We start from the raw sequence: 209,483 nt of genomic DNA, 5'->3' as shown, positions 1-209,483 counted from the left end.
GATCCTGTTTTCAGAGCCTGATATTAATGATTCGGGAAACTCATTAAATGTAGTTAAGCATCTGATTTGAAAATCATGAGGGGGATTTTTGGTCAGATATGCATAGGAAATCTGTCACTAGACATATGTCCCTGCCACCCATGTCACAACCTTTATGTCTACTCTTGAATTGAGGTTTTGCTACTTTTTATTTTTGAGGTTTAAGAATTATTCATTTAGGTATCTGGGTGCAGCGCACCAGCATGGCACATGTGTACATATGTAACTAATCTGCACAATGTGCACATGTACCCTAAAACTTAAAGTATAATAATAAAAATAAAATAAAATAAAATAAAAAAGAATTATTCATTTAACTGACGGAAAATTGTGTTTCTCTTGTTAGAATAGAGCCCAATTTATCTTTTCTATTTTTCATGGAGACATGAAAGGATGTGAATTTGGAATCAGAGAAACCTGAGTTCCACCATGCTTTCTTCCTCTTGCAATCCATGAAATCCACAGTGGGTTAGTGGATATTACAAAACCTCTGGTCCCACCTCATTAAGATGGAAAAAAATTATACTAATTGAAAGAATGAATGTGATAATGAGAAGAAATGGCATCAATAAAGTTTCTGGAACACAGTAAGTTCTAACAAATGCTAGTTCTTTTCTTTCATTATTCAAAATCCAAGTAGAAGCCAGTTGGTAATTCCAAGATAATAGTATGAAGACAAAAAAAAAGTTTGTTAACTAACCTTTAACCATTGAGGCCTTATCTTACAGGAAGCAAAATTAACAAATATTTTCTCCCTTCTACAAATGTACACCCTCTGAGAAAGAGAGATAGTGTTCCAATCAAGACGATGACAGTATTCTGTGCACACATAGGAAGGGAAGAAGAATAAGAGAGAACCTTTAAAAAGACAATTTTAGATAGGCATCCTATTTTTACCGGCAATAACATTTTTTAGAACTTACGGCATACAATACAGACCTTAAATGGACTCAGTGCTGAGAAATTTTTAAAAGGCTGCTTTATTTTCTTCTATGGTAAATCTAGGAACCAATAAAATAGCTTTGATAATTCACTCATTACATTCTTTCCTAACTAAACTATTTACATTATAAACTTTGTTGATATGCTGTGCTTTTGCATTAATAATTCTCATGTGTCTCGTTTGTGAATACATGAAAACTAGTTGTAAAATAAGGAAAATGTAATTTTGAAACATCTTCAAACACAGTTGCATAATTTAACAAATGTTTATAAATTTTCGTCCTTACTCTAAAACCATAGACATCCTAAAAGTGATTGAAGGTAAAATGATTTTTTAAAGAACTGGATTTCTCACCATGAGTTATTTTATCTCCATACAAACTGTGGTAGTGTTATACAATGGTTAAGAAGAAATTACTTAAAAGTGAGAATAAAGATACAGCTTATTAACACTTCGTTTTGTGGATGAGACCTGAAAAATTAAACTTTTCTTCTAGGGACAAGTTGTAGTTGTGTATATAGAGTGTGAATAGATACTGTCCATATTTTACTGTCATTATTTAAACAGAAACATGTAATTTGCACTTCAAAAACCTACTACAAATTAGCTGTGTCATTTGAAAGTGTCAAAATTATCTCTTTAATGATCAGATAGGCTTTTTGCTCATTGTAATGAGATGTTCCTATAAACCAAATTTGAAAGACAAAGACAGAGTTTGGAGTCTTTAATTCTTGGTAAAATCAGTAGCTCTATTTAGGGCTATATTTGCAAAATACTATTTCTACTCAAGCATATTTTTATTTACAAGGCACTTCACAAATGTTGACCACAAAGATGCTTCTACCTAGCAGAAATAATTATAGTTACTTATAGTTGTCTAGGAATATCTTAAACATGGGGTATTAAAATTACTTTCAAGAACAAGAAGAAATGTTATACCAGGCATTTTTGCAACTAGTGCTCTATTTCAGTGCAATATTTGTGGCAATTAAAAAACATAAGTGGCTTGTATATACAGCTAAGATATCAAAGGAAAAATATGCAAAGGCATGATTATTTTATAAATGTGCCACATATGTGACTTGAGGTACAAAACCTCTAAGTTTAAAATTGTATTTTTAAAAAAGAAATCAAAACAGACAAGTGGGCAATGAGTTATGGATACTATTATAGGGTACCCTGATAAACTAGTAAGAAGAAGACTTTTGGTACTGAAAATTCCAATTAACCACATGCCTCCATTAAGGCCATGATCACTGCCAATTTTTACTCGCAAAGGCTGGAGCTAGAGTTATGTGGAATTCCATATGTATCTAAACCATAGATTTATCAATTATCACTTAAACACAACTTGGAGGACACTATCCAGAATTTGTAGGGCTTGGCCATATTCTAGAGAAACATACACTGGAACAGGCAGTTGGATTTTAAATTCAGTCTTAAATCTCTTGAAAATAATGCATTTATTTTCTCAGAGATGAGATATTGTCTAACTCTCTTGACTTATTTTAGATTTGATATTATACAGTTCGAACACCATAGAGATTTACTAATCTAAATGAACACATACCAAATTAGTCTTTGCTCCAGTCTCAAAATCTGAGATTAATTCTGGCTGCTGAAGAAATTTTCCAGGGTTAGGAGTATGCTTCAACGCTGGTGACTGGTACTACTTTCTGGTAAACTATAGGTGACTTGTGCCCTTTCACTGCCTAAACTCACTTTGTAGAACACCATTAAATGAAAATCATCACCAGTAATTTGGGAGGCTAAGGCGGGCAGATCATTTGAGGTCAGGAGTTTGAGACCAGCCTGGCCAACATGATGAAACCCCGTCTCTACTGAAAATACAAAAATTTATCCAGGCATGACGGGGTGCACCTGGAATCCCAGCTACTTGGGAGGCTGAGGCAGGAAAATCTCCTGAACCTAGGATGTGAAGGTTGCAGTGAACAGAGATGTTGCCATTGCACTCCAGCCTGGGCAACAGAGCGAGACTTCATCTCCAAAAAAAGGAAAAAAAGAGAGAGAGAGAGAGAAAGAAAATTATCAGTGTTCAGTGACTCTTTTTTTTCATGCTGATAAACTATTACACAGAAAAAGAAATGTATCCATTATGGACAATTAAAAGGGCTATACAATCTCTCTCATTGTATGATTCTGTTTTTTCTTTTTCTTTTTTCCTTTTTTTTAAGACAGGATCTCACTCTGTCACCCAGGCTGGAATTCAGTGGCTCTATCTTGGCTCACTGCAACCTCAGCCTCCCAAGTTCAAGCTATTCTCCTGCCTTAGCCTCCTGAGTAGCTAGGACTAAAGGCATTCACCACCACGCCCAGCTAATTTGTGTATTTTTTTAATACATGTGGGGTTTTGCCATGTTGTCCAGGCTGGTCTTGAACTCCTGACCTCAAATGATCCTCCCCCCTTGGCATCCCTAAGTGTTGGCATTAGAGGCATAAGCCACCAGGCTTGGCCTGATTCTGTTTTTTAACTCAATTCCTATTACTTCTGTTTTAATTTTACAAAGCCATAGGTTTTTAATCTGGGAAACCTTTGAGAAAGCACCCAGATAAATTTATAAATAGAAAAATAAATTCAGATACATAGAATTAAGTTTATGATCTAACTAGTCGGTGGCAACTAAAAAATTTTCAAGTTCCATAAACTGAAGTGAAAGGATCACTTTCCTGAAAATATTACAAAGGCTTGATAATTACCTGGATTGTACTAAAACCTACACAATCTAGTATATTCTATAGCAGCCATTCATAAAGACAGCTTCACTTACCATGTAGAATTTATACGTACACTAAATTTAAGGAATGCGTTAGTTGGTATTGGAGTAGGATAATAACTCACAGCAGAACTGATTTGCATGAATGGCTATTAAACTATCGTCGATGTAGAAATTAAACGTTAAGCTATTCAGCCCCAGATGTGTGAGAGACAGAGAAAATCTTCAAAAGAGTTCAGCTATCAAATCCCTTCCTCAATAGCTCTTTGAGTCTCAAGACAGTTTCAACCACACACAGCCTCAGAGTCTTATGGTCCAAACAACATTTGACTGCACCTCTAAAGTAAGCAAACATTTGAAAAGAAACAATCAAAGATCTATGTCTGTAGTTATGGTCAAGGAGGTCCACCTACTGGTGGGTGAGCATGGCAAGGGTAGGGACTAAGCCAAATGATGGGTTTATCAAAACAGAAACAAGAGAAGCCAATGGAAGCAGAGTCCAGTTTATAACAGGAGCCCAGGCACTTGATGTGGGAACCCTATTTGTCTCATTTAGCAGCTAGAGTTTTAACGTCCTATGAGGCAGAGCTAATGTCCTTCATTATTATTTTTTTGGAATTGACTGCATAGTTTAGAACTATGCCTTGAATTTAATATCTATGTGTTGAATAAATGAATTAATAATGATGAAAATCTGTCCACAGGTTATATGCAGTACTGAAGAGCAACTTCAGCTATTGAGGTATCTATCAGAAGTCTTACTCTCTAAAAAGCCTCTGGTTAATTACTGATATAGGTTGCTGACAATTTCATTCTCACAATGTAGGGGAAGCAGGAATGTTATCTGGCCTCTTGGCTCCTCTTCCTTTGCCTTCCACAGATCTCTCTGCTGGTTCACAGAGGAACACTTTCGTGGCTCTCAGTTCATTTTGCAATTCTGGTAGAATTTCATTCCATCCTCAATGGTAACTAGCTTGTCCTTCACCCAACGCTTATTTATGGAGGGACAGATAGCAAGAAGAAATCGCACTCTGGATTACAAAGTGGGAAGACGCACCCCCTTGGCCAGAATGCCTGCCTCCTATGTTCATGATGGATATTTCTAATTGATCTTGGCACTCTTTTCCACTGAGCCCATGCCCCAAATTGGCCCTGAGTTAGGGAGAGGGCTCTAGAGTGGGAAAGGTGTACCCAAAACTTCCCTAATCTGACTATCAAGCCTAAAAAATTAAACTTTCAATTCAACATCCCTTGTTTCTCCAACTTGGAGTGCCTGATGGTGTGGGAAGCCCCTACTCATACAAATTCATAGTTGAAGATTGTTGGTAATTTTGCCCAACCCCTTCTTTTTTTTGTTATACTTTAAGTTCTAGGGTACATGTGCACAACGTGCAGGTTTGTTTCAGATGTATACATGTGACATGTTGGTGTGCTGCACCCATTAACTCGTCATTTACATTAGGTATATATCCTAATGCTTTCCCTCCCCTAGCCCCTCACCCCACAACAGGCCCCAGTGTGTGCTGTTCCTCTTCCTGTGTCCATGTGTTCTCATTGTTTAATTCCCACCTATGAGTGAGAACATGCGGTGTTTTTTTGTCCTTGTGATAGTTTGCTGAGAATGATGGTTTCCAGCTTCATCCATGTCCCTACAAAGGACATGAACTCATCATTTTTATGGCTGCATAGTATTCCATGGTGTTTATGTGCCACATTTTCTTAATCCAGTCTATCATTGTTGGATATTTGTGTTGGTTCCAAGTCTTTGCTATTGTCAGTAGTGCCTCAATAAACTCTTTCTTTCTTTGCCTAGTTACACCTCAATGCAACCTCCTGGCAGGCCAGCCTTAAGCCCAGCAGTCCCACCATGCATCTAAGCTGCATTCTCATCAGACCCAACTTCAATTATAAACAACTGAGATGATGCCAGAGGCCAGAATCCCTGAGAACCCAATTTGCTGTCATCACCATGGCTGAAACAAGGCGCTTGGCATCTAGAAAAGCTGATCTGTAGGAAATTTCCAATAGAGTTCAATTTTTCTAAGTTTAAAGTGTACAATATCATCAAGGTCAGACACTCGAGATAAAATTAGGCTTGCGTTTAAATATAACAAAAATATTTGAAGAATAGTAAGAGTGGTGACTACTTTTACACAGGAATGTTTTAAATAAATTGTTTTTTTCTGGTGCCTTTTAAATTTTGTGATTTGTCAATGAGATGCTGATATATTTTTAATGAAGCATGCCTTGTAAAATAATAAGTGAATGAAAAATACACAGTAATATTCACATCAACAAAGCTAGAAGAAGACTGCATGTCTCAAGAGTCTCCATCATCTACCCAGTGGCCACTTGACCAAATTAAGATCCAAATACCAAAATGAAAAGTAATTAAAATTTGTGTTGTATGCCTTATAAGACCAAACCTATAAAATGAGGGGAAACTTCACAATTACTTGTAATTTGCTGTGTGGAATTGTAACAGATGGATTATAAAGATGATTCCATGATAAACATCTAAATGTGGTTACTACCTTCTGTGCTTTCTTGGTTCATATTTTTATTATTTTTTCTTTATAAACAGATAATTCATTCTTATCTATGGTAATGCAAACTTTTCAGATGTATTGAATATGTCATAGTTTTTTTCTATTGTAGGCATCTCTAAAAAAGATATAGAAAACAAACAGAGCAAAGTCTGGTGTTGGAAAGGAGAGAGAAATAAAGCTTGTAAAGGAATGAAAATTAGAGCTTTCTGGAGATAAAAATTCTTAGAAGATACAAAAGCTAGTTACTGAATTAGATGAAGGTTCTTTTTCAGTTTTTCCCGTTGTTCACCTCTTAGAAGGCACATATTCACAACAGAAAAGAAAGAAAGGGTTAAAAAGAAAATACCTCAGTGTAGTGAGACTGTAATTTCATGAGGGCATTACTGAAGACTCACTTTTTCCAGCATCACTCAGCATGGTATTATGCATGTGTGTAATGTAAAGGAAAGTGAATACGCATTCTTGGATGTGTGATCAAATCTCAATTCCAGAATATAATCAGAAGCTGATTCATTATCCTCTTGAGATTTAACAATCTTTCCATCAGGAATTAAAATTCAGAAGAGGGTAAATGTATCTAATCTTTTGAAAGTTAAAAATTAGAGGGTGGAGCCAAGATGGCCGAATAGGAACAGCCCCAGTCTACAGCTCCCAGCGTGAGTGATGCAGAAGACGGGTGATTTCTGCATTTCCAACTGAGGTACCAGGTTCATCTCACTGGGGAGTGCTGGACAGTGGGTGCAGCGCACCATGCATGAGCCATAGCAGGGCAAGGCATCACCTCACCTGGGAAGCACAATGGGTCAGGGAATTCCCTTTCCTAGTCAAAGAAAGGGGTGACAGATGGCACCTGGAAAATCAGGTCACTCCCACCCTAATATTGCGCTTTTCCAACAGGCTTATCAAATGGCACACCAGGAGATTATATCCAGCACCTGGCTTGGAGGGTCCTACACCCCCGGAGCCTTGCTGTTTGCTAGCACAGCAGTCTGAGATCAAACTGCAAGGTAACAGTTGGGCTGGGGGAGGGGCGCCCGCCATTGCTCGGGCTTGAGTAAGTAAACAAAGCAGCCAGGAAGTTCGAACTGGGTGGAGCCCACCACAGCTCAAGGAGGACAGCCTGCCTCTGTAGGCTCCACCTCGGGGGGCAGGGCACAGACCAACAAAAGACAGCAATAACCTCTGCAGACTTAAATGTCCCTGTCTGACAGCTTTGAAGAGAATAGTGGTTCTCCCAGCACGCAGCTTGAGATCTGAGAACGGGCAGACAACCCCCACCTAGTGGGTCCCTGAACCCCGAGTAGCCTAACAGGGAGGCACCCCCCAGTAGGCACAGACTGACACCTCACATGGCCGGGTACCCCTCTGAGACAAAACCTCCAGAGGAACGATCAGGCAGCAGCATTTGCAGTTCACCAATATCCACTGTTCTGCAGCCACCACTGCTGATACCCCCCAGGCAAATAGTGTCTGGAGGAGACCTCCAGTAAACTCCAACAGACCTGCAGCTGAGGATCCTGACTGTTAGAAGGAAAACTAACAAACAGAAAGGACATCCACACCAAAACCCCATCTGTATGTCACCATCATCAAGGACCAAAGGTAGATAAAACCACAAAGATGGGGAAAAAAAGAGCAGAAAAACTGGAAACTCTAAAAATCAGAGTGCCTATCCTCCTCCAAAGGAATGCAACTCCTCATCAGCAATGGAACAAAGCTGGACGGAGAATGACTTTGACGAGTTGAGAGAGGAAGACTTCAGAAGATCAAAGTACTCCGAGCTAAAGGAGGAAGTTCGAACCAATGGCAAAGAAGTTAAAAACTTTGAAAAAAAAATTAGACGAATGGATAACTAGAATAACCAATGTGGAGAAGTCCTTAAAGGACCTGATGGAGCTGAAAACCATGGCACGAGAACTACACGACAAATGCATAAGCCTCAGTAACCGATGTGATCAACGGGAAGAAAGGGTATCAGCGATGGAAGATGAAATGAATGAAATGAAGCATGAAGAGAAGTTTAGAGAAAAAAGAATAAAAAGAAATGAACAAAGCCTCCAAGAAATATGGGACTATGTCAATAGAACAAATCTACGTCTATTTGGTTTACCTGAATGTGACGGGGAGAATGGAACCAAGTTGGAAAACACTCTGCAGGATATTATCCAGGAGAACTTCCCCAATCTAGCAAGGCAGGCCAACATTCACATTCAGGAAATACAGAGAATGCCACAAAGATACTCCTCGAGAAGAGCAATTCCAAGACACATAATTGTCAGATTCACCAAAGTTGAAATGAAAGAAAAGATTTTAAAGGCAGCCAGAGAGAAAGGTCGGGTTACCCACAAAAGGAAGCCCATCAGACTAACTGCTGATCTCTCTGCAGAAACTCTACAAGCCAGAAGAGAGTAGGGGCCAATATTCAACATTCTTAAAGGAAAGAATTTTCAACCCAGAATTTCATATCCAGCCAAACTAACCTTCATAAGTGAGGGAGAAATAATATGCTCCACAGACAAGCAAATGCTGAGAGATTTTGTCACCACCAGGCCTGCCCTAAAAGATCTCCTGAAGGAAGCACTAAACATGGAAAGGAACAACTGGTACCAGCCACTGTAAAACCATGCCAAATTGTAAAGACCATCAAGGCTAGGAAGAAACTGCATAAACTAACGAGGAAAATAACCAGCTAACGTCATAATGACAGGATCAAGTTCACACATAACAATACTAACCTTAAATGTAAATGGGTTAAATGCTCCAATTAAAAGGTGCAGACTGGCAAATTGGATAAAGAGTCAAGACCCATCAGTGTGCTGTATCCAGGAAACCCATCTCACGTGCAGAGACACACATAGGCTCAAAATAAAGGGATGGAGGAAGATCTACCAAGCAAATGGAAAACAAAAAAAGGCAGGGGTTGCAATCCTAGTCTCGGATAAAACAGACTTTAAACCAACAAAGATCAAAAGAGACAAAGAAGGCCATTACATAATGGTAAAGGGATCAATTCAACAAGAACTAACTATCCTAAATATATATGCACACAATACAGAAGCACCCAGATTCATAAAGCAAGTCCTTAGTGACCTACAAAGTGATTTAGACTCCCACACAATAATAATGGGAGACTTTAACACCCCACTGTCAACATTAGACAGATCAACGAGACAGAAAGTTAACAAGGATATACAGGAATTGAACTCAGCTCTGCACTAAGCAGACCTAATAGACATCTACAGAACTCTGTACCCCAAATCAACAGAATATGTATTCTTTTCAGCACCACACCACACCTATTCCAAAATTGAGCACATAGTTGGAAGTAAAGCACTCCTTAGCAAATGTAAAAGAACAGAAAGTATAACAAACTGTCTCTCGGAACACAGTGCAATCAAACTACAACTCAGGATTTAAAAACTCACTCAAGACCACTCAACTACATGGAAACTGAACAACCTGCTCCTGAATGACTACTGGGTACATAAGGAAATGAAGGCAGAAATAAAGATGTTATTTGAAACCAACAAGAACAAAGACACAACATACCAGTATCTCTGGGACACATTCAAAGCAGTGTGTGGAGGGAAATTTATAGCACTAAATGCCCACAAGAGAAAGCATGAAAGAACTAAAATTGACATCCTAACATCACAATTAAAAGAACTAGAGAAGCAAGAACAAACACATTCAAAAGATAACAGAAGGCAAGAAGTAACTTAGATCAGAGCAGAACTGAAGGAAATAGAGACACAAAAAACCCTTCAAAAAATCAATGAATCCAGGAGCTGGTTTTTTGAAAAGATCAACAAAATTGATAGACCACTAGCAAGACTAATAAAGAAGAAAAGAGAGAAGAATCAAATAGATGCAATAAAAATTGACAAAGGGGATATCACCACCAATCCCACAGAAATACACACTACCATCAGAGAATACTATAAACACCTCTACACAAATAAACTAGAAAATCTAGAAGAAATGGATAAATTCCTCGACACATACATCCTCCCAAGACTAAACCAGGAAGTAGAATCTCTGAATAGACCAATAACAGGCTCTGAAATTGAGGCAATAATTAATAGCTTACCAACCAAAAAAAGTCCAGGACCAGATGGATTCACAGCCAAATTCTACCAGTGGCACAAGGAGGAGCTGGTACCATTCCTTCTGAAACTTTTCCAATCAATAGAAAAAGAGGGAATCCTCCCTAACTCATTTTATGAGGCCAGTATCATCCTGATACCAAAGCCTGGCAGAGACAAAAAAAAAAAGAGAATTTTAGACCAATATCCTTGATGAACAGTGATGCAAAAATCCTCAATAAAATACTGGCAAACAGAATCCTACAACACATCAAAAAGCTTATCCACCATGATCAAGCGGGTTTCATCCCTGGGATGAAAGGCTGGTTCAACATATGAAAATCAGTAAACGTAATCCAGCATATAAACAGGACCAAAGACAAAAACCACATGATTATCTCAATAGATGCACAAAAGGCCTTTGACAAAATTCAGCAAATCTTCATGCTAAAAACTGTCAATAAATTAGGGATTGATAGGACGTATCTCAAAATAATAAGAGCTATCTATGACAAACCCACAGCCAATATCATACTGAATGGCAAAAACTGGAAGCATTCCCTTTGAAAACTGGCACAAAACAGGGATGCCCTCTCTCACCACTCCTATTCAACATAGTGTTGGAAGTTCTGGCCAGGGCAATCAGGAAGGAGAAGGAAATAAAGGGCATTCAATTAGGAAAAGAGGAAGTCAAATTGTCCCTGTTTTCAGATGACATGATTGTGAATGTGGAAAACCCCATCGTCTCAGCCCAAAATCTCGTTAAGCTGATAAGCAACTTCAGCAAAGTCTCAGGATACAAAATCAATGTGCAAAAATCACAAGCATTCTTATACCCCAATAACAGACAAACAGAGAGCCAAATCATGAGTGAACTCCCATTAACAATTGCTTCAAAGAGAATAAAATACCTAGGAATACCACTTACAAGGGATGTGAAGGACCTCTTCAAGGAGAACTGCAAATCACTGCTCAATGAAATAAAAAAGGATACAAACAAATGGAAGAACATTCCATGCTCATGGGTAGGAAGAATCAATATCGTGAAAATGGCCATACTGCCCAAGGTAATTTAAAGATTCAATGCCATCTCCATCAAACTACCAAAGACTTTCTTAACAGAATTGGAAAAAAATTACTTTAAAGTTCATATGGAACCAAAAAAGAGCCTGCATTGCCAAGTCAATCCTAAGGCAAAAGAACAAAGCTGGAGGCATCATGCTACCTGACTTCAAACTATACTACAAGGCTACAGTAACCAAAACAGCATGGTATTAGTACCAAAACAGAGATATAGACCAATGGAACAGGACAGAGCCCTCAGAAATAATGCCGCATATCTACAACTATCTGATCTTTGACAAACCTGACAAAAACAAGAAATAGGGAAAGGATTCCCTATTTAATAAATGGTACTGGGAAAACTGGCTAGCCATATGTAGAAAGTTGAAACTGGATCCCTTCCTTACACCTTATACAAAAATTAATTCAAGATGGATTAAAGACTTACATGTTAGACCTAAAACCATAAAAACCCTAGAAGAAAACCTAGGCAATACCATTCAGGACATAGGCATGGGCAAGGACTCCATGTCTAAAACACCAAAAGCAATGGCAACAAAAGACAAAATTGACAAATGGGATCTAATTAAACTAAGGAGCTTCTGCACAGCAAAAGAAACTACCATCAGAGTGAATAGACATCCTACAGTATGGGAGAAAAGTTTTGCAACCTACTCATCTGACAAATGGCTAATATCCAGAATCTACAATGAACTCAAACAAATTCACAAGAAGAAAACAAACAACCCCATCAAAATGTGGGCAAAGGAAATGAACAGACACTTCTCAAAAGAAGACATTTATGCAGCCAAAAGACACATGAAAAAATGCTCATCATCACTGGCCATCAGAGAAATGCAAATCAAAACCACAATGAGATACCATCTCACACCAGTTAGAATGGCGATCATAAAAAAGTCAGGAAACAACAGGTGCTGGAGAGGATGTGGAGAAATAGGAACATTTTATACTGTTGATGGGACTGTAAACTAGTTCAACCATTGTGGAAGTCAGTGTGGTGATTCCTCAGGGATCTAGAACTAGAAATACCATTTGACCCAGCCATCCCATTACTGGGTATATACCCAAAGGATTATAAATCATGCTGCTCTAAAGACACATGCACACGTATGTTTATTGTGGCAGTATTCACAATAGCAAAGACTTGGAACCAACCCAAATGTCCAACAATGATAGACTGGATTAAGAAAATGTGACACATATACACCATGGAATACCATGCAGCCATAAAAAATGATGAGTTCATGTCCTTTGTAGGGACATGGATGAAGCTGGAAACCATCATTCTCAGCAAACTATCACAAGGACAAAAAATCAAACACCACATGTTCTCACTCATAGGTGGGAATTGAACAATGAGGAAACATGGATACAGGAAGGGGAACATCACACACCGGGGACTGTTGTGGGGTGGGTGGAGGGGGTAGGGATAGCATTAGGAGATATACCTAATGTTAAATGAGGAGTTAATGGGTGCAGCACACCAACATGGCACATGTGTACATATGTAGCAAACCTGCACGTTGTGCACATGTACCCTAAAACTTAAAGTATAATAAAAAAAATTAACAGGAGCCTTTTATACAGATAAATTTGATTTGCATCATGATCAGCACTAAAGAGCATCACAGATTTAAACCATATTTACACAGTTAAAACAATGTAACCAAATATGCAATATATTATGTAACATTGTACAAGATGCTTTTCAAACGTGCTAACTGACCTTTAAAACAATTTTACATAAAATAATATTTTTAGTAAGAGAAAAGACAGACATGTGGTTAGGGCAAAATATTTCTGTTCAAATTACAAAATCCTGAATGACAAATCAAAGGATAGAAAAAAATTATATTGTACCTGGAATTTGAAGTCTTCAAATTTATTTAGATATATGTATCTATATGTATTAATGGAGACATATTAGTTTAGAACAGTTATATTTTGAAGATGTCATTCTTTAAAAACTTATTAATATCTACAGGATTGCTGCAGATATTTTAATTTTAAACAAATATTTTTCACTAATGTGACCAGTATTTATGTCCTATTTTATTAAACAGACATTTCAAGATTCTTTTAGAGTTAATTTTTAAAAATTAAGTATCATAAATATTTCTGAAGTACTACCTTAAAAAAAAAACCCTTTCCTGGCTTTTCATATAGTAAAACATTTTCATAATGACTAAAAATGTAAAAATAAATTAACAACCATAATCAAATTAGAATTCTACTTTTTATATCAGATGAAATACTATATAAAATGTCCAGAAAATCTAGTGTTAATGAGGCTGTGCAGCCTGGACATTTGATGTCTCCTCTGTGGGAATGTGAACTAACCCAACCATTCTGAATAATTATTGGCTCTGTGTGTTAACAGTCTAGAGTCCTGAAACAAGGATCTTAATTCTAAAATAAAATCCTATTCTAAGAATATACCAAGGGTTGATAATCAAGGAAGTTTCAAAGTTATAGAGAAGAACCTTAATCCTAGCATTATATATGTAATCACCCATATAAACCAGATAGTGTTGAATGAAACTGCAGAAAAACAAAGAGGCTACAGAATATGTTTCTCTTTGTGTACAACTGTAAATGTACATATCTATCCATGTAAAATTTTACATCTCAGGAGGATAGGTACCAACATGTTAACATGCTATATCTATAAGATAAGAAATTTTACTTCCCTACAATTTCATACACACACACACACACACACACACACACACACTCTCAAACACACATACACACACACCGAGGTTATATACACACACAAATATATATATAAACATACATGTTTATATAGGTACACACACACATACATATACACAGATGGTCAACAACTGATAATGGTTCAATTTATGATTTTTTTTACTTTATGATGAAGCAAAAGTGATAGCTTTGAATAGAATATAACCATTCTGCTTTTCACTTTCAGTACAATATTCAACAAATTACATAAAATATCCAATACTTTATTATAAAGCAGGTTTTGTATTCAACGATTTTGCCCAATTGTCAGCTGATGTAAGTGTTCTGAGCACATTAAAGGTATGCCAGGCTAAGCTGTGATATTCAGTAAGTTAGATATTAAATACATTTTTAACTTACTGTATTTTCAATTTATAATCAGCTTATCAAGACTTAACCCCATTGTACATTGAAAAGCATTTGTATTGCATTAAACATGTTATATAATATTTTTAATTGAAATTACTGGCAACTTTTGAAAAAATATAATGAAATAATGTGCTTTGCTATTGGTTAAAATGTTTTTGGGCAGGGTCAGTGGCTTACACCTGTAATCCCAGCACTTTGGTAGGCTGAGGTGGGCAGATCACTTGAGGTCAGGAGTTTGAGACCAGCCTGGCAAACAGGGTGAAACCCCATCTCTACTAAAAATACAAAAATTATCTGAGTGTGGTGGCATGTGCCTGTAATCCCAGCTACTAGGGAGGCTGAGGTGTGAGAATTGCTTGAACTAGGCAAGCAGAGGTTGCAGTGAGCCAAGATCATGCCATTGCACTCCAGCCTGGGCAACAGAGTAAGGTTCTGTCAAAAATAAAAAAGAAAGAAAGAAAAGAAAAAAATGTTTTTAGCTTCAAGTAACAGAATAGTCAACTAATTGAAGAAAAAAACAAGGAGCAACTTTGACCAAATCGCACAACAAATAGATGGTATCAATGCTTAGTTAATTCAACATGATCCACTTCTTTGTGATTATCTTATCTTTCTACCTATGTTTTCAAGATGGCTATGGCATTCCCAGCCTTACAACTTCATGTGACAAAATTCAATGGCAGGAAATAATAAGTGACGGCATTTTGGAACTTTAAGGAAAAACTTTAAGGATTGGAAAACAGGGATACCATATGTCCAGTAACATGGGATAGCCGCTCCTAATTAAGGATTGCTGTATGTCCTGAATGACTTTCTAATGTAATGAAGGTGAATAACCTGCTTTGTTTAATTATACAATCCCAAATGTAACTGCCTAAGTGCCAAGTACTTTTGCATGGTTTTAATATGCCATGAATTTTGCAAGAATGAAACTACTATGTATATGAGAAAAGATGGTAGATTTTTTCATTTAGATACTCATTTCAGAGTCTCAATAGGAAAAATAGAAAACACACCAACTAAGATAATTTAACTTGGGTTTATTTCCAAAGAGACTACTTACGAAAATGTCAGGGGAGAAGGGTGAAGGAATCACAGAAATCACACCCCACAATAACTCTGGTTTAGCAGTGGCAGGCAGAGTTCTGGGGAGTAAACTGCCCTGATCACAGAAGGAAACACTAATTTTCTTTTTTTTTTTTTTTTTTTTTTTTGAGACGGAGTCTCGTTCTGTCGCCCAGGCGGGACTGCGGACTGCAGTGGCGCAATCTCGGCTCACTGCAAGCTCCGCTTCCCGGGTTCACGCCATTCTCCTGCCTCAGCCTCCTGAGTAGCTGGGACTACAGGCGCCCGCCACCGCGCCCGGCTAATTTTTTTTGTATTTTTAGTAGAGACGGGGTTTCACCTTGTTAGCCAGGATGGTCTCGATCTCCTGACCTCATGATCCACCCGCCTCGGCCTCCCAAAGTGCTGGGATTACAGGCGTGAGCCACCGCGCCCGGCCCACTAATTTTCTTATGAAAAAGATTGGTCCAGGAGACCTAGCAGAGAGGGAGTTTAGGCAATAACCCCCAATCCCATTTCCTCCTTCCCTTTAATCTCATGAACATGCATAGAAGGCAATGAACAAGGGAACCGATGGAGATATTCAATATGGACCATTCCACTTGGACAAAAGCCAGTAAACAGGGGAGTATAACAGGGGACAAGGGCCAAACAGAAAGTATCTATTACATTTACCAATGCAGTTCAATCATGTCAACAATAGAAATGGCAGTTTTGGCATTTGGTTATTCAATGAAACTATATTTGTAACTTTTTATTTACAATGTTTCAAGGTATGGGCGAAGATATGAAAATTTCATTATGTTCTATTGTATTTGATATGTAAATGTTCTGGCACAATTATATACATTTTGGATTATATATTGACAGTAAATTATTTCTCCTTTGTTAGCTTCAGCATAACATTAATATTTTCAACAACTTGAATGCATACATTGTGTTCTCACTAATAATTTAGAATAGCGAAGGGGTCTTTGAAGAATTTCTTATGAAGTAGAGGCATTGGGTCAGACAGAGCCGAAAACTATTGGCTTAGATTAATCACTATTTATCCTAGGGCTGAAGAGGGCCAATTGAAGACACAAATGTCCAATCCCTCTATAAACTTGGAGATCTATGAACCAGAGAAATAGAGACTGGTTCTTAAGGAGGTAATAAGTGTGCCTTCTATGGTTTATAATAATATGCATTGTCTTAACAATTGAATAATTAAAAGTTAATGCCCTCATAATATGCAAAATTTTTAATAAACACATTGGTCCCTGTGTTCAAGTAGTTGGTAATCAAATTAGTGAAGTATGGTAAGTCTTTTGAAGAGCATTAAACAGCAGAAAATGTAAGAAATTTGTCTCTATAATAGTGTGGGCCTTCTGTGTTTCCTAAGGGCACATTCATATGATCTAATAACTGAGCAGAGAGAAGCCTAAAGGATATTTTATGGTTTCATTTTTTTGTTTTTGCCAATTAACATACATTTCTAGATTAAAAGTCAACTATCTTTTCCTTGGGAGTCAACTATAGGAGAAGATAGTGAAGAGGCAAGGAAAATTACAGCAGCTCAACAGCTTTACCCTGGAAATATCTGTATTGTGTACCGCTATAGCCTACCTTTATCAGTCAGATAACAATGTCAAAGAGGCAAGCTTGGCACCATTGTTCTTAGTGAATCTTTGCTGCCAGCCTCTTATCCTAAGTGCTCTCCAAAGACCCATTTAATGGACCTTTCTGAAATTGTGCTCAGGATCAATATGAGGCTCACTGATACAGCAGCTTTGGAACTCACCATTTGCTTATTTATTAAACCTGGGATATTTGCCCGACTTCTATCATCTGAAATCCTCTCCATGACTTTCAAAATTATCAACATTGGTTCCAACATCATTCCTAGAAAACATTTCAGTGGAGTATATTTATCTGACATTTGACTGTATTTATAGCAGTAAGAATATATGATGATTCCTCCTAAAATAATCCCACAATTACCCATTTTGTGTCACCTTTGAGGGTCTTATCCTTAATATCAGAGATCTGTTCTATACATTTGAGTCTTAGAAATAATTACTAGCTTCTCTCTGAATTTAACTGAAGTTCCTTACTTTTATTCAGCCTGTTACCCAAATTACATAATGTATTGAAGGCTAAAAACTGTCCAAATTTCTGATTACCTTTAGTTAAAAATGGGAATATGAGTTTTTCTTTTTCTAACTTGGCAAAGATTATGTTTTTTTCATGAAGAAATACAGACATATTTAAACACTCAGGATCTGAGAATTTGAAATACATGAAACTTAGCAGGTGGTCTTTAAGTAGTTTTCATTTCTAAATTTTAGTACATAGCATTGAATGTTACAGAAGAAAAGACAATGAGGGATTACTCATAAACATTGCCTTTATGATATCCTTCCAAATAAAACCAAGTGTCCCTGTGCTTGGACTCATAAAGCAGAAATGCTTACCTTGCTTTTATGTCACTAACAAACAATTGTGCCTAGTCATTGAATTCTAATGCATTTAAGCCATCTTGAGAGTAGAGCCCCTAGGGAAAACTACAAATGGAAAATTCATTGATTTTTGATTTTGCTTTCCTATGGATCAAATTTAATACTTTCTTGTAAATCTCTCCCTTTGCAGATCATATGTGATAAATAGTTATCCAACTTTCTAGATGTCCACCCAGAGCTGCTTCCATATGAAGAGGTGGAAACGGATTCTGTGCATGATACTGGTTAGGATTGGGAACTGTTTTTTTTAAAGGAGATTTTTAAAATTTGTTTTCCTTGTACACATAGCCATAATATTGTGTTGCTAACTGCCCTCTGGGAACAAAGTCATGTCAATCACAAATATATTGCCTAAAGTGGGAGGCTTATTACTCTGCTGTGAATTCCGTCTCCTATTATGTTTTAAAGATGCTACAAACTTGAGACATTACTATGTAGATGACATTCCCAGCAAATCCCCAAACAACACTTAATGAGATTTCAAATACCAGGATCATGCAACAGTAAAAGATATAAGGAAATAAAGAAAAGCACAGTATATTTGTAGAAGGCATTAAAACACAAATTTTATAATTATGAATGCATATAATAAGGAACAAGTTTTATTCTAAATAGTAATTAAATCAGAACTATGATATAGGGAATAAAAGTGAATATTAAACCATTGTACCGACAATAACAGAGCCCTTTTTCTGCTGTGTGATGGAATTTAGTGTTTACTAAGGAAGAAAAAAAATGCAAGATATCTTAAATTTGGTACTTTCCAACAAATTTAAGAAATGTGTACACACTTGAGGAGACTTAAGAAGTCTCTGACTAAAACACTAGAAAAGAAAAGCAGCGAAAAGCCAAATAACTATTACTCAACAATAACAACATTTGTTACTATTATATTAATATTAAACACACTATTAAACAACAACATTTCAGTTACTCACTGAGCCCAAAGTCATTTTTCATGAACCATTCACAACACTGATAACCTATTGAAAAATGATTGAAAACAAAAAAGCTTATTGCTTTCCAAGTCCTTTTAAAGCCTTCTCTTGTGTCATTTCATATAATCCTTATAACAAATCTATGGAGTATATACTGACTTTACCTCTGTACAGAAAATAAAACTGAGTCATATTCAGAATAAGTTGCAAAGTTCCCCAGATAATCAGTGTCATAGGTGAAATTTGATGTCACAGTGTACTCAAGTGTAATTTAGGGAAGCAGTACAAATGACGGTTGAAAGCACAGGTTCTGGGGTAAACAGCCTGAAGTCAAAATCTAGTTCATAGCCTCAGTGGCTGTGTGATCTTGGGAAATTTCCCTTAACTCTCTGTGTCTTGGTTTTATAGTTTCATCCATTTTTGCCTCTCATATGAGCTGGTGAGCATTACACTAGTTTATGCTTCTAGGACACTGAAAACAGTACCTGGCTCTTGATAAATATTAACAATTTTGTTTCATTTTCTTCACCTTGAGTATTTCATGGCCAGATGGAAATCAATGTCAATATGAAAAAATGTTCATAATTCAGCAGGAAGAAATACAAAACCATATAAACAACGTTGTTTTACTGGCAAGTGAATTGGGAAGCTATGTTAAATTGAGAAGGGGAAGGGAAACCCCCTAAGAGCATCGATTAATCAATGACCGAAAGCTGATGAGACTTGTCTGGAATTTTTTTTTTGGAGACTCTGATACTTAAAATTTTGACAAAATAAGGAGATGAACTGAGTAGTGTGGAACAGACATTTTGTGAAGTCAGCAGAGAAAGGAGAGACAAATATGGTAAGGGGAAAATGGTATGAAGTAATAATATCTATGAAGTGCTTTCTAAAGTATAACACATGTAAGTTGTGTTAAATGTAAACTCTCATGATTATATCATTACTGTCTGACTGATACAACTATATCCACCTCAGTTAGCCACATAAGATCAATTTTCCTATACCTTAGAGAATACCAGTAACCTCCAGTTCAGAAACAGCATAAATATCTATCCACAGCTGAGCAGACACATACAGCTAGCTACCAGATGAAATGGGCTATATCTTCAAATACTATTGTTTTCTGTTTTTTAATTGTGGCAAAACACACTCAACAATTTGCATCTTAACCACTGTTAATTATACAATTCGGTGTCATTAAATGTATTCACAATGTTGTGCAAGCATCACCACCACCCATCTCCATAATTCTTTTTGTCTTTTAAAATTGAAATCCTGTACCCATTAAAAGTGACTCCCCATTCCCCACCCCCCCAGGGCAACTACAGCTTTACTTTGTCTTGATGAATCATACAATATCAAATGTAATTTTTAAGATATTTAAAATCTTTTGTCTGGAAGCAAAGTGGAAGTTAATATCAATGGCTATGCCTTCAGTGAGTTCTCAGACCACATTACAATGTAGTTAACTATTTATCTTTTATTACATTCTAGACCTATCATTTCGTTCTGGCACAAAAATATCTTCTTTGTAGATTATGGCATTTACCTCTATCTCCACACCATTTTGGTCTCTCATCCACAGATCATCAGCCTCTTGCTTAGTCTTCCATTTAATGACAATTTCTATTTAGTATACAACAGTCCTTCCCCCTGCAATGCCATTTCTTCACTCTTTAAAGCTCTGAGTCTGGCTACTGGTCTCTGTTATGTACTCATCCCTAGAGCCAAGTCTTCAAATATTTCTCAGAACTTCTTCACATCTAAAAATCTAGGATTAATTTATTGCTCTCTGATTATATTCTTCTGGTATTTCAAGTATCGTGTATAACTTCTTCATCTGCCCTTGCTTTTCTTCTACATCAAGATGTCAAGTTCATGGACTTCCCAATTAATCATTTTAAAAATGTATTTCAAGCCTTTATGAGTCACTAAAATATACATATGTTCTCAGGAATTATGGCCCTACAATTTGTATGTGAGAATAGTTCCTGTGTCAGGCATTATGGACATAAGAGGAAATAAATTCTAGTCCCTGCCTACAAGGAGCCAATTCCCAGCCTAAGACAGATTGCAAGCCAATAATATGCAGACTTGTAATTCTAAGGAAACTGATTGGGATATACCTAATTCGAGCTGGGAATATCAGAAGAAAAACTTTTTGAAAGTCATGAGACATGAGCTGTGCCTAAAAGAGTAAAAAATAGAGAGAGAAATAAGAAGAAAAAATTAAGGAATGAGATGGGTATAATAGTAGAAAAAGGAAATCTCTTTAGATAAAACAGGGTATGAGAGTATATAGGAGGCTTATTAACTCAGTGTGGTTGGGGAAAACAGGTTCAAAGGAGAAATAGGGGAGAAAGTTACAAAGGGAATCAAACGTGTTAGTAGTTGAGGGAAAAGCAAATATTGAATACGACCCATAGATCTTGGATAACCCAGTGTTTGGTAGTAGCTTACATAAAAAGTTGTGACAAAATAACCAGAGATATGCAGAGAAAATAATAACTGAGAGTTATATTTCCTCTCAGTAGAAACCTTAAAAAAAAAATGTAATCACACACTGATCTTTTAACTGACCTCCACTTATCTGGCTGCCTGGATTGGCATACATATTCCTCTGCCTGAAAAATTGCTCAATACTTTTGAAAGGTTGTTTCTCACTGTTACACCCAGGCATTTCTGCTAACACCAGCTGAGTTGTAAGGGGCCCTCCAGGAGACCTAGGTTGTTCTCCTTATCACATACGTTATTTTCATTTATCAATTTACCCAGAACATCTAATGAAATATTATGGACACCAATAACATGAATACAAATATAGCTATAGACCCTAAAAAGTAAATTGATGTCTCTTGAAAGACTGTCATGTCTTAGATGCTAAATTTGGAGTATGTGTTTGTAATAAATAAATAGCTTGCTTTAATAATTCTGATTTATGAATGTAATATAGGAGAGCAGCTTTTATTTCGCCCTTAATCTTAAAAAACAATTAGCTGGGTGTGGTGGTGGGCACCTGTAGTCCCAGCTACTCAGGAGGCTGAAGCAGGAGGATGGTGTGCACCTGGGAGGCGGAGCTTGCAGTAAGCCAAAATTGTGCCACTGCACTCCAGCCTGAGTGACAGTGTGAGACTCTGTCTCAAAAAAAAAAAAAAAAAAAGATCATACATGGAGTAAATGATGATTTAGCATAAAACACAACTTTAGCCTAAAATACAGATCATAGGGCTCAAACTTTGTTATTTTATGGGATTATATTAATCAGTTAATATTCAAAATTTACCATTTCAAAAGAAGAAATATTGGTCAGGGAAAATTGCCATTGCTTATACAGAAGAATGGAGGCATCTTTTTGACAACAACAATTCTAGTGATCTTCCTCATCACTGGTTCCAAAACCAAGCCCATGGAAGACCTGCATAGGGATAATGTGGAGAACATGCAAGAGAAATACACATCACCAGCTCCTCAACTCAGAGCTCCAAGGGAATGGCCAAGGAAGCTGTATTGTCCAAAGAAATTTGAGACTGTTTTGACTTACAATAAATCCTGCTCAACCATGTGTATGTATACACACACACACAGCCACACACACAGACGGTGTTGTCAGTGAAGCCTCTAACAATGCATCTTGACTGGACAGATTTGACAATTAAAATGGCTGGAAGAAAATAGGCTTCATAAGTGTCACTTACTATTCACATTACACATTAAAAGGACATCTCCTAAATTAAATCTTGTCTATGATAAAAAGGCAGAAAATCATGACCCAAGGCTCATTTATAACTGCAGAAATGTTCAAGATAGACCAAGGCTTGCTATGTTTAGGAACTGACAAGTACAGGTCTTTATAATCTACAATTTTGCCTCATTTGATACCAGGTGACTTTCATAATGCAGGCAATAGAGAATTGCAAGATTTGTCAGAGATTTCAGGTCTTTGGAAAGCTATGCTCTTTCACAAGAACAGCCATGGAAACAGGAAGAAAGTCAATTCCCACTTAAGGTAATCAGAATTTACAAATATTCCTCTCTTCATTGAAATCTCAATAGGCACTTCAATATTATATTTAATTAATTCTTTTGTTACAATCATGCATCACATAACAACATTTTGGTCAAGGATAGTGCACATGTATGACAGTGGTGCAATAAAATCATAACGCTGTACTTTTACTGTACCTCTTGTATGTTTAGACATGTATAGATACACTTACTGTATAGATATAAGTAAGTATAGATATACTTAACTGTTGTGTTACAATTGCCTACAGTATTCAGTACAATAACATGCTGCACAGGTTTGTAGCCTAGGAGGAATAGGCTATACCACCTAACCTAGATATGTAATCAGCTATAGCATCTAGGTTTGTGTAAGTAAACTCTGTGATGTTCACACAATAATAATATCGTCCAGCAATGCATTTCTCAGACACACCCCTGTCATTAAGTGACACATGACTGTATTAGTTAACACTATGGGAACTTCATGGGAAATGGACACTCTAGCTCCACCATAAATAGAAACTGTTTATGTCAAAAAACACATAAAAGCATAGTTGCAAGATTACATTTCCTTCCAGATATTTCATTTAGTATCTCCACAGATCACTAACTTCCTGAATAGCATTCTTGTGTCTCCACTGCCTCACATTTGATTTCAGGTCATTCCATCAATTGTCAAAGACGCATCCAACATTAACTTCCCAACTACTGGTTTGGATTGTGTCAACATTGTCATTCTGGGCCACAACAACACAAAAGGCTAACTCAGTGAGGTAACATAGACACTGATCAGTGAGATTTTGCTGACGGGTGGTACCATTTTTTACCAAGATCAAGGGTATTCATACCTTCAGGCATCTAGATAACATTGAAAAGGGCAGGTTCATAGATAAAAAGGGAAAGAGGACGGGTTTTTGCACTATACATGAGCTAACATGTCTCCTGTTTAACCTGAGTCTGAAGAGATTCAAAGTGCAGGTGCCATGAATGCCTCTTTAATAGCTCCATGTCGATTGATTTTCTGGGCTACACTTCCCAGCATTCAAATTGCTAAATGCATATAAACTACTAGTGAATATTTATTACCTGGATTTGTGCTTTTGAGTGATCTTATCTATAGTTATGTGCTTCAGTGATCCAACTTGGGGTGCACTCCAAACTTTGATAAATTAAAGACCCTGCTTATTCCTTGAGTAATGCTACACTGACAACTGATTTAGTGAATGCCACTGTGAAAATAATAAACCTCTTGGTGAATATATTTAGACATGTCTTGGAACCTGTACACATCTTAACCAGGGATGTTACTTGGTCTTTCTATATTCAGGAGTGTGTGGAGATAGAAAATCATACAGGATTGTAATTGTTGCCTGTGAGACTAACAGAAAATTCAAGCTAGTGAAGTATGCTTATGCATGGCACACTTCTCACCAGCAATTTTAGGAAGTTCTACCCACAACCCATATGTCTTTTGATATGTGGGTTACCTTGGAGAGAGAAAAAGAAACTCTGAACACAAGCATGAAATACTTTAGAATTTTATCTAGAGTTGGACTTGTCCGAAAGCTTTTGTATAAACTTGCTTGATGAGCAACTGTTGTCCACTGGTACCTTCACTGTACAATCCACACACAACAAAACTTCACAACTGGACACCTAAATTTGCACTTTGTTTGGTAAAGTTGAATGAAAAATGTTGTCTTTTAAGCTTATGCTCTCTTATGAAAGCTGTTATTAGATTAATTTTACTCCAAGATATGCCAGTTAGGAAATAACTTCCAATTTAATTTCACCAGCTCCCTGTGGGTGGACTAATTACTCACACATCACACTTACTCTGGTGGTGAAATGCCTCAAAAGAAGGTCTCCAGAGTGTTGCTCTACCTAGAAGGACAAGAATGAAGAGACATAAAAATCATTCATTAAGAAGGAAGAAGATTTTCCTTGCCTAGATTTGCACTTGTAGGATCCAATTAATTTTATCACTTAATATTTTGTCCTGGTGGGCATTCACTTTACAAATTTGTAAGGTCAGTAGAAATGGAAACTTTTAGAAATCAAACTGTAAATGTTCTGTAGACGTTGACAGAAATAGCTATTTGGAGCTGTGCTTTTGCCAACTAGACACTCTGAGAAAATCTGTGAGAGGATATTTTCAGGAAGTCATTGAACCCCCTAAAAATCAAGTTTATTGCTTTTACCATAAATATAAATAATTTATTTATTATCAACCACTTTCAATATTCCAATAAGTAACTTTATTGTTTATTTCATTGACATGATCTACATAGACATGCAATTTATCTTCTTTTGCGATACATTCAGAAAATTTGCTGCCTGGAAAAGCCATGTTTTGAAATTACCTCCTGTTTGATGATTTTTTTTTTATACTTTAAGTTTTAGGGCACATGTGCACAACGTGCAATTTAATTACATATGTATACATGTGCCATGTTGGTGTGCTGCACCCATTAACTTATCATTTAGCATTAGGTATATCTCCTAATACTATCCCTACCCCCTCTCCCCACCCCACAACAGGCCCTGGTGTGTGATGTTCCCCTTCCTGTGTGTATGTGTTCTCATTGTTCAATTCCCACCTATGAGTGAGAACATGCAGTGTTTCATTTCCACTTAAGTATCTATCTCTATTTGTCCTTTATTTTCACTTCCATCCTAGCTCTATCCCTTGTCTCCTTCATGTGTCTCAGGATAAGTGCCCTATAACATTTTATATTTCTGGAAACCCTTCAATATAAAGTTATTACATGTAAAAATAAAAAGTCTGTTTTAGCAAACTTTTTCTTCACAAATTATCTTTTCCTAGTTCCCTATTGGACAATTTTTGTAGGCTCCATATGCTATTAATTTATATTCACTTTTAGAAGAATTTTCATCAAAAGCAAAAGTCTTATGTAAATTGTTTATATGCTATTTGTACTTCTATGTATATATACACACATAGCCACATACATATATGTAACTCCGGAGGCCTGCCTGGACTGTTAAATAACTGTATTGAACAAAAGCAAGAAAAAGCTGTTCAAATTTCAAACAACAAGTTGAACTGAAGAGCTCACATCTTTGAATGAAATAGACACTAGTAGCCTTTAAAAATTAAACATTTCTACTGTTTTAAAAATTATAGCCATCATAGTATGAGGAAAAATGTAATAATCTTTTTTAATTCTTACCGTTTTATTAACCAGAGTCCTTATGCCCTGACTTCATTGGTACCCCTTTGAGATTAAACAGAACACTTAATTTAAAATTCTGATAAATAAATTAATTACATCATTTACTTGAGGTACTCTTTCACCTTTCAAGAAATATTTTGAGAATTCATTAGCTAAACATTGCTATAATGCAGGCTAGTAATAAATGGAAATAATGATTTCATTGTAAAGTTTAAACTAATGATGGTATGATCTGGAATTTTTGTTAACCTAGAAGACATAATTAGCTCTAGAGGTGAAATGAAAGACAAAATCACTTCACATATTAGTAAAAAACAAATAATATAACTTTATAAGCTACTGCTGTTCTTTTGCTATTAAGAACCAATGACATCTGTAATTAGGGAAGATTATGGAAAGGTTAAAGGTGAGAATACATGCAGTCTGTCGACAGGAAACCTAAACAGTTTAGGTTAAGGAAAGGTCTGCGAAAGTCATATTAATTAGCAGGTTCACAGGAAACTGACATTTATTGTATAAATTCCATGGTCAAATGTATTAGGGCTCCACACACACAACTGTGCACCATCTATGTTACCACACAGTGCTTACTTCTTTCAGTCTTTATTCATTTCTCTCCTAATGGTCTGTATGGTATTATTACATAGTTCTAAAAACCTTCCATGAGGCAGAAATTTCATTTAATGATATAGCTTTGAAAATAATGAAAAACAGTAGAAACTTTCTACTTTTTTATGAAACAGAATTGTTGAATTTTCAGTTTCATTTATTTAATGTTACAAGATGACAAACAAATTTCTTTAATTCCTTCTTGTTATTTTTGTCTAACATCAACCAAAGCCATTTCTTTCATTTGAAGGTGAAAACTGCTCATCAAAATCCAGTTTAAGCTGAGAAACAAAGAACTAAATTTTGCATGAGAGATTATACACTGCATAAGTATAAAACAGGACCAGAAACAATGGTGGATTCACAATTTTTAAAAAGACAAAAGCAGGTTATCATTAAATCAATTCTTACCAACACACCAATTTCACCTCTAGGCCAGAAAATTAGCTGCTTACCCACGGGAAAACAATGATTGAAGACAAAGTTCACCAGTGAAAGTTGGTTATTTATTTTCCATCCTTACATCAACTAAAATGATATCTACAGTTCCTCTTAACACTTTTCTTACTTTCAAATATGTGGGTATGCTTCATTAGCTGAGGCCATGTTCGATATGCACATCTGGCTACAAGGGAAACTGGGAATGTGAGCCCTGATCCTAATGTTTGTAGAGTATTTAGAAATTTGAGAATTCCCTCCAAATAAAGAGTTTTTTAAAACATTGTTAGACAAAAAGTTTGAATTACAAAATGTGGTAGTAGCTCAGGTCTAACTCAAATGCAGGGAAAAAAACTATTAACTCTAAAAAAAATTAAATACACATTTGATGGTAATGAGAAACAGAAAACAGGCAGAAATAGTAGAATATTCAACCACTGATGAAGTATTTGACCATTGAATAAAGAAAATTGCAATGATTTAAATTTGCATCAATGTAACTTCACACCTGATGACACTTCCAAGTCTGTGCAAAATTAGATGTCTAAGAGTAAAGCGGTGAGTTTTACTAGCTTGAGGAATAAGAGTACAGAGTTCCAGGCTGACAGAAAAGAAGAATTGGGAAATTTGAATGACATGGGAGGAAATCTCACACAACTGAAAGTCACAGAGGAGAATGTCACAGAGTAAAAATCTAAAATCAGCACTTAAACTTCATTCAGATATATGATGGCTGCTACATTTCACATTCATAAAAAGAGACTCCATAGAATCCAGCAGAAAACAACAGCTAAATTGCTAGTACAGAGCAGAGATTTCAACCATTGCATATAGCTCAGGAGTGAAAGTTTGGTGTTTGACTACAGAAAGAAGACTAATGTTAGAAAAGAGTCACTCTTCAAAGGAAAATAAAAGAGCCTATCTCTACAAAATATCATACACATAATCTAACATATAATTTAACCTGCCTAGACATAGAACCAGGAAAATATGACACATAACAAAAAAAGTAAACAATGGATTAAGACATTGAAATGGCCCACATGCTGGAATTAGAAGATGAGAAATTTAAAATAAGCTATTATAAGCATATTCAAGGATTTAAGGAATAGATGGTCATAAGAGAGAATATATGGAGAATCTCAACAGAGAAGTAAAAATGATAAAGGGATAATAGGACAAATTTTAGAACTGAGAGACAGAATATCTTATATAAAAGTGTCATTTTATGCACATACCAGTAAATTAAAGATGGCAGAAAAAACTATCAGTGCACTTAAAAACAGATCAAGAACAATTTCCCAATACAGCTAATACAAAGGAGAAAAATAATAAAAATATGACCAGTCTAGCACTAATATAATTGGACTCCTAGAAAGAGTAGAGAAGAAAATGAGACAGAAAAAGCTATTTGAAAAAGTAAAGACCAAAAGTTTTCCTAATTGTCAGCATATATCAACTTACAGGTTTAAGAAACTCAAAGAACAGAATAAAAATATACAGAACCAAATGTAGACATACCATAGTCAAAACACTGGGCAAAAAAAGAGTAAATCTTGAAAGTAGCTAAAGGGAGGGAGAAAATAATTTACATACGTGGAAACAAATAGGTCATCTACCTGTCATCAGAAATGACACTTTAAAAAGCAATGAAACTACATCTTCAAAATAAAAAAAAAACTGTCAGCTCCAAATTCTATAACTAGAAAAAGTAATTCTTGAGAAAATAAAGATTTATTCAGATAAAAGAAAGCTTCGAACAATTGTCATTAGCAGACCTAGATACAAGAAATGCAAACGGAAATTTTTTAGACTAAAGAAAGATAACAACAGATGGAAATTCTGACCTACAGGAAGTAAGGAGAAGCTCTAGGAATGGCATGTGCATAAACAGGAAAAACTAAGGCTTTTTTCTTTTAGTTTTATAACAAACAACTGATGGTTTAAATAAAAAATTAAGAGTACTATTGATAACGTATGTAGAGTAAAATATTCTAAATTAATAGCTCTGACAGGAGACTAAACGCAACAATTTTGCCACAACTTTTCTTTATGTTCCATGAAAACGTTGACTATTAACAGTAAGTGGACTGCGATAAGCCCAGGATGTTTATTACAATCCCTAGAGAACCACCACATTATATGAAGATATTCTTCTAAAATGCCAATAAAGGAATTAAAATGGAACGCTGAATATTGTTCAGTTAATATAAAAAGGCATGAAAGAAAGAACAGAGGAGCAAAAAATGATGGAACAAATAGAAGATAAGAGCAAAATAGGCTGGGCGCGGTGGCTCAGCCTGTAATCCCAGCACTTTGGGAGGCCGAGGCGAGTGGATCACGAGGTCAGGAGATCGAGACCATCCTGGCTAACACGGTGAAACCCCATCTCTACTAAAAATGCAAAAATTAGCCGGGCATGGTGGCGGGCACTTGTAGTCCCAGCTACTCCGGATGCTGAGGCAGGAAAATGGCATGAATCCGGGAGGCAGAGCTTGCAGTGAGGCGAGATCCCGCCACTGCACTCCAGCCTGGGCGACAGGGACAGACTCCGTCTCAAAAAAAAAAAAAAAAAGCAAAAATAGTAGGCTTAACTCCAACCTTATCAATAATTATTTCAAATGTAATTTAAATACTCCAAATAAAACACAGATTGTCCAACTATATAATAAAAGTACCTATAAGAGATGCATGCCAAATATTATGGTATAGATAAGTTGAGAGTTAAATAATTTCCAAGTATACCAAGGAAACAACAAGCACAAGAAATCTTATGTGGCTATATTAATATAAGAAAAAGTAGACCTCCAAACAAGCAATATTACAACAGAAAGCTATTTCATAATGATAAAATGTCAAGTAATTATGAAGACATAATGCTGTATTGCTGATAGAATAACTAAAGAAAGTTAAGGTAAAATAATTTTGACAACACCCTGACCTAATCGATATTGACCAAGAAAATAGAATATATGTTCTATTATGCTACACATGAAACATTTATCAATAGGCTATAGACCACAAAATATCTGTCAAGAAGTTTCAAAACACTGTAATCATAGAAAGTATACTTTCTGACCATAATGAAAATGAGTTGAAATGGGTGAAAACAAGCTACCCAGGAAAGTCTACACTATTGGAAGATTTAAATACACCTTAAAATGCCCTTTAGCTCAAGGAAGAAATCATAAGAAACACCTTAAAATACATTGAACTGAATACAAATAAAAATATACTATATCAAAATATGTGGGATAAGTTAAGCAGACCCAGAGTAAATTTTTTGTATAAATGCTTATTCTAAAAAAGAGAAGTTCAAAACAAGTGCACTAATTTTCTACCTTAAAAAGAAAATCTAAAACAAGAGAACAAATTAAGTCCAAAACAAGTAGAAGAAAGAAAATAAAACAGAAATTAGAAATCAATGAGACAGAAAACAGACACAGGAGAAAATTAACATGGCCAAAAGTTAGTTCTGTGAGAAAGAAAGAAAACGCAAATTATAAATATCAGGGATTAATGAGATTGTACAGTTGTAGACACAAGAGACATTAACAAGATAATAGAATATTGTGAAACATTTTATACTAATTTTCATTACTTGGATGAAAGGGTGAATTCCTTGAAAAGAAACTTATAAAAAATTTCACAAGATTAAATGGAATATATGAAGTAATTGACATTTATTAAAGTAATTAAATTGTCAAATACCTGCACATAAAAACATAAAACTAAAGAAATAAAAAAATAAGCAAACTCCACATCCAAAGAGTTTTGCTGGTGAATTCTTTCAAACGTTTTAAAAAAATAAAATTTTTAAATTATTTCAGAAGAAGGGGGGAATTCCAAACTTGTTTTATGAGTCAGAATCCTGATAGCAAAACTACAAAACCCAGGAATGTAAAATTGATTTCAACTTAAAGGGCTATCACCATTCTAATCTGTGATTCTAATTAATTTGGCTATCTTAGATACTTTATACAAGTGGAATCATACAGTTTGTCCTTCTGTGACTGATTTACTTTACGTAGCATTAATGTCCTCTAGGTTCATCCATGTTGCATATTGCCGGATTTTCTTGTTTTAAAGCTGAATAATATTCCGTTGTATGAATATACCACATTTTCTTTATCTATTCATCTGCCAATAAACATTAACCTTATTTCCACATTTTGATTAGTGTAAATAATGCTGCAATGAGCCTGAGAATCATCCCAATCTCAATTCTTTCAGATAAATAACCTGAAGTGAGATTGCTAGATCATATGGTAGTTCTACTTTCTTAATTTTTTTGAGGAACAACTGTACTGTTTTCCATAGAGGCTGCACAGTTTTACTTTCCCAGAAACACTGTACAAGTGTTCCAATTTCTCCCCATTGTTAACACTCGTTATCTTTTTCTTTTAATCAGACCATTCTAACAGGCTTGAGGCAATATCTCTTTGTGGTTTTGATTTGCATTTCCCTGATGATTAGTGATGCTGAGCATTTTTTTCATGTACCTGTTGGTAATTTGGATATTTTCTTTGGAGAAATATCTATTGCTGATTAAAAAAAAAAACTCTCAGCAAGCTAGAAAAAGAAATTTTTTAGAAGTGGTGGAAAGCATCCACAACAAAACATATAAACAATATTATATTTAATTGTGAAAGCGTAAATGTTTAAACCACATAGATTAGGACAAGAAAAGGATGTGTGTGTTCATCACCTCTATTCAACATTTTACTGGTGATCCTAGATTGAGTATAAATATTTAGGGGATAACTATTGTCACTGAAGCCCAAATCTTGGTCATCCTCAGGGAAAAAAAAAAAAGTTGATTAGGTTGTATATAATCTAATTCTACTTGCTAATTTAATTTCTCTAAAATTACAGCTTGTATCAACTCTAGAATTTATTGGGCACCTCCTAGGACATAAACACTGGAATTTGGTGAGAGACATCAAATAGGAAAGAACCTGGCTCTGACATAAATTCAACACACGGAGGGGTACACAAGTTATGAGACTGACCTGGCCTCTTCATCTCATAAAAGGGGTTCTTGTTGCTGGTAACACAGATTAAAACTATTTCAATTATATTCAAGGTAAAAAGATTAGCAATGATATGTAAGATGAAAAAATCACCCCGCAGGAAGACAAAAGTCTCACAAAAGGATATTTAAACTAGCCAACACTTTGAAATTCAGGCAGAGATCGTGCTTTCTGGGTGAACTAAAGTAGCAAGAACAAAGTAGAGGCTCCAATTCTAGGAAAAATGGGCCCTAATAAGGTTTACAATCCAGAAACTCAAGATATCCAGACAGAAGGATGCAGTCTCCGCTTTCAAGGCAGTAGCAGTACCTGGATTACTATGCCAATCCCCAACACAATCATAAACACAAATTTGATTGAGGAAGAAGCTTGCCCACCAGAAGATTTAGGTTATTACAAGGTAGAATGTGATAGAGAAAACGAGATTGGGACTGGAAACAAGAGGAGGTAGCCCCATGATTACAACTGGAATATATCTGTCAGAGATGGTGTGGAAATAAGACTGAAGAGAGAGCTCCTTAAACCCCACGTGCCTTACATCAGGACTAATCCTGGACACAGGCTGGAAAGCATAGCCTACAGGTGGTGAGGGAGGAGGAGTGGACTCAGCTGTGAGAAGGAGAAGGAAATATGGCTGAAAACCAGATACGGGTCTTGAAGTCACACAGAGGATTTGGGCCTTTGCTGCTGTCGGCCAGCAGCTGCCAGTAGTTCTCACACTTTGGCTGGCATCAAAATCACCTGGGGCAGTGGTGGGGAAGCGGGGGGAGTGTTGTAAAACCACAAGTGACCAGGCAAAAAACACCTGTATGTTTTCCAATTCAGTAAGTACAGAAATATTAATTGGAAAAAGGTGGACGTCAGACATTGATAGTGCTGCGGACTGCTCCAGGGACGTAAGCATGATCTTTAGAGAGGTGACTCTCATCAGTTGAGGGCAACCACTGGACAGAAAGAGGTCCAGACCAACCGTAAACAGAGACATCATACAAATACACTTTAGCAACCTCTCCAAATAACATGTCTCTTAGTGAAACTTAGGAGGTTGAAAGTTAAAAACATAAAATCCCGTGGCATTTATGTATCCTAGGGACTTACATTTGTCTGATTCTTCCAACTTGCCTTTGCTTGGTTAGAGTTTTGGGTAGACAAGAGGTGAATTTACATGTGCCATTGTGAGAACTTTGATACACTCATTTAGACATTGACCTACTATCTTGATGTTTGAAAGCTAAAACCCAAAGAAATTTGTCTTTTTACATAAAACAAATTCAGCCCTTACCTTCCTTGTCGATTACATCTTCCACTAGCAGTAATAAAAAAGTAACAATATGCATAAGTCAAAGTATCTTCTTAGATCCTCTGTAGTGTTTTATTATTTTGTTGTGTTAATTAAAGTAACTGTCTCAAAATTTCAAGGAATGCCTGAGAAGCAATTCGTGTTCAAAGGCTGCCCTCTTGCGACAATGTGTTGTATGTTTTACTGTAAAAGTAATCTTATTTTACCTTATAACCTCTACAATCCAATTCATAACAACATAAAAAGGAAATAAAACCTTACATAATTTTGAATTTTAAAAAGTACCTTGTTTATATGGCTCCTTTAGCTAATGAATAGTCAATTTGGTAAATATTCCAGTGAGTTGAAGGCTTGAATCCATCTCACTTAACTAGCTTGATGGATGTATTTCTAAACCTATACAACCCACTCCTCTGCTTTTAAAAAATCAAAGTTAGCTGTAGATTGAGATGTCAGTGACACAGTTTATAGAACATAACTTAGATTGTCATCTACATTACTGTAACTACAATTACCACCCTCAGATGGAAGAATCAGTTTTATCAGTGAACATCTCTAATTGAACGATAAATGGTGTATGTCTTCTGGCTTTTACAAGCTCTTGGTCTAACACAGGGGATATATGATGTAAAACTTACAAAGCAGGGTCACTCACGGTGGCTCATGCCTGTAATCCCAGCACTTTGGGAGGCCAAGGCGGGCGGATCACAGATTCAGGAGATCGAGATCATCCTGGCTAACACGGTGAAACCCCATCTCTACTAAAAATACAAAAATTAGCTGGGTGTGGTGGCACACGCCTGTAGTCCCAGCTACTCAGTAGGCTGAGGCAGGAGAATCACTTGAACCCAGGACGCGGAGGTTGCAGTGAGCAGAGATCGCACCACTGCACTCCAGCCTGGTGGCAGAACAAGACTCCATCTCAAAAGTAAATAAATAAATAAATAAATAATAAAATAGCAGTGACTATAATGTTTTGTGATGCTAAACTTTGGGAGCTTTTTTTTTCTTTCTTTTCCCAAGTCCCTTTCCCAGTTCCAGGAGCAGAGTTATTCTAAGCTCACTGATGTAAAGGAATAGAAAGAAAAGGTTTGGTGGAAAACCTAATAACCTGCTATCTTTCTGTCTTTTGTTTTTTAAAAGCTTGAGCATTTGGGAGAATTTGGAAAGATTGTGGAGTAAGTGCAAAGAAGGAATTTGCTAAAAAAAATTATATAGGGTAAAATGAGTTTTTTCCAGGTTAGAAAATATCCACTCCCTACCCTCCTACATTCCTTTCCCATGGTTAAGAAGAGGAAAAAACAAAGGCCTCTTGGTGAGCAGTGGTGACTTAGGCAATTTCTTAGAAATATTCTAGAAGACATAGTCATCTTTAAAAAAAAAAATAGCTACAAGGATATGTCTAAGCAGAAGGGACCATGGGCCAAATTACGTGTAGATTTTTGCATTCCAAATATGGTAAAGAAGAAGCAGGAAGCTGGGGGGCCTAAACAGGCCACACAGAAATGGACAAGGAAGAGGCCAGCAGCAGCTTGTGGGGACAAGATGTCAAGCCCCAAATTTTAAACCCACCAACCATCCTCCAAAGTCTGGCTCTGTTTAACAAGGCTGTGGTCTGACACTAGATGCCGCCTCAGTGACTAAAGCATAATTTCCCGTCTCCTGGGAGTGTTGACAGCTGACTCCTGGCAACAATACTCACAGCACAGTAAAGTTCCTTCATCCAAGTTCATGTCCCTTCTCAGGGCATCCCACATCCGAGAACTGCTTGGTACAGAAATATAATGGCCTGGTTTTCTTGCTCCAATTCGAGGTCATTAGGTAAACTCACCAAGATCCCTGTAGAGTGGACTGCAGCCATGATAGTGATTGCATTCTAGCCGACTTCCTGCTCCGCCCAATCCTATTGCTTTCACTCTTCCACAGGTGTTGGGAATATCATTTCAACCTCCTTGCATGCAAATCTCCAACTCGGAGTCGGCTTCCTAGGACACCTGACTGGTGATATCTCTATCATTATCACGGTACTTAGAGAGGAGCATCTTAAAATGATTGAAGGCTAACTGCCCTAACAGCACAGGCAGATGGTGGCTTAAAATAGAATTTAAGTGGACTTAAAAAAACATGAAAGAAGTTGACATTGCACGCTCATATGAGCTTATGGATCAAACCATGTGTATGATTTCTAAGATCCCTCGTGCAGTATATATTTGCACTGTTTATAAATGACATCCCTTTGAATTGAATTCAGTGCAATTCAAAACAGTAATTTGTGGGAAAAAGTAGATATGCAGATAGCCTGGACTCTAAAGAGGCAAACATCATTTGGAAAATAATAGTGAACCGGCTGGTCTATGAGGGAAGAAAACAGAGTGAATATAGACTATTAGTGAACAAGGATATTTTCCCATGTATATTCAAATTAAGGTGAACTTCTTTAGAGAATTGTGCCTTAGAAAGAAAAAGTATTTCCCTATATTTGAGTCCTCACAAGTTTTCCTACGATGAGTGCTTTTGTGATTATTTTGAATAACAAAGTAATATTTAAAGAAACTCTCTTACCCTGAATGTACTTTACATCAATTGATGTTGCATATAGAGAGCATCAGAATCAAGCCACAAGAAAAGGAGGAACATAACTTAGCAAAGACTTAGAGGATTAGTCCTAATAGTGTGAAATCAAAAGTTCAAGTGAGGGAATAAATGCAGCTTTTAATGATTACTTAAATGAAGTTTAACTCTAGCAGGATCTACAAGAAATTGGCAACCTTTGGCTTCAGTAACAGAAACTCAGGATATATGCCCTTCAGTGCTTTTGGATTCCGCATCATATTGAGAGCGACTCCTTTAAACAAGCAATAAGAAACTTCCTGTGACAACATAATAAATTCAAAAAGTTCTGTAACTCAGACAATTTAGATAGAAGTGAGGACTTTGGCCTAGACAGCCCTGTTCACTCTAAAGATGGATTAAACAAGGAAAAAGATATTGATATCAAAAATTCAATCAGGAATTTGATTAAAGCATTTCATTAAATGTGATAATTTCTTAGTATATTATCTTACATATGCAATATTCATGTGTAACAAATTAAATACAAGTAAACATTTGAGCATATTATCTGCAGCATAATTTACATATCAATTTACATATTCAGTTTTGCTCACATGAAAACTTCGATCTTCTCAATAAGAAAATTTGTGAAATCTTTAATTCCTCATCCCCAGGAATGTAAATAAATAAATATAAATATTGTAAGTCAGTGATTTTTTCCTAGGAAGACAGTAAAATTACTTTTCACGCCTTCTCATTGTAAACCTAAATAACAAACAGAGAAAGGTTCTCTAAAGGAAAAAGACACATCTTAGGGAGGAGGGCACTGCAATGGGAATATGCATGACAAAGCAAACTGTGTAGATTCAAATGGTAAAGGAAGACAAGGTCTTTAAAAGAAAAGTGATCAACCTGGAATTATGGGGGAGTAGAAAAAAATAAATAAAGGAAAAATGAACAGGCTTATATAATTGTTTTGTTATAGTTATCTTTGACTATAAAGATCAACAACAAGGTCGATGTCAGTTGAAGTTTGAGCAGGTGGTTGCTGGATAGATGTCCTCACAGAAGTGTATTTTGTGTAAGGTTGCTATGGCCTTTGTGCAAGGTTGTGGATTTTGTGACAGTTTGTATCAGGCCTAGAAGCATGAGAACCCTCTCTTCAAGGCCTTCTCTGAATCTATTTGTCCAGGTTTTTTCTTTTCTTTTTAAAGATTACTGACAGTTTTGATTCTGATAACTTTTATATCATGATCCCTAATTTCAAAAAAAAATTAAACGTGTAACTTTTTTATGATGTATTTGATAGGCTTGGATTTATGAATCACCTCTACTATCTATAGTGGTAGATATATCTGAGCCTACTTACACAGCACTTCCATCAGATTCTCTCTTCAGTGGAATTGGAAGAGGGGGGTTTTGGAGAAGGGAATGAAGGAATTGTGCTGCATCAGAGGTCCCCACCTAACAGCACAGGGACTTTTTCTGTGCTCTTGCCAGGCCGTTGTATTAGGCTGATACAAAAGTAATTTTGGTTTTGTCATTGAAAGTAATGAGACCATCTGACTTACAATGTCTATGCCATAACCAACTCCTAATAGCGTCCTAGGACAGCTTTGCCCTGACATACACTGTCCTGGAACCACGTCTGCTTTGTAACTCCTGAGGTAGCTGCCACCATGACCAATGACTTCTCATCTTTACTCTACATGCAGGTAACAGTTATAATTATATCTCTGTGTATTCACAGAACATCTAGTACATCTGGGACTTCTACAAAATTTCCCTAGCTGATTTTGGTGTTCTAGTGTCCTGGCAGCTCTAGCCATGAAGGGATGATGCTTTATCAGCATTTCTGTTGAGGTTTTTTCCTTTTTCTCACAAACTGATTCCACTTTTCCCACATAGGTTTGACAATTCATTTGAACTCATTTATTCTAAACCCATTATTTTTTGTCTATTATTTAATAGGGTGGGGGGCGAGGGATAAAAGATAACAAATAAGGTGCAGTGTACACTGTTCGGGTGATAGGTGCACCCAAATCTCACAAATAACCAGTAAAGAAGTTATTCATGGACTCGAACCAAATACCACCGTACCCCAATAACCTATGGGAAAAAAAATAAAAAAATACAATAAAAAAGAGTCAGAAAAAAAGAAAATAATCACTGTACTTACCATGACACTTAGAAATGGTGGCTAGCATTATTTGTGTCACCTAATATTATTATTTTTTCTTTATGCTACAAACTAGCTCTGCTATTACAATCACTACTATTTGAAGTGTTACTAAATTAAATTAAATTTATTGTATCCTTCAGGACTCAGAAATGGGGGTAAATGCTAAGACAATTTCAGAATATTAACACATATTAAAAGCTTATTATATGGGGAAAATGTGATTTTAAAAAAATAGAAATTGGTAGAGAAACAGTTTTTGGGTCTCTTTGATTTCCACACATTTTGCAAGTATGGACGCTGACTTTCTTGTTCCAAATGATTGTTTTCAAGCATGTTTGTATAGAAAACAGCCTTGGAATAGAAAACCAGTACCTCCTTCTGGAACAAAGGAAAAGTTTATTTACTGTCTAGTATAATGCAGATAATTTCTCCCTCTTGGGAAGGGTACAGCCAAGTGAACTTCCCATAATACAAGTTGAGGTTTCTTGAGCTTGGGTTTTTCTTCCACAGCGTAATGTGCAGGTGCCACTTGGCTCTCTTTGTGTTACCCTGGGAAAGCTGATGGCTGTAGGTGCATGTTTATTTTCGGGTTCTCTATTCTGTTTCATTGGTCTTTGTGTCTGTTTTCATATCGCTACCATGCTATTTTGTCTATTGTGGCCTTAGGGTATAGTATGAAGTCAAGTAATGTGATGTCTCCAGCTTTGTTCTTCTTGCTTAGGTTTCCTTTGGTTGTCTGGGCTCTTTAAAAATCCATATGAAATTTAGAATATTTTTTTTCTAATTCTGTGAAAAACGACATTGGTTGTTTCATAGGAATAGTGTTGAATGTGTAGATTGCTTTTGGCAGTATAGCCATTTTAACAATATTGATCTTTCTAATCCATGAGCATGGAATAGTTTTCCATTTGCTTTGTCATCTATGATTTCTTTCTGCAGTGTTTCGTAGTTCTCCTTTTAGATATCCTTTACCTCCTTGCTTAGACATATTCTTCTTTTCTTTTATTTTATTTTGGGGGTTGCTCTTGTAAACAGGATTGCACTCTTGAGTTACCTCTCAGTTTAAACATTTTTGGTGTACAGAAATGATACTTCTTTCTATATGTTAATTTTTTTTAATCCTCAAAGTTTGCTGAAGTTTTTTTTATCAGTTCTAGGAGCCTTTTGGCACAGTCTTTAGGGATTTCTAGGTGTAGAATCATATCATCAGTGAAGAGAGATAATTTGACTTCATTTCCTATTTGGATGCCTTTTATAGCTTTCTCTTGCCTGATTGCTCTGGCTAGGACTTGTTAAACAGGAGTGGTGAGAACAGGCATCCCTATTTTATTCCTGTTCATAAGGGGAATGTGTTGGGAGAAAAGCTGAGTGTTGGAAGAGAAGCTGAGGCAGGGCCATATGTTTCTCATTCACTTGATACACCGTTTCCTTTCAACCCCTAAATCCTCTCCACCTGTTTGTTTGAGCACCAACAAATAGCGTAGGCTCCCAGAGCTTGGGGACTTTGCAGGCTCCACACTCGTGATGGTCTCCTGGTCCCACTTTCTCTCTCAAACTGTCTTTTTCTCATTCCTTTGACTCTGCCGGACTTCATCACCCCCATGACCTAGTGTTGGGTCTGATCACCCCAACATTCCTGGCGCCCAACATGGGGTGACAAAGACCCGGTGAAGGAAGGCTGGAGCATGTGAAAGCAGAGGACACAACATCAAAAGACACCCGAGGACATACAAAGATGGGGAATGAAAATTAGTACTTAGAATTTGTTATCACTCTTTAGTACAGTAAAGCAGTTTTGCCCATGGTTTCCAGAACAAAGGACTATGAAGTTGGATGAATGGGAGAGAATTGGAAGAGATTTTTTAAAAGACATATAAAGATGGAGCAGAAATTCTAGTTTCTGTATGGTCAGTGTGGGCACTAATAAAGGCAGCCCTTGAGCCATTTCAAACAGATGATGAGGCAGACTCAGATGAGGAAGAGGAGGATGAGTGTAAAAAACTAACTTCAAATTCTGAGTGTGGGGAGCAGCTACCAGACGAGATTAAAGAAAAGAAAGAAAAACTTTTAAAAGTATGTTTTACTAGCCCGTTGGCTCCACCTGCTGAATTAAGTGAATGGCCACCTCCTCTCTCTCCTCTAAATGGGTGAGAAAATAAATTAGCTGAAAAACTTACTGCTCCTGTAGTTACAACATTAAAACCTGGAGCAATTGGTGGTGGTAGACAAAATTCTATTCAAAAAGCTAAAGCCAAGGGAGACCTTGAAGCATGGCAATTTCCCGTTACTATAATCCAGCAAGTAGGACAGAATATAGCTAATTAGGCTGCTTTCTCTTTTAAGTTACTAAAGAATTTAAGCAAGCCATTAGTCAATATGGACTGAACTCTCTTTTTGTGCAAACTTTATTTAAAAATATGGCTCTTGATAATAGATTACTACCATATAATTAGGATACTTTGACAAAACCTGTTCTCACTCCATCTCAGTACTTGCAGTTTAAAACTTGGTAGGCTGATGAAGCTCAAACTCAGGCAAAAGAAAACACACAAGTGCAGCCACCTGTGCCTGTTTTCTTTGATCAGTTAATATGAGTTGGCCCTAACTGGGGTTGATTAGAGAATCAAGCACTAATGGAAGATGTTGCCATTGTTCAGCTGTGCTTCATGTGCTTACATACATAGAAAAGGATAAATGTTACCGGGGAAAAGTATCCTTATTTCAGTTCTGTCTGACAAGGACCTAAAGAACCATATATTAATTTTATTGCTCAGCTCCAAGAGGCTGTGTATAAAGCCGCAAATGATCAAAACAGCTCAGGATGTTGTAATACAGCTTCTTGCGTACAATAATGCTAATGCAGAGTGTCAAACTGCTATTAGATCCCAGACAGAGAGGGCCCATTTAACTAAATATATTAAGGCTTGCGATGGCATTGGAGATAACTTACATAAGGTTATTCTTTTAGCTCAGGCTGTGGCTAGATTAAGAGTAAGAAAAAATATGCTTCATTTCTCAGGCTCTTGACTTAATTGTGGGCAAATTGGACACAAGAAAGGAATGTAGAAAGGAATTCAAAAGACGAAAACTACTACCATCAATCAACAGAAAAGTCCCAACGTACGTCCCTGGTGTAAGAAAGGCAATCACTGGGCAAGTCCGTGTCATTCTAAATTTAGCAAAGATGGACAACCTCTTTCAGGAAATAGGAAGAGGGACCCGCCTCAAGCCCCTCAACAAACTGAGGCATACCCAGCACAGCCACTGCCCTTACATATGTACAGCAATTGTCCCCCGCCTCAGCAAGCAGTGCTGCTGTAGACCTCTACAGCACAATTCCCATCTCCTTACTTCCTGGGGAGCCACCAAAGAAGGTCCCCACAGGAGTTAGGGCACCCTTACACTGAGGAACTGTTGGGAACAAGCCTCCCCAAATCCGGCCATAAACTGGCCCCAAAACTGGCCATAAACAAAATCTCTGCAGCACTGTGACATGTTCATGATGGCCATAACACCCAGGCTGGAAGGTTGTGGGTTTACTGGAATGAGAACAAGGAATACCTGGCCCGTCCAGGGTGGAAAACCACTTAAAGGCATTCTTAAGCCACAAACGATAGCATGAGTGATCTGTGCCTTAAGAATAAGGGATACTTTAAGTTAATCTAATATCTATAGAAACAATGCTAATGACTGGCTTGCTGTTAATAAATACGTGGGTAAATCTCTGTTCAGGGCTCTGCTCTGAAGGCTGTAAGACCCGCCCCCCCCCCCCCGATTTCCCACTTCACACCTCTATATTTCTGTGTGTGTGTCTTTAATTCCTCTAGTGCTGCTGGGTTAGGGTCTCTCCAACAGACCTGGTCTCAGCAAGTGGTGCCCATTCATGGGGGCTCAAATACAGGTCAAAGGATCGCTGGAGCAACGATTGGAGAATGTGGAACTAGCTGGAGGACACCCGAGTACTCTTAAAGCAATCCCCGTGGTGAGTAAGAAGGGGAGCTCGGAAGCATCAGGGTAGCAATAGGACAAGTGTGGGCTGTGGTTCGTTCTACCTTGGAACTTTTTCACACTGATGATGAGGAGGAAGGAGAGTATAACAAAGTAACAGTAGAGGTTACAGACCAGGTTTATTTGTCACCTAAAGCTAAAGCAGAAAAGGAGGGAGAGGTTCATCCCTATCCTTCTGCACACCCTCATTACTATTTTGAAGAAAACGACCCTCCAGATCTTTCTTTTCTGGAGGACACTGGGTGAAAAGTAGTTGCCCTGGTGACTGTTCGAGCAGCGCCTTGAGCGACTGCTCTTAGTTCTATTCAGGCAGGAATACAGCAAGCTAGACAAAAGTGGGATTTAGAGGCTTGGCAGTTCCCTGTTTGAATACACCCCCCAGATCAACAGGGAAATATTATAGCTACATTTGAGCCTTTTCCTTTTAAATTACTCAAAAAAATTAAACAAGCTATAAATCAGTATGGACCAGGTTCTCCTTTTGAAATGGGACTGTTAAAGAATGTTGCTGTTTCCAGTCGGATGATTCCTACTGACTGGGACACTTTCACTCTAGCTTGTCTAACTCCTGCTCAGTTCTTACAATTTAAAACTTAGTAGGCAGATGAAGCTTCCATTCAGGCTGCTCGCAATGCCTGGGCCCAACCTCAAATTAATATAACTGCAGACCAACTTTTGGGGGTTGGTGGCTGGGCTGGTTTACATGCACAAGTGGTCATGCAGGATGATGCCATAGAACAGCTTAGAGGAGTGTGCATTAGAGCTTGGAATAAATCACTTCATGTGGAGAACAATACCCTTCCTTTAGTGCTATAAAACAGGGACCAAGAGAACCATATGTGGATTTTATAGCTTGGTTACAGGAGTCTCTTAAAAAGATGATTGCAGATTTGGCTGCTTAGGATATAGTGTTGCAGTTATTGGTTTTGACAATGCTAATCCTTATTGCCAGGCTGCTCTGCGACCTATCAGAGGGAAAGCACATTTAGTTGATTATAACAAGGCCTGTGATGATATCAGAGATAATCTACATAAAGCTACTTTGTTGGCACAGGCGATGGCAGGACTGAGAGTGGATAAACGAAATACTCTATTTCCTGGAGCTTGTTTTAACTGTGGGAAGCATGGTCATACTAAAAAGAATGTAAAAAAAAAAAATCACCTAGTCAGGCCACCAGATAGGGGAAAAAACAAAACTGCTGATCCTGAAATATGTCCAAAATGTAAAAAAGGAAAACTTTGGGCTAATCAGTGTCACTCTAAGTTTGATAAAGAAGGGAACCCGATTTTGGAAAACTCCCTGAGAGGCCCATCCCAGGCCCTGTTCTAAACCAGGGCATTTCCATCTCAGGCCATTCCCTCACCCCCATACATTATCTTTCCCCACCACAGCCCATAGTGCTGCAGTAGATCTATGCTGCACAAAAGCTGTGAGCCTTCTGCCTGGGGCACCCCCGCAAAAGGTCCCAACAGGAGTCTGTGGACCGTTGCGAGCAGGGACAATGGGATTACTTTTAGGAAGGTCTAGTTTAAGTTTAAAAGGGGTACAAATACACACTGGAGTCATTGATTCAGATTACAATGAGGAAATTCAAATTGTGATATTTAGTTCTGTTCCCTGGAAAGCACAGCCAGGAGTGCGCATAGCACAGCTCCTGAGTGTGCCGTATGTGGGAATGGGAAAAAGTGAAATTAAATGAACTGGAGGATTTGGAAGCACAAATAAAAAAGGCAAGGCAGCTTATTGGGTAAATCAAATTACTGATAAACATCCTATCTGTGAAATAACTATCCATGGAAAGAACTTTAAAGGTTTGGTAGATACTATTTTTTTTTTTTTTTGGTAGGAGTGGACATTTCAATTATTTCTCTACAGCACTGGCCATCCATGTGGCCAATTCAGCCCACTCAATTTAACACAGTGGAAACTGCTAAAGCTCCAGAAGTGTATCAGAGTAGCTATACTTTGCATTGTGAAGGGCCCAATGGACAACCTGGGACTGTTCAACCAATTGCAACTTCTGTACCTATAAATTTATGGGGGAGATATTTATTATGACAATGGGGAGCACAAGTTCTAATTCCATAACAATTATACAGCCCTCAAAGTCAACATATGATGCACAAAATGGGGCATGTCCCTGGTATAGGAGTAGAAAAAAAATTGCAAGGTTTGAAAGAACTGCTTCAAACGGAAAGACAAAGTTCCTGCCAAAGATTAGGATACCATTTTTGATGGTGGCCATAGTTAAGCCTCCAGAACCTATACCTTTAAAATGGTTAACAGATAAGCCAATTTGGATAGAATAATGGCTGCTAAGCAAAGGGAAACTGGATGCTTTAGAGAAATTAGTTACTGAACAATTAGAAAATGGGCACATAGCTCCAACATTTTCCCCTTGGAATTCTCCAGTTTTCATAATTAAGAAAAAATCAGGTAAATGGAAAATGTTAACTGACTTAAGAGCCATCAATTCAGTTATACAACCTATGGAAATATAACAGCCAGGATTCCCTTCTCTACTATAATTCCAAAAAATTGGCCTTTAATAGTCACAGATTTAAAAGACTGTTTCTTTACTACCCTTTTAGCTGAGCAAGACTGTGAACGGTTTGCATTTACAATTCCTGCAGTAAACAACCTGCAGCCTGCTAAGCGTTTTCATTGTTTCACAGATGGGTCTAGTAATGGTAAAGGTTCTTATTCTGGATCAAAAGCTAAAGTTTTCCAGACACCCTATACTTCAGCTCAAAAGGCGGAGCTTGTAGCTGTAATTGAGGTGTTGACTGCTTTTGATATGCCTGTTAATGTGATTTCTGATTCTTCATACATGGGTCATTCCACACAGTTAATTGAAAATGCTCAGTTAAGATTTCATACAGATGAACAACTGATAATAAAAACAAAAAATGGGGAGAAACAGGGATTACGGGATAGCCCATACACAATTGAATCTTGCATTATTAACTTTCAAATTTTTGAGCCTGCCCAAAGGCCAGATGTTACCAGCAGCTGAACAGCATCTACAGAAACCAGCTGCAAAGACAGAAGCAGACCAACTGGTTTGGTGGAGAGATCCAATAACAAAAAGTTGGGAAATAGGTAAAATTATAACTTGGCATAGAGGTTATGCTTGTGTTTCTCCAGGACTGAATCAACAACTGATTTAGATACCATCAAGACACCTGAAATTTTATCATGAGCCAGATGCTGAGGAAGAGAGAAAAAGCACAATCATCATTGAAATTAGAGCTTCTGGCTGGGCGCGGTGGCTCACGCCTGTAATCCCAGCACTCTGGAAGGCCGAGGTGGGCGGATCACAAGGTCAGGAGATCGAGACCATCCTGGCTAACACGGCAAAACCCCGTCTCTACTAAAAATACAAAAAATTAGCTGGGTGAGGTGGCGGGCGCCTATAGTCCCAGCTACTCAGGAGGCTGAGGCAGGAGAATGGCATGAATCCAGGAGGCAAAACTTCAGGTTTTGCCAAGAATGACACTGTAAATGTAACAAAGCTTCTGTGCTTGTTAGTGAACACCAAATCAGCTACTCTCCTGTATTCGGAGATCAGGATGAAATGAAAAGAACAAGCAGGCCGGGCACGGTGGCTCATGCCTGTAATGTCAACACTTTGGGAGGCTTAGGTGTGCGGATCACCTGAGGTTGGGAGTTCGAGACCAGCCTGACCAACATGGAGAAACCCCGTCTCTACTAAAAATGCAAAATGAGCTGGGCGTGGTGGCACAAGCCTGTAATCCCAGCTTGGGAGGCTGAGGCAGGATAAGTGCTTAAACCTGAGATGCGGAGGTTGCGGTGAGGCAATATTGCACCATTGCACTCCAGCCTGGGCAACAAGAGTGAAACTCCATCTCAAAAAAATAAAAAAAGACCCCCAACCTTGTCTAGACTGTGGGGTTTCAGTTTCACCCCAGGGGGGTCCTGGTTGGGTTAGAACCCTGAATCTGGTTTGAGTTCGTATCCTAAAGAATAAAGGGAATAAAGGCTGTAGCCACTAAGCTACTCAATCTGGTCCGGTTCTGGCTTTTGTGTGTCTGTCTGTATTTTTGGTCTAAATATTTGGCCCAACAGAGGTTAAAGGCTTTGATGTTCTCAGCAAAAGCCTTGTGAGATCTCTAGTTTATCTGTGTGCTCAACTGGAACAAAGAGTCTCCATAAACTAGAAAAACCTAAAGAAAATGGCACGCGTGAAAAAATGAGAGCCAACTCCTGTTTGTTGTTCTGTCCACCTCCCTCTCTCACTCCTCCTTCTGCCTTTGCTGTGGTCCCATGGTGTTTCTGTCTTTCTGGGGACCTGAGATTCAGTGTAGGAGTGAAGTCCATGATTTTAAAGCCTTCATGTCTCTGCTTTTTAACTCTGCCTGCTTTGCTGAGCTCTTATAATGAGAAATAAACCATTCAGAACAGAAACAACAGGGCATCAGAAAACCAACTTCAGGCAGCGCTCCGGCAAGTACCTCCCTAGAGGGGAAGGGTCTACTAAAGGAGATTTAATCTTGAAAAGGCCAAAATGAGAAGCTCTAACCTTAAGCTTGCTAGGTTTTCTGGGACTCGAGCTGGCTATATATTATGGACCATTCTAGCCACACACATACACACACACACACACACATACACACACACATTTTTTTGAGACAGAGTCTTGCTCTGTTGCCCATGCTGGAGTGCAGTGGTGTGATCTTGGCTCACTGCAACCTCCACTTCCCAGGTTCGAGCAATTCTCCTGTCTCAGCCTCCTGAGTAGCTGCGATTACAGGTGTGCGCCACCATACCCGGCTAATTTTTGTGGTTTTAGTAGAGATGAAGTTTCACCATGTTGGCCAGGCTGGTCTCAAACTCCTGATCTCAAGTGATCCACCCGTCTTGGCCTCCCAAACTGCTGGGATTACAGGCATGAGCCGCTGTGCCCAGCCTATACATATATATATACTTTTTTTTTCCTTTTTCTTTTTGACACAGAGTCTTGCTCTGTTGCCCAGGATGGAGTATGGTGGTACAATCGCGGCTCACTGCAACCTCCGCCTCCCAGGTTTGAGCAATTATCCTTCCTCAGCCTCCTGAATAGCTGGGACTACAGGTGGACACTACCACACCCAGTTAATTTTTGTATATTCAGTAGAGATGGGGTTTTGTCACATTGGCCAGGCTGGTCTCAAACTCCTGGCCTCAAGTGATCCACCTGCCTCAGCCTCCGATAGTGTTGGGATTACACTCATGAGCCACTGCACCTGACCTCTAGTGCACACTTTAAACCTGATGGCCAAATTACATGAAAGAAAATTCAGAACTCAAATAGTTACTATTTTTAAAAACCCTAAAGTGAAAAAGTCTCAGTTCTTTTGCCTATCTTTTTTTTTTCCCTGCCTACTTTGAATCTGCTGATTTGTCTACTGGTGTTGAGATAAGACTTACTGTCTGTGGTGTTACTAATTCAAGGTCACTTGGCTGAAGAAAAACAAAAGAATGAAACAATTCTTTATTTTTTTCTCTTTTTGAGACAAGGTCTCACTCTAAGGTCTCACTCTGTTCCCCAGACTGGAGTGCAGTAGTGGGATCATAGCTCACTGTTATCTCAACCTCCCAGGCTCAAGCAATCCTCCTGCCTCATCCTCTCTAGTAGCTGGGACAATAGGCACGCACCACCATGCCTGGCAATTTTTTATCTTATTCTTAGTAGAGATTGGGTCTCACTATGTTGCCCAGGCTGGTCTCAAACTCCTGAGCTCAAGTGATCCTCTTGCCTCAGCCTCTCAAAGTGCTGGGATACAGGCATGAACCACTGTGCCCAGACAAAAGAGTTCTTTTATAAATACAAATAATTTAAAAAGTATTGATAAAATAAAAATAGAAAATAGAAATCTCTTCAGACTTGTCAGCATACATTTTTGACTGTGTTTTATATTTACATTTGCTAGATATTTTAAGGTGCTAGGGTTTGGCATGAAGGTTATAAAGCTATAAACACAGGAAAAAAGAATATTTGTTTATGTGATTTTTTAAATACATAAGACCAATTTAATATGGTTTGTTGAACAAAAATAATGGAATTTTCTGAGTTATTGGTAAAATACCCATGTATTTAACTTTGAAGTCCTCACTTACGTGAACACCTGATATTCACAGGCTATAACATGGTTAACAAGAAAATAACCTAGAAATGATGACTAGCTTTGTCTAATACCTCAGTTCTCACAAATACTCTAGATAAACTGTCAAAAATAAGTAAATGTAAATGGATAAATGTCTATACAAGACATCTTAATGTATTTTTGAAATTTTTTTGAGACAGTGTCTCTGTCTGTCACCCATGCTGAAGTGCAGTGGCATGATCACAACTCACTGCAACCTTGACCTTCTGCACTCAAGGGATCCTCCCACCTCAGCCTCCCATGTAGCTGTTAATTACAGGCATACACCACCATGGTCAGCTAACTTTTATTTTTTTTGTAGAGTCAGCATCTCACTAGTTTTCTCAGGCTGGTTTCATGATACTCCTGCCTAGGCCTCCTAAAGTGTTGGGATTACAGGTGTGAGCCACCATGCCCAGCCTATTTTTGAAATTTTAGTTATGTTAAATTAAATAATAGATACTCATTAAATATCTGGGTTATTTCCAATTTAAAACTTATGTTTTAGCCCAGGCACTGTGGCTCACGTCTGTAATCCCTGCACTTTGGGAGGCCAAGGCGGGTGGCTCACCCGAGGTCAGGAGCTCAAGACCAGCCTGATCAACATGGTGAAACCTCATCTCTACTAAAAAATACAAAAAATTAGCCAGGTGTGGTGGTGGGTTCCTGTAATCCCAGCTACTCGGGAGGCTGAGGCAGGAGAATTACTTGAACCTGGGGGGCGGAGATTGCAGTGAGCTGAGATCACACCACTGCACTCCAGCCTGGGCAACAAGAGCGAAAATCCATCTTAAAAAATATGTTTTAGGAACACATAATTCTAAATTATGAAATTATTCTCATATGTAAGATACTGCTATATGACAATTCCAGATTTCTTGCTTCCTAGGTTTTTTATTAAAATAAGGGTTACTAAGTGTTAATATCTTGCTAGATATGTGTGATTAAGACTACTAGATACAAGAGAAACAATTCTGTATGCAAAATGTATACCGGTTTTTGTTTCAGAGAAAGTAAATTCACTTAGAGATTTTTAAGGATTATTTTAAATTGAAGGAATAAAAAAGATAGATAAAACTACATGTGTATAAAAAGTTGGGAAAGATGAAAAAATTATACAAGGTTATTAAAAGTTTATGTAAATCTTACATCGAGGCCAAAACTGATTGAGATCAGATAGATTGTTTATAAAGTTTATTTAAATTAGCTATAATATTAAAAACAGTGATAAAAAACTAAAAATTTGGGTTAAAACAACAAGGTTTTCTTAATGTATTTATTTGCTCATAATAAGAGGTAATAAATATTGACTTTTAATCCTGAAATCTGTTACTATAAAAACTTTTCAGATTTGTATATCAGAAGTTCAACTTTTCCTGTACTTTCATGTTACACATGACTCACAGGTCACATCACTGTCTCCTGTTCCTTCTTGAGAAGGAATAAAAGGCTTGGGTTTCCTGCTTGGCTGGGATGATAACTCCTTCAGCTTTTTCATCAGGTCTAATTTTATACTCTTGGCTTTTAAATATGTCTTAATTACTTCATGTAACCAGGAAACTTTCTTGCTATCATTGTGAGCTATGGATCCCCACTGCTCTATGCTCTGGTTTTCCTGTTGACATTCCTTTGTAATATTATGCTCACTCATGACCCTGGACACACTCTTTCTATGTCTAATTAAATTCAAGTCTCCTTGTCATCGGAATTGACTTCCAAGTGATTTAAATTAGTTTCCCGTAAGAAGACACAGTTATGCCACAGGAGTTTTACCCTTTAAATGACTGGCCTGTAATAAAGATTTTAGGTTTTATCAAGATAATCCATGTGTTGCCTTTATTTTTTTTTAATTACTTGGGAAAACTGAGGGTTTTCAGTTATCACATCCATGTAACCTTCTACGTTGCTTTTGATGTCTTTTGGTTGTCATGCTAATTAAATGAATGACTGTTATTTAAAAATGACATGTGGCTGTGTGCAGCGGCTCATGTCTGTAATTCTGGCCCTTTGGGAAGCCAAGGTGGGTGGATCACTTGAGCCCAGGAGTTCAAGTCCAGCCTGGGCAAAATGGCAAAACCGCATCTCTACTGAAAATACAAAAGCTAGCTATGTGTCGTAACAAGTGCTCATAGTCCTGGCTACTTGGGATACTAAGGTGGAGGATCACCTGAGCCTGGGAGGTTGAGGCTGCAGTGAGCCATGATTTCACCACTGCACTCCAGCCTGGGCAACAGGGTGAGACCCTGTCTCAAAAAAATAATAAAATAAAAAACAATAAACTGTCATTCTGTTTTGGTCAAATGTTTTCAATTTTTTGACATCTTTGCTAAATCTTATTTGATAACATTGTATGGGAAGCATTGCCAAAAGATAAGTAACACTAAATCTTCTTTTTTTTTTCTCTGAGACAGAATCTTGCTTTGTCACCCAGGCTGGAGTGCAGTGGCGTGATCTAGGTCCATTGCAACCTCTGCCCCAAGGTTCAAGCGATTCTCCTGCCTCAACCTCCCAAGTAGCTGAGACTACAGACACATGCCACCACGCCCGGCTAATTTTGTATTTTTAGTAGAAACAAGATTTCTCCATGTTGGCCAGGCTGGTGTCAAACTCCTGACCTCTGATGATCTGTCCAACTTGGCCTCCCAAAGTGTTGGGATTACAGACATGAGCCACTGTGCCTGGCCTAAATCTTCTTTTGGTTACATTTATAGGTACATTATTAATATAAATATTTTAAATGTTATATAAATTATAAAAATCTAATATGGTATCAGTCATAATTTTGATGATGTTAAATATTCTCTAAAGTTGTATATGTATAGATATATTATTAATATGAATATTCTAAAGATTATATAAAATTTGTGGAAGTCTGATGGATCTGATGTGTTGCCATCAGTCATGATTCTGGCTGTTATCTTAAAATGCTACATATAATAGAAATAAATAAATTTTCTCGCAGGTCGAGAACTTCCACTGGATTTTAACCAAAGGATATTCTAAGTTTTTGTCATCCACGGTGATTGTTTAAAGTTCTTCTCTAAAACCCTTTACAGGCCGGGCGTGCTGCTGGAGACTGTGCAGGGCACGGTGCTGGGCGTGGTGCAGGGCACGGTGGCTCACACGTGTAAAAATCCCAGCACTTTGCAAGGCCGAGGTGGGTGAATTGCTTGAACTCAGAAGTTTGAAAGCATCCTGGGCAACATGGTAAAACCCTGTCTCTACAAAAATACAAAAATTGGCCAGCATGATGGTGCATGCCTATGGTCCCAACTACTTCGGAGGCTGAGGTAGGAGGATGGCTTGAGTTTGGGAGGGAGAAATTGTGGTGAGCCAAGATCATGCCACTGCACTCCATCCTGAGTGATAGAACCAGACCATGTCTCAAAAAAAAAAAAGCCTTTACAATCAGCTATCATCTAAATTACTTTTAATGGAAAGGACTCTGACAAGTTCTCTTAAATATGGTTTCAGATAACTTTGGGGATCATACCATTGGACTAGGAAAATCTTCCAGGACTCTAAAAAGCTGAATGAGAATTTCCAATTGAAATCAAGCAAAACACAAAAAACTGAATGAGAATTGCTCTTTGAAATCAAGCAGAACAAGATTTAGTTACATTGGACTGAACTTATAAAAGAAGGAAAAGATTTTATTCATGGCCCTTCCATTGGAAACATTGTTGATTCTCTTTATGTTTTGTTTTCCAAAGTCAAGAATTTTTTTTCTTTTCAGCTATTTTTAACTTACCCTACGTTAGAAAAACTACATTGTGAACAAAAATTTGAGCCATTTATCTGTCTCTCTAACTGATTTCTCCAGAATTCAGAAGCCATTCGTGAGCATTCCTAAATTATGGCAATATAATTATTTGCATAATTTCAATAAGAATCTATTTTTGGTAACAGGATTCAATTGGAGACACTGTTTGTTTTATCAAGTCTTTAACTCGAACGGCAGATACAACCAGACCACTTTAAGGAATTGAGCTTGACTTTATAGCACCAATGCAAAGCCCCTTAGAATGACTGGCTTGGTGTCTTGTCTACAAGGGTCCTTTACAAAGTTGCTGTCCTTGTGGTAAGAAGTAAAGAATGTCACTTTCTGACTGGCCCAGGAACCTCAAGTTATTTGGGGACCTTGAGAAGACAGGACTACACCCATTCATAAAAGTATCACAGGAGAGCTGGCAAGATGTCTGAATAGGAACAGCTCCGGTCTGCAGCACCCAGTGGGATCAACACAGAAGGCAGGTGGTTCATGCATTTCCAACTGAGCCTCCACTGGTGATACCCAGGCAAACAGGGTCTGGAGTGGACCTCCAGCAAACTCGAGCAAACCTGCAGCAGAGGGACCTGACTGGTAGAAGGAAAACTAACAAACATAAAGGAATAGTATCAACATCACCAACATCAAAGACCAAAGGTAGATAAATCCACAAAGATGGGGAGAAACCAGTGCAAAAAGGCTGAAAACTCCAAAAGCCAGAATGCCTCTTCTCCTCCAGAAGATCACAACTCCCCACCAGCAAGGGAACAAAGCTGGACAGACAATGAGTTTGAGGGATTGACAGAAGTAGGCTTCAGAAGGCGGGTAATAACAAACTCCTCCAAGCTAAAGGAGCGTGTTCTAACCCAATGCAAGGAAGCTAAGAGCCTGAAAAAAAAAGGTAGGACGAATTGTTAACTAGAATAACCAGTTTAGAGAAGAATATAAATGAACTGATGGAGCTGAAAAACCCAGCACAAGAACTTCATGAAGCATACACAAGTATCAATAGCTGAATCAATCAAGCAGGAGAAAGAATATCAGAGATTGAAGATCAACTCAATGAAATAAAGCAAGAAGAAAAGATTCGAGAAAAAAGAGTGAAAGAAATGAACAAAGCCTCCAAGAAATAGAGGAATATGTTAAAACACTGAATCTATGTTTGATTCGTTTACCTGAAAGTGACAGAGAGAATGGAACCAAGTTGGAAAACACTCTCAAGGATATTATCCAGGAGAACTTCCCCAACCTAGCAAGACAGGCCAACATTCAAATTCAGGAAATACAGAGAACACCACTAAGATATTCCTCAAGAAGAGCAACCCCAAGACACAAAATCATCAGATTCACCAAGGTTGAAATGAAGGAAAAAATATAAAGGGCATCCAGAGAGAAAGGTTGAGTTACCCACAAAGGGAAGCCCATCAGACTAACAGTGGATCTCTTGGCAGAAAGCCTACAAGCCAGAAGAGAGTGGGGGCCAATATACAACATTCCTAAAGAAAAGAATTTTCAAGCCAGAATTTCATATCCAGGCAAACTAAGCTTCATAATTGAAGTAGAAATAAAATCCTTTACAAGCAAATGCTGAGAGATATTGTCACCACCAGGCCTGCCTTACAAGAGCTCCTGAAGGAAGCACTAAACATGGAAAGGAACAACTGGTAACAGCCACTGCAAAAACGTAACAAATTATACAGACCATTGACACTATGAAAAATCTGCATCAACTAATGAGCAAAATAACCAGCTAGTATCATAATGACAGGATCAAATTCATACATAACAATATTAACCTTAAATGTAAATGAGCTAAATGCCCCCAATTGAAAGACACAGACTGGCAAATTGGATAAAGAGTCAAGACCCATCAATGTGCTGTACTCAGGAGACCCATCTCATACACATAGGCTCAAAATAAAGGGATGGAGGAACATTTACCAAGCAAGTGGAAAGTAACAAAAGGCAGGGGTTGCAATCCTTGCAATCCTAGTTTCTGATAAAACAGATCTTAAGCCAACAGAGATCAAAAGAGACAAAGAAGGGCACTACATAATGGTAAAAGGATCAATGCAACAAGAAGAGCTAACTATCCTAGACATATATGCACCCAATACAGGAGCACTGAGATTCATAAAGCAAGTTCTTAAAGACCTACAAAGAGACTTAGACTCCCACACAATAATAGTGGGAGACTTTAACACTCCACTGTCAATATTAGATCAATGAGACAGAAAATTAACAAGAATATCCAGGACTTGAACTCAGTTCTGGACCAAGTGGACCTAAAAGATATCTACAGAACTCTCCACCCCAAATCAATAGAATATACCTTCTTCTCAGCACCACATTGCACTTATTCTAAAATTGACCACATAATTGGAAGTAAAACTCTCCTCAGGAAATGCAAAAGAATGGAAATCATAACAAACAGTCTCTCAGACCGCAATGCATTCAAATTAGTATGCAGGATTAAGAAACTCACTCAAAACCTCACAACTACATGGAAACTGTGTAACCTGATCCTGAATGACTACTGGGTAAATAAAGAATTGAAGGCAGAAATAAAAATGTTCTTCGAAACCAATGAGAACAAAGACACAACGTCCCAGAATCTCTGGGACACATTTAAAGCAGTGTGTAGAGGGAAATTTATAGCACTAAATGTCCACAAGAGAAAGCAGGAAAGATCTAAAATTGACACCTTAACATGAAAATTAAAAGAACTAGAGAAGCAAGAACAAACAAATTCAAAAGCTAGCAGAAGACAAGACACAAATAAGATCAGAGCAGAATTGAAGGAGATAGAGACACGAAAAACCCTTCAAAAAATCAATGAATCCAGGAGCTGGTTTTTTGAAAAGATCAACAAATCAGACCACTAGCCAGACTAATAAAGAAGAAAAGAGAGAAGAATCAAATAGATGCAATAAAACATGATTAAGGGGATATCACCACTGATCCCACAGAAATGCATATTCTCATCAGAGAATACTACCAAGACTAAACCAGGAAGAAGTGAAATTCCTGAATAGACCAATAACAAGTTCTGAAATTGAGGCATTAATTATAGCCTACCAACCAAAAAAATTCCAGGACCAGATGGATTCACAGCCGAATTCTACGAGAGGTACAAAGAGGAGCTCGTACCATTCCTTCTGAAACTATTCCAAACAATAGAAAAAGAGAGAATCCTCCCTAACTCATTTTATGAGGTCAGCATCACCTTGATAGCAAAACCTCGCAGGGACACAACAAAAAAAAGAAAACTTTAGACCAATATCCCTGATGAACATTGATGCAGAAATCCTGAATAAAATACTGGAAAACTGAATCCAGCAGCACATCAAAAAGCTTGTCCACCATGATCAAGTCGGCTTCACCCCTGGGATGCAAGGGTGGTTCAACATATGCAAATCAATAAATGTAATCCATCACATAAAGGGAACCAATGACAAAAACTGCATGATTATCTCAATAGATGCAGAAAGGGCCTTTGACAAAATTCAACAACCTTTCATGCTAAAAACTCTCAATAAACTGGTATTGATGGAACGTATCTCAAAATAATAAGTGCTATTTATGACAAACCCACAGCCAGTAACATACTGAATGTGCAAAAACTGGAAGCATTCCCTTTGAAAATCAGCACAAGACAAGGATACCCTCTCTCACTACTCCTATTCAACATAGTATTGGAAGTTCTGGCCAGGGCAATCAGGCAAGAGAAAGAAATAAAGGGTATTCAATTAGGAAAAGAGAAAGTCAAATGGTCTCTGTTTGCAGATGACATGATTGTATATTTAGAAAACCCCATCATCTCAGCCCAAAATCTCCTTAAGCTGATAAGCAACTTCAGCAAAGTTTCAGGATACAAAATCAATGTGCAAAAATCACAAGCATTCCTATACAGCAATAACAGACAAACAGAGAGCCAAACTGTGAGTGAACTCCCATTCACCATTGCTATAAAAAGAATGAAATACCTAGGAATACAACTTACAAGGATGTGAAGGACCTCTTCAAGGAGAACTACAAACCACTCCTCAAGGAAATGAGAGAGGACACAAACAAATGGAAAATCATTCCATGCTCATAGATAAGAAGAATCAGTATCGTGAAAGTGACCTACTGCCCAAAGTAATTTATAGATTCACTGCTATCCCCATTAAACTGCCATTGACTTTCTCCACGGAATTGGAAAAATATACTTTAAATTTCATATGGAATCAAAAAAGAGCCTGAATAGCCAAGACAATCCTAACCAAAAAGAACAAAGCTGGAAGCATCATGCCACCTGACTTCAAACTATACTACAAGCTATGGTAACCAAAACAGCATGGTACTGGTACGAAAACAGATATATAGATCAAAGGAACAGAACAGAGGCCTCAGAAATAGCACCACACATCTACAACCATCTGATCTTTGACAAACCTGAGAAAAACGAGCGCTGGGGAAAGGATTCCCTATTTAATAAATGGTGTTGGGAAAACTGGCTAGCCATAGGCAGAAAGCTGAAACTGGATCCCTTCCTTACACCTTATACAAAAATTAACTCAAGGTGGGTTAAAGACTTAAACATAAGACCTAAAGCCATAAAAACCGTAGAGGAAAACCTAGGCAATACCATTCAGGACATAGGCATGGGCAAAGACTTCATGACTAAAACACCAAAAACAAAGGCAACAAAAGCCAAAATTGACAAATGGGACCTAATTAAACTAAAGAGTTTCTGGACAGCAAAAGAAACTATCAGAGTGAACGGGCAACCTACAAAATGGGAGAAAATTTTTGCAGTCTATCCATCTGACAAAGGGCTAATATCCAGAATCTACAAAGAACTTAAACAAATTTGCAAGATAAAACAACCCCATTGAAAAGTGGGCAAAGGATGTGAACAGACACTTCTCAAAAGAGGACAATTATGCAACCAACAAACTTATAAAAAAGCTCATCATCACTAGTCATTAGAGAAATGCAAATCAAAACCACAATGAGATATCATCTCATGCCAGTTAGAATGGCGAAAATTAAAGAGTCAGGAAACAACAAATACTGGAGAGAGTGTGGAGAAATAGGAAGGCTTTTACACTGTTGGTGGGAGTGTAAATTAGTTCAACCATTGTGGAAGACAGTGTGGCTATTCCTCAAGGATCTAGAGCTAGAAATACCGTTTGGCCCAGCAATCCCATTACTGGGTATATACCCAAAGGATTATAAATCATTCTACTATAAAGACACATGCACATGTATGTTTATTGCAGGACTGTTCACAATAACAAAGACTTGGAACCAACCCAAATGCCCATCAATGATAGATTGAATAAAGAAAATGTGGCACATATACACCATGGAATACTATGCAGCCATAAAAAACGATGAGTTCATGTCCTTTGCAGGGACATGGAAGAAGCTGGAATCCATCATTCTCAGCAAACTAACACAAGAACAGAAAACCAAACACCACATGTTCTCACTCATAAGTGGGAGTTGAACAATGAGAACACATGGACACAGGGAGGGGAACATCACACACTGGGGCCTGTTGGGGGGTGGGGGCAGGGAGAGGGATAGCATTAGGAGAAATGCTTATTATAGGTGATGGGTTGATGGGTGCAGCAAACCACCGCAGAATATATATACCTATGTAACAAACCTGCACGTTCTGCACATGTACCCCAGAACTTAAAGTATAATTTAAAAAAGTAGGTTAAAAAATTATTACAGACACAGTCTGATGCAAATCTTTGACTTGACTAGCTTCAAGGCTCTTAAAAGTCTAAGATTCCTTATTAAAAATTTCCAACAAAGCCAATTTTAAGAAGCCTATATGGCCAATAAATATTCTTGCTGCCCTTTATGGAAATAATCAGGCCCGGTATGATAAGACTAAAACTTATTTTGCATACAAAATTGGTCCTACTATGATTTGTCTTTGATAAAATGATGGACTAGAGAGAAAATTTATGTTCCAAAAGAAAACTATGACATATGCTATTAGATTCCAACCCTGATCATTGTTTTAGAGTTTTTATTATTTGCCTATAATTTGGGCTGAATCCTGAATTATTTCCTGGCTCCAAGTGTTCCCTAGTGAATCTGAATATAATATATTTTTTAAAACTTGTTTTATCCTGTCAGGAATGAGATGTATTTTTGAAGGACTACTTAAACTAGCAATTACAATTCGATTATTATGATTATAGAATCTCGGGATTTCTCTTCCTTCTTGTCAAGGTCTTTACCTGATGTTTGTCTCATTAAAAAAAAAATGAGACTGATTACACTCTACTCAAGACTGAAGACATGTACTTTAACCTGTCTCTGTTACCAGTAAACCAAAGCCTTAACTTTCAGAGTCTGTCAGGGACCCTGTGTGGTCCCTGGATCAACCACCCATGGGCTTATGAATGTGTTGACCGCTGGCATATGAGAAGTAATTGTCTATTAGGTTATGTGACTCTTCCTCTTTCTATTTATAACTCCAATGTTTCTGAACACTGAAGTAGTTCATCGAAATTACTTTCCAGGATTAGACAAACCATACCTGCAAACCAAGGAGGTGAATTTTGGCCAATGTTTGGCAGAAGTCACTTGCAATGGTGGGGAGTAACCTCTCATGAACGTATAATTAGAAATCTGTCAACCACTCTAGGTAAATTAGTGAATGAACTAGCTGAAGCCATAGCTACCAAACAAAGATCTTTAGACTCTTTAGCCAGGATAGTCATGGATGACGGAATAACTTTAGGCTACATAGTGGTGAAACACGGAGAAATTCATATGGCAGCTAGCTAACATATTATGTTGTGTTTAGATCTATGCATCTTCTGAAGTTGAAACAAATGTAAAAAAATATGACAATATGAGAATTAATTATGACAAATCCTAGGGAAGAGGCTGAAAGAGCTGTAACACAAACAGGGCTGAGTCATGCCCCTTGCTTGCCACATTGTGGGCAAAGAGAAGGAAACAAGAGCTGTGACCCTTTGGGAAGCCCAGACCTGGGAGCTCCCCGAGCCAGGGCTGTGATTCCCTCTTTGGGGCCCTGTGGTTCCTGGTATCTCCAAGCTTCCGGGTGCCACTGTGTTCCCAGTGTGCCAGCTGCGGAAGCTGCTTGCGGTGCCCGTGGTCCAGCCACAGACTTGTGGAGAGCTGGCACCCATGTTGGCACCTGGAGCTACCTGCCCCACTGCAGCAGCCAGGAAGTCTGACTGCACAGTGGCCAGACCCCATGCTTGCTCACACACCCCTTGCCACTCCACGCAGTCTCCCTTGGCAAACATGGGATCCAACCTGGTAGCATGAGCTGAGCACAGCCTGCCAGGCTGAGTGGGCGGGGCCCAAGCAAAACTCAGGTAAAGGTGCCACCAGCCATAGAGGTTTCTGTCCAGAAAAGTGACACTCCAAAGATCCCATAACACCGCTACTCTTCCCAGCCTCTGGAAACTCTCAGTCTACTCTCCATCTTGATGAGTTCAATTGTTTTAATTTTTAACTCCCACAAATGTGTGAGAACATGCAAAGTCTTTCTGTGCCTGGCTCATTGTACTTAACATAATGTTCCCTAGTTCCATCCACGTTGTTGCAAGTGACACAATCTTATTGTTTTTCATGGCTGAAGAGTACTCCATTGTGTACATGTACTACATTTTCTTTATCCCTTCATCTGTTGATGCACACTTAGGTTGCTTCCAAATCTTGGCTATTATGAATAGTGCTGAAATAAATATGGGAATGCAGATATCTCTTTCATATACTAATTTTCCCTCCCTTGGGTATATACCCAGCAGTGGGATTGCTGTATCATATGATAGTTCTATTTTTAATTTTTTGAGGGACCTCCATATTGTTCTCCATAGTGAATGTACTAATTTACATTCCCACCAACAGAGTAAGAGGGTTCTCTTTTCCCTACATTCTTGCAAGCATTTGTTATTGCCTGTCTTTTGCATAAAAGCCATTTTAATGGGGGTAAGATGATATCTTATTGTAGTTTTGATTTGAATTTCTCTGATGATCGGTGATATTGAGCATCTTTTCATATACCTATTTGACATTTATATATCTTCTTTTTTGTTTTTGCTCATTTTTTGAGACAGTGTCTCACTCTGTCACCCAGGCTGGAGTGCAGTGGTATAATGATGGCTTACTGTAGTTATGACTACCAGGGTTCAAGCAATCCTCCCACCTCAGCCTCCTGAGTAGCTGGGACCACAGGCATGCATCACCATGCCCAGGTAGGTTTTAAAATTATTTGCTATGTTTTTCAGGTTGGTCTTGAACTCCTGGGCTCAAGTGGTCCAACTGTCTTGGCTCCCCAAAATGCTGGAATTACAGGTGTGAGCCACTGCGCCATACCTGCATGCCTTCTTTTGAGAAATGTCTGTTCAGATTTTTTGCCCATTTAAATAATTGGATTATTAGTTTTTTTCTTATAGAGTTGTTTGAACTCCTTATATATTCTGGTTATTAATCCCTTGTCAGATATATAGTTTGCAAATATTTTCTTCCATTCTATGGATTGTCTTTTCACTTTGTCCATTGTTTTCTTTACTATGCAGAAACTTTTGAACTTCATGTGATACCATTTGTTCATTTTTGCTTTGGTTGCCTGAGCTTTTGGAGTATTACTCAAGAAATCTGTGCCCAGACCAATTTCCTGGAGAGTTTCCCTAATGTTTTCTTTCAGTAGTTTCTTGTCCTTGATTTAAGTCTTTAACCCATTTGGATTTGATTTTTGTATATAGCACAAGAGAGGGTTCTAGTTTAATTATTCTGCCAATGACTTTGGGAGGCTGAGGTGGGCAGATCATGAGGGCAGGATATCAAGAACATCCTGGCTAACACGGTGAAACTCCGTCTCTACTAAAAATACAAAAAAAAAAATAGCTGGGCATGGTGGGGGCATTTGTACTCCCAGCTACTTGGGAGGCTGAGGAGGAGAATGGTGTGAACCCGGGAGGTGGAGCTTGCAGTGAGCCCAGATCGCGCCACTGCACTGCAGCCTGAGCAACAGAGCTAGACTCCATCTCAAAAAAAAAAAAATTCTGCCAATGAATATCTAGTTTTCCCAGCACAATTTGGTGAAGAGACTGTCCTCTCCCCCATGTATATTCTTGGCACCTTCATTGAAAATGAGTTAGTTGTAAATGTAAGGATTTATTTCTGGGTTCTCTATTCTGTTCCATTGGTCTATGTGTCTGTTTTATGCCAGTACCATGCTGTTTAGCTTACAATTGCTCTGTAGTATAATTTAACGTCAGGTGATGTGATTCTTCCAGTTTTGTTCTTTTTGCTACGGATGGCTTTGGGTATTCTGGGTCTTTTATGATTTCATATAAATTTTAGGATTTTTTTTCTGTTTCTGTGAAGAATGTTATTAGTATTTCAATAGGGATTGCATTGGGTCTGTAGATTGCTTTGTGAAGTATGTGTATTTTAACAATATTTACTCTTCCAATCAATGAACATGGACTATCTTTCCATTTTTTTTTTTGGTGTCTTCTTTAATTTTTTTGCATTGGTGTTCTATAGTTTTCATCGTAGAGATCTTTCACTTCTTTTGTTACATTTATTCCTAGATATTTTATTTTATTTGTAGCTATTGTAAATGGGATTACGTTCTTGATTTTCTTCTTTAGATTGTTCAGTTTTGGCATTTAGAAATGTTACTGATTTTTTCATTTTGATTTTGTATCGTGTGACTGAATTTGTTGATCAGTTCTGATAGTTTTTTGGTGGAGTTCTTAGGTTTTTCCAAATATAAGATCAAATCACCTGCAAACAAGAAAACAATAATAATTTTACTTCTTTCAATTTGGATGCCCTTTACTGTTTTTCAATTTTCTTGATTGCTCTAGCTAGGACTTCCAGTACTATGTTGAGTAACATTGTTGGAAGTGGACATTCTTGCCTTGTTCCAGATCTTAGAAGAAAGGCTTTCAGGTTATCTCTGTTCAGGATGATACTGGCTGAGGGTTTGTTGCATATGGTTTTTATTGTGTTGTGGTATGTTCCTTCTAAATCTAGTTTTTTTGGGGGTTTCTTTTTATCACAGGGAAGTTGGATTTTATTAAATGCTTTTCAGCATCAATTGAAATTATCATATGTTTTTTGTCCTTCATTCTGTTGATATGATGTGTCACATTGATTGATTTGCATATGTTGAACCATGTTGGCATCCTTGGGATGAATCCCACTTAGACACGATGAATGGTCTTTTACATAAAATGATTTTGGAAATATTACAGACTTCTCTGTTTTTTGGAATAGTTTGAGTAGGATTGATAGTAATTCTTCCTTCAATGTTTGGTAAAATTAATCAGTGAAGCCATTGGATCCAGGTTTTTCTTTGCTAGGAGATGTTTTATTATGGGTTCAATCTCATTTATCCAGTTCTTCTAGGTTTGTGGTTTGGTTGTGTTTTTTTTTTTTTTTTTTTGAGATGGAGTCTTGCTCTGTCACCCAGGATGGAGCTTGGTACAATCTCAGCTCACTGCAACTTCTGCCTCCCAGGTTCAAGCTATTCTCCTGCCTCAGCCTCTGGAGTAGCTGGGAGTACAGGTGCACGCCACCATGCCTGGCTAATTTTTGTATTTTTAGTAGAGATGGGGTTTCACCATGTTGGCCAGGCTGGTCTTGAACTCCTGATCTCAGGTGATCACCTGCCTTGGCTTCCCAAAGTGTTGGGATTACAGGCATGAGCCACGGGGCCTGGCCATGACTTGCAGGTTTTTCAATTTATTGGAATATAGTTGGTCATAATAGTTTCTAATGATTACTTGAATTTCTGCAGTATCAGTTGCAGTGTCTCCTTTTTAATCTCTGGTTTTATGTATTTGAGTCTTCTCTCTTTTCTCTTAGTCTGGCTAAATGTTTGTTGATTTTGTTGATCTTTTAAAAAAATATTAACTTTTCATTTCATTGATATTTTATATTTTTAAATTTCAATTTCATTTATTTCTGCTCTGATCTTTGTTATGTTTCCTTCTACTAATTTTGGTTTTGGTTTGCTCTTGCTTTTCTAACTATTTAAGATGCATTATTAGGTTGTTTATTTGAAGTTTTTCTACTTTTTTTGATGTAGGTGCTTTTTGCTATAAACTTACTCCTTAGTACTGTTTTTACTGTATCCCATAGGTTTGTTTTTTGTTTTCTTGTTTTTGTTTATTTTTGGAGACGGAGTCTCTCTCTGTTGCCCAGGCTGGAGTGCAGTGGTGCAATCTTGGCTTACTACAAGCTCTGCCTTCTGGGTTCATGCCATTCTCCTGCCTCAGCCGAGTAGCTGGGACTACAGGTGCCTGCCACCATGCCCAGCTAATTTTTGTTTTTTGTATTTTTAGTAGAGACGGGGTTTCACCGTGTTAGCCAGGATGGTCTCGATCTCCTGACCTTGTGATCCACCCAACTCGGCCTCCCAAAGTGCTGGGATTACAGGCATGAGCCACTGCGCCTGGCCTGTATCCCATAGGTTTTGGTTTAACTTTAAAGTTTTTCTCTTCTCAAAAACTCAGTGTCATGTTACTGGCTTCTAGAGCTTTGGGTAGTGAGACCCTTTTACTTGATAACAGTGGTAGCTGGGACAACTTGGCAATGTAAATAAATAAACGGCATCTAGATTGGAAAGGAAGAAGTACAGTTATCTTTATGTACAGATGACATGATCTTGCATTTAGAAAATCATAAGAAATTTACTAAAAAGTGTTAGGACTCATGAACAAATTTTGGAATGTAACACTATATAAGATTGGTATACAAAAATAACTGTATTTCTTTACCAAGAAATCAAGAATCCAAAAATGGAATTACAAAAATAAATCTTGTTACAATATAATTAAAGCTGGGGTAACTTTAACATAAGAAGCTTAAACTTGAACACTAAAAACTACAATGCATGGTTAGTGTTGGAAACACCCAGGTACCATCCCTGAGCCTTCTCTCCTTGGCTCTGAGGACTTTACCTTCACGGGGTGAGGAAAGGGTTTGCATTCTTGGCTTTTACATTATAGTAGGTGGGTTCGGGGTGAGGTATCTGCAAGTCAAATGAGTATTACAATCTCTACTTTTATGTATAGGAGACTGGGGCCCACAAAGAGAGGGAATGACAATCCATATCCTGGAAGGCAAATTGTCAGGCACTGATTTCCCCTATGTAAACCCTGCCAATCATCGTGTATTTAAAGGATCCCCGGATACCTTACCAATAGGTGTTCAAGAGAGAGGCCTGTAATCTAGGCGTCTGAGAAAGCAAGGCTAGATATTCCAATATTGGAGACAACAGGGCTCTGGGAAGATTAAGGTTGAGTTTTCTGGATCTGCAGAATAGAGTCACTGAGGAGCAATTGCAAGTTCAGAGGAGATGAAAGAACAAGTCAGGGCATGCTTAGGAAAAGAGAAAACCAGGGATAGATTTTAGGCAAGAGTCACACTGAGGAAGGGCAGGTTCTTGGCGTCGCTCAGGAAGGAATCCAAAAGCAAGCCTGTGGTGGAATAAAGCAGCTCTATGGAGGCATTGGCGGTGTTACAGCCCTGCGTCCGCTCCTGCAGGGCAGGGAGCCCTCTGTGGGTTGTGCTCCCAGAGTAGCAGCCTAGGGGTGGCTTGTAGTCATTTTTATAATTCACTTTTAATGACATGCTAATTAAGGGGCGGGTTACTCAGAAATAGCTAGAAATGGGCAGTAACTTCCAGCTGTTTCCATGGCAAGGGGTGGGGACTTCCTGTGTTGCCATGGCACTGGCAAACTGTCATGGTGCTGGTGGGAGCATCTTCTGGTGATCTGAGGCGTGAAGTGCTTTCGCTGCCTCTCCCAGTTTCCTCTGTGCCTCTTACCTGAAAGCCCTTCACACCCCCATCTACCCACCTACAAAGTTCACTGCCCTTTCACCCCACACCCGTTTCACACGCACTCCCACATCAACCCCAAGCATTCAAGCTGGGAATTTCCCTGTTAGGAACCTCGGTGGTAGCCGGAGCTCTGAAAAACCCCTAGGCAGAACTCCTTGCCTAGTTTGTGGCAGAAATCAGGGAAGGAAAGGCAAAGTTCAGGTATTTCGCACAATAAATAAATAAAGATAGGTAGATTTGATTGATGGATGGATGGATGAAACGTGGGAGTTTATGGGCAAATGTTCATCAGACACTGGAAGTGTAAGTTGTCACAAAGATTATGGAGTGCACTTGTCTTATGACCCTGTTATTTTATCCTAGTATATACACTAGAGCATTTTTTTCTAACTGTGTAAATTGAAAGCTCACAAATTAGTTTCGTGAGATAAAAGATAACAGATTGGAAGAGAATTACCATATTCATTAGTTGTGTTTTTAAAAATTTAAAGTAAAATAGAGACATGATTTTTTTCATGCTTTCGAATGCATCTATGAAAAATAGACTTGAGGGCTGGGCGCGGTGGCTCACGCCTGTAATCCCAGCACTTTGGGAGGCCTAGGAGGGCGGATCACGAGGTTAGGAGTTAGAGACCAGCCTGACCAACATGGTGAAACCCCGTTTCTACTAAAAATACAAAAATTAGGTGAGTGTGGTGGCGCCCGCCTGTGATCCCAGATACTCAGGAGGCTGAGGCAGGAGAATCTCTTGAACCTGGGAGGCAGAGTTTGCAGTGAGCGAAGGTCGCACCATTGCACTCCAGCCTGGGTGACAGAGCGAGACTCCATCTCAAAAAAAAAAAAAGTTACTCATTAACAGCATAGACCAATTGGTTTCTATTGGAATTTCTCCATTATTTTCACAATGTCCCAGGCTGTGAAACCAGGATTTAATAACGAACCAGAATGCCACATCTGTGTCACGTGGGTAGGGACCAGTCCTGATCCATTAACTCCGGGTCTCCGGGTAACTGGACTCACTGCTGGGCAAAACAGAATGTCCGGCGTGCGTTCCTAACGGGGGACCGCAGAGCCTCATAGGAAATGTAGTGTCACCTTCCAATGATGTTACCATCAAGGACCTTGGGAACCAGCTTTTCTCTCTGCGCATGCGCCGCCCCGCCCACTTCGCCATTTTCCTCCGGAAGTGCGGATCCCAGCGGCGGTCGTGTAGCTGAGCAGGCCTGGGGCTTGGTTCTATGTCCCTGTAGGTAGGTGCGAGGGCGAAGAGGAACCTGTGGGCCTCGGGGGATCCCGGGGGGCCAGACCAGTGTTCCCCATTTGTGGGGGCAGACGCGTGGGCGCATCGCGGGCAGGAGGGGCCTGACGTGCATTTGCGGGCCGTGGACCCTGGCGGGGGCTGGGAGGACAGACGTGGGGTCCCAGCAGTGAAGCGGGTTCCAGAGGCGCAGGAGTGGGTAGGCGAGGCTGGTGGCCCTGGGCCCGGAGTCTGCAGGCCGCGCTCCTGTCCTGCCACTGAGGGACCCGGTTACCAACCCTCATGTAGCTCAGTTTGCCCATCTGTCCCCGTGCTAACACACAGTTCTCGGGAGACGTTCCCCATTCCCAGAGTAGTAGTGCGAAATGCGTGTGCCTCTAGTCTCAAGCTGGGCGTTTGTATTAGTTGGGTTTCCTGGTGTCTATTTAACAAGTGAAGTTTCTGGTTCCCTCCTTCACTGTGTGACCTGCCTAGTCCTCCTGGATTGCATTTATGGAAGTTTATACGAGACCTAGTTTCCATGGAGGAACTCACTGATTCCGCGAGGGAGATGGGGTACTGGATGATGGTCTTCAGCCTTAAGGGTACTTCAGTCTTCACTGTGTGTTATAAAGTTTGAAAGGGAGGGTTCCCTATGAATAAGAAGCGCACTTGAAAGAACAGCCCTCTGGTCTAACTTCTCACTGGTGCTTCAGAGGAGGATAAAAGGTCGCAGGTGAAGATCCCAGTTTTCCTCGCTCAGGAAATATTAATTCTACTCCCTAGAATGCACAAGATTTTCAAAGACTAGGTGATAGTGGAAGGTTTGGAAGAACTTTCAGAAGGTTGAGGTGAATTCAGCTGAGAAGAACAGGCAAGGACCTAGGAAATATTCCTTATTTGAAGGGGCCTGAAAGTGTGGTCTGGGGTGCAGGAGTGACCTGTCATACTTGAAAAGATTGAAATACTCTCCAAATACAGTCCCATTCCTTCAAACTTAGCTTGTTGTTTCCAGTGTCTGAGATATATTAAACCTAGTCCATCACCAAATTTAGCATAGATTGTGAAGTTCTATTGATTGCATTTGATTTGTAATTTAAGACTTTCTCCCCCTACATAATTTCGTTAAAAACATATTGAATTCTATTCACTTAGGTGTAACAGTTAATATTTGCTGTTTAAGGAACTAATTAAACCTTACTAGCTTATAAAAAACAACCACCATTTTATTTGTTTGAAGTTCTGTGGATCTGCATTTTGGTGTGGTGGGTTCAGCTGGGTAGTTGATATATTTGTGTTGCCTGGATCACAAAACAGGCCTTAGTCACCTGGTGCCTTGACTGAGCCTGGTTGGTTTAAGATAGTTTCCTTCACAATCTGGTGGTTTGTGGTGACTCTTGGCTAGGCCCTGTGTCTCCAACAGGGTAGCTCCAGACCTCTTCACAATATGACTGTGTCCAAAAAGGCAAGAACCAATGGATATTTGCATCACATTTTCCATTGTCCATTCACTGGACAAGTCAGATGGAAAAGCCCAATTTATTGTCAGAGCATAATATGAGGGCTTGGATACAGGGAAAGGTGTTATTGGGAAACATGAGTAGAATGGTGTACTGCAGGAAATACATATTATGTACATTTTAAAAAACGTAGGCCAAAATTACTGGGTTGCAAGATGCACTTTCCATGATGTTCAGGTATAGAAAAGCAAGATGTACTGTCATGGGAATACTCATATGAAGTTATCTGTGGAATCCACATGTTAATAGGAAAATAGTTAATACAGCCCAGTATATTTCTATAACATTTATTTTAGTGAACTTATAATGTTTCTTTGTATTAAATTATTAGATTATATCTTTAGGTAATATTGTTACTAAATTAGTAGGTAATACATATTTTTATTCAAAAATAAATTGTGCATCTAATGTCTACCAATTAATGTACTTGTAGATGTATCTTATCTTAACTTGAGTCTCTGCTGCCCCTAATGAGGTGTGAAGGACTCTTCTCCCATGGGGAAGTTTTTCTTTTTCCGGAGGGAGGAGGGCTTTTCCAGGTAATGTGTCTAGAGTGTTGGGCAGAAGAATCTGGGACCACACCTCACCAGTTCTCTCCTTAATCGACGTCATTTGCCTTCTCTTCCAGCTATGTTTCCAGTGTCCTCTGGGTGTTTCCAAGAGCAACAAGAAACGAATAAATCTCTGGTGAGTTGTTTATTTGTTCTTCACTTTGTTTTACACTGTATTTTCTGAGTTTATGGGTGTCTGTGAATTAAAAAGGAAAAGTGGAAATAAGTAAAACTCAGGTTGAAGGAAATATACATAAATAAGATAAAGCTGACCTGTAGATATAGACAGGTTATAAAAGCTTAGAGTTGTCTAAGTTGAGTGCAAAGTTTCCTCTGATCTTTCTGATGCCGAAACAAAAAAGGCAGTCATGTTTCTTACGTGATTGGAATGGAACCCGAAAAGAGAGCATGCTGTGTTCTTGTGGGACAGGAAAGCTTGTGTGCACCAAGTCTTAACCACCACCTTCATTGGTGACATAGATTATGTGCTGGAACATATTTCACACCGGTCTGGCAGTAAGCACTTGTAGTGTTGTGCAGTGGAAACAGTCATCTTCCGCTAAGGCATGGCGTGTTGTGCAGTGGAAATGGTCATTTTCCGCTAAAGCATGGCGTGTTGTGCAGTGGAAATGGTCATCTGACGCTAAAGCACAGCATGTTGTACAGTGGAAATGGTCATCGTCTGCTAAAGCACGGCGTGTTGTGCAGTGGAAATGGTCATCTGCTGCTAAAGCACAGCTTCCATCATAAGGTATGCTCCTTGCTCAAAGAGTGTGGTCCCAAACAGCTTTTGGGAGGTCCTCCTTGACTCATGGATGAAACCCAGAACATCTTGAGGACTGAGTTAACCACAGGTCCTTAAATAACTCTCCACACATTTTTCTTAGTTTATCTCTACATGCAGGGTGTGCAGCAGCCTGTTCAAAGTCATATTTTCTGGGAAATATTTTCAGTGTTTATTTGCAATTTAGCCCACTCTGTGTAGTCTTAACTTATTTCTTCTAAACTCACCATTAACCTAAATAATAGTCAAATTTAGGGGGGCTGTATTTGTCTTACTCGAGTCTTCTACCATAGTTGAAACTGTTGTACCCAAACGAGTTAGAAATGCCACACTTTGAGACGAATTCAGGAGTCCTTTATTAGCTGGTGACTGAGAGATGGCTAACACAGGAAATACTCTCGGCCCTAAAGAATGGGCTAGATTTTCTTTTATACATTGGTTTAGAGAGGGGAGGGGGGATTCCAGCTGCAATAAACTTACAGAAGAAAAAACAGACAAAAAACTTAAAAAGACAGATGGTTACAGGAAAACAAACTGTTCCAGGTGCAGAGGCTTTAAATTCACCACAAAGTGATGAGTGAGGGGGCTCTGGGCATTATCTTCCAGACAAATGTGGGGGCTTTATGATATTATCTCTGAGTAATTTGCTGGGAACTGCGGACATCACTTGCCTCAGCACTTTATCAGTTAATTGCACTCTTTGATATGTTGAAAATCAGCTTGCACAAGTTAAAGTCCTTGAGGAAAGGGGGTGGGTAAGGAGCCCTTGATGTCTTGTAAATGAAGGAGCCAAATGGAGTTTGTCTGGTTTTCTCAGCTAAGGGAGAGTCTATTCATATTAAAAACAAGGTTAGCTATCTAAGGAAGAGTCTATTCATGTTAATACAACGTTGGGTATTACAAAACATCTGTTCATGATCTGGAAATTCTTCCGTGTTAGTTCTGTTAAAAGAAAAACTTTAAAGGAGTTTAATTGAGCAATAAACGATTCATGAATCGGAAAGTCCCCAGAATCACAGCAGATTCACAGAGACTCCAGCACAGTCATGTGGTGGAAGAAGATTTGTAGACAAAAGGGAAGTGGCATACCGAAATCGGAAGTGAGGTACAGAAACAACTCAGCGTTTGCCTTGTTTGAGCACAGTTTGAACATTTGGCAGTGCCTGAGTGGTTGAAGTTTGGCCATTGGGATTGGCCAAGATGTAGCTGTTGTTTGAGGTGCATACACTCAAGTTAGGTTTTCATTCTTGTTTACCTATTAAGATAGGTTGCAGGTCACCCACAAGGACTCATATATATAATTATGGAGTCCTTCTCAGGACATACTTAGTTCACTTTAACAATGCCTTCCCTTTGGTTATTTTCTCAATTTTGAGAGATTGGCCAAAACTTCAGTCACTGGTGTCACTATTACCCTTGCAAATGTACTTATTTGGTTTAGAAACCCACTGGGAAATAGAACAGTGAGATTTGAAAAGGTGGAACAAGGACTTGAGTAGAAGTTGTCTTCTTATGCTGGAACATCCTGTTTACAGGAGAAAAACAAAACCTGGTTTGTTCTAGGATTTATGTGTTTCCTTAAAGTCTTAGTTTGATTATGTTCCATTTAGCATGAGTGACTCCATTTTGGTTTGGTTTGTTCTGTTGGGACCTATTGCATGAGCTTAGTTCAAAACAATGGCCTCCCATAATTTTGCTTAAAAAATTCCTCCTTTTGGCTGGGCACGGTGGCTCATGCCTGTAATCCCAGCACTTTGGAAGGCCGAGGTGGGCAGATCACGAGATCAGGAGATTGAGACCATCCTTGCTAATACGGTGAAACCCCATCTCTACTAAATACACAAAAAAATAGCCAAGCATGCTGGCGGGTGCCTGTAGTCCCAGCTACTCAGGAGGCTGAGGCAGGAGAATGGCCTGAACCCGGGAGGCAGAGCTTGCAGTGAGCCGAGATCATGCCACTGCACTCCACTCTGGGGGACAGAGCAAGACTCTGTCTCAGAAAAAAAAAAATCCTCCTTTTCAGTCAAGTTCTCACTTAGTTGAGAGTGTGACCAAAATGTAGGGCCTTAGCCCCACTCTTAGTTACCATTGTTTTGGGTTTCCGGTTTAGCACATCACTCCCATTGTTTTGGGTAATGGTTTTAGCACGTCACTCCCATTGTTTTGGGTTCTGGTTTTAGCATGTTACTCCCATTGTTTTGGGTTTCTGGTTTAGCACGTCACTCCCATTGTTTTGGGTTCTGGTTTTAGTACATCACTCCCATTGTTTTGGGTTCCGGTTTTAGTACATCAGTCCCATTGTTTTGGGTTTCTGGTTTAGCATGTCACTCCCATTGTTTTGGGTTTCTGGTTTAGCATGTCACTCATAGGTTACGGTGTCCTTATGATTGCACATTTTTTTAATCTGTTGTCATTCCAGTTGAAGAGATACCATTTGACATTTTAGAGATGGCTGCATGCAAACTCTTAAAACATTTGAGTAAGTACAGTGCACCAGGGAGACTCTTATGACTATTGGGATAACACCAAGAATTTGGTATATGCTCCTTACTCAGGGTCCCCATAAATCAAACCACCTAAAATCAAATAGATTAAAGAATGAATTAGATAAAGAGTTTACTTGCTTAACTAAGTGGGTCTTTTTGTTAATTCCCTACAACCAAATCTTTATAATACCCGATGTTTTCTCCATATGCCATGTTAGCAGCTGCACAGATACTTAAGATAAGAGTCTCATGATAGTAGAGAAGTCTTGATCTGTGATCTTGGGAAAAGCTGTTCACATTAAGGATGCCATCTTCTTCTGGGGGGGAACTGTCCTTGTTAGCTTTACCTTAAGGGTTCCAAGGGGTGTATGGTTCCAAGTGTGGAGGGACCCTTCTGAGTTGTAAGACTATGAACCCAAAGTTTAAGGTTTTAAAGTTTTGCTGTCATGTGAATGGCAAGGGCAGTCCTCTGATGTTCTCAGAAGATCCAGTCATCAGATTCTAGATTGTGAAGGGGTTGGCTGTCCTCTGTGAACCATAAAAGGCTTTCTTTATCTGGTGAAAATACACTTCAGCATAATAATCTACTGTTTTAACATCAACCCTCTTGCATGGAAGAGCTTTTTTACAATCAGAAAACATGCACTGAAAATGACAACTGAATGAAATCCCTTTATAAAATGTTTAAATGGCCCATCAGGTAACCAAATGCACCTGAAGTTTTGATTGTTTTCCTAGGAATATAGGTTCGACATACCAAACATTGATTATAAACTATTTTAGCAATTTAGAGATCACCACAGCAATATATTTAATTTGGATCATTTTCTCTTTCCATGATGAGTTATGGAATGCAGAACTTTTAATAACAAAAGTTTTAAGGACTTAAGACGGAAAGGTGGCCATCCTGGTTATTCATAAGTCCGTGCTTAATTAACATTAGACTTACATCCTCTTGAATACCAGCTGTTTCTTCAAATTAGGTGCATGGCACTGGTAACTGATGAGTTATAGGTAATTTGGCTTAGACCATGGAGTTTATTTAAATTATATATCTAAACAATTTCAATATTGGTGATTTAGCATGCAAATCTGGAAAATATTTCCTTGATATTCAGTTTTTGTTTTACTTGGGTTAGCAGTTTTATAAACCAGTTGGTCTTCTTATTAAACTTTTGGATTTTTTTTTTTTTGAGACAGAGTCTCACTCTGTTACCTAGGTTGGAGCGCAGTGGCACAATCTTGGCTCACTGCAACCTCCGCCTCCTGGGTTCAAGTGATTCTCCTGCCTCAGCCTCCCGAGTAGCTGGGATTACAGATGCATACCACCACACCCGGCTAATTTTTGTAGTTTTAGTAGAGGTGGGGTTTCACCATTGGCCAGGCTGGTCTCAAACTCCTGACCTCAAGTGATCCACCGGCCTCAGCCTCCCAAAGTGCTGGGATTGCCAACATGAGCCACTGCACCCAGCCTAACTTTTGAGAATTCTTCACCAGTCCAATTATTGGGGGATCGGGGAACTTATGGGGAATTTTTACCCATGATATTAAAGTTATTAGAAACCTGTGTTCCCGAGTGTTTTTCATGGTCCTTTTCATTCTTTCATGAATCTTCTATTCTAGAATTTTGCATGCTTGTGAAGTTTTTAGAAACTGCATCATCATTAAGCAATTAACTGTGGAAATGACTTTAAATAGTTATAGTTAAAGACAATTGATAAGGAAATTTGGTTATTTCTGTGGTCTACAATAACTTAATAACCATAATTAGGGTGGATGTGGTGGCTCATTCCTGTAATCCCAGCTCTTTGAGAGGCCAAGTTAGGTGGATCACCTGAGGTCAGGAGTTTGAGACCAGCCTGGCCAACATGGTAAAACTCTGTCTTTACTAAAAATAAAAAAAATTAGCCGGATGTGGTGGCAGTTGTCTGTAATCCCAGCTACTTGGGAGGCTGAGGCAGGAGAAATGTTTGAACCCAGGAGGTGGAGGCTTCAGTGATCCTAGATCACACCATTGCACTCCAGCCTAGGTGACAAGAGCGAAACTCCGTCTCAAAACAAACAAAACAGGTAATTATGATAGATAGCATATAGGCATATTAGAATTTTAGAATCCTGGCCAGGTGCAGTGGCTCACGCCTGTAATCCCAGCACTTTGGGAGGCCAAGGTGGAAGGATCACGAGGTCAGGAGATGAGAACATCCTGGCTAACACGGTGAAACCCCATCTCTACTAAAAATACAAAAATTAGCTTGGCATGGTGGTGGATGCCTGTAGTCCCAGCTACTCGGGAGGCTGAAGCAGGAGAATGGCATGAACCCAGGAGGCGGAGGTTGCAGTGAGCCGAGATTGTGCCACTGTACTCCAGCCTGGGTGACAGAGCAAGACTCCGTCTCAGGGGAAAAAAAAAAAAGAATTTTAGAAATCCTATACAATTTTAGAACGGGTTGATGACATAAACTAAATATAACCTGAAAAAGGTTCAACATTATGTTTTATTTTGACAGTGCTACCCATGTGACTTAACATGTTAAATAGTCCTGTTTACCTCTCTTTTGGGTGCTTCAAGGGCCTCTGTAGTATCCCAAAGTTAGAGGTCAGAAAAGACAATTTTGAAGTTGAAATTTGATTTTGGGAAGCCTATTAAATATATTAAAAGTTTAAACACTTGATGTTATGAAATAGAATTCCAGGTCACCGTAAGTCATTCATTTACTTAAAATCATGACTTAAAAAAGTTTTAAAGGGCAAAAATCTTTACTCATTGATAGAGGGAAGACATCTTCACAAACGATCTGCCTCTTGTTTTTCCTTTTTTTTTTTTTTTGGTAGTTTATTTAAAAGGCAAACAAATTTTTCATTATTTTTTAATATTACCTGAACATCTTCTTTAAAGTGAGAAAGCCAAATGTCACCCACTTTTTCATAAAACCTCATAGACAAACCTATTATTCTTTCTTTTTTTTTTTTTTTCAGATGGATTTTCCCTCTTGTTGCCCAGGCTGGAGTGCAATGGTGTGATCTCGGTTCACTGCAACCCCCTGCCTCCCGGGTTCAAGCGATTCTCCTTCCCCAGCCTCCTGAGTAGCTGGGATTAGAGGCATGTGCCACCATGCCCAGCTAATTTTGTGTTTTTAGTAGAGATGGGGTTTTTCCTTGTTGGTCAGGCTGGCCCTGAACTCCTGACCTCAGGTGATCCACCTGCCTCAGCCTCCCCAAGTGTTGGGATTACAGGCATGAGCCACTCTACCTGGCCATTTTTTTTTTTAAAGATTGCGTCTTGCTCTGTCACCCTCCTCACCACATTATAGCTCTGGGGGCCAAGCTGCATCACAATGGAAAATCATGGAATCACAGGAAGAATCCTCTCAGCTTTGCAAGATGCTGCCCAAGGGGTTGCTTGGAGTAACCAAATTAACATTTTTCATTCTGCCCAGAGCAAAATACATGTGACAAAACATAGACACGTGCCACTTTGCTCAGCACCCAGTATCAAACTGGTAAGACTCAAACTTGCTCCCAGATGGGCGGTGCCATCTCTAAATCTTTTTAGAAGCTTCTGCATATTAATAGGCATCCCTAGATGAGACTAATTTGGGAACCCTCATTTTTAAATGCACTTCAGGGCATTATTCATTTGGAATGTTCCACTGTAAGTTATCTTAATAAGATTTTGCCATTTCTGTAAGACTTTGCTGCTTCCCAGGCCTAATGTATTAGCCAGAAGGAGCTTAGTTTTCCAGAAATTAAGGATCCTATTTTTACCTAAAATATTGGCTTTACTCCCAGGTTCCCTTCATTAACTTAGCCAATGATTTTTTTTTCCTGCCTAACCGTGCGAGAAAAATGAAACAAAGGGGTAGAACACAAAAATCCCTGTGAATTTTCAAAAGCCAAATGTTACAATCTTCCAATATTATCATTTACTACCACTTTCCTTCTGACCCAGTCAGATGTAGGAGGCCTCTAACTGGAACTGGATTCAAGCCAATTAACTACTGGATCAAATCTGATCCTGGACCCGGTCCGTTTTCTGTCATAACTTCTAAAACATCCAGCCAGTCATGGCTGGATAGCAGTTTGGAACAGAAATTTGCTCAAAGAAACTCAGAGCTCAAAACACAAATCCATGGAGCTCTGAAATCCGAGAGAAAATTTACCATGATCCCCAGCTGCTCAGAGAGATCAAAGGACACAAGTGTTACAGAATCCTGAGGTGTCACTTTTCTGCCTGAAACCTCTGGCTGGTGGCACCTTTACCTGTGTTTTGCTCGGGCCCACTGGGTTAGTTCTGTCCACTCAGCTCATGCTAGTGGTCTGGATCCCACACCTGCCAAGGGCGAGCTGGGTACAGAGCAGTGAGGGGTGTGTGAGCAAGCGAGCATGGGATCTGCCACTGCACACAGCCAAGCATGCCAGCTGCAGTGGGGTGGGCAGCTCCAGGCACAGGTGCCAGCTCCCTGTGAGGCTGCAGCTGGACCAGGCCGACTGCAAACAGCTTCCACTGTGGGTATCAGGGAATGCAGTGGCACCCAGAAGCTTGGAGATGCAGGACCTGCAGAGCCCCAAAGAAGGTGTCACAGCCCTGGTTGGAGGAGCTCCTAGGTGTGTGTTCCCTGAAGGGACACAGCTCTTCTCTCCTTCTCTCTTCTCTTCTTCTTGCCTGCAATTTGGCAAGAAAGGAGCGCGTTTCAGCCCTGTTTATGTTACACCTCTTTCAGCCCTGCTAGTTGGCAGGTCCCGAGTTCTTGTCCTGAGTCCAGGAAAAATGAGGTATGTGGACAAGTAGAAGGTGAGCAAGGTGAAGAGGTGCTTTATTGAGCCACAGTACGGCTCAGAGGAGACCTGCAGTGGGTAGCTCCTTTCTGCAGGCAGGTCATCCCAACGTCTGTTCAGCTCTCAGCAGCTGAGAGGAGACGCACGGTGGGTAGCTGTGCCCATAGTGCCCAGGCGTTCGAGCTGAGGAGGGCCTTCCGGCCACTGCTGAGCCACTCTTAGCCCCACCTCAGCCTCCCTCCTGTGCTTGCCAGTGCCCAAATTCTGGAGGGGGCCGAGGTGGCAGGGGGCTGGCATGTCAGCACTGCCCTGAGCTTGCGCAAACCAGGCCAGGTTGTGACTGTGCCCAGGTTTGGCCTCAACTTGGATCTGAATTTGGAGTGGGCTCTGGAAGCAGAGAGACGCCAGGTGGCAGGACCAGGTACAACTGAGCCTGCGGGGCAGGGGGGCTTGCTGGGCCTCTGAGAGTGCAGAGATGCCCGGGTTTGCAGTCATGGCTGGATGGCTGCAGCTGTGCCTGGGAGGGTGGGGCTCCTGCCTGATAATTTAGAAGGGGCAGGTCTCCCACCCATTCCTGGCTCCCACCAGCTTTGAGGAGTGCACAGCCCCAGCCACTCCTCCCCACTGCAGCCAGTGTCTCCATAGCAACTGCTCCACGTGGGCCACTGCTGCCATCACAAATGGGTCCTTTCAGGTTCCTTCCTTGTACCTCAGCACTCTGGGGGTCATTAGAAGTCTTAGCAACACTGCTCACCACAGTATAGCTCCAGAGGCCCTAGCAGTCCTGCTCCCACGGATCCCACTTCTGACACCATCTATTAAAAGAAAATCTTCAGCTGAATTAAATTTAAAGGAGCTTAATTGAGCAATGAATGATTCACGAATCAGGCAGCCCCCAGAATCACAGCAGATTCAGTGAGACTCCAGCACAGACACATGGTGGAAGATTTATAGACAATAAAGGGAACATGATGTACAAAAATCTGAAGTGAGGAGTGAGGTCTAGAAGCAACTGGGTCCATTACAGTTCTCAGCAGTGAGGTCCAGAAACAACTGGACTGGTTACAGTGCTCAGCATTTGCCTTATTTGAACACAGCTGAACACTCAGCAGTGTGTGAGTGGCAGAAGTTTGGCTGTTGGGATTGGCCAGGACTCAGCTACTGTTTTAGGCACATACTCCTAAGTTACGTTTTCAGTCTTTCTACCTATTAAGTTAGGTTGCAGTTTGTCCACAGGGACTCAAATCTAGAAGTACAGAGTCCTTCCCAGGCCATATTTAGTTCACTGTAACAGTTCCTATTATGACCTCACTGACAGTTCTTTTTCTCTGAATTCTCCTTTCTTCTCAACAGCTTATCCAAATGTTCCATTGGTCCCTGTTCATCTTGCCCTGCAGTTCTCCTTGACTGATTCAGCCCTTTGTGGTTTGCAGTCCTGTTTCTCTACAGCTTGGACCTCTTCAGTCTTTCCATCATAGGTTTAACTCTCTGTTGAATGCTTCTTTGTAGCTATCCAAATTTACCTTAAGCTCAAAAAATTCGAAGTGAAAGCCACATCCTCTTCTCTTCCTTATGTGTATGGCATTACTACCATGCAGCCAGTGACCCAAAATGGGATTTCTTCTGGGCTTTTCTTGCTTAGATTCAGGCTCATCTGGTGTCAAGCCTTGTTGCTTTTGTTTCCTTGTTCTTTTATTTTTATTTTTTTTTTTTTGAGACAGAGTTTCGCTCTTGTTGCCCAGGCTAGAGCGCAGTGGTGTGATCTCAGCTCACTGCACCCTCCACCTCCTGGGTTCAAGCAATTCTCCTGCCTCAGCTCCTGAGTAGCTGGTATTACAGGCATGTGCCACCACGCCCGGCTAATTTTGTATTTTTAGTAGAGATGGGGTTTCTCTGTTTTGATCAGGGTGTCTCGAACTCCCGACCTCAGGTGATCCGCCCGCCTCGGCCTCCCAAAGTGCTGGGATTACAGGCGTGAGCCACCGTGCCTGGCCTGCTTGTTTTCATCTCATCCTGATTTCCAAATACAGGAGAGAAGCTGAATTGGTGTTCACTAACAAGCACAGAAGCTTTGTCATATTTACAGTGTCATTCTTGGCAAAACCTGAAGGGTGTGTTCATGGGGTGATGAGGTTCAGTCACCTGTGATCTGTGCATCTGGCCAGCACTGTGGTGACATCCTTAGGAATCCATGGGGAGAGAGAAAGCATTCAGGACTTAGTGGGTCACGTTTGACAAGGGCCAATAAAGAAATATGCAAAGACAAAAAACAAGAAGAACATTGTCATATTTTCTACCTTTTGTTTATATAAGTTTATATCAATGATTTTAGCTTATGTTAATATGCAATGTATATAATATGCTAACATTTACAATATATGTTTATAGTTTAAACATTTCTGTCATATTTTCAGATTCTTTAAAGATTATATTACACTTCCTATTTCAGATAGCTGCTTAAAATGAGTAAGGAAAAACGGATGTGTGCATCAGTTCCAACTGTTTATGGACTAAAACTAGTTGATTTCTTGGTTAAAAACAAAAAGTGACAACCTAATTAACTGAAAATTTTAAGTGGGCAATTATAGTTTTAGCTTTCACGTAAAATATTAACTATTCTCCAATCTTGCATTTTTAACCTAATACTCAATATAAATCGCCACATGCCATGTTTCAGATCAAGGTTTTACTTGGGATCTCTCATGAGTTTTTCAAGGTTTTAATTATCTGCAATGTAACAATGTACCAGTAACCTTACTGGCTTAAACCAGGAATTTATTCTTTTCACATGTCACAATTTTCTGGGTCAAGACACTGGACAGGGCAATGTGGGTTGGCTGCTTCATGATGTCCCTGGTCTCATCTGGAAGGACTCTAGTGGCTGGGGACGTGAAGCAGACACCAGAAGGACTCTAGTGGCTGGGGACATGGAGCAGGCACCAAGCCCTCTCTTTGTGGCCAGCACGGACTTCCTCCCAGTCTGGCAGTGTCAGGTAGTCAGGTTTGTCTGGCTTCTCCCAGTGTATGTGTCCAAGAGGCCCAGGCAGAAGCTGTAAGGTCTCTCATGATCATCCCTCAGAAGTCCCAGAGCATCTCTCCTGCCACACTGTCCAGTCGTACTCATCACTGAGACCAGCCATGATTCAAGGGGGGAAGGTGATTAGATTCCACCTCTTGATGAGAAGCATAGTAGGAACCTGCAGCAGTCTTTAATAAACCACAGTTTGTCCTCTGGCCACAAACTACTAACGTTTCTCCCACATGCAAATTATGCTTTGCCCCTCTCAAGAGTCCCAGAATGGTTTTCCTTATGGCACTGGCTGGTAGCCCAACTGAATCCTGAATCAGGTTGTGGTGGCCTGTCACCTGCACCCACACACACTCAGCCGCAGTGAGTACTGAATCAAGTTGTGGTGGCCTGTCATCTGCCCCCCCACACACAGCCACAGTGAGGACTGAATCAGGTTGTGGTGGCCTGTCGTCTGCCCCTGACGCACTCAGCCACAGTGAGGACTGAATCAGGTTGTTGTGACCTATCATCTGTGCCCACACACTCAGCCGCAGTGAGGGGACTGGTGTGAAAACAGTCGGCATTTCCCTTTAGAAGCTGTTGGTGGGAGGCAGGAGGGAGGTGCTGCCCTGCAGGCCCCGTCTAACAGTTGGTCATTCCCATGGGGCGCCTGTTACAGTTCTGTGATTAGTGCCCAGTCCAGGTCCCTGAGAACGGCGCCCAGTCCTTGTCCCTGAGAACGGCGTTTGTGTCCTTTTACTCCTCCCTCTGGGCTTTTGTCATTCTCCATGTTCTTTTTCCTTCAGTGCCTGGGTTGCCGTTGACCAACTTTCTCTGCCTTTTTCTTATGGTCAATAGGGTATTCAATGGCTTCTTTATAATTTTTTTTTCTTTTCTTTTTTTTTTTCTTTGGCCTTTTGAGACAAGAAATTATTTCTTTATATTTTCTCTAAATTTTGTTGGAAAACTGAACTTCCTTCTTTAGATCATGTCCCTCTCCTGTCATGTTTATTCAGTGACAGTTAGGGGAGGCTGATAGCACTTTCCATGTTCTTCCCAGATGTCTCCTTAGGCAGATCCCTGAGATGGTGCAGTGCCCTTTCAGTTTCCATGTTGTGGCCATAGTTTTCTCACAGTCCCTCAGCACATAACTCTCAGGCCTTTTCCCCAGTTTCCAATGACATTTTCTCACCGTCTTTCAGGCCCTGACCAAGAGTCTTGATGCCCTTCCAGGTTGCATGAATGGTCTCCTTGAGGCCCAGTTACAGGTCAGCCTCACAGTCGTGGCACATATTGTAGCTTCTGATTACCACAGCGGCTCATTTCCAGCTACAATATTCTGTTCCAGTTATCTATTCTGAAGAAACCATCCCCAAAACTTGGCAGCTTAAAACAACTCATTATTACTTGTTTTTTGGCTTAGAGAGTCTTGGTGACCAGCTCATCTCACACACAGTTGCAGCCAAGCTGGATTGTGTGAAAGCACAGCGGGGTGGTGTGCAGGGTGGCTCACTAGTGGTTGGGAGTGGATGTTGCTGAAGGCTCACTAGTGGTTGGGAGTCGGTGTTGCTAGAGGGTCAATGGGGGATGTCAATGCATGTAGCTAGTCATGGACTGGCCGTGTGGTTTCCATCATGGGGTCTCAGGGGAGTGGGATTTCCTGCCTGGTGACTGGCTTTCTCCTGGATAAGTGTTCTGTTTTCTCAGCCTGGCTTCTGAAGTCCCCAAATACCACCTTTGTCACCTTCTGTTGGCCAAGCAAGTCAGTAGTCTGGGCAAGGTTTAAGGGGAATTGGTTCTCACAGAGAGAGGAGCAGGAAAGAAGTTGTCACCTTTAGTCTACCAGAAATATGATTTTTATAACAAGTTTGTTCCAAATACATTCCAGTTCCCCTTGTGAATACTTTTTTGACTTACAGGGTATTTCAAAGTTTATTACTTGGTTTTCAGACATTTGAGGCTTTTCTGGATATCAATTTGTTGTTGGTTTCTAATTTAATTTCAGGTGTTCAGACAACATACTTTGTATACTATTTCATGCTTGAACATTTTCTCAATTGATCGACAGTCTATCTTGGTACTGCCAAGTACCATTTGGGTCAGGATTTTGTCATTTAGATCCGTATTTTTCCTATATTTTTATCTGGTTGTTCCATCAGTTACTGAGAGAGCAGTATTAATTCACCAGTTATAATTTTGGATTGTCAATTTCCTGCTTTTGTTCTGTTGTTTTTGATTCACATAATTTGAGGCTCTGTGTGTGTGTGTACTTTGTTTGCACTTTGAGGCACAATTTATAATTGTAACATCATCCTCTCTGATTCTTTTATTTTTATGAAATTACCTTGTTTATTTCTGGTGATATATTTTTTTCTGGAGCCTCTTTCATCTAGTGTTAACATCTCCATTGAAGCTTTTTATGATTAGTGTCTGGATAGCATATTTTTATGATTAGTGTCTGCATAGCATATTTTTTCTCATACTTTGTGTCTTTGTATTTAAATTGTGTCTCTGTGGATGCCATATTGTTGGGTCTTGCTTTCCTCTCAGGTCTGGCAGTCTCTGTCTTAAGTAGAGTATTTGTCCAGTTACATTGTAACTAATCATTGCTAAGGTTGGATTTAGGTCTGCCATTTTTCTACTTATTTTCTATTTGTTTGTTTTTTTTTTAAGACAGGGTCTTGCTCTGTCACCCAGACTGTAGTGCAATGGTGCAATGTTGGCTTACTTCAACCTCTGCTTCCCAGGCCCAACCAATCCTCACTGGAGCCCACTGAGTAGCTGGGACTACAGGCGCATGGAAACACACCTGGCTAATTTTTATATTTTTTGTAGAGATAGGGTTTTGCCATGTTGCACAGGCTGGTCTTGAACTCCTGAGCTCAAGCAATCTACCCACCTTGGCCTCCCAAAGTGTTCGGATTACAGGCATGAGCAACCATGTCTGGCCTTCGTCTGTGTTTTGATCTTCTATATATTCTTTCCTAACTTCTTTTGGGTTAAATATTTCTAAATATTCCAGTTTGATTAATATTTTGGCTTTTTGAAATATTTTTTTATAGGCTGGGCATGGTGGCTTATGCTCATAATCTCAGCTCTGTGGGAGGCCAAGGGAGGTGGATTGCTTGAGCCCAGGAGGTTGAGACCAGCCTGGGCATCATGGCAAAACCCTCTCTACAAAAAAACCAAACCAAAATTTAGCCTGACATCTTGGTGTGCACCTGTAGTCCCAACTATTTGGGAGGCTGAGGTGGGAGTGTTGCTTGAGCCTGGGAGGTTGAGGCTGCAATGAGCTGTGATCATGCCATTGCACTCCTGCCAGGGCAACAGAGTAAGACCTTGTGTCAAAAAAGATCATTTTTTATAAATAATTTATTATTTAGAATTTTGGTAACAAACACATACCTTAAAATTTACCGTCGTAACTAGTTGTAAGTATACAGTTTTGTAGAGTTAAGAATATTTACGGTGTTGTGTAGCAGATTTCTAGATTTTTTTTTTATCTTGGAAATCTCTATACCCATTCAACAACTATTAATTTCCCCCTCCTTCCACCTCCTGGCAAGTACTATTCTACTTTGTGTTTCTAAAAATTTGGCTTATATACCTAGGGTTATATAATATTTGTTGTTTTGTAAGTAGGTTCCATGTTATGTGTCAGATGTGTCACGATTTTCTTCCTTTTTATGGCTGAATAATATTTCTTCATATATATATTATATATATATTACATATATATTATATACATACATTATATATATTATATATATTATATATTATATATATATATAATATATATCATATATATATATGCTTTTGTTTATCCACCTATTCCTGGACGGACGTTTTTGTTTCTTCCACCTTGTGGCTGTGTAATGCTGCTGTGAACTTAGGTGTGCACATATCTGTTTGAGGTCCTGCTACTAGTTATTCTGTCTCTGTAGTAGTTGGATGGCTGGATCATATGGTCATTTTATTTTATTTTTTTTTGAGGAGCCAGTTCATATTTCCACCAACAGTGTTCAAGGGTTTCAGTTTCACCTGCGCTTGTTACTTTCTATTGGGTTTGAAGTGATGTCCCATTGTGGTTTCTTTTTGCATTTCTCTAATGACTAGTGATGTTACACATCTTCTCATATATCTCATGTATCTGTTGGCTATTTGTATATCATCTTTGCATCTTTGGATAAATGTTGTTTGTCCATTTTTTAATCACTTTATTTTGTTGTTGGGTTGTAGCGGGGTTTTTTGTCATGATCATTCATTTATCTCACAGTTCATTCTCATTACTTGGGCCAGGGTCATGATCATTCATTATCTCTCAGTTCATCCTCATTACGTTGGGCAAACAGTCATGCTGCAGGGTATAGATTATGTTATTCTGTTACTTTCAGGTAGAATTGGGGTCTAGGTTCTAATTGTTTCTAAGTTTAGATTCTGAATGAGAATCAGCAGAGGTAGACTACCGCTGCTGGGGCCTGGGGATTGCTGGGAAAAAGGCAGGAAACAAATACAGACCTGACCATGGAGGGTTTGTGTTTCATGGCTCCCATCTGGGTACCCAAGGAACCTACATGTAGGTCGTGTGTGGAGAGCCTACATTGCCCACTCAAAGCAATTGAGGATGGAACAGTCTTGGGGCTGGAGCTCATTATTTGGAATGATAACCACATCTGCACAGAGAGGACCTGATAAGATGTTGTCCTTCCATGTATATCTGGGAATCCTGTGTAGGGTCTCTCTGTAAGGACAGGGGCAGTGTCGGCTCCTTGGACTCTAGTTAGCCTCACGAGTAGTCTAGTAAAGGCTTTGCCAACTTGTCACCATCTGTGGACATTCTGGCCAACTCTTGTTTTCACCCTACTGACTTCTTCAGACACTAGGCTTTTGCTTTAGACCATTCATGATTTTTCTTCCTCTTCAAATCAGTAATCAATAAATCCTCTTCAAATCAATAAATTTCCACTCCTTTAGGAAACTCTGATCTTCTGGTCATGCCAAGGTTTAATTAACTGGTTTAATTGTTTTTCTGTTTTCTTCGTTTCTTTTTCCTTCTTCCTTGGGGTTTCTAGTAATTTTAGTTTGATGTCTCACTTTCTCCATTTTTTTATTTCTTAGTTTTCTTCTGTGATTATTTTCACTGCAGCTGTAGGGCCTAATCCTGGGTTGGCAGAGAACTAGCACTTACTCTGCCCTAATTGGAATCCGGGAGAGATAGGAGGTGCCCTAGTGTGAAAATGTGTCTGCTCCTCTCTGCTTCTGGTAGTCTCTCCGTAGGAGTACTTTACGTATTCTGAATGTTCACTTCTTATGAGATACATGATGTGCAACTATAGGTTGAATGTCTCTGATCCAAACATCTGAAATCCCAAATGCTCCAAAGTCTGAAACTTTTTGAGTGCCAACATGACACTCAAAGGAAATGCTTATTGGAGCATCGCAGACTCAGGTGTTTGAATTCGAGATGCTCAACCAGTAAGAATAATGCAAATATTACAAAATCTGAAACACATCCCAAGCATTTCAAATAAGGGACACTCAACTGGTATTTTCTTTTATTCTACAGTTTGCCTTTTACCCTGTTGGTTGTGACCTTTGTGGTACAGAAGTTTTTAGGTTTGATATATTTTTGCTTTTACTGCCTGAGCTTTTAATGTCATATCCTAAAAATTATTGACAAATTCATCATCATAAAGCATTTTCCAAATTTGTTTTCCCTAGGAGTTTGATAGTTCTAGTTTTACATTTAGGTTTATAATTCACTTTGAATTAATTTTAACGTGGTGTAAGGTAAGAGTCCAACTTCATTGTTTTGCATGTAGATATACAATTTTCCCAACACCATTTGTTGAAGAAACTGTCCTTCGCCATTGAGTGGTCTTGGCATCCTTGTGGAAGATCATCAGACCATATATGCCAGGGTTGGTTTCTGAGGTCTCTGTTGTGTTGGTCCATAAGTGTGTCAAGTATGTCTTTACGCCATGACCACATTTTTTTTTGGCTTATTGCAGTTTTGTAATTGTTTTGAGACCTTTAATTTTGTTCTGCTTCAAGATTGATTTGCCTATTCATGGGCCCTGGAGATTCCATATGAATTTTAGGATAGGATTTTCTGTTTATCAAAAATGTCATTGGAATCTTTATAAGGATTGTATTGAATCTAGGTCACTTCGAGTAGTGTTGACATCATTCCAAGATGAAATCATCTAATCTGCAAACCCAGCTTTTCTTTTCATTTATTTGTGTTTAATTTCTTTCAACAGTGTTTTGTAGTTTTCTGTGTTCAAATCTTTTGCCCTTTTGGTTAAGCTTATTTTTAATTTTTATAATGCTGTTGTAAATGTAATACTTTTTTTTTTTTTTTTTGAGATGGAGTCTTGCTCTGTCTCCCAGGCTGGAGTGCAGTGGCACTATCTCAGCTCACTGCAACCGGCGCCTTCTTTATTCAAGCGATTCTCCAACCTCAGCCTCTCAAGTACCTGGGATCACAGGTGCGCGCCAGCACGCCCAGTTAATTTTTTGGTATTTTTAGTAGAGACAGGGTTTCTCCATGTTGACCAGGCAAGTCTTGAACTTGTGACCTCAGGTGATCTGCCTGCCTCGGCCTCCTAAACTGCTGGGATTGCAGGCATGAGCCACTGCACCCAGCCAAATGTCATTCTTTTTAAAAATTTCTTTTCTGTTGTTTTATCTTTCTTTTCTTTTCTTTCTCTCTCTTTCTTTCCTTTCTTTCTTTTCTTTGAGATGGCGTCTCACTCAGTTTCCTAAGCTGGAGCGCAGTGGCACAATCTCAGCTGACTGCAACTTCCACCTTCCAAGTTCAAGCAATTCTCCTGCCTCAGCCTCCCAAGTAGCTGGGACTACAGTTGTCTGCCACTACGCCCAGCGAATTTTTGTATTTTTAATAGAGACAGAGTTTTACTATTTATTTTAGAGATGGGTTTGGCCCAGCTGGTCACGAACTCCTGACCTCAGGTGGTCTACCCGCCTTGGCCTCCCAAAGTGCTGGGATTATAAGTGTGAGCCACTGCACCTGGCCTCTCTTTTTAAAATTTTATTTGCAGATTGTTCATTGTTAGTTTATGGAAATGCAACTGACTTGTGTGTGTTACTGTATCCTGAAACTTTGTTGAATTTCATTATTTTACCAGTATTTTGGGAATTTCAGGATTTTTACCCATTACATCCTGTTGTCTGTGAACAAAATTTTGTACTTTTTCCTTTCCAATTTGCATCCTTTTTATTACTTTCTCTTGACTAATTATTCTGAGTAGAAATTCCAGTACTGTGATGAATAGAAGTGGCAGGAAGAGATGTTGCTATCTTATTCCTGATCCTAGAGGAAAAGATTTTAGTCTTTCACCATTGAGTATGATGTTAGCTGTGAGCTTTTCATGTATAATCTTTATTTACCGAGGAGTTTCCATATATTACTAATTCTTTGAGTGTTTTTATTACAAAAGGTGTTCATCTGGCTCTGGAACCAGATAAACGTTGACCTGATAAATGGATTGGAATGTCCCCTTCTGGTTTTTGAACATTTTTGGAATATTTTGCAGAGGATTGGCATTAATTCTTCTTGAAATATTTGGTAAAATTTTCCAGTGAAGTTATCTGGACCTGGAATTTTCTTTTTGGTGGGGTTTTTGATTACTGGTTGAATCTTCTTACTAGTTACAGGTCTCTTTGGATTTTTTATTTCTCCATGATGCAGTATGGTGGTTTGTGTTTCTAGGAATTTATAAATTTATTCTAGGTTGCCCAGTTTTGTGGCATATGGTTGCTCACATTAGTCTCTTGTAATCTTTTTCATTTCTGTGGAATCTGTTGTACTGTCACCTCTTTTATTTATGATTTTAGTATTTGAGATTTCTCTTTTTTCTTAATATAGCTGTGAGTTTTAAAATTTTTATTGATCTTTAAAAAAACAAACTCTGTTTTTTTCCTTTTTTCTGGTCTTATTCTGCTTATCTCTGCTCTAATCTGTTATTTTCTTCCTTTTGCTTGGTTTGTCATTAGTTTTTTTTTCCCCCCTTCAGGTGTAATGTTAGGTTATTGATTTGAGATCTTTCTTCTTTTTAATTTAAGCACCTGCAGCTATAAGCTTCCCTTTAGCAAGGGTTTCAGATCTTTCTTCTTTTTAATTTAAGCATCTGCAGCTGTAAGCTTCCCTTTAGCATGGGTTTGAGATCTTTCTTCTTTTTAATTTAAGGATCTGTAGCTGTAAGCTTCCCTTTAGCATGGGTTTGAGATCTTCTTTTTAATTTAAGCATCTGGAGCTGTAAGCTTCCCTTTAGCACTGCCTTTGTTGCCTCCTCCTGAGTTTGGGTATGTCATGGTTTCGTTTTCATTTGCTTAAACATTTTTTGTCCTATTGTAATATAATTGTGTTGTTTTTAATAAAGGTAATTAATGAAACACATAATGAATTGTGCTTCTGTTTTTATAACATTTTAAGCATTCTTAACTCAGAAATGTAAATTTTAGAAAAAAATTCCAGGCCAGGCACAGTGGCTCACACCTGTAATCCCAGCACTTGAGGAGGCCGAGGCGGGAGGATCATCTGAGGTCAGGAGTTGGAGACCACCCTGGCCAACATGGTGAAACCCTGTCTTTACTAAAAATAGAAAAAATATATATATAAAAGTTAGCTGGGTGTCATGGCGGGTGCCTGTAATCCCAGCTACTCTGGAGGCTGAGGCAGGAGAATCACTTGAATCTGGGAGGCGGAGGTTGCAGTGAGCTGAGATTGCACCACTGCACTCCAGCCTGGGTGACAGAATGAGAGTCTGTCTCAAAAAAAAAGAAAAAAGTAAAAATTTCAGACATATTTATTTGTATTTCAATTTAGAAACTATGATCTCCTAAGTGTATTGACACAGCAACCTGACATAAATATAAAGAATAATAAGCATATAACAAAACGGAAACTTGCAAATACCTGTTTTTTATTAAATTTTAATTATATATATTTAAAAATTGCCAGGTGCAGTGGCTTACACCTGTAATCCCAGCACTTTGGGAGGCTGAGGTGGGCAGATCACATGAGGTCAGGAGTTTGAGACCAGCCTGGCCAACATGGTGAAACCTCATCTCTATTAAAAATCAAAAAATTAGCCAGGCGTGATAGCATGCATCTGTAGTCCCAGCTACTCGGGAGACTGAGGCAGGAGAATTGCTTGAACATAGGAGGCAGAGGTTGCAGTGAGCCAAGATAGTGCCACTGCACTTCAGCCTGGGTGACAGAGTGAGGCTCTGTCTCAAAAAAAATAAAAATTGTCTGGGCGCGGTGGCTCACACCTGTAATCGCAGCACTTTGGGAAGCTGAGGCAGGCAGATCACGTCAGGAGATCGAGACCATCCGGGCTAACACTGTGAAACGCCATCTCTACTAAAAATACAAAAAATTAGCCGGGCGTGGTGGCGGGTGCCTGTAGTTCCAGCTACTCCGGAGGTTGAGGCAGGAGAATGGTGTGAACCTGGGAGGTGGAGCTTGCAGTGAGCCAAGATTGCACCACTGGACTCCAGCCTGGGTGACAGAGTGAGACTCTGTCCCAAAAAAATAAAACAAAATAAAACTAAGGTGTGGTTGACATACAAAAATTACACATATTTAATATATACCTTGTGTGTGTGTGTGTGTGTGTGTGTGTGTGTGTGTTATGGAGGTTTTACTCTTGTTGCCCAGTCTGGAGTGCAGTGACATGATCTCAGCTAACTGCAACCTCTGCATCCCAGGTTCAAGCAATTCTCCTGCCTCAGCCTCCTGAGTAGCTGGGATCACAGGCGTGCACCCCCACGCCCGGCTAATTTTTGTATTTTTTTAGTAGAGACAGGGTTTCACCATGTTGGCCAGGCTGGTCTCGAACGCCTGACCTCAGATCATCCACCTGCCTCGGCCTCCCAAAGTGCTGGGATTACAGGCATGTGACACCGAATATATACATCTTAATGAGTATAGAGATAAATATTCGCCCCAGGACTCATCACAACAAATAATACCGTAAACTTGACCATCACCCCCCATATATTTCTCATTCTCACCCTTTTTAAAAAATGAGACCGGGAGTGGTGGCTCACGCCTGTAATCCTAGCAATTTGGGAGGCCAAGGCAGGTGGATCACGAGGTCAGGAGATCAAGACCATCCTGGCTAACACAGTGAAACCCCGTTTCTACTAAAAATACAGAAAATTAGCCAGGTGTGATGGCGGACACCTGTAGTCCCAGCTACTCGGGAGACTGAGGCAGGATAATGGTGTGAACTCGGGAGGCAGAGCTTGCAGTGAGCCGAGATCGTGCCACTGCACTCCAGCCTGGGCAACAGAGTGTGACTCCGTCTCAAAAAAAAAATGAGATGACCATTTCACCTAAAATATACCCTCTTAAGTATTTTTTTAAGTGTACAATACAGGACGGCCGTGCATCAGAGATATATGTGGGTTTGGTTCCAGACCACTGCAATAAAGTGTTATACAATTTCTTTTTGTTTCCCAGTGCATGTAAAAGTATGTTTATACTGTGCTGTATAAAGTGTGCAATAGCATATGTCTACAAAGTATGCACACTTTAATTTACAAATACTTTATTGTTAACAAGTGCTAACAGTCATCTGAGCCTTCAGAAAGCTGCAATCTTTTTTTGTGTGTGTGACAGGGTTTTACTCTGTGGCTCAGGCTGGAGTAATTGCAGCCTCAACCTCATGCTCAATCAAACCCCCACCTCAGACTCCTGACTAGCTGGGACTACAGGTACATGCCACCATGTCCAGCTAATTTTTGTATTTTTTTTTTTGTTGTAGAGATGGGGTTTTGCCACGTTGCCTTGACGTCCTGGGCTCAAGCAATCCACCCACCTTGGCCTCCCAAGGTGTTGGGATGACAGGTGTGAGCCACTGCACCTGGCCAAGTTTCAGTCTTCTTGCTGATGGAGGGTCTTATGTTAATGTAAGGTGGTGGTTGCTGAGCGTTGGGGTGGCTGTGGCAATTTCTTAAAATAAGACAACGTTGAAGTTTGCTGTGTCAATTGACTCTCCCTTTCACAAAAGAATTAACTGTAGCATACGATGATAGCTTTTTACCCACAGTAGAACTTTCAAAATTGGATGCAATGCTGTCAAACCTTCGTACGGCTGTACCAACTAAGTTTATGTATTATTGTAAATCATTGGGTTCAATCCTGTCAAGCCTTCCTTCTGCTGTACCAAGTTTATTGTAAATCTGTTGTCATCTCAACATTGTTTACACTGTCTTCACCACGAGTAGATTTCATCTCAAGAAACCACTCTCTTTGCTCATCCGTGGGAGCAACTCATCCTCTCACTTTTTCTCCAGAGGCTGCTGCAGTCTCGCCAGATCTTCAGGCTCTTTCTCTGATTCTAGTGCTCTTGTTATTTCCACCATATCTGCAGTTACTTCCTCCACAGAAGTCGTGAACCCCTGTGTCATCTGTGAGGTTTGGAATAATCTTCCCAACTTCTCTCTCTTTTTTTTTTTTTTTTTGAGATGAAGTCTTGCCTGGGCTGGAGTGCAGTGATGCGATCTCAGCTCACTGCAACCTCCACTTCCCCTGTTCAAGCAATTCTCCTGCCTCAGCCTCCCAAGTGTTTGGGATTACAGTCACCCCCGACCAGGCCCAGCTAATTTTTTTTGTGTTTTTAGCACAGACAGGATTTCACTATGTTGGCCAGGCTGGTCTCAAATTCCTGACCTCGTGATCCACGTGCCTTGGCCTCCCAAAGTGCTGGGATTACAGGCGTGAGCCACCAAGCCCGGCCCCAACTTCTCCTAATGTTGCTATTTTGATCTTTTTTAAATCATGAATGTTCTCAATGACATCTAGAATGGTGAATCCTTTCCAGTAGGTTTTCAATTATTTTGCCCAGATCCATCAAAGGAATCACTTTCTAAAGAAGCTATAGCTTTATGAATATATTTTTAAGTGATAAGACTTGAAAGTTGAAATTATTCTTTGATCCAAGGGCACCAGAATGAATGTTGGGTTAGTAGGCATGAAAACAATATTCAGGTCTTTATACATCTCTGTAAAAGCCCTTGAGTACCAGCGGCATTGTCATTGAGCGGTAATACTTTGAAAGGAATCTTATTTCTTGAGCAGTAGTTGTCGACAGTGGGCTTAAGATATTCAGTAAACCGTATTTGTAAACCGATAGTCTGTCATCCAGGCTTTGTTCCCATTTGTAGAGTACAGGCAGAGCTGTGTTTTATCATAATTCTTCAGGGCCCTTGGATTTTCAGAATAGTAAATCATCATTGGTTTCAAGTTAACATCACCAATTGCATTAGGCCTTAACAAAAGAGTCAGCATGTCCTTTGAAGCCTTAAAGCCAGGCATCAACTCCTCTCTAGCTGGGAACATCCTGGATGGCATCTCCTTCTAGTAGAAGTCTGTTTTGTCTCCATTGCAAATCTGTTTAGTGTAGCCATCTTAATCAATTATCTTCTAGATAGCTTTCTGCAGTTTTTCCATCAGTACTTGCTGCTTTATCTTGCGCTTTTATGTTATGGAGATGACTTTTTTCCTTAAACCTCAAGAAACAAGCTCTTCTAGCTTCAGACTTTTCTTCTGCAGCTGCCTCACCTCTCTAAGTCTTCATAGAATTGAAGGGAGACCGGGTGCGGTGGCTGTCACACCTGTAATCCTAGCACTTTGGGAGGCAGAGGCGGGCAGATCACCTGAGGTCGGGAGTTCGACACCAGTCTGACCAACGTGGAGAAACCCCGTCTCTACTAAAAATACAAAAAATTAGCCAGGCGTGGTGGTGCATGCCTGTAATCCCAGCTACTCGGGATGCTGAGGCAGGAGAATGGCTTGAACTTGGGAGGCAGAGGTTGTGATGAGCCAAGATCACGCCATTGTACTCCAGCTTGGGCAAGAAGAATGAAACTCTGTCTCAAAAACAAAGAAAAAAAGTAAAAAGAGAGTTAGGCTTAGGCTTAATGGAATTTTTTTTGTTTTTTTTTATCTTCTATCTAGACCAATTAAACTTTCTTCATAAGAGCAGCAAGATTGTTTAGCTTTTTATCATTCATGTATTCACTAGAGTAGTACTTTAAATTTCTTTCCAGAACACTTCCTTTGCATTCACAACTTGGCTAAGTGTTTGTTGCATGAGGTCTAGCTACTGGCCTGTCTTGCTTACAGCATGCCTTCATCACTAAGCTTAATTATTTCTTCCTTTTGGTTTAAAGTGACAGACATGCAACTCTTCTTTCACTTGAACATATAGAGGCTATTTTAGGGTTATTAATTGGCCACATTTTAATATTAATAAAAAGAAGCCTGAGAAAAAGAGAGAGAAAGAGAAATGGCCCATTGGTGGGGCAGTCAGAACAAATGCATTTGTCAATTGTTTGCTGTCTTATCCTGGTGTGATTTGTGGTTCCCAAAACAATGACAACAGTAGCATTAAAGATCACTGATTACAGATCACTATAACCGATTCAATAATAAAAAGCTTAAAATACTGTGAGAATGACCGAAATGTGACACGGAGACGTGAAGTGAGCACGTGCTGTAGGAACAATGGTGCCAGTGAGACCTGCTTATTGCAGGGTGGCCACAAACCTTCAATATGTAAAACACATGGTCACAAAACACAATAAAGCAAAGTGCAGTGAAACAAGATGTGTCTGTCTTTTGATAGACTCTGACAATCTTTATCTTTGAATTGGTACATTCATACCATTAACATTCAAAGTGATTATTGATATCATTGGATTAATATCTACTATATTTGTTACTGTTTTCTATTCATTCTCCTCAGTCTCCATTCTTTTGTCTACCACTCTTTTTCTGCCTTTTGCAGTTTTCATTGATGATTTTAGATGACTACATTTTCCCTGTCTTTCTTAGCATGTACTTCTCTTTTTAAAACTTTTTTTTTAACTAGTTGCCACAGAATTTGCAATATACATTTACAACCAATTCAAGTCCACTTTCAAATAACACTATCCCACTATCCCACAAATAAGACTACCTGCTTAACAAACAAAACACCTAATTCCTCAGTAACATTTACAACAAATTGAAGTCCACTTTCAAATAACGCTATCCCACTATCCCACAAATAAGACTACCTGCTTAACAAAGAACACACCTAATTCCTCAATATACATTTACAACCAATTCAAGTCCACTTTCAGATAACACTATCCCACTTCACGGGTGACTACCTGCTTAACAAAGAAAACACCTGATTCCTCTCTCCCATCCTTCCATTCCATTCCTTGTATTATTGTTCCTTATTTCACTTGTGTATAAGCATACATAATCTATCTGTGTGTATTTATTATTATCTACAAACTTATTGGTCAGATCAATTATGAATAAATACATGTTTTTATTGTACCACAATTCCTCCCTCCCATCCTTCCATTCCATTCCTTGTATTAGTGTTACTCATTTAACTTGTGTATAAGCATACATAATCTATCTGTGTGTATTTGTTATTGTCTATGAACTTCTTGGTCAGATCAATTAAGAATAAATACATAGGTTTTTATTGTACCACAATTCTTTAATGCTCTTTTTTAAAAAATGTTGATCCAGGTTTCAGTTATATATCTTTTGTTTCCCTCTAAAGAATTTCATTTAACATTTCTTGCAAGACAGGTCTCCTGGCAATAAGTTTCTTGAATTTTTATTTTTCTGAGGAAGGCCTTAATTCTCCTTCACTTTTGAAGGGTGTTTTCAGTGGGTACAGAAACTTAGGTTGGTGGGTTTTTTCTGTCAACATTTTGAATTTTTCATTTCACTGTCTTCTTGCTTTCACAGTTTCTGCATTGTTGAATGCAGTTCTTATCTTTGTGTCTCCGTAGGTAAGGTGTTTTCTGCCCCACCTCTGGTTTCTTTTTTTTTTTTTTTTTTTTTTTTTTTGAGACGGAGTCTCGCTCTGTCGCCCAGGCCGGACTGCGGACTGCAGTGGCGCAATCTCGGCTCACTGCAAGCTCCACTTCCTGGGTTCACGCCATTCTCCTGCCTCAGCCTCCCGAGTAGCTGGGACTACAGGCGCCCGCCACCGCGCCCGGCTAATTTTTTGTATTTTTAGTAGAGACGGGGTTTCACCTTGTTAGCCAGGATGGTCTCGATCTCCTGACCTCATGATCCACCCGCCTCGGCCTCCCAAAGTGCTGGGATCACCTCTGGTTTCTTTCAGAGTTTTCCTTTATCTTTTATTTCATATAGTTTGAAAATTATATGTCCAAGTGTAGGTTGTTGGCATTTATTCTGCCTGGTGTTCTCTGAGCTTCCTGGATCTTTGGTTTGGTGTCTGACATTAATACTGGAAGTTCTCAGACATGGTTGTTGCAGAACTTTCTTCTATTTCTTCTCCTCCTGGTATTCTCATTACTCTGTTTCACCTTTTGTAGTTGTCCCACAGTCTTGGATATCATCTTCTGTTCTTTTCAGTGTTTCTTTTCTTTAGTTTTCAAAGTTTCTGATGATAAATCCTCAAGCTCAGAGATTCTTTACTCAGCTGAGTCCAGTCTACTAATAAGCCATCAGAGGTATTCTTCAGTTATTTACCACATTTTTTACCACTACATTATGTTGAAGTTTCTTGCGATGTCTGTCTTTCTGATTACATTACCCATCTACACTTGAATGCTGTCTACTTCATTCATTAGGCCCTTAGCATATTCTCCAGAGGTTTAAAAAAAATTCCAAAATCATATCTTTGTCTGCTTCTGAAGCTTGCTCTGTTGACACAAATTGTATTTTTTTCTTTTTTTGGATTTTAGTATGCCTTGCAATTTTTTCCCTTTATTCTCATGCATGAAGCACCCACTAAAGGTGACTGCTGTTAGTATAGCTTTAGTAATGCGGTGATGAGGTGACAGGGCAGGTGATGCTCTCTTAGTCTCTTTAGGCTACTATAACAAAATACTTTAGACTGAGTAATTCATAAACAACAGAGATTATTGCTCACAGATCTGGAGGCTGGAAAGTCCAAGACTAAAGGGGCAGGATATTTAGTGTTTGGTGAAGGTCAAGCATTCAGACACTCGCAACGACTATAGTGACAGCAGCAGTCTTCAGGAATCCTATGTGAGGAAAAAACATTCAGACCACAGAAGGAGTGCTCGAGAATCCTATGTGAGGGACAAACATTCAGATCACAGCAGGAGTGTTGTGGAATCCTATGTGAGGGGAAAACTTTCAAACCCTTGTAGCAGTGTTCTGCAATCCTATGTGAGGGGCAAAAATTCAGAACCTCGTAGCAGTGTTCTGGAATCCTATTTGAGGAACAATCAGACCACAGCAGGAATGTTCTGGAATCCTATGTGAGGGGCAAACATTCAGACCACAGCAGGAGTGTTCTGGAATCCTATGTGAGGGACAAACATTCAGACCACAGCAGGAGTGCTCTGTAATCCTATGTGAGGGACAAACATTTCAAAACCTTGTAGCAGTGTGCTGGAATGTTATGTCAGGGACAGACATTTAGACCCTCACAGCAGTGTTCTAGAATCCCATCTGCGGGACAAACATTCAGACACTCGCAGCAGTGTTCTGGAATTCTATGTGAGGGACAGACATTCAAACCCCAACAGCAGTGTTCTAGAATCCTATCTGAGGGACAGACGTTCAGACCCCAGCAGCAGTGTTCTGGAATCCTATGTGAGGTACAAACATTCAGACACCAGCAGAAGTGTTCTGGAATCCTATGTGAGGGAGAAACATTCAGACCCTCGTAGCACTGTTCTGGAATCCTATGTGAGGTACAAACATTCAGACCACGGCAACAATGCTCAGGAATCCTATGTGAGGGAGAAACATTCAGACCCTCGTAGCACTGTTCTGGAATCCTATGTGAGGTACAAACATTCAGACCACGGCAACAATGCTCAGGAATCCTATGTGAGGGACAAACATTCAGACCCTCGTAGCAGTGTTCTGGAATCTTATGTGAGGGACAAACATTCAAACCACAGCAGCAGTGTTCTGGAATCCTACGTGAAGGACAAACTTTCAGACCACAGCAGGAGAGTTCTGGAATCCTATGTGAGGGACAAACTTTCAGACCAAAGCAGGAGTGTTCTTAAATCCTATATGAAGAACAAACATTCAGACCCCAGGAGCACTGTTCTGAAATCCTATGATAAGGGCAAACATTCAGACCCCAACATGAATGTTCTGGAATCCTATGTGAGGGACAAGCATTAAGACCATAGCAGGAATATTCTGGAATCCTATGTGAGGGACAAACATTCAGACCCTTGTAGAAGTGTTCTGGAATCCTATGTGATTAAAAAACATTGAGACCACAGCAGGAGTGCTCTGGAATCCTATGTGAGGGACAAACATTCAGACCCCAGAAGGAGTGTTCTGGAATCCTATGTAAAGGACAAACATTCAGACCCTCGTAGCAGTGTTCTGGAATCCTATGTGAGGGACAAACATTCAGAACCTTGTAGCAGTGTTCTGGAATCCTATGTGAGGGACAAACATTCAGACCCTCCCAGCAGTCTTCTGGGATTCTATGTGAGGGACAGACATTCAAACCCCAGCAGCAGTGTTCTGGAATCCGATGTGAGGGACAGACATTCAGACCCCAGCAGCAGTCTTCTGGAATCCTATGTGAGGGACAAACTTTCAGACACTCATAGCAGTGTTCTGGAATCCTATGTGAGGTACAAACATTCAGACCCTCATAGCAGTGTTCTGGAATACTATGTGAGGGACAACCATTCAGACCATGGCAGTTCTGAAATGTTATGTGAAGGACAAACATTCAGACCCTCGTAGCAGTGTTCTGGAATCCTATGTGAAGGACAGACATTTAGACCCTCGAAGCAGTGTTCTGCAGTCTTAAGTGAGGAACAAAAATTCAGACCCTTGTAACAGTGTTCTGGAATCCTTTTTTGAGGGACAGACATTGAGACCCCAGCAGCAGTGGTCTGGAATCCCATGTGAGGGACAAACATTCACACCCCAGCAACAGTGTTCTGTAATCGTATGTGAGGGACAAGCATTCAGACCCCAGCAGCAGTGTTCTGGAATCTTATGTGAGGGGCAAACATTGAGACCCTCGTAGCAGTGTTCTGGAATCCTACGTGAGACACAAACATTCGTACCACAGCAGAAGTGTTCCGGAATCTTATGTGAGGGACAACCATTCAGACCACAGCAGGAGTGTTCTGGAATCCTATGTGAGGGACAAATATTCAGACCCTCATAGCAGTGTTCTGGAATCCTTTGTGAGGGACAAACATTCAGACCCCAGCAGGAGGGATCTGGAATCCTGTGTGAGGGACCAACATTCAGACCCTCGTAGCAGTGTTCTGGAATGCTATGTGAAAGACAACCATTCAGACTTTCATAGCAATGTTCTGGAATCCTATGTCAGGGACATTCAGACCCCAGCCGCAGTGTTCTGGAATCCTATGTGACAGACAAACATTCAGACCACAGCAGGAGCGTTCTGGAATCCTATGTGACGGACAAACGTTCAGACCATAGCAGTAGTGTTCTGCAATCCAATGTGAGGGACAAACATTCAGAGCCCAGCAGCAGTGTTTAGGAATCCTATGTGAGGGACCAACAATCAGACCCTCGTAGCAGTGTTCTGAAATCCTATGTGAGGGACAAACATTCAGAACCCAGCTGCAGTGTTCTGGAATCCTATGTGACAGAAAAACATTCCGACCACAGCAGCAGTGTTCTGGAATCCTATGTGCGGTACAAACTTTCAGACCACAGCAGGAGAGTTCTGGAATCCTATGTGAGGGACAAACTTTCAGACCCCAGGAGCAGTGTTCTGAAATCCTATGTTAAGGGCAAGCATTTACATCCCAGTGTGAATGTTCTCGAATCCTAGGTAAGGGACAAACATTCAGACCACAGCAGGAGTGTTCTCGAATCCTATGTGAGGAACAAACATTCAGACCACAGAAGGAGTGTTCTGGAATACAATGTGAGGGACATTCAGACCATCTTAGCAGTGTTCTGGAGTCCTATGTGAGGGACAAATATTCAGACCACAGCAGGAGTGTTCTGGAATCCTATGTGAGGGTCATTCAGACCACAGCAGGAGTGTTCTGGAATCCTATGTGAGGGTCAAACATTCAGACCCCAGCAGTAGTGTTCTGGAATCCTATGTGAGGGCAAACATTCAGACCCACGTGGCAGTGTTCTGGAATCCTATGTGAGGGACATACATTCAGACCACGGCAGCAGTGTTCTGGAATGGTATGTGAAGGACAAACATTCAGACCCTTGTAGCAGTGTTCCGGAATTCTATGTGAGGGACAAACATTCAGACCACAGCAGCAGTGTTCTGGAATCCTATATGACGGGCCAACATTCAGACCCTTGCAACAGTGTTCTGGAATACTAGGTGAGGGAGAAATATTCACACCCTTGTAGCAGTGTTCTGGAATTCTATGTGACTGACAAACATTCAGACTCCAGCAGCAGTGTTCTGTAATCCTATGTGAGTGACAAACATTCAGACCCCAAGAGTGTTCTGAAATCCTATGTTAAGGGAAACATTGAGACCCCAGCATGAATGTTCTGGAATCCTATGTGAGGGACAAACATTCAGAACACAGCAGGAGTGTTCTGGAATCCTATATGAGGGATAAGCATTCAGACCCTCGTAGCAGTGTTCTGGAATCCTATGTGAAGGAGAAACATTCAGAGCACAGCAGGAGTGCTCTGAAATCCTATGTTAGGGACAAACATTCAGAACCTCATAACATTGTTCGGGAAACCTATGTGAGGGACAGACATTTAGACCCTCGCAGCAGTGTTCTGGAATCCCATGTGAGGGTCAAACATTCAGATCCTCACAGCAGTGTTCTGGAATTCTATGTGAGTGACAAACTTCCAGACTCCAGCAGCAGTGTTCTGTATTCCTATGTGAAGGACAAACATTCAGAATTCAGGAGCAGTGTTTTGAAATCATATGTTAAGGGCAAACATACAGACCCTAGCATCAATGTTCTAGAATCATATGTGAGGGACAGACATTCAGACCCTCGCAGCAGTGTTCTGGAATCCTAGATGGGGGACAAACATTCAGACCCCAGCAGCAGGCTTCTGGAATCCTATGTGGGGGACAAACATTCAGACAATGGCATCAGTGTTCTGGAATCCTATGTGAGGGACAAACACTCAGAGCCTTGTAGCAGTGTTCTGGAATCCTATGTGAGTGAGAGTGCCTGGAGCCTACCCAACCTGACGCCCCCAAAGCCCTCACAGGGTCTGACCTCCCAGCATGCACCTGCCTCTCCCTGAACCCCAACTGCCCACCCTGCCTGTTCCCTGGCCTCCTTCATCCTGTGCAGCCCATAGACTGTGACCATCTCTGCAGCCACTCTAGCCCTTCCTTTACCTTTGTCCTGTCAGAATCTCTGAGCAGGATCTCCCAGGTCCATCCAAACACGTGCTTTGTCCACTTTTGACTAGGCCCTTGGGCATCACTGGGCTATCCCAGCTGTCCACAGGGCCTTCAATAATGCACATTGCACCTGGCTTATCCAAGCAGTGCTCAGCAGCCCACATTGACCAGGTCCCTGCTGACCAGACCCCACACATCAGGTCCTCCCTGACGACACCCTCACTGATTAGACCCTCATGACCAGGCCCCACTAACAAGGCCCCCACTGCCGGGCACACAATGACAAGGACTCCACCGACCAGGACCTTACTGACAAGGCCTCACGGACCAAGTCCTTACTGACAAGTCCTCACTGACTAGGTCATTATTGACAAGGCCTCACTGATCAGGTTCCACTGATCATGACCTCATTCCCTGGCCCCAAAGATGAGGCCCCACTGACCAGGCCTCCAGGGAACAGGTTGCCACTGATCAGGCCCCTAATAACCAGGCCTAAGGTCACCAGATGCCCCTGACTGGGACCCTAGTGAGTAGACCCCACTGAACTGGCACCAAATGCTGAGATCCCCGCTGACCAGGTCACCCTGTAGACCAGTGCTACAAAAGTCACCACTGACCAAGTCCTCTCTGATTAGGACACTACAGATTAGGTCCCACTGGCAAGGCGGCCCTGACCAGGACCCCACTGACAAGGGCCTCACTGATGAGGACACGCCCACCAGGGTCTGCTGACTAAGTCTCATGTGCCCAGTCCTGCACTGAGTAGCACCCCTTGACCTGGTCACCAGTGCCCCAGCCCATGCTGACCAGACCAGCACTAAGCCCCAGCTGACCAGGTCTCCACTGATCAAGCCCCACAGCCCAGGTTTGCACTGACCAGACACCAAACGACTGGCAGCCAATAGGTCCCCACTCACCAAAACCCCCACTACTAGACCCCACTAATGAGACCGTCTCTAAGCAGACCCCTGCTGACCATGATCCCACTAAATAGTCCTCACTGACCTAGGTCTACTGACCAGGCCCACACTGATCAGGCCCCTCCTAACCACGCCAGAAATCCAAGTGGCAATGACATGTTTCATATGGCAAAAGTTGGAACAAGACAGAGAGAGGAAAGAGGTTCCACAGCCTTTTAAACTACTAGATGTCATGAGAACTCACTCACTATCAGGAGGATGGCATTAAGGGCTTGGTGCTTTGCCATTTGTGAAGGATCCACTCCCACCCCTTTATGATTAAAGCTTTTTCCACCTAGGCCCCGACTCTAACATTAGGGAGTGTACTTTCACAGGAGTTTTGGAAGGGGCATAGAGAAAAACCGTATTATTCTGTCCCTGACCCCACAAATCTCATGTCCTTCTCACATTGCAAAATACAGTCATGCCTTGCCAGCAGTCTCCCAAAGTCTTAACTCATTTCAGCATTAACTCAAAGTTACAAAGTCCAAAGTCTCATCTGGGTCAAGGCTACATTCTCTTTTGCCTACGAGTCTCTGAAATAAAAAGCAAGTTCACTGCGTCTAAGGTACAATGATGGTACAGGCATTGTGTAAGTTTTCCATATCCAAAAGAGAGACATTTTCCAGAAAGCTTCTTATTTTTATCTGAGGCCCCCTCAGCCTGGCCTTCACTGTCCATGTTTTTGTCAGCATCCTTGTCACAGCCATTTAACCAGTCTCTAAGATGGTCCAAAAATGTTCTCATCTGTCTGTCTTCTTTGGAGCCCTCCAAACTCTTCCAACCTCTACCCATTACCCAGTTCCGAAGTTGCTTCCACATTTTCAGGTATCTTTATAGCAATGCTGCAGTCCTCATTTGCCATTTTTGGTAAGATTTATTTTGAAAAAGAGGTTTAATTGGCTCATGGTTCTGCAGAGTGGACAAGAAGCTTAGTGCTTCTGCTTCTGGGGGGCCTCAGAAATCTTTCAATCATTGTGCAAGGTAAATGAAAGAGTGAATTGTCTCATATGGCAAGAGGAAATCACGGAGAGTAGGGAGTGATATAGAGTTTTCAGTGGCCAGATCTCACGAGAATTCACTCATGATTGTGAGGACAGTACCAAGGGGATGGTGCTGAACCACTCATGAGAAATTTGCCTTCATGATTCAGTCATCTTATACCAGGATCCACCTCCAACATTAGGAAGCATAACTCAACATGAGATTTGGTGGGGACACATATTCGAATTGCCTCATCAGTCTTTGAGTATAAAGACATCCATAGCAGGCTTTATCCAGCCAGCTTCTTTGGGATTCTTTATAGGGTTTCAGGTCTATAGCATATCCACTAAAATATTCCTACTTCAAAAGGCAATAAAGTAAGTAGTATTATCATTCTTCAAAAAGTTATAATGGTAGTGTAGGCATTCATAGTATGATTTAGTTCATTTGCTACTGTTTCTATTCTATCACCATATTAACACTTTCCTACACAAGTCTATATTCAGCTGGGTTTCAGTTGAGCACAAAGTCATCCTTGTACTACCACCGATAGCTGGCACTAGCTCTTTGATACTGTTATCATTCTGCTGTAGAAAGTACCCGTGAACTGGAAAAAGTCCACAATAGAATAGCTAGTCATTCAACACTATCAAATTTTAGGTGACTTTTTGAAAAAATAGTATCTCTTGTTGCAAGAAATGGTCCATCTGTGATTTCAAGTCTCTCGCTTGAGTGAATTGGATGGAAGTGGTGAATTTCAGCCAAAGTGGCCAAAGAAATCCTGTTCCTGTGATAATGACACCATCAGCCTCTGCTCCTCTGTCTTCACTTCTGCCACATGTTGCCTGTTCTCCGTGACTTTGGTAAGAGCTTCCTTGTGTATGAGGATGATGTCCAGGATGTTGGTCTGGTGTCCCTGAGACAGCACTAACAGGTCCATGGCTGGGTCCAAGGTCCTTCCTGGACTCATTGGCAAAGAGCTTACTGATGTTCTTGAAGGCATCTCTGGTGAAGTGGATGGCCTAGTCAAGTTCCAAGGCCTGGCTGAGGCTGAAGAAAAACTGGCCACCTTCTGATGCTCTTTCTAAAAGCCTGTCACTGTCATCTGCTTGCTTGTCAACTCATTGGCTGTGAGGATGAGCTGAGTGGCCTGTGTCCATCTTCTTGGGGAAGCGTTTGAAGCCATCAGTCTTGCTCTCCCACCCCTAAAGGTTGATGGTCACCACCTGGGGTTGTGCTGAGGGTCAGAAAGAAGCCAGCACTCACTATCTGATCCTTCTCAGCCTTCCTCTTGCACTCTCTCCAGGCTGTCTCTTCAGTGTTGGTGGGATACGTCAGAAAGCGATGGAAGATGTGGCACTGTGTCCACACCCAGAAGCTGGCCATGTGGTTGGCTTATCCACCAGAATGGATGCTCTGGGTGCTCTTTAAGCCAGCTTGGCCTTGCCTGGCATGCACAGGCCCCAGGTTCTGACATGTTGCTCCGAGTGAGCTTGTCCTGCCTTGGGCCAAATTCTGTCAGGCCAGGGCCACAAAAGGCCGAGTCCCACGGGTGGTAATACTGGCTGCTTTCTGCACTTCCACATAAAGACCTCCTGAAGATGGCCTGTGGTCTACCTCTTTGCAACCAAGAAGCCCACAGTGCCATATGAACCCTTAGGCATGGACTGGGGCTCCTGAGGAAGCACACACCCTGCTCCTGAGCCTGCTGCTCATTTTCTCTGTGTGGCTCCATTTGTGTCACAGTTGTTGCACAGACTTGTGCATGCCGGGCAAGGCCAAGCTGGCTCAAAAAGCAACCAGCCACCTCTGCAAGGTTGTGCCAGGAACCGGTGGACCGGCTACCAACCTCACTTGCTGCCGGTCAGCTTACATCAGTTCTTCTACCCTAGAGGTAGGGCCCCAGTGCCATATGCTTTTCCTCAGGCCTCTGCTCTATCAGTCATCAGGCGGCAACCACTCAGGCTGTGGGAACCTGGCCATCCCTCCTTCCTTGAGTAGCTGAGGTTGCTGGCTTGTCTGCCTGCTACAGGTGCAGCCTTGCAGATGTGGCTAGTTGCTCTGAGCCAGCTTGGCCTTGCCTGGCATGCATAGGCCCCAGGTACTGACACTCTGCTCCGAGTCAGCTTGTCCTGCCTTGGGTCAAATTCTAAGTCTGGCCAGGGCCACAGAAGGCCCAGTCCCCTGGGTGCTAATCTTGGCTGCTTTCTGCACTTGAACATAAAGTCCTCCTCAAGAAAGCCTGTGGTCTGCCTGTTGGCGACCAAGAAACCTACAGTGCCATACGAGCCCTGAGGCATGGACTGGAGCCACAAAGGCAGTGCACGCCCCTTTCCTGAGACTGCTGATCATTTCCTCTATATGGCTCCATTTGTAGCACACTTGTTGCAGTGAGGCTTGTGCATGCCAGGCAAGGCCAAGCTGGCTCAAAGAGCAAGCAGCCTCCTCTGCAAGGGTGTGCCAGGAGCAGATTGACCAGCCGCCAACCTCACTCACTGCCAGACGTGGTACATCAGTTCTTCTACCCTAAAGGTGGGGCCAAGAGGCAGACCACAGGCCGTCTTGAAGAGGACTTTATGTTCAAGTGCAGAAAGCAGGCAGGATTACCACCCTGGGGACTCACCCTTCTGTGGCCCACAGTGCCATATGAGCCCTGAGGCATGGACTGGTGCCATCTGCTTTATACAAAAATTAACTTAAGATGGATTAAAGAGTTAAATGTGCCACCTGCTTTTCCTCAGGCCTCTGCTCCATCAGCCATCAGGAGGCAGCCACTCAGGCTGTGGAAACCTGGCCATCCTGGCTTCTTTCAGTGGGTGAGGTTGGTGGCTGGTCCACCTGCTCCAGGCACACCCTTGCAGAGGTGGCTTCTTGCTCTTTGAGCCAGCTTGGCCTTGCCTCGCATGCCCAGGCCCCACCTACTGACACACTGCTCTGAGTGACCTTGTCCTGCCTTGGGCCAAATTCTGTCAGGCCAGGGCCACAGAAGACCAAGTCCCCTGGGTGGTAATCCTGGCTGCTTTCTGCACTTGTACATAAAGTCTTCCTCAAGACGGCCTGTGGTCTGCCTCTTGGCAACAAAGAAGCCTGCAGTGCCATAGGAGCCCTGAGGCATGCACTGGAGCCCCAAAGGCAGTGCACACCCTGCTCCTGAGCCTCCTGCTCCTTTCCTATATATGGCTCCATTTGTAGCACGGTTGTTGCACCGAGGCTTGTGCATGCCAGGCAAGGCCAAGCTGGCTCAAAGAGCAACCAGCCACCTCTTCAAGGGTGTGCCAGGAACAGGTGGGCCAATCACCAACCTCACATGCTGCCAGTCACAGTACATCAGTTCTTCTGCCCTAGAGTTAGGGCCCCAGTGCCATCTGCTTTTCCTCAGGACTCTGCTCCATCAGCCATCAGGTGGCAGCTACTCATGCTGTTGGAACCTGGCCATCTGGGCTTCCTTGAGCGGGTGAGGTTGCTGGCTTGTCCGCCTGCTTAAAGGTACTATGGGGATAGAACACTGAAATAATAATAATGCATTTTTCAAACAAATTAATTCCTTGATTTTCAAACAAATTGAAGACAAAGGAAACTCATGATTCAAATGAATACATATGGTTCATTTTATTCAATATTTATGCTTACAGAATATATGTAAATAAGACATTCCCATGATTAATATTAATATTTAAGACTGATAAACTTTTGAGTGGGCAGTTAAAGCTTATCTTCTACTATTTTCTAACTTCAGAAATGCTTTTGTTTGAAAGTTGGGTGACAAAGTTTCAAGGAGATTAAGTCCCAATATTCCTATTTTAAATCTCTCAGCTTGTGCAGGCAGGGCAGGTAAACATGAAGTTTTTAAGGATAGAAGGGACCTGAGAGACAGCAGAATATGTCTGCTACATAACAGATACTCAGGTTATGTTTGATGAATAAATGGAATGAAAGAATGGAAAAATACAGTTGGGGAGTTCAATATTTTTAAATAAACTCCTATAAAGCAATATTTTTGCAATAGTAATATTTATATGTTATTTTTATTTAAGAATACAATTAAAATGAAATGATTAATCTATCATTGTTTGCATAAATTGAATGAATACATAAGAAAAACATATGTACATAATAAAATATATAGATAATAAAATCTGGAAACAGATAAAAATATTCCCTTTTTACTTCTGAAGAGGCTAAAAGTTCAAAGAAGATAACAATACACTCAATAATGATAAAAAATAGAAAGTGAGAAATTATTTTTAATATTGTAAGATTCATATTCCTGTCTTCCCAAGGATTATTTCTTTATTAATAAACTTTACTAGAAGTTTTGTACATGCTCACTGCAGCAATCACAGATAAGAAAAAGGAAAAGAACTTTACTTAAAATACAAATGCTCAGAAATTACAAATTTTATATTTTGTACATATTTTTTGATAAAACAAGACCATAGTTTGTTTGTATGTATAACTTAATTGATTTTTTTCTCACTAGCTATAACAAAATACATCTTTGCACATCAATATACTTCTGTATCTATTGCCACCTTCAATGGTCACATATTATTCCATCCTGTGGATGCAACTGAAGTTTATTTATAGGATCCATTCTTTGGGTTCTTTTTAAAATAAGTGAGGTGAAAAATAAAGTGCATGTATCTTTATTTCCTAAGGGTGTTTTAGTAAATGGAATTGATGTGTAAAGGGCATACATATTTTTTAATTGTAGTACTTACCACCAAATTATCTATTTGAAAAGTAATCAGCAACTTAAACTTTAAGCAGGAGTATAAAACATCCTCACAAATATTGTGGATAGAAAACTGTTTCATTCCTCTTTTAATTTAAATTCTTATACCAGAAATGCGAAGGACTTTTTCCTATGTACACAAGTAACTTGCAGATCTGGAAAAGTGTACTTTGCCCAATTTTAGAGTGTTTGATGATTTGATTTGAAAGAATTCCCTGTCAAATGAAAATGTACTTTTCATCTAATGTGTATATATAACTGATATATATGACATATTTTATCTGGTATATATGTATACGTATCAGATATATATATATATATATATATATATATATATATATATATATATATATAACTTATGATATATAATAAACAACATAGGCTGGGCGCAGTGGCTCACACCTGTAATCCCAGCATTTTGGGAGGCGGAGGCGGGCAGATCACTTGAGGTCAGCAGTTCGAGACCAGCCTGGCCAACGTGGTGAAACCCCCTCTCTACTAAATATACAAAAATTAGCCAGGCACGCTGGCACCTGCCTATAATCCAAGCTACTTGAGAGGCTGAGGTAGGAGAATTGCTTGAACCCGGCAGGCAGAGGTTGCAGTGAGCCAAGATTGTGCCATTGGACACCAGCCTGGGCAAAGAAGCGAGACTCCGACTCAAAAAAAAAAAAGAATATAATGAATTCCCTATAAAATGAAAACATACTTTTCATCTGAAAATACATACATACATATATATATATATATATATATATATATATATATATAATATAGTAAATATTTTTCAAGTAAGCTCTCTTATCTGAGAACTTTTTGCCTACTGAAATAACTCACGGTATTTTTGATAGGGGAACGAGTTCTCTCATTAGGCACCTCCTATAATGTATATAAACCATGTTTTCAACGTGTACGTTAAAAATAACAACACTGTGTATGCTTAACTTTGTGAGTTAAATCACTCAAATTCTCCAACTGCTCCAGCCATGGAATTATGAGGGATGGAAAACAGCTGAGAGTCCGTTTGGCTCCGCTGCTCTGAGGGTGCCCAGAGCCCTGAAAGGCCCCGTCCCAGGGGCAGTGGGGAAGCCGGGCCTGGGGACCCCCTCCCACCCCGGGCTGAGTCCCCGCTACCTGTGCTGCTTGTCCAGGGCATCCAGGTCTCCGCTCCTGCGCGCCAGGCAGCGCTCCACCCCCGCGGCGTCGCCCTTGACAGCTGCCCTGTGGATCTTCTGCAGTTCGGAGTCCCAGATTCGGTATCCGGAACCCGTGTAGACATGTTCTATGGAGCCGTTGGCCGTTTGGCTCCTGCGGCTCCCGAAGCCGAATAACTTCATAGTGGTGACTTCTCAGAAACCCCAACCTCCGGCTCTTGAGCGGGGGCAGCTCCCTGTCACCTTTTCACCACCCCCCTCCCCCGACCCCGGCCGACCTCCCTGTCACCTTTTCACCCACCTCCTCCGCCGACCCCGGCCGACCCAGCCCCAAATCCCCTATCCAACCCCAAATCCCTGATCCAACCCCCAATCCGCGATCAACCCCCAATCCGCGATCCCAAATCTGTGATCTACTCCACAGTCCGCGATCCAGCCCGGTCCACCACAGCCTTCAGCAGCGACACTCGTAGCCTCCCACCTCTCAGACCGAGTGAGCCTCGCAAAGCCGTTGGGCGCGCGCCTGCACCGCGGTTGCTGCCTGGCTCCCGGAAGCCCTTCCCTGGTGGCGCGTGCCGGCAGGTGGGGCTGCAGCTCTGGGCGGGTGCCGATGAGCTCGCAGGTCCTCTTGGGATCGCCCGGGCGGCCCCAGGATCGCAGGAGCGCCGCCAGCCCGGCCTGAGAAGGAGGGCCTGTCTGGCCTTGCAGCCCACCCCGCTCCTCCTCGGAAGGGAGATAGGGTGCTGGCAAGGGCACTCCGCTGCCACCTGGGTGGCTTCGCAGATGGCCTGGCTTCACGCTGAGGCTCTGGCCCTGGAGTCTGTGTGGCTAGTGTCAGGTAGCTGTAGAGGCATGGAGGCAGAGTCAGGGGCTGCTCTTTCCCCCACCAGCCCTAACTGCTGCCAGTGCCCCACGCACAGTTTGCAGCTGCAGATCTGGCACTGGCGTGGGACGGCGGAGCTTCCCTTGGATGGCCTCAGGGTTGCAGAGCGCACAGCCCACCTGGCCTCAACTTCCGCTCTTCTTGGGCATCTCTCTGGATCCTGGGCCCGGGCGCTGGGCACTCTGTATCCACATGGATGAAACTGAGCAGCTGCTGGCGGGGCCCATCGCCTGATTTTGCCGCCTGGGGGTCTGGTCTCAGGATCCACGCTACTGGGGGGCGGGCCTGGTTTGGGGTGTCCAGTCACTTACTGCCGGTGCACCACGTCTAGACTGCAGCTGCGGCTCCGATGTGGCGTCAGCTGGCGGGCCTGGTACCTGATGTCCTCAGGGTCAAGTGCATCGCCCGCCCACTTGAGGGGTTGCTGTGACTTGGCCTCCTCCAAGAACTCAGGGGCCACCAGGGCTGGCTCTTCGTGGTAACCGGGATGGTATTGAGCAGCAGGTTTTCACCCTGGTGCCACTGCTGTGCGGACTGCCTGACTTGGGCGCCCAGGCACTGGCCTCAGGGTCCGCGTGGCAGGTGTGTGTGCGGGTAGGGTGAGTGGCACGGAGGGTCAGGGGTTGCTCCGTCATCTCTGCCTGTGTGCAACTTGCAGTTTTGCAGTTTTCTGCAGCAGCTGAGGCGCTGGCGTGGGAAGGCGGAGCTCCCCTGGATGGCGTCAGGTTTGCAGGCACAGAGCACAGCCCAGGCCTGAGGGTCCGCTCAGGGGCCATGATGGTTGAGTTCTCCGTGGAAACTGGGATGGGGTGAACAGCCAGTTCCCGTCCTTTGGCCGCCTGGCCAACTACCAGACTTAGCCGCTGCCGCCCAGGCATCTGTCTCTGGGGTTGCCGCTACTTGGGTAGAAGTGGGGGTCGGGGTGGGGCATGGAGTGTCACCGGTTGCCAGGCCAGCACTGTCTTTGCAACATATTCAGATGGCGGCGGGCAGCTCGGGCACCAGCATGGGCTGGGGGGGCTCCCCTGGAAGGCCCTCAGATCGCTCACAGCATTGTCCAAGGGCTTCCTCGGCCTGTGCCAGGTGAGCAAGGTAGGGGGGAGCTTCCAAGGCTTCTATCCCAACTCTACTTATTTCTAGCTATTTTCTCTTGAGTTATTTTGTGTCTATCTCAGTTTTATTTGCAAAAATAGTATATGCAAAATACATCTAGTGAATGTACATCAGGCATATAGAAGATCTGGCAGAAACACGTTTTCTCATGCCCATTTCCATTCAGTATTTGAACACAGAGACTTCCATGGTTTTGATTCTTTCCACAAAAGGATAGTTTTGTCTGTTTTCACCATTTACATAAGTGAAATTATAAATTATATAATTTTTATGTTCATTCACTAAACATGCTTGTGACATCATTTTGCTCCTATTGATTATTCACTAATTTTATTTTGTAATACTCAATTTTATGACTATACCACAGGTTTGAGGCCTTTGCTTGTTTTGTTTATAATCCACTCCACTATTGATAGACACAAAAGCAGTTTCTGATTTGAGGTTATCATGAATAAACCTGCTACGAACAAATCAGATATACACATTTTTCTGTAATAATATTTTCACTTTTCTTGAGTTTAAGTACATAAGAGTGGATTTTCTGGGTTATAAAATAAGTATATATTTGGCATTGTATGAAATAGGGAGACATTTTCCTAAGTGGTTGTGCCATCTTAAACTACAATGAAAATGTTTGAGAGAATCAGTTCCACTTTCTAACCAATACTTGATGATGTCAGCTGTTTTAGTGTTATCCATTCTTATGGGATATAACTGCTGAGTAGCTGTCTGCCTTCCCAATAACACAGAAAATTGAGGGCCCAGAGGACAGTTTTATTTTCATATTTGACATCTTCTATTATTTTTTATAGAAGGGTGATTTGGGTAGTAAAATTGTCTTTCAATTTTCTAGGTTGTCTCTGAATCTTACTGGGGCTCCTTGTCCTAAACCACGTTCAGAAATTTTCACGACCAACTTCTTTTTATCTTTGTCATACCAGGCCAATGAGGGACTGCATTCCTGAGACTTTTTAAGTACTTTTTGTGTGTATGATGGTCTAATAATCATAGCCTTAAAACTTTCTGGCTGGGCATGGTGGCTCATGGCTGTAATCCCAGCAATTCGAGAGGCCAAGGCGGGTGGATCACCTGAGGTCAGGAGTTCAAGACCAGCCTGATCAACGTGCAGAAACCCCAACTCTACTAAAAATAAAAAATTAGCTGCGCATGGTGTCACATGCCTGTAATCCCAGCTACTTGGGAGGCAGGAGCTACTTGGGCTGAGGCAGAAGAATCGCTTGAACCCAGGAAGGGTTGTAATTAGCCGAGATCACACCATTGCACTCCAGCCTGAGCAACAAGAGTGAAATTCCTTCTCAAAAAAAAAAAAGAAAGAAAGAAAAAAAGAATCTCAGACTTCTGGGAGACACTGAATTTGTGAATGTGTACAGCATGTCACAATAACTTTTTTTTTTTGAGACCAAGTCTCACTCTGCTGCCCAAGCTGGAGTGCAGTGGTTCATCTCAGCTCACTGCAAATTCTGTCTCCTGGATTCAAGCAATCCAAGAAGCTGGGATTACAGGTGCTGCAACCATGCCTGGCTAATTTTTGTATTTTTAGTAGAGACAGAGTTTCACATATTGGCCAGGCTGGTCTCGAACTCTTCACCTCAGATGATCCACCTGCCTCAGCCAATGGGTGGACTGTTAACTCAAAATACGCACATTGAATACTGAGGAAAATGTATAGCCATCATCACCAGCAACTGAGATGCCAGTTGAGATACCAGAAATGCCCCAGCATGTAACTCCTCTTTTAATTCACAAACACACACACACACACACACACACACACACACACACACACTCATGGTAACCAGTTCAGGATGGACACAGAAACAGTCACAGTCTTTTTTGGGAACACACTCCCCTGTGACACTTAGATCCTAATGCTGACTCCAATTCCCTCCTGGGACCTCCCCTCTCCTTGCAGCTTGCTGGGCTTTCCCTTAGAAAACCCCATGTCATTTCCTTCAATGGAACATGAATCAGCTTCAGCCACAGAGTCTGCATGTCTCTGTCCATAGCAAACGTTTTTATTACCTTAAAATATAGATTTTTACCTTAACTAGCCAAGACCTAGGACCCTTTTTCCAAGCTCTTTTAGATGAAGTAATAAATGCAAATATTAGAGATGTGTACATGTGTATAAATATATGGAGAAAAGATATTGCCTAGTTGTACAAATTAGCTTTAATAAAACTCCTGATTTAAATTATTTAATTGTGAGAAGGGCGATTCTAACTCAACACACCAACGAAATAAAAGCCTTATCCCTCTGCTCCGCCAAAATATCCCATTTAGAGCCTGCGTTTGTGTGTACATACACGTGTGCACTCATCCCCACCTGACCGTATCAAATTATTATTTAAACTAGATATTTTTACTTTGTTGCATAGTAGTAATGGTTTCTGGAATGAAAAAATAAAAAACAGGAGAATAAAACTGTTTAAATGTATCTCCGGGTGAACGCTGTGGCCACTGCACGGACCCCGTCGATGGCGCCCAGTACCTGCGTCTCAGGAAGAGGTTCTGGCGGGGCCTCCGCCTGAGGCCGCGCCCCTGAGACCTGTCCCGCGTCCATGTGAATGCGGAGCGCAGCATTCACCATCCCCTCCCTGAAACAGCGGTCCCCGAGGTGCTCCACAGGCAGGGCCGAGCTGGGCAAGGGGGAGCCCAGCCCCTGCACGGGCCGCCCTGAGCGGCGGGGACGCAGGAAGAGCTCGCTGGCTCCACCAGCCCCTACCCCAGATGCGGGACCTCAGACCAGCAAGGACCTGGAGCCCCCGCCCAACGGTTGCCAGGAGGCGGACAGGGGCGGCTCCTGGGGGGCTACCACCCCGAGGCCATTCCTCCAGAACTTGAGCGACTTGGGAAGGCGCAGTGTCCTGCCCTTGAAGAGGAACCTGTGTCCTGGAGGCAGCAGCCTGGGAGCTCCTCCTCCGAGGACACCGCAGAGGCGAGGGACTCTGGCGGCGCAGCACTGGCTTTCCCGTCCGCAGAGGAGAGCTGTGGGGCTGGGTGAGCTGGACCAGGGAGCACGGCTGGCTGCTCTCGGCCTCCGATGGGGAGTGGACAGCTTAGGGGGTTGCCCCCGTGCCAGCCAGCCTGCTGGCCACTCTGGGCTTCATCACAGCCTCACCTGCCTGCGCAGGCACCTAGCACTGCAGGCTGGAGCTTCTGGCCATGTTGGTCAACTTCCCCAACGAGCCTCTGCTGCCTGGGAACAGCAAGGCCAGAGCTACACCGCCCTGCACTTGGCAGCCATTTACCTTGGAGATGGTGAAGCTGCTAGTGGGGACATAGGACGCCGATGTTGACATCAGGGACTACATTGGGGAAAGGGCCTCCCAGCATGTGAGTCAGAGCATCACAGAAGAGATTGAGACCCTGATGGGAGTCCTGGACAAGGACGATGGGGAGAGCACCCCCAGCAGCGGGGGTGGGTACTGGAAGATTTAAAAGCTTCCCCCTCCATCTCACCACCTACAAACTCTCACACGTCCTGGAAGATGGGGGGACCCTCTCCACCATCACCACTTGGCTGAAGGTGGTCCAGACGTGAAGCCAAGGATTCCAGGGTGCACAGCGTCGGGCAGGACTAATGGACTTAAAAAACACAGGCTCAACAAAATCCACTTCACAACCCAGATGGTTCACATCACACCCTCTTTCAAGGACCCAGAGCAGCCACTGGAAGAGAAGGAGTAGGAACGCTCTCTTAAAGTCCACTTATCCTATTCCTTCAAATTAAGACCAAAGTCCAATGTATTTAGGTAAAAAATAATTTCTTTTAGAAAATGCTAGGGTTTGTCTTCTGAAATTTAATAACAGAAACAAAAAAAGAACACTAGATGTAATGAAGTGAGACCAGAAAAGACAAACTAAACTATCCTTACTAGGTTGGAATGGATGGGGTGGAGTTCCTATCAGGCTAGCATTCTGGGGAAAGCTGTATTTTTTTTTTTTTTTTGGCAGTGGGGGGAAGGTGTCTCACTCTGTCGCCCAGGCTGGAATGCAGTGGCGCCATCTCCGCTCACTGCAAGCTCCGCCCCTCGGGTTTATGCCATTCTCCAGCCCCAGCCTCCCAGTAGCTGGGACTACAGGCGTCCGCCACCACACACGGCTAATTTTTTTGTATTTTTAGTAGAGACGGTGTTTCACCGTGTTCTCCAGGATGGTCTTGATTCCTGACCTAGTGATCCGCCCGCCTCTGCCTCCCAAAGTGCTGGGATTACAGGCGTGAGCCACTGCGCCTGGCCGGATTTCTTTTTAAGAGATTCATCATACCTTGACCAGTGCCCCATTTCCCTCCTCCACCTGTCTGACCTGGCATTCCTATTTTGGGAGACCAGAAGTGGGGGGGAGAAGGGATGACTGTTTCTTTGCTTTCACCATTCCTGCATGCCATGCAAAGGAAGGAATATTGTGCTTTTAAATATCCGTTTTATTAAGTAAGTGGTTACCCTTTCAAGGACAAAAAAAATGCAAATTGTTACAAAACTGGTAGTATTTGTAAGTGAAAGCACTACACGCTGCCTTGTTCTTTTACCAATTGCATTTGCATTTTAAGGTACTACTGGTACAGCCATGGTGGAGAACAGTTTGGAGGTTCCTCTAAACACTGAAAATAGAGGTGCCACATGATCCAGCAATCCCACTGTTGGATATATACCCCAGAAATAAGAAATGAGTATATCGAAGAAATTATCTGCACTCCCATGTTGGTTGCACCACTGTTGACAATAGCTAAGATTTGGAAGCAACCTAAGTGTCCATCAACAGATTAATGTATTAAAGAAAATGTGGTAGATACACACAGTGGAGTATTATTCAGCCCTAAAAAAGAATGAGATTCAGTCATTTGCAACAACATGGAAGGAACTGGATATCATTATGTTAAGGGAAATAAGCCAAGCACGGAAAGGCAGACATTGCATGTTCTCACTTATTTGTGGGATCTAAAAATCAAAACAATTGAACTCATGGACATAGTAAGTACTAGGGGGCTGATGGGGGGAGACAGGGCACGGGTAATGGGTACAAAAATAGGCAGAAGGAATGAATAAGACATACTATTTGATAGCACAACAGGGGGACTCTAGTCAATAATTGTACATTTAAAAATAACTAAAAGAATCTAATTGGATTGTAACACAAAGGAAACATGCTTAAAGGGATGGATACCCACTCTCCATGATGTGATTAGTTCATGCTGCATGCCTGTATCAAAACATCTCATGCACCCCATAAATATATATGCTTATTATATACTCACAAAAATGCTTGAAAATAAAAATAAAGGAACTACTGAAGGTCAGGTCAGAGTGGAAATGTAAAAATACTAATTAGAGAATAATGTGAATACAACAGGAATCCTGTTGGTATTCTATTTATATTGTAAGCAGCAGTTCAATTGTTTTGTAAAAGTAATTTCAATTTTAATCACTGAACTAAAGAAATGGGCAAGGCTGACTTCCGTAATATAGGTTCTACCTAACCATCTCTAACACCGCTGTCAAGGAGGACCAGTGTTAAGGTACATTACTAACAACCACACAAATTTTTAAAAGAAAAGAACACTCTTAGCAGCCTATGGTACTTTGAAATGAAATATTGCCTCTCATTCTCACTTGTGTTGCCATTCCAAAAGTATGAATTTGCTGAGGTTTATATTCTGGGTATTATATAACCATTGGTTCTGTTTGGCATAACCCTATTAAATGGTGCTCAGAGCTGAATTACCTACAGAAACTTTCTGGTTTAATTAGCATAAATTGGTATAAATATTAGTGAGCCCATACTTCTGTGATATAATTAAACCAACTTAATGATTCTCACATAAGGTGTCAATTTATTTTACTAATGCATTCATAATCTATGCTTTGTAGCAACATTTTTCAAATGTTTAAAATGCTAAATCTTCTCAATTTTCCAATCTTTTCTTGAATCTATTAGATACCTATAGTGTAGTTACTGAATAGCTGGGAAACAAATACACCTAGTTAGAAATCGCACTGCTTTATAAAAGGCACTAGAGAAAAGACGAGACTATTCCTATATTTAAATGCTGCTGGCAAGTGAATTCCTCGTATATAAATGAAAGATACCATTCATTAAAATGAAAGACTTGTTTTAAGTGTGATTCTTACATTTCATTCATTTATGATAGAGTAAATGGCTTTATAATTACTTTAAAATTTAACTCACTAGTACATTAAATCTGTTCATTGCAAGATTAGAATCAACTGTGAGGGGAACTAATTTAAACAAGCCCTTCCTTAGTCTTATTGAGTCTCATATTTGCTGAAAGTACCTACAGCTTGCAGGATAAGGGAGTTCACGGACCATAGGGTGAGTGAACCCATGCACAAATTGCAAACTGCCCAGAGCTACTACATTTAGGATTTTTAGACCTTTAATTTTCCAAGTCATAGAAATGTGTTACAGGTTCATCACATCTTTGTCTACATGGCAACTGAATTTCTTTAAAGATAGGTTAAAAAAAAGGCATAAAACTATGAATTATTATCCATTTGTGTGCCTCTATTTTTGCTTTAGAATTATGGAAATGGACCCTGTGAATTTGGGAAACACTGTTATGTATACACATGGGTGAAAAACAAACTAACATTGTGTAAATTAAAATACTTTTTTTGAAGTTGAAAAACATCCATTTGTTCTAAATCTATATATATTATGTGTATCTAGTACAGAATAAGGTGTAACTTCTCATTGAGTAATCTTAGGTTTTACAGATATGTAAAGCTGAAGCAACTCTAAAGAGTAGACACTTCAGAACAGGAAGGTTCTGGTCAATGTTGAGAGTAGACACTTTCACTGAAGGTTCTGGTGAAATGTGGGTAACTAATTGCTTGAAATCTATAATTAGCTATATAGTTAACTATTAAGTTAAAATGTCATTTATCATGCCTTTTACACTAAAAGCTTTAACTTTTCTGAGAAAATAATATTTTAAATGTTCAATTATTACTTCTGAGGAAAGCTACTTCTAGCATTCTTTGTCATGATGTGCTTGTGTGCAGTAAGCAGAGCATTTTTAGCCACTTACCTCTACAATGTTCCTGTTTTTCAATTTCTGATTTAGATTATAAAAGGCAAATGATTAATTTAATTTGATACTCAGAGTTGTGTTTACTTTTAATGGACAAATATATGTCAGATACTTTGATGTTTATTGATATGACACCGTGTGGTTAAACAACGCAAGTATGTCCATGTGTTTCTTATAGGGTACACTTGAAACTAGTGATGTTTATGCAGTTCACTTATGTAACTTGAAAATCTGGTACTATTGCATTCAGGACTGAAATCTTGGAGTTTAGGTGTCTTGTCTCTCATTTTGAAAATAAGTGAAAGTTGAGAATGTAAAATCTATAAAGTTCATTTTTTTAACTAGGAAAAAAACACAAATTAATGACAGACACCAAATTACAAATCCAAAAAGCTCAGAGAACACCAAGCAGGATGAATATTTTAAAAATATACCTAGGAATATCATATTCAAACCGTAGAAAACCTGTAACAAAGATAAAATATTAAAATAAGGCAGAGGAAGAAACACATTGTCTACAGAGAAACAGACATAAGAATTACATTGGACTTCTGTTTAGAATCCATGCAAGTAAGAAGTGTTGAAAAAATTAGAATACAGTGGGTATTTTTTATCCAAGTATTCATTATTTAAAACTGCAAGGTGAAAATAATTGTAACAAGAACATATTCACTAGCAATCTGAGCACTCATGTTATTAGTGTCTGTTCTGGAGAGAATTATGTCCCCCCAGAATTCCTAACCTGAAGCCCTATCTCCCAGTGTGACTGTATTTGGAAAAGGAGCTTTTAAGAAGTTAAAGGTTAAATAGGGGCAAAAGGGTAAGGCCCTAATCTGTTAGGACTGGGGTCATCATCCAAAAAGAAAGAGACACCAGAGATACATATCTCTCTCTTCTCTCTCTCTCTGCCTCCCTCCTTCTCTCTCTCTCCCTCTCTCCCTCTCCCCACATACATTTGTTAAATTGAGGTTTTTTGTTAGAACATATATAGTGGCATTTTAATATAGTATTACTCTACTTAAAACATACACACACACACACACACACACACATATACAATTTTGATAAATTCTTTTTTGAGGATAAGGCCGGGCATGGTGGCTCACACCTGTAATCCCAGCACTTGGCGGGATTATCATCTGAGGTGGGTGGATCATCTGAGGTCAGAGGTTCAAGACCAGCCTGGCCAACATGGTGAAACCCGTCTCTATTAAAAATACAAAAAATTAGCTGGGCGTGGTGGCGGGCACCTGTAATTCCATTTACTCAGAATGCTGAAGCAGGAGAGTCCCTTGAACCCAGGAGGCGGAGGTTGTGGTAAGCCGAGATTGCACCATTGTACTCCAGCCTGGGCAGCAAGAGCAAAACTCCGTCTCAAGAAAAATACAATAAAATACAAATAAAAAAACACAAAACTGGGATGTGTCCCTGTCTTTTAGGCAGATATACTTTACCATTACTAAAATTGAGCTTCAGAAACATTAAGCATGCTACACAAACTTAGCTGGAAATGAATACTGAAATGGAAGTTTGAATCCAAGATGATTTCTTTTGAATCCCATGCTAATGCTGTTAACTCCTATAGACCCTTCTCAGGTGCAGCCAGAGAGACACTAGCCCACTGATGGACGGACAGACGTGGGCAGGGTCCGTGTCACTAAACCACCCACCACTGCCACAGCTGCCTACAACAGACACATCAGATGACACTCCGGGCATATAAATGATTTTCACTGAGGACTTACTGGTTTTAATAATAGGTCCTGGTGTAGAGAAGTCCCTCAACCTATTGTGCAATGAGTTTTGAGAAGCGGGTAAGCTGTATGTTTTGTGGTTTTGTTTCATAAATGCATCTACAGGAAGACCAATATTGACTGAATGAAGCTTTCATTTAAAGAGCTAAAATATGCTTTGTGTTTTTATATGTGGATACTACTTTAAACCTAATGACTATTCATTGTATCATAGCTTGTGATGTATTCTGCTCATGGCTTTTAAGGTAAATTGTGCCATGATCCACTGCCATTCGAATTGCTTTAACAAGTCATTACCACACTACTGTTACATCTTAATTATGCATACAGACAGGTAGACTTATTTTACATATGTGAACTAACTAGTTGTCAAAGCAAATGCAGATTGTATTCTGCAAGTAAAGTCTTTTTCTCTCTGTAATTTCTAGGGATGTTCTTTAAGTGAAATTCATATTCAAACTGAAGATTTTAGTTACAAGAACTGAGTGCAGATTAAAGTCTTTTGTGATTCAAACATAGTCAAGAGTACAACTGTGATATTTCATGGAAGTTATGCAATAAAATGTCTCTAACCTGTGAACAAATCTATCAAGCAGACGGCACAGTACTGAATTTGAAACCAGAAATACTGGGTTTTTATATAAATGCTTCATAGATTTGTTTTATGATAAAGGGCACATAACTCTCCTAAACCTCACACCACCTCTTGAATAGGTATAATAAGTCCACATCAATGCTGATGCCTTAGCTATTATTAAACTCTTACAGTATGATGTAAAGTGAAAGTACAATGTAAGATCATTCCTAGGCCAACTTTGACCAGTTTTATACAGAAACATGTGCCAACTTTTCTGTTTGCAAGGATAATATCAAAGCAAACACCAGAAAGTTATATCTTTGATGCATTTTTTCAAAATCATACACATAATACACAAACCAAAGACAAATGATGAATATTATGTCAGAAAATATAAAGTCTTCTCCTTTCTTCTTTTGCCAAGAAAGTCCAATATTTTCACCATTTTTATGCACACAATCAACTTTATTTAAGCTGGAAGTTAATGTCTCATTGTTTTCATTGTTCTAAATAAACACCTTTTCCCTTGAGTATTGCTCTAAAAATTTTGAAGTTGTGTGAAAAATTTTGTTCTGATATTTCACATTTGTGCTAATGATATGTGAAAAGGAATACAGATGGTATTTAATTATGAACAGGAAAAGATGTTAAATATCATTAGTCATTAGAAATTTGCAAATTAAGACCACAATGACTAACACATATATATCAGAATAGCTAAAATAAAAATAAAACATCAAACGCTGGGGAGCATGAGTAAAAACTGGAGCTTTCACACATGACTGGTGGGAATGTAAAATCGTACAGCTATGCCAAAAAGGAGTATAGTAGTTTCTTAAGAAACTAAAGGAACCTGAGTCCCCAGGCCTGCAGTCTGGGCCAAGGACACTGGTCCTGGATCAATCAGGATGGGGTTCAGGGGCCTTCCTGGGGCCATCCAGTGTCCAAGGTGCCCTTTGGTAGCCTCGTCTGCCCCTCAGCCCCTGAGCACGTCCCTCTGTCCCTCCAATCCTCCCTGTCACGGGACATCTGTCACAGAGCCATGCCCTACCTCCTGCTTTCTGGAGATGCCAACTGCCTGGGGTGCTCTTAGCCCTGCCCTCCCTATCTCTGGGTCCTGACCAAGGTGCTCTAATGGACACCCCCTGACCCAGGTCTCAGAGAGCTGCCAGCACCCTGGGTCCCTGAAGCTGAGATCCAGCAAGACACATGTGGCCTGAGAGTCCCACTCTCTGGCTGGCAGAACCCAGAGGTGGGAGCACACTGGAGTGTCCTTCAGGGTGTCTTCACCCCATGAAAGGGCTGGGGGCTTTGGGAGTTTGCAGCTGGCAGGAGTCAGGGCCCAGTCCCCTAACTCTGATGCGTCCTTGGTCAAATCCTGTGCCTCAGCCTGCAGGGCCTATTGTGGTCACCAGGTGAATGTGTTCCCTTAGTCTGGGAGCCCCAAGTAGGCAGCACCCCCTGCCAACGACTTCAGGGCACCTGGAAGTGGAGGCTGAGAGGTCTCCCACTTCGCAGAGCTGGGCTCTGGCCCAGAGGCCTTCTCCTTGGCTTAGGTGGTCTCTCGGGCTCCTGGGGCTGCAGATCAGGGACAGAAACAGGGAGCTCTGCTCTGCTATGCCTACAGAGAGGTGCCCAGTGAATGCAGGTTCCAGACAAAAGGTGGAGCCTGGCATCCTGCCCTGCATGGGCTCCAGCCTGCTGCCATCTGGGGAAACTGAGTCATGGCGAGGCTCAAGGATGTTTCTCAGACCACACCAGTCCCTGAAGGTCCGCTGACCTCCCAATCTTGACGGACAGTGAGAAGAGGTTCCCAGGCCACCTGCAATAGGTTCTGGCTCGGCCTGGGTTGGGGTAAGTCTCCCGGCTGCTGTCCTCAAAGCCCCATCAGGAGGCTGTGTCAGGCCAGGCGCACCGTGGTGACAGCAGCATGGACTGAGGGTTCTGGCCACGGGAGAGGTCAGGACCGGGGGAGGTCAGGTCCAGGAGGAGGGCACTGGCCGGCACATGGTTGTGCTGGAGAGACCTGGGCGGCGTGGTGGGAATGGCCCAGGAGGAGCCCCGGCTCCTGTGGCTGGAGTGAGGGTGCGGGCTGTGGTGGGAGAGGAGGTGAAGGTGGAAGGAACAGGGGACCAGGGGCCTGTGCTGTAGGAAGGGCATGGACTTCCTAGCGAGGACTTTCTGGTGCGGGATTCTCAGGGAAGAGGAGGCCGGAGGGGCTGGGGTCCCCAGGAGTGCATGCGCCAGGCAGGTGGAGGGGAGGCCGAGCCAGGAGCCGCAGGCTTCTCACCGCCAGGCCAAAGCCGCCCTTCGCTGGCTGCGTGGGGAATCGCGCCTAGGCTGGGGCTCCCCTGGCCCCAGGTTTGGGGGATGCTGATGTGTCCTGGGGCGCTTACTGCCCATCCAGCCTCCGCCAGGCAGCATGGCCCTGGGTGGCTTTCAGGGCAGCCTCCGCAGCACAAGACCTGCCTCCGCCCTGTGGGGCAGATTTGGGCATATGACTCTGGACACTTATCCAGAGGCTGAATTCAACTCTCCAGGGAAAAGCACACTCAGACTCCCTCCCTCCCCGCTGTGCCCAGCCTGAGGGGACCCTGGCTGGGACTTGGGAGGAGAAGGCCAGAGGCCAGGGCCTGGCTCTCAGGCACTAGGTCCAGGAGAAAATGGAGCGGAGTCCCTGCAGGAACTGCCTCAGACTGCCCCTGAGGGGGCCTGGCCTGGGACCCTCCCTGTGCTACCAGGCTGCTGTTGGGGCCAGGAGGGCAGGGAGAGCAGCCACCTGTACGGCATCAAGTAACACTATCACTCAGCACACCCAACATCCACACAACAACCACAGCCCTCTGCCCTGAGGGGGCAGGTGGGCAGAGCCTCCTCTGTCTTGTTCACCCTGAGCATGGAGCTCCGCACAGGACAGGATCAGAGAGCAAACCAGGAACAAATGGATGAATCAACGAAGGGGCCAGGGCAGTAGGTCCCCACCCACACCCTGAACCCTAAGGGTGGGACACAGAGGCTGGAGACGGGCTGGCCCTGGGATCCTCTAAGTGACAGGAACCCTTGGCCACTGTTGATTTCCCCGAGGTGGGGACAGGGATGGTGGGGCTGGGGCTGCCTGGCCCTTTAAGAGGGCAATTCTGCCCACCGCCCTGAATGCCCCCTCCCCTAGCCACTGGAGAAGAGATCCCGTTTCTTGGCAACAGGAAGCTCTTGGTTTACTGTGTCACCCAAGCGACTGGGAGCCACGTCCTGCTCTGGGACTGAGCCTTTGGAGCCGACCGATGACTGCACTGGGCTGACCGCAACAAGCTGACCACACACACTCCTCACTCCCCTGGCCCTGGTGGGCGGCAGACACCATGGTGCAGACGGATGTGCTCCTACCAGAGCCGGCACCGCAGACAGTGTCGCCCTGCGAGCTGCCCTGCAAAGAGTATGATGTGGCCCGCAACACGGGCGTCTACACGTCCTCCGGCCTGGCCACCGCCAGCTGGAGGTGTGGTTCCAGAACTGCTATGCTCGCTACCACCAGGCCTTCGCCGACTGCAACCAGTCAGAGCGGGAGCTGCAGGGGCACGAGAGCCAGCAGCTGGCCGCAGAGACCCAGACGCTGGCACAGCCGACACAGCAAGACTCCACGTGCAGGGTGGGCGAGCGACTGCAGGACACGCACAGCTGGAAGTCGGAGCTGCAGCGCGAGGTGAAGGTGCTGGCTGCGGAGACCGACCTGCTGCTGGCCCAGAAGCAACGGCTGGAGCGCGCCCTGGATGCCATGGAGGTGCCCTTCTCCATTGCCACTGACAACATGCAGTGCAGCCAGTGCCACCAGCACGCCAACCTTGTGCGTGACCATGTGGAGACGGAGCTGCTGAAGGTGCCAGCAGCCTTGGGTGGCCAGGACTTGTGGGCACAGAGAGGAGGAGCCCCCGGCAGTTCATGTGGACAAGCCACGTGGCTGCTGCAAGCACACGGGAGACCAGCCCTCTATGCGTGAGACCCCTGAGTCCCGAAATCTGGCCCCTTAGTGACAGGAGGCAGTTTTGCCCCAGAAGGCCCCGACTTCCAAGCAGCTGTTTCTCCTCTCCTCCTCCAATACCTTTGAGTCCTGGCACAGTCATCCTGACCCTGGGCTCCCCAGAGACCCTCCCTGATTGGGACAGTTGCTCCCGAGGTGGAAACCCAGGTCTGGGCCAGCACTGTGGGTGTGGACAGGTAGGGTGGGATAGGCTGGGAGCCACTGCTCCCATTCATCCTATACAGAGCCGGGGACACGAAGATCTGCACCCACAGGTCCCCTTCTCCTTGTCACCTGTAACTTCCCAATCCAGCCCAGCTTGTCTATGGGGCAACCCCATAGGGTGAGAGAGTAACTCAGTCCTGGCCCTGATGCTGGCTCTGGAGAATTCCCTGAGCTCTCAGAGCCTGGGGCCTCCATGAGAACCACTACAGGCCTGTAGACATTTGTGAAAGATGTGGGGTGGAGGCAGCTGGTCTCCTGCCATACCCCCAAACTCAGGCAAGAACCCTTGAGTCCCTCCCTCCCTTCATGCCTTCCCTCCTCCCTCCCTTCCCCTTCTGCAGGCCTATCCCCCTGCACCTTCTCAGTGCCTCAAGAACTGCTGCAGCTCCCGCAAACCCTCTGCCTGCAACAAGGGTGCCTGCGAAGTGATGGAGACACTGACAGTGCAGGAAGAGGCAAACCCAGGGACAGAGGGGTGCAGGACTCAGGCCCTGGCACACAAGGAGGTAGCTGGTGGTCCCGGCAAAGACCCCAATCACAGGGAAAAAAGGCTTGTTCCTACACACAGAAAATTAAACTGGCCAGGCAGTAAGAAGAAACACAGGGTCTTCCTCCTGTTCTTGGTGTGAGGATGGTCTTTCCCAACACAGAGCCCTGAGGGGCAGCCTGGGCGGGCATCTGGGCCCCCAGAGTTTGGGTCCTCGGGGGCTGTCCAGAGGCCAGGGGCAGGCCAACGTTCCTGGGTGCACTGAGTGAGCAGCAGTGATGACTCTTGAGGCCTGGGGCGTGGGAACTGCCACTAAGGGACCTTCCCAGCAGCCCATAGAAGGCCCTTGAGGAAAACAACCCACTTACAATGCACCAAGGAGAATGCCCAAAAGCCCAGGATAAACCCAGTGAGAGAGCAGAACTTGCACAGTCAGAGCTCAGGCCCGGCATTCAACTATTTCTGGTTGCTCAGGTGTTGACCAAGGCCTTCAGCAGCTGGGCCTCCTGGGATCCTCACCAAGGACCGGATCTGGTGCTCAGGGCGTCTCCTCCCTCAGGAAGCTGAGCCCATCCGGAACATTAAGGAGCTGCTGAAGAGAGCCATCGTGCAAGCAGTGAGCCAGACCCTTGGGTCGAGGGCTGCCCAAGGGATGACTCCTGACCCCACCCACGGCTGGTCCTGGGGCAAGGCATTGAACGACAGAACCCTGAAGCTCAGAGCCGGCAGGGGCTGTCCCAGGTCACAGTGGGAGCACAGGGCTGGGTGGGGGAGGTTCCAGCCCAGCCTGAGTTTGAGTGGCCAAAGCCCAGTGCCACAACTGATCTGCAGCCTCCCAGCATGGGCGGCAGCTCTTCGTCACTGCTGAGCACAAGGACAGCCGGCCCAGAGCTCCCTCCTGAAGCGGGCATGAAGGCCTAGCCTGCAGCATGGAGGGTACCCAGTGGGGCCCTCCCTGGCCACACACCAAGACCCTGCCCCACCCCGCCCCAGACTGAACAGAGAGCACACGGAGATCTGCGAGATGGACTGGTCGGACAAGGTGGAGGCCTACAACCTCGACGAGACTTTCGGGCGCCACCACAGCCAGAGCACCGAGGTGCAGGCTCATCCGGCACTCCACCACCTTCCAAGAGATGGGGACCCCAGCTCTGTCCCCGTGCTTGCCCTGGCTGTGGTCTCGCCTCCCTCTGCCTGGGGGCCCCAGCGGCGCTGCTTCCCCCAGCCTGGCCCAGAGGCCCTCGCCCCCGAGGGCACTTGGGCAACTGTCTGCCCCTGGCATGAGAAAGCGTGCAAGACCTCCTCAAGTGCCCAGCGCGTGCACAGCCTGGTTGCCCGTAGACAGGACAGGGTGGGATGCGGTCAGCCCCAGGCGCCGGCAGGATTGCATTTCCACCCAAGGCCAGCAGAGGGAGCACGACCACCGCCCACTTGAGCATGGCAAACTCCTGGGTGCGAGAAGCGGACGCGGGCGCTGGGTACTAGGGAAGGGGGGCTGCGGGGGACGGAGGTGCTGCAGAGGGGGCCTTGGGGGCAGCGGTGCTGGGAACGGGGTCGCGGGGGCAGGAGGGGACTAAGTGCCCGGGGTGGGTAGGGTGTGGGTGGACTCAGGGGAGTTGTGGGCGGGGGGCACTCGGAGGCAGGGAGCTTGGGGGACTGGGCTTTGTGAGTCTGCACGGGGTGCATTGGAGTCCATGCAGTTCCTCCAGGAGCATGGGGTGCAGACAGGGAATGGGGGCGCGGCAGGGCCCCCAGCCACTGGCATAGCCTCCCTGACCCTCTCCTGGCTGTCCCCAGCCCCGCAGCGCCTCCACCCCAGAGACCCGGACCAAGTTCACACAGGACAATCTGTGCCACGCCCAGCGCGAGCGCCTGGACTCGGCCAACCTGTGGGTGCTGGTGGACTGCATCCTTCGCGACACCTCCGAGGACCTGGGACTCCAGTGTGACGCCGTGAACCTGGCCTTCGGGCGCCGCTGTGAGGAACTGGAGGACGCGCGGCACAAGCTGCAGCACCACCTGCACAAGGTGGGGCACCCTGAACCCCGAAGACGGCTCCGGCGCCTGCCCACCACTCTGCCCCCTCTCATCACCTGGCCTGGGCCCTCAACACCTTTCTCCTCTGTCCCACTTATCCCGAGGGACCCCAGAAGCAAGTGTCACCTCTCCGTAAACCTATGTAAAACCAGGTGACACTGGGTATGATCGCAGTGTGTTGCAACCCCCATGACTGAGAAGGAGGAGCTGTGGGGAGGATGGAGGCAGGAGCTGGTCTGGGGAGCATTGACTGCCTGGGAGGTCCCCAAGAGTCCTGGCCTGGCAGGCAGGGCTCTGACTCTAGGGCCTCAGCATGGCCTTTACCACCTCTGAGTCCCCAGTCCTTGAGCAGGATTTGGGTCCTGGTGACCACCAAGGATGGGGGGTTCTTGGACCAGAGCTAAGAGACAACAGGCTGCCTGACTCTCCAGAGCCCGCTGGGGGCCCCGTGCACATTGTTCCCCTCACCCACGCCTCCCCAGGGCCACTGGTCAGGACCACCCTCTGGACACAGCCCCAGGAGCTGGGTAGGACCAGACTGGTCTCTACATTCCATATGCCCGGGCATGGGGGCACAGGCCCAAGGGGCACTGTCCTGTCTGCAGATGCTGCGGGAAATCACAGATCAGGAACACAACGTGGTGGCACTGAAGGAGGCCATCAAGGACAAGGAGGAACCTCTGCACATAGCCCAGACCCGGCTGTAGTTGCTCTCACACCGGCCCAACATGCAGCTGTGCCGCGATGCAGCCCAGTTCAGGTACTGCCTGGGCCTCTGAGGCAGTCCCAGGTGCCCCCATCCACCTCCTCGCTGCGACCCTCTCCAATAAACACTCCAATCTCCACACACACATCCCCCACAGGTGCTGAGAGGGGAGGGAGACTCTGCGGCCACACACAACATGCAAGCACGCCTTAAACACACAGATATAGACATGACACTGGGCAGGTCATGGGTCGGGGGCCTCCCCGTGCCAGGGACCTGTGCCCACGTGGTCTCACCCCACCCTGTGCTACCTCATCTTCCCGGGAGGAAGCTCCTTCAGACAAGGTGAGCTCCTGGAGGCCACGGGGCCAGAGAGGCCAGAGAGGGCCATTCCCTGCTGCCCTGAGGGTGCTGTCCCCACCTCTGGTGGAAAGTATGACCTACGCCTGGGCTACAGGCATAGATGGGCCGTCCTTTTGTTTCCCTTGTTAACGGATGCCTGGTGGCCCCTTCTGAGCCTAAGTACCTTTCTTCCTTCCCTGCCCCTCAGTTCCTTCAAGGAACTGGGTGCCTCCTTCCGTCAAATATCAGGAATGGAAAGAACTGAGCCTGGTCGGCTGAGGCCAGTCCTGTCCTGTCAGGGTCGAGATTGCACGCGGGTCACTCATTCCCACTCAGGCCCGCGCTCCCTGGGAGGACCCTCGTAATTTATGCTCTGCCCTAGAGCCGCTTTCCTGGTAGGATCCTTTCATGGCGTCTTCCCAGGACCTCCTGCCAGCTCCCATTGGGAGTTTTGGGTCCCCTCCACCCCAGTAGGTGCATACTTCTGCCCTCCCCAGCCCCAGCTCACACCCCCCAACACCCCCAAGCTGGTGAGTGAGGTGGAGGAGCTGTACAAGTCCATCACAGCGCTGCGGGAGAAGCTTCTACAAGCGGAGCAGTCCCTGCGCAACCTCAAGGACATCCACATGAGCCTGGAGAAGGACGTCACTGCCATGACCAACAGTCTCTTCATCGACCGCCAGAAGTGCATGGCCCATCGTACTTGCTACCCCACCATTCTGCAGCTGGCTGGCTACCAGTGAGCAGCGGCACGGTGCTTCCCCCCAATCCCCCAAATAAACAGTGCGTTAGCTTTCTGCACAGTGTGTGTGTGTGCCCGGTGGGACCTCCAGTTGCTGTCCATCTGAACTGGCCTTTGGGTCCCCTGTGAGGCTGGCTCTGCCTATGGACTTGTCATCCCAACAGTTGGAGATGAGGGGTCAGAGCTGAGGGGGAGGAATCCCTGTGCCTCAGAGGACAGGACATGCCCAGGTGGGGACTGGGCCTTCACAGCACAGCTCAAGTGTGGGTGCAGACCGTGTGTCCAGCTCAGAGCCAGGCCATCCAGTTCCCCCTGCCCACTTCCCCACCAGTGCTGGCTCCTCCATTCCCTCACCAGAGTCTTAGGGACTTGGGACATCTTTGGGGCCTCTGCATCTCCCCAACTCCTCTCCCTGCACCTCCAGGCCCCCAGCCTCAGCTCACATACCCCTGTGACAGTGCGCTTATTCTGCTAGAAGCTGGTCTGGCTGCTGGGTGCACCTGCTGTGGCGATCCTCCAGGCAGGCCCCACGCAGAAGCACCCACTTCAGCATCCCCTCTCCGTCCCCAATGACAGTGTGTACCTGAGCTCAGCCCAGCCCAGCTCTCAGTGCCCAGGACCCCTGAGGCTCAGATGGGCAGATCGGCAGGGGTACATGGAGTTCCCTCCGGGGTGTGGGCCCAGTGTGGGGAGAGGGGCCTGAGAACAGCCCAGGGTGGGCATCCACCTGGAGAGCATGTGGGTGGGGGTCCCATCTGCAAGATCCAGACCCACAGGGCTCTTGTCTCAGCCTGAAGGGGACCGGGAGGTAACAGCCCCTTCCCCCCAATCAACCACAAGGACACCCAGCTGGGCAACTCTGTGAGCTGGGTGGGGTCAGCCAGGTGGAAGTTGCTGCTAGGGGTTGCTGGGAGGAGAGGCATGGGCTGCCTTTCACGTGGGACTAACTCAGACCTCTCTCCCCGACCTGCTAGGACCCCTCCAGAGGCCACTGCTGAAGATGAAAAACACTACTGCCATTCACTGGGGGAGGTGATAATGTTGACTGCAGGCAGTTGGCTCAGGGAGGAGCCTTCTTGGGAATCCTACTCAGCCTGGATGGGGAGAAATCTGGGAGAGGCTGTGTGTGAGCAGGAAGTGCAGGGAAGACTTCCTGGAGGAGGGAGCCTGGCTTCCACTGCACAGGCCAAGGCACAGGGGCTGGGACCAGGGAAGGAGGTGTCTGGGCTAGGCCTCTCGCTTTATCTTGAGCTCTGGTTCACTGTGATAGGCTTATTGCTAACCAGGCCCAGCCCTCCCCAGCTCCAAACCCGACTGCCAGGCAGTCAGGATTCTTCTGCTCACCCAGCCACTCTCAGAGATGCAGACCCAGACCCTGGAGGGTGGGCCTGAAAGCTTCCAGGACCTTCTCTCCAGTGCAGATTCAGGGGGAACTGTCACTTCTCATCACTACGGAAGCCACACTACTTGTCACAAGCCACCAGCCACTACAGTGACACCCAGGCCCACTCTTATTCTTTGGGGTGCCATTTAAATTCACCCTGGATGCTGTTACCATGGGGCTTTGACAGCCAGGAGCAGAAGCAGTGGGACACAGCAGCCAAGCCTCACCTGGGGGCTGCAGACAGTTGGTGTCCTGTCCGTGTAGCTCCTCAAAGCTGCTCCAGGACACCAGGCAGGGGCTGAGGCAATGACCTGCCCAGGGAACGCCAAAGAACCATCTCCCTGCAATCACCCCCAGCACAGGGGAAACCTGCAGTGAGGCAGATGGTGGTGAACTCAAAGGCCCCTGAGCTGGGGGAGGTTGTTGGGTGGGGGCTTCACTCCCTGCCACCCTAGACACGATGGCCAGGGAGGGGTCAGGTGTGGGTGGGTGGTGGCTGCAGTGCCCTCCCTGCCTGCTGCAGGGGGATGCAGGTTGTCCAACACCATCCTGGGACTGGTCAGCCCTGGTGCCTCAGCCCAGTAGCAAGGAGTCCTCCAGGAGAGCCAGGAACCTCCATGGGAGGTGGGTGGAGGTGAGGCCCCTCCACGCTGTGCCCACCCCAGCCTCAGAAGGAGCTGCTGGCACTGTCCTCTCTTGAACAGCAGCACTTCTCCCAGACTCTAGGGAAGTAGCCACTAAGAGGCCCAAGAAACAATGGCTCCTTCCATGCAGGCCCCACACTCAGGCTCCCATTATCGCCCAGGCCCAGGTGGCGCTGCCCAGCCCTGTCAGGTCCCCATCAGGCTCAGGACCTCCTTGTCCCACCCTGGAGGGGGTGGCTGATGGAGAGCTGAGTGTGGGGGGTGCCAGGGGAGGGGGCCTGGGAGAAGTATTTCATCTCTGATGCCGGATGGTGGCACCAGGGTAGGAGGCACCGAGCTAGGTGTCATCCTGAGCACATGGCAGGTTTTAACTCCTTCAGACCTCATGACAGCCTATCACATGCATTTTACAGCAGGGAAAACTAAGGCCTGAGGGTCCCTGTGCCAACTGTGCTCCCACCCCAGGGACAGGTTGATGCAGGGGAGGCTAATGACAGCAGTGATGGAAGTCACTCTCAGCTAGAGAGAGGCCAACGCCCCTGGCCCACAAACTTCATGACTCAGTGCAGAGCCAGCACCTGGGGCTGCTGGGCCAGAACCCTAAGGGCTGTCTCCTCATGCTGAATTCCCTGCTGACCTCCAGATTGTCTAACCCCCACCCCTGAGGCCATCTGGACACTGGCAGCTGCTGCTAACCCACAGGCCCCTCTGTGGAGTCCCTGTTGGCCTGGCCTTGAACTCCTACCCATGGTGGAGATCAGGTGTGGCTTGCTCCAGGAAGCCTCTGGGCTCCTGGGGATTGGGAGAGTGGCCGGAGGTGACTCAGACCTCCAAAGTGGGCAGGAAGGTGGATGCCCACACTGGGCTGTTCTCAGGCTCCTCTCCCCACCCTGGGCTTCTAGCACAAGAATAAAGAAGGCTCCAGCAGCTCTTGCCTGGAAGAGACTGTGGTACCTCCTGTCCTTGGCAGTTCACAGAGGGAGGGGTTGCTGGGGGCTGCTGGCCCATGGCTGTTACTGACCGGGTCAGGGTGGGGATGGAGACGTCCAGGCCCTGCCATCTGAGGGGTGCAGGTGGGATCTGGCCCAGCTGCAGCATGGCCCTCTCCCAACCCCAGCCTGTCCTGTCCCTCAGTGAGCCCACACCCTGGAGTCAGAGCTGTGTTCTGTCCTCTGCGGAATCCAGTGGAGCCTGGACACAGCTGCCCGCTCCGTGTTGGGGTCGCCCTCGGCTGTCCCATGTCAGGGTTCCCTCATCTGCCCCCTTGTGCAGTGGCTCCTAGAGATCACTCTCACAGGCATTAGATGCATGGCTCAAGGTCGGCGCCAGAGCCCCTGGTGCAGTGACCGCTGTCCAGCCCACACGGGCCACCCTGGGGGGCTGCTGTGGAGCCTGCAGTAACAGAAGCCTCACTCCTTCAGACCCCCACTCCCCTCCCACACAGGCTGGCCACTGGGCTGGGGCTCATGGGCTGCCTGCCTTGTGCTAAAAATGGAACCCCAGACTTTCTGGCTTTAATAATACAATCCTGACCCCCCAGGGCCCTCCCCATTTCCTGGGAGCACCCCAAACATCTTCCATGGGAAAAATAGGACACAGAAACCCAGGCATCCAGGAGCCCAAAGTCTCACACCCAGGGAGCGAAGGGCTTGCCAAGGCTCTTACCCCAGTGCCCAGCACCACTGCCAGCATCCCACAGTACAATGGGGGAGATGCTGTTGGGTGTCCATTGGGAGCCAGCCCCAGGAGCACAATGTACAGCAGCACTTTCCTGTCGCCATGGCTATGCTGCAGCCATGAGTGACCAGGGCTCTTTCTGTCCAGGAGACACCTGTCCTGCCCCATATGCTCGCACTCTGCTCTCCCTGCCCACCCTACTCTGTCCTGGCCTGGGGTCCCCGAGCCACAGTGGCTCAGCCACCAGCCCCACCAGCTGCCTGCCCAAATGGATGCTCCCCAGGCCACCCAGACCCAAGGGACTGGAGAGAGCTCTTCTCCTGTCCATTCAACCACCCCTCAGCCTCCCTCCACCCTGCCCTGCACTTGGGGAGTCTCTGTGACCAGTCCCCCACACAAGGAACTCACAGGAATGCCCCTTTCTGTTCGGGGGCAGGACTGCTGGCATCAGGGAGCATTGAGGGAAGCACATGGAGAGGGGGACTGGGGTTCCCCATGACTGTGCCCCAGCAGCCCCCCACACCTTCCCCCACAGGGGATGCTCCCAGACACTTCTGAGCTGCCATGGGTGCCCATTTCACAGGTAGGGAAACCAAGGCTCAGATCCAGGGAGCTGCAGTATGTGTGCATCCACCTGTCTTTCTCCACAAGCCCCAGGAGCTCAGGGGCAACAATGGGGAGCCCCTGCACTGGTTGCCCCTACCCTGCCACAGGCCCACAGTCTCCCCCTGGGGATGTGGCTGCCCACCTGCAAAGCTGTGTCCTCATCACCCAGGTCTGAGCCGTGCAGAGCTGGTTCCAATGGCTGCAGGCACCACAGTCGCAGAGCTGGAAGAAACAAGCATCCTCCCCAGGAGTCTGCAGAGGGAGCGCATTTCTGCCCACACCTTGATTTTGGACTTGTGGCCTCCAGAACTGTGAGAGAATAAATTCCTGATGTCATAAGCCATCACTACAGCAGCTCCCGGACACTAATATTGCTCAGTCCGTCCAGGCTCCTCTCTCTGTTTGTTGCTGTTCTAGGTTTTTCTGAGACAGGGTCTGGCTCTGTCCCTCAGGCTGAAATGCAGTGGCACAATCATAGCTCACTGTAACCTCTATCCCCTGAACTCAAGCCATCCTCTTGCCTCAGCCTCCCCCACAGCTGGGACTACAGGCAGTGCTGCCATGGCTGGCCAACTTTTAAATTAGGTAACCCTTCCCAATAACTTTCACGATTAGTTAACATCTTCTACATTCCTATTTATTTTCCCCTTTTTAATACAAACATATGCCCATTAAATAAGCAAAATAGGGAAAAAAATTTAATCACCCAAAACCCTACCATCTACTTACCAGAGAGACAATAATGGCACAGGGATATAGTGCCAAATTACATTAATTTTGGTAATCCAAAGCAATAGAAAAATCTCCAGTTTTCAATTTATTCTTCTTAGATTTCTAATCAAGAAAACCTATTTTCTACACTAAAGCAAATATATACAAAAGGAAAAGACACACCTATGAAGCAAAGGGATGAACTGGAGTCCTAATGTTACAAGAGGCTGGTAGTCATTCATTTGTCATCACTGAGGTATTTTCAGAAAATAGCCATGGTTCCCAGAACTTTAACAAGCACAATAATCCACTCTTAGATACTTGAAAGTCAGATAAGAAGACATCTATCCCTTAACTAGTTGTTATACACTCTATGTAAATAAAACCATATAATTTTAATTTCCTCAATTAATTCTCACAGACAGTACCCAACCTCACATCACCATGATCTTTGACATGTCAATGTTTTATTGTAAATCGTGACAGTCTATCTACATAGAATACTCATGATTTACAATTTCAGATTGTCAACCCAGCCAGTAACCTACGTAGCACTGAATTCAAATACCAGAAAAAGGACCCAGATTCCCTCACCACCTAGCAGAGCTCAAGTGAGCTACACAGCCTGGTAGGGAATGGGGAGTAATTAAAAGGTTGTAAGCAGGTACTACTATAGTCAGATGAGTTTTTGACAGGTTATTCTAAAATCACTGAGAAAAGAAAACTGTTGTAGTATTCCAGATAAGATTATGTGGTCTGTAAAAGGACAGTGTCAAGGAAATAGAAAAGAACAATCAAGGAATTTCAAAGGGTAAACTGGATGTGATTATATATTACCACATCAAATGAACATCAGGCTCAAAGAAGGCACGGGGGAGCAGGAGGCTGCTTTCCCCAGGTACTCTCTTTCCCAGGCTTGCCCAGCAGTCCTGGCAACTGACATATATATATATGGAAACCATCATTCTGAGCAAAATATCGCAAGGACAGAAAACCAAACACCACATGTTCTCGCTCATAGGTGGAAATTGAACAATGAGAACACTCGGACACAGGATAGGGAACATCACACACCGGGGCCTGTCGTGGGGTGGGGGGAGGGATAGCATTAGGAGATATACCTAATGTAAATGATGAGATAGTGGGTGCGGCACACCAACATGGCACATGTATACATATGTAACAAACCTGCACATTGTGCACATGTACCCTAGAACTTAAAGTATAATAAAAATAAAAAATAAAAAAGTCTTCCTCAAGTTTATCATCAAAAAGTGCTACACATGATTTACAAGTATTTTCTTCCATCTTGTGAGTTGTCTTTTCACTTTCTTGATGGTGTCCTTTGAAGTGCAAAAATGTTTAATTTTGATGAAGTCCAATTCATCAATTTTTATTCTTGTTGCTGGTCTCATATTTAAGAAAACTTTGCCAAATTCAAGGTCATGACAATTTACTCCTATGTTTGCTTCTCAGGATTTTATAGTTTTAGTCCTTACATTTACGTGGATTAGCTCAAAATGGATCCATTTGATCCACTTTTTTTGCATCCATAGTTTTTGTATGTGGTGTTGGGTAAAGGTCCTACTCCAGGATTTGCATATGTTTACATATCTAGTTGTCCTTGTGAGAGTTCTCAAACTTCTTTCCCCACTGAATAATCTTGGCACCCTTGTCAAAAGCAGTGGTTATATATGTATGGGTTCATATCTGACTCTCAATTCTATCCCACTGGTCTATACATCTATCCTTCTGCCAGTATTATATTGTCCTGATTACCACTGACTTGTAGTAAGTTTTAAAGTCAGTAAGTATGAGTTCTCCTACTTTGTTCTCATTTTCAAAAGATTATTTTGGCTATTCCTAGTCCTTTGTAATTCCATATGAATTTCAGAGTCAGCTTGTCCATTTTACAGAGAACTCATCCGGGATTCTGACAGGGATGAAGTTAAATTTGTAGATGAGTTTAGGGAGTATTGCCTTCTTAACAATGTTAAGCCTTAGGTCCATGATCATGGGATACTTTTACATTTATTTAGATCTTCTTTCATTTCTTTCAAAAATGTTCTATAGTTTTCAGAGTACAAGTTTTACACTTCTTAAATATATCAGTATTTTATTCTTGTTGATGCTATGATAAATGAAGTTGCTTTCTTAATTTCATTTTCTGATTGCTCATTGTGAGTATGTAGTACTCAGTTAAAGTGTGTCAAATACTATTGATTTTTGTATATTGATCTTGTATCCTGCAACCCTGATGAACACAAGGGATTTGTGTCTGGCGTACATAAGGAACAATTACAATTCTGTAATAAAAAGACAAAACAACCCAATTAGAGATAGACAATTCAAGAATGGATAAACAAACTGCAATACATGCAAACAAATGGAATATTATTCTGCAATTTAAAAAATGAGCTATCAAGCCATGAAAAAGCACAGAAGAACCCTAAATGTATACTGCTGGGTGAAAGAAGCCAGTCTGAAAAGGATACATACTACATGATCTATTATATGACATTCTGGGAGAGGCAAAATTAGAGAGTAAAAAGATTAGTAATGACCGGGGGTTTGGGAGGAAGAGGAGGGGGAGGAATGACTCAGTGGAGCACAGGAGATTTTTAGGACAATGAAACTGTTCTACATAATACTGTAATGGTGGGTACATGACATTATACATTTGTCAAATCCAAAAATCTATAAAACACAGAGTGAACCCTGAAGTAAACTATGAATTTCAGATATAAGTATCAGTTCATCAAATCTAATCGATTTAGCACAGTAGCGCAAGGTGTTAAGAGTTGGGAGAACTGGGCAGGGGCACTGTAAGGGAGCATATGTGGACTCTCTGCACTTTTCTCTCTATTTTTTCTAAAACTGCTAAAAAAAAGTCTATTGTTTTTAAAATAAAATGATCCCTAGCAGGAAAAAAAAATGACAAAAGATCTCAACAAATATTTCCCCAAAGAAGATATACACATGGCCAATAAGCATGAGAAAAGACACTACCTTCAATAGGAAAATACAAATCAAAACCACAAGGAGATACAATTTCACATACATTATAATAGCTACAATTAAAAAGTCACACAGTAAGTGTTTGTGAAGATGTGGAGAAACTGAAATTTTAATACACTGCTGGAGGGAATAAAAAATAATGCAGCCATTTCAAAAAGTAGTTTGGCAGTTCCTCAATTAGACAGTTATATGCATCTGAGCAATTCTGCTCCTAGATAAACACCGAAGACAAATATCTACACAAAAACTTATACACCAATGTTTATAGCAGCATTATTCATAATAGCCAAAAGGGGTAAACAATGTCCTAAATATCCATCAACTGACAAGTGCATAAACAAAATCCAGTGTATCCATGTAACAGAGTATCATGTGGCCATAAAAAGTAAGTACTGATACATGTCACAGCATAGACAAACCTTGCAAGCATTATGCCAAGTGAAAGAATCCAGTAACAAAAGCCCATATGATAGATAATCCCATTTATATGAAACACACGCAATAGGGAATCCAGAGGCAGAAAGATTGGTGATTGCCAGTGCTACAACTGCGGGGGTGCAGATGATGTATGTGGAGAGACAGAATTGAAAGCTAAACGGCACAGGAGGCAGGGTGTTGTGGTCCATGCCTGTACTCCTAGCTACTAGGGAGGCTGAGATGGGAGGATTGCTTGAGCCCAGGAGTTCAAGGCTGCACTAAGCTATGATTACACCACTGTACTCCAGCCTGGGCTGGTCGACTGAGCAAGACCCCATCTCTTAAAATAAATAAATAAATAGAAAGAAAATAAGCTAAAGGGCATAGGATTTTTTTTTGAGGTGGAAAAACAATTCTAAAATTGATTGGAGTGTTGGTTCCCAACATCTGTGAATATACTGAAAACCACTGAACTATATACTTCGAGTGGGTGAATTACATGGCATGTAAACTGCCAATAAAGCTGTTTTAGAAATCCTAATATTTGCTGTGCTATAACTTCAGCAAAGTACTGCAGGGCAATAATTGCAGAGCCAACCCTATCATTACAGTATGACACAGGAAAACTTAAAACTGCACTTACGATCAAGCTATATGCAGAGCATATTAGCACACCAAAAATAAATGACTACACTAAAGACCCATCCTTCAAGGATTACAGAATTTAAGTGCTGAAAAGGAGAGTAAAACTACTCTGTTTTTTTAAAAAAGGTAAGAACTCACAACTTAATTAGTCACTTGTAAAATTCTGGATTGCTAAGAGATTTTCAGATATAATTTAAAAGAAAACACACGACCAAGACAATAATGAAAATCTATACGTAAATTTACTATTACCTTTAGCTTCTGAACGCACAGCCAAAAATCCATCTTCTGTCACTGCTTTAAACAAAGGTCTGACTCCTTATGTATCTCTGTCCAGGGACACTTTCTTATTGGCAGAATCCAGTAAAACAAATGCAAACACACCAACCAACGTACAAATTGTTTGCTCAATTCCTCCTTTGTCATAAAGATGAAGGATTATCTCACCATCCACTTTGGTCTGGTATTCAAATTCAAACTGGTGCTGCACCTTAGTAAGCAATAGCAAAACCAAGACATTATAGACTCCTTGTGCATCCACTAATAATTTTTATCACAAAGTTGCTTCAGTATTTCTGGAGCTTTAAAATCATTTCATGCACTTTGGTGATTTAGGAGAATCACAGCATTATCAACCTAGGGTTTGCTTCAACTCATAATTCTGCAAATTCTGTTCAACATAAAGCTGAACCCATGAAAGTTTTAGTTGCAGTCTGATAAACAGAATATAACGGGAATGTACCAGAATAGTAACCTGTAGAGGAATGGAAATTCATATTTTATACATACTATGTATGTGATACATAAATATTTTATATATGCAGATTGAGTATCCCTTATCTGAAATGTTTGGAACCAGAAGTGTTTAGGGTTTCGGAATTTTTTTTTGGATTTTATAATATTTGCATCTACGTGAGATATCTTGGCGATGAGACCCAAGTCTAAATGTGAAATTCACTTATGTTTCATATATCTTATACACATAGCCTACAGGTAATTTTATATAATATTTCAAATAATTTTGTGAATGAAACAAAGTTTGTGTACATGGAACCATCAGAAAGCAAAGGTGTCACTATCTCAGCTTCCATGTGGAAAATCTGTGGCTGTCTGACATCACTGACCATCATTTCTGACTCTGAATTTATATGCTACTGATGAGCAATCATTTTCACACAATTATTCACACATAAGTAAAAATATGACATGCCATTAATACAGTAAAAAATAATAAGCAACACAGTAGCATCACCAGAATACCTGCATCAGCTGTTAAACAGCTGTATAAACAATGGCAAGCTTTCAGGCTCCACCTACAAGGCTGCGTTTTGATTAAAAGGTTACTGTACATTGTATTTTTTTTCTTTTTTTAGGTGAGAAGAAATATCAGGAGTTGAGCAACTAGGAGGTGAGTCCTCTGAGGCTGAGGAGGCATTCTGCCAGATGGTTTTTTATAATGTTTCTCCAGAGTCATCTGCCTCATTATCAAGGGCTTTTGTCTTGGAAGTCTCTCTTTAATTTTATAAACTGACATGACCTCTTGTTCTGTTATGAATGCAGGTAGCTCTAGTCCTTCAATATCTTCAATATCTCTATCACACATTTTCACCATGTCATCTATACCTTTACACTACAGTCCAATTTCTCCAACAGCTTGACTTTCTGTGTTCTAAGTGTTTCTACTTTTCCTTATCATTGCTGCTCGCAGGGATATCTACAGGCCTTATTGACATTTTCAGTATGCTAACACCACAGAGCAGAGAATAAGAAAAATACACAACGAGTCATGCACTTAGGTCCCATCTGTGGGGATCCTGCCATTGGCTTGTCCAGCTTGCACATGTGCCATTCTGTGACCCTTTGTGTGTGTGCTTGCATGGGGAAATCTGAGCATGTGTAGAAAAGTTATACTGCAGCTGAAGGGGGCTGAGAGGGTCTTTTTTCATTAGAGAACATCAAATAAACTGTGTGTTGTTCACCTGCACTTTGACTAGGACATCAAAATCCACATGTGGTGTCATGTCAGTGCTCAAAAAGTTTCAGATTTTGAAGCATTTCAAATTTCAGATTTTCAGATTAGGGATGCTCAACCTGTAAATTTAATTTAAGGTAATATGTTGCTTGGTTGCCGTGACACTAAAAAACGTGTCTTCTGCAACTGTCAACTTTTGGTTTAAGAAGACAGTATTGGCTAAGAAGTTCCTCCAGTTCAGCTTCAAAGACCTAGCTATAAAAATGTAAAGCAAAGGGACAAACATCATTTGGCGTCATTCCCTGAAAAATAAATGGCTCCATCACAATAACAGATACATGATCCAAAACAAAGCTGCTTGTCCTCAGGTGAGGACGACAACGCCCAGTGCTCCCACCACTGCAGTAGCATTAAAACTACTGCTCACTGAGAGATAAAATGATGGTGGCACTTTATTAGTCTGCATGCCCCAAAGGAACAGCAAAGGGACTGTCTGCCACTGCATGCAGAGCAAGAAAGTTTGATTAGGCTACTCACCAATTCTGACACTCTCCAGCATCACTGGCAAACTATGAGGATGAAAAGTCCTTGATGTATTTCTCTTTGTATGTCATACTCACATTTTTGGCTGACATTAGAGAAATAAGAGGTTTAAATCAGGTGGGAATCCTAGGTTAAGTTTAAAACATGTTTTGAAATCTCAAAAAGTAAACCTATTATGTATGTGCACGACCCATAAATACGCTTCACACTCCATCCAGCTCACTGCATAATTTGTGAACCTTTTATCTGTAAGCCCTCAATGAACTGTCCAAAAATGGGCTTTGCCTCCAGTGACTATAAAGTCACTACCTGGTCACCCCTCTCTGCTCTATCAGGGATGATCTGTAACTAGCAGGTGGGGTCTGGAAACAGTCTTCTGCTGACTGTCCTGGGCTGAACTGCCTGAAGGGTAAGTCACTTACCACTTACTTTATGGTCACTTACCATAAAGCATGGAAAACTGTCATTAGCTGAAAAAAATAAACCCAGCACCTAGGACAATAAATACATGCCATACACTCCCAAATAGATGACGAGTCTCCAATTTGTTTTCTGCCTCTTAGGAGCTTATAAAACTAAAGTTCACAATTAATGGGGAAGGGAGGAGACAGATGATCTTCATTGCCTTAGTTATAAACTTGCTTTGGTCTATGGTGATCCTGTGTTAAACTGTGAAATAGAATCTATCATCCTGGCTCTCTGAGGCCCTTGACTTCACCCTTTTAGTGCTTTTCTTACTTATTTTCAAACCTTCACCTCTCTCACATTGAAAACCCCAACTCTTAATACCCTCTCTAAAAAACTACCCCTTCCCACCAACCACCACCACCACCGACCTCACTCTATCATCTAAATCTGTTTCAAGATATAAAAATCTTGGTAATTTAGATCTTAACACAAATTGCCTACTACCTTTTCAAAAAGCAAGTTAAGCCTGATTCTAATTGTGGGATGAAAAGTTTTTTCCCTAGGAAGAAATTTTAAATATCATCAAGCATGTTGAGAGGTGCTAGCGAGGGCATGGAGCAAGGAATCAAATTCCATAGGTGATTGTTTTCTCTATCTTTGTATAAAAATGTCCTTGCCCCAATTAAAGCCTCCACCAAGTATAAAAAGAAAGCGTTTGGTGATATTAGCAAGCAACAGTTTCCCAAATCTACCTTGCCCACCTCTTTGGCCTAAACTCTGCAGGTAATTTATTCTAAAAAGAGAAGTGTCCTTTGGGTAACAGATGTATCACTTCCTACTCTCTTAAACCAAACTCCGATGCTGCATCTTAGATAAAAGCCCTCAAATCTGGCCTCCTGAAGTCATGCTGTCATTTAACTTGGCTGCAGACCCCTGATACTCCCCTGCAGGGAGAGAGTCTGCTCTTTGCCCCAGCCTTTACCCCATTCCTACTTTCTTTAACTCAGTCCCCCTCCACTCCCAGCACACCTCTGGCTGTATTTTATTATTAGTAGTAAGCTTTATTTTTATCAAAAAGGGGGTAGGGGGTATTTTTGACCTTATGTTGCAGAATACTTTATATAAGCCTAAAATATGCATTCTGTTCATTAGATTTCTAGCTGCCCCAACTACATAAGCTGAGATGCTTGGTAGAAGCAATGGAACAAACTTCTCTAGTTTTACAAATATAACTTTTGACTAATTTAGAACAGAAATTAATTAATTTCAAAATATTTAACTTATTTTAGCTTTTTAGAAAAAAAAACACTATCTGAGTAAAACAGAGCACTTCCTATTTCATTTAAGGAGAAAGCCAAGCTGATAATGCCATCATACTACCTAGCTTTCTCATGCATATGACACTGATTTGACTTAGAAAGAAAAAAGTTTTAATACTCTCTTCTACTTCCCACTAGCAGGAAATTCCATTCTTGCCTTTCCTTTTCACCATTTCATCTACAATCACCTAGAAAAATGATATCTGGTGCATATTAGGTCCTTAATAAAGGAATAAAGAAATGTGTGAAAGGAATTTCTTGAATAACTATTTTAAAACTTTTTGAACAAGAAGACTATTATTAAGAGTGTTCCCGTGAGCAGGCAACAAACAATGACAAAAGCTATTATTCAGAGATAAAAATGTCCAAAACATGGTTAGGATATAACTCTCTATCAGTGCCTGACAGGTATCTATCAAGAAGTCTCAGAAAAAATACCAAGAAACATCACAACCAAATGCATGAATCTTGAATGAAATCTGGCTCTAAACAAACAAATACCAGCTATAAAGATATTCTTGGTAGCACTTTGAGGGGCCAAGGTGAGCAGATTCCCTGAGCTCAGGAGTTCCAGACCACCCTGGGCCCAGTCTTTACTAAAATACAAAAAATTAACCAGGCATGGTGACAGGTGGGCCTGTCGTCCCAGCTACTCAGGAGGCTGAAGAAGGAGAATTGCTTGAACCCAGGAGGCAGAGGTTGCAGTGAGCCGAGATCGCAACACTGCACTCCAGCCTGGGTGACAAAGTTGAGACTCTGTCTCAAAAAACAAAAAAATTCTCCAGACACTTAGCGAAATTTAAGTATTAACTGGATATTAGGTGGCATTATGATTTTTTTTTTTCATTTTTGAGACAGAGTCTTGCTCTGTCTCCCAGGCTGGAGTACAGTGGCTGAAGCTTAGCACACTGCAAGCTCCACCTCCCAGGTTCACACCATTCTCCTGCCTCAGCCTCCCGAGTAGCTGGGACTACAGGTGCCCACCACCACGCCTGGCTGATTTTTTTTATTTTTGTATTTTTAGTGGAGATGGGGTTTCTCCGTGCTAGCCAGCATGGTTTCAACCTCCTGACCTCGTGATCCACCCACCTCAGCCTCCCAAGGTGCTGGGATTACAGGCGTGAGCCACCGCACCCAGCCAGGTGATATTATGGATTCTTAGGTTTAATAATGGTATTGATGTTATGTAGAAAAATGTCCTTATTCTTAGGAGATAAATGCTTATATATTTAGGAGTGTCACAAAATCTGCACCATACTCTCAAATGATTTGGCAAAAAACTGTGTGTGTGTGTGTATGTGTGTGTGTGTGTGTGTGTGTGTAGAAAGAAAAATCAAGCAAATATGGCAAAACATTAATGATTATTCAATCTAGGTGCTCACTATTCTGTTCTTTTCTGTATGTTAGAATTTTTTTCAAAACAAAAAGCTGGGGAGAAGGAGAAAAAATTCTAAGAGTCAAAGAAACTGTGTAATCCCCATTTTTATCACTTTTTTGTGACCAAGTGATTTCACTCACCATTTTATTCATCAGTTCCCTATCTACATACTTAGAGCAAATGAGATAACATAGAATGCTTTGCAAAGTAAAAAGCATGATACAGAATATATAATCTCATCGTAACCAACAAGCTCTGAAGTTTAATCACATCCACACATCTGGCTTCTTTTCCCCTACCTTCTTATGGTTGTAGATTTCACCATTGTAACAGAGCCACATATATGGATATGTCTTCACTTAAATTGTCTGCATTCCAAACAGCGGGTCCACTACCACCAATGGGTGAAATCCAAAGCAGCAGCTGGTGTATCCATTAACATTCTCAAAACAGGATGCATCTGGACCCCTGTGTGCAATCTTCATAGCACACAGACACTAAACAGAAAGGCAGTCATTGCTGTCAAACAGGACCCAAATGCCACACACAGTGCAATGAAGCTATAAGCTCCCTATGGAGAGAAAAGTAGACAAATCAAAAATATTCAATATCCAATCCAAGTCCGCGTTAAATCTTGATTCCAGAAACGTGCATAAACCACTTCAAAGACTAAAATTTAAACCATCTTTTCTATAGCGATTTCCCATTTGGTTGGCAGGCATACAGGAGTAAAGAATGATTTAATTTACTTACAAATATTCAGAAAAGATAGTGACCTCTACATTCAACCAGCTACAGCAGCTTAGCACCCAGCCAAAGGCTGCATCTCTCCCACCTTAAGATTTAGTGGTTGGCTAGAGTTAGCAGCATCCAGGCCACATCTATCTCTGCATTCTAAGTTTGCTTCCAAGATAAAGATACAAATGCAGGCTGGCTCCAACCTAGCCAGAGATCCCAGCCCCACTCTCTGCATCCCAAAATCCCTCAAAGACTCAAGAGACTTTCCAGATTTCTACAGTCTCCTCACAGGTTCCCTTGACAGTTAAATGCCCTCTCTTTACCTCAACTAGCTGCAGGTAGAATATAATGGGCACAAGAGAAAATCACTGTAAGTGTAATATGAAGATACACAGCCCTTTTAAGCATTTCATTATATTACATCTAGCTTACTTCTAAGGGATTTATTCAGATGTGACTGAAGAAAGTCTAAAGGGAAAAAAAGCAATTTAATTTGATAAATTAAATTATCAATTATAGCCAAATTATTTGGCTATAACAAATTAAACATTTTAAGCTGACAGAAGATGCAAACATTTTAAGTTGACAGAAGATATAAAATGTTCACTATCAAAATGTCACAACTGATAAAAATGTTCTCAAATATTTCTGTCTCAAACTTGCATTGTTCATTAAGGAAGCAAAATAGGTGGGACATACACAGCAACAACATACCTCAAAAAACAACTTGGCTCATTCCTATAAGCCAGGCAGCAAATACATCATCCTTACATATGTTAATTACCTTCCAATTTCAAATTCTCAACTGTGAAATAAAGGGCCATTTTATTTGTCTGCTGCCAGTACAATATGACTGTTTTTATTAAAACATCTCTAACTTGAGAAATATTTGGTGTTTTCTAAAAAACTGCAAATTGCAGCAAATGGCCAGATAATTTGGAATAAACACCCTACAGAAAAAATATATATTCAAGTTGCATAAGTCACTTTGAGCAATCCTTTGTGGATATTTCATTTATATCTAAATGAACCACAGGTTTAGCTGGCTTTTCTGGAAAACCAGAAGCAAATAATGTATGATTATAATGAAAACCATCTCAAGCAATTTGGAAATGAAGTACCACATGTCCTATGCTGTCCCTTCCATAAACTTGACAAAACAGCCTATAACAAATTGTTTACTTTGAGATTTAGTAGGAAAATTCCATGAGATTTAAATGAGATGACTACTAATAAGCCATCTACATTTGACTCTATTCCAATTAAAAATGGGTTAGGAAAGTGCTTTGAATATCAAGTGTGTTCATCAGGGAATCATTTACCTAAGTCTTCCTAACACTGTTTAGTGAATATTAAGCCTGATGTAGTAAATACACGCTAACCACTAAATTGAAGGGGAAAGAGGGAGAACAAAGAGGCATGTAAAGTACACTTACTTCTTCTAGTAGGAAAAAGCCAATTAAAACTATCACCTATTAGTTTTATTGGAATCAGTCTTACAGGAGGTCAAACTTCCTACTGTCGCTACCTATTCTCAATATTTTTCTTATTTCTTCCTAAACTTCTAGAGCTGTGCTGTCCAATAAATATGTGAGCCACGTATGTAATTTTAAATGTACTAGTAAGCCCCATTAAAAGAAAAGGTGAAATTAATTTTAAATATACTTAACTCAGTATGTCCCAAATAGTAATCATAGTAATAATTTTAACATGTAATAAATATAAAAAAAATCAAGCAGATATTCTACACTGTTCTTCCCACTCCAACGACAAAATCCAGTGTATTTAACACAACACATCTCAATTAGGACTAGCCAGGATTACAAGTGCTCAACAGTTACAGGTGACTAGCACCTACTGAATTGGACACTGCAGTTTCAGTGCATTGAATTTCTATCCCACTTAGCGCTAATTAAAACTTCACCCTCTCACCTGACAATGATGCTAAGATCTCAGTAAGTAACCAACTACAGGCAGTTTCAAGCCCTACTTTACCTCTAATTACTCTTACAGCAATGCAATGAATCATGATTTAAAATTAAAAAAAAAACTGCTGTTAAATTATTAGTCAAGTGCCCAGGGCAATGGACAGTAAAGAAATAATGTAGGCCATGGGCCGAGATGACAAAACGGTCCTTTTATTTAAAGCTATAATAATCTGAAGCCAGCCCTGTAAAATAGACATCCATTGAAAAAGGCATGCTAGTTCTTTTGCTTTTTTGTGTACTTGGCCTCCTGTGTCCCTAAACAGATCTCTTCTCAGCAGAGTTTGCTCAGCAAGTCACTTGATGAGTCTTGCAGTCTACAGAGGGGGTAGGGAATGGCAGGAGTTGGCATAGGAGTGAGAGGGGAGGAGGCAAGGTGAGGGGGGCCAGGTGAGGAGGGTGGCACTTGAAGGGGAGTTCAAGACTAGCCTGGGCAACATGGTGAGACCACTGCCCCTCACCACCGCCATCTCTGTTCTCACTCTGGTCTCACACACATGCACAAATTAAATTTAATTTAAAAATTAAAAAATTGTTTTAAAATAAGTGAAGTATTTACATGGATTATGTATACATTCATTTTGTAGAACTATAGATCCCATGTAACTGGGAACTCTTTACTCTTCTAACACAACATTTATTTAGCCACAAATAAAAGAAGACCAGTGATGTAGCCTGTACACAAAAAAGTAAGAAAACACTGGTTAGGCTGGGGCAGGGGTGGGGGGAAGAGATCTACAAAATTAAAATTTTATTGGGAAGCATCACTAATTAGAATCAGAACAATTACTGCTTTAAAGTAGTTAAGAACAGAGCACAAGGAACCCAGAGAAGAAGCAGATATGATTCAGAGCAGAGCTCACAGAGCAGATGGTATCTGAGCTGAGACTGATAGAATAACATTAATAAGGACATTCACAGCCATTTATTATCACTTAACTGCAATGTATTTTGTATAAGTTATTTCTACTCTTCATATCAACCATGGAAAATAATACTTATTCTTTTCTTTTGAAGTTAAGGAAGTGGTAAGTGGTCTAAGAAGATAAATTAACATACTAACACCAAATAGCTCAAGTTCAGTGACTCAAGAGTGCCCGCGTCACTCCAAGAGGTTGCTCAGCAGGCAGACGAGGTAGAGAGCCCTTCCAAGAAGTGACAGTGAGATGTGAAAGGTCTCAGTGTGTCTCTGAGAACAACAGAAACCAGTAAGTAGACCAAGTGAGAAAAGCCATGAAAGAGGCAGGGATTTCCTCTTAAGATAGCAAGAATAAACAGAGCAGGGCTGAGGGAAGCCATGGAAAATGGGCAGAATACCATGCATTTAGTGAGAAAAAAACAACTTTTACTTTAGAAAGGGGGAAAGAATGGTGGTGGTCTAGGTAAGCCTAGAAGCAGAGGAAAGGGCAGTGGAGGAAAAATATACAAAATGTATTAGTCAGGTTTCTCCAGAGGGACAGAACCAACAAGATACACGTATATGTATAAGGGAGTTTACCAGAGAGAATTGGTTCACACGGTTAGAAGGCAGTCCCACAACAGGCTGTCTGCCAGGTAGGGAAAGAGAGAAGCTAGTAGTGGCTCAGTCCAAGTCCAAAAGCCTCAAAACCAGGAAAGCCCGCAGTGCAGTCTTCAGTCTGAGGCCGGGGGCCTGAGAGCCTCGGGGAAGCCACTGGTGCAAGTCCCAGAGTCCAAACGTATAAGAACCTGGAGTCTCATGTCCAAGGGCAGGAAGAAGGGAAGCAAGTTTCCTGCACGGGAAGAAGAAAAAAAGAGAGCCAGAAGCTTCAGCTAGCAAGGTTATCCCACCTTCCTCCGCCTGCTTTGTTCTATACAGTGCAGCGTGTGTACACCACTTCTGTGATATTGTTTCTAATATCCATGGGAAGAAAGGGTGATGTTACTCCCAATAGCGCATGGGGGTGTACATCCCCTGTGATATTATTCCTAGTATGCAGGGGCAGGGAAAGGATGACATTACTCCCAATATCGCAGAGGGTGTTCTCCCCGCCTTGTGATATTGTTCCTAATATTTAGGGGATAGTGGGTGATATTACTCCCAATATCACAGGGGGTGTGCAGCCCCCGTGGTATTCTTTCTAATATCCGGTGGGGGGAGAGGTTGATATTACTGTCAATGACACAGGGGGTGTACATCCTCCCATGGTATTGTTCCTAATATCTGGGGGGGAGAGGATATTACTGTCAATATCACAGGGGTTGTAGACCCCTTCGGTGATATTGTTACTAATATCTGGGGGAGAGAGGATGATATTACTGTCAATATCACAGGGGGTGTACACCCCCCCGTGGTATTGTTCCTTATATCCCCAGGGGGGGAGAGGAAATTGTCAGTATCACAGTGGGTGTACACCTCTTCTGTGATATTGTTCCTAATATCCAGGGGGGTAGAGGATATTACTGTCAATATCGCAGGGAGTGTACAACCCTTCTGTGATATTGCTCCTAATATCCAGGTAGGGAGAGGATCATATCACTTTCAATATCACCAAGTGTGTACATCCCTCTTGTGATATTTTTCCTATATTTAGGGGATAGTGGATTATATTACTGTCAATATCACAGGGGCTGTGCACCCCCCCATGGTATTGTTCCTAATGTCCAGCAAGGGATAAAACACTACTACTCCCAGTATGGCAGGGGGTGTACAAGTCCTATGCGATGCTGTTCCTGTATCCATGGGGGAAAATGATATTGGGAACAATATTACAAACAATATCACAGGCGGGTGTACGTGTCCTGCGATATGAGGAGTAATATAACCCTCTCCCCATCTGGATATTACAAACTGTATCACAGAGGGGTGTAAACCCCCTGGGATGTGGAAAGTAGTATCATCCTCTCCCCTACTGGATATTACAAACAATATCACAGATGGTGTACACATGAGGTGTTTACGATATTGGGAGTAATATCATATCTCCCAGTGGATATTATGAACAATATCACAGAGGGGTGTATACACACTCTGCCTTATAGGGAGTAATATACTCCTCTCCCACCCTGGATATTACGTCACAGGGAGGTGTACATCCCCTGTGATACAGGGAGTAATATCATCCTTTTCCAGCCTGGATATTACAAACAATATGGCAGGGGGCAGTACACCCTGGCGATATGGGTAGTAACATCATCTCCTCCCCGCGTGGATATTATGAACAATATTCTAGGGGGTTGTACACACCCTGCAATATGGGGAGTAACATCGTCCTCTCCCCCACTAGATATTATAAACAATATCGCAAGGGGGGTGTACACTTCCTGCAATAAAAGGAGAAATATCATTCTCTCCCCCCAGAGATATTATGAACAATATCGCAGGGATTTGTTCTCCCATGCTATATGGGGAGTAATATCTTCATCTTCCCCCTGGATATTATGAAAAATAACGCAGGGGAATGTAAATCCCCTGCGATATGGGGAGTAAAATCATTCTCTCTGGCTAGGCGCGGTGGCTCACACCTGTAATCCCAGCACTTTGGGAAGCCGAGGTGGGTGGATCACGAGGTCAGGAGATCGAGATCATCCTGGCTAACATGGTGAAACCCCGTCTCTACTAAAAATACAAAAAATTAACCGGGCGCGGTGGTGGGCGCCTGTAGTCCCAGCTACTAGGGAGGCTGAGGCAGGAGAATGGTGTGAACCTGGGAGGCGGAGCTTGCAGTGAGCCAAGATCAGGCCACTGCACTCCAGCCTGGGCGACAGAGCGAGGGTCTGTCTCAAAAAAAATAAAATAAAATCATTCTCTCCCTCCCTGGATATTATGGTGGGAGCGCGAGCGGGCTCGGGGGTTGCCAGGCAGCTGCTGCCTGCACACAGAGGGCGACTGCAGCTTGGGCGCCCAGGCGGCGGAGCATGGTCTGGGTGGCCTCTGGAATGCGTGAGCGCCAGACCTGAGGATCACCCTGGTGGAGCCACCTACCCCGGTCTTCCTCTGCTGGAGCCTGGAGCAGCTGGAATGGCCACTATTCAGTCACAGGGGATAGAGTTAAGTTTTCTTATCCCACACATGCACACAAAAAGGTAACTATTCTGTGAGGTAATAAACATGTTAATTGACTTCATTCATGCCGCTCTGCACCCACAAGTAAGGGTTTCATAACAATGACACAGAAAATAAATGTTGCTAAGGAGGTGGAGAAGTTGGAGCCCTCATGAACTGGCTGCTAGGAATAGAAAATGATGCCCTTGCTGCAGAAAACAATTTGGTTGTTCCTCACAGAATGAGCATTGGGTGAAAAATGAAATCAAGATGGAAATGTAAAAAATTTATTCGAACTGGATGACACAACCTATCAAGACCTCTGGGATACAGCATAGGCACTGCTAAGAGCAAACTTTGTAGTCCTAAAAACCTACGTCAAAAAGTCTGAAAGAGCACAAATAGACAATCTAAGTTCACATCTCAGGGAACTAGAGAAGCAGGAACAAGCCAAACCCAATCCCAGCAAACACAGGAAATAACCAAGATCAGAGCAGAACTAAATGAAATTGACACAACAACAAAAAATACAAAACATAAATAAAACAAAAAGTTGGTTATTTGAAAAGATAAATAAAATTGATAGACCATTAGCAAGATTAACCAAGAAAAGAAGAGAGAAAATCCAAATAACCTCACTAAGAAATGAAACAGGGGATATTACAACTGACACCACTGAAATAATAAAGATTATTCAAGGGTACTATGAACACCTTTTGGCACATAAACTACAAAACCTAGAAGAGTTGGATAAATTCCTGGAAAAATACAACTCTCCTAGCTTAAATCAGGAAGAATTAGATACCCCAAGCAGACCAATAAAGCAAGCAGCAAGACTGAAATGGTAATTTTAAAATTACCAGCAAAAAAAGCCGAGGACCAGACAGATTCACAGCAGAATTCTACAAGACATTCAAAGAATGTCTTCTTTCATTCAAAGAAGAAATGATACCAAACTTTTCATACTATTCCACAAGACAGAGAAAGAAGAAACCCTCCCTTATTCATTCTATGAAGCCAGCATCACCCTAATACCAAAACCATGAAAGGACATAACCAAAAAAGAAAACTACAGACCAATATCCTTGATGAACGCAGATGCCAAAATCCTTAACAACATACTATCTAACTGAATCCAACAACATATCAAAAAATAATCCACCATGATCAAGTGGGTTTCATACCAATGATATACGAGTGGTTTCACATATGCAAGTCAATAAATGTGATACACCAAATAAACAGAATTAAAAAAATCTAATATGATTATATCAACAGGTGCAGAAAAAACATTTGACAAAATCTAGCATTGCTTTATGATTAAAGCTCTCAGCAAAATAGGCATACAAGGGACATACCTTAATGTAATAAAAGCCATCTATGACAAACCCACAGCCAACATAATACTGAATGGGGAAACAGTGAAAGCATTCCCTTTGAGAACTGGAACAAGACGAGGAGCCTACTCTCACCACTCCTCTTCAACATAGTACTGGAAGTCGTAGCCAGAGCAATCAGACAAAAGAAGGAAATAGAGGAAATCCAAATCGGTAAAGAGGAAGTCAAACTGTCACTTGTTGCTGATGATATGATCTTTTGCGTAGAAAACCCTATGGACTCCTCTAGAAAGCTCCTAGAACTGATAAAAGAATTCAGCAAAGTTTCCAGATACAAGATTAATGGACACAAATCAGTAGCTCTTCTATACATCAACAGCTACCAAGCAGAGAATCACATCAAGAACTCAACCCCTTTTACAATAGCTGCAAAAAACAACAACAACAACAAAAAACTTAGGAATATACCTAGCAAAGGAATCAAAAGACCTCTACAATGAAAATTACAAAACACTACTGAAAGAAATCATAGATGGAGCCAAGAACGGTGGCACATGCGTATAATCCGAGCTACACGGGAAGCTGAGGCAGGAGAATCGCTTGAACCCGAGAGGCAGAAGTTGTAGTGAGCCGAGATCACACCATCGCACTCCCACTTCAGCGACAAGAGCGAAACTCCCTCTGGAAAAAAAAAAAAAAAAAAAAAAGAAAGAAAAGAAGTCATAGATGACAAAAACAAATGGAAACGCATCCCCATGCTCATGGATGGGTAGAACCAATATTGTGAAAATTACCATTCTGTTAAAGGCAATCTACAAATTCAATGCAATCCCCATCTGAATGCCACCATCATTCTTCACAGAATTACAAAAACAATTCTAAAATTAATATGGAACCAAAAGAGAGCCATGTAGCCAAACCAAGCCTTAGCAAAAAGAACTTGGAGGTATCACACTACTTGATTTCAAACTGTACAATAAGGCCATAGTTACCAAAACACCAATGTACTGGTTTAAAAATAGGAACATAGACCAATGGAACAGAAGAGACAATCCAGAAATTAACCCAAATACTTACAGCCAACTGATCTTCGAGAAAGTAAACAAAAACATAAAGTGGGGAAAGGACCCCCTTTACAATACATGATGTTGGGATAATTGGTGAGCCACATGTAGGGGAATAAAACTGGATTCTCATCTCTCATCTTATACAAAAATCTACTCAAGATGGATTAAGAACTTAAATCTAATTCCTGAACTATAAAAATTCTAGAAGATAACACTGGATAAACCCTTCTAGACATTGACATACTCAAGGATTTCATGACCAAGAACCCAAATGCAAATACAATAAAAACAAAGATAAATAGCTGGGACTTAATTAAACAGCTTTTGCATGGCAAAGGGAACAGTCAGCAGAGTAAATAGACAACTCACAGAGTGGGACCCCTGAACCTGACCCTGACCCCTGACCCTGACCCCTAACCCCTGACCCCTAACCCCTGACCCTAACCCTAACCCCTAACCCTAACCCTTAACCCTTAACTGTAACCCCTAAGCCTAACCCCTAACAACAACCCTCACCCTCACACTAATCCAACCCTAACCCCTTATCCCTAACCCCTAACCTCTCTTAACCCTTAACTCTAAACGTTGACTCTTAACTCCTAACTCTGACCCCAACACCTATCTCCAACCCCTAACCCTAAACTTAACCCCTAACCCCTAACCCTAACACCAACCTTAACCCTAGGTTCGTTACTACGTTTGTATTGACTATGTCAATGTTGATTATTATGATCTGTCTTAGGACTGCATGGCAGCAAGGGGATTGCGGATCTTATATTAATATTTTTGTATTGAGGCAGTGCATTAGCATTACAGGTGCTTGTTACATGAGCAATGGGCGTGTCATATTTTGGGTGTCATGTCCGCATTAGGAATGCTGCATTTGTCTTCTGAGGCTGCGGTGTGGATCTCGCACTGCGGCGCCTCGCCTTGGCTGGGGAGAACCTCGGTGGGTAGGATTCAGAGGGGCTTTTGGTTTCCCTTTTCCACACTGAACCCTTCTTACTGGTCGCTGACCCTGATTACTCAGGGCTGCAAACAGGAAGGATTTTATTCAGCGTCTATGCGGCCCCGAGTTGTCCCAAAGCGAGGCAGTGCCCCCAAGGTCTGTGCTGAGGAGAACGCTACTCTGCCTTCGCGGTGTCCCCCGGGTCTGTGCTGAGCAGAACGCAGCTCCGCCCTCACGGAGACCCCGGCCTGCCCAGGTCTGTGTTGAGGAGAACACTGCTCCGCCTTTGCTGTATCTCCGAAGTGTGTGCAGAGGAGAACTCAGCTCCGCCCCGGCGATGCTCTCCGTGTCGGTGCTGGGAAGAACGCAGCTCCGCCCTCGCAAAGTTGCACAGCGCCGGCGCAGGCGCAGGGGGGTGGGGGCCCCACAGCGCCGGCGCAGTCGCGGGGGGCGGGGGGCCACAGCGCCGGCGCAGGCGCCGGGGGGTGGGGGGGCCCACAGCGCCGGCGCAGGCGCAGGGAGGCCCACAGCGCCGGAGCAGGTGCAGAAAGTCAGAAGGTCCATGAGGGGAAGGTGAGACACCTGGGGCAAAGAAAAAAAAAATGCGCCGCGAAGCGGTGTCTGGGTCATCCACAGACGAAAGTTTTTTCCCATCAGCCCTTGCGCTGCGCCCCAGGGACCCTGGCATCCCTGGTTCACGCCCAGGGTGCGCCTCGGGCGACTAGGGGTACCCCAACTCGGACAGAAGCCCTATGAGTGGAAGTTGAAGTTTGTGGGAGGAGAGGTGAGGCACCAGGGGCAGAAAAAAAAAAAAAAGAGGACCGCGCCTCAGAGAAGTGGGGCCTGGGTCCACCACAGATGAAAGTGCCTTCCCATCAGGCCCTATGCTGGGCGTGGTGGACCCTGGCGACCCTGGTTCGAGCCCAGGTTGCGCCTCGGGACCGCTTGGGGTACCACAAAGCGAACAAAAGGTCCATGAGGGGAAGGTGAGGCACCTGAGGCAGAGAAAAAAAAACGTGCCACCAAGAAGCAGTGCCTGGGTCCCCCACGGATGAAAGTGCCATCCCATCAGCCCCTTCGCTGGGCCCTGGGGACCCTGGCATCCCTGGTTTGACCCCAGGGTGCACCTCGGGCCAGTAGGGGTACTGCAAGGTGGGCAGAAAGCCCCTAAGGGGATGGTGAGGCACCTGGGGCAGAGAAAAAAAAAAAAACTTCGCCGCGGAGAAGCACGGCCTGGGTGCCCCACGAACGAAAGTGTCTTCCCATCAGTCCCTGCACTGGGACCGGGGACCCTGGTGTCCCTTGTTCGAGCTCAGGGTGTGCCTCAGCCGCTAAGTGAACCCCAAGGGGGGCTTTGGGCGCACAAAGCCCATGAGGGGAAGGTGAGTTTTGAGGGAGGAGAGGTGAGGCACCTGTCACAGAAAAAGAAAGAAAAAACCCGCGCCGTGGAGAGGTGGGGCCTGGGTCCCCCACGGATGAAAGTGCCTTCCCATCAGCCCCTGTGCTGGGTACCGGGGAACCTGGGGTTCCTGGTTTGAGCTCAGGGAGAGCCTTGGGCCACTAGGGGTACCCCAACGCGGTGGAAAGCCCATGAGAGGAAGGTGAGCTGTGAGGGAGGAGAGGTGAGGCACTAGTGGCAGAAAAGAAAAAGAAACCACGCCACGGAGAAGCGGGACCTGGGTCTCCCATGGAAAAAAGTGCCTTCCCATCAGTCCCTGCGCTGGGCCCCGTGGACCCAGGCGACCCTGGTTCTAGGCCTGGGTGCACCTCAGGCCCGCTAGGTGTACCCCAAAGCAGGCAGAAGGCCCATGAGGAGAAGGTGAGGTTTGAGGGAGGAGAGGTGACGCACCTGCGGCAGAAAAATACAAACGTGCCGAGGAGAAGCGGGGCCTGGTTCTCCCACAGACGAAAGTGCCTTCTCATCAGCCCCTGCGCTGGGCCTCCTGGACCCTGGCGACCCTAGTTCAAGGATCAGAAGAGACTCCGGCACGCTAGGGTACCCTAAGGAAGCCAGAAAGCCCATGAGGGGAAAGTGAGATTTGAGGGAGGAGAGGTGAGTCACCTGTGGCAGAAAAAAAAAAAAAAAATATATATATATATATATATATATCAGCGCCTCTGAGAAGCCGGGCCTGGGTCCCCACTGATGAAAGTGCCTTCCCATCACCTCCTGCGCTAGCCTCGAGAACCTGGCGACCCTGGTTCGAGACCCGGGAGCGCCTTGGGCCAGCTCGTGTTACCCCAAAGCAGGCAGAAGGCCAATGAGGGGAAGGTGAGGCACCTGGGGCGGAGAAAAAAAACCGCAGCTTTGAGAAGCGGGGCCTGGGTACCCACGGATGAAGGTACCTTCCGATCAGCCCCTGTGCTGGGCCCCGGCGACCCTGGCATCCATGGTTCGAGTCCAGGGAGCGCCTTGGGCTGCTAGGGGTACCCCAAGTCGGGCAGAAAGCCCATGATGGGAAGTTGACGTTTGAGGGAGGAGAGGTGAGGAACCTGTGGCAGAAAAAAAAAAAAACAACAAGCCGCGCCTAGGAGAAGCTGGGCCTGGGTCCCCCACGGATGAAAATGCCTTCCCATCAGTCCCTGCGCTGGGCCCTGTGGACGCTAGAGACCCTGTTCGAGCCTCGGGTGCGCCTCGGGCCTGCTAGGGGTACCCCAAGGTGGGCAGAAATCCCTGAGGGGCAGTTGAGGTTTGAGGAAGGAGAGGTGAGGCACCTGTGGCAGGAAAAAAAAGAAAAAACTGCACCACGGAGAAGCGGAGCCTGGGTCCCCAACGGACGAAAGTGTCTTCCCATCAGCCCTTGCGCTGGACCCAGGGGACCCTGGCGTACCTGGTTCGAGACCAGGGTGTGCTTCAGGCCGCTAGGTGTACCCAAAAGCGGGCAGAAGGCCCATGAGGGGAAGGTGATGCACGTGGGGCAGAGAAAAAAAAAAACAACCGCGCCGCGGATAAGCGGGGCCTGGGTCCCCCACAGAAGAAGCTGTCTTCCCATCAGCGCTTGCACTGCGCCCCGGGGACCCTGGTATCCCTGGCTGGAGCCCAGCGTGTGCCTCGGCCTGCTAGGGGTACCCCAAGACAGAAGGCCCATGAGGGAAAGGTGAGACACCTGGGGCAGAGAAAAAAATAAAAAAACTGTGCCGCCCAGAAGTGGGGCCTGGGTCCCCCACGGAAGAACGTCCCTACCCATCAGCCCTGCACTGGGCCCCGGAGACCCTAGCGTCTCTGGCTCGAAACCAGGGTGCGCCTACGGGCCCGCTAGGGGTACCTCAAGGCGAGCAGAAAGCCCATGACGGGAAAGTGAGGCACCTGGGGAAAAGAAAAAAAAAAAAACGCCGCAGAGAAGCAGAGCCTGGGTCCCCGAGGAAGAACGTGTCTTCCCATCAGCCACTGCGCTTGGCCCCGTGGAACCTGGCTTCCATTGTTCGAGCCCAGGGTGCGCCTTGGGCCGCTAGGGGTACCCCAAAGCATGCAGAAGGCACTTGAGGGGAAGGTGAGGCACCTGGGGCAGAGAAAAAAAAAAAAACCTCGCCACGGAGAAGCGGGGCCTGGGTCCCCAGTGATGAAAGTGCCTTCCCATCAGGCCTTGCGCTGGACCTCGTGGACACTGCGACCCTGGTTCGAGCGCAGGGTGCGAATAGGGCCCGCTAGGGGTACCCCAAAGCGGGCAAAAGGCCCATTAGAGGAAGGTGAGGCACCCGGGCAGAGAAAAAAAACCACGCCACTGAGAAACGGGGCCTGGGTCCTCCACGAACGAACGTGTCTTCCCATCAGCGCCTGTGCTGGGCCGCAGGGACCCTGGAGTCCCTGGTTCAGCCACAGGGTGTGCCTCGGGCCGCTAGCGGTACCTCTAGGCGGACAGAGGGCTCATGAGGGGAAGGTGAGCTTTGAGGGAGGAGAGGTGAGGCACCTGCGGCAGAAAAAAAAAAAAAGGTCACCTCGGAGAAGTGGGTCCTGGGTTCCCCACGGACAAAAGTCCCTTCCCATCAGCGCTGCGCTGGGCCCCGGGGACACTAGCATCCCTGGCTCCAAACCAGGGTGAGCCTCGGGCCCGCTAGGGGTACCCAAAGGCGGGCAGAAAGCCCATGAAGGGAAGGTGAGGCACCTGGGGAAGAGAAAAAAAAAAAAACCCTGCAGAGGAGCAGAGCTTGGGTCCCCCACAGACGAAAGTGTCTTCCCATAAGCCCCTGAGCTGGGCCTGTGGACCCTGGCATCCCTGGTTAGAGCCCAGGGTGTGCCTCGGCCTGCTAGGGGTACCCCAAGGTGGGCAGAAGGCCCATGAGGGGAAGGTGAGACACCTGGAGCACAGAAAAAAATTAAAAACCGCTCCGCCTAGAAGCGGGGCCTGGGTACCCCACGGAAGAAAGTGCCTTCCGATGAGCCCCTGCGCTGGGCCCTGGGGACACTGGCGTCCCTGGTTTGAACCCAGGGTGCACCTCGGGACTGCTAGGGTATCCCAACGTAGGCAGAAGGCCCCTGAGGGGAAGGTGAGGCACCTGGGGCAGAGAAAAAAAACCGCGCCGCCGAGAAGCGGGCCCTGGGTTCCCCACGGACGAAAGTGTCTTCCCATCAGCCCCTGCACCGGGCCCCAGGGACCCTGGCATCCCTGGTTCGAGCCCAGGGTGCGCTCGGGTCGCTAGGGGTACTCCAACGCAGGCAGAAAGCCCAGGAGTGGAAGGTGAGGTTTGAGGGAGGAAAGGTGAGGCACCTGGGGCAGAGGAAAAAAAAAAACCGAAGCACAGAGTAGCGGGGCCTGCGTCCCCTACGGATGAAAGTGTCTTCCCATCAGCCCCTGCGCTGGGCTCCGTCGACCCTGGCGACCCTCGTTCGAGCCCAGGGTGCGCCTTGGGCTCGCTAGGGGTACCCAAAAGCGGGCAGAAGGCCCATGAGGGGAAGGTGAGGCACCTGAGGCAGAAAAAAAAAAAAACTGTGCCGCAGAGAAGCAGGGCCTGGTTCCCCCACGGACGAAAGTGTCTTCCCATCAGCCTCTGAGCTGGGCCCAGGGGACCCTGGCATCCCTGGTTCAAGACAAGGGTGCGCTTCGGGCCTCTTGGGGTACCCCATGGCGGGCAGAAAGCCTATGAGGGGAAGGTGAGGTTTGAGGGAGGAGAGGTAAGGCACCTGAGGCGGAAAAGAAAAAAATAAAACTGCGCCACAGAGAAGCAGGGCCTGGGTACCCCACGGACGAAAGTGCCTTCTCATCAGCCCCTGCACTGGGCCCCGGGGACCCTGGCATCCCTGGCTGGAATCCAGGGTGCGCCTCTGGCCTGCTAGGGGTAACCCAAAGCAGACAGAAGGCCCATGAGGGGAAGGTGAGTCACCTGGGGCAAATAAAAAAAAAAAAAACCGCGCTGCGGAGAAGCGGGGCCTGGGTCCCCCATGGGTGAAAGTGTCGTCCCATCAACCCTTGCGCTGGGCCCCGGGGACCCTGGCGACCCTTATTCAAGCCCGGCTTGTGCCTGGAGCCGCTAGGGGTACCCCAAAGCGGGCAGAAGGCCCATGAGGTGAACGTGAGGCACCTAGGGCAGAAAAAAAAAAAAAACGCGCCTCAGAGAAGCGGGGCCTGGGTCCCCCACAGAAGAAAGTGTCTCCCCATCAGCCCTTGCGCTGCGCCCCGGGGACCCTGGGATCCCTGGTTCGAGCCCAGGGTATGCCTCGGGCCGCTAGGGGTACCCCAAGGTGGACAGAAGGCCCATGAGGGGAAGGTGAGGCACCTGGGGCAGAGAAAAAAAAACTGTGCCGCCGAGAAGTGAGGACTGGGTCCCCCACGGACGAAAGTGTATTCCCATGAACCCTTGCGCTGAGCCCCAGGGATGCTGGCGCCCCTGGTTCGAGTCCAGTGTGTGCCTAGGGCGGCTAGGGGTACCCCAAGTCGGACAGAAGGCCCATGAGGGGAAGTGAGGTTTCAGGGAGTAGAGGTGAGGCACCTGTGGCAGGTGCCCATCCGTAAACTGTTTATCCATGTGATCCCTGATGTTCACCGGGGGCTGGATGTCCCCCTGGGGCTAGATGTTCGCCTGGAGCCTGGTGTCTACCTGGGGCCTGATATCCAGGAGAGGCTTAGTTATCCACCTATGGCCATCTGGAGCCAGATGCCCACCTGAGGTCTGGTGTACACCTAAGGCCTGATATCTACCTGGGGCTTGGGTGTTCATGTGGGACCTGATGTCTACCTAAGACCGTGTGTTCACCCGGAGCCTGGGTGACCATCTGGGTTATGATGTTCAGCTGGGGCCCAGAGTTCAGCTAGGGACTGGGTCAACCTTCTGCTTGTTGCACAGCTGGGGACTAGGTATCCACCTGGGCTCCGGTGTTCACTGGGGCCTGATGTCTGTCTGGGGCCTTGTATTTACCTAGGACCAATGCATCCACCTGAGGTCTGAGTGCTCTAATGGAGCCTGGAGTTTTCCTGGGGCCTGGGGTCTGCCTTAGGCTTAAGTGTACATCTGTGGCCTCATGTCCACCTTGGGATGGATGTCCACCTGGGGATGGATATTCAGTAGGGACCTGAGTGTCCACCTGGTTTTTGATGTCTACCTGGGGCCTGGTGTTCATCTGAGGTTTGATATCCACCTGGGGCCGGGACATTTGCCTGGAACCTGATGTACAGCTGGTGCCTGAAGTTCATCTATGCCTGGTGTCCCCCTGGGGCCAGGTAGTCAACATAGGGCCTGAAGACCTTCTAGAGTTCAGTGTTCACCTGTGGCCTGAAGTCCACCTAGGGCTTGGGTGTCCAAGTAGGGCCTGGTGTCAGCTTGAGATTTGTGTATTTACCTAGGGCCTGGTTGTCCACTGGGGGCTTGATTTTTTACTTGGTTTTTGTGTTAATTTGGGATCTAGTGTCCACCTGGGGCCTAGGTATCCACCTAGGGACTATTGTCCAGCTGGAGACTAATGACTACCTATGGCCTGGTAATCACCTAAGGCTTTGTTTCACTTAGGTACTTGGTGCCAAACTGTTGCCTGCTGTTCAGCTGGGGTATGGTGTCCACCTGGGGTCTGGATGTCAGCCTGGGGCTTGTTGTATACCTGTATCTTACATATCCAGATAGGAGTCTATTTTCTGCTTAGGTGCAGCAGTCCATCTGGTGCTTGAGTGTCAACCTAAGGCCTGATGTCTATGTTGGACCTTGGGTTCACCTGAGGCCTGATATCCACCTGGGGCCTCAATGTCCAAATGGGGCCTGATGCCCATCTGGGCGCTGGGTGTCCACCTGCAGCATGGATGTCCACTGGTACTTTATGTCCACCAGGGGCCTAATGTCCACCTAAAACCTGGTGTTCACCTGGGGTCTGATGTTCAGCTGAAGACCAGATGTCCACCTGGAGCCGAGGAATCCACCCAGGGACTGGTGTTGAACTGGGGCCTGATGACCACCCGGGGACAAGGTACACACCAGGCTTGTTGTCCACCTGTCACCAGATGTCCATCTGAGTCCTGATGTCCATCTTGATCCTGGGTGTCCACATTAGGCCTGATGTCCACCTGGGGCCTAGGTACCCACTGGGGGCTTCCTGTTAACCTGGGGGCTGGTGTCATTCTGGGGCCTAATGACCACCTGGGTTGTATTATTCACCTAGGGCCTGGTGTCCACTTGGGGCTTGAGTGTAACCTTGGACCTGGCACCCACACAGGACTTGGGTATCAAACTGGCCCCTTGGTGTCCAGTTAAGGCATCATGTGAACCTGGCGCCTGAGTGTCCACTTGGGGCCAAATGACTACTGGGGGCCTGAATGTCAACCTAGAATCTGAGGTTTACTAGGGGCCTAGGTATCCACCTGGGGCCCAATGTCCACCTGAGCCTGGGTGTCAACCTGGGGCCTGATGTAAACCTCTAGTTCAGTGTCCACCTTGGGCTTGATGTCAACCTGGAGCCTGATGTCCACCTGAGTACTGATGTTCACCTTTGACCTGATGTCCACCTGTGGACTGTTTATCCACCCATGGCCTGATGTTCACCTGGGGCTGAATGTCCAACTGTGACCTGTTGTGCACCTGGAACCTAGGCATCCACCTGCAGCCTGATGTTCAGCTGGGCTGGGACCCGGAGTTCACCTGAGGCATGATGTCCACCTGAAGCTTGATGTTCACCTGGGGGCTGGGTGTCCACTTGGGGCCTAATATCCACCTGGACTAGGTACCCACCTGGGATCTGGTGTTCACTCAAGATTGGTGTTCAGCTGTGGCCTAATGACCACCTGGGTCATGATGTCTACCTTGGACTGGGTGCTTACCTGGAGCCAGTGTTCACTGGGGACCTAGTGTGCACCTGAGACCAGGGGATGTACCTGGGGCCTGGTGTCTACCTGGTGCCTAGGTATCCACTTGAGGCCTAATGTTCATCTGGAATCTGGTATCCACCTGGGGCCTTGTAATTACCTGGGGTCTGGGCATCCACCTAGGGCTTGAGTATCCTCCTGGGGCCTTGAGTTTTACTGGGGACTCGTGTCTGCCTTGGACCTGGGTGTACATCTGTGGCTTAATGTACACCTTGAGAGTGATGTCAACCTGGGGACAGATGTCCTCTTGGGGTCTGAGTGTACACCTGGTGTCTGATGTCTGCCTGAGGACTTGTGTTCATCTGAGACCTGATATTCACCTGGGGACTGGGCGTCCACGAGGGGCTGATGTCCAGCTGGACACTGGATATCCACCTGGGGCTTAAGGATCCACCCAGAAACTGATGTCAAACTGGGGCCTGATGCCTACCTGCGGACTAGGTATCCATGTGAGGCTTGATGTTCATCCGCAGCCAGACGTCCATCTGATGCTTGATGTCCACCTTAGTCCTGGGTGTCTACTGGAGACCTCATGTTCAACTAGAGCTTAGGAACCTACTTGGGGCCTCGTGTAAACCTGGGGACTGGTATGCAGCTGGGTCCCAATGATCCCCTGGGTCATATTATTCACCTAGGGCCTGGTGTCCATTTGGGGCTTGAATGACAACCTTAGGTCTTGTGTTCATCTTTGACGTGGTGTCCACCTGGGACTTGGTTATCAACCTGAGGACTTGGTGTCCAATTGAGGTGTCATGACCACCTGGGGACTGAATGTCAATCTGGGGTCTGATGTAAACCTCTAGTTCAGTATCCACCTGGGGCCAGATGTCTTCCTAGAGACTTATATTCTCTTTTGACCTGATGTCCACCTGGGGACTTGCTATCCATCCATGGTCTGATATTCACCTGGGGACAGATGTCCAACTGTGGCCAGAAGTGCACCTGGGGTCTGGGCTTCCACCTGGAGCCTGATGTTTAGCTGGGGCTAGAGTTTACATGGAGAACGATGTCCACCTGAAGTTTGATGTTTACCCGGGGCCTGATACCTGCCTGGTGCCCAAGTATTCTCATGTGCCTAATGTCCACTAGTTGGCCTGGTGTTCATCTGAGGGCTTGGAGTCAACCAGTGGCTTTATGTACACCTGGATTCTAGTGTCCTCCTGGGGCCTTATGCTTACCAGGAGTCTGGTGTTCCCCTGGGGTCTAGTATCCACCTGGAGTCTGGGTGTCCACCTGAGCCTAATGTTGAGCTTAGACTGAGTGTCAGCCTGAGGCCTGATGTCTACTTAGGGCATAGGTATTCACCTGGGGCTTGTTGTTTACCTGGAGACTAATGTCAACCTTGAGCCTAGGTATCCACCTGGGGAATAGTGTCCAGTTGCAGCCAGATGTCCACCTATGGCCTGAAGCATGGTTGTTATCCTAAGGTCTTGTATTAGTCCATTTTCACACTGTTATAAAAAACTACCTGATATTGGGCAACTTATGAGGAAAAGAGGTTTAACTGACCCACAGTTCTTCAGGCTTAATAGGGAGCATGACTGGGTGGGCCCGGGACACTTACAATCATGATGTAAAGCCAAGAGGAAGCAAGCCCTTTTTACCATGGGGGAGGAGGAGGGAGAGAGAAGGGGGATGTGCTGCACACTTTCAAATAACCAGATCTCGTAAGAAGTCTATCACGAGAAGAGCAAGTGGGAAGTCTGCCCCCATGATTCAATCACCTCTCACCACGCCCCTTCTTCAACCCATGGGGATTACAATTCAACATGAGATTTGGGTGGAGACATAGAGCCAATATCAGGCCTGATGCCCGCCTGGAGTCGTGTCTACCTGAGGCCTAATGTAGACATGACGCCTGGGCATCCACCTAGGACCTCATGTTAAGATAGGGGCTGGAGTTCTTTCGGTGTCCAGGGTATACCTGGGGCCCAGATGTATAACTAGAGCCTGATTTTCAGATGGAAACCTGCGCCCCAAGTGCTCATCAGATCCTAGGTGAAAATTCAGGCTTCAAGTGCACATCAGACTCCAAGTGGACACATAGGCCCCAGGTTGATACCAAGATTTCAGGTAGACTCTGGGTCCCAGAAAAACACCCCACCCTAAGTGGACAGCTGAACCTGAGTAGACATCAGGCCCCAGATCAACATCTGGCCCCAGGTAGATTCCTAGGCCCAAGGTGAATACTCAGTCTCCAGCCCTAGGGGAATTCAGTGTTAGATGACTAAGGACTGGTTTTCCTCTGGGTCCTCATGTCTACCTGGGCCCTGGGAGTGCACAAGGAGCCAGATGTCTATAAAGGGCCTGAGTGTCCACTAGGGCCTGAGGTTCACCAGGAGCATAGACATCCACCTAGGACCTCGTGTCCACCTAAAACCTGGTATTCACTTGGGGCCTGGGTGACAACCTGGGATCTGATGTTCACCTGAGGCCCAGAGTTCAGCTGGTGCATATGTCAGCCTGGCACCTGATGCACACGGGAGGACTAGGTGCCCACCTGAGGACTGGTGTTCATGGGGAACTGGTGTTCAGCTGTGGCTTGATGACCAACTGGGTCCTGGTGTCCTCCTGGCACCTGATGTCCACCTGGGACTGCATGCTTACCCAGGGCCTGGTGTTCCCCTGGGGCCTGGTGTGCCCCTGAGACCTGGGGTCCACCTGGGCCTAGTATCCACTTGGGGCCTCATATCCATCTGGAACATCATGTCCACTTGGGGCCTTTTAGTTACCTAGGGACTGGGTGTCCTTCTGGCGCTTGAGTGTCCTCCTGGGGCCTGGGGTTCTCCTGGGGCCTGGGTGTACATCTCTGGCCTGATGTCCACCTTGGGATGGATGTCCATCTGGGAACAGATGTTCACTTGTGGCCTGAGTGTCCATCTTGTGTCTAATGTCTACCTGGGATCTGGTGTTTGCCTGAGGCCTTATATCCACCTGGGGCCTGGGCATCCATTTGAGGCCTGATGTCTACCTAAGACCCGGTGTTTAACTGGGGCACAGACTTCTTCCTGGAGCCCGACGTTCATATTTAGCCTGAAGTTCACCTATGCCTGTTGTCTACCTGTGGCCTATGTGTCAACCTAGGGCCTGAGGACCACCCTGAGTTCAGTGTTCACCTGGGGCCTGACATCTGCCTGGAGTCTGGGTGTCCACATAGGGCCTGATGTTGGCTTGGGACCAAAGTATTTACCTAGGGCCTGGGTGTCTACTTAGAGCCTGACTTCTACATGGTTCATTGTGTCAACCTGGGGCCTGATGTCCTCTTAGGGCCTAGGTAAGCTCCTTATGACTAAAGTCCACACAGGGGCTGAAACCATCTCAGACCTTGTGTTAATCTAGGGCTTAGTGTCCACCTGAGGCCTGCCTGGGACCTGGAGACCTCCTGGGGTCAATCTATCCACCTTGGGCCTGATGACCAATTGGGGCTTAAGGATCTACTTAGAGACTGGTGTCAACCTGGAACCTGATGTCCACTTGGAGTCTGGTGTACACCTTGGGCCTGATGCCCACCTTGGCACAGGTGTACACTTTGGGCCTAGTGTGCACTGAAGCCTGGGTGTCAACCTGGGTCTTGATGCACACCTTTAGTCAAGTGTTTAACTGGGGCCTGATGAAATACTGCAGCCTGATTTACACCTGTGTACTGGGTCTCCACCTGGGGCCTGATGTCCTCCTGCAGCCAGATATCCACCTGGCAGTAGACGTCTACAAGGAATCTGGGTGTCCACGTTGAAAATGATGTATTCCAAGAGACTAGGCATGCACATTGGGCCTGGGGTCCACCTGGGTCCTGATGTCTACCTGAGGCTGGTATTGAACTGGGGCCTGTGTGTTCACTTGGAGCCTGATGTCCATTTGGAAACTGGTGTTCACCTAGAATATGGGTATCCACCTGGATCCTGATTTTCAGGTGGGGAGTGGATATAGACCTGGGACCTGATGGCCACCTATGCTATAAGTAACCCAACCACCTGAGGCCCGATGTTCACCTGCAGCCTGATGTCCACCTGGTATCTGTGTGTCAATCTAGTGCCTGGTGTCCACTTGAGGACTAGGTAGACACCTGGGGCTTTGTGTTCACCAGGGGCCTGGTGTTCATCTTGCACCCAGTGTCCACCTGGACCCTGTGTATCAACCTGTGGCCTAGGTGGTCACTTGGAGCTTTATGTGCACCTGGGGCCTGAGAGTTTCCTAGGATCTGATGACCACTGGGGCCCAGGTATCCACCTGGGACATCCGGCTCCAAGTGTATATCCAGGCTCCATGTGGACACCAGGCCAGGAGAACGCCAGCCCTTATCTGAATATCAGGTCCTAGATGGATGCCCAGGCCCCATGTGTACATCAGTCCCCGGGTATACACTGGACTCCAGGTGGACACCAGCACTCAATTGGATACACACACTCAAGGTGGACACCAGGCCCCACGTGAATTCGTACACTCCAGGTGAACATCAGGTCCCAAGTGGATACCTGGACTCCAGGTGTATACCAGTCTCTAAATTAATACCAGGCCTCAGATGGTCCTTAGGAGCCATGTGGGCATTAGTCATCAGGAAGTTACCTAGGCCCAAAGTGCACATCAAGCCACCTGTTGACACAAGATCTATTTGGAAGTCAGGCCCCAGCTGGACACCCAGGCCCTAGGTAAATACTTAGGTCCCAGGTTGACAGCAGGCCCTGTGTTAACACTCAGAACTCAGGTGGACATCAGGCCTCAGGTGGACATCTGAGTTCATCTGGAACCTCTTGTTACAGGCCCCATGTAAACAACAGGCCTTAGGTGGATACCCAATCTCTAAGTGGACATCAGAGCTCAGATTGACACAAAGACTCCAGTAGACATAATGTACCAATGAATATCCAGGCCTCCGGTAAATACCCAGGCCCCAGATTGACATCAGGGTCTATGTGGACACACAGGCCCCGGGTAGTAAACAGGCCCAAGGTGGACACTGGACTAGACATCAGGTCCTAGGTTGACAACCATGCTTCAAGTTGACACCTGGCCCCAAGTGAACATCTGGTCCCAGCTGGACACTAGTCTCCTGGTGAATACCTGGGCTCAAGGTTGACATCAGACCCTATGTGAACACTAGACCCCAGCTAAACACTTATGCCCTAAGTGGACATCAGGCCTCAGGTGGTTACCCAGTCCCAAGGTAAACATAGGACCCTGATGGGCACCAGTTATCAAGTGGATTCCCAGGCCCCAGGTGAATATCAAGTCCTAGGTGGATACCAGGCCCCAAGTGGATACCAGGATCTGGTAGACATCAGGTCCCAAGAGGACCCTAGAACCCAGGAGTACATTAGACTCAGCACTCAGATGAACATTAGGCTTCAGGTGGACATCGTGCCTCAGGTGAACTCCAGGCCCCAGATGAACATCAGGCCCCAGGTGGATGCCCAGGATCCGGGTGCACATCTGGCCACAGTTGGACATTCAACCCCAGGTGACCATCAGGCCATGGGTGAATACACGGTTTCCAGGTAGACATCAGATCAAAGGGGAACATCAGTCCCCCAGTGGACATCAGGCCCAAGGTGGACACTCAACTAGAGGTTTACATCAGGCCACATGTTGACACCTAGTCCCAGGTGGACATCAGGCCCCAGCTAGATACCTAGGCTTCCAGTGAATTTCAGAACCCAGGTTGACATTCAGGCCCCCAGTGGTCATCTGGCCTCATGCGAACACTCAGACCCAAGGTGCAAATGATGTCTCAACTGGATACCAAACCCCTAGTTTGATACCCAAGGCCCAGGTGGACACCAGGTCCAAGGCTGACACTCAAGCCCTAAGTGAATACCAAACTCTAGGTGAATAATTCAACCCAGGTGGTCATTAGGACCCAGCTGGATACCAGTCCCCAGGTTAACACAAGGCCCCCAGTGGGCACCTAGGCACCAGCTGGACATCAGGCCCTATGTAAACACCCGGGTCTCAGGTGAACACCATGCCCCAGGTGGACATCAGGCCCTAGGTGGATACGGGGCCACAGGTGGACATCTAGCCGCTGGGCAACATCCAGCCCCAGGTGGACATAACCGTTTCCATGGATAAACCATTCCCAGGTGGATAGCAGGCCTCAAGAGGATCGCAGTCACCAGGTACACATCAGGCCTCAGATAGACACCAAGTTCCCAGATGTACAGCAGGCCCCAACCAAACCCCAGACTCATGTGGACATCAGGGCACAGGTAGACACCAAGCCTTAGGTAAATACCTAACTTCAGGTGGACATCAGACCCCAGGTGGACACCCAGTCCCCAGGTGGACAGTCAGGCCCCAGGCCCACATCAGGCCTTAAGTGGACACCCAGGCCCCAGGTTGATATCCAGCTCCCAGGTGATCACCAAGCCCCAGGTAGACACCAGGCCGTAGGTGAGCAGCAGGATGCAGTAGGTCATCAGGCCACAGCTGGATACCAGTCCCTGGTGAACACAAGGCCCCAGTGGGACACAGATCTAAGGCAGACATCAGGCCCCAGGTGGACATACAGGCCTGAGGTGGAATTCACCCTGAGGGGGACATTCGGCCCCAGGTACGCATCAGGCCTCAGGTGAATAACCAGTCCCCAGCTGGACATTAGCCCACAGGTCAACCACAGTACCCAGGTTGATGCCTGGTCCCCAGGTGGCTACCCAATCTGCAGGGTAACATTAGGCCCCTGTAGGTTCCCAGGCCCCAAGTGGATTCCTAGGCCCCTGGGGAACATCAGGTGCAGGTGTCCAAGCAGGCCCTGGGTGGACATAACTGTGTACAGGTAAGGAGTTGACCTGTGGGGAAGGTGAGCAGTCAGCAGCCCACTGGGGTCCTGAGTAGGTCTTCTGGAAGGAGGAGGCCAAGGGGACGGAACCTTAAAGAAGCGACCTCACTTCCTTGGCAACAGACCCTAACGGAAATTAGAATTCTGGTAACCAGGCCAGGCACGGTGGCTCACACCTGTAATCCCAGCACTTTGGGAGGCTGAGGCAGGAGGATCATGAAATCAGGAGATCAAGACCAGCCTGACCAACATGGTAAAACCATATGTCCACTAAAAATACAAAAAACAAACAAGGTCAGGAGATCGAGACCATACTGGCTAACACAGTGAAACCCCATCTCTACTAAAAATACAAAAATTAGCCGAGCATAGTGGCAGGTGCCTGTAGTCCCAGCTACTTGGTAGGCTGAGGCAGAAGAATGGCATGAACCCAGGACGCGGAGCTTGAAGTGAGCCAAGATCGCGCCACTGCACTCCATCCAGCCTGGGAGACAGAGCAAGACTCTGTCTCAAAAAAAAAAAAAAAAACAAACAAACAAAAAAAAACAACTAGCCAGGTGTTGTGGTGCATGTCTTGTGCCTGTAATCCCAGCTACTCAGGAGACTGAGGCAGGAGAATTGATTGAACCTGGTAGGCGGATGTTGCAGTGAGCTGAGATCATGAAACTGCACTCCAGCCTGGCCAACAGAATGAGACTATGTCTCAAAAAAAAAAAAAAAAGAATCCCGATAACCAGGCACCCACATCCTAGAGTTAGCCCCATAGCCAGCTCACTTGGTGGGAGATGCTCAAGAGAGCAAGATGTTCCTGTGCTGCATCCGCACATCTCAAGGCTCCTGCTTCAGGAATGGCAGGAGTGAGAACCTTTCTTTTCTGACGATGCCCTTGTAGGCTCATCCCTCACCCCAGATGCCTCTGGCCATTTAGCAGAAGGCCCCCCCAGGTACCACAGGACAGGAGTCACCAGGTAGACATCAGGCCCCAGATGGAGCTACCAGGCCAGGCCTCACAGTGATCCCACCAGGGCCACATCTGCACATTGTCCTTGTCCAGCTGGAGCCTCTGGAGCTCATTGAGACACAGGCACATGCTGAGGTCACCTGCAGTCTGGAAGTCTTTCCAGGGACAATGTTTTCAGGCTGAAATACCTTTAAATTCAGTGAGGTTGTTTTCATGTTTGGAAATTCCAGTGGAAAGTGAGTGATATTGGTGACCTCTCTCCTTTTTCAGTTCCTGCTTCAGGTGCAGAAATACAGCTATTTCCAGTGCCAGCTGTGGAGCCAGTGCCAGCACCAGGGTCAAAGCCCCCTCCAGGGACAGCGCTGGAGCTAGAGGAGGCTCCAGAGCCCTCCTGCCATTGCCCTGGGACTGCCCAAGCTGAAAGTGTGGCTGGAGCTAGAGGTGGCAGAGAGGGGGTGACCAGCACAGCTCCAGCCAGCAGCTCCCACACTGCTCCCAGTCCTGGGCACAGTGGAAGCTATGGAGGCAGAGACCAGGGTGTGCAACCTGGGCTCCTCTGCCTCACTGGAGAGGGACTTCTCTCATTCAGCAGAGCAGCAGCCCTGCTGCTGAAGAGCCTGCTGCTACTGCTGCTGGGGTTGTTTGCCTGCCTACAGGAGGTGCTGGAGAGCAAGAAAAGGAGCCTGTGAGCAGGGGTTCCAGGAGGTCCTCCTGCTCCCAGAGGCGACCTCCTCCTCCAGGCATGGAGGTTTGCCCTCAGCTAGGCATCTGGGCCATTTGCCTCTAATGTTCTGCCCAGGATGGCCTCTTCTTGACAGGTGGACAGGGGTTGAGGGGGCCAGGGGGCATCTCCAAAGGAAGATTTAAACTCAGCAGCTGCACCCCAGAATCTCCATGCCTGCACCTGCCCAAGGATTTATTCATAGCTTAACTAAGAATCTCAAATTTCTACCATAACACTGAAATAAAGTTTGACTTTTTGAAACTTCCATGACTTCTTTCACTCCCTAATATTGTAGATGATGTTTTTAAGGTGACATTGAAAACCTCTGATAGTTGTGTGTTTAGTTATGGCTCTTTGTGTGATTAAATTACGATCTGATCAAGTGATATTGAAAACCCTTCAGGTATGGCTTTTAGAAGAATTTGACCTATTTTTGCTTGTGTTGACTCTCCCTCCAGCTTTGTGAAAAGAGGGATCATGTAGCTTCGTTTCTCAGGCAGATCAGTCACCTTTTGCCATCAAAGTTTTAGCATCCATTTCCAAAATTTGGTGTACAAGTTGATATTTTGGTGTTTTTAGCTAATCTGGGGTCAAAACAGAATGCCATAGATGAGGAAGCTTATAAACCAATTTGTTTCTTTCAGTTTTGGAGATGGCAAAATTCAAGGTCAAGTGGTTAGCAGATTCCATGTCTGGTGTGGGCTTGCTTTGTGGTTCATAGACAGCCATGTTTCTACCATGTCCTCACATGACAGAAGGGATGAGAGAGCTCTCTATGGTGCCTTCAATAGGGGCTATTAATCCCACTCCTGTGGCCCCTGCCTTCATGAGCTAATCATTCCCCAAGGCCCTACCTCCAAATATCACATAGGGAATTAGATATCAGCACTTGAATTTGAGGGGGACAATAACATTTGGTCTATAGAATTAGGTTACCCAGAGCCTTATGCATTCAGAGGAAATCCAAAATCTTCTATAAGTATTCGCTGGTCCCCTCTGGGCTTAGGGAAACCTTTAATTGCAGCTCTTGATTCAGCTTGGTCCAAGCTTAAATTCTACGTTTGCCTGAGTAACTTGTTCATGGGACAGAGGAAAGTTTAGAGGCAACTGACCATTTGGAGTTTTAAGACAATTGATGGAAGAGGGCTTGGCATCTGGATGAGAAGTGGAGAGAGAATAGAACAAAGGCACAGAAGGAGAGAGCACAATGAGAAAGGGGAAGAGGGACATCTGGACATAAGGGCCAACTGGAGGGCAGGGAAGGTAATTTTCCTTGCATTTTAAACTCAGACCACATATCACATCAGAATCACCTGAGGGAGTCATTTTCAATGCATATTCCTGGGTTTCTTCTCTTGGAAATTTTTATTTCTTAAATCTTGAGTTGTGCTGATTTATCCATATTTATCATAAGAATTTTGGATAATTCCTACTTTGGGAGGCCCAGGCAGTGGATCACTTGAGGTCAGGAATTCAAAACCAGCCTGGCCAACATGGTGAAACTTCATCTCTACTAAAAATACAAAAATTAGCCAGGCATGGTGGTACACACTTGTAGTCCCAGCTACTTGGGAGGCTGAGGCAGGAGAATCACTTGAATCAGGGAGGCAGAGATGACAGTGAGCTGAGATCACGCCACTGCACTAGAGCCTGGGCAACAGTAAGACTCCATCTCAAAAAAAAAAAAAAAGACTTGTGGATAATTCTGATGCAATTAGAAAACAAAGCAGAGCTTGACAACCACTGGGTTGGAAAATATATCAGGAAGACATTTGATTATGTAAAATAACTGCAAAACAAACTGAAGGGTAATTATTTTAAAATGCTTGAATATAATTATATAATTCTATTCTTCCTACGTATGTAGTTTGACCACATATATGATGTCTGCTATACTAAGATTGGAAATGTGTAGAAGTTTTTTCAAAAATCAGGTAGAAGCACAGAAAAAAGGGATTGGAGAGAAAAGAAAACTAGCTATTGTCTGGTAACAAGAGAAGAGAAGGGAAACGAAGTAGCATGTTTTTGTTCATTGTTTGATGGCATCTAAATTATGATCCCAAATATTTTTTTCTAAGAAATCCAATAATACAAGTATTCAGAGTGGAGTACCAACCTGGTTTACTGGGAAAGAGAAGTGTACTCTGTTTTGCTGCATAATGTTGAGGGAGAAGGAAAGGAAAATTAGTTGAGTAAACAAGTAAGAGACTGGTCCTCAGGGAAGCTGTCAGCCTGAAAAATCACAACTACTGCACCTACAGATAAGTCCTGAACAGATAAGCATGCAAGGTCCAGCACACATGCCTTCTGTCTTTGTGTAATTGGCAAGCTCCCAGGTAAAATTTTCCTCCCTTTTTCAGGCATATACATGGCGGCCTCTGTGGGAACTTGCACAGGGAGGAGGTGGGCTTACCTAAAACAAACCCACAGTTATACAAACAAGAGAAGCCCACTTTATGCTTGACTAGACACATACCCACAGCTGGATATATAAAGGGAATTGTGCAGACAGTTTTATATAGAGCTGAGAGGAGTTTCTTATAAAAGCTTTTTGATTCAACAGTAAAAACGGCAATCCAGTTGGACTCCTTTGTCTGCTGCAGAGAGCTTCCTCCTTTTTCTTATTAAACTTTCACTCCAACCTCACCCGTGTGTCCCTGTTCCTTAATCATCTTGGTGGTGAGATGAAGAACTCCACGTGATACCTCACAAGAGAGACTGCTACATTGTGGTGCATTGGTGAGACTGCAACTTTAAGAAGTGTGACTTTTATTGCTGCTGAATTATTTTATCTCCTACCCAATTGAAAATAAAGGATATAAAGTGCTTAGGCTGAACACAAAGTCCTCTGCTCTAGGTAACATCTTCAGCAGCCACATTAGCAGAGGGATGGGTGGTAATGGTGAAGTAGATGTCTCTTTGCTTCTGACAGGGTGTCTGCTTATGTGTTAAACAAAATAGTATGCTATATATTTCATTAAGAAATCTGCTAAAAAATGAAGAAAAACAGGTTCATGTTCTTAAGAGGCACAGTATTTGCTACGGCAGCAAGACCAAAAGGCTTAAGTAACAAAAATGTGCATAGTAGTTACAAACATTTTCATCTAAACAAAACAATGTGAGCATCTGCATATGACAATAACTCATGCAAAAAATATTTTTTAACTGAGATTGCAATCATTTTATACATAACAAATGTTATCACTGTATTCTCAGGTAATATATTGTTTGTATATAGATGTTATAAATGATAACTTATTTAAGTTATTCATCATTTATACAACAAATAATTCTTTGGAATCTACAAAATGCTGGTTTTGTTCTAGGCACTGAATGTACAAATTTATTTAAAATATGTGTTCTTAGAGTGTTGTAGATTAAAAAATACAAAATAGGCCGAGCACAGTGGTCACACCTGTAATCCCAGCACTTTGGGAGGCCGAGGCAAGTGGATCACCTGAGGTCAGGAGTTTGAGACCAGCCTGACCAACACAGTGAAACCCAATCTCTACTAAAAATACAAAATTAGCCGAGGGTGGTGGCACATGCCTGTATCCCAGGTACTTGGGAGGCAGAGGCAGGACAATCGCTTGAACCCGGGAGGTGGAGGTGGCAGTGAGCCGAGATTGCACCATTGCACTCCAGCCTGGGCAACAAGAGCAAAACTCTAATATATATACATATTATTATGTATATATATACATATAATATGTATTTATATTACATATATACATATAATATGTATATATATTACATATATACATATAATATGTATATATATTACATATATACATATAATATGTATATATATTACATATATACATTTGTGTATTTATATAACATATATACATTTTTGTATATATATAACATATATACATATTTGTATCTATATAACATACACATATGTGCATATAGACATACATATATAATATATACATATATGTAAATGCATAATATACATATATATCTAATATATATACATATATAATATATGTATATGTGCATATATATATTAAATATATATACACATATATATTAGAAATTGTACTGCTGAAAACAAGAGCTACTAATAAAAAAATTTGAAGAAACCTAGTGTGATTAATTTTAATAGAAATGGATATTTTAATACAGGTCTCTTGTTTTTTCTTGTGGAAATAAATGACAAGATGGAATTTCTGGGAGTTTTGTATCTGAATATTAAAGTATAGCAGGTATGGTCAGTTTTTCAAAGGCATTTTACCACCTTACTTGTGCATCGGCAACTCTTAAGATATTATGTGGGACAACGGCCTGTCCAACAACCTCTAGTATCAGTCTTTGTAAAATTTGTCAATTAAAAGGGTTTTTTGCTTTTGTTTTTGAGGCAGTCTCACCCTGTCACCCAGGCTGTAGTGCTGTGGCATGATCTTAGCTCACTGCAGTCTTTGCCTTCCAGGTTCAAGTGATTGTCCTGCTTTGGCCTCTCAAGTAGCTGGGACTATAGGTGCCCCCCACCACACCCAGCTAATTTTTGTATGTTTAGTAAAGACAGGGTTTCACCATGTTGGCCAGGCTGTTCTCAATCCTGATCTCAGATGGTCGACCTGTCTCAGCCTCCCAAAGCCCTGGGATTACAATCATGAGCCACCGCACTTGGCTGGGATTTCTTTCTCTCTCTCTCTGTCTGTCTGTCTGTCTCTCTCTCTGTCTCTCTCTCTATATATAGAGAGAGATAGAGAGAGAGAGAGAGAGAATATATATATATATATAAAGTGTATATATATACTTTAAGTTCTGGGATAAATGTGCAGAACATGCAGGTTTGTTACACAGGTATACATGTGTCACGGTTTGCTGCAAAATGGGTGTAGGTTTTGCAAGTCATTATTATATTATTAAAAGATAACAGAATACCGAGCTAAAAAAATGTGAGGAGGCATTAATGGGCACATGTTTACTGAGCACATCCTGACTCCAGAATTAAAAATCCAATTTATGTCTCTGCAGTCCAATAAAATTTTTCCTTAAGAATCCAGAGATCAGACTTTCATTTCAGCAACCACTCCAATATGATTTCTCACCTACTCACTCCAACGAAGCTGCTCGTATTAAAACATAAGTGCTATCCATATTGTTAAACTATAAATTGAACCATAACTCCTCGGCCTTCGTCTTAATTTATATATCAGCAGCATTTCACACAGTTGATCTCCACCTTCTCTTTGTAAAACTTTTTTATAGAATTCCAGAATACTTAACCTACTTTTCCCCCACCATGTTTTTGATAATTACCCCTAGTCCTTTATTGCAGGTTTCATCTTTTCTATTTTTTAAATGTTAGAGGACCATTAGGCTCAGGACTTCGACTTCTTATCTTTGCTTTCTTACTAATGTTTGTGTCATTAATTTCCTGATATTTCATATTACACCTAAACACTGGACACTACACCCAACACTCCCTGACTTATCCACGTGGATGTCAGTTAGGAATCTCAAAATTAATATGTCTATATTGAGCCACTGAAACTCCCCAAATTTGCTCTTCCCCATTCTGTTTAATGGCAACTCCCATTTTATAGTTTCTCAGCTCAATATTCTTGGTGTCCCCTTTCAATTCTGTCTCTGTAGCTCTGTCAATCTCTTTCTGTATCTGTCTGATTCTCTCCCTCTCTCTCCTCTCTCTCTTGCTCACTTTCACTCTTGCTCTTTCTCCCTGCTTCACACACACACAAACACACACAGACAGACACACACACACACACACACACACACACACACACACACACACACACATTTTCAGATCTGACGTGTATGGAATTCCTGTCAGCTTTACCTTTAAAGTGTAGTAATTCCAAATGTTGTTTCAAATTCACCTTCCCACCCCCACCACTTGGTAACTATAGCGCTTCCCTCACAAGGCCAAGTGCAGAGATTTCTTGGGGAAATAATGAGAACTATTATACATTTTTCTTATTTCAAGGACACCTAAATTTACAGGATTGCCATATTTGATACTAATTTAAGCTTCTGTCATTGCCCTTTTTTCAATCCATTCTCCACACAGCTACCACAGTGTGCAAGTAGAAGTCTCAGCCATATCACCACACTCCTGCTTTAATGTCCCTACTCCATTGCTTCTTTTCTCCTTCAGAAGAGTTTAAGCTTAATGCAGCTGGGCAACTTTACATATTTTTCCACGAGCTGGAGATCACTTGCTGTAAGGTAAATGATCAGTAAATGTTTTCAAATAACAGAATCCACGAATAAGAGTTTTGTTTCTTTGAGAGTACATTGACTTTTAAAAATCAAGAAAATAGATTGCTCAAGAGAATTCTGCTTGTTTTGATTTTGTTATCACTCGATTAGATTAACTGTGTCAGTATAAATGTCAGTGTGGAAAGCTATAAGCATTTCCTAAACTTTAAAATGAAAGGCATGGAATTTAAATATCTGCTCCTTTTATTTGAGCAACCAGAAAACACAACTTTTTAAATATATTTTATGTATGTATGAAATCTAAATTTATTTTTCTCTCTTTATCGCCGAATACTTTTAAAAGTTATTCATGTCCTCATTATTTTTTAATCCACTTCAGTAACATTTTAAAATATATTTTCGACTTCGTTAAGAATATCTTTGTCTTCCACTGAATAGCTTGCCAAATAATAAAACATTAGCAGTATAATTTCCTCATAAACATTATTTAATTTGCTTGGTTAAACCTAGATTTCCTACTCTCAACTCATGATTTCATTCAAGTATAATATATTCTACTTGACATTTGCGGGGTTTTCATACCATTCATTTGTCATTGAAATTGGTTTTTGATATTTGAACAACTAGTTTATAATTGTATTGTTGGTTAGACTGGTCTGTGGAATCTTTCTTTGTTTTGATTCTGTGGTTTATTCATTACGGAGTAGCTTTGCTACTGTAAATTTTGAGGTCAAAAGCTTAAAACATTTTATGTATTTTAAAACAAAGTGGATGCCATTTAAGTATCTATTCCTTAAAATTTGGAAGAAAGATAAACACCATATAAACCCAGAGCCTGTATTTTTAGATTAGTAGCATGTAGACATTTTCAATTTTTTCTAAAGTTGAAAAAAATAAACATTTTGTGTACATAGAATGCTTGATAGCAGAAGGTAAATATTTAATTTTCACTTAAAAGAAATTTGGTTACATTGAAAGGAAATTTGGCTAATATAAGTGAAATACATTTCTAATTAAAACAATAATTTAAGATAAATAATGCTCAAAGAACAGTGGTCACTGCATTTATTCCAGAGAGAGGACATTGATCCTGATCTGGCTGTAATGATGTAGTAGGTAGAACTGCTGGTGTGGACACCCAAGCAAGGAAGGGAAGCTGGTGTCTCAAGGGGTCCCGCTGAGAGTGAAAGGGGTCAGGGCCCAGACTGTGGATGTCACCTGGACCCAACCACCATGTCTCAGAAGAAGAAATGACCCTCCCCTCCTGGTGCTGCCCAAAACAAGGAGCTTAGCAGTGTTGCACACAGGATAGTCCTTGCAAGAGACATGTTTGACAAGTTGCTGAGGTGCCTGATGGGGCCAGGCTCTTCTCATGAAATGAGTTTGAATCCTGAGGAAGCCTCTTTATTGGAAACCTGGCAGGGATCCAATTTCCCCTTTGCCTTAACCCCGTAAGAGAACAGTAGACAGGGAGGAGGTCACCCAGGTGGCTGTTCCTGCTTGGCCCCCACTTCCCAGACCATTCCAGACAGGGAGAGCTGCTGAGATCACTCCACGGGCTGCTCACATAGGGTCTGGACCCAGCTGCCCTCCTGTGCCTGGCAGGCAGCTCCTGGGCCATCACACGATCCATTGTGTGGTGATCAGTGGCCCACCGCCTGCCCTTGTGGTAGGTGCAGTTCACAGGTGCTTCCCCAGGCCTGGCACACTGGCCTTTCCAGCCTGGCCCATGATAGGGGATGTGAATGACCCTTGCCTGTGCCCCTTCAGACCATGTGAGGTTGGACACTCACTGCAGAAGTCCCTACAGGTCCCTTTTCAACTGAGTTGTGGGGGACTTGCTTAGCCCTCATGTCCAGGGTCAGGGGAGGGGTGCAGAGTCTGTGCCCTAAATCCCCTAGGGCCTGAGGGAGGTCTCCCAGGTGACCTCTGTCCTCTCCAGTGACACGAGTCCTCCCAGAAGGCCTCATCCCTCTCAGGTGACATGCTTCCATGGTGACTCTGGCTCTTGCAGGAGGTGGGCTACCACAGGGACATGAGCTGCCTAACTGCCATCCTCCTCCTGTATCTGCCAGAGGAAGACACCTTCTGGGCACTGGATCAGCTGATGGCCGAGGAGGGACACTCCCTGCAGGGTAGGCGGACAACTACCCCCAGGGCCTCACACAGCCAGGCCATGGGATGGCCACCCTGGCTGGGCGATCCTGACTTCCAGGCAAGGCACCATCCTTGCTTTCCAGCTTGTTAGGAGCCTTCAGGATATCCCTGCTGAGGGTCCCACAGGAACCCAGAACTGAACAGGGACCCTTTCACTTCAAGGCAGACACCTTTCATTCCCAACAGCAGAGGGCGCTGCAGCCTCCCCCTGGCCACCCTGTGTGTCCCAGAGCCACAGCCCTCTAGCCCTGAGTTCATGCAGGTGACTCTCCCTTCCCCAAGAGTCCTCCTACCTCCCAGCTGGCCACACCGCCAGCTGGCCTCCCAGCCCACAGATGGGCCAATGAAATCAAGATGGCAGTGTCTGCCCATCTCATGTCCCCCAGCCAGACCCCATGTCCAGGAGATGGCCATGTAGTCCCTCGGTACCCACCCCGTTCCCTCCACTGGCCACTGCCTGCCTCAGCCCTTCCTCATAACCTCAAAGGCAGGCCTGCCCTCCTGGCACCTCTACCCAGGATGCTGCTGTGCAGTGCCTCCAGCTAGGGCCCACCTCCCTAGAGCTGAGGCCACATATTAGGGTCACCTGATGGAAAGGAGGAAGGCCTCACGGTGCGGGGTCCCCTGCCACTGCCCAGCTCTTCCAGCTGACGGCTCCACATCTTGGGAGTGGGCTCTGATGCATGATGGGTCAGGGGCTTCTCAGTTTTCTACAGCCCAAATACTCCCCAGCTCCGGAGCCTTCTATCCTACCAGGAGCAGGTATAACACAAATCCTTCCCAAAGATCATGCAGTACCTGCTGAGTGGACAACACCCTCAACTCTTTCCCACAGGCCCTGGGTCCCATGTGGCAGGGAAACAGGGGAAGATGGAGCTCCTCGAGGGCCTGACAAGGGGCTGAGTCCCAGCCAGGGCCTCACCCAAGATGAGGATTCTCCATGGGTTTGGAGTTGGGTTTCCTTTTCATGCCCTGGAGGAGAAGGCAGAGGTACTAGGATGGGGGCTGAGCTCCAGCTGAGCATGGTTAAGGGAAGTGTGTCCACCAGGCATCTGTGCATGGGGGAGTTGTTGGGGAAGCACTGGCCACTGCCCAGTGTTCTGCCCAGGGCAGCTCAGGGGGCCCTGAACACCTAGGGTCCAGGAAGGGCCGTACATTGAGGTTTGTTGAGTTGGCTCCTCCGGTGTTTTGTTGATGGGGTAAGGAGGCAAATGGACCCCCCAGGCCAGGGACCCTCCTGTCCCACAAGTGCCCAGCTCCCCCAGGAGGACCTGGCTCACCCCAAGCCCACAGGAAGCACAGGAAAGTTTCTGCATGGCACAGAAGCCAGGCCCTCCTCAAGAGGGGGCATCACAAGGCAGGTGCCAGGACTCAGGCCCGCTGCTATTTCCACTTTATTAATTTTATAAGGTGATATGGTTTGGCTGTGTAGCCACCCAAATCTCATCTTGAACTGTAATTTCCGTAATCCTCATGTGTCATGGGAGAGGCCCAGTGAGAGGTAACTGAATCATGGCGGCAGTTTCCCCCATGCTGTTCTCATGATAGTAAGTGAGTTCTCATGTGATCTGATGGTTTTATAAGCATCTGGCATTTCCCTTGCTTGAGGTGATGAATGCCCCATTTACCCTGATGTGATTATTACACATTGCATGCCTGTGTCAAACTATCTCATGTACCCCATAAATATATACACCTACCATGTACTCATATAAATTAAAAATAAAAATAAATTTAAAATAAAAAGTGTGAGTTTTTAAAGGTGAGGTTTGCCCTCCAGCACTGGTGCCTGCCAGGTGTGACCTTCACGTCGTGTTTCCACACGGTCCAGGCCCCCATCTGCAGAGGCCAACAGTTCCCAGAGTGACCTTCCTCAGAAAACAGGGTCTTGGAGGAGACAGTCAGAGGAGGGGGCCTCATCCTCCCCACTGCACAGCCCCTTGTGGGGATTGGAAAGTGAGGGTCTCTGCCCACAAGTTGGCAGTCACCCTAAGCTGTTTTGTGGGAGGAAGCATAGGGAATATAGGTCAGGGCTGGGACAGCATTTCCTGATCCTGACTTGGAGAAGGTGTTAAAGTCTTGACATTCCTGACTCCTCCTTTGTGAGAGCCCCTGCCCTGCAGGTCTCACAGGGTTGTTGTGAGGGTCACCTGTGATGATGGGTTTGGAAGTGCTTTGTGAATGACACAGTGGGCCTTCCTATTCCTGTCACTGGCCTTTCGACCTTCAATACTAATTGCCTGGGGATCTCCAGGCCTCAAGGTCTAATCCTCGAAGGGTATGAGGTGTCCCTAGTGGAATATTCTACACCTCCTGGGAGGTCCCTCACTTCCACCTTCACCCAACATAACCCCTGCTCCTGTTCCCTCAGCCTGGAGAGCTTGCCCAGGAGCACAGCTTAGTACCGGACTGACCTCTTTGGAAAGGGTGATTACATCTTCATTTCAGCTCTCCCCCTTCCTAGCTTTCCACATAGAATTCCAGGGCTCCATGCAGCATTTGCTGGACATGAGGGGGGAAAGTTTTAGGGCAGGGATCTGCCCTGGGTGGGGACAGAGGAGTATCGTGGAGTCTGAGTGTCAGGAGTGTGAGACCTGCCCAGCTGGCCAGCCCCTGTCCCCATGCTGCTCCATGCATGATGTTTCCTGCACAAGCTTCCTTTAGAGGGAAGCTTCCGGAGTGACTGCAGTGAGGTCCATGCTGTTGGGGGTGACAGAGCAGCCCTGGAGGCCCTCTGCTCTTACCATGGCAGGAGGTGGCCAAAAAGAAGCAGGCAGAGGACGCTTCTCCAACAGGCTTGGAAAGAAATTTCCGCATATCACTCAAATCACTGTTGCCACTAGAAGGACAGTCTCTACAGTGGAGTGGAAGAAAACGACTATGCTGTGGGAGAGAATGGATGCATCCAGAAGAGCAAGGCTAGAGGGAAATGGGCCCGTTGCCAGAATTTCGTGTCTTTTGAAGACCTTTGCCAGAATTCTACTTTTGAAGGCTGCCCCTCTTGACAGTCAGTTACTGAGGAAGCTGTGGGGCATTTTCAAAGCTTTTATATAAAAAAAAAAACACACAATATACTGCTGTGGGCCTGTGTGCAGGGACCACGAAGAGCACAGCTGTCACTGTTCTGTGTCGCAGATGCTGTGGGAAGTGCCTTAACACACACAGATATGCTTCATGCAACCGGGTGAGGAACATCTCTAAAACAGTTTACACTCAAGAAAATTCAGTGTGAGGAGGTTGAATGTGTTGTCCAAGATCACACATACATCCTGACAGATTCGGGGTTCAATGAAGAATTATGTATTTTAATTAAGAATTATGTATTTTAATTTTGCATTTTAAATTTCTGCAGTTTTGTTCCATCACTTCTCACCATGCTTTCTACACTCGGAATTACTTTTTTTGGCTTCTTGAACTTCTTTACTTGTATGTTATTGATTTTCTACAAGTTTTAACATATATGATTAAAGAGTATTTCTTAATGTTTTAATAATTACCCTAGAATAAAATATATTTACTTTGATAGATGTATGCATTGGATATTACAGAGTATTGTGTACATTTTCAAACACATTGTGTTATACCAGAAGCATTATTCAACAGTGGTCTTTTTTTTACCTGAACTATGTTCAGAAAATCATTCCACCGCAGTACAGAAAGATCGATTTCATTTTGTTAACAGATGGATGTGCCATAGTGCAATAAATTGTTTAATTATCCTGTTATCCTGTTGTGGATATTTAAGTTCAAACAATGCAGTAATAAATATGCAAGAGTGCTTTTAGACATTAAAGAATATGGCTCTAAATTAGGGACCTAGTGCCTGTAATCCCAGCTCTTTGGGAGGTCGAGGTGGGTGGATCACCTGAGGTCAGAAGTTTGAGACCATCCTGGCCAACATGGCAAAAACCCATTTCTACAAAAAATACAAAAATTAGCTGGGTATGGTGATGCGCACTTGTAGCCCCAGCTACTCGGGAGGCTGAGGTAGGACAATTGCCTGAACCCACGAGGCAGTGGTTGCAGTGAGCTGAGATCATGTCACTGCACTCCAGTCTGGGGGACGGAGTGAGACTCTGTCCCAATAATAAATAAATAAATAAATAATCTACAAGTACAATTGCTTAGCCAAATTGCTTATGCATTTTGAATGTTAAGAGTTGCTGCCTAATTTCTGTTACAATGGCTATGGTAATTTACACTCAAAACACAGAATAGTTTGGTTGTTGTTACATACGAAATCTTACTGTTGCCGAGACTGGAGTGCAGTGGTGTAATCCTAGCTCGTTGTAGCCTCCAACGCCTAGGCTCAAGCAATCCTCCCACCTCAGCCTCCCTCCCAAGTAACTAGGATTACAGGTGCATGCCACCACACCCGGCTAATTTTATTCTTAGATATGGGATCTTGCTATCTTGTCCAGGCTGGTCTTGAAATCCTGGCCTCAAGGCGACCTCAGCCTCCAGTGTAGCTGACATTACAGGTGTGAGACACTGTGCCTGGCTGAATGAATGTCTCTATCCTGACACTTGTGTCCCCACGGGATCCTGTAGAATTCAGGACCCTGTCCACACAGGGGAAAACTCTCTGTTGGGGTCCTGATGACTGAGGAGGGAGCTTACCCATGGCTCTCCTGGTCATTTTTATTTAATAGTGAGCACAGAACCTCACATTTTCTGGAATGTTCCCATATGATTTTGTGAGAGAAAAGAGAATAGAGACCCCAACCCCAAGCTAACTGTGTCAAAGGGAAAATTAAGCTTGGGAACTGAGTTATGCAATACTGCTTTCCTTGTTCTCAAACACATAGTTATAACTTCACAACCCTGTGTCATAGCCTCATCCATAAGCGAGGTTCCCACAGTGACAGAAGGCCGCATGTCTCTTCAGATGTCCTCCCTCACAGTTTGCTGTGAGCCCCTAAATTTTTCAGAATGCACATCCCACCTGTAAACTATCCCTAAAAGTGAGTCGGCTCAATTTCACCCTGAGAATCTCAATTACCAGCTTATTTTCATAGTTCTGGGACAAGGTCAGGACGAGAAATCATCCCTCTGCCTATCCTGAGATGAATGAATCATTGAGTATTCCTTTACTCCACTCCCTCTATTTACATGCTTACTTTATCTTACGTAAAATGGAGATTTACTGAATGCGAGATGAATGCATAACTGTTTCCTCTGCTCCCTCCTTTCCTATGTAAAATGTAGATATCCTGATGCTAATCAGAGCCACACAAGAAAGCAAGCATTTGCTTCACTGTCTACCTTCAGTCTCACGGGAGTTCTCTGGATTTCTTGTATCAGCATGTCGACCTCTTTAGCAAGATTGAGGACAGTTTCCTGAATTATGTTCTCAAAAACGTTTTCCAAGTTGATTACTTTCTCTTCTTCTCTGTTAGAAATGCCAATAAGTCAGCCACGCACAGTGGCTCATGCCAGTAATCCCAGCACTTTGGGAGGCCAAGGTGGGAGGATCACCCGAGGCCAGAAATTTGAGACCAACCTGGCCAGCATGGTGAAACCCCATCTCTACTAAAAATACAAAAATTACTGAGGCATGCTGGCACACGCCTGTAATCTCAGATACTTGGGAGGCTGAGGCATGAGAATTACTTGAATCAAGGAGGTGGAGGTTTCAGTGAGCCAAGATCATGCAGCTGCACTACAGACTGGGTAACAGAGTGAGATTCTGTCTCAAAAAAAAAATGCCAATAAGTCATAGATTTTGTTCCTTTACATAATCTTACATTTCTCAAAAGTTTGGTTCATTATTTTTAAATTCTTTTTTTATTTTTGTCTGACTCGGTTGATTCAAAGGTCTGGTATTTGAGCTCTTAAATTATTTCTTCTATTTGGTCTAGTCTGTTGCTAAGGCTGCCAGCTGTTTTTTGAAATTCCTATAGTAAATTTCTCAATGCAAGAAGCTCTGCTTGGTTCTTTCTTAATATGGCTATGTTGTCATTCAAATCCAGGATCGTTGTTATGGGTTTGTTGTTGGATTTCAACTTTCTGTTGGATTTTGGTGATTTTTCTTTTTGCCACTTATATCTTGAATACTATACCTGTCATTTCAGATGTTTCATTCTGGTTAGGACTCTTTGTTAGATTGCTGGTGTAATCCTTTGGAGGTGATGGAACATTCTGGCTTTTTGTATTGCCAGAGTTCTTGTGCTGGTTTCTTCTCATCTGAGAGACTTGATGCTACTTTTGCTGAACTTGCTATCATTTGGAAGGAGTTTTTTTTTTAATTTTTCATTCTTTCTTTTTCTTAAGGGTATGACTGTGGTGTGTGTTGTATAGGATCAATTTGCTTCATTTCTGGGTACTTTCAGAGGACCAAGGCTCTGTACAAGTTCCTTGGTTGCAGATAGGCTCCTGTGGTGGCGTGGTGTGGTGATGTATTTTTGTTTGGTGGTGTAATCAAGGCTTCAGTCCAGTAAACAGTGCTTAAGAGTGACAGCTGGCTGCAGGGTCTTCTCCTCTGTGTACTTGTCCTCGACAGGTACAGAAGTGACAAAGTGCCAAAAGCGCCCTGTCCCAGTGTGTACTAGTCTTCAGCAGGGGCAGAGCTGCTGGAGAAACCTAAGAAGCAGCCTCTTTCAGCCCACGTTCCTTGGGCCCCAACAGGATGACCACTGCTGGGTCTGCAGCAGTGCACTAGGAAGGGGACAGAGGGCAAGAGATGACTACCTCTCTAAATCTGTTCCCAGGCTTTGGTGTGCCCCTTTCAGCAGCTGATGTCATGATCGTGTTTCCTTTTATCCAAGGGGTGGGTTTGGCAAGCTGTATTCCTCCTTCCCTTAGGGCTGGTCCCCACCAAAGTTTAGGTCTCCTGGGGAATGGGGTTCACCTCCCTCCTGTTTCTTGGAGCTGATGGAGTACTCTGTCAACTGACCAAGGGAGTAGGCTGGGACACCCAGCAATGACACACACAGACCAGTTCCAGGTTGCAAAGTTGTTCTTGGCTGCAAGTCTCACCATCCTTGAGAAACCTCTGCTTTAGGAACTCTCTTCCCACTACAGTCCTGCAAGAGGAGAGAGCCTAATTCCAACACCTACTCCTGGGGCACTTTCCATACTCAACACTCAATTCTGGCGGTGGAGGCTGCTCCCCTGCTCCAGAGCAAGCACTCCAATTCCTAGCCCAAGATTAAAGTGTCTGCAGTGGCCATCATTGCCAGGCACAAAACAATGATTGACTTTGTATGAGCCCAGATTAAAAAGGGCATCCTTCTCTCAGTCCCAGGTCTGGGGAAATGCCTGCAGCTTTTCTGAGTGTCTTTCCTCTTTCCCCATATCTCAGCCTCTTTTGTGCTAGCTCCAAGGCTTGGGAGAAACAGAGTGCTCTCCCTTAATCTGGATTGCACAGATCCCCAGTGGAAAGGTGAGTTGCAGAGGGAGACTGGCTGCTCTTCTCTCGTACTGGTGTTTCACTCCCTTTTATGAACCAAATGTTATAACAGAGGCTGCCTTCCCACCTCCCCTTCCACAGTGTCTGGAATGTTCTTTTCTATTCCTGTGAATTCCTATTTTTCTTCTTGAATTGAAGTTCACAAAGTTTATCTTTATGCTTATTTTTCTACTTCCAACTGGCTGAGGCACACTGAAATCCCCTAATCCATCATTCTAGGAAAAAAGGATGTTTTAAATAAAGGAATGTCCATATAAAATATATATTAATTAACCCAAACATATTTTGTTTGACATGAGTTGGGTGAATCTTTGATACATTAATTAATTTTAAAATTGTTAAATAAAATTAGAAATATCTTCGAATTTGCCAAGGTATGTTTCTCTCCTGGGATTACTGGTCAGTTTTATTTTTTCCTTGGATAGACATTTTAGGCCATAAATCTTGACATAGACCTGATGTAGACCTCCATACCTTTCCCAGATGTGGGATGGAGCAACTGAGACAGGTCCATCCTAGCACTAAGTGATGATTAAGCCTAACTTGTAGTTGTACAACTATAAACATGGTTGATGCTTTAAGAGAAAGTTCTTGATGGAAAGGGGTAAATGTAAAAATTGATCATATGAATTGGGTCATTCTTGTCACACCAAATAAAACCATCAAGAAGCCAGGGGGAGGAGGCATTCAGGGCAAAAACACCACTCCAAAAGCGTAATTCTCTTCATGCCTGGCTGCTGAAATTACCTGCTTTAAGCTGAAGCCAGTTTTATCAAATGGTTACTGCAACAACCTCTTGAACACTAAGACTAGCTTTACCCACCACTGTCCCTCACCTATCAGAGCCTACCAGCTCTTAAAAACCTTACTGGTGCCAGTGAACTTTCTCAAAGAGAAATACATACCGTTTTTCTCTCTGTCTCCCGTTTTTATAAAACCTCTAACTTTCTCTTTATCTTTTGGACATACTAAAGACACCCATTCTGCATGTATGTGTGAAATTGTTATACTTGTATCTCAAATAAAACATTTTAATTTCAGATGTTTGTCTCTATATTTATTTGACTTTGACAATCTGATATTACTTAGCATTATTTCCAGTCTCCCAAATAATGTCAAAATTTTGTTATGTTAGATAGGAATACCTTGTTATTCAACTTGAAGGTAAACTGCTTGATCCGTGCATGTAATTCCTTGACAGATTGTCAGCACCTCTAAGACAACATGTAGATATTACTCATTATTAACTCATTTCATCCTTTCATGATAAATTACATAAATTTAATTTTCATTTTTAAAATGCAAACCATTATGCCTTGTATTATGACATTCTTGCTATAATTGTACTATGACAGTTCTATAAAGGAATACCTAAGCACTACGTAATTTATACCGAAAAAAAAGGTTGACTTGGCTCCCAATTCTGCAGGCTGTACAGGAAGCTTTGCATTGGCAGTTGCTTGGCTTCAAGAAGGGTCCTCAGGGAGCTTTTACACATGGCAGAAGGTGAAGCAAAAGAAGGTATGTCACATGGCCAGAGCAGGAGCAAGCAGGGAGAGGTGCCACACACTTTTAAACAGCCAGATATCATGAGAACTCACTCACTCTTGCAAGGACAGTGCCAAGAGGATGGTGCTAAACATGAGAAATCAGCCCTTATGACCCCATCACCTCCCAACAGACCCCACCTCCAACAGTGGGAATTACAATTCAACATGAGACTTAAAGGGTATAACATCCAAACTATTTCATTCCATCCCTGGCCCTTCAAATCTCATGTTCTTCTCACATTGCAAAATACAATCATCCCTTCTCAATAGTCCCCCAAAAGTCTCAAACTGTTTTGGCATCACTCGAAAGTGCAGTTTCTTCTGAGACAAGGCAAGTCCCTTCCACCAATGAGCCTGTAAAATCAAAACCAGTTATTGACTTCTAAGATAAAACTGGGATACAGGCATTGGGTAAACTTTCCCATTACAAATGAGATAAATTGGCCAAAAGAAAGGGACTACAGGCCCCACACAAGTTCAAATCCCAGCAGGGCAGTCATTAAATCTCGATGTTCCAAAATAATCTCCTTTGAAACCATGTCCCACATCCTGGGAACATAGAGCATTACCAGGATGCATAGGGTGGGCTCCCAAGGCTTTGGGCAGCTCTGCTCCCACAGCTTTTCTACACTGAAGACAGGAGCTGCTGGTGGCTCTATCATTCTTTGATCTGGAGGTCAGCAGCCCCCCCTCCCACAGCTCCACTAGGCAGCCCCCACAGTGTGGGGCCTCCAATCCCACATTACCACTTGGCACTGTCCTAGAAGAGGTCCTCTTTGAGGGCTCCAGCTGTGCATAGGCTTCTCTCTGGGCATCCAGCCTTTCTCATACATCCTCTGAAATTTAGGCAGAGAATGCCAAGCTTCCTTCACTCTTGCACTTTGATCACCTGCAGGCTTAACACCACATGGAAGCCACCAAGGCTTATAGTTTGCACCCTCTGAAGCAATGGCCTGAGCTCTATCTGCAGCCCTTTGAACCAAGCCTGGAGCTAGAAGGGCCAGGATGCAAGGAACTCCCTCCTGGAGGTGGTACAGGGCAGTGATGCCCTGGCCCTGGACCAAGTGGAACAGGAATTAAAAGAAATTAAAAAATGTGTAAGCAGAAACTCAGCTGTATGTGAGAAAACCCAATTCCCCCTGAGAAACAGAAAGAGCTGGAGTCCTTTAAAAATTAACTGCCTGTTTTGCTGTGGCTAGTGAGCCTCATCTCTCCTCCTTTCCCAGGCATTGTGAAGAACCTGTTTCTCTAGCTGTGCAGCTGCAAGTTCACTAGACAGAGAAACTCAAGTCGTAAAACATGTTTTTCCTTGAAAAGTAAGAAATAATATAATGCATGTCTCAATTAATTGAATAACTGTCTTTGTTTCTCGCTTCTGTAATATGCTTCCCCGTGCACAGATCTCCCCCACTCCCCACCACCCCACAAAACGCTTAAAAGGTAACTTGAATCTTTGTTCAGGACTCAGTCCTTTGGATGTTAATCTGACTGGGCCGGTGCACCTAAATAATAAATATCTTCCTCAACCCTATTGGTGTCTCTGATTCCTTAAAAAATCCCGCTACAGCCTGGGCATGGTGGCTCACTCCTGTAACCCCAGCACTTTGGGAGGCCAAGGCGGGCAGATCACGAGGTCAGGAGATTGAGACCATCATGGGTAAGACAGTGAAAACCCATCTCTACTAAAAATCCAAAAAATTAGCCAGGCATGGTGGCAGTCAGCTGTAGTCCCAACTACTTGGGAGGCTGAGGCAGGAGAATGGCATGTACCCAGGAGGCAGAGCTTGCAGTGAGCTGAGATTGTGCCACTGCACTCCAGCCTGGGTGACAGAGTGAGACTCCATCTCAAAATAAATAAATAAATTACCCAGGAGGCAGAGCTTGCAGTGAGCTGAGATTGTGCCACTGCACTCCAGCCTGGGTGACAGAGTGAGACTCCATCTCAAAATAAATAAATAAATTAATAAGTAAATTAATTTTTAAAATCCCACTACAAAAGAAACCATTCTTTTATCCTAGACCTCTAGGTCTGTGGTGGGATGAGCTGCTGCAAAGATTTCTGAAATGCCTTCAAGGCCTTTTTTTAATTTTCTTGGCTATCAGCACCTAGCTTTTTCAGTTATGCAAATGTCTCTAATAAGTGGTTGCTCCGCAGCCTGTTTAGATTCTTCCCCTGAAAATGCTTTATCTTCCTTTGCCAAATGGGCAGGCTGCAAATTTTCTATACTTGTATGGTCTGCTTCCCATTTAATTGTAAATTCCAACTTTAAGTCATTTTTTTGCTCCTGCGTCTGAGTGTTCAAACTTCCTCAGATCCCTAGTACATGAAAAGACTGTAGCCAAGTTCTTTGCAAAGGCATAACAGGCATGACCTTTATTCCAAGTCCCAGTAAGTTCCTCAATTCCATCTGAGACTGCATCACCCTATCCTTCACTGTCCATACCACTATCAGCATTTTGGTCACAACCATTTAACTAGTCTCTAAGAAATTCAGAACTTTCCTTCATCTTCCTGTATTCTGAGCCCTCCAAACTCTTCCAACTCCTGCCCATTACTCAGTTCCAAAGTCACTTCCACATTTTCAAGTATCTTTATAGCAATGCCCCATGTCTCAGTACCAATTTTCTGTATTAGGCCATTCTTACATTGCTATAAAGAAATGCCTGAGACTGGGTAATTTATAAAGAAAATAGGTTTGAAAAGAGGTTTTTATAGCTGCAGTCTGTACAAGCATGGTTCTGGCATCTGCCTAGCTTCTGGTGAGGCCTCAGGAGGCTTTTATTCATGGCAGAAGTTGAAGAAGGAGCAGGCAGGCACAACACCTGGCAAGGCAGGGAAAGCACCACACACTTTTAAACAAATAGATCTTGAAAGAATTCACTCACTATCACAAGGACAGCACCAGGGACAGGACGCTAGACCATTTCTGAGAAATCCACCCCCATGATCCAATCACCTCCCTCCAGACCTACCACCAACATTGGGGATATCACAATTCAACATGAGATTTAGAGGGAACAACATCTGAGGTATCTCATGCCTCATGTTGTGACTTGGTATAATGTCCATAAGATTACACTGACTTTACACATCATATTGCAGTTTTTGCTAGCTCTTCTGTAGTAAGAAAATGGGATTCATCAGCATTGCCTTCTAAGTCTGGCTCTGTTTTCCCATGCAGACATTTCCCCAAGCTCTGCTTGTAAGTCTTCCTAGAACCTCACCCTAGGCAGCAACCTCCAGTCTGAGATTGCCCTTGACAGTGGCTGAGGTTTGCATTGTTGGGATTAGAAAAAACAAAGGGAAGATAGACCAAAACAGGTTTAAATACAGATCCCATTTGTTGAAGTTTTAAGTAATTTTAATTGTTTATTTTCACCAGCTGCCCATACCCATTGTACTCTCCTCACCCAAAAAAGTGACTTGATATTCTAGTAAAAAGCCAAACTGTACTTTAGAGAAACCCACTTGTTACTTCTTTAAATCCATATAATTTTGCCAAAGTGAATTTTTCTTAATATGCTCTGGCAGAATCAGAAAACTAATTATTTACACCAGAGTCACTTAACATTTCCTCTTAGTCATTTGCATGTAAATTATTTTTATATGTATAAAATTTGCTTACTCAAGAAATCTCTTGCTATGTACATTTTTTTGTGGTATCTTAACATACTCTAGTCTTGTCTTGAATTCCTTAAGACTTTGAGGTAAAGAACTCTATTGTAACAAGTTTCCAAATCAAAGTGTGAAAGAGGAAGATTAGGTTAAGCATTAGGTCATCAGGTATGCAGGAGAGCTAATTCCATTATCAGAATGGTAGTGATAGCCAGTTTGTATTTTGCATATTAGTTGTAACAAAAATATTCAGCGTATTAGTGACAAAACCAAAGTTATTGTGAATCAGTTTATAATTTATTTTTTGAGATAGGGTCTTACTCTGTCACCCAAGCTCAAGTGCAGAGGCGTGATCTTGGCTCACTGCAGGCTCAACCACCTGGGCTCAAGAGATCCTCCCAGTCCAGCCTCCTTAGTACAGGTGAGTGCCACCACACCCAGCTATTTTTTCTCTAGTTTTTGTAGAGATTGGGTCTCACTTTGTTGCCAAGGCTGTACTCAAACTCCTGGGCTCAAGCAATCCTTCTGCCTCAACCTCCCAAAAGGTGCTGGGATTACAAGTTTGAGCCACCGCAACTGGCCAGTTTATAATGTTAATGGCTTTTGGAGCAAGAACCAGTGGGTGCTGCTTCTTGTCTGCAAGATGAGGAGCCTCTTCTCCCCAGAAGTGAGGCATCTTCTACCACAAGGGAGGCTTTGCCCAAACAGTCACCGAAAGGCTGAGATTGATGGGAGAACAAAACAGGAGTGAATATGTCCCTGGAACCTAACTGCTCCCCAATTCAATACTACTGCAGACATTCAGAATGAAGGGGACTTTCAGCTGAGGAACAGGAGTGCACTGGCTGTTAAAATCTCAGATTGAAAACAATTTTGCTTCATTTTCCCTAAATAATTTTTAAACAATTGTTCTTAGGTGACTTTCTAAACTTCGGGTAATATCTGTGAATTAGTAAATGTTCTTTAAAAGATGGAATAATATTTTTATTTTGTTTAATTATATGTGTTTTTAAACTAATTTTATAGGAAAAATAATTTCTTTCCTTCCCTGTTATATCAAATACAGCCTTTAGCTCAAGACACAGGTAATTCCAGGAAAACTGGAATTTAAGTTCAATATGTTGCACTAAGTACATTTGAAAGTGCATGCATTTTTATTTTAATTCATCATTCTCAGTCAACTATCCCAAGGACAAAAAACCAAACACCGCATGTTCTCACTCATAGGTGGGAATTAAACAATGAGAACACACGGACACAGGAAGGGGAACATCACACTCTGGGGACTGTTGTGGGGTGGGGAGACGGGGGGGAGGGATAACATTAGGAGATATGCCTAATGCTAAATGTCGAGTTAATGGGTGCAGCACACCAGCATGGCACATGTATACGTATGTAATGTATACATATGTTAATGCACCAATTCTGCATCAAGTCAGTGCAATCAGAGACACGGCAAGAATGACTTTTGGTTTTCTTTTCCTAGTTTTTGAAAGTTTCTCAAGTCTGTCATATTGGACTCTGTATTACATCTTGAATTTTTTTCACTTACTTTAGATCTCCTTACTCTCAATTGTTTAGCTATTACCTTAACATTTACCCTGTGAACCCATGACATTTGAGGTTGCCAAAGTGATTATTACATGATAAAACATATACTTGGTTAAAGGCAATATTTAACAATTGTAAAACCAATAAATCAATAATTAAATCTTTCTGGCTTAGACTTAAAACTGCTTAATTTAGTCATATCTCTACCCACAACATAGGGATTCCAACAAGGGTTGAAAGTAGAGTTGGCAAGCATTTCCATTCTCTTCTGGGACAGTAATTCTTACTACCAACACTGGTTCTGACCAGTGAAATTCAAAATCAGTGAAACACTACCCAGAGTCTGAGTGAGCCAAAAATAGTTTCACTTTAAGAAAACGTCTGTATCCTTAGATGTGAGTTATTCTCTGTGAACATTTTATTCACTTTAATGTATTTAAAGAAAATCTTTCCAAATTGGTGTGTTTTCTTTAGTTTGTATTCTGATACTTTGATGCTAAAAGCTCTTGATTTTAAGTTTTCTTGGAGGAGCTATCTACATAATAATTTTTATACATCATTATATGCATCGATAATTAAAAAGGCATAGAAATTTTTACACTAATTCAGAAATATTATAGACCTAACTAAATGAGGACAAACTATAAGCAATTTTGGGAAACTATAAGGATGTAATTAAATAGTCAACGTTTTTAGAAACCACTAACTGCATATTGAAATCTTGACACTTGTTGGGAAAATGAGGTGGTAAATCAACTTGTCAGTGTGAGTACTAAATAAAACAAAATATGGTTAAGAGTGTCCCTTTAAAGTTCAGATACTCAGTAGTTCTGCAATATCTGACTTTAAATGTTTCTGCAAAATAGTTTATCTGAATAAAATATTATTCCGTGTTCACCAACCATTAAGAAAATCTGCTGTATGGCCAGGTTAAACCTGAAAGTGGTACAATTCAAAACTTGATGTAGGCAATAGGCATGTATAATGTATTTATTCTAATATGAGAGGGCATATCAAAGTAATTTTCTTGGAGCACACTGTCAAAACAAAGCAATGGGATTTGGCCATAGACGTTTCATTATTATCAAAGAGACCTGGACACTACCTTAGAGTAATAACTTTATTATTTAGCAAAGGTGTTTTATAAAAAGAACAACAAAATGAGAGGAATAGAAATCATGCAGGTAGGCCGGGCGCGGTGGCTCACGCCTGTAATCCCAGCACTTTGGGAGGCCGAGGCGGGCGGATCACGAGGTCAGGAGATCGAGACCATCCCGGCTAAAACGGTGAAACCCCGTCTCTACTAAAAATACAAAAAATTAGCCGGGCGTAGTGGCGGGCGCCTGTAGTCCCAGCTACTTGGGAGGCTGAGGCAGGAGAATGGCGTGAACCCGGGAGGCGGAGCTTGCAGTGAGCCGAGATCCCGCCACTGCACTCCAGCCTGGGCGACAGAGCGAGACTCCGTCTCAAAAAAAAAAAAAAAAAAAAAAAAAAAAGAAATCATGCAGGTAAAACAAACAATCTGATTTTGTGGGTCTCAGAGCAGAGATTAGTGTCTTTCAGTTTCAGAGTAAATGACGTCACTGCATTTCTCTGAACTGTCATGGTTGTCACAAATATACTGTGTTCTAACACACTCCATGATTTAAGGTCTACAAAGTAACAAAGGCAAAATAACCTATATGTTCTACCATATTTTCCCCAATTCCAGTGTTCTTCAAAGAGAGAATGTTTTCTCTAAATCTAATTGAGAGTAATTCTGTATGGATCGCTAAACATTTATTCAGGCAGTTGGAGTAATATGTGTCCAGGGCTAACTCAGAGGGGTCTTTTATATCTTTTAAAAGAAGCTAACTATATATACTCTTGTGATGTGAGAATCACCATCATTGACTTACAGTTTCTAAGGTTTGAAGGGACATTGAACACTCAAGGGGCTCACATTCTTACTGATACATGAATCTCTTCACGTCCAGGGAACTTAGTATTTTTCAAGAGTGCAAAATGCCTAGAGACAGCTGGGAACAAATGAATGTCATTCCTGATACTGTGCTCATACTTACTTGAGCTTCATCTCAGAAAATAAATTGTCTGGTGCAATATTTCTTACAACTTAGATCCTAAATGAACTCAACAAACTAGTTCTTTTGTTTTATTTTATTTTATTATTATTATACTTTAAGTTTTAGGGTACATGTGCACAACGTGCAGGTTTGTTACATATGCATACATGTGCCATGTTGGTGTGCTGCACCCATTAACTGGTCATTTAACATTACGTATATCTCCTAATGCTATCCCTCCCCCCCTCTCCCCACCCCACAACCATCCCTGGTGTGTGATGTTCCCCTTCCTGTGTCCATGTGTTATTGTTCAATTCCCACCTATGAGTGAGAACATGCGGTGTTTGGTTTTTTGTCCTTGTGATACTTTGCTAAGAATGATGGTTTCCAGCTTCATCCATGTCCCTACAAAGGACATGAACTCATCATTTTTTATGGCTGCATAGTATTCCATGGTGTGTAAGTGCCACATTTTCTTAATCCAGTCTATCATTGATGGACATTTGGGTTGGTTCCAAGTCTTTGCTATTGTGAATAGTGCCACAATAAACATACATGTGCATGTGTCTTTATAACAGCATGATTTATAATCCTTTGGGTATATACCCAGTAATGGGATGGCTGGGTCAAATGGTATTTGTAGTTCTAGATCCCTGAGGAATCGCCACACTGACTTCCACAATGGTTGAACCAGTTTACAGTCCCACCAACAGTGTAAAAGTGTTCCTATTTCTCCACTTCCTCTCCAGCACCTGTTGTTTCCTGACTTTTTAATCTTTTTAATGATCATCATTCTAACTGGTGTGAGATGGTATCTCATTGTGGTTTTGATTTGCATTTCTCTGATGGCCAGTGATGATGAGCATTTTTTCATGTGTTTTTTTGGCTGCATAAATGTCTTCTTTTGAGAAGTGTCTGTTCACATCGTTCACCCACTTTTTGATGGGGCTGTTTGTTTTTTTCTTGTAAATTTGTTTGAGTTCATTGTAGATTCTGGATATTAGCCCTTTGTCAGACTAGTAGGTTGCAAAAATTTTCTCCCATTTTGTAGGTTGCCTGTTCACTCTGATGGTAGTTTCTTTTGCTGTGCAGAAGCTCTTTAGTTTAATTAGATCCCATTTGTCAATTTTGGCTTTTGTTGTCATTGCTTTTGGTGTTTTAGACATGAAGTCCTTGCCTATGCCTATGTCCTGAATGCTATTGCCTAGGTTTTCTTCTAGGGTTTTTATGGTTTTAGGTCTAACATGTAAGTCTTTAATCTATTTTGAATTAATTTTTGTATGAGGTGTAAGGAAGGGATCCAGTTTCAGCTTTCTACATATGGCTAGCCAGTTTTCCCAGCACCATTTATTAAATAGGGAATCCTTTCCTCATTTTTTCTTTTTGTCAGTTTTGTCAAAGATCAGATAGCTGTAGATATGCGGCATTATTTCTGAGGGCATTATTTCCATCGGTCTATATCTCTGTTTTGGTACCAGTACCATGCTGTTTTGTTTACTGTAGCCTTGTAGTATAGTTTGAAGTCAGGTAGTGTGATGCCTCCAGCTTTGTTCTTTTTGCTTAGGATTGACTTGGAAATGTGGGCTCTTTTTTGTTTCCATATGAACTTTAAAGTAGTTATTTTTCCAATTCTATGAAGAATGTCATTGGTAGCTTAATGGGGATGGCATTGAATCTATAAATTACCTTGGGTAGTATGGCCGTTTTCATGATATTGATTCTTCCTACCCATGAGCATGGAATGTTATTCCATTTGTTTGTATCCTCTTCTATTTCATTGAGCAGTGGTTTACAGTTCTCCTTGAAGAGGTCCTTCACATCCCTTGTAAGTTGGATTCCTAGGTATTTTATTCTGTTTGAAGCAATTGTGAATGGGAGTTCACTCATGATTTGGCTCTCTGTTTGTCTGTTATTGGTGTATAAGAATGGTTGTGATTTTTGCACATTGATTTTGTATCCTGAGACTTTGCTGAAGTTGCTTATCTGGTTAAGGAGACTTTAGGCTGAGACAATGGGTTTTTCTAGATATACAATCATGTCATCTGCAAACAGGGACGATTTGGCTTCCTCTTTTCCTAATTGAATGCCCTTTATTTCCTTCTCCTGCCTAATTACCCTGGCCAGAACTTCCAACACTATATTGAATAGGAGTGGTGAGAGAGGGCATCCCTGTCTTGTGCCAGTTTTCAAAGGGAATGCTTCCAGTTTTTGTCCATTCAGTATGATATTGGCTGTGGGTTTGTCATAGATAGCTCTTATTATTTTGAGATATGTCCCATCGACACCTAATTTATTGAGAGTTTTTAGCATGAAGTGTTGTTGAATTTTGTCAAAGGCCTTTTCTGCATCTATTGAGATAATCATGTGGTTTTTGTCTTTGGATCTGTTTATGTGCTGGATTATATTTATTGATTTTATGCAAGAATAATCTAAATTTCTCTGGTGAAAGAACTTAACATGCCTTTTAATAATTTATATATCATTCCTTTTGTGAAACCTAATGAAAGTAACAATTTTGTCTATTGTAAAAGGCAAGAGATTGCAACAGATGGAAATCACTTTATTTCCTTTATCTTTGTAAAGATGATGACTGCTAATGAACAACATGAAGAATTTTCAGGTATAATTTTGATAAAAATTTAATGGCTTTGGGCTTCTAGGCTAAATCTACAATACAACCCTTCTTAGGATTGTACTTTGAAACTCTCATTGTCATCTGACATATGCAGACAGAACAGAAATATAATCCCCTTTCTAAATGTTTACATTGTCTCCCTGGTACGAATTAGCTTGCTGGAAACATCAGTAATCCCTGACATAAAGATCCCACTATTAAATAAAACTGATACTTTTTAAAAACATGAAGCAAATAAGCAACATTTCATAAAGCAACACAGGATTTTATATGTTCCCCACTCCATTGGAGGCTATTATGCTGAAATGGATCCTCATTCCAACCTGTGTCCACATTTTAGGGTTGAAATAGTCTAAAACATAACATTGACTGTTCTCCTGTTGTGATATCTATATATCTAATATGTTCACATTCTCTGTATTCGTCTACATTAATAATTTTAAAAAGGAAAAGAAAGGGGGCTTTAGGAAGAACTTTACATCACACATCAATCAGAGTAAACATCAAATCAAGTTGTCATCAATTTACTAATAAACCCATTTGAGAAAAAGTATTCAGCTAGAGAGCAATGAACATTATTGTCTTTGTGTCTGATCCGTATTTCTCCACCTGATACCTGGAAATAACAAGAGAGTTACTGTAAAATATCTCAGGTGCATTGTTGAAAGTGATTTCCTGCTTTTGTGGGATAACTGAAACATAAACGTAAATAAGATAGTTTGAAAGTTCACTTTCTCTTCAATGCTCAAATAATTTGTTCTAATAAAGCTCAGTAAAACTTAGCTTGTAATGCCATCAAGGTAAATATATTCATGAAGTACTCACTTGCTAAATTTTTAAACACAGTTCATTATCTCATCTTTAATTTTTAGTTGTTATTTCAGTTAGCCATTGCTGTGTAATTAGCAGTCATCAAACTTAGTTGCTGAAAACACATACTCACAATTTGTTAACTTTGGTTGGGCTCCGGAGGAAAATATTTGGAGTCTTGCCTAGGTTTCCTTATATGACTGACAAGGCCTACATAGTCCAAAGTGACATCACTCAAATATCTGGTAGTTCACTGGTGCTATCAGCTGGGTTCTCCTCCACTTAGTCTCTCTGGTAGAGTAGATCAGGTTCTCACTTGGCATTGGTGCCATTTTAATTTGCCAAGCCTAAATTTACTATCATTTATCAAGTGTCTATTAAGTCAGTGTCAGAGAGGGCTATATAAGGATATGGCTATGAGGAGACTTAATAAATCGAGGGTTCTTTGATATAACAGGCTACCCAGTTACATTTCTTGTTCTAAACATTTTTTCAGATACAACAAACAATCATTTTACAATTTAACTTGTAGATGAATGAGTTTCCTGAGATATAATTTAACTAAGCAAACTCTTTCATACTACAAATCTTATGACCTCTTTACCCATCTTAGGTCTTAAGATAGATATGAGAGGTATTCTGGAATAGAAATCTAAAGTTAAGGCTAGAGTCAAGAGTGCCGAAGATAAGACTCTTATCCAAAGGAAAATCAAGCAATTGCTATGTCTTGCAAAGGCCAGTGAGCAGACAGAGGGGAGAGAATACAATTGCCCCAAATAAAGACTCACTTTGGAACTCAGTGACTATATGTGTGCATATATGTGTATATATATGTATATTATATATGTGTATGCATGTATATATGTATATTATACATATATATGCATATGTATATATGAATATATATATAACTGAAAACTGCACACATCCCATATACACCATATACATGACAGTGAACACACACACATACATAAACATATATATTCAGTTTCAAACAATTGTTAGGGAACCTGAGGAAGAAACTAAATGGAATATAATGGTTGCATCTATGACAGCCATGGTACTAGAACTAGTAGTAGTTCTACTAAGGTGAGAATTGACATAGTAAAAGAAATAAGATACAAAGCAGTAAGAGAGAGCTACATTTTCCTTAAGGCCAGGCTGAATATTCGCTAACAAGGAAATTTCTACAGTCATTATTTTAATCGGATTCATTCTCTTGGTGGGATATTCCAGAGCTACCACCTACAGAAATTCCACTTACGGAGGTTTTCTTTTTTTCTTTTCAGTCCAAATATTAGTCATTTTGTTAGAGAAGGCAGAAACAATTAACAATTGAGTAATTCCTCAAAATCATGTTAAAAGGTTTCCAAATCATGAATGTATAGTTATATTTTGTTCACTAGATTTTAACCCACATACCTCACTTGTATAGAAATTATGATTATTTGGATATTCAGTATATTTCTTCATACAAAGACAAAAATCTATAAAATGTACACACACACAGATGCTATGGATACATGCACACATGCACACACACAAATATGTGTACATGGTTTAACATTATTTTCTAGATCATTCAGAGGTCAGTATTAATTAAAACATCATAGATGTATGGCAAATTATGAGCAACTTCTCCTAGGACAGGAATTTAAGAAGCCTTCAATTGTCATAACAATGGAAAGAAGTCTGAGAGCTGGAGTAAGGGAAGTTGGTGCTCAGATATCCTTATGAGATAATCTTGAAGCTAAATGAGGCTAAAATATTAATACAAGTTATTTAGCCAAGTTTTCCAGCAGGAAGAAGGAAATAAGCAGTGAACTAAAAAGCATACAAGATACGGAGGAGCAGGTTAAATGAAGCCATTACAGCAGAAATTGAGAAGAATAAACAGGAGTTAGAAGATGAGAGCAAGCAATTGCAAGTGGAGTGGGCTGAGCTGGAATTATGGTGTAGAAAATGACTGGTTGAGAAAAACCCAAACAAATATTTCTATAATGTCATGTGCATAGATACCTGTAGATGTTATGAAGGTATATAAATAAACTACCTGTCATTAGAGCTAATTCCTTAGCAAATTATTCATAAAAGTTTATAACTTTGTGAGGCATTACAGACACCAAAACTAATGATTTGGCATTTCCGTGGCCCAATTTGTCTAAAGAACTATCTTTTACACTTTACTGTTTTTTAATAGGCAATATAGTGCTCAAAAAGTCTTTTATACCAAGTCCAGTAGGCTGATAACATTGAGTATTACTGAGCATTCCCTTGTGTCTACCCTCAGGCAAATCTGGAGATTTTCTCAAGCCTCTTTATGAAAATGGAGAGACCTCACAAGAGATGCTAATGGACAGCTGACCCTGCTCCCTGCTCCATCACAGGTTGTAGAGTATTAATTCCCAAGTTATCTATAAATCCTCAAAAGCACTGGGTTTAGAAAGCTTCTGGATATAACTTCCCGGAAGGCAGTGCATCTCTTCGCATGCCTTGTCCCATGAATTTTTTTTTCTGAAATTTTTGCAATATCCTTTATAATAAACTCGTAAATGTAAGTGTTTCCCAGAGTGCTTCAGCATTCTCTGAGATGAGCTCAGTGTGGTTCCTGACGGAAGTGGAAGTGAGTGACTCCAGACGGTCGGACATTTCCCAGGACCCTCCGCCAGGAAGTCTGAATTAGGGTCCATATAGGGCCATAAATGAGCGCCCCCTCTAGTTCCCCCCACTACTCAGAAAACAGAGGTGGTCCTCCATGGTGTCCTGTGGTCCTATATTCGGGTTTCGGAACCACCACTCCTTCCTTCCTTCCTTCCTTCTCTCTTTCTTTTTTTTTTTTTTTTTTTTTTTTGAGACGCAGTCTCACTCTGTGGACCAGGCTAGAGTGCAGTGGCATGATCTCGGCTCACTGCAACCTCTGCCTCCCGGGTTCAAGTGATTCTCCTGCCTTGGCCTCCCAAATAGCTGGGATTACAGGCCCCACCATAGCGCCCAGCTAATTTTTTCTATTTTTAGAACGTCTTTACTCACTCCTGACACATTCGTGTTAAAGAAAACATTACAATATTCTCAAAAAAATCCATATCCATCACCATTGCATATGCAGTATTACTGGTTGTTTTGATGTAAATTACGTTTAAAGGTTTATTTTAAAAAGTGTGCATATTCAACATAAAGAAAGAAAAAAATCTAACGAATTTAAAGTCTGCTGTAATCCTAGCACACGTGAACACAATATTAATATCTTGGCTTATTTATTTTCTGATGTTCGTGAGCATATATATATATATATATATATATATATATATATATATATATATTAAATCCCCTCTAGCAAATGGCCTGTAATAGCTTGTAAGCATTTTTTTTAATCACAGATCGTATATTGTAGACAGATTTTCACTACATCATGAAATCATTTGTAATGGTTGCCTAAGATAATTTAGTTTTTAGATCCCATACTACCTTGTCCTCCAGTAAACTTTTACTTCCAATTTCAGTGTAGCTAAACTAGAAATAATCATTTTCTTAATGTTATCACTATTTGGTAGACTGAACATGCTGACTTATTATTGACTGCATTTCGTTGATCATGGAAATGTTGAACAGACGTTGATATAACAATGGTGGTGAATTTTCCGTTTATATCCTTTGCCCACTTTCTTCATTCATTTATTTTAAATTCTGTCTAAACTAATGGTATTGACTCTGTTATAAATGATTAATTATTCCCCAGTTTGAAATGTTATACCGTAAAGAAGTTTAAATTAAAAACAACTTGATTTGTCAAAATTTATCTGTGTTTTTATTCTGGATTGTGTATTTTCCTGTAGGATCATAAAGACTTTCCTTACCCTGATTCCCAATAAACACATGTCTATATTCACTTCTAATGCTTCTATTGTTTTTAATCCCTGTGTGTGGTATGAAAGGAAGATCTTATTTTCTGATTCTCCAATTGTTTGTCGAGTTTTGTCAACAATATTTCCTGAAAAATTTTCTTTCTGTATAGATTGAAATACTATTTTGTTCACTTACTACATTACTATATATATTATGTATTAGATATTTTCTGGGATACAATTCTGTTGCCAAGATAGACATATCTTTTTCTGTGCCATAACGAGAGTTGTCAATTAGAGTGATAACACATTTCTTTATTACTCTATTCTCATTATTGATCAAAAGTTACATCCTAGAAGTACCAGGGCTCTCACTTCCAAATAGACTATTTAATTGTTTTGATACATTCTCAAAAACTGTCAAGGGCTCCAAGGCATCCAAAGCTTCAAGGTATTTGTTCACAAACCCAACCCTGTTTGCTTGAATATGAACTGTCCTAATTTCTACCCCGGTCTTCCATTTCCACAAGTCTGTGACTTTGTTGCTATTGTTATCTCTGTAAGGCTATCCTCTCCTTTGCTTTATACTTTTACTCAGAATTCATGACCCAACTTGAATATCACTTTCTCCATGGAATTTTTATGAGTTCTCCAACATAATTCAATGACCAGGTCAGTTTTTGATCCAGGACAGCATTTCCTGTGAATGTGGTGGATGTTATATATCACTCAATGCATTTTCTCATTACCCTGGGGAATCAATAAATTGAAGTTTCTTAATCTGCAGAACTGAGGACCAATCGCTTTAAAATGTGTGCCCATGAATCTGTTCCAAGACCCAAGATGAAATTTCAGCCCTCATCCACCCTCATATAAATGACAAAATATTATGTGGGATCCCTGTAACAACTGAATTTTAAAATGCTAGGATTATCCCTTCCCTACCACTATGTCATTTTTAAACGTGTACGGCATTAATGATTACAACAGAAATGATGAAACCCATAACCACGGACAAACCCTGACTTATGATGGTTTGATTTATGATTTTTCAACATTACGATGGGTTTATTAGGATATTAGATGCGTTCTTGAGTTACACTGGGTTCATCAGTATGTAACCCTATACTCCAGAAAGAGATGTATAAAGAAAAACAGGTGTACCTAATTAAAACATACTTAGTGACTTGGGAGAAACCAATAGATGTTTACAATTGATGGAGAACCATGAAAGAGAGATACCAGTAAACAAAAACAATAACACAATTTTCCTGCAACTGTCCAGGATTTCCCAAAAAAACACAGAAAGTAGGATGCACCTAAGGAATATAAAACACAGAGGGCAGAAGGAGTAAGAGAGAAATAGGAGGAAGGAAGGAAGCCAGGAGAAAACGCCTGGTGTTACTAAAAAAAAAAAAATTGTTTCTCACTCTGGATAACGCTACAATGTGGATGAACTTTGAAAATATTCTGATAAGTGTAAAGTCAGTCATAAAAGCTTACATACTGTATAATTCTGTTTATAGGAAATGTCCACAACATGCAAATCTATGGAGATAGGTTTGAGCACTCTATGTAGTTGTTACCTAGTGCTGAGCATCGGAGAGAGGGTTTGAGACAGAATGAGGAATGATTAATGCTTACAGGGTTCTCTGCTAGGGGATGATATAATGGTCTAAAATGGATTGTGAATTAAAATTAAATGTGCACAACAACAAGTATACTAAAAGCCACTCAATTCATCACTTTTATTGGGGGAATCTTATGTGGCACACTCTCATTAAGACCACAGGAGACATAGGGAAAAGAGAAAAGGGGTGAGTAAATATCTGAAATGGAGACAGAAACAGAGAGAATGAAAAGCCCTATGAATGGCAGAAAGAAAGAAAAGGGAAAATGACCCTATTTACAAATCACAGACCTGAAAATGGGGGCTCACATCAACAGTGTCACTGCCAGGTAGGAGGGTCATGCTAGCAATGTCACACCAGTAGTGTCACCCACAGGGATGCCGACATGGTAGAGGTTCCTGTCAGCATGGGCACTGGCAGCCACGTCGGCAAGCAGGAAGGTCGTGCTACACAGCTGTGGGGTGACAATAGCCTTTGTGGTGATATGGGCCATTAGAGGAGCCCCTTCTGCTGGCAAGAGTGTGAGAGTAGCAAGTAGATGGACAGGCCTGTGTGTCAGGAAGGAATGCAGGAGGGAATCTTCAGTAGCTGCGTGTGGAGCCCTCATCAGAAAAGTGGAGAAATGGTCATGTAACTGCTTCATGGAGGCTAGTGGATTGGCCAGGGCTTCGAACTGAAGGACAATAATGGGAGTAGCTGATAGGCCTGGGAGTGTCTGAGTATAAGTGGAGATGGGTTTGGGGTCACTGAGGGCTATGTGGGAGCCATCACTGTATAGATACAGGTCATAGGGAAATAGTAGTGTGAGACCTGTGAGTTTTTAGGGTTCTCCTGGGTGCCTGGGGCTGACTGCTGCAGAAATCAGGGGAAGGCTGGAGAGAAGCTGGGAGACAGAGTAGAGTCCTGAAGTTTGGGGGTGAAGAGGTGAAAGAAATGGGGGAGGGTGGCAGTAAGTTCTGTGAGTTTCTAGGTGACTCCTGGGTGTGGGAAGTTGACTCCAGCTGACATCTGGAGATGGTTGGAGAGTAAATGAGAGAGACAGAAGAGTCCTTGAGGGCTGGGGGTGAAAACATGAGTCAGTGATATGGGTGAGATTGGTGGTGTGTCGTGGGTGCCTGGAACTGACTCCAGCTGGAATCTAGAAAAGTATTCAGAGTAGCTGAAAGAGATACTGTGGGCTGAGGGCAAAGACCTGAGGGAGACAAGGGAGGACCCCAGTGAGGTTTGTGAGTCTGTAGGTGATTCCAGAGTGTAGGAGGCTGAGTCCCGCTGAAATCTGGGCTTGCTGGTAGAGTAGCTGGGACAGACAGGAGAGTCCCAGGGGGCTGGGGGTAAAGACATGAGAGAGACTGGGAAGAAATTGAATGAAATAGGTGAGTTTGGTGGTGATTTTGGGGTGCCTGGAACTGACTCCAGCTGAAATCTGGGCGTGGGTGGAGAGTAGCTGGGACAGAAGGGACAGTCCCTGAGGGATGGTGAAGACATGAGAGAAACTGGGGAGTAACGCAGTGAAATTGGTGAGTTTGGTGGTGATTTCTCGGTGCCTGCAATGAACTCCTGCTGAAATGTAGGCGAAGTTGGAAAGTAGCTGGGACAGACAGGAGATTTCCTGAGGTTTGGAGATAAACACGTGGTAGGGACTGGGGAGTAACACAGTGAAAGTGGGGAGCTTGGTGGTGATCCCTGGGATCCTGGAAATGACTGGGGCTGAAATGTGGGCGTGGTTGGAGAGTAGCTGGGACAGACAGGAGGGTTCGTAAGGGCTGGTGGTGAAGACGTGAGAGAGACTGGCGAGGATCTCACTGAGGTCTCTGACTTTCTAGGTGTTTCTGGGGTGTGGGAGACATAAAACCACTGAAAACTGGACATAGTTGGACAGTAGCTGGGACAGAAAGGAGAGTCGTTGATGGGTGGGGGTGAGCTGCTGGATGATGGCAGTAAGAACATATGGTATATAATTGATGAACGAGGTGACTGTGAAGAATCTCCAGAGGAGGACACGGGAGAACACAATGACATGAGTGATTGTAGTGATTGGTTATGAAAGGGAAAAGTAAAGTTGTGAAATTCTGTCGATGAGGGAGGTGAGAGTGGTGAAGCCCTGTGAGATGATGTAGAGTACTTCCACATCCCTGGTGAGGAGCTGCCCCTTGGGTATGAGTTTCTGGGAGGGGAGAGGGAGAAGCTGGCTGAGGCAGGCATGAATCTTGAGGAGTCAGGGCTGGTGGACCGCTCATATTCTCCCGAGACTGTGGGTCTCTGTGGGACTCCTGGGTGCATGGGGCTGACTCCCGCAGGAACCTGGGGATGGCTGGAGAGTAACTGGGAGCCACAGGAGAGTCCCTGAGGCCTGGGGGTGAAGAGATGAAAGACATAGGGGAGGAGCACCGTGAGGCTCATGAGTTTGTAGGTGATCCTGGATGTGGGAGGCTGACTCCAGCTGAAATCTGGGGTTGTTTGGAGAGTAGCTGGGAGACAGAGGAGACTCCCCCAGAGCTGGGGGAGAGTTGCTGGGTGATGGCAGTAAGAACATGTGGTACATAATTGATGAACGCGGTGACTCTGAAGAATAATCAGAGGATGACATGGGAGAGCCCAATGGCTTCATTGATTGCCCATCGCGGTGAGGACAGGGAAATGGGAGCTTGTGGGATTCTGGGGATGACAGAGTTGAGTGTGGAGAAGCCCTAGGGGATGGTGAATGGTAGCTCCGGATCCCTGGTGAGGAGCTTCCTCTTAAGTCTGAGTTACTGAGAGGGGAGAGGGAGAAGCTGGGTGAGGCTAGCATCATCGAACTTGGGGAATCCGGGCTGAGGGACTGTTCACAAGAAGAGCCAGACAAGACCCTACTGTTTTCAGGTGCAGACAGGATTACAAAACCTGAAGCTCCCAGGGACCCCAACAAATTTTCAAACCCTGAGAATGAAGGAGTGTGTGTGAGTGTGAGAGTGTCTGTGTGTGTGTGTGTGTGGTGTGAGGTATGCGCTCCTTAAGAAAATGGAAAAACCAACCAATGAGACAGACAGACAGACTCACTTAATCCAAGTGTTCTGTCCAGTCCTCTGAATCCGACTCCAAGTCGCAAGACCCTGTGAGCTACAAGTCCATGCAGAGCTGGCAAAATGCTCCGGCCGCTGCTCGGCTCTGTGAAGATCTGAGTACAGGCCCGTCAGGGTGGGTTTAAATAGCATCGCGCGCAGCCTAGCAGTGGAAAGGGCGACGCTTCACTCCTCCTTTCCATGAGTCACCCACAACTTAACCAGGAAACACCTCGTAGGAAACTATTCTCCTGATTTGATTTCATGTGCCACCTTTGGGACAACTTAAGAACTTACAAGTTTTCTTGACCAAATATATTATGAATTAAATGCACTGAAACACTGAAAACCAACTAGTGGTTCTGAGGTTGTCACATTGTGCTTTTGACAACGGCAGCATCCTTTCAACCCTCAAAACACGGAGATCCACAGATCTGTGTTGTAACAAGCCCTCCCCCTGACCATGATGCATGGCGGTTTAAGAATAACCCGTGTAAGCGAAAAGACTTTGAAGAGGTGGAGATATGCCTTGTATAAAACATTCTTTTGCTCTGGAACCAGGTAGAGACTTAGGAGCCAATTGGGAGGAACCTTCTTTGGATGAGGGTGCTCGGTTTAGCAATATCAAGGTGTGACTCCAGATAATTCAATCATCTAATTAAGATTCCAGTTACGCTAATCTGTTTTAAAATTCCGTTTGTGCAAATTCTTTTACAAAGCCTCAACCCCAATTCCCAGGGAGGGTTCAGAGCCTCAGGTTGAGTTGATGACCAACAGCCTATAGTTTAACCCATCATGCCTCTAGAGTGAGGTCTCCAAAAAAATCCAAAAGGAATGGCTGTAGAGAGCTTCTGGATAACACTAACTGGAAGGTAGAGTGCCACTCCAAACAAGACGGGACCAAAAATTTTTCTAAATTTTTTGCAATATCTGCAACAATAAAATGGTAAATGTAATGGCCTCCCTGCGTGTTGTGAGCTCTTCCAGCAAATGGATGCAACTATAACAGGGAGTGGTGGAAACCTGATTTATAACCAGCTGCTGAGAAAAGCAGCTAAAACAACGTAGGGCTTTCCATTGTTATTAATGGGAGGACAGTCTTGCAGGACTCGGCCCTTTGGAATCTAATGTTATGTCCCGGTAGATAGCGTCACCATTGAATTCAAAGACACACATATGTTGGGAATAATTTTTCTGGTCATTTGCTGCATGTCTTATTTACAATATGTAATCAAATTCTTTACCCTGACTTTATGGCACCTGGGTTAAGAACCATGATTTGAAGGAAAAATTGGTCTGTCATTTTCTGAGTTTGAAAAATTGTTTTCCCGCTAGCGGTTTGCTATTGCTTTCTGGTTTTCTTTTGTTTCGTTCTGTTTCTAAGTTCTGGGGTATATGGACAGGATGTGCATATTTGTTACTAAGGTAAACGAGTGCCATGGTGGTTTGCTGCACCTGTCAACCCATAACCTAGGTATTAAGCCCAGCATGCAACAGCTGTTTTTCTTAACGCTCTGTCTCCCGAAAAGCCCCAGTGTGTGTTGTTCCCCTTCCTGCGTCCATGTGATCCCATTTTTCAGCTCCCAATACAAGTGAGAATGTGGCGTTTTGTACTCTTTTCCTGGATTAGATTTAAAGTGGACTCATTCCAATTACAGGGCCTCGAAAGAGTCCTGTATTGTTATTTTTCGTCACTACCTCCCCGGGTCGGGAGTGGGTAATTTGCGCGCCTGCTGCCTTCCTTGGATGTGGTAGCCGTTTCTCAGGCTCCCTCTCCGGAATCGAACCCTGATTCCCCGTCACCCGTGGTCACCATGGTAGGCACGGCGACTACCATCGAAAGTTGATAGGGCAGACGTTCGAATGGGTCGTCGCCGCCACGGGGGGCGTGCGATCAGCCCGAGGTTATCTAGAGTCACCAAAGCCGCCGGCGCCCGCCCCCCGGCCGGGGCCGGAGAGGGGCTGACCGGGTTGGTTTTGATCTGATAAATGCACGCATCCCCCCCGCGAAGGGGGTCAGCGCCCGTCGGCATGTATTAGCTCTAGAATTACCACAGTTATCCAAGTAGGAGAGGAGCGAGCGACCAAAGGAACCATAACTGATTTAATGAGCCATTCGCAGTTTCACTGTACCGGCCGTGCGTACTTAGACATGCATGGCTTAATCTTTGAGACAAGCATATGCTACTGGCAGGATCAACCAGGTAGGTAGGTAGAGCGCGGCGAGGCCCCGACGCGGCCGGACGGCCGGCCGGGGGGCCTCGCGAGGACGGGCCCGGCGCCCCGCAAGCGAGGAGGACGACGGACGGACGGACGGACGGGCCGCGGACGGGCGGACGGGAGGGAGCGAGCGGGCGCGGGGGCGGCGGCCGGGACCGGTGGGGCCGGGGCGGGGCGCGGCGAACCGGACGCCCCAACCACCCGCCCCCCACGCGACACGACCACCGGGGCCCCGCGCCACAGACCCGCGACGCTTCTTCGTCGCGCCCGCCCGCGAGGAGGCGGACGGCCCGACCCGCGCCCGGCGGCCGGGAGGGACCGGCGGCCACGCGCGCGCGCGCGCGGCCGGCGCCCGCGGGCGGCGGCGAGGCGGGGACGGCGCTCCGCCCGCCCCGCGGGGCGGCCCCGACGTCCGGGCGGCGAGCGAGAGGCGGACCGCGGTGCCCGGCCCGGGGACAGTCGCGCCGTGCGGCCGCAGCGCCCGCGCACCGGTCCCGGTCGAGGGCCCGGGGCCCGGCCGAAGCCCGGCTCCGAGCCCCGCCGGCGGGCGCGGGCGCAGGGGTGGCACACGCCACACGACGGCCAAGGGAGGGCCGACCGAGGCCGGCCGGCGCGCCCGCCCCCGCCCGGGACGGGGGACCGCGACCGGGGCCGAGGCCCCGGCCCGGGCCCCACCCCCCGACCCGGGGAAAGGGCGAGCGACCGGCAAGGCGGAGGTCGACCCACGCCACACGTCGCACGAACGCCTGTCCGGGAGGGACCACCGGGCCGCGCTCGGGCGCACGCGCGCGCCGAACGGGGCGACGCCACGCGGGGAGGACGGGCTCTCCCCGACGCCGACGCCCGGGACGGACGCCTCGGGGAAGGGCCGCGGCAGGCCCGGGAAGCGAGGCGCACCCGGGGGACGCGCCGACCCGGTTCGGAAGAGCGGGCCGGGAGAAGACGAGAGACCACGGGCGAGGCCGGGGCGACGGGGAAGGCGCGAGAAAGGCGGCCGGCGGGGAAGGGGACGCCACGGGGACCCCTCGAGCGCGGCCGACCGCAGCCGGGACACACGCGCGGGGCCTCACCGCCGCCGGCGGCACCGCGCGGCACCCGGGGCGGCCGACCGGCCCTCGGCGATCCCCGCGGCTCCCCCCACCACCGCCGCCGCAGTCGCGGCCGGTCCCCCGGAACCGTCTCCTCCCCCGCACGCGCCGCAGGCCGACCCCCGGAACCCTCCGGGAAGCCCACCGGGCCCCACGCGGGGCGCCACCAACCCGGTCCCCAAGGCGCGCGCCGGGGGACGCGGACGCCGGGCCGATCAGTGGCCGGCGGCGGCGCCCCACGAGGCGGTGCCGGGTTCGGTCCCAGGCGGGGCCACCAACGGACGTGAAGCCGGTGAGCCGCTCGGGGGGAAGAAGAGGATCGGCGGGCGGCGGGCGGGGAAGAGGGCACAGACGGGCGAGGGCCGGGGACCGTGAGGGCAAGGGCACCCGGGAGCCCGCAGAGGCGGCGGCTCGGGGAGAAACCTCAGGCACGGCCGGGCCACCAGGAAAACACGGCCGCGGGATC

The 209,483-nt window shown here is 43.3% G+C and overlaps 1 long non-coding RNA gene, 2 other non-coding genes and 5 pseudogenes across 10 annotated transcripts, besides 6 other annotated features; 4 read left to right on the top strand and 4 right to left on the bottom strand.

The window, feature by feature from the left end:
* Positions 34,925-35,426: an enhancer, noted in NCBI's record as "OCT4-NANOG hESC enhancer chr21:9999495-9999996 (GRCh37/hg19 assembly coordinates)". NCBI's record gives its function as "activates a minimal SCP1, AML or CMV promoter by ChIP-STARR-seq in primed H9 embryonic stem cells {active_cell/tissue: H9 hESC(primed)}" and the evidence as "EXISTENCE:reporter gene assay evidence [ECO:0000049][PMID:30033119]".
* Positions 45,896-46,078: a silencer, noted in NCBI's record as "fragment chr21:9988843-9989025 (GRCh37/hg19 assembly coordinates)". NCBI's record gives its function as "represses an EF-1alpha promoter that drives an FKBP-Casp9 reporter gene in an ReSE screen in K562 erythroleukemia cells {active_cell/tissue: K562}" and the evidence as "EXISTENCE:reporter gene assay evidence [ECO:0000049][PMID:32094911]".
* On the top strand, positions 66,327-127,732 carry TEKT4P2 (tektin 4 pseudogene 2; annotated as a pseudogene). Of its 3 annotated transcripts, none has more exons than NR_038328.2 (4): positions 66,327-66,405; positions 68,541-68,599; positions 125,644-125,874; positions 127,429-127,732. The product of NR_038328.2 is annotated as a tektin 4 pseudogene 2, transcript variant 2 (transcript). The 3 variants fall into 3 exon arrangements; NR_038327.2 differs by having other exon boundaries at positions 126,489-127,732; NR_038329.2 differs by lacking the exons at positions 125,644-125,874; positions 127,429-127,732 and adding an exon at positions 118,374-119,671.
* Positions 90,766-90,966: a silencer, noted in NCBI's record as "peak4333 fragment used in MPRA reporter construct". NCBI's record gives its function as "represses an SCP1 promoter by STARR-seq MPRAs in K562 erythroleukemia cells {active_cell/tissue: K562}" and the evidence as "EXISTENCE:reporter gene assay evidence [ECO:0000049][PMID:32103011]".
* On the bottom strand, positions 102,280-103,235 carry SNX18P11 (sorting nexin 18 pseudogene 11; annotated as a pseudogene).
* Positions 111,959-112,220: a silencer, noted in NCBI's record as "fragment chr21:9922701-9922962 (GRCh37/hg19 assembly coordinates)". NCBI's record gives its function as "represses an EF-1alpha promoter that drives an FKBP-Casp9 reporter gene in an ReSE screen in K562 erythroleukemia cells {active_cell/tissue: K562}" and the evidence as "EXISTENCE:reporter gene assay evidence [ECO:0000049][PMID:32094911]".
* Positions 112,179-113,487, top strand: SOWAHCP2 (SOWAHC pseudogene 2; annotated as a pseudogene).
* Positions 122,479-123,988, top strand: LOC124904995 (tektin-4-like; annotated as a pseudogene).
* Positions 131,941-132,135: a silencer, noted in NCBI's record as "fragment chr21:9902786-9902980 (GRCh37/hg19 assembly coordinates)". NCBI's record gives its function as "represses an EF-1alpha promoter that drives an FKBP-Casp9 reporter gene in an ReSE screen in HepG2 liver carcinoma cells {active_cell/tissue: HepG2}" and the evidence as "EXISTENCE:reporter gene assay evidence [ECO:0000049][PMID:32094911]".
* On the bottom strand, positions 132,121-150,521 carry LOC101927615 (uncharacterized). 5 transcript variants are annotated; one of them, XR_949123.3, is made up of 5 exons: positions 150,480-150,521; positions 142,695-142,966; positions 139,285-139,375; positions 137,028-137,265; positions 132,121-132,293 (listed from the first exon to the last, which is right to left on the bottom strand). It is a non-coding gene; the product is annotated as an uncharacterized LOC101927615 (long non-coding RNA). The 5 variants fall into 5 exon arrangements; XR_246985.5 differs by lacking the exon at positions 150,480-150,521 and adding an exon at positions 146,617-146,800; XR_949124.3 differs by lacking the exon at positions 150,480-150,521 and adding an exon at positions 146,617-146,800 and having other exon boundaries at positions 132,127-132,206.
* Positions 154,839-155,003: a silencer, noted in NCBI's record as "fragment chr21:9879918-9880082 (GRCh37/hg19 assembly coordinates)". NCBI's record gives its function as "represses an EF-1alpha promoter that drives an FKBP-Casp9 reporter gene in an ReSE screen in K562 erythroleukemia cells {active_cell/tissue: K562}" and the evidence as "EXISTENCE:reporter gene assay evidence [ECO:0000049][PMID:32094911]".
* Positions 159,553-169,475, top strand: CDRT15P9 (CDRT15 pseudogene 9; annotated as a pseudogene).
* A 38,947-nt stretch (positions 169,476-208,422) lies between these two features.
* MIR10396A (microRNA 10396a) lies at positions 208,423-208,471 on the bottom strand. Its single transcript, NR_162105.1, has one exon. It is a non-coding gene; the product is annotated as a microRNA 10396a (primary transcript).
* Positions 208,472-208,909: 438 nt separating this feature from the next.
* MIR3648-2 (microRNA 3648-2) lies at positions 208,910-209,089 on the bottom strand. The gene has a single exon (NR_128711.1). It is a non-coding gene; the product is annotated as a microRNA 3648-2 (primary transcript).
* Positions 209,090-209,483: the final 394 nt, after the last annotated feature.

Source organism: Homo sapiens, chromosome 21 (genome assembly GCF_000001405.40).
Source record: "Homo sapiens chromosome 21, GRCh38.p14 Primary Assembly".
Classification (NCBI taxonomy): Eukaryota; Metazoa; Chordata; class Mammalia; order Primates; family Hominidae; genus Homo; species Homo sapiens.
The sequence above is the reverse complement of the archived record's forward strand: the minus strand, read 5'-3'. Positions and strand labels throughout refer to the sequence as shown.